This window comes from Anabrus simplex, chromosome 1, assembly GCF_040414725.1.
Source record: "Anabrus simplex isolate iqAnaSimp1 chromosome 1, ASM4041472v1, whole genome shotgun sequence".
Lineage (NCBI taxonomy): Eukaryota > Metazoa > Arthropoda > Insecta > Orthoptera > Tettigoniidae > Anabrus > Anabrus simplex.
Window position 1 is genome coordinate 589,824,645 of NC_090265.1, and position 203,427 is coordinate 590,028,071.

A 203,427-nucleotide genomic window follows, 5' to 3' on the forward strand; every position below is an offset into this window, starting at 1 on the left:
CAAATTCTTAACATTCTATTGTAAAGGAATGTGAAGGTACAGCAAAAAATTTTTAGTATTCACAAATTCAAATTAAAAACCTAATAAACTAAGTTTTGCTGTATAAATATCTCCATCTTAACTGCCACTGCTTTCTGTGGTTTCCTATTTTCACACCAGGTAAATGCTGGGGCTGTACCTCAATTAAGGCCATGGTTGCTTCCTTCTGACTCCTAGCCTTCTCCTATCCACCATCGCCCTAAGACCTATCTGTGTCAGTGCAACATAAAAAAAGAAATAAGGAGAAAGAATATTTACTGTCAGTTTATTCAGCAAGGATCCTCTGTTGCTCAGGCAGTAACATGCCAGCCTCTCACCACTGGGTTCCAGAGTCCAAATCCTGATTACTCCATGTGAGATTTGTGCTTGACAAAGTGGAGGTGGGACAGTTTTTTCTCTGGTTACTCCAGTTTTCCCTGTCATCTTTCATTCCAGCAAAACTCTCCAATATAATTTCATGTCATCTGTCGGCCATTAATCATTGTTCCAGAAGAGTGCAACAGGCTTTGGAAGCTACAATTCCTATCCTCACTGCTAGATGGGGCTTCATTCCATTCCTGACCTGGTTGAATGACTGAAAACAGACTGAGAATTTTCATTTTCATTTATTCAGCATGTGAGTATACCTGTGGAATTCTAAAAATACACAGAAGAGGAAAAGTAAGTCTTCTCACATTGTATATGACTTCAGAATTGTTGTATTTCTTAGAAATAACAGAAGTATACATTTGGTCATAGAAATATGCTTTTACTCACTTTGCTATACCGGACCCAAATACATCATATGCATCTATTTTATTAAAAAATCTCTTAGTGAAAGCTGAAGTGAAACAACATTAACATGTTGAAGCTTGAATGTCATGGAACAATAGCATTAGCTGAGGCCCAACAACTGGGATGGAACAATATTCGTTGTGTCTTGATCAGAAAGGGAAAGCAGCACCATTGTTAAAGATTATTTAGGATAGTTTCTTGCTTGTGGCACTGAAGTGTTCAAGATATTAAGTTATGGTTCACTGATTTTCTACAGTGTTGTTGACAAAACCACCAAAATACTTTAATGACAATTCGAAGCTAACTAACCCTCTCCTCACACTCGGTTCAGGAATAGTCACATAGTATAATGGATCTCTTGCTAACAACATTTGTGCACAGAGATTTTCCACTTTCTGTCATATTGACTTCCCCTGTCCTTTGCAACAGTCTATATTTCAAAATCTACTACTACAGTCAAATTAATATGTACAATTAGTATATACATACTTAATGTCAACTGAAATGTGATAGAATAAAGCTTGAATCCCAATCAACACCATCATACTCTGCTTTCTCGTATTTCTCCTGGTCTATAGTCTTCCTCCCTCTCCTGAAGCTGTCGGAGAATCTCGTCGTAGGATGGTGGAAGATCGTTGATCTCTGCTGAGCCGAAGATGGATTCATAGGTAGGTGGCGGCATTCCTGTTGATATAGGTGAATCAAGACCCTTACTTGTGGTCTCCGAGTCCACATCCAGAATGCTGGGAGTAGAGGATGTACGAGTGTTCTGCTGTTGGGCTCGAACCACGTTCTCGCCTAGTTCAATGAGGTCCAAACCACTCCTGTCTGCTTGTAACTGTGCAAACACCTGTGGACATAGTGATAAATGTACTATTGGAAATACGGGTTCAATGTATGTATCATCCTTCAAAATTCAGTATATTTCTGAAGTTGCCTGGACTCAGAACTCAAACCTAACTCTACTCAGTTTGTCAGTTCACTACCATTCTGACACACTACCATTTATATAACCAGTAGCCATATAAATTGGTGGTGGGAATTTTTTTAAAATTATTATTATTATTATTATTATTATTATTATTATTATTATTATTATTATTAATGTATCATCATCATCATCATCATCATCATCATCATCATCATCATGTAGCCTCCGTGGCTGAGGCAGCAGCATGCTGGCCTCTCACTACTGGGTTCCATGCTTCAAATCCCAGTCACTCCATATGAGATTCGTGCTGGACAAAGCAGAGGTAGGACAGGATTTTCCCCTGGGTACTCCAGTTTTCCCTTCATCTTTTGTTCCAGCAACAATCTCCAATGTTATTTCATTCATCTGTCAGTCATTAATCATTGCCTCCCGGAAAATGAGTCAGGCTTCGGCAGTTGGCACAATTCCTATCCTTGCCACTAGATGGAGGCTTTATTCATACATTCATTCATTCCATACTCGACCCAGTCAAATGATTGGAAATACACAGATTTTAATAATAATAATAATAATAATAATAATAATAATAATAATAATAATAATAATAATAATAATAATAATAATAATAATAATAATAATACCACCCTTATCAGAGTTCCTTCTTGGTGGGACAAATGGTAGCACACTTGGCCAGCAACAAGGTAGGTTGGCTTCAAGTACAAAGGGATTCAGAAACTTTCAATTGTACAGATTTTACAATTATTATCTCTTTGTTATATTATAACATCTTAATAAAGATATAAAAGTCTGAGATAATATTTTACTGTCATGATATAGACAACTCAAAAGGAAAATTTGATGAAAGCATTCTGCAATACACATAAAATCTGATAGTGCATCTCTGTAAAAGAAACTCTTTCAAACAGTTATTATTATAATTTAAAATGAGATACTTTGAGAAGTAAGGAAAAGAAACTTCTATACTTTTATACAATTCATCACAGTCTCCATCAGAGAAATTTAAGTGAATTACAATTATAATCAGCCATTATTTCTTCACAAATACTTTTAAAGTTATTTAACAGAGAATATGTTTTTCTGGAGTACCTACTTGGTCGAAAGTGACAAACGGACAGAGTTACCAAAGAGCCATACAGTGTATGTGTGTACCCTGCTGTGGTCTTAGTTACCATAAACCATTGTTAAGTATAACTTCAGAGAATGAAATATGAGCCTGTTTTATATATTACATATTTTGTTTATCTAGTTGTACATTTTAAACACTCTTAAGGCAAATAATTGTACTTGCTGTCAGTGTTCTGGAAAGAACTGGCAATCTAAGTGATGAGCCCACTGCCACACTGGAATGAAACGCTGGCAATTTTGCAACTGAGAAAAGGCCTAAAGGGACTGAATACTTCAATAATTGCAATAAGTGGTATTAAATGAAAATTCCCTTCTGGAACTTTATTTTTCATATAAATGCCAAAGGCAGGTATTTACACAAGTGAAGTCACATATCTCCCCTAGATGGGCAGAGTAGCTCATATGGTAGAGTGCTGGTCTTCTTACCCCAATTTGGCAGGTTCGATCCTGGCTCAGTCCGGTGCTATTTTAAGATGCTCAAATATGTCATCCTCGTGTCAGTAGGTTTACTGGCATATTAAAGAACTCCTGTGGGACAAAATTTTGGCATCTCCAAAAGAACATTAATGTAGTTAGCAGGTTGTAAAATCAGTAACATTATTATTATAATATCACCCCTAGTGCACTGTCACTGTATTGTCCTACACAGGAGGCTTGCAGTGGTATCTCAGTGGTGCATTAGCCACCAGCATCTTGGTAGGATTATTATTATTATTATTATTATTATTATTATTATTATTATTATTATCATCATCATCATCATCTTCTTGCTATATCGGACCCAAATACATTGTACATCCACTTGATGAGGCTGCTGCTACATTGGAGTGAAATAATTTCATTACTGAAAAGGTTTTAGAGAGCTTGAATACTTCAATATTTGCAATTAAATTTGAAATAAAAATTATGTTTCCCTTCTGGGAATTTTTGATAAAGTACAATACACCAGTACATTCTGGCACAGTTTGTATACCAATGGTCAGTAAATATATCACTTTCTTTGTAATGTATACATTATTACTAGTGCAACCCATTCCTTGTTCTGTAATTTGAGAAATTATTGCAAAACATATTAACATATGGAAACACAGGGTGCATATAAAAAATATGATCTAATCTCCATAGTTTTCACATGATCCTATCACCAAGTGAAGTTCATACACACAGCTTCAATCAACTTCTGTCTGTCTACTTAAAATTATATATATATTTTAGGCCAGGCTGTAATTTTCATATAAGATTTTGGATTTGCTGAGAGTAACAGTAACACTGAGTCTTATCACACAAAAATGAACAAGTAAACATGCACATACAGAAGAAAATCGAACTTTCTACAGATATTATACACGGTAAACTACAATGTTACTCATGCAATAACGAAATATGTTAATAAAATGCTTGAATACACTACAGATGTCTTTAAATTAAATTATTCATTGAACTAAGTTACTTCAATCATTGCTAGGATGATGCTATCAAGCCAGTGACATACATACATTATAGTTTTATTATGGGTTCCTTTTACACACTTCCTCTTCATGTCTATTTCACACAATTAGCCACACAGCTATAACATTTGTACTAGTGCAAGTAATAATCGTATCAGGACCCCTGCTGTCATTTCTAGTTCGATTTTCTTCTGTATGTGGGTACTATAGAATATATCCCCGTATCCTCTGTCTGCCATAACAGGTGGCTGAAAGGGGAACCCGCAGGGACTCTCAACTTTGGAGCATAGGTTAGCATCTATGGGACCTGTAACTAAGACTTGCATAGCTTCCACTTACTTGTGCAAGTCTCCTTATTTTAAACATTTCTATCTGACCTTCTCTGGTCAACTCTTGTTTTCTTCTGACCCTGATTGGTATTCGGTTTGCAAACTCAAGGGTGTCTCATTTTCATACCCTTCATAGCCCTTGCCCTTCTTTTACCGACACCCTTATTCTTTGAAAGGTCGGACTTCCTCCATTTGTTTCTTTGAATAGGGTGAATGCCTATTTGTACCTCTCCTTACAACAGTAATCATTATCAGTTACTTATAATAAGCTAATATCTCTTGAAGAATAAATATTAGAATGGTAGTATATGAAGTAAAAATGGAATTACGGTGCAGCAAAGCTAATGCAACGAGCCCAGAGTTGTGATCAATGGTATTCTGTAAGAAAGAAGCAAGTTCTCAGATGAAACTGTTTTACATTGGACTGTTTTCATACTGACTTTGATGTACAGGAGTGAAAGCTGGATAGACCAAGGATATATTATTCATAACTTAGAAGTAACAGATATGAAACTAGGGAAAGTCATTGCAGGTACAAATATGTGGGAACAATAACAGGAGGATATTTGGATTGAGGACAAAAAATGTTAAATTAGGAATAAACTCAGTGCATGAAGCTGAACTGGCATCAGTGATAGGGTCATGTGAGGCGAACGGAGAAAAATGGGTAGCATAGGAGAATGAGGGACTCGGCCCTGGAGGGTAAGAGAAGTGGAGAAAGACCAAGGCAATGATAGTTAAACTCAGTTTTTAATGATTTATTATCCCTTTCAGACCGTGTATGCACAATTGTGCGGGTTCGTATTTTCGTTATCCCTGACCGTATTTGATGTTTTTCGGTGCTAGACCGGACTGCAGTGATTGTGCAGGACAAGTGGCATGTATTTCAATTGATTTTAGTATGCGCTTGACCGCCAGGGCGAAGGAAGAAGAGTTTAAAAAGCACAGTTGATTGGTGAGATGGCGGGAAGCAGTAGTGCCGAAAGTATTTATTTATTGCGTTTATATTAATCTAGAAGCTTTACTGAATACCGGAATATATTCAATGAAGTGTTTACATTGGTTAGTGAACGTAAATTTTGAAGCTACACCATCGTACGTGATACGAGGTTTTGAATTTTGATACGCACAATTGTGTGGGTCCTGTTTTTCGGATGTTAGTTTTTATTTTGTAAAATAAACTATCAATATGTGTATTGAGGAGCATTTTAGTCAGTTTTTGACATACAAACAAAAATTCACACCTCCAGTTTTCTTTCAGGTCTGAAAGGGATATAAGAAGAGTGGATCTTATAGAGGCCACAGAGCTAATTGCAAACACAGGATTGTGGAGGCACTTAGTTGATTCACAAAGGTATGCAGATTGTATGCTGAAAAGCATAACAGTGTATAATCAGAATTGTTAAGTAATTGAGAAAAAGTGATTGAATTACTTGTAACAATTATTTTTTTGTAATCACTTGTACTCGTAATAGGTACTTTTCACAAAATGTCGTTTTTACTCGTATTTTACTTCTTGAAATGAAATTGTAGTCATTTTTTATTTATTTCTTTATTTATTTAATCACTAGCTGATGTACCCGTGCTTCGCTACGGAATTGTACATTGCATATGGAATTCTAGTGTACACGTTGTGAGCAAGATTGTATTAAATTGCATAGCTCTTAACGTTACCCTAGAAACGCGACGGGGAAGTCACCAAACATCTTTTCTCATATGAAGACTGAGTCAGAATTTTCACTGTAATGGTAGACCCGCTTGCATACCATCAGTCACAATCAGGTTGGGGAGTTTTCATTATAACAGCAGACACTCACTCTCCACCTGCCTTTTTACATCCTCAGAAAGACTGTCCTAGTGGTTTTCCCAACTGAAATGAACATACATTACAATGACGTCAGTAGGAATGGCGCGATTAAAAGCAATGCTTTCATATGAAATACTCGATTAAATGAAACACCAACACTTTCTCACTTTTAACGAACAGGACTACACTGCCGATCTACCAGTCCAAAGTTCCAGAACTGGAATTACCAAGCCGCAGACAGCCGTGATTCGTGAACACTATTAGTCTTTTTTCGGCGGGGAGATGGTCGAATAGTGGAGACTCCCAGGGCAAAAACTATGCCCTTTTACTAATCTGTTTCCTAGGAGTACCCGATGAGTCGGAACATATCAATTCACAACACTGGTGGCGGAAAAGTCTGACTCAGAGGCAAATTTTTCCTCCAAGCCAGTGAAGAAACCCCCTCTTCACTGATAATTTGGAATAAAATGAATGTAGAATTTAATAAAAGTGAAGAGGAAGAAGCTTTTCTTAAGAAACGGCTTTTTTCAGGGTTGAATTTTGAGTTATTTAGTTAATTGTGATGCTATAATTTGGAATAGGCCTAAATTGTTATTCTAGACCAGGTACTACTACTACTGCTAAGTCAGCGTCTGCCTGAAGTATGCACGCTGCTCATTCAAAACAGTGCATCAGAGTAGGGATCGAATAACTGGAATACCGTACTATGAAGTACCAGGGTGTTACGTACCAGCTGTATCATAAAATGCATGAATCAGAGGAATGGAATGCTAAAGAAGAAAGTTTTCTAACTCCCCTGCTATTTCCCGCCAATATTCAGTCAGGCTTTCATACTTGGTACGCAGCAGTAATCCCATCTATCGGAGTTGAGAGGCAGCATAAGAGACAAATAACATCACAACAAACAATGGTCAATGTAATGTTTTTGTTGATCAATGTTATGGTCTTTCGATATTGTAGGCCTTCACATTTAGTTTTCTTCCGACTCTGAAATACCACTCATCATAGTCGGTACGGTAAAACTGAATAGAACATAAATGATCGGAAATTGTATTCTCTGCATCTTTTGTTATGTAGTACTTTTCGATAGGACCAAAAACATAGGTAATTAAAAATTATATTTTAGGCGCCTTCTCCTAAACTACAATTTCATTCAGAGCGAATAAGATTATTTATAGCTTAGACTGTAGTTTTTTATTCCCCAACTCTATATACCGAATTTCATTAAATTCTGTTAACCCATTTTCTCGTGACTTGGCGTTGATATGGACTTAGCAACAAAAGGACAAATTCATGAATATCTGTGTTATCATAGCCGGTACGGTTAAAATGTATAAGACATAAATAGTCAGGAATTTAATTCTATATAACTGTGGTTACGCAGTATTTATCGATACTACCACTAATAATATAAATATTTCAGAATTAAATTTTAGGCCTTCCCCTAAACTACCATTTCTATCAGCGGGAATAAAATTATGTATGACTTAGATTGTAGAGACTTATTCCCCGACTTTGCATACCGATTTTCATTAAATTCTCTTAAGCCGTTTCCTAGTGACGTGTGTACAGACAGACAGACAGACAGACAGACAGACAGACAGACAGACAGACAGACAGACAGACAGACAGACAGACAGACAGACAGACAGACAGAAATTACGGAAAAGTAAAAAGTGCATTTCCTTGTTGCTGTGGAAATGACCAATACAGAAATAACATTCTTTTCAAATTCTGAGCAATGTACAGACAAAACTTATATATATAGATATGGTGATAACAATAACAAATTCATAAGTCCAAGCCCAAGTTTTTCAGCCACTTTACAGCACTTTCTGAAAGATGAAACAGGCTACTGGGTCTTCCGGAGTAGGCATGAAGAGGGCAGCGCAGGATGACGTGGTCCATGGTCTGCTCCTCTTCACTGCATTCACACATTGGAAAATCCATCCAACCCCACTTATGTGGTAAGAAATTACTGCGTCCATGCCCAGTTCTCAGTCTGTTGAGGCGACACCATAGTTTACTTGGGAGGTCGAATCCCTTCATTTTCCGAGTTGGATTTAGCTCATGAGAATTAGTTCCAGATGTTGAATTTGACCACTCATCCTGCCAACTCTGGTTTAGATTACAATTATCCCTCAAGAGTCGGCCGGCCAGTACACGTGTTAGTCTCCTAGATCAAAGTCATTGTGGCGTTCGGTAAAAACATTTCTGGTGAACTGGTGATGAGGGAGATGACCAGACCTTCTTTGCTTCTCCCAGCAGAGCTTCTTTTCTCCTCAAGTGGGGTGATGGGATATGACTAAGTACGGGTAACCAGTGGCGAGGCGTTGACTTTACAGTACCAGTTATGTAGTGCATGGTATCATTCAGCTGAATATCCACTTTATGCACGTGTGCACTTTCCAACCATACCAGGGCACAGTATTTCACTGCAGAATAGACAAGACTGATACCTGTTAATCATAAGCAGTCAGCTGAGGCTCCCCAGGAACTGCCACAAAGCTTTTGCAGGATGTTGTTCCTTGTAGAGATTTTGTGAGAGTGCTTCTGTCCAGGGTAACTCCTAGATATTTAATTACATTTTAGTAATTGTTACTTTCTAGTCATTGATATACATAGCATCGAGTGTTTAGCAACTTGGCAACTAACCCACGCTTTTAAAAATAGGAAAGATCACTGAAACTGAATTTGGAATTCAAGAGGACAAATTGGAGCAAACATTCATTTATACGACAAGGAGTAAGGGTTTGGAATAATTTATCAAGGGGAATGTTCAATAAAATTCCAACTTCCTTGACAATATTTAAGAAAAGACTAGGTAAAAAATTGATAGGGAGTCTACCACCTGGCCGACAGCCCTAAATGCAGATCACTGATAACTGATTAAGCGCCCCAGCACTTGGAAGGCCTTTATGCCAAGGATATGATGCACACTTGTTCATTTATTCACAGCTTGCTGTGGTTACTGGTTGAGATTTAGATAATTGTGTACTATGTGCTTGAAAATGGAACTGGAATAAACATGTGACTGTAAAGGGGTTAAGGTATTTGGGAATCATTATTTTGAATTAGTTGGCAGAAGACACCGTGGCTGAGGCGGCAGCGTGTCGACCTCTCGTCACTGGGTTCCGTGGTTCAAATCCCAGTCACTCCATGTGAGATTTGTGCTGGACAAAGTAGAGGCGGAACAGAATTTTTCCTGGTACTCCGATTTTCCCTGTCATCTTTCATTCCAGTAACACTCTTCAATATCATTTCATTTCATCTGTCAGTCAATCATTGCCCCAGAGGAGTGCAACAGCCTTCAGCAGCTGGCAAAATTCCTATCCTTGCCTCTAGATGGGGGCTTTATTCATTCCATTCCTGATCCAGTCAAACGACTGGACGCAGCCTGTTGGATTCTCATTTTTACATTTTGAATTAGTTGGCCCTGAAAATAATGGTAACATGAAAGAGACATGCAAACATTACTTGGAAGCAATAATTTTGAAAGTTTGTGTAGTCTCTTTTAGTGATTATAGCCACTTAACGCCTCTATTCTATAAAACCACAATAATGAAGTAATATATGTTTCCCTTGCAAACTTTAGTATCATTTTAGCCCCACATGATGAAAAGCCAGTGTGTCTTAAAGTAATTAGTAATTGAGTGAAATATTTCGCACACAACTGTAATTCAGTCTAATTGTGTTTTTTCTTTTACATTTCTCATCACTGTCTATATTGATCCACGAAATACAATAGTTCTGCTTTCCGGCACCAAACTAATCATGCTTACTTTTCTACTTAATGATGAAAATGAAGGGGCTGCCTGGCCGAGGAGGTAAAGGCGTGCTCGGTTTGTCCGGAAGGACGTGGGTTCGAATCCCCATTAGGAAGTTGCAAAATTTAAGAAACGAGATTTCCACTTCCGGAGGCACATATGGCCCTACACCAAAAATGAGTACCAGGTTAATTCCTGGGGGCAAAGGTGGGTAGGTGTAGAGTTAACCACTCTACCCCATCAAGTGCCGAGGTTATGGATAGTGGGAGCCTTTACCTTCCACCCCTCCAAGGGCCTTTGTGGCCTCGACGGAGATGACTTTGCTTTGCTTTTTGATGAAAATGGAGCAAACAGTACCTGAAACATACTAAACTATGCATTTCACTTAGGAATGAAATCTTAACAAATCATGACATGGATGAAATGTGTTTTCCTTTATTCAAAATGTTTCAACTTAATATTCAGGACATCTTAGACATATTTCAAAGACTAAACTGCATTACCATACCTAAAAACTCCTTTCTAATTGCATACACAGTGCTCCACACCAGTGTAGGACTGCTACAAGGAGGTGTGGTGCAAACTTACTATCTTAAGAGTAAGTTGACCAGATTTAAAAAAAAAAGGGGGGGGGGGGGATAAAACAGGACACATATAATTAAAATTCAGCAGTACCTGATCAGAATAATCTGAATCTCTGAATAAGTTACCTCCCACTTGAAATACACAACTGAAATATATTATCGACTTTTGGCATATTTTTCTTTCACCATTTGAAAGATGATAGTATTATTCTGGATAACATTGGCTATGTATCATCCCAGAATAGCAGTGTTCCCGCAAGAACAGTGATTTAAGGAAAAACTGGCAGCAATAATAAATCTCAAAATTTGTAGGTTTGCTCCTCCGTGTCCTTCCACCTAAGGACTACTTGACTAATGGAGCTCAAATTTGGCGAGCTTATAGCTGATACCTTTGGTTAACTCACAGGCTACTTACTATCAAGCTATCTTTTAAGCGGGCTCTGTAGCAAAATAAAATGTGAAGCAAGTCATAGGAAAACGTACGCTTGGGACCTTTAAAATTTAATACGCTCCCTAAACGATTAGTCCAACTGAACGATGAAGCTGCACTTAGTGTACTTAAAATTCTATTTCCTAGAAAAAAAGAATCCATGAATGTTCTTCGTATCTCTAAAAGTTTTCAAGAAAAAATATATGTTTTTCCTCAGTTAACACTTTCTTAAATTCATAATTCATTTCATCACAATTTAGCGAGGGACATTTCATTTTTGCGATACATCCACTTCGTTTTTAGCTTTAAATAGAGCTGCATTTCTCGATTATAATCAAAACCCCCAACTGGATTCTGACTGGTATTAGGAAAAGGGACCTGTCTTTATAAAGAAAACTCCATATCTCCATTGTGAATGGCAGTAGGCAAGTGAGCCTGCCGTTATAGTAGAAACTCCCGAAATCGATTTTGAATCGCGGTAGGAAACAGCCTACCATTTTCATCAAAACTTCCCAATGCATGCCTCATATAGCAAACAACATATGGGGTCCTCCTAGTGGTGTTTTTTGGATAACTCTAAGAGACATGCAATTTAATATAATCTTACTCACTGCGTGCACAGCAATTTACATAGAAATCCGTATACAATGTAGAATACCGTTGCAAAGCACAGGTACATTTGTTAGTAATGAATTAAAATAGAAGGATTGTGTTAGTGTTTGTACAGGTGCACAAATCATCGTCCCTAAATTACTTTTTTCTTTTTTTAATATCTGGAAATGGGATCAAAGATTAGTTAATGATTGTCATTCATACCATTCGACTCAATAGGTTTGAGTTACAATATTTCAGCAGCTGAGAGTGCTATACAATATTAACTCCATTCCTAAATAAATGTACATACATACATACATACATACATACATCATTATGTACCATTATACCTTATGGCGTTCAGTCTGCAAGCTTCTGTCAATTTACTAAACGTCACCACAATCCTCTATTTGCAACTAGTGCTGTGGCCTCATTTAGTTCTATACCGCTTATCTTTAAATCATTAGAAACTGAGTCTAACCATCGTCATCTTGGTCTCCCTCTATTTCTCTTACCATCCATAACAGAGTCCATTATTCTCCTAGGTAACCTATCCTCTTTCATTTGCCTTGCATGACCCCACCACCGAAGCCAGTTTATGCATACAGCTTCAACCATCGAGTTCATTCCTAACTTGTCCTTTATCTCCTAATTCCGAGTACCCTCCTGTCATTGTTCCCACCTGTTTGTACCAGCAATCACTCCCGCTACTTTCATGTCTTTCATGTCTGTTCCTTCTAACTTATGAATAAGATATCCTGAGTCCACCCAGCTTTCATTCCCGTAAAGCGAAGTTGGTCTGGAAACAGATCGTGTAAAGATAGTTTAGCCTGGGAGCTAACTTCCTTTCTGCGAGCTCAATACATTAGCTTTACTGCACCCTGATTCAATCTCACTTATACTACCATCCTGAGAGAACACACACCCTGAATACTTCAAATTATCTACCTGTTCCAGCTTTGTATCACCAACCTGACATTCAATTCTCTTGGATTTCTTACTTACTAACATCAATTTAGTCTTTGAAAGGCTAATTTTCATACCATATTCATTGCACCTATTTTCAACTTCCAAGATATTAGACTGTATGCTTTCGGCACAATCTGCCATTAAGACCAAGTCATCAGCATAGGGCATACTGCTTACTACATTTCCACCCTGCCACCTTCCAGCAGATGATCCATGTAAACTACGAACAACAAAGGTGAAAGTTTACAGCCGTGTCTAACCCCTGTAAGAACCCTGAACCAAGAACTCATTCTACCATCAATTGTCACTGAAGCCCAATTTTCAACATAAATGCCTTGGATTGATTTTAATAATCTACCCTTAATTCCATAGTCCCCCAGTATGGCAAACATCTTTTGCCTCGGTATACTGTCATATGTTTTCTCTATATCTACGAAACATAAACATAACTCTCTATTCCTCTTCAAGCATTTTTTCAATTACCTGGTGCATACTGAAAATCTGATCCTGACAGCCCCTCTATGGTCTCTGAAACCACACTGGTTTTCATCCAACTGCCTCTCAACCACTGATCGCACCCTCCCTTCCAAGATGCCAGTGAATAATTTGCTTGGTATACTAATCAATAGATACCTTGATGGTTGTTGCACTTCATCCTGTTCCCTTGTTTATAGATAGGTGCAATTACTGCTTTCATCCAATCAGAAGGTACCTTACTGACACACTATGCTAATCTTATTACTCTGTGAAGTAATTTCATTTCTGCCTTCCCACTATATTTCACCATTTCAGGACTAATTTCATCTATTCCTGTTGCTTTATGACAATGGAGTTTATTTACTAATCTTTTCACTTCCTCAAGTGTAATTTCATCAACATCATTTTCCTCTTCCCCATGAGTTTGGTTGTTTGCAACGTCACTAGAAAGATTTCTTTTTACATTGTGAATATTTTCAAAATATTCCTTCCACGTGATTAGAGATTCCCTGGGCTATTATGAGTCCACCTGATTTACCCAAAACACTATTCATTTCCTTTTCCCCCTCCCTTCCTAATATTCCTTATTACTGTCCAGAAAGGTTTCCCTGCTGCTTGACCTAGCCTTTCCAGGTTATTACCAAAATTTTTCCAAGACTTCTTTTTGGATTTAACAACTATTTGTTTTGCTCTGTTTCTTTCATCTATGTACAATTCTCTGTCTGCATCAGCCCTTGTTTGGAGCCATTTTTGATCAAACTTCTTTTTACATTTACAAGCTTCTCTCACTTCATCATTCCACCAAGATGCAGCCTTTCCCCATCTTTACACACACTTTTTCTTAGGCATTTGCTTGCTGTTTCTACTAAAGCATCCCTGTATGCCACCCATTCACTTTCTATATCCTGAACCTGCTTACTGTCCACTGTTTGGAACTTCTCACTGATCATATCAATGTACTTCTGTCTAATTTCCTCATCCTGGAGATTTTCTACCCTTATTAGTTTTGCAGACAGATTTCACTTTCTCTATCCTGGCCTAGGGATAATTAGTTCACTACATTATCAGATAGTGGTCTTTATCATTGAAAAATCCCCCGGAAAACCTGTGTATTCCTAACAGATTTCCTGAATTCGAAGTTGGTTAAGATATAGTCTATTATGGATCTGGTACCCCTACCCTCCCCTGTATGCTTTAAGAATGTATTCGTAACTGCACAGAAGTTCAGCAAATGCTTTCCATTCCTATTAGCTTCCATATCTTCCTCACATTTACTAATCACCTTTCCATATTCTTCAGTTCTATTTCCGACTCTCGCACTGTCGATGTTTCATAAGTTGTCAACTTCATTCTCATCTGCACCTCACATGGTGAATAAACTGAGACAATTCTCATCCTAATTCCTCCAACTGCCAAATATACCCACATCATTCACTCATTTACATGCCTAACAGAAACTACGTTACATGCAATAGTATTTCTGATTAACAGCCTTCCCCACACTCTACCCTTCTCTTCTTAACACCCGTCAAGTACATTTTATAATCTCCTATCTCTTCCTTGTTATCTCCGCTTACCTGAATATCATTTACGCCTAGCACATCCAGATGTATCCTCTTTGTTGACTCAGCTAGTTCTACTTTCTTTCTTCCATATGCCCCGTTAATATTGATAGCTCCTCATCGAATTCCATTTCATTCGCCAAGTTGTTTTCAAGGAGTCCCTTGCCTGTCAAATGTGAGTGGGACTCTGTTCTTCCCAAAAGTCTGAAGCTTGCTTAAAATGTTCTGAGCTTGGTAAATTCTGTGAGGCAGGATGCTACCCTTACTTACACACAGTCCCAGTGAGGGTCCCCCTCTAATGGGTGGTGGATTGTATGTACTGTATAGTCCTAGATACCCGAGCACAAGGAGGGCCATGACAGAGTGCCCACTCCCATTCCATAACAACTGGTATCCAGACCTCTCAAGACCACTTATTAGGCCACTCAGCCCTTGCCCATGGTTCATGAACTAGGATGTGAATACAGTAACCCACACCATGAACCATTAAATAAATGTAAATGAAATTAAATTGTTTTGGAAGATAATAATTCCTTTGAATCTCAAGATGAGTACTTCACTATTAAAATGTACACCTAACAAAATTGTAGGCTGTAGTGTGTATTTTCTAAAATTTCTTTGTCTTTCATTGGGCGCTTATCGCTCTAATGTTATACTAGCTGGAGTATCCATTGTTGACGGGAAAATTACTTAGCATGAGCATGATTATATTTTTTGTCCATCCCTCATGTTGTACCCCAGACTCTGAGCTGCAAGTGAGCGTGCCTCTCCCTGTCAGGGGCTTGTCGTGACGTGCTCGCTTCCTTACTCTCTGTGGCCCTTTGCAGTTTAATGCAATTTTGTATTATTGCTAATCTTGATTTGATCTCTTCCTTCCGGTATAAAGGAAGGCCAATATTCTGATATTGCAGACCTTCACATCTAGTTTTCTTTTGACTGTGATATTAAGGCATCCAGTGTAAAGGGAGTGCTTCTTCCTCCTTTCAATACGTTCCTTCCCGACCTTTTCTCATTTCAATAGCCATCTTTACAATTTTCCTTGCTGTCGCTAATTGTAGTACCCGTTGTTGGCGGAACAATTATGTAGCATGTGCAAAGTTATCTAACTCACCAGCTACTTTCCGTCTATATTCAGGCATGATGTTTAATTCTGAATGCAGCAGTAACCCATCTTTCAGAGATGAATGGGAACAGAAGAGACAGAACATATCACAGCAATGATCAGTGCAATGTTATTGTTAATCAGTTTTATGAGCTTTCAATATTGTAGGCCTTCACATTTAGTTTTTTTTTTTTTTTTTAACTTTGTGGTATTAGGGCTTCTAATGCAAAGGTAGTCCTTCCTTCTTTCACGACTCCCAATTTTCCTATTCTTCAAGCAATAGTTCCTTTATGTTTTTTCTCATTTTTAAATAAACATCTTCACAATTTTCCTCATCGATATGGACCGATGACCATGCGGTTTTATACCTTAAGACAATCACGCCAAAACCATTGCCAGCTAACACGATTGAACAATATTTCCATGTTAGCAATGCTCGGTGCTGACAGCAACAAAAGTCTAAATTTCATTAATTCTGTTTCATAGCTGGTACTGTACAACATAAATGATCGGAAATTGTATTCTCTATAACTTTTGTTATGTAGTACTCTTCAATAGAACAACATAGGTATTTAAAAACAACATTTTAGGCACCTTCCCCTAAACTACCATTTCATCCAGCGTGAATAACATTATTTAAAGCCCAGATTGTATTGCCTTATTCATTGACTTTACATACCAATTTTCATTAAATTCTCTTGAGCCACTTTCTCATGATGCACAGACAGACAGACAGACAGACAGACAGACAGACAGACAGACAGACAGACAGACAGACAGACAATTAAAGAGTGCACTTCCTTGTTACTGCGGACATGACCGATACAGAAATACCATTGTTTTTAAATTCTGAGCAACATACAGACAAAACTCTTTATTTTATATATTTTCCTCTCTCTCACTCTTTCTTAAACAGTAGGCCTACTTCATTTCATACTTAACCCTTCCTTTTGTTATATTTCTATCTAACAAGTGTTTTTACTACCATTTTACTTGATCACCTAACCACATTAATTTTCAAATTTATCGCATGTAGATCAATAAAAAGCTCCAAGTTTTTACTTAAACACATCCAGACCATAGTGGACTCAGTGTTGGAAAATTCACTGGTGAATGTTAGACATCACTTTTCCTTCCTGACTTGAAATGCCATGTACTGGATTTTCTGATGGTCAGCAATTTTAAGCCAGAGTTTTAACTCAAGCCAACCAAATATCAGATAAAAGAAATATTGGTCAAATGGATAGGAGCCCAATCTTTCAATTCCCAAATACGGCGGCTACCAGATGGATTCTCTCTCTAATTTATCCATCTCTGTTAACTTGCCTGCAATTGGCTTTACGTCGCATCGACACAGCCAGGGTGTTAACTTGTGACTGTCATGGTAATGTAGCCTAACTGGAATTCTATTACAGTATTGTTGTTACAAAAGTGAGAATGTTACCTTACACTTGGATTTATATCTATCACTATAGAATTCGTCAGTTTTGTACTCTTTTCACCTACCGAACCATCCACGACCAACATACGCCCGTAGGGGAGAAGTATAATCGTAGGCGTGGCTCCTACACCAGGCTCAACACTTAGTCCAACATCAGACGGTGATGCAGATTCCAAGTCTGTTGCCATATGGCAGCAACAACAGCGTCGTCTACAGAATGCTCGACAGCAAGGTGCACCCCAGCAACAGTAGGCGACAATAAAACACAGCACTGCGATCATAACAAGAAGAGCCACCAGACCCTGCCCTTGTTGAGCGTGGACAGGCCCACTGTTCTGGCTTGCTTTGCCTGTAACATAATGAGAGAATATACTTATAAACCTTGTATATCATTCCAAATCTTCCCAAACCATTCACATACCATATAGAAATAATAAAAGTGCAAATTCACTTTCTTTTAATTATGCTTAACTGTTTTGCCTGGTCTAATAATTCCTCCTTTATCTCAGCCCTTTTGATTTTCCTCTCTCAGGAAATGTTTTACATACTATTCTCTTATCTAGGTCCATCTTTCATCACAAATAATTCTTAGTTTGAGAATACTCTCCCTTTGAGAGAAATACTAAAATTTCAAATCTTATTTGAAAAGCAAGGACGGTTTTGCATCCACGAAAAATATCATGGCTCTGGCATTATGTTTTAGGACTGCTCGCACAAATAAAGAGAATTTATCTGGTCATACTGCATACAAGAACTTTTGGTTCTCTAAATTTCCTAGTTAACGATCAGCGATACAAACATACCACTCCTCGACAGTAACTAGATTTATGTCTGTCTACAGTCGCCTCTGTTGTGACCAATAGCATGCTTGCATTATCAGTGACAGTCCACGTGGCGTATTTCAAAAGCGTGCCGGTCCTGAAGCCAGCTTCCTTGTGAGGTCTCAAATGTTGCACAACTAAATGCAGTTCTGTCCTGTCTCGCTACTTGCTCTCAGAGGCTAAGTAGTTGAAATGGAGCATTGACAATGCTGTGTCTCGAGTTGGGGAAATGCTGGCACCCCGCGGTCAGGGAATATAAACACAGCTAGGGTTCAAAAGTGTGCCGGTCATTAACGATGAAGTTGCAAGACCTATACCAAGTACACTATAGAGAATACATGCCACTTTGCGAGATATTGCAAGACATTGACTGCCAGCGCACCTAGTGGGAGGGACTTGAAACCGAGTGTAGTAGTGCACTATGCACTATGCACTATGAATTATGCCAAAAGTGTTAGGATCCAAGTCGTCTTTAATTAAAAAGTGCTTACAGGAGTTTCCCACATCACATTGGATGGTAAAATTATATTCTGTGACGTTTGCAGCAAAGAGGCGAGTAAAACTTGTTTTATATTTCCCCCTAATGAGTTATTATCAATATAGCATGTTGGCCTTTGGTCACAGGGGTCCTGGGTTCGATTCCCGGTAGGGTCGGGAATTTTAACCTTAATTGCTTGATTTTGCTGGCACCGGGGCTGGGTGTATGTGTCGTCTTCAACACCATTTCATCCTCATCATGACGTGCAGGTCGCCTATGGGTCTCAAATCAAAAGATCTGCATCTGGTGAGCCAAACTTGTCCTCGACACTCCCGGCACTAAAAGCCATACGCCATTTAATTTAATTTAATTTAATTTCATCAATATAAAAAAATAAACATGGTATTTTAACTGATGCCTCTTATAATACATAAAATTGAAGCTAGCGGCTAGACGAACAGCTAATGTTCCTGGGCGAATGATGTATCTAATGGTTTCAATACAAACTATAAAAGGTATAAGAACTGGAGGGGTTCCTTGAGGGACTATATGAGCGAATATATGGGTTGTATGGTTGATTCATCCATATAATATGAAAGATAATCATAAAGGTTGTGCTAATGCGAGTGTTAATACTAGATGACTAGAACTTGTGAAAATATAAGGAAATAGTCTTAAAAAATAACATTTAATCCCCTAAAAAAACTGAGGTCTAGTAATCACTATTGCATGTTTCTGTGGCCAAAATCAAATCGAATCAAATCAATCACTACTGATCTGCATTCAGGACAGTCGCTCAGGTGGCCTAACTCCGCTTCCAATAAATGAATATTTGCCCCAATTTGTCCTCTTGAATTCCAGCTTTATCTTCATATTGTGATCTTTCCTACTTTCAAAGATGCCACTCAAACTTTTTCGTCTACTGATGCCATTCCGAGCTGTCACTGGAGAGATGGCGTGGAACATACCACTTATTAAAATATTTTCAATACGGACCCAAAAATGAATTTTATCACATGTAACATACCACTTAGTCGAGCAGTTCATCTCCTTTCTCCCAAGTCTTCCCAGCCCAAGCTTTGCAACATTTATGAAACACTACTCTTGTCGGAAATCACCCAGAACAAATCAAGCTGCTTTTCTTTGGATTTTTTCCAGTTCTTGAATCAAGTAATCCTGGTAACACTGGAATCATACTCTAGATGAGGTCTTACCAGAGATTTATATGCCCTCTTTTTAACATTCTTACTACAACCCCTAAATACCCTCATAACCATGCGCAGAGATCTGTACCCTTTATTTACAATCATATTTATGTGTTTACCCCAATGAAGATCTTTCATTTTATGAACACCTAGGTACTTACAATGATCCCCGAAAGGAACCTTCACGCCATCAATGCAGTAATTAAAATTGAGAGGACTTTTCCTATTTGTGAAACTCACAACCTCTCTTTTAACCCCGTTTATCTTCATACTATTGCCTAATGTCCATCTCACAATATTATTGAGGTCATTTTGCAGTTGCTGACAATCTTGTAACTTATTAATTACTCTGTACAGAATAACATTATCTGCAAAAAGCCTTATCACTGATTCCACTTCTTTACTCACATCATTGATATATGTAAGAAAACATAAAGGTCCAATAATACTCCCTTGAGGAATTCCCCTCTTAATTATTACAGGGTCAGATAAAGATTTGCCTACTTTAATTCTCTGAGTTCTATTTTCTAGAAATATAGCCACCCATTCAGTCACTCTTTTGTCTAGTCCAATTGCATTAATTTTTGCCAGTAGTCTCCCATGATCTACCATGTCAAATGCCTTAGATATGTCAATCACGATGCAGTCCATTTGACCATCTGAATCCAGGATATCTGCTATATCTTGCTGGAATCCTACAAGTTGAGCTTCAGTGGAATAACCTTTCCTGAACCTGAACCGCCTTCTATCTAACCAGTTCTTAATTTCGCAAACATGTCTAATATAATCAGAAAGAATTGTTTCCCAAAGCTTACATGGAATGCATTTCAAACCGACTGGCTTGTAATTTTTGACTTTATGTCTATTACCCTTTGCTTTATGAACAGGGGCTGCTACAAGCAACTCTCCATTAATTTGGTGTAGCTCCTTCAACCAAACAATAATCAAAATAAATACTTCACGTATGGTACTATATCGCTATCCACTGTCCTTATCTCTGATTCTTCGAAACCTTATCAATTCCAGCTGCTTTTCTAGTTTTCAACTTTTGTATCTTACTGTAAATGTCATTGTTATCATATGTAAATTTTAATACTTCTTTAGTATTAATCACTCCTCTATCTGGACATTACAGTATCGTTGTAACCAACAATCTTTACATACTTCTGACTGAGTACTTCTGCCGTTTGTTGGTGGTGGTTAGAATTGTGATGTGTCGTCTGAATGTGAAGAGAAACGTGTTGGAACAAACACAAACTCACAGCCCCCGAGCTAGAAGAATTAATTAGACGCGATTAAAATCCCCGATCCGGCCGTGAATCGAATCCGGGACTTTCTGAATGAAGGCCTCAGTGCTTACCATTCAGGCAATGATTTGGACAAAACAAAATCATTATTGACTTCCATTAATTCTATCAGTATAAACATTCAACTTTCATAGTAGAACAAAGCAAACATCGATATTTATTTTCATTATTTCTATCAATTTTAACGTGCAACTTTTGTAGTTTCAATCTCGCCGCCTGATTTTTAAGGTCGGGCCGCTAGATGCGCCAGTGTCAACATATCTTCAGTTTAGTACAGGAGAATACGGAAGTGTCCAGTATTGTCTATAGTGTATTTGGCTATACATTATATCTCTAGCCTAGAGGGAAGACATTGAAAAGGCGTGAAATGTGCGTGACAAAGCTATTAAACCTTTGTTCATTTCTCCAATATCTGTATGGACAGTAGATTCTTGACATCATATTTGTTACTTCACCCTGCCGTGAAGCGGTAATCAGTAATGTAACTTCCGATGACGTGCCGCGCAGCATCCTGACAATGCTAGTTATTCATCTCAGAGAATCTGTGTGAATCGTATTTATATGTTACTATGCGATTGGGTTCGTGCACTGAAAGACTGGTAGTTAATAGGCCAACTTTTGAATATCGTATTCTTGTATAGGCTACTATAGGTTGTTAAAGCACGAATCTGATGGAAGAGATAGGAGATTTTGTGTCAACACATGATGGAAATAAAGACACTGTCAATAAACTGAAAATGAAAGACTATAAAACAAATAACAGTAGCTTAAGCTCCAGGAAATCCATGGAAGACTAGGGATATTCCCCGAAAAAATGTTGTTACGAATACTTACCATGTTTCTGCATAGATGCCAAGCAGAAAATTTACTTTATAAGGCTGAAATTTCAGTTAACGAAAGTACTCTACAAAATATTTAGCTCAAGAGTTCCAGTCGCAAGGATAGTCCAACATGATTGCAATTGGTAAATAATAAATTAAACCGTTAATACTCTCGTTTAGGCGTGATTTTATTAACATGGAAGTGCAAATTCGCAAAACAGTATTGGTCAGGTGAGGGCTCAAGAGTAATTTGCAAGACTCCAATCCACGGCCTAACAGGGTTACCAAATCTCACAGAAGGTCGGGCGCTACCAACGTGTCTTGAATTTTCAAGCGTTTGCGGGCAATTACAATTCTTACTAACCATTGCTTCTCAAAACGAATTAATCTAAGGCTGGTATGGAAAAATCTCGACTGATTTAAAGAGGAAGAAACGGAAGTTGTAACTTCACGCAATCACGGGAAACTAACATAAGTGTTTTTCCTTTCAAAATGTTACAGGAAATCGTGGATCATAGAGGTGTAAGAAGGTGCAGTGGTGAATGGGCGGACGAGGAATTGACCAGAGTATACGTTAATGCACTAAATTTTGAAATTGTATTTCGTTCCTTCCTTCCTTCCTTCCTTCCTTCCTTCCTTCCTTCCTTTTCTTAAAATTCGATAGATAGAAGATCTGAATAAACAACAGCAGTATAATAATGAGTTCGTCAGCTCCAACAACAATGACTTAGAGTCCAAAAATCAGGTACAAAACTCGAGAGAATTATCAACATGATAATATACGAGGGATGAGCATTATACCTCTGAACAGGTACACTATTTTATAAGAGCATGTTTGCTCCACTAAGTTCCATAGCCTAGGAGTCCGAGCTCCAAAATGAATACAGTCTAACCTCTCCGAGGAATACATTTCTTCAGCGCACAAAAAATACCTGACAATCTTCAAATGAGGTATTTACAGTCACTTCTGCTCAACAGCTTTTCATTTTTCCTTCCAGAAACATAAACAGAGGCAATGAGTATCCATACTAAATGGCCATGATAAAAAAAAAAAGGAAAAGATTGATAATGATCGGCCAAATACAAAATGCAGGGAGGTGATAAACCTGCACTACTCCTAGAAAATTCTTAAAACCATAAGTGGGCTCATGACCCAAGGATACAGAGGCTAAAGCCTATTCTACGCCGGGGCGACTAAATGAGAAACATTAAATACCAAAAGAGTGTTAAGAATTTTAGAGAATAAGAAAATGTAGTCACCCCATACCAAGTTGAATCGGAATCAAGAGGGGGTAATCACACTTGTTCCCTTACATGACATATTTCCCAGTAGCGAATAAAGCAGAGTCCTTAGACTGGCCGACAATTTTACATTTAAACCACCAGGTTTAGAAATTTACATGAAATAAAAGAGCTCTGAAACCTTCCCCTCAAGCTATCTGCCGGAGCAATCACATGTTAAGAAAATTCTGCCATTACCTTGAGTCGCTGGGTCTTCCTAACGTCGACCTGCGGCCCCTGCCCCTTTAGTACACGCCGCACACAATAAAATGGAGCGATGAAGATGACAATACGGCCCTATAGCGCCCAGCTTTTATATCATCTCGTGGCGAAGTTTCCAGAACTCTTTACAGATAGGCTGGATGCCTGGACACACCCCCAATTTTTATTGGCTAGAGAAAATATTCACAAAATTTCTGATTGGTTGATTAATACAAGAGATTGAAGGGGTCAGAAGTGTTGACAACCTTGACTCAAGAACAAAACAATCTTCAAAAACTAAGGTTATCCAACTGTGAAATTTAACTTTCCCTTAAGAATTGTCCCTAATCCCGCCAGAGAGGGCACTTAAGGCCAATGGAAGAGACATCTAATAGTTAAAAATCCAAGTATCTTGCATAACATTAGTTCAAGTTCAATTAAATAGATGGCCTTATAGAAGGCGCGCAGTTTATCTGGACGGAGAAGGTACACAAAATATTACTCACTGTTAAAATTGATTTCGTTTTGATGCACACGTAACATACTAAAATGTGTTCCTATTTAATAACAGACTCTGCTGACAGAATTTAATTTACTGTAAAATCGTTGCATTTAAAAGATATAATTCCGGAAAGAAGTTTAGATTTTTTACGACAGACACATGTACTGTATATTTTGAAGATCCGGACGGTTGGCAAATCTAAGCTCAAATATTGACGTTCGAAGCTCTATTGGAGCAGTAAGAATATTGATCAGACTATTTTTTTAACATACCGGTACCTACTAATATATTTCGAGCGATACATTGTATTGACTTATAAAGAGTTTTCCTCGCCGCTGACAAAAGAAAAGGATAAATGGATACATCCGACAAGACAAAGCTACAGAACATACAGTAGGCTTACGTAATTCAATGAATGCGGAGACAAAATATGTAAACTATGTTTATGGCCAGCTCTTTTTCCCAATTTAACAGCTTCGGCCGTTTTATGAGGTAGGTACTTGAAACTTAAAAAAGGTAAACTGTACAGAAATAATTCACGCACAGATGAAGAACTGAAAAATGTCATCTGCAGTAAAATTTTGGAATTACTGGAGGCTCAATTATAGAAGGTAAGTAGTGGTGGTAGTTATTGTTGTAAGAGATGTACAACTAGGCAATCATCCTCTATATAACACTAACCACAGAGAAAAAAGTGATCCAGCACTTCGAAAAATGAAGGTACTGGCCAAAGGAAAACAATAACCATGAAGGATGTGAAAATTAAATACTCCCTAGCACTCAGAACATAATAGCGTCGTGGTCGAAAAAGATCAAGAGATGACCGAGGAAAGACGAAAGTGGGGAGCCTGGCACAATTAAGTGAAAGCAATGCCAAGCCTCAAATAGGGTCCCATGGTCGCAAACCCACATTCCCAAGTTGAGAGCCCCTGGGGCTATTTTTAGTCGCCTCTTACGACAGGCAGGGAATACCGTGGATTTATTCTATCGTCCTGTAAGTGGTTAACTGTGGTATCATCTCTCGATCCAACATTTATCTATAGGCTAATGGAGATCATTTCCAGTACTTGCTGTAATATGGTAAGATTAGCTGATGTACCCGTGCTTCGCTACGGAATTCTATATTGTTAAGTAGTGTACACGTTGTGAGTAAGATTGTATTAAATTGCATAGCTCTTAACGTTACCCAGAAACACGACAGTAAAGTCCCCATATGTCTTTTTTTTTGCTAGTTGCTTTACGTCGCACCGACACAGGTAGGTCTTATGGCGACGATGGGGCAGTGAAGGGCTATGAGTGGGAAGGAAGCGGCCGTGGCCTTAATTTAGGTACAGCCCCAGCATTTGTCTGGCGTGAAAATGGGAAACCACGGAAACCCATTTTCAGGGCTGCCGACAGTGGGGTTCGAACCTACTATCTCCCGAATACTGGATACTGGCTGCACTTAAGCGACACGTCTTTTCTCATGTGAAGACTGGGTCAGGAAATTTTCATTGTAATGGCAGGCCCTCTTGCCTGTTATTTGTCACAATCAAGTTGGGGAGTTTCCATTATGATGGCAGACCCACTTGCCTCCTGCCAGTCAGAATCGAGTTGGGCAGTTTTCATTATAATGGCAGACACTCACTCTCCACCTGCCTTTTTACACCCTCAGAGTAGTTTTCCCATACGAAATCAACATAGGTCGTTACAATGAAGTCAGGAGGAATGTCGCTATTAAAAGCAATTCTATCCTATGAAATACTCCATCAAATGAAAAACCGCATTTTTTTAACTTTTAACGAACAGTATACTAGGGTGCCGTTCTAACAGTCCAAAGTTCCAGAGCTGTAATGACCAGGCTGCAGACCGCCGTGAATACTCCTCTGCCATTATTCCTTTCAGTGTGCACACTGCCCATTCCAGTCAGCGCCTCAGAGTAGAGATCGAATAGCTGAAATACTATGATGAACCAGTATATTACGTACCAGTAGTATCAGAAAATTTATGAACCAGAGGAATAGCATGTTAAAGAAGAAAGTTATCTAATTCTCCAGTTGTTTGTCGCCATTATTCAGGCAGGCTGTTATACTCAGCATGCAGTAGTAATCCCTTCGATGTGAAGGCCCACAATAAGGAAAGCTCATAAAAATTATCAACAATAGCATTACATGTTTTAAATCATATGCTTTGTCTCTTCTGTCGCTACCTTAAGACAATAATGACAAAAACCATCGAGAGTTAACACGACTGAAAAATACTTCCATACCGGCGTTGATAAGGACAAAGCAACAAAAATCTAAATACATCTAAATTCATTAATTCCCTGATCATAGTCATCCCCCTATGAGTGGGGACGATAGAATAAAACCCACAGTATTCCCTGTCTGTTCGTAAGAGGCGACTAAAAGGGGCCCCACCGGCTCTGAACTTAAGAGTATGGATTGGCGACCACAGGGCCCTTAGCTGAGTCTTGGCATTGCTTCCACTTACATGTGCCAGGCTCCTCACTTTTATCTATCCTATCCGACCTCCCGTGATGAACACTTGTTCTTTTCTAACCTGACAATAATACGTACTGAGGATTAGGGAGTCTTTCATTTTCACGCACTTCGTGGCCCTTGTCTTTCTTAGGCCAATACCTTCATTTTTCGAAGTGTGCAACCCTTACTTTTTTTCTCCCTGATTAGTGTTAGGCTATATAGTTGTACTTCGTCTTAAAACAATAATCACCACCACTCTTATCATAGTCGGTTCGGTAAAACTGAATAAATGATCTGAGATTGTATTTTTTATAACTTTTGTTTTATAGTACTTTTCGGTAGGACAAATAAAATAGGTATTTTAAAAATTAAATTTTAGATGCCTTCCCCTAAACTACCATTCCATCCTGGGTGAATACATTTATTTATAGCCTAGAGTGTAGTTTCTTATTCCCCGATTTTACATACAGATTTTTGTTACATTCTGTTACCTCATTTTCTCGTGGCTCGGTGTTGACATGAACTTAGCAACAAAAATAAAAATGCATGGATATCTCTGTTATCATAGCCAATATGGTAAAATTGTATAATACATAAATGATCAGAAATTTAATTCCATATAACTTTAGTTATGTAGTATTTATCGATAGGACCACCAATAACATAAATATTTGAGAAGTACATTTTAGGTCCTCCCCTAAACTACCATTCCACTAAGTGTGAATAAAATTATGTAATCCTAGATTGTAGTGGCCGGCTCCGCGGTGTAGGGGTAACGTGCCTGCCGCTTACCCGGAGGTCCCGGGTTCGATTCCCGGCCAGGTAAGGGATTTTACCTGCATCTGAGGGCTGGTTCGAGGTCCACTCAGCCTACGCGATTACAATTGAGGAGCTGTCTGACGGTGAGATGGCGGCCCTGGTCTTGAAACCGAAGAATAACAGACTAGAGGACCCGTCGTGCTGACCACATGAGACCTCGTAATCTGCAGGCCTTCGGCCTGAGCAGCGGTCGCTTGGTAGGCCATGGCCCTTCGGGGCTGTTGCGCCATGTTCCTTTTTTTAGATTGTAGTGGTTCATTCCCCGACTTTACCGATTTTCATTAAATTCTCTCCAGCCGTTTTCTCGTGATGGACGTATAGACAGACAGACAGACGTTACGGAAATGTAAAACGTGCGTTTCCTTGTTACTGTGGACAAGACCGATACAGAAATACCGTTCATTTTCAACTCTGAGCAATGTACAGACAAAAAAAAACACACACATATGTATGTATATATATATATTAATTAATTACAACAGTCGACTATTTTAGTTGTCCGGCTGCTTGGCTGAATGGTCAGCGTACTGGCCTTCAGTTCAAAGGGCCCCAGGTTCGATTCCCGGCTGAGCCAGTGATTTTAAATGCGTATAGTTAATTCCCCTAGCTCGGGGACTGTGTGTTGTATTCGTCTTAATACACTTCTCTTCATTTAGATACAACACACCACACTACCAACCATTACGAAACAGGCAATAGTGAACACGTCTCTCCACATAGGTCTTGAGTCAGAAAGGGCATCCAGCCATAAAATAAGGCCAAATCCACAAGTGTTGACCCCAGTAAATTGGCTAGGAAGAAGACAACTATTTTAAATGATTTTAGTTAAGAATGCGAGCTTTCTAGTTTCAGTACAGATTACTGTAGTACAGTTAATCATCAGCGCGCAGCCACGTCTTAAAGGCGACAATATCCTGAAAGCCGATTTTAACGTACTTCCACCAGGGTGCACTATGTTCGCAAACCAAAGTATATTAATTTTTCGAATGGAAAGCAATATGATAATATCATTTCGGTCAGTAGTTCAAAGCCTCTTCGAACAACTGGAAATAAAATATAAATTTCTCAGAAATTTTCCCCATAGGAGTTGAGTAGATTTATCATCATAATCATTCATTCATTCATTCATTCATTCATTCATGTCATATCGGTCAACTTTGGACCACATCATTTCAACTGGCTACTTCTGGTTTTGATGTCTGCCCAGTACTTCCGCATGCGTTCTCGGTGTCGTTCTTTCCTCTCCTGCGATCATGCCTTTCCTGTTTCTAATTTTGGCTTGTCTCGGAAACCCTGGAACGCTTGAAGTTTCTTCTGTAGTGGACACGCTCTTGGATGTCATTATGTGTGATTACCATTTCTTCAATGAACCAAGCCCCTTCGGTTTTCTTCTACTGAAAGAAAGTAATGATACGGTTGGTCAGTCTTGTTCCCCGCATTCGTGTTACATGACCATAAAAGGTAATTCTTCTTTCCTGGATGGTGTGGGTGTATAGTTCATCGTTATACCGTCTTTTGTGCTCCCCATTGTCTTTGACGGGACCTCTTCCTTTCTTTGGCCTCCAGTTTCTCGATCAGGCCTGTTTTGTTCATTGCAAGACATTCTGAAGCGTATAAGACATCTGGAAGGATGACACTGCAGTTATGCCGCAGCTTTGCTTTGAAAGATATGGACCTTTTGTTGTAAACGCCCTTGGTTAAATGGCGTGCCGTTTTCATTTTGTTCATCCGTAATGTAAAGGCTTCTTTCTCTGACAAGTTTGGTGGTATCAGTTCTCTCAGATACTTGAACTTATCTACTCGTATAATTTTGTCTTGTCCCACTCTGAGCTTTCTGGGTGCCAGCTTGATATTAGTTAAACATATTGGTTCTCAAAAGAGATCTGGAAGCCTGCCTTCGCTGCTCGTGTTTTAAGCTGAAAACTTGTTCCATGGCTGTCTTTAAGGAGTCGGGAAAACTGCAAGATCATGTGCAAAGGCTAGGCAACCGACATCAAACTTTCGGCTTTTGCACCCTAACCTGACCTCGATTTGAACTCCTTGATTATTCAGTTATTTGCCCCACTTCCGAATGACCTTTTCATATTATTATTATTATTATTATTATTATTATTATTATTATTATTATTATTATTATTAGGGCCAGGAGTTTCATGGAGTATATGATGCATAGAATGGAAAAGAAATACCCGCTTTCCCACACGACGATTTTGTTATATTTCCATAGATATTTCGTGTTCTCTCCTTACAGAACCGCAGAGCGGGCAATATTATATTTGACACTCGTTTCCATTCTAACAACAAATACTACTCTTTGGCTCCCCCCCCCCCTCCCGAATTTACTGAGTTCTCTACTTGGCGGGATGTATTCCCTATTCCACGTTTCTGTGACGGTTGGTAGTGTGGAAATTTGTATGTAGATGCAGAGAAGACGAACACAAACTACTTCTTCTTCTTCTTCTTCTTCTTCTTCTTCTTCTTCTTCTTCTTCTTCTTCTTCGTCGTCGTCATCGTCTTCTTCTTCTTCTTCTTCTTCTTCTTCGTCTTCTTCTTCCATCTCCTGACAGAAGGATGACTACCATCCAGAGATTCGTTCTTTAGATGCTGCAACACGAATCAGCTCAACTCAATAGTGGAACAGTTGAATCAAGTTTTCAGATTATCAATCTAAGAAATGCATCTCCTTCCGCGTCATATCTTCCCTAGAATCACCAGCTGCAATAGATTATATTTCTCTCCTCGCATCGCATTATCGAGATATTACATCTTTCTGGTTTTGACAGTAGGCTATTTAATATTTCTTTTCTCTTTCACATTCGCTTCATTACCTCATCATTTGTGACCTTATTCGTCCACTTCGACCCCAGTATTCTACTATAAGTCTGTAGCTCAAATTCTTTTACTCTGTCCATTTCAGTTTTCTTTAGGGTCCAGGTTTCAACTCCATGCAACAAATTAGAGAAGGCATAACATCACTGAAGTTTAATTTTTAGAAGTAAGTTAAGGTCTCTGCTGCAGAACGCTCTCCTCATTTTATTGAATGCATTTCTTGTTTGGCGAATTCTGGACTCTATTTTCTCAGTACAATCAATTAACCAAAGGCAGTTAAAATCCTTGGCCGGGCCGGGAATCAAACGCAGGGCCCTCTAAACCGAAGGCCAGTATGCAGAATATTCAGACAAGGATCCAGAGCTCGTCCATTTTTACCTATTTCTGCCCGAAATTTCTGGCCCTAGTTATAATATATTAGGAACGTCGTCACGATGACACCCAGGCCCTTCCGATGCACGTGATATGATCTAATAACAGGTATCACTGTGGTGTCTAATACTGATGTAGGGACGTGATACCTGAGTGATAACATACTGGATTCTTACTAAGGTACCGAGCTCGATAGCTGCAGTCGCTTAAGTGCGGCCAGTATCCAGTAATCGGGAGATAGTGGGTTCGAGCCCCACTGTCGGCAGCCCTGAAGATGGTTTTCCGTGGTTTCCCATTTTCACACCAGGCAAATGCCAGGGCTGTACCTTAATTAAGGCCACGGCCGCTTCCTTCCAGTTCCTAGGCCTTTCCTATCCCATCGTCGCCATAAGACATATCTGTGTCGGTGCGACGTAAAGCGAATTGCAAAAAAAAAAAAAAAAAAAAAAAAATCTTACCAAGGCGGCTGCAGTTCGAATCCCAGTCAATAGAAAGTGCGATTTTTGGAAACGAAAATTCACGGTCGTGTGGTTCGGATGTACTTCGTTAGTGATGGGAAAACTGTTTTTATGTGTGTAAGTATTCAATTAAAACAAAATACATTTGACATTTTTATGATAATGGATGCAATAAAATGAAATGAAGCGACCCTCGTAAACTTACTAAACCAGCTAAATTTGCAGCTTAGAGGTCAGTAATGTGATTTATCGATATTCATTACCAATAACTGAGATAATGTTGGATGGCGCAATAGGAATGTTACCGTTAATTCTGCGCTTGTAGTAATTAAGAGACTCGCAGCAATAACCTAAATGCTGGCTCTCCTCCAGGACGATAGCTATTTGAACATCGGTGTACCAACCTTGGGTCAACGCAATGACAAATTGCGCTTCTTAGACTCCGGTCGAACGAAGTTGAGTTTCACTCGTCATCAATACATCACAGGATATTGAAATTAATATCTATTAAGATAAACATTCATGCAGTTAAACAAATTTATTGTGATGCGATAAGTTATGACATTCAGTACAAACGAACATTTTTCCTTTTTTTTTTTTTTTTTTTTTTTTTTTTTTTTTATACAAGCTACATAAAGGTACCGTATATTATGAAATGTCGTATGGCTTTTAGTGCCGGGATATCCCAGAAAGGGTTCGGCTCGCCAGGTGCAGGTCTTTCCATTAGACTCCCGTAGGCGACCTGCGCGTCGTGATGAGGATGAAATGATGATTAAGACAACACATACACCCAGTCCTCGTGACATTGGAATTAACCAATTAAGGTTAAAATCCCCGACCCGGCCGGGAATCGAACCCAGGACCCTCTGAACCGAAGGCCAGTACGCTGACCGTTCAGCCAACGAGTCGGAATATTATGATGGTTAAAGACTAGACACTTCAACTTGAAATCAAGAATTTCATATGAGATGTGCATAGACGAACAGGATGACACCACCAGCTATTTGGCAGTGACGTCTGATGGTATCTGAAGCTGGGTGTTGCACCAAAATTTTCAATGTCACATTTTTAGAGAAGCAAAAATAACAAACTCTATTATCGTTAGTAATGAACTACATTCTTATTAAAACAAATGTATCCGGCAATTAAAATACAGGAAATAATAGGCTAATTATTCATTTTAACTAAAGTTATTCTGATCTCACGTTACCGTATTTGAAAATTTGCCGCCCTGTTTTTCATTGATGCAAAATGTTGATGGCGTGGAAACGAAATTACCGTTGCGAGAGGTAAGAAGGTAGGAATGAAGTTATCTCCTCAGTGGTGCAATCTAACGAGAACATTTGGAATTGTTTCTCGATAGGAGGTTTGCTGGTCTCCTGCAACACCTAATCACTTAATACTGACGAGCGTGCTACTTGATGCTACGTACAGGCTTAGGCTCATCCCTGCTGAAACCAGCAAACCACATTGCGCCGCGCTGTTCTGTTTGGGAGTTGGAGTAGGAAAGCAAACCCCCTAAGTTTGATTCGAAGCCGGCAGCGTTTCTTCATCTATTACGAAGCATTAATACATCGAACGACCAAATATGGTTGATGTTAACATATTTTAGATTAATATTAATGTAGTTCAAACACTACTGTATTAGGGCAAATAATTTTCTTTTTCTTATCATTCTTCCTGGACTTTTCCCAATTACCTGGGTCGGTACTTTGTATGGATTCGGCCAAGTTTTATGGCTGGATGCCCTTCCTGACACCAACGCTATGTGTAGGGATGTAATCACTATTGCGTGTTTCTGTAGTGGTTGGTAGTATGTTATCTTTTCTGAATATGAAGAGGAGAATGTTGGGACAAACACAAACACCCATTCCCCGAAGCAGAAGAACTATCAGACGAGATTAAAATCCCCAACCCGGTGAAACGAACCCTGGATCCTCTGAACCCAAGGCCTCAACGCTGACCATTCAGCCAAGGAATCGGACCCAGAAGAAGTAACTATACGCAGTTAAAATCTCCCGCTCAGCCGGGAATCGAACCTAGGGCCCTTTGAGCCGAAAACCAGTACGCTGACCATTCACCCGAGCCGGACCATTGCTGGAGTGATCTGTTTTAGCAAACATCTGCGTAGGTAACATTTGTTTCCGTATGAGACATCCATTTCCAGAGATATTTATTTTATATCTATATTGAAATCAGGGGCGTGCCCGACTCGTTGGCTGAATGGTCTGCGTACTGACTTTCGGTTCAGAGGGTCCCGGGTTCGATTCTCGGCCGGGTCGGGGATTTTAATAGCTTCTGATTAATTCTCATGGCTCGGGGACTGGGTGTTTGTGTCCGTCCCAATACTCCCTTCTTCATATTCAGAAAATATACCACACTGCCAACCACCACAGATACACGCAACAGTGATTACATACCTCCATATAGAGTTGGTGTCAGAAAGGACATCCGGCCGTAAAACAGGGCCAAGTCCACATGTTCGACGCAGTTTGCACCCGCGACCCCATAGATGTGGGAAAAGCGGTAGGAGAAGAAGAAGAACGAAGAAGAAGAAGAAGAAGAAGATTTAAATCAGGGATGTATGGATTTTCCATCCACATTCCACATGTGTGTAGAATATTTGAGTTATCTCATTGGTATAAGCTGCTTAATACTATCACCATCATGTTGTGTATTGTCACTGTTCGAAACTCCACTGTTCATTCCTAACACACTGTCTCAGTTTAGCCGAGTATTGATGGAAAAGCTTTTGTGAATTCTAAAATAGATGGCACAATTAAATTTGCAAAGTAGCTCCACATAATGAGTGGCCTAAGTTAAGTAAGGTTATAATTATGTTTCTAGTATCGACACACGCATGAGAATAGACTCAATAATATCACAAGTTATCTCACAGGGAGAACACTGATCAGCGATATCTAGGGACACGAACAAAGGTCGCAACTACCGAGCAAGTGGCCGCGTGGTTTGGGTCACGTGCATTCGGGAGATAGTGGGTTCGAACCCCACTGTCGTCAGCCCTGAAGATGGTTTTCCGTGGTTTCCCATTTTCACACCAGGCAAATGCTTGGGATGTACCTTAGTTAAGGCCACAGTCGCTTCCTTGCCATTCCTAGCCCTTTCCTATCCCATCGTCACCATAAGACCTATCTGTCTCCGTGCGAAATCAAGCAAATTGAAAAAAAAAAAAGGGAGAAGGATCGCAACTACAGCAAGACCTTTTTAGTAGTGGGAAAGAAGTGGCTATGGACTTAAGGTACAGCCCGAGCATTTGCCTGGTGTGAAAATGGAAAACCACGGAAAACCATCTTCAGGGCTGCTGAGAATGGGGTTCAAACCCTGTATCTCCCGAATGCAAGCTCACAATTGTGCGCCCGTAACAGCACGGCCAACTCGCTCGGTGATCCATGGATCAAAGTATCAAATTCGAAGTGAGCTCTATCCAGCCTGGGGAAGTAGATCATGAAGAGAGAGGTATCTATGAGCCAACAATATAATGTTTCAAATAATTTACGGAATTTCTAGTGTTATGATTTTTGGACGATTAATCGACGCTAGAGGAAATAACTTATGACAACTTTTTTTGTGAAAATTTGCTAAATACAATCGTACTTTCATTTTCTCATTTCATTAATTACTGCAGGACAGTGGCACTCAGATATCAATTTGGTCTCATTAAATTAATTATCTAAAATATAAATAATATAACATTTCTAAACTCTTATGTCCGAAAATCTAGGGACCCTGAATTTGTAATGTTCGTCAGTCCATACATTGGGGAGTAATAAATTACAAAAAATCAGGCCAAAAGAAACTACGTCACATGTTTATACACACTGTGTTATTCGCATCAATTCAAGATGATACATGAACTTTGTATACCACTATGATTAAATCAAAATATTGGTCAGTATAGTTAGGTTACGAAAATAAACAGACTGTGTACGAAAGCGACTAACCTCATTCTCTTCTTTACAGAAAATGGTGATATATTTTAAATATAAATGAATTGTGTACCTTAAGTGTCACTAATTTTGTTGCAATTTACAACTGTGCATTATATTTGGAAGGAACAGAGCCCCTTCTCGCGACGTCGTTCACTTTGCACTCGAAACTGAAGGTAAAGTAAACAACCAACGTTCCTTAAACCTGTACCCGCCTCTACGCTATGTTTCCGTGTTCGATCTTCATTCTCTAGTGTTACCACATCTTAAAACGAGGTAGCAGCACATACCTGCCCAGTTCTACGTTGTTGTTTTTTCTTTTACATACAGAGACTGCACCATTTTCTGTAGACAGTAAGTTTTGGCAATCATATTTCTTCCATTCTAGCATTTTTTAGCTCCTTAATCCAACAAATAAACAAATGTGGTGTGGAAGTGTATGAAGTGTAAAAAGAATGAGGGTAGACAAAGTAACCTTCTATTCTTATTTTTTAGATAGTCTGAACGATTACCGGTAACCATGCATGATAAGTGTTGTAAACTTAACCTCTGACAACTCTAGTGCATGCAAATTCTTTAAAACTGAGGAATAAATATACTAATAAAGGAATAATTCGTGATTTCGTATTGACTACCTTACCAGAACTTCGCTTAACCAATGAATGTGAAATTACTGAATAGCTTGCTACATAGTCATTTAGTTCTCGTAAGAGACTTTTTCTTCATTCGTACTGTACTGTTTTTCTTCTCTCATTTTCAGTTGTGTTATTTCTTATGTTTAATGACAGGTCACGCAGCATAGTTGATTAAGCGTTTACTCCCGTGTTCAAGGTTGTTCTATCGAATTCCGACACAGTGGTTGGCATTTAAAAGTGCTTAAATACGGGAAACTCGTATCGGTATATCCAAGGGGAGGTGTCAAAGATATTTTCAGAGCACCTCTTAAAATCGATACTAGTGGAAGGGACGCTAAAAACAGAGAGAATTGAATTTATTGATAATGATGCCACTGAGGCTGAAAATCCTCTTTATGTAGCGTCTACTTATAACACAATACAAGTTTATGAATATACTAAGTACATTTTATAATATTAAAATATTAAATTAAACATTAAACTTAAAAATTAAAATACAGATACCAATTCCAATAAAATTAAAACATAAATCATATAAGAAGTAATAAAGTATATCATTCGATATTTTAATATTTTAGGCTACAAGAATCTCAGGAATATAAAAAACAGAAACAATTTTCTTAGAAATATACATATTTCTTATTATTAGACACAAGAATACCTGATCTCAGCCCCTTGCGTACTCCTCCAGGAAGATAGATGTTAAGGACTGCTTTAGTTGGGTGCAGTTCCTGTCATTTGCGAAACGGTGAAGATTAAAGACATTGAAGATACGGGATGCAGTGCAAACAAAAGATTTGTTAAATTTAGTGGTACGATGAAGGGGAATTTGAAGGGTAGTTTTTGTAAACCTATTATCTCTGTTATGTACTGACTCCATAGATTTAAATGCATTATATAGGTAAGGTGGGGTCTTCAGTTTGAGAATTTTGTGCGTAGCAACGGCTACTGAGATTTCCCGTCGTTCATGGAGTTTCAACCATTGCAGCTGTATGTAGTAGGGTGTTATGTGTTCATCACGCCTGACATTTGTCACGTAACGAACAAATGCGTTTTGTACCCTCTGTAGTTGTATGTTCAAAGTTTCAGATAAGTCGTTGTATACGACTGATCCATGGTTAACTATGGGGAATATAAGACTTTGAACAAGTAGTTTCCGCATAAAAGGTGGTGTACATGACACGTTACGTTTCAAAATATGCATGGATGACACAACTTTTCTGATCACATTTGACGTATGATCAGACCAGGATAGGGTTCTGTCGAAAATGAGTCCTAGATTGTTAACGGTGTCACTATAATGGATATCTGAACCTAGAATTTTTATTGCTGGGAGGGATTTGAGGTCAACAGTTTTCAGGAGTTTTGAGTAACCTATGCAAATAAGCTGGGTCTTAGCCACATTTAATTGGAGGTTATGATTTGCGCTCCATTCGATCAATCGAGAGATATCATGGTTGAAATGCATTATACAAGAAGGTGCGTTAGTGGGACTGAAGTGGAAGTAAGCTTGTAAGTCATCAGCATACATGTGAAAAGTACTACCTTTAAAGTAATACTTTAGAGAGAGAGAGAGAGAGAGAGAGAGAGAGAAAACGGGAATGCCATGCCGACATTCTTCGCCAAAATATTTCCAACGTAACTCGTGCCAACGCCCGTCTGAAAGAGTCTGAAAAGACCGCTGTGCGCGCAGGCAGCGCGGAATTAACTGCGAGGCATACAACCGCTCGCTGCAGAGAGCCAGCCAAGGCCAGGTGACGACACTATCGAACTTTCCATTCCTTCTATTTTAATATCCTAAGAATGGTATGTGCTATCAAAATTCTAAACACGCCATCGTGTAGCCCCTTATCACAAATGATAATGTACCGAGTTTCATAAAAATCGGCTGAAGGATAGCCGAGTTATTAACGGTAGAAGAATCTTGAATTTGAAACCACATGGTCCGGCGTACGCATATAAAAAGGAGCCCGCTGGACCAGTAGAGGTACTGTAAAACCCACCCTGATTCACACACTGTCACTTCTAATTACAAACCTGTTGTGTACCTAATATAGTGGTACTACGCGCAAGTAAAGGCGACCCATGGTGTTCCCTGCGTGGTGGTACTAATTACAAGTAGTCTCATGGTTCTAATTCGATCATCCCTTGGTCGCTCCTTTTAGTCCCCATGGGGGTTAAGCAGAAAGGGAATATGCAAATATACATAGGATCGCCGGAAGAAAACTTCAATGGTTTGCATTCCAGTGGCGTAATATCAGGCGAGACTTTGAGACTGACAAGTGGAGGTCACAGCTATGGAGTCACCGATTTCGTTCAAATTTTGAAAGTTTAATCTGCGTCAAATATAAACAGATGTGTGCCATTAGCACTTACAACGAGAAAATAGCCCTTGAAATTTAACAGCTCGTATACCTGTTGGTAATTTTTGGTGTATCTATAGCACCTCTGGTCTAGTGGTCAGCGTCCCAGACTTCAATGCCGGCGTCTCGTGTTCGAGCTACGCCAGTGCCTCATTCTTCTTTTATACGTTTATTCTACGACAAATAACAGTGATTTATGAAATTGCCAAGAAAATATATGAGGAACTTATACAACTAGCATTGCACATAAAACTTTCTCAAAGTAATTTATAGAATTACTATTTTTTTACTAACACCGATTTTTGTTGTTGTTCATCATCTGAAAGGATGTGGTTCGATTCTCCGTCGGAAAGTCGAAATATTTGGAAAACCGAGCCAGTTGGTCGTGCGCTTAGAGTCGCGCAGTTGTGAGCTTGCTTTCGAGAGATAGTGGGTTCAAACTCCACTGTCGGCAGCCCTGAAGATAGTTTTCCATGGTTTCCCATTTTCACATCAGGCCAGGCAAATGCTGTTGCTATACCTTAACTAAGGACACGGCCGTTTCCTTCCGATCTTAGCCCTTTCTTATCCCATCGTCGCCATTAGACCTATCTGTGTCAGTGCGACGTAAAGCAAAATTTTAAAAAAAAGCAGCAGCACATTTGGAAACGAGAATTCCGCTTTTGGTGAGGCACATGGTCCTGATATTCACTACTTCACCAAAAATGAGTACCAGGTTAACTGGGGGGGGGGGCGTAGATGGTTGGGCATAGGGAAAACCGCTCTACTCTATCCCTCTCAGTGTCGAGGTTACAGAGAGTGAAAGCTTTTTACCTTCACTCGCCCAAGGGCCTTCATGGCCTGTACAGAGATGCCTATGCTTTGCTTGGCTGTCTTCTCTATCTTGCTTCCTTATCTATTTCTATACTAATACATAAAGAGGTAAAGTTTGTTTGTATGTAATGGTTAGGGGCCGTATTTTTTGGTAATAGCGATACGCGCGAAATTTTTTCATATCCTCTTTCTTACCTATATATGACCTTCTAGATACTTGAAATACCGTATTTTAGTAAAATGAGTTCGCGAAATATCACGAAATGTGATTTATTGCGCGAATTGAGCGAATAATCACGAAATATATCCCATTTGGTACGAAAAATGCGAAATATTATCGAAAAAGATCGCCAGGAACGTTTAAATGCTTTCAATTTCAGTTGGATGATAGCGCTGTATATTCTCTACCCGCAAATCGATGCGCACTGTGTATCGGAAGTACGTGTATTCAGTTCCGCGATCTGTAAGACAATCGATAAAAATCGATATCTGTTATCGATTACAGCAACAACGATCATGTAGCAAGACCTGTCTTCGATAAAACATTGCGCGTTATATTCTTTCTCTTTGGCAGTGTGAGTTCGCTACTGATGAAACTTAACCGGCAAATGCCCAGCATTTAATTATTAAAATGCCGAAAACTAAAGTTACTACAGTTTTTTCGAGGGCCGAGGAATACAAGAGTGAGGGGTTCTACGTGTTTGATGCTGCAAAAGGAATACTAATGTGTAAATACTGTAATGTTCGTATTAAGTGGGAACGAAAGGACACGTGCGATAAACACTGCAGGGAATCAGAAACGCATAAAAAGAAGAAGAATGAAGCAAGTGAACATAATTCTAAGCGGCAAATAACAATCGGCGATACTCTACACATCGCAAAGAAGTTGAAAAGTGATAGAGAACAATTTGTGATAGACACAACCAAAGCATTCATGCAAGCTAACATTCCTCTTGAGAAATTGGATAACCCTGGCATGAGGGAGTGGATGAACAAGTATATAAAAGGTAAGATAAATAATTCTGTCTTTATTGTAAAATATGACCGTATTTGTAGGCTTGTTGTAAATAAATCACCGGGTTGAGTAGTAATAATGTTTTTACGTCCCACTGACTACTTTTACGGTTTTTGGAGACACGGAGATGTCGGAATGTTGTCCTGCAGGAGTTCTTTTACGTATCAGTAAATCTACTGACATGGGGCTGACGTATATGAGCATTTTCAAATAACACCGGACTGAGCCAGGATCGAACCTGCCAACTTGGTTTCAGAAAGCCAGTGCCTTAAGCATCTGAGCTACTCAAACCCGGCCGGGGTATTTGAAGGTGCTCAATTACGACGGACCCATGTAGATATGTTTACCGGCATGTAAGAGAACTTCCGCGGGACAAAATTTTGGCAACTCGGTAACTCTGAAAACCGTAAAAGTTGTCAGTGGACGTAAAACCAAAACATTAGCAAGTTACTGGTATTATAGTATTAATAGTATTCCTGTATTCATTTCTATGCTTTTTTTCTACAGGTGCTGGTGATCTTCCACAGGCAAATACTTGCCGCCAAAATTACATTCCACTTGTTAAAGCAGAATATGAAGAGGAAGTGAAAGAAGCTGTGAGAAATAGAAAACTGATAATTCACTGCGATGAAACTACCAATCGGAAAGGGGAAGCAGTTTTCATAATTTTGTTCCGTATACTTCCTGTAGATGCCCTACCTTCAAAGTTGTACGTTGCTTCAGTGAAAATTTTGCAGAATGTTGATTCGCAAGAGTGTTGTCAATCTATAAACAATGCAATTGTGAAATACTCTGTAGACTACAATGATGTTGTCGGCATATCCTCTGACAGTGCCCCATATATGACAAAGTGTGTGCGTACTCTTAAAGGTTTAATTTCAGATGACTTAGTTCACGTGCAGTGTTGGGCCCACAAACTAGATATCATAACCAAGCTTGTGCCCAGCTACTTCACCAATCTGAATAAGTGCGTAAGTATGACTAAGAAAGCATTCAAAAATACCCGGAAGCGCAAGCATAGGTATTTGAAATTCCTTCGGGAGAAATACAGTCGCGGTGAGAAGACGGTCAAACTTTTCCCGATGCCCGTATTAACCCGCTGGGGATCCTGGCTCGATTCAGCTGTCTATTTACAAGAATATCTCTGTGATCTGGTTGAGTACTTTAAAGAGTCAGATGATGTCAGTGACGCTGTAAAATATTTCAAGGATCTAACCAGCAATGAGCAGAAGGCTGTATTGTCTGAAGCTACTTGTGCTAAGGAACATTGGACCTCTGTATCTCAGTTTGTAACAGTGCTAGAAGGATCACACTATCCAACTGCCCACAAACTCACCCCTAAACTAGACCTTATAATTGGAGGATTTGATTTAGTCAGAAAGTTAGTTTTAGATAAAGAGACTACTGTTGCCCTGAACCAGCTTTCAGGAGAAAGAAAAGATAGAGAAGAGAGAAAAATCAAGAATCTGGCGAAGAAATGCACAGAAAAGCTGAAAAAAATGATCGAACAAGATCCAGCTAGAAGAATATTTCAAGCCACTGCGGCACTATTTTATCTTCCGAATGTGCTCAGCAATGAAGTGAACTCTACTCTCATGGACAGTGTGAAGAGCATTCCTATTCTTGCTAGCATATCCACGAACAGTTTCTTCCAGGGCTATATGGCTTTACAAAATGCAGCGAAAGCACATCTGGGAGAGGAGAAGAAGGAAGACCTTGTTAGTGAAATTTTAGGAGGCTTGATAGAAGACCACAGTGAATTTGCATCCAAGTGTTTGCAAGCATTATGGTTTCCGACGTCTAATGTGGACAGCGAGAGGGGCTTCTCTGCTTACACAAAGATACTTTCTGACTGTCGTACAACTCTGCATGCTGATAATGTTGAAACAATGCTTAGTTTATACTTTGGAGATAAGTAATTGAACATGTAAAAAAATGTAACCATGTATAAATTCATATTACAGGGCAGATAACCTAACTTTATTTCGAGGTATCAGTGATTTATATATTTGTTTCTATAACATTTTGTATATTTAGTTGTTCTAAGATTTAATAACAAGCTTATATTATAAGAGTTCTCTTTAAAAACCCTTATCACAAAATTAGATTCAGCCCATAAGATAAGGAGGATTTCACAAGAAACATCGATCGGTATAACAATTTATTTCACGAAATACCTACCGAAATAGCGTTAGTTTTAACACCGAAATCAACAGTTTTATTTCACCAAAAAATAAGGCCCTTAGTAATGGTTAATCTCAGGAACTACTGGACCGATTCTAAAAATTATTTCACTAATGGAAAGATACATTATCCCTGAGTGCTATAGGCTATATTTTACTTTCAGACCAATTCGAGGGGAGGGGGCGACGTGGGGAGATATAAAAATACTAGACTAATATAGGCAAAATATCGAATATGTCGTAGAAAGACGAGCCAACACTCATTTTAAGCCCCTTGACGCAAAAGAACAAAACTCAGTAAGCCTTACGGGCCCGAAAACCATGTTTTAAGGCCCTAAAACCAACCGTTATTGAGATATTGGCACCACACTACCCCTGCTCTAGGAATCGGATAAAGAAATGAACTGCCGTAACCATGGCAACATCAGCTCCAGTATGCTTACAGCAGCGAGATTATCTACAATATATCACAAAAACCTAACATGATACAGACATAAAATTTGGTATTTGGAATCACCTTTAAAATAAAAGAACACAAATTTTTGTTTTCAGAAAATCCACTTAAGGGGTGAGGGTTAAAAAGAAGTGAGGAAGGAGTTGATTTCTTTATAGAAACGGAAGATGTCACAGACGTTAAAATTGGTAGGCCGTACTTGGAATTTCTTTTAAAAATAAATGAACGCACTTTTCTGGAAAATCCACTTAAGGGATAGAAAAATAATTTCAAAAAACGGGTGATATTTAAAAATGAGTATCTTCTTCTCTTCTACCATTTTCCACTCACCTGTGGGGTCGCGGGTGCGAACTGTGTCGCACATGTGGATTTGACGCTGCATCGTTCTTACAACGTAAATAAATATCACACGAGAACACGTTCACTTCCTTGTATAAATCACTTTACTGTACGTCACAACACACAATTATACACAGTAGCAAATGACACTATATACACACTCAATAGCGGAGTACCCTGAAGTCGATTCTGACAAGTACAGATATCAACAACACTGACTCGCGCACTATAACATGCACTCTCTTGAATTCACCGACCCCGCCTCGGAGCCGAACAGTTACTCGCAGTCCATCACCTGCCTGAGTCCTAAGAACTAAGAACTGACTTCACTGCCTGACAGCTCGATATATATACTATTCGATCAACCATCTAGAATGATCGACTTCTGGAAGAGTTCTTACAACACTCTAATGGAACACACTCGAAACATCGATCGACCAGCTAGTCGAATGGTTAATCGAACATTTGTTTACTATTTACCAATACACATGGCAATATCTACAACATTCGTAATGTCTCTACATGTATCTGGATAATAAAATCTTACGGTAAGTTTCCAGAACCCTTCATATATACCAAATTATAGTACAATAAGTCTAACGAACATTATGGAATTTTTTACCGCTTTCGACTATATGGATTTTGAGGTTAAACTTATATACAATACGTATTTGAGGTTATACAAAGTTTATAATACATATTTACAGGGGAAACCATGTACTAGTCATGTTTAACATTCAATAAAATATAATTTAGCATTAAATAAACTATAATTAAAATATATTAAACATAGTAATTGAAGGTTTTACACCCGTTACGATGTCGTACCTACGACAGCTGTTTTACGACTGGATGCTTTTCCTGACGCCGACCAAATGTGTAGGGATGTAGTTACTATTGCGTATTCCTGTTGTGGTTGGTAATGTAGTGTGTTGAATGAATATGAAAAGGAGAGTGTTGGGACAAACACAAACAACCTGTCCTCAAACCAGAAGAATTAATCACACGCGATTGAAATATCCGACCCAGCCCGGAATCGAAGCCGGAACTCTGTGAACTGAAGACCTCAACGATGAACTCTAAGCCAAGGAGTGAGGCAGTTTTTAAAATTAGTATATATACAATATATCTCACAAACTTCATACGTTACAGGCGTGAAAATTGGTATTTGTAATCTCCTTTAGAAAAGAAGAAACGCCTTTTGTTACTGTTCCTCACATGTAGAGTTCCATGTCGCATGTTGCAGATTTAGCTCTGCCAGTAGCTCGGTCATCTTGGCCCCAAAAGCAATGCCACAAACGTGGTTTACAAAGAGGTTCTGGCGTAAATGAAATGCTTTTCTTTCGGCGAGTTTTTATACTTTAGGGATTTTCAGATAATGTTTAGTGTAATACCGAGGAACAATTAATTTTTATCAACTTACGAAATCCTCGCGAGCGAAGCCGCGGGTAACAGCTAGTCTATTTATAACTTAACAAGTAGGACTATTAAGTTCATTTTTAATTGTAAATATTGTGCCATTTCATTGTCCGAAGTTGATATATTGGAACTAAAATGGACGCAATTGCCAAGATAAGTTAAATGCGGTGTATAAACTCAGTCACCTACATCAATGAAATACAATATATGGCGTGATCGAGGCAGAAAAGATCAAGACGGCAGTGACTAAGACAAGTAAGCGTTCAGAATTGTTAGAACACTACTACTGAAAGATTGAAAATTGAAAGAGCAAAAACTTGAGCAACGGTCGTATTGATCCAGAGATATTTTTATCGCGTACAGCATTTCAAGACTTGGAGAGAAATTCAAATTATTTAAGGAGAAAGATTGGCGGAATCTATATATTTATTGAAGAACGCAGAATCACGAAAACCGTAAATAAAGCTGCGAGATAAGAAGAAAATTTAAAATAAAGGCATACACTGAATCGTCAAGATGGCAAGGGATAACCATTGACAAGGTTACAAGGAAGAAAATCTTAAGGATACAGGAAAGAGCTAAAGTAACCCATAAAATAGCAACTTTAATACATATATATGAAACGAGGGTGGACATTTTGGTAGTCTACAAACGCTACTAAGACTGAAGTTAAAACGACAGACTTTACATTGAATTTAGCATGTTAGAAGGCTATGGAATCCGTATCATGACGCAACTGACTTCGAATGTGTTATTTCTGTTATATTTGCGCAAGATATGGCTCTCACGATGTTCTAAGAAGACGATGACGAGATGTCCGGAGGAGTCTGAGCTGAGGTGACGGCAAAGGAACCTTACCTATCCCAGATCATGCTAATGGCCACCGAGAGGAGGTAATTGCCGTGCCCGAACCACAGATGTACTGGAGCATCTAATGCAATCCCGGTGGAGCTGACGGAAAAAGATAAGTCTTCCTTATTAGCGCAGTGAGTTAGATAAATCTTGCAGATTTTAACATAATCTTTAATTTGTTGGTGAATATATGGTTAGACGTTATGATCTTCAAATTAGCTCAGATATGTCAGATCCTCGCGAATTAATTATATACTTGTGTCGAAATGCAGGGATAATAGGTAGTCATCTAAATAACATAACCAATCCTTGGGTAGGATATGTGTGAAGTGAACAACATGTAAGTGCTATCGCAGTGACATTTAAGCAAATGAAGAGGTTATATATATGAACTAGCAAGATACCCGTGCTGCGCTACGGTATTATACTGAAATTTATAATTGAATGCTTATTGTTTTAGATATATAATCCGCCGAAATTCGCGATCTGACTCGTTTTCTGCGAGAATCCACCAAAATTCCCCATCTGACTCGTTTTCTATTATCTTACGGCACGTTTCCTCCCATTTTTCAATCTTCCTTTCCAGCAATCGATTTCGTACTTCCCGGGCTAGGCTCAGGTATTCCTCCCGGTCAGTTGGGTCCATAAATCTTTGCCATCTTTTCCTATACTCATTTTTAATATGGATAAAATCCTTCAGGAGATCCGGCGTGGTGTCATATTGGGTGCCTTGGCGGCACTAAACCCGCGGCCGGACTGCATTCTTAGTCATTACCCGTCCAGGAGCCGTTTCCAGCACGATCCGCACATTTGACGACGGTCCGGAACATTATTATTATTATTATTATTATTACTATTATGTGTTGCTGGAATGGCTGATGACAGGGAAAACCGGAGTATCCGGAGAAAAACCTGTCCCGCCTCCGTTTTGTCCAGCACGAATGTCACATGGAGTGACTGGGATTTGAACCACGGAACCCAGCTGTGAGAGGCCGGCGCGCTGCAGCCTGAGCAACGGAGGCCTTATAAGTACATTAATAACAGTAAAATCAATTGGTCTCACCTCCTTCTACACCCCACCGCCGTTAAGTTTATTTACCGCCAACTCCCCACCAAAAAAATTAAAAGAAGGCTTGTTTCTTTATGTTTAAGGGAGATTCCAAACACCAATGTTCACGTCTATTACCTTCAGTTTTGAGATATAAGTATCCCCATAAAAATAATTTTTTTCACTTCATTTCACACTACCCCCCCCCCCCTCTCCAAGTGAATTTTCCCGCAAAAAATACTTGTTTCTTTAAGAGTCAAGGATCTTCCAAATACCAATTATCACGACTCTAACTTCTTCAGTTTTTGATTTATGTGTCCTCATGAAAGGCATTCAACTCCTTTACACTCCCGCCCTCCAAGATGGTTTCCTCCTAAAACGCGTTTTTCTTTGTTTTTTAAAGGAGATCCAAATACGAATTTTCACGTCTATAACAACTTTAGTTTTTATTACATGTATGTATTCTCATACAATTAAGTCAATTCATTTTTCATTTCTTTCACCCCCCCCCCCTTTCATTGGATTTTCTGAGAATACGTGTTTCTTTGCTTTTAAAGCAGATTGCAAATATCAAATTTCACGTCTGTAACATCTTCATTTTTGAGATATCAGTAGCCTAATTAAAAGAATTCAACATTTTCAGTCACTTTTACCCCTCCCCCCCTCCACCCAAGTGGTATTTCCGAAAACTAAAAATACACGTTTCTTTATGTTTAATAGAGATAAAAAATACCATTTTTCACTTCTGTAACACAATAAGTTTTTTAGATATACTGTAAAAATCCTCATTTTAAAATTTCACCCCTTTTCAGTTCCCCTTAAGTGGAGTTTCCAAAAACAAATCACCTATGTTCCTTTACATTTACAGGAGATTCCAAACACCCACTTTTTACGTCTGTAACATTTTACGTTTCCAAGATATTCTTTCAAAAAATTCACCCCAATTTGTCACTCTTGTTTAACCGCCATTAAATGGATTTTCCTATTGGGATTTACAGGAAACAAAAAGATACGTGTTTCTTTATTTTTAGAGGAGATTCTAACTACCAATTTTTACATCTGTAAATTTTAAAGTTTTAAGATGTAGACACACTCATTTTAAAAAATTCACCCCCCTTTTCACCCCCCAATATTTGGATTTTCCAAAAACGAAAAAATACGTGTTTCTGTATTTTTAAAAGAGATCAAAAATACCAATTTTCAGGTCTGTAATATATTCAGTTTCTGAGATATAAGTAGCCTCATTAAAGGCATTCAACCCTTTTTTCACCCCTTCTCACTCCTCCTATTGCGATTTTCCGAAAACAAAAAAATACATGTTTCTTTATTTCTAATGAAGATTCTAAATACCAATTTTTACATCTGCAAACTTTTAAAGTTTTGAGATATAGATACACTCATTTTAAAATTTCACCCCCCTTTTCACCCCCTTAGCGACGGAATATCCAAAAATCCTCTCTTAGCGAGCACCTACATCTTAATATGAATATATCCCCAAAATTTCATTTCTTTATGTCCAGTAGTTTTGGCTCGGCGATGATGAATCAGTCAGTCAGTCAGTCAGTCAGTCAGTCAGTCAGTCAGTCAGTCAGTCAGTCAGTCAGGACAAGTTATTTTATATATATAGATTATGAGATCTATATCGATAGAATAGTTAAGGTTATATGTGAGTAAGGGTTAATATCTTATAGTGTGGTGATTATACAATGCCGTATAAAATCATAATTGAATTATATGTGGATATGAGAGTAATATGAAGTGAAACTGAGATTGATTGAGAAGAAATGGATTAATCAAGTGAATAGATGATTAGATAATTCTGTGCGTCAAGTTAAGGTACAAATGGGGATTATTTGCAAGAGAAAGAAGAAATATGATATCGAGATATGAAGAAAGTGACGTAGGAATTCTGAATGAATATGAAGAAGAATAAATAAATGTGATTTGTTTCATCGATAATGAAGGGAATAGTCATTCGTGAAGATAAAAAATAAGAATATTGTCACAATCTAGGGTCAGTAATATACTTGATACCATGATGCGCAATCGTTGACAGGTATTCCATATCCAACGTGTGTGTAAAAAACGTATGATGTTCATAAGGAGTTAAGGCACTAGTAAATCATCGAAACAGTTCATTATAGGGAAAGTTCAGTAGGATATTAATTAGAAATTAACCCATATCTCTACCATAATGTTGAATATTCGCTGAAGAAGTACAGGGCACTTAATTTTATGCACAAGGATTATGAGTTTTCATATATAATACCAGAAGGTAAAATAATTGATAGTCTTAATGAATAATACTCTATACCCATTTTAATAAATAACAATAAGTGAGGTATTGGAATTCAATTAATCATCTGACTTTAGATCTCATCAGACACATTTATATAGTTGAAATAATTTTTAAGATTTATAAGATGAATGATATCCCTTTGAGTTGATAAGTGATAATAGATCATAATATAAAATTAGCGCATAATGTGATTGATTTAGTACTTATCGTTTTCCTGATGCATCCATAAAGCAGAATACCAGAATGATAACAATCTTACCCTCATCCTAAATAAATAAATAAGTAAATAAACAAGAAGAGAAATAATCGATGCTGAAATGTAATATTTTCCTAAGAAGATTTGTAAATATTTCGAGAAACTTTGACTGAAGTTTAGGGATGTTTACTTTCATACATATAATTAATGATACAAAGATATTGATGCGACTTCATTTTAATGATTTAAGTTGTACAGAATCATTTTAATTTTCTTGTTGTAGATAATTATGATTGCAATTTAATCAAAGATCGTTGATACTACAATGAAATTTAACTAATGAATTTTCAAAGGAGATGGTAATTCTTTTTAACTATATTACTTTCTTTTCCTTAATTTTCTCAGAATTTGAATAAATAGATATGATGAAAATATATTGGTATTTATGGTTATACTCTAGTATAAGAAATATATTCGTACATTCATTTTTAATTTAATATATATGCGGAATTATTTTTTAACATAGTTGATAGTCCGCGCGATGGAGACGTCCCTCGGTGTTGGCGATAAATGAAAGGTCATCACAACTTTTACGAATCCACGAAAAGAAGATCAACTTTGATAAGCAATTGAACCTAAGCAAGCTAGTCTGGATTTCTTCGCGACCCGCCCTGGACGCAGGAAAGGCGCAATATAGTTTTGTTGATCACACAAGGCCGTTTGTATCCCCATTTATAACGCCTGGAAGGTATGCATGGCCATTTAACAGCATAGACGAACAAGCCATTCCAGTGCACAGACACCTGTGTTATCGTTGCTGTAAAGCGGTTTGTGGCTTCACCCGGCCGAATATTCCTGCTGTACGGATTACAGTGCGAACGGACTTATGTCCCACCAGATACTATCCTCTGATACTCCTTGTCGCTTCACTACCATTTATTTGGAATACCTCTTTCATGTCTTTATTGTAGAAAATGCATTAATTTCTTTCCTTATACAATAAAAATATTCTTGTTGAAAGTGCACGGAATTAGGAACCACTTAAAGAAACTTCAATGGAACTTGAGACATTATTTTTCCTCGTGCTAAAGCTTGCGCAACTGCGATTTATTGTATTATTCCAGACAATATTTTTTGAGACGTGTGCATAAAATAATCTTGGCTGCTTATCTCAAGGGCTGTTGTGGTGAACAAGGTCTATGCTGACAGCGCAGGGCCTCATCGATCTGCTCTCCACCCCCCCCCCCTCTTCATATCTGCCGGACTGTGCTAGCACGATACCTACACGCCACTATACAACTTTATACCAATATCGTTAAAATGTAGATTAAGCTGCCTTCTTGCTATGCTGTGGTTCCAGGCTATAGTCCGCAGTTCTGCTACTTTATACTGCAGAAATTTAAAATGATAAATGATCTTAAGGAACGCAGAGACGCCCTGAAATGCTCTCTTTATCATGCATTCGTGCCAGAAAACTACTGGCACCCTAAAATATAAATACACACATCAAAAAGAGGTTTGCATCACCTTGGTGCTAAGAGGTCCTGAACCATTACATACAAATGGAATAGACATATACACAAAACAACATTTCAGCACTCTTTATTGCTCATGAAAACTACACATTGCTAGTTGTACAATCATATAGCTAGGCTTTCTGAAGTTGTGGTCCAGATTTCAGCATACAGTATAACCTCTAATACCCAGTAGCACGTTCTCTTGCATTGATGCATGCCTTTATTCGTCGTGGCACTTGTTCATCAAGGCACTGTTGGTCCAGATTGTCCCACTTCTCAATGGCGATTCGGTGTAGACGTCTCAGATTGGTTGGTGGGTCACCTCGTCCAAGAAGAGCCCTTTTCAATGTATCCCAGGCATGTTCGATAGGATTCATATCTGGAGAACACTCGGGACATGTCGTTATCATGAAGGAACTCATTCACAAGATGTGCACGATGAGGGCTAGAATTGCCGCCCATGAAGACGAATGCCTCTCCGAAATTCTGCCGATATGGTTGCACTATAGGTCGGAGGATGTCATTTCTGTATCGTATAGCCGTTTCGGCGCCTTCCATGACCACCAGTGGCGTACGTCGGCCCCACATGATGCCACCCCAAAACATCAAGGAACTACCATCTTGCTGCACTCGCTGAGCAGTGTGTCTAAGACGTTCAGCCTGACCAGACTGCCTCCAAACACGTCTCCGACGATTTATCTGGTTGAAGGCATATGCGACATTCATCTGTGAAGAGAAAATGATGCCAATTCCGACGGGTCCATTCGGCATGTTGTTGGGCCCATGTTACCGCGCTGCGTTGTGTCTAGGTTGCAAAGGTGGGCTTCGCCATGGACGTCGGGAGTGAAGGTGTGCATCATGCAGCCTATTGTGTACAGTTTGAGTCGAAACCGAAGTCCTGTGGCTGCACGAAATGCAATATTTAACATGGTGGCGTTGCTTTCAGGGTTCCTCCGAGCTGAATTTCGTAAGTAGCGGTCATCAACTGCAGTCATGGCCCTCGGGCGGCCTGAGCGAGACATGTCATCGACAATTCCTGTATCTCTGTACCTCCTACATGTCCGAACAACATCGCTTTGGTTCACTCGGAGACGCCTGGAAACTTCCTTTGATGAGAGTCCCTGCTGACACAACGTAACAATGCGGATATGATCAAACTGCGGTATCGGCCTTGAACTACAGTCAACACGAGCAGTGTACCTCCTTCCTGGTGGAATGACTGGAACTGATCGGCTGTCGTACGCACTCCGTCTAACAGGCCCTGCTCATGCATGGTTGTTTACATCTTTGGGCAGGATTAGTGACATCTAGGAACAGTCAAAGGGACTGTGTTCTTGATGCAATGCGTCAGAGTTCCGGCGATCTTGGAACCGAGGTGATGCAACACTTTTTTTTATGAGTGTGTAGATTATACCGGACAACGCACAAGAGCCAAGCACCTGATCTGAGAGTGGGGAAATGTGTATTTTTTAGCTACGTTGATCCTTATATCGCCCACCCTGCATTGTAGGGGTAGCATGCCTGCCTCCTACCCGGAGGCCCCGGGTTCGATTCCCGGCCAGGCCAGGGTTTATTATCTGGATCTGTGGGCTGGTTCGAGGTCCACTCAGCCTACGTGATTACAATTGAGGAGCTATCTGACGGTGAGATAGCAGCCCCGATCTCTAAAACCCCGAGTAACGGCCGGGAAGTTTCGTCGTGTCAATCACACGACACCTCGCTATCTGCGGGTCTTCGGGCTGAGCAGCGCTCGGTTGGTAGGCCAAGGCCCTTTGGGGCTGTTGCGCCATGGGGTTTTGTTTTATTCTTATACCAAAACAAACGTTATCTTCTTCTTTCCCTCCTTTTTCCGCACCGTGGCGGGTTCATAGATGTGATCTGTGTCGCACAAGAGGTGTAATTAAGACAAAAAAGCACAGTCCCCGAACTAGAACAAATCCCCGACCCGACTGGGAATCCAACCGAAGACTTTCTGAACCAACGGCCACTACACTGACCATTCAGTCAACGGACTGGAATAATAATAATGATGATAATAATAATAATAATAATAATAATAATAATAATAATAATAATAATAATAATAATAGCGCAGCAGTCCACTAGTGCTTCAACTGCCAAGACGTCAGATCGATTGATGATACTGGAGTACCACGTAATCAACGTCACGGCATCCTCAGTCGTATCGCTTTGCTTTCTCGACTAAGTTCGCTGTGTCAATAACACTTACGAGGCTAACACTCTGTCACAAATTTAAAATACGGATCTAGAATGGCCGTGAATCGAACCTTGGCCCTCAAGGAAAGAGGTAGGCATGTTACTCCTACACTGCGGTTCTGTAACAAATAATAATAATAATAATAATAATAATAATAATAATAATAATAATAATAATAATAATAATAATAATAATAATAATTGTTACGGAGATACCTTGTTTTACAGAGGTGAAAGAAGGTGCGGGCATGAAAGGGTGGATATAAGAAAACTGAAAGATTGATTTAAAACTTTAAAATTGGCGGTTTTATTTCTATCCCCTTTTTTTTCTTTTCTCTTTTCAAATGTTAAATTTTAACAAAAACAATTCGCTAAGCGAATAACAAAATCTCAGGTACAAAAATGATCTCGAGAAGTAATATTATGAATTCATAGAACAATTAAACAGCATTAGTTAACAATACTAGCTTGAAGCTCCAACCTTGCCAATGTGACAAGAGTAACCACTGTTCCATTCAATAATATATCTTACAAGAGCACCTTTGCTCCATAGAATTATCTAGGAGACAACTCTCCAAACATTATGATATTCAACCTTTGCATTAATAGGAAGAGCTTCTTTGCTCTACAATTTTACACTTAGGAATCTATTTCCGAAAATTTACACTTTTCAAGTCTATCAAAGGCATAGCCTACATTTCACAAAATTTCACTATCATAATAGCTGAACAGTCTGGTATCTTTAACATGAAAAGTAATGGCATCGATTTTAACAGAACCGGGCGAGTTGGCCGTGCGCTTAGGGGCGCGCAGCTATGAGCTCGCATCCGGGAGATAGTGGGTTCGAATCCCACTGTCGGCAGCCCTGAAGATGGTTTTCCGTGGTTTCCCATTTTCACACCAGGCAAATGCTGGGGCTGTACATTAATTAGGGCCACGGCCGCTTCCTTCCCATTCCTAGGCCTTTCCTGTCCTATCGTCGCCATAAGACCTATCTGTGTCGGTGTGACGTAAAGCAAAATAGCAAAAAAAAGATTTTAACAGGGGGAGCACGTACCCATTCTACAAGGCCTTTGGTAAAAACAAAAGGTTAACTTACTGGCCCACAAACCAAATTGGAAAGGAGGCGATCTCTTGCACTCGTAGAAATTTACTGTAATTAAATGCATAAAACCCCTAGTTGGGCTTATGACCCGACGTTACAGAGGCTAAGCCCATACTACTGAGGTGACTAGAAGGATAGAATATTTAAGTTACGGAAATTATAACATAGAAAAGGTTACAAAATCATAGTCACCTCAAAAGCCAGTTGAAAGGGAATTCTAGAAGGTACCTCACTCTCTATTTCCTAATTTCGGTAAAGTTCTTTCGACTAGTCTGAAATTTACACTGGAGAAAAGAAAAGTTACATTACTAGGACATGGAACCTTCCACTCGAGTTAGTTTTCAAAGACTATCACATGATTATATTGAATCTGCCATTACCTTGAGCTGGTAGACCTCCCAAAGATGGACGAGGCGTCTCCGCCTCCTTTATAAACAAACTCTAGACTGGAGCGATCACTAAGACCACCTGGTCCGAAAAATGTACCAGCTTTTATAGTCGAAGGGAAAGTTCCAGAAAACTCTGGGCTAAGGCCCTGACCCACCCCCAATTCTTATTGGATAATCAAATAAATACCAGAAAATTTTGATTGGTAGAAAAACAAATGTACAAATTTTTTCATTGGCCAACATCCTAAGTTGGCGGGAAGAGATAGAAAAGTTGTAAACTTTTGAACATGAAAAAACAAAAACTAGCATTCCAGTTTAGGAAACCTTTACATACAAAATTTCCCTTGAATTTTAATGCTTAATCTTCACCCCAGAGGGCACGACATAAGTTTATAGTAGCGACATCTGTTGAGAAATGTACAAACTTCTTGCACTAGACAAGTTCGGCTCGCCAGATGCAGGTCTTTTGGTTTGACGACGGGTAGGCGACCTGCGCGTCGTGATGAGGATGAAATGATGATGAAGACGACACATACACCCAGCTCCCGTGCCAGCGAAATTAACCGATTATGGTTAAAATTTCCGACCCTGCCGGGAATCGAATCCGGGACCCCTATTACCAAAGGTCAGCACGCAACCATTTAGCCATGGAGCCGGACTGCAAAATTTTAGAAAACATTAGTTGAATTCTGCATAGATTTAACTCAACATAACTTAAACAAGCATAAAGTTATACATTTCAGACGATTTAACTGATACGAGATATTAGAATATGACAATAATAATAATAAAACAACACATGACAATTTTTCGTATATTATTACAATATTACCAACAGTCTTCAAACGTGTAACTTGAAATGGTACAAATGACAAATAAATTGGCGTAAAATGAAATCCCCCCGCCAAAAAAAAAATTAAAAATGAAATAGGTGTATGGCTTTTAGTGCTGGGAGATCCCAGGAAGGGTTTGGCTCGCTAGGTGCTGGTCTTTTGATTTCACTCCCGTAGGCGACCTGCGCGTCGTGATGAGGATGAAATGATGATGAAGACAACACACACACCCAGCCCCCGAGGCAGGGAAATTAACCAATGATGGTTAAATTTCCCGACCCTGTCGGGAATCGAACCCGGGACTCCTGTGACCAAAGGCCAGCACGCTAACCATGTAGCCATGGAGCCGGACATGAAATTCACCAACACCAGGAAGAGGATTTTTTAACAAGTTGCTTTACGTCGCACCATCACAGATAGGTCTTATGGCGACGATGGGAGAGCAAAGGACTAGAAGTGGGAAGGAACCGGCCGTGGCCTTATTTAAGGTACAGTCCCAGCATTTGCCTAGTATGAAAATGGGGAAACCACAGAAAACCATCTGAAGGGCTGCCGACAGTGAGCTTCGAACCTACTATCTCCTGAATGCATATCAAAGCAGTGCACCCCTAACCGTACGGCCAACTCACTCGGTAGTTTAGAGGAATGCAATTTAGGCAAAGCAATTTTCTAGGTAAAATTTATTTGATCAACCTCTAGTGACCCTATATACACTGACTGACAGAGCAAATGCAACACCAAGAAGGAGTGGTCAGAACTTTATGCCAATCGCAGGGTAGACTGACGTCACTGAGGTATGCTCATGATGTGAAATGCGCCGCTGTGCTGCGCACGTAGCGAACGATAAATGGGACACGGCGTTGGCGAATGGCCCACTTCGTACAGTGATTTCTCAGCCGACAGTCATTGTAGAACGTGTTGTCGTGTGCCACAGGACACGTGTATAGCTAAGAATGCCAGGCCGCCGTCAACGGAGGCATTTCCAGCAGACAGACGACTTTACGAGGGGTATGGTGATCGGGCTGAGAAGGGCAGGTTGGTCGCCTCGTCAAAACGCAGCCGATACCCATAGGGATGTGTCCACGGTGCAGCGCCTGTGGCGAAGATGGTTGGCGTAGGGACATGTGGCACGTGCGAGGGGTCCAGGCGCAGCCCGAGTGACGTCAGCACGCGAGGATCGGCGCATCCGCCGCCAAGCGGTGGCAGCCCCGCACGCCACGTCAACCGCCATTCTTCAGCATGTGCAAGACACCCTGGCTGTTCCAATATCGACCAGAACAATTTCCCGTCGATTGGTTGAAGGAGGCCTGCACTCCCGGCGTCCGCTCAGAAGACTACCATTGACTCCACAGCATAGACGTGCACGCCTGGCATGGTGCCGGGCTAGAGCGACTTGGATGAGGGAATGGCGGAACGTCGTGTTCTCCGATGAATCACGCTTCTGTTCTGTCAGTGATAGTCACCGCAGACGAGTGTGGCGTCGGCGTGGAGAAAGGTCAAATCCGGCAGTAACTGTGGAGCGCCCTACCGCTAGACAACGCGGCATCATGGTTTGGGGCGCTATTGCGTATGATTCCACGTCACCTCTAGTGCGTATTCAAGGCACGTTAAATGCCCACCGCTACGTGCAGCATGTGCTGCGGCCGGTGGCACTCCCGTACCTTCATGGGCTGCCCAATGCTCTGTTTCAGCAGGATAATGCCCGCCCACACACTGCTCGCATCTCCCAACAGGCTCTACGAGGTGTACAGATGCTTCCGTGGCCAGCGTACTCTCCGGATCTCTCACCAATCGAACACGTGTGGGATCTCATTGGACGCCGTTTGCAAACTCTGCCCCAGCCTCGTACGGACGACCAACTGTGGCAAATGGTTGACAGAGAATGGAGAACCATCTCTCAGGACACCATCCGCACTCTTATTGACTCTGTACTTCGACGTGTTTCTGCGTCATCGCCGCTCGCGGTGGTCCTACATCCTACTGAGTCGATGCCGTGCGCATTGTGTAACCTGCATATCGGTTTGAAATAAACATCAGTTATTCGTCCGTGCCGTCTCTGTTTTTTCCCCAACTTTCATCCCTTTCGAACCACTCCTTCTTGGTGTTGCATTTGTTCTGTCAGTCAGTGTATATCATATCTGATACGTCATGTGTTTTATTGTTTTCTGACTCAGACAGTTAGTGTAACTTGTGGTGATACATTCTGCGTTGTATGTTTGTAATGATTGTGTCTTCTTCTATTGCATGGTATAGGTGGCTGTGCGGTGTTAATATCAAAACTTGATATAGTCCCGAACGTACCATATATGATACAACCAAAAATAACCCTAGAACCTCTCTCAAATATTTCAAAAATACTGTTTTTACAGGTATATCGTATTTTGCCCCTTAATATCAAACTTCGTCCGTCTTTGTGGTGTAGTGGTTAGTGTGATTAGCTGCCACCCCTGGAGGCCCGAGTTTGATTCCCGGCTCTGCCACGAAATTTGAGAAGTTGTACGAGGGTTGGAACAGGGTCCACTTAGTCTCGGGAGGTCAACTGAGTAGAGCGGGGTTCGATTCCCACCTAAGCCATCCTCGAAGTGCTTTTCCGTGGTTTCCTACTTCTTCTCTAGGTAATGCCGGGATGGTACCTAACTTAAGACCACGATCGTTTCCTTCCCTCTTACTTGTCTATCCCTTCCAATCCTCCCATCCCCTCACAAGGCCCCTGTTCAGCATAGTAGGTGAGGCCACCTGCGCGATGTACTGATCCTTCTCCCCAACTGTATCCCCGACCCAAAGTCTCATACTCCAGGACACTGCCCTTGAGGCGATAGAGGTGGGATCCCTCGCCGAGTACAAGGGGAAAACCAACCCTGGAGGTTAAACGGATTAAGAAAGAAAGAAAGGAAGAAAGAAAGAAAGAAAGCAAGAAAGAAAGAAAAAGAATATCAAACTTAACAGAAAAAATGAAGTAAATGTCAAAATTACCCCCACCCCACATAACCCTCAAAGTTTGCCCCCCGCCTAAAATATTATTTTTGCAAATTTATCTTATTTTGTTATCTACGAGCTATTTAAAAATTAACCTTTTTTTAAAAATATTTCAATTTGGCCTTGAGTCTTAAGAGGCTATAGTTTCCACGTCACAGGTTCAAGTAAGCGCGAGAAGAAATGCGACATGGTGGTACGTGACTGCTGTACTCGTCGCGATTTCGAATGCAAGTAAGTATACAAACGTGCATGCACTGTATCGTACAGGTGCCGTATGTCATTTTGTGGGATGGAATTCCATGCCTGTTGCACTTGGGTCAGTCAAATTAGCAACCGTTAATACCGGTATTGAATGATGCCAGATTTGTCGTTGAGCAAGTGTCTTCTCTCAAATCTGGGTACCATCTTGGATGACCAACGTAACTCCAAACAGTAGATAATATCTAGAATTGAGCAGGCCAGGAAACAATTCATTACCATGAAGAAATTCTTTGTGATGTCAGATCTCAGTCTCCAACTACGAATTCGTATGATCCGCTGCTATATATTTTCTGTTCTCCTATATGGATGTGAAAGCTGGACTCTGGATCCAATCATAGAAAAACGTATTGATGCCTTCGAAATGTTCCTGTATCACCGTCTCTTGCGGATATCCTGGGTAATGAAAATCTCAAATGCCGAGGTCCTTCGTCGGATGAAAAAGCAAAAAGAACTACTGCTCACCATAAAACAGAGGAAAACGCAACATCTAGGACATATCATGAGAGGTATCAGTTATTACAGCTTATTATCGAAGGGAAGATACAGGGGAAGAGATCTGTTGGGAGAAGAAGAAATTCATGGCTGAAAGACCTTCGAAGATGTTACTGCTGTACTTCAGAAGTGGCATACCATTCTGCGCTGTCAAGATCAGAGCTAGTTACGTGGATCGCCAACCTCCGCTCGGAGACGGCGTCTTAAAGAAGAAGAATCTATACTAATATAAAGAGGTAAAGTTTGTTTGTATGTAATGGCTAATCTCAGGAACTACTGGAACGATTCTATAAATTATTTCACTAATAGAAAGATACATTATCACTGAGTGCAATAGGCTATATTTTATTTTCAAAACAATTCGAGGGAGGGGGCGACGTGGGGAGATATAAAAATACTAGGCTAATAGGGCGAAATATCGAATTTGTCGTACAAGGACAAGATAAAGCTCATTTTAAGCCCCTTGAGGCAAAGAACAAAACTCGGTAAGCCCTACGGGCCCGAAAACCATGTTTTAAGGCCCTAAAACCAACCGTTATTGAGATATTGACACCACACTACCCCTGCTCTGGGAATCGGATAAAGAAATGAACTGCCGTAACCATGGTACCATCAGCTCCAGTATGCTTACAGCAGCGAGATTATCTACAATATATCACAAAAACCTAACACGTTACAGACATTTAAAAAAATTGTATTTGGAATCACCTTTAAAATAAAAGAACACTAATTTTTGTTTTCAGAAAATCCACTTAAGGGGTGAGGGTTGAAAAGAAGTGTAGAAGGAGTTAAATTCTTTATATGAGGATACATATATCTCAGGAACGAAAGATGTTACAGACGTTAAAATTGGTAGGCCGTACTTGCAATCTCTTTTAAAAGTAAATGAACGCACTTTTTCCGGAAAATCCACTTAAGGGGATGAAACATTTTTAAAAAGCGGGTGATATTTTAACATGAGTATCTTCTCTTCTACTGATTTTCCCACACCTGTGGGGTCGCGGGTGCGAACTGTGTCGCACATGTAGATTTGACGCTGTTTTACGACTGGATGCTCTTCCTGACACCAACCCTATGTGTAGGGATGTAATTACTATTGCGTATTTCTATTGTGGTTGATAATGTGGGTGTGTTGAGTGAATATGAAGAGGAGAGTGTTAAGACAAACACAAACAAACTGTCCTCGAGCCAGAATAATTAATCACACGCGATTAAAATATCCGACCCAGCCGGAATCGAAACCGGAACCCTGTGAACCGAAGGCCTCAACGATCAACTCTCGGCCAAGTAGTGGGGCAGTTTTTAAAATGAGTATATCTACAGTATATCTCAAACTTAACATGTTACAGGCGTGAAAATTGGTATTTGTAATTTCCTTTAGAAATAAAGAAACCCCCTTCTTTAAACTGTTTTTCACATGTAGAGTTCCATGTCGCATGTTCCGGATTTAGCTCTAACAGTAGCTTGGACATCTTAGCCCCAAAAGTCAATGCCACAAACGTGGTTTACAAAGAGGTTCTGGCGTAAATAAAATGCAATTTTTCGGCGAGTTTTTATACTTTAGGGATTTTTAGATAATGTCTTAGTGCAGTACCGAGGAACAATTCATTTTATCGACTTACGAAATCCTCGCTAGCGAAGCCGTGGGTAACAGCTAGTCTATATAAAAGAACATGTCGTGACTGATTGACTGACTGACTCATTTATCATCGCCGAGCCAAAACTACTGGACATAAAGGAATGAAATTTTGAAGATACATTTATCTTACACTGTAGGTGCTCGCTAAAGGAGGATTTTTGGATACTCCGTCGCTAAGGGGGTGAAAAGGAGGGTGAATTTTTAAAATGAGTGTATCTATATCTCTAAACTTTACAGATGAAAAAATTGGTATTTCGAATCTCCTTTAAAAAGAAACACGTAACTTTTTTGTTTTTGAAAATCCAATTAATGTTTGTTAAAGAGGAGTGACAAATGGGGTGAATTTTTAGAAATTTTTAAAATTAGTGTATCTGTATCTCAAAACTTCAAAAGTTTACAGATATGAAAACTGGTATTTAGAATCCCCTTTAAAAATAAAGAAACACGTATTTTTTGTTTTCGGAAAATCCCACTAGGAGGGGTGAAAAAGGGTGAAAAATGGGTAAATGCCTTTAATTAGGATACTTGTATCTCAGAAAATTAAGATATTACAGACCTGAAAATTGGTATTTGGAATATCCTTTAAAGAAATACGTATTTTTTGTTTTTGGAAAATCCAATTAACGGGGGTTAAACTGGAGTGACAAGTGGGGTGAATTTTTAGAAATTCTTAAAATCAGTGTATCTAAGACTTCAAAGTTTACAGATGTAAAAATTGGTATTTAGAATCTCCTTTAAAAATAAAGAAACACGTATTCTTTTGTTTTCGGAAAATCCCACTAGGAGAGGTGAAAAAGGATGAAAAATGGGTTGATGCCTTTAGTGAGGATACTTATATCTCAGAAACGGAAGATATTACAGACCTGAAAATTGGTATTTGGAAATTCTTTAAAAAATAAAGAAATACGTATTTTTGGTTTTTGGAATATCTCAGAAACGAAAAATGTTACAGACGCAAGAAATATATTCGAAATCTCCTGTAAAAGTAAAGAAACATAGGTGATTTGTTTTCGGAAACTCCACTTAAGGGAAACTGAAAAGGGGGTGAAATTTTAAAATGAGCATGTCTACAGTATATCTCAAACACTTCACATGTTACAGAAGTGAAAAATGATATTTTAAATCTCCATTAAAAATAAACATGTATTTTTTGTTTGCGGAAAAACCACTTGGGTGGGGGTAAAAATGACTGAAAATGGGGTTGAGTTTTTTAATTAGGATACTGATATCTCAAAAACTGAAGATGTTACAGACGTGAACATTGGTATTTGGAATCTCCTTTAAAAATAAAGTCATATGTATTTTTTTCGGAAATCCACCTGAAGGAATGAGCGGGTGGGGGTGGGGGGATTTGATAAATTAGTAGAATTATTTGTATGAAGATACTATTATCCCCAAAACGAAAGATGTTGCAGACGAGAAAACTGGCATTTGGAATCTGCTTTAAAAGTAAAGAAACAGGTATTCCTTTCATTTCGGAAAATTCAATGATGGGGTGGGGTGAAAGAATTGAAAATTAATTGTTGAGGATACTTACATCTTAAAAAAACTAAAGTTGTTAGAGACGTGAAAACTGTTTTTAAAGGAGACCCAAATACCAAAGAAAAAACGTATTTTCTTTGCTATTTGTTTTACGTCGCACCGACGTAGCGTCTTACGGCGACGTTGGGATAGGAAAGGCCTAGGAATGGGAAAGAAGCGGCCGTGGTCTTAATTAAGGTACAGCCCCAGCATTTACCTGGTGTTAAAGTGGGAAACCACGGAAAACCATCTTCAGGGCTGCCGACAGTGGGGTCTGAACACACTATCTCCCGGATGCAAGAACGCATTTTTGGAGGAAAATCATCTTGGGGGCGGGGGTGAAAAGGAGTTTAATTCCTTTTATGAGGGGACATATCTCAAAAACATAATATGTTGCAGTCGTGATAATTGATATTTAGAAGATCCTTTACTAATAAAGAAAAAATATTTCCTCCCGAAAAATTCACTTAAGGGGGAGGGGAATGTGAAAGGAAGTGAAAAAAGTTAATTCCTTTTATGGGGATACTTGTATCTCAAAACTGAGGGTAACAGACGTGAACATTGGTATTTGGAATCTCATTTAAACAATAAGAAACACGCCTTCTTTTTTGGGGGGAGGGAGTAAATCAACTTAACGGCGGTGGGGTGAAAAATGAGTTGAGACCAATTGATTTTACTGTTCATAATGTACTTGATTCTAATCATAAACCGATCGTTTTTAATCTTTCCTGGGTTCGTTTTCAAGAGCCATATTTCCCTTTCGAGAACTTAAAGTTAGATTACAGTAGATTCTCCTAGCAAATAAAAAAAAAAAATTAACAGATTTGAAGTAAACGATAGGAGTAATATTTTCCGTGCAATTGTTCACCTCTATAATAAGGTCAATAATGCACGGAAGTATATCATTCGTATCGCCAGAAATCCCGCGCACTTGCCTACGCGCGACAATGGTGCTGGTCACATTGTCAGCAATGACAATGGCAGCAGATGTAATTTACCGCCAAGTAGCGGTCTCGCATATTGCTGCGGGGTCCAGAACATCTAATAATAATAATAATAATAATAATAATAATAATAATAATAATAATAATAATAATAATAATAATAATAATAATGTTCTGGACCGTCGTCAAAATGAGCGGGCCGCGCTGGAAACGGGTGCTGGCCGGGTAATGACTACGAATGCAGGCCGGTCGCGGGTTCAGTACCGCCAAGGCACTCAAGACGACACCAAGCCGGATCCCCTCAAGGATTTGATCCATATTAAAAATGCTGATAGGAAGAGATGGCAAAGATTTAGGAACCCAACTGACCGGGCAGAATACCTGGAGGTAGCTCGGGAAGTACGAAGTCGATCGCTGGAAAGAAAGATTGAAAAATGGGATGAACTTTGCCGTAATCTCTCATAAAACGAGTCAGATCGCGAATTTTGGCAGATTCTCTCAGGAAAGGAGTCAGATCGCGAATTTCGGCGGATAATATATAAAACGTTAAGCATTCAATTATAAATTTGCGTATAATACCGTAGCGAAGCACGGGTATCTCGCTAGTACCCCATATGTGCTCAATGGGTGAAAGATATGATGATCACGCAGGCCAAGGCAACTGGTCGACACTCTGTAGAGCACGTTGGGTGACAGCAGCGGTATGAGGATGAGCATTATCCTGTTGGAAAACACTGACATAAATACTGCGAATGAATGGTTCAATCACCAGTCTAACGTACAAATCCACTACCAAGGTTCCTGGGACGACGACGAGAGTGCTCCTGCTGTCAAAGGATATCGCTCCCCAGACCATAACTCGTAGTGTAGGTCCAGGGTGTCGATGCCGCAGACACCTTGGTTCCAACCGCTCACCTGGACTCCTCCTTACCGACCATCACTGGCACCAAGACAGAAACGGCTCTCATCTGAGAACACAACAGATCTCCACTCCGCCCTCGAATGAGTTCTAGTTTGACGCCACTGAAGTCTCAGATGGCATCGATTCGGAGTTAGTGCAATGAACGCTACAGGACGTCTGGCTCAGAACTGTCCCTCAAGTAATCGATTTGTTACAATTCGTTGTGTCATTCTGGTGCCAACTGAAGCTCTAATGGCTTCTGCAGATGCAGTACGATCTAACACAGCCATGAGGCGAATACGGCAGTCTTCCCACTCCGTAGAGGTCCGTGTGCGGCCGGACCCCGGTCTTCTTGAAACAGCACCTTCCCGTCACCATTGTTGCCAACACTGATGCTCTGTATATATTTGCCTGGTGTGGAAATGGGAACCACGGAAAACTATCTTCAGGACTCCTGACAGTGGGACTAGGTGGTGGTTGTAGTGATTGTTGCTTTACGAGGAAGTACAACTTGGCAACAATCCTCTATATAACATTAATCACAGGCAAAAAATGGAGGGGATCCGACATTTCAAAAAATGAAGGTATCGGCCAAAGGAAGACAAGGGTCACGAAGGGTGTGAAAATGAAAGACTCCCTAGGAATCGCAAACCTAATACCGTCGGGGTCGGAAAGAACAAGAGTTGACCAAGGGAGATCGGATAGGATAGATGAAAGTGAGGAGCCTGGCACAAGTAAGTGGAAGCAATACCAGGATTCAGCTGAGGGCCCCGTGGTCGCCAATCCACGATCCGAATTTAAGAACCACCGGAACCCGTTTTAGTCGCCTTTTACGACAGGCAGGGGATAAATGTGGGTGTTATTGTACCGTCCCCACCCACAGGGGGGAGTGGGTCGAACGCACTATCTTCCGAATGCAAGCTCACAGCTGCGCGTCCCTAACCGCGCACTGTGTACATCCCCGCCAAGCCTTTCTCCAATATCGCAGAAATAACATCGACCTTCCCGTAGCCCTATTACACTGCCTCGTTCAAACTCAGTAAGCTGCTGATACAGCCTTCTTCGTCTCCTTAAAGAGATGTTACAAAGGTTTGAGGGTGATCGAATACGTCAGCCCCGTGTTGGTAGATTTACCGGCACGTAAAATAACTCTTGTGGGACAAAATTCCGGCAACTCGGCGTCTCCGAAAACCGTAAAATTAGTTCGTGGGACGTGAAACCAATAGCATTATTCCTCTTCTTTCATCGATTTTGACCACCTTGGGACACGTAAAATAACCCACTGCATTCATTTGGCTGCACTCCATTACTTTTGTTTTGGAGTTTTCTTCATCTTGTACTCCTTCTCCTAGAATGCCAATACCACTCAGCAATTTATTCCAGATCTTGTGCAGACTCAGATAAAATAACAATATCAATGACAAATCTCATTTTCTCCTTGGATTTTTATTCCTTTTTTGGATTCCTCTTTGATTTTCTTCTTTATAAAAGAGTTATAACAAAAACAAAAAAGAGAAACGTACTTAGAATTCTGCACTTCAGCATTCATGCAACGACTATGAGATTAGTGTAACAGATTTTATCCTTAAGAATATATTGCCATACACCCACACTTTTCCATAAAAATAAATACGACTAGAGTTACGAAGCCAGTCAAACTTATTCAACCGCAAATGCTTAGTAAACAGCCTCTGAGTTTGTCTGGAATGAAAATAGAGAACCACGCTTTCTCCATCTACCGAATGCAGACTTACGGCTACTCGACTCGTACTACAAAGTCATCTCACTCGTTCGGTCGTTACTGGATATTTTTCCAGGGTGTGCTTTGCATATAACATGGAACAATATGAAGCATGCAGTATGCAACATATACAGGATGTATTCGTGATGATGTTACAAATTTTCAGGGATGATGGAGGATGGCAAATGGATATATTTGAGATGAGGAACCGTAGTCAGAAAACGTTAGAGTCAAAAGTTATTAATAATCCAAGTTGCTTAACGTCCCTCTATTCTTAACAACAGCAGTGTACCTAGCAGTACTCAGATAAATGCAGGGTGTTTGGACAATATAATACTTTGTAATATGTATATTAATATTCGCTATGTTACAAAACTGGTTGTTTCCGAGGCTGCACGAAGACAACTTAACTTTTCAACAAGACGGAAGCACCCCTTCACTGGAGTCGCCACATGCGTGAATATCAGAATGAATCGATCGCTCCGCCTCCGTTCGGCTATTGGAGAAACGAATACTTAGTCTAGTTTATATTCATAGCCGCTAGATGTCAGTTTTCCTCTGTTTTGCTTGGTAACCGTCATATGTTTAAAAATGGCTACTCCGCAGCAGAAATAATTTTGTGTTCTGCAGTTTGCGAGGTGCAATTCCGTTATTACAGTGCAAAGACGTTTCAGGTTGAGGAACCAAATTGATCCTCGGAATGGGTGGAATATTCGCAGATGGTATCGACAGTTTGTAGATACAGGATGTGTATGCAAAGGAAAGAGTCCTGGCCACCCTCGTGTTCCTGAAGAAAATGTTGCACGAATTGAAACTGTTTTCCAACGTAGTCCTTCAAAATCAACTCATCATGCCAATCGGGAGATACAACTGCCTACAACAACAATTTGGCGTGTTTTGAGACGTCGGTTGGTTATGAAGCCGTACAAGTTACAACTGTTACAAGCTCTGCGTCCTGATGACAAAACGCAAACGTGTGGCATTTTGTAACGAGATTCTTGATGCTATTGGCAATAACACTTTCGCACAACGCATTGTGTTCAGTGATGAAGCGATTTTCCATGTTAGTGGTCAGGAGAACAAACACAATGTTCACAGAACATGTACGAGATTCTCCCTCGGAGGCTGCACGAAGACAACTTAATTTTTCAACAAGACGGAAGCACCCCTTCACTGGAGTCGCCACATGCGTGAATATCTGAATGATACTCTACCAAACCGTTGGATTGGTCGTCAAGGAGCTGGCGACTTAGCATGTCTCAGCTGGGCTCCACGGTCACCTGATTTGACACACCCTGTGACTTCTTCCTGTGGGGTTTCGTTAAAGATAACGTTTATGTACCACCACTCCCACAGAACCTGGAAGAGTTGAAGAACCGGATCCGTGCTGCCATAACATCAGTGACGAAGGAGATGCTTGCCCGAGTATGGGAGGAATTTGAGTATCGATGTGATATTGTTCGTGTCGCTGATGGAGGACATATGTAATCTGAACTTGAGAGGTTCGTAAATATGTGTGTGTAAAGTTTCATATTCGTCTGTCTTACAGTTTAATAAATACATGCATTAGAAATACGTACATTCTTTTTTAAACACTTTGTATTACCCACGTTCCTGGAACACATCCCCTTGCCCTTCGTCCAACATGGAGCCCCATCTCACTTTGGACTGGGGGTTCGTGAACACCTGATCAGACATTCCCTGCAAAGTGGATAGGAAGAAAGAGGTCCTGTTTCGTGGCCCGCTCGTTCACCTAATCTCACCCTACTTGATTTCTACTTGTGAGGCCATGTGAAAAGCCTTGTGTATGAGTCACCTGTCGAGACTGAAGAGGATCTGATGGCAAGAATTCTCGCTGCCTGCGATGCTGTTCAAACGACACCGGGGATATTCGAGCAGGTATGACAGAACTTTGTGCGACGATGCCATGCCTGCATTGACGCAGGGGGACGCCATTTCGTACATTTGTTGTAAATGGAGCAGCTAGTGAAACTTTTGCAGGTAAACGGACTTAAATGAGTAGAATTTTGCTAACTTTTGACTCGATCGTTTCCGGAATATGGTTCCATATCTCTATTTGCTGTCCTCCATCATCCCTGAAAGTTTGTATTATCATCACTGATACATCCTGTATAGATTACGGGTATGATACAGGGGCGTAACGTTACGGCGTGCAGAGCCTGCATTGCACGCGGGCCTGAGTCTTTAAGGGCCCCACAGACTCTTTGCAAATACTGTATATACAGGGTGAAGCGAAATTCGCGCACTCGGGCGTCGCAGCGCGACTCCTTACATGCCAGCAATAACAAGATGTCTCTCACAAAAGTTCGTCCTGCGAGTATATCCGGCAGAAAAAGAACGTTGACGAGTGGCAATCTGGCAACACTGTAACCACATGTGGGGTAACTACCTCTGTCAGCACAAACTAGTCATGCTGTGTAGTTGGTGCAGTGGATAGAGTTTTGGGTTAGCGTGCAGGAAGTCGAGGGTTCGATCCTGGGTTGAGGCGCACTTTTTTTGCTAATTTCCATCGGACATTACATACTGTAATACAGTGAGACACCGTTTCTTAGGTTACATGTATCCTACATTTACAAAATTTAGTAACGCTGAACACATTGTAACGCATCTAGTACAGATGAAGTGGTGTGTATAAATCCAAGCCCACGACGTGGAAAGGGCGTATTTCAAAGCTGACCAATAAAATCGAATGTTCGTGCATTTCTAGGATCGTAGTATGTAAGTGCAAATGGTTTCTAGAGGACCCGCTGCAATCGCTGTTGACGATTAAGATGCCAGATACCATACCACATGGACTATATTTACGAAATAAAAAACATACTCCTCAACCCAGGATCGACCCCCTCGACCTCCTGCATGCTACCCCAAACTCTATCCACTGCACCAACTGTACAACAGACTAATATGTGCTAACAGAGGTAGTTATTCTACATGTGGTTACAGGGTTGCCAGAATGCCACTCTCCAACGACCTTTCCCTCCGGGATATACTCGTAGGACGAACTTTTGTAAGAGACATTTTTTCATTGCTGGCATGTGAGGAGTCGCGCTGCGACGCCCGAGTGCACGGATTTCGCTTCATCCTGTATATAGCCTAATGTCAGTCACTCCGCATGGAACTGGTCAGGGTGGTTTGGTAGAATCAGTTGAAATAGGAATAATTGCCACTTGGTTGCATGTAGCAGCAGGTATTATAATTGTGTACAGCTGTAAGAAATATTTGATCTTGCCTTCTCTCGCAACACCGCAACAGGCTCCTCAAAAAAGACCTGCGCCAAATTATTTAAAATTAATCACAGCGGTGAAAATTGATAGAAAAATATCATATATTAGTTAGAAAATGATACTCACTTGATACGTAGTGTATCTAAGATCGTATTATGCACAAATGTTGCTGAACATTTAACTTTTCTCACACATTATTCAACAACAATGTTTGTGTAATAACAAGTCAGTTCTTTGCGCGAAGGTAATAACAGACTTATCAATTGTGTGGTTTGATGTTTTTCAAACTTTACTTCTACAGTTTTTTTAATTCAATACTGTTCGTAGGCCTATGTTTTCCTGTGTTTTAATCGAATAAATTATTATAACCGAGATTTCGGTATATGTTACAGAGTATAGTTCTGCAGTTACTGAAAAATGAAACCAATTTTAAGTACGAACAACTATGTGGTGTACAGTTCGCAATTCAGCAGCTTAACCGTTTAACCACGGAAGCAGTCAAATAAAATATGTTGAACTTTGTTTTAAATAATCTTACAGTAATGAATAATCCCTTTATTTATATAATTTGATAATATCCTGCATTATTTCTAGACTCTCTGATGCTATTAACTTTACATATTAGTTACTGATACGTTTTATATTTTATTTGACGGGGCCCGAATTTTTAATTTGGGAGGCGGGCCCGTGTCACATTCGTTACGCCCCTGGTATGATGATAATAAAATTGTGATGGATAATCCTTGATGAATGGTCTGCATGCGAGAAGGGAGTGAACTTTGTCCACTCACCTAACAGTACTATGAGGCTACTGACCATGCTGATTGTTCTGTCGGAGCGCCTCCATGCCGTCCGTCCACCAGTCCGCCGTCTGCAGCCGGGTAGTGCTGTGCTCGCGGCTGAAACACACCACACGTCAACATTAGCCTCCATGGAGGTATTGTAAAGAGCTGTCTGGAGGGGAGGAGGGACACAGCATACATTTCTTGCCATCTTGCTTGTTCAGATTCATAATGAGTTGCGTGGGACACCTTACGGAATAGAAAGTGTGAGAGAAAATATGAATACATATACTTATGTTGGGCGAACTTGATTAAAGAACTATCGGAGCGATTTTGTTGATAGAACAAATTGTGCAGATAAACTGAACTATTTTCTTTTTTCAATGCGTTTTACGTCGCACCGACACAAGAGGTCTTATGTCGACTATGGAACAGGGAACGGGTAGGAGTAGGAAGGAAGCGGCCGTGGACTTACTTAATTATACCGACAAAAAATGAGGGATGCTCTTTGTGTTATGTAAAGAACAATGGCGCAATATGGCGGAGAAAATTTTCCATTTCGAAGAAATGAGGTTAAATTTCTTAATTCCGGGCGCGCGATTCAAACTGACGAACTCGCCGTATTTGCTCTGTTAAAGTGCAAATCGCTCACCGCTGCTGTGTCCGACTCCATGGCTAAATGGTTAGCGTGCTGGTCTTTGGCCACAGGGGTCCTGGGTTCGATTCCCGGCAGGGTCGGGAATTTTAACCACCATTGGTTAATTTCTCTGGCACGGGGGCTGGGTGTATGTGTCGTCTTCATCATTTCATCCTCATCATGACGCGCAGGTTGCCTACGGGAGTCTAATCAAAAGACCTGCACCTGGCGAGCCGAACATGTTCTCGGACACTCCCGGCACTAAAAGCCATACGCCATTTCATTTTTACCGCTGCCGTGCTTCAGAGGAGAGGAGGGAAGGATAAATGGTGTGTGTGATAGACAGAGATAATGCTCGGTGCGAATGCACACATTTCTGGTTCGTTTAGCGCTGCCGCTTCCTAACCGCGGTAGGCAGTATACAGTTTGTTCTGTCGACATTGGCCACTAAGTTTGCGGTATAAATTGGTGAGAATAGTTCCATTTCGGTACACCAATGAAGAAATGACGGATATGCAGCTAATCTACGGCTCAGCAAATGGCAGCGGGAGAGAAATCTCCCTGATTTATGGCGTCCGGTACCCTAATCGCCACCAACTTCGTGTCCATTGGTAGGTGACTGCGTGAAGGAGGGCGGAAGAAAATTCTCATATGACAGTAGTGCTCATATTTCTGCATCGGTTTGGTGTCATTATCTGGGCCGGCATTGTTGGTGACTATTTACTTGGACCGTATGTCCTTCCTCCTCGCCTGAACGGTGAGGAATGCAACCGTCTCTCGATAGAATCACTGCCTGAACTATTGGAAGATGTTCCTCTGGGTATTCAGCAGTGAAAGTGGCTGTGTGATAGTGGCACTCCACCGCATTATACTCGCCGAGTCACGCAGCAATTAAATGATCATTATCCAGGAGAATGGGTACGCCGTGGTGGGCCAGTTAAATGCTCTCTGAAGATCGAAATAGAAAAGGTGGAGTATTGAAGATATACTGTAATCAAACCATTGGCCGTATTATTTCTTTCGTTCAGTTTTTCGTTCCTGTTACAACGTTGTGAGTAAAGGAATGCACCATCGTGTGGTGTACCTTCAACCATATTAAATAATAGAGAACGTTACTGAGACCAACAGACGAGACGAGAAATGATCGGGTGTGTACCAGGGATACACCCTCCCCGACTAGTTAAATTGCGCGCCTTCTCTAAGGTCGTCTATGCCAACGGACTTGAACTTGTAAACTTACAAAGATTTTTCTGTCTACCGTTAGATGACTAGATCATTGATTTTAATTAATTGACAGAGTAATCCCTAAAATAAGGTCTCCTAACTTTTTATAAATACAGAACTCTGTGCGTGTGGCTTTTGGTCACAATATTGCGAAGAGTGTTTCCCGCGCTCGCATATAAACATACGCACGCCGCGCTGAGGCACTCAGTCTTGACTTGGTAGCCGTTGAGAAAGAAGCTCCGGCTGGATGTTACCACCAAGTGCGAAGTGCCCGCAGTTATTCGGTTTTTGAACGCAAAACATATTGAAATCCCTCGCCAATTGACAGAAGTGTATGGTGAGTCGTGCATGGATGTAAAAATGTTCGTAAGTGGTGTAGAGAGTTTGCGGCCGGTCGGTCTGAAATTCACGACGAACCCGACAGGTTTCCTAGTGTAATTTATGTGTATCACTGAAAACTGACTGCCTCGGCGAGGCTAGACTATGGTCTTTCAGAGTTCAGAGTCCTGATTAATGTACCTTCTTGGAGCAAATCCCTATCTTATCAAATATTTGTACCTGTCAAGAGCAATAGTGCTTTTTTCTATGTAAATCAACAAATTGATAATTTTCTAAAGTTTTGTATCTGATTTTCGGACTTCTAAATCCCTGTTATTGTTAGAGCTGACAAGCTCATTAACAATCTGTTCTATGTGCTTAACTTTCATTCAGATTTTCTGTCTCTCAATTTTAACAAAAGAAAAGAAATAAAATTTTCAAATTTGTTGTGTTAAGTTCTGCTCTACTTTAATTCCTTGTCCAGCCAATCAAACCAGACGCTTCTTATCCGTCTGTCAACCACGGAAATCCCGTAACAGGGTGCATTCCTTGACAGAGAAATGTGCCTTAATTACAGTGTTGCAATAACGGCTGCTTAATAAACAAACTGTAGATAATGCGAGCGCGAGTCGAACGGAGAAAGTTGTGAATTCGCGAGGAGCATTATCTCTCTATCAGTCTAGCATACACTCCACTTCCCCTCCCTTCTCTGAAGCACAGCAGTGGGTAGCGCTTCGCGCTCTGGCACATCAAATACGACGAGTTCGTCAATTTGAATCGCGCGCCCGGAAGTAACAAAGTAACTTCAATTTCTGTCCGGCCCCGCGGTGTATGGGGCAACGCGTCCGCCTGTCACCCGGCGGCCCCGGGTTCGATTCCCGGCTGGGCCAGGGATTTTTAATTGTAAATGATCAATGTCCCTGGCCTGGGGACTGGGTGTTTGTGTCGTCCTTAACGTTCCTTTCCTCACATTCAACACTACACTTCCTCCATTCCAATTACACGCAGGTTCATATCAAGATGGTGCAAGTAGGAGCAAAAGATCTCTACAGGTTGACGCCACGAACAAATAGCATTTAAAAACAACTTCAATTTCTGGAAAATTGCTCCATCGTTCTTTACATAACACGAAGAGCACACCAGATCTCTTTATATCGGTATAATTTAGAAACACCCTGTATATATAGCTCGTGGGCTGCAATAGTGGCACAAATGAAAATATACGAATTTCGAGTTAATGCACTCTCCAGCATTGCAGCTTAGTCTTCCTCCCAGCAGCTACAGCGGCATATCTTATAGATAAATATTCCACCAAGAAATGGCAGAAGTGCCGCTGTTGCATTCTCTGCTTTGTTGTTTATATTGGCTCCAATACTGCACATGATGGGCACTTGGATTTCAAACAACACAAATACTGTAGCATCATGGGAACTATCGCTTAAAATCGATATTAGTTCGAACAAGGTTAATCGATTGGGTGAAGTCGGATTCAATGCAATCCTGCAATATTATCTCCATAATACTTGACGTTATACGACTAATTCTTTGTCAGAAGGGCCCACTGATTGAGGTTAGACTTGAAATACTTTACTTCGAGGCAAACTGCCTTTAATTATTAATACCGCTACATGCGTGCCATCTACAGAACCTATCTACAACTATCTACAGGTTGTGAATGACCTCCAGTGCCATCTAAAATTTCCGATGGGAACTACCTAAAGCTAGCTACAAATTGGAACCATAAGCCCCATTAAACTTTCACCGGGGTGGTTTGCACCTGGAGCTAGGCAGTCACGTAGCACATTCTGTTGATCAATAGCGACCAGGGACATAGCCAAGAGATGTTACTGGGGATTATAACCACCCCCCACCCCCCCATGGAATTTTTACAAAACAAAAACAGAAATTGACAATACTGTAAACAGGTGAAAGTTGATTCATTGGGTTGGCTCTTTTGAACATTCACACAGACATAGTTGTAAAACCAACACATCTCTTGAATCTATTTCCTAAGAAGCCTCGAAAATTGATTTTTATATTGTAATCTGAACATACCATTCGCCATAAAACTCTTCGCCTTAATCATATTGTTCTCGTTATGCATTTTAATGTACGATGATGTGGTGTATCGGTACTGCAATATGAATATCAACATAATTTGCATGTATCAGTGTCCTTATAATGACACTCGTGCGTGCACTCACCATACACGCAAAAACACCTTCATAATGTTCTATCATTTAGTAACTTCGCCTGCTGCCATTTCTTGATGGATACAGTACTTTTGTATCCGTCTCTTGGCATAGGCCAGAGCAAAGTGTAGCTTTCACCGCAGTCCCAGTCTCATCCATGGCTGTGACAATATGGAAGCTGCTGGGGTATGGGTGGTGCTGAGTAATGGCATTCAGAGCACGACTAGTGAATCTGAGTGTTATGAAAGGTGTTGCTCATAGGGTCAGTCGTGCTGCAATAACACTTTCTGACCCAGTGAGAAAAGCAATGGCAAACTACCTCACTCCTCTTCTTGCCTAGTACGCCTCATTTTGGTGGTGCCATTGGTTTTTGCGGTTTCCTTATAACCGCATAACCTTTCGTGGTGCTATTGGAGGATCCAACCAGTCTCCGGGCTGATGACCTAACAGACAGACAGACAGACAGACATTTAGTAACTACATAACCCCGCCTACCCCCCTCCCCCCGCTTTTCGGTCGATCCTGGCTGCGCTACCGATAGTGACACATTGTAAGTTGTGCCAGTTTACAGAAGAATTGAATTAGTGTCTGCAGTCCGTCAGAAACTTTAAACTAATTTATTTCATTACAAATATTTGTTTAATTGTGCCACTGGCCGGCCCCGCGGTGTAGGGGACAACGCGTCTGCCTGTCACCCGGCGGCACCGGGTTCGATTCCCGGCCAGGACAGGGGTTTTTAGTTGTCAATGATTAATATCCCTGGCCTGGGGACTGGGTGTTTATGTCGTCCTTCATGTTCCTTTCTTCACATTCAACACTTTACACTCCCGCCATTTCCAAATACACGCAGGTTCACAACATATGGTGCAAAGTAGGGACAAAAGATCTTAGGTTGATGCCCCGAATAAATAACATTTAAAAAGATTGTGCCACATTACAGCCCACGAGCGATAAGTGTTTTACCATTCCTTATTTATTTCTTAGTACAGTGTGATAGTACATATATCACACCCCCGAATTATATGTAGAAGTTAGAGATATTATTGTCAGTATTCGATTTATTATTATTATTATTATTATTATTATCAGTATTATTATTATTATTATCAGTATTTCATTTGTATGTTTTGTCATTTATATTGGTAAGCTGGAAGATATCCACATATGTAGGTATGAGTAATTTGTTTTGCACGAGTGGGAAAACATTGCTGTAATAACTCTGGTAATTTGAATGAGTCATCTGGCTACCCCAGTGTCTGTTATGATGTACTTGTGTCAGGAAATTCCATTACTCGTGTATATATCCCAGCCTGATAAGATAAGCTTGTTGTTGTACCAGGAAAGTTTGGTGATTCATGAAAACTCCCCAGAGTTTGTTATTGTCTTGGGAGGAAGGAGAAGTTCAGGGCATGTCTTGAGAAGAGGACCACCCATGATTGGCTGGCAAGCACCAATCCAGACGTATCATCTGACAGGAGGGGGATGTTGATGTCTATAAAGGTTGATGATACGGCGGCAACCAGACATTGTATGAGAGATGGTATGAGAAACATTGTAAGGGTGATTGTGAAGGTGATTGTATAGGAACGAGAAGGAAGATAACTACAACTACAACTGACGCACTGTACGGGAAGGAAGTGGTGCTGAGACACGGTACTGGATTGACATGGCTGCAATGGACTGGACTTCAAACGTTCGTGGAGCGTAGTCGTGTTATGTTTGTGGAAAGTGGCTGATTGTGGAGAGTGCTTGCGCATTAAGTATTGTAGCACTTGTGGTGGCCTAGCATTATATGTTGGTGAAAGCTATCTCAGACTTTCCATAAATTTATATGTTGAGGATCGACAGACGTGTGTATATATCTTTACAACAAGTGTTAAAATATGTGAACACAGTAGTACAAGGTACAGTATCTGTGTGAAGTGATAACTGCCGATTATGAGAATCGGTAAGTCGAATTGATATAGAGACAGTGAAGGGTATTTATCTTCATACATGTACATTGTTCATCGGACTATCTGCAAATGGTAGCTTAGTTCTCACTTTCGTTTTCCCACGGTTTTCATTATTGTTGTTGTTGTAAATATGGAGTCTTCCAGCAATATTTTATGTGTGTATTATATGTATAATGTTGTATGTTGATGAGGTGCTCATGCACGGAATTTGTTCAGAATATAGTTAGCTATTTTAGAATCAGTGTTATTGATGAACCTAGGTGCAGTTCCTACCTAATTAGTCGTTTTCAGGAGGTTAGGTAAGGCCTGCAGCAGATGTACCAGTACGCAGCATTATGTACACGCCCTGGGATATAAAGTCTATCATGCTCTTATCTAAATTCGAGGGATCCATTCTGGTGAACTCTGGCGCCCATACTACGGACATTTCGGTTAATTATGCTCATTAATTTTATTTATATATTTATATTTTTATTCATGATTTTATTTATTAGTAGTCATCAAAAAAGTTACAATTGGCTTCCCAACGTGGGGCTGAATGATTGGTACATCTGTTAGGCTTATAAGCGTAGGTGCACTTGTCAGGTGTGGATGGAATTCTACAAACTATGTCAGTGAAGTGTTTTATATGTTTCATGTGTATTTTGGAGTATGAAGAAATGTTGTAGCGAGTCCAGTATTATAAAATTGAGAAGTAGAGAGGTTGTTAAAGTTGCTGGTACTAAGAATCAGGAGAAGAGAAGGCAAAAGAATTCCACCACATTGAGTTTATCTAATTTAAGTGAGAGTGGCAAAATGGCTGATAGTAGGAAGGATCTATTGGCAACGATGGGTGAGGAACCGAGCAATCCGTCTCAAACTCAGAATGTAGGGGATTTAGAGGAGGCCTCCATTCGTAGTATGCTACAGTTGATTCTTATCCAAAATGAAGAGTTGAAGGGTGAATTGTCCAGTAAAATCGATAATAATAATGTTGAATTGTCCAGTAAAATTGATAATAATAATGTTGAATTGTCTAGCAAGATTGATAGTCAGAGTAAAGAGTTGAAGAGTGAATTGAGTTTTTTAAGTAATGAAATATACAGTATTAATAGTGAATTAAATTCAGTTAGTACGGAATTGTCCAGTAAGATTGAGAATCAAAGTAAGGAGTTAAATTTAGTGAGTGTTGAATTGTCTAGTAAAATTGATAGTTTAAGTAGTGCTGTGAATGGTAGAATAGATGAATTGAACCAGAAGTTTGACCATCAAAGCAGGGAAATTCAGGAAGTCAGTAATAAGGTAGAAGCTCAAAGCTTGGAATTGACTGAGAAAATTGAATGCCGATTTAATGTAGTTAGGAAAGAATTTGTTGAAAACAGCAAGGAATGTGATAAGAGAATAAAAATAGTGGAAGATAAAGTAGAAGAAATAGATAGAATTAAATCCAATCAGAACGTTTTAGCGAAGCGTATAGATGAGAAGAATGAGAAATTGGAGAAAGACCTTAAGTCGGTAAAAGATGACCTCAAGTCAGTAGAAGGAAATGCCAGAATGATAGTGGAAGAAGGAATTAAATCATGTCATGTGAAATTAAGGCAGGAGATCAGTCAAATCCAAGTAGGTAGCAATATATGTAATAGGTACGTATCTTGTACGAAGGACTCTGAATTACCCAAGTTTAATGGTCGGCAGTTTAATCCGATGGAATTCTTGAAAACGGTGGAGAAACGGTTTTCTAAGAATCTTGACGATGGTTTGATCGAGTGGAGTATGGTTGATGAGATGTTGGATATTGCATTTGTTGGAGAAGCGAGATCCTGGTTTCAAGTTTATAGACAGGGTATTTCGAGTTTGGAGGAATTTAGGGAGAAATTTAGTTCTAAATTTTGGAGTGAAGCTATTCAGGGAAGGGAAAGAGATCGCGTGCTATTTGGCAAGTATAAACCTCAGGAAGGTGTATCTATGACGGAGTATTCCTTAGCGCATGTTCTGATCAGCCAGAATATTGAAGGTCTAGCATCGGAGAGAGATACAGTCCGCCAGATGTTGAGGCATTTTCCTGAGAAGGTCGGATTAGCTGCATGTATGCAGAATATTGTTACGATTAAGGAATTAGAGCAGCTGTTAGAGAGGTTTGATGCTTTAGAAGGGCAGGGGAGGACTAGGCAAAGTGAAGGTAGAAATTACGGGGATAATGGGAGACAAGGTAATCAGGTAGCGGGAGATAGGAATAATCAGAATTTCAGTCATTCTAGGCAAGGGAATCAGGGTGGTAATTCCGGAAGGGAAAACAGACACTTTAATCAGGGAGGTAATCACCAGGAATATTATGGCAGAAGACCTAATCAAGGGGAATCAGAAAGTAGGGGGCGTACGGATCAGAGACCTCCAGATCAAGTGCCGAGACATGATAACAGTGAACAGTCCACGTCAAGTAATTTAAACCGGAATCGGACTTCTTAGTTGGGTCAGATAGGCAGTCCGATACCGAAATTCCTATTCACGCGATGAAACAGGTAAGTTGCGAGGTAGACGTGAAAGAGGAATTATTGTATGACCATGTGTTTTATGTTCAGGGAGATTTTGAGAATAGGGGGCGTGATGAAGGTAAGAAAGCTGTGTCGGATGACTTACTGTGTGCTAGTGGTGATGGTAATAGCGGTGTTGCGATCGATAATCTTGTGGAAGTTTCTGAGATTGAAAGTGAAGTTTTTTGTGAAGTTGATGAAGGTTGTTTTGTGAGTGAAGAGTGTTCACGGAGTATACATCATGAGGATGTTTTTGTTGATTTAAGTGTACGTGAGGAGAGTAAAGTTAGGTCCATTATGTGTGAAAATGGTGACTTTAAGATTAATGAAACTTCTGATAAGAGAGTCGAAAGTAGCAGTGTTGTTGGCATGAAAGTGGTGCAAGTAGGAGCTGATATGGAAGGTGGTGAAGATGGATTAATTGTTGGGTCAGTAAGTGGTAATGACAGCAATTTCAAAGTGTATTATGGTAAGAATTTCAGTAATAGAGTGAGCGTGTGTGAAAATGGAAGTGTGCGTGAGATGAAAGAAAGTCTATCAAGCGAGTGCGTAATGTTTTATTTAAGTCTGAGAGTTGTGTGAAAGATTTGAATGACTTGCTGAGTGATATCGATGTGGAATGTATGAAAAAGTATGTGATCTGTTTGCTTGCATTAATTATGGTTTTGTGGAAGAGTAAACGTAGTGAGATTCCCGCGCATTTCAGAAATAGGGATTTCTTTGTTATGAATGTTCCGAATGAAAGTTTGTATGATTCTTGTGTGACTGGATGGGATGAATCTTTGTGTGTGAGATAGAGTGTATTCTAGAAGTAGTTAGTTTTATTGCGGTACGCATTCCTCGCTTATCGATGCCAATGTTAAGTTTATGTATAGTTTTTTCATTAATATCAGGGTCCGTATACTGTGGACAGTAGAATAGGCAAGTGTGCTTATAGGCTCCTAACCGCTGAAAATAAGGTCCTTGGGACATTTAATATCTATAGCCTTCGCAGATATAAGAGATAGGATCTGCACCTTGGATGTATATAATATCAATATTAATGTATGTGTACAGTAGCAAGAAGAGATTGTGTTCTATGGTATATGAAACAATCAGAGTTGTGTGTACATAGACATATTATTATTATTGTTTGGACAAATTGTATTTCGTGTGTGCGAATACAATGCAGTAGACGCAATGTATATATCATTATTACAGTAAATTATGTGTTCAGTTATGCCATTATAAGGTTATGTATGAAGTTCTGTTTTATGGTGAATCATAATATATGATATCATCGATTCACCAAGGGGGCGTTATGTGATAGTACATATATCACACCCCCGAATTATATGTAGAAGTTAGAGATATTATTGTCAGTATTCGATTTATTATTATTATTATTATTATTATTATCAGTATTATTATTATTATTATCAGTATTTCATTTGTATGTTTTGTCATTTATATTGGTAAGCTGGAAGATATCCACATATGTAGGTATGAGTAATTTGTTTTGCACGAGTGGGAAAACATTGCTGTAATAACTCTGGTAATTTGAATGAGTCATCTGGCTACCCCAGTGTCTGTTATGATGTACTTGTGTCAGGAAATTCCATTACTCGTGTATATATCCCAGCCTGATAAGATAAGCTTGTTGTTGTACCAGGAAAGTTTGGTGATTCATGAAAACTCCCCAGAGTTTGTTATTGTCTTGGGAGGAAGGAGAAGTTCAGGGCATGTCTTGAGAAGAGGACCACCCATGATTGGCTGGCAAGCACCAATCCAGACGTATCATCTGACAGGAGGGGGATGTTGATGTCTATAAAGGTTGATGATACGGCGGCAACCAGACATTGTATGAGAGATGGTATGAGAAACATTGTAAGGGTGATTGTGAAGGTGATTGTATAGGAACGAGAAGGAAGATAACTACAACTACAACTGACGCACTGTACGGGAAGGAAGTGGTGCTGAGACACGGTACTGGATTGACATGGCTGCAATGGACTGGACTTCAAACGTTCGTGGAGCGTAGTCGTGTTATGTTTGTGGAAAGTGGCTGATTGTGGAGAGTGCTTGCGCATTAAGTATTGTAGCACTTGTGGTGGCCTAGCATTATATGTTGGTGAAAGCTATCTCAGACTTTCCATAAATTTATATGTTGAGGATCGACAGACGTGTGTATATATCTTTACAACAAGTGTTAAAATATGTGAACACAGTAGTACAAGGTACAGTATCTGTGTGAAGTGATAACTGCCGATTATGAGAATCGGTAAGTCGAATTGATATAGAGACAGTGAAGGGTATTTATCTTCATACATGTACATTGTTCATCGGACTATCTGCAAATGGTAGCTTAGTTCTCACTTTCGTTTTCCCACGGTTTTCATTATTGTTGTTGTTGTAAATATGGAGTCTTCCAGCAATATTTTATGTGTGTATTATATGTATAATGTTGTATGTTGATGAGGTGCTCATGCACGGAATTTGTTCAGAATATAGTTAGCTATTTTAGAATCAGTGTTATTGATGAACCTAGGTGCAGTTCCTACCTAATTAGTCGTTTTCAGGAGGTTAGGTAAGGCCTGCAGCAGATGTACCAGTACGCAGCATTATGTACACGCCCTGGGATATAAAGTCTATCATGCTCTTATCTAAATTCGAGGGATCCATTCTGGTGAACTCTGGCGCCCATACTACGGACATTTCGGTTAATTATGCTCATTAATTTTATTTATATATTTATATTTTTATTCATGATTTTATTTATTAGTAGTCATCAAAAAAGTTACAACAGTATCCATGTTATTTACACTCTGTTTCCTCGAAATAATACGATGGAGTTACTTGGAGGAGGTAATAACAGTTTATGTTTATTGGTAGCGTAGTGAAAACACCATGAAATCCTCTCATTCCTTATAGAAGGTATGGTTTAGGTGGTGGTGGTGGTGGTGGTGGTGGTGATTACTGTTTTAAGAGGAAGTACAAGTAGGCAACCGTTCTCTATACATAATTAATCAGAGAGAAAAATGGAAGGGATCTGACACTTCGAAAAATGATTGCATCGGCCAAAGAAAGACAAGGGCCACGAAGGGTGTGAAAATGAAAGACTCCCTACCCTTCGGTAACCTAATAGCGTCGGGGTCGGAAAAGAGAGTTGACAAAGCGAGGTCGGATAGGATGGATGAAAGTGAGGAGCCTGGCGCAAGTAAGTGGAAGCAATGCCAGGACTCAGCTAAGGGCCTCTTGGTCGCCAACCCACGCTCCAAAGTCAGAGGCCTTGGGGCCCCTTTTAGTCGCATCTTACGACAAGCAGGGGATACCTTGGGTGTAATTCTACCCACAGGGTTTACCTACTGAAAAAAAAGCAAAGTGGAGTCACCTATACGGAGGTAACAAAGGCTTTTAGAGAAATGTGATATAATTTACTGTCCATTGCCTTGCTGCGGAGATAAATTGATTAGTTCTATACCTACGAGGTAGCAGTCACTGGTCCCAGGGGCTCTTAACTTGGGAGCGTCGGTTGGGGACGACAGGCTCCTTAGCTGAGTCGTCGCATTGCTTCCACTTACTTGTGCTAAGTTCCTCACGTTCCTCTATCCTGGCCGATCTCCCTTGGTCAACTCGTTGTTCTTTTCCGACGCCGACCGTATTACGCATGGAGGCCTAGGGAGTTTTTCTTTCTCACGCCCTTCGTAGCCCTTGTCTTTCTTTGGCCTATACCTTCATTTTTCGAAGTGTCGAGCACGTTAAATTTTTCTCTCTGATTAGTGTTAATAGAGAATGGTTGCCTAGTTGTACCTCCTCTTAAAGCAATAATCGCCACCAAAACAAAAACTCATGTTCATATCCCGAGGTGGTGAAGCTCTTTTCAGGCACCCTCTCCGCCCCCCCCCCTCCCATGGAGGTGGGCTGCATGTACCATTTTAACCACATACCAGCCGGCATGCCATTCCTAAATTTCTGGCAGTACCGGGAATCGAACTCGGCCCCCCTAGAACGGTAGCTAATAACATTAACCATTACGCCACGGAGACGGACTGATAGCCCTCTGTAATGAGCTGAGTGAACCCCAGGACAAAGAGTCACTTTTGAATTTCTAAACTAGAATGGGAAATCGAACCTTTGTTTCTGCACGTGAACCAAGTTCACTGTTAATTTAACCGCTGAGTATTTCTCCGACTCTCTTTCACCTCCGTTACACCCATAGGCCTACTGTAATGATATTGCAGAAAGCAGAAAATACTGTAGATGGTTACTGCAACCGGATTTGAGTTATAATTCAGCACACATTGCGCAAGAGACAGCCTAAACGGAGGAGGAATTTCAGAGCCTCGCTGTGGAAGGACGGCTGATGAATATCTCGAAACGAGGTTATTGGAGAAGATGGGTAGAGAAGGAAATGAAGGAACAAATCGAAAGTCTCCCCCAGACATTCATATTATTCCTTAGAGAGAAGCAAGAAATGCGCTGGTGGGAGACAAGAGACTGAAGAATGTGCGTGAGTGTCGCAGTAATTGGAAAGGAGCGTCAGCGTCGTCAGCCGTAAGATGAGGAGATGCTGAAAAAATTGAATTGTTCACGTACTTAGATTAGAGGGTTACGAGGGTCTTCCATCTTCATACATACATACATACATACATACATACATACATACATACATACTGTCCCCTTCAAAAGTGGTAAAAATCATTTAAGGGAGAATATTTTATTTCTACTGTGAATTGGAACATTATTTCGTGAACCAGGAAGGTAGTTTTAGCACGTTGAGTCGACTAGAACCAGTTACCAGGTGCATGGAAATCCCAGCTGAGAGCGAGCGAGAGGAAACAAGCAGATACCGCTAGCCAGACGACCTTCAAATCAGCCGTGAACACCACGTGATCAGGCGAAATATGTGTCTAACACTCGATCAATACTAGCAAAGTTATATGACGTCTGACTATGGCAGCCAATCAGGTGATAAATTTCGTGTGTGAAGTTAATGAAGTGACCAATCGTGTATAATGGAAAGACGCACCCCTGTCTTAAGACGGTGAATTATGGATTTTCCTAAGGAAACTTTGCCCTGGATTTCTACCTCTGAACGCGACGAGTGGGGTTTTATTCTGACTTCAACTACAGACGTGAAAAGACGCACTTTGCTCACTGGAGAACTTCGTCTTATTTAGAGCTTCCAACATGTTACAGATAGCAGTTCAGACATTCACAGATTCTATTTACAATTAACTGAAGATATCAAAAGATAAGTTGCTTTTCCATCTCGTCAAACAGCGGTGTGTGTTTTGGACTTGTCTCAGACTTAATTTTCAGTTTCAGCTTTCGCAAGAACTTCTACAGAGGAGATTATTGGTTCGAGTGCAAGTCAAGATGCCTGTCTTCCTACAATATGAATGGTGTGGTTTCCAGCGTGCCAGCGTGTCCTCAATGAACGAGTAGAATGTGAAGCAGCTCAGACGGGCGAGACCAGGATCGATGGTGCGTAACGCGGTAATGCACTAGGTCATCAGCCCGAGTTCTACGATCGACAGTCACCACCAAGTAATATTTAAACATTGTTATTCTTTCTTTCTATTTGTAAAATGTAATGATATAGCCTCTACTTATTTGCTTAGAAGAATTTCTATTAGTTAGAAATTTTCCATCTCTTCTTTCTTGGTGAAGGTAGTTTGGGATAATGAGTGTGTGTATTTTGAACCTATTAGCTTGTTTTGAGTGAATGTCATCAAGAAATGTTTCAACTGTCCCGAGTTCATTGTGGCAGGAGAAATAAAAGTAATACGACCTCAACGTTAAACTAGGATTATTTGAATAATTTTTATACTTGAATTGAGATCAGATGGGACAGTAATTTCGTGAATTCCATTATATCAGAGTTCATTCCTCGATTATACGACGTATGGTTGGATTTCGAGCGCGACAGAGTCATCTGAGATATTGTTGTGCAGTAGCTTTCGCATGTATGATCTCGCGCGGCCAGGAATAATAATAATAATAAAAATAAAAATAAATGAACCTAATTATCGCGTAAAGGAACACCTAAGGTCATGAGCACAATAATAATTATTATTGAATAAGATTGATGTGTGCTCATTTTGTATTAATTTAGGCCTGGGAAATGGCAGTATCTGACTGATACATCTATATATTTTTGCTGTGCTATTATAATTATTTGACTGGTAGATGGATATTATAGGATTTAGCGGATAAGTTGTGCATTCATTATTGAGTCAATTTAAGAAGAAAATGTGTTACCTGACATAATTTCTTCGTTGTGAGCGCAGATTAATTGAGAGCCACAATTATGGTGGAAGGATAAAAATAAATATCGCAGCTCATGAACCGCGCGCGCGTAATGTTAATTCTGACCTGTATTTAGGCAATTTTGTCGATAATTTTCGTATGATTTCTGCTCGTAAATTTTCCCTGAACATCGTCGTATGACTGAATTCTTCAATAAAGTGATAATCATTGCTCTATCACATCTCAAGTTGATGAGAGGAATTTCCCACGATATTGTCATCATGCGAATATTTCCCCGACTTTGAATAAACTTGAAAATAATAATCAAGGGCTAGCATTCGTATAAATATGTATATAATATTTCCGTGTATCTTTGTGTGAATGTAGTGTGTGTGATTTGTCTGTGTTTTGCTCATTGTAATTTTACGGTCCATATTTGTGATGATGCTCTTCGCTGTTTTCGTGGATTTTTGGCCAATTTTATGCCAACTTCAGTGGTTCACTATTTAACAGAATATAAACCTTTAATGAATTTTATTCGTTTTTAAGGAAGAATAGGGTCTTAACTAGCGAATACATATAAATAAGTATAGGCCATGTCAGTGGATTGAATTCACAAAATAGAATTTGTAAGCGTGACATAACCAATTATTATCAATCAATGGGTAAATGTAGGTTGGCATGATGTCAAATTCCAAGTTATTGTGTGAAGATTAACTGCTGAATAATTATGAAAGGAAATTTATTAACTAGTTTAAAGGCTAAGGAAGACGATTCAACCATAATTTCATGGGAGAAAAAAATTTATTTAATTTTTAGAAAGGAGTGAAAATGATCATTTTCAAACTCGATTTAAATGAAGTTCATAGAGGAAGGAAATTTTATTTTCAAATCATTTAATTATTAATGGAAGAGATAATCTCAAATTAATTATTATTAGTCATTTAATTAATTTTTAACTGAAATCTAAATATTATATTTACAGACTCAGGCATTTGCTGTTCCATTTATCGATGGAGTGTCCATGTTAGTAACAACATAAAAGAAGATGAATCATACGAAAAGTTCCTAGATTTTGTAAATTATTTGTAGAATTTGAGAAGAGCAGTAGTTGCAATAAATGTGTGAAACCTATTTAGCTTTCTTTCATTTGCCACTAGTTCATCATCTATCCCTGCACTTGAAATTTTCCGCACAGCCGATAAGCGAACGATCTACCCCAGGAGATCCTCGCTCACCGGCCGAGCTGAGCCGGGCATGACGGGTCCAATACATACATACATACATACATCCCCCCGGTGGGCAGGTGCGGTAGAATAATATCTACAGTATCACCTACCTCTCGTAAGATGCGAATAAAAGGGGGACCAGGGCTCTAAATTTGGGATCATCGGTTGGCGACCACGGTTCTCTTGGATGAGTCTGGCATTGCTTCCACTTGTGTTAGGCTCCTTGCTTTCCTTGGTCAACTCTTGTTTTTTCCGATCCCGACGCTATTAGGTTTCCGAGGGCTAGGGAATCTTTAATTTTCACGCCCTTCGTGGCCCTTGTCTTTCTTTGACCGATACTTTCATATTTCGAAGTGTCGGATCCCTTCTATTTTTCTCTCTGATTAGTGTTAATAGCTGTACTTACTCTTAAAACAATAATCACCACCACCACCACCACTTCCCCTCCAAAACCTCACTGTCGTTATGTTTCTTCGTATGACATACGGACAGGCGAAGGCGATATATTACACTGTTGGTCACCACGCTTCTGGAGGAGCGGGGTGGGGCTCCTCCCCACCACACAACACTCACAGGTTTTGTGTGTGCTTTCCGCTCAATTTGTATTTGAAGAAAATCTGTTGCTATTTAAAAAGTAGCCGATCTACTTCTGTACTAAACTATTAGGTGTCTCACAGGTCTCAGAAGACTTAAACCAAATATAATATACTCAATAAGTCTAATGTTGGTTTCACATGTTTTGCATTGTGTCAATAAGATTTATTTTATAACTTTAACAAAGTGCATTTCTATTTTGTGCGAATTCTTACACAGAAGATCACATTTACAATTTAAATAAGACCGAGCTCGATAGCTGCAGTCGCTTAAGTGCGGCCAGTATCCAGTATTCGGGAGATCGTAGGTTCGAACCCCATTGTCGGCAGCCCTGAAAATGGTTTCCCGTGATTTCCCATTTTCACACCAGGCAAATTCTGGGGCTGTACCTTAATTCAGGCCAAGGCCGCTTCCTTCCCACTCCTAGCCCTTTCCTGTCCCACCGAGCTCGATAGCTGCAGTCGCTTAAGTGCGGCCAGTATCCAGTATTCGGGAGATAGTAGGTTCGAACCCCACTGTCGGCAGCCCTGAAGATGGTTTTCCGTGGTTTCCCATTTTCACACCAGGCACCTTAATTAAGGCCACGGCAGCTTCCTTCTCACTCCTAGCCCTTCCCTGTCCCATCGTCGCCATAAGACCTATCTGTGTCGGTGCGACGGTAAGCAACTAGCTTTCCTGTCCCATCGTCGCCGTAAGACCTATCTGTGTCGGTGCGACGTTAAGCAACTAGCTTTCCTGTCCCATCGTCGCCGTAAGACCTATCTGTGTCGGTGCGACGTAAAACAACTAGCAATAAAAAATTAAATAAGATGGTTTCTGACACAGAGTATAAATGCAAACTATGTACACTGAACGAGTATCGATGGCCTAGTTCTAATAACACGTATCTGACAATGCACTTTCTAGTCATTGTTTTTCTTAAAACTGGTCACGACTCCAGCCATATATGGATATGCAGTCTACCAGAACGAATTTCGTTGTGTTCATTTTTCTCTGCACATGTGTAAAGCAAAATGAACCTTACCGCACTGTAGGAATGTACCTTTGCATGACGTATTTGTGCACTCCTGCATTATAATGTACTTAAGACTAATATTTTTACCCGTTCTTCGCACGGGAATTTGCAGTGGATTACACGTTTCCTTCTGGAATTGGTGTGAAGTAAGATGGCACTATTCACACGTTTAATGCGACATGTTAAAATATGTTCCCACGAAACGCGGAATACGAGGAAGCTGAATAAAATCGAGAGAGAATGAGAACAATTTCCGAATTTATTCTACGGTACAGCTCCTGGTTCGAAGTTGTGGTTTTCAGGTTGCATATTGTTTCTCTGACTGTTGTATGTCCGGCGCTCCCTTTCTCGCTCCGCCAGCCAGCTGCACGCGCGCCTGTGTATCATTCTGCTAGCTTCGACGCGCAGCCCTCAGTGCGCGTGCCTGACCATCGAGTGTACTATAAATAGGAGCTCCCTGCCTGCTCACTTGCCCACTTGCCCGGTGTCCAGCTCCAGAATACACCCTACGTCGAGCACGGAGGCTACTCCTCTTGAAAATGTGCTTCGACCAGGTGGACTGAATTTCTGGCAGTACGAGGTTTCACCTCTGGTCACCGCTCCCTTACCTGTTTCCGCTGCCTATGTTCCGTAATTCTTTTACAAGCCATTTTCATTCCCTAATTTATGCAAGCTCCCTTAGTTTCGCTAGGTGGAATTTCTTCAATCAATTGAACTTGCTTTTTAGGAATTCAGGCACTTCAACAAACAAGGACTCTCAAAGACATTCATGTTAGTGTGCCAGATAGTTCTCGACTATCAACGTGTCAATTCACAAAGACTATCTTTTCAAGATAGGAGTGTATATAAAGACTGTAAACCGGTACATATTGTATAAAGACAGACTTTTCTCAAGATTCAATATTCCTTTTTGCTTCAAAATAATTTTCAGTTATATGTGTAAATATCATAAAGTGAAGCAATAAAAGTTGTGTTTTGTAAACTTCAACCTTGGTTACAACACAACTCTATGGCGACGGGGTAAAAAAGCAACTCTATAATTCTTCGACCCTAGTTGCCAACTCTATAGTAACGAGGTAAAAAAAAAGCAACAAACTACACGTCATCGACCCCAATCGCCAACTCTATAGCAACGAGGTAAACACGACACTACCATTCAACAGGCCCAGTTGTCAACTCTACGGCGACGTGCTAAACAACAACGACACTCCAACCAGTTCTGACACACAGCTTACCTTACTCTTTCTTGCACGCATCTCGCAATGGCTACTGCGGAACAACTCGCTACGGTCTTCCAAGCCTTACAGCAGCAACAACAACAGTTTATGCAACAACAGCAGGCAGCATTAATTCAGGCTATTCAAGCTATTTCTGTCTCTACACAGCCATCAGCTATTCCTCCGTTCTCTGCTTTTGATCCGGCTAAGGAAGAATGGTCAGTTTATTTAGCCCGTTTACAACAGCATTTCATCTGCCATTCTGTCACAGATGATCAACGCCGCCGTGCACTATTTCTTAGTTCGGTTGGCAATGCTACGTGTGAATTACTACGTAAATTAAGTCCGGAAGAACACTTATCTGAGGTACCCTTCACGCAGCTCTTGGCCCGTCTCACGGAACACTATGCCAAAGCTCCTCACATAGTGGCTGCTCGCTATAAATTTTTTCAGAGCAGAAAGCAACCCCATCAGACACATACTGAATGGATAACTGAATTGCGTGGTCTAGCTAAACCCTGCCAGTTCATCTGCTCCAAGGACGGTTGTGGTTCATCCTACACTGATTCTCTAATTCGGGACATGATAATTTTACATACTCCTGAAGACAAAATACGTTTTGACGCTGTCAAGCAGAGTAACCCTTCTTTAGAAGACGTCCAGCGTATTGCTACGGTTTATGAGCTTACTACCAAGACTGCCGCAGCCATAGCTTCTCCACACGAAGTTGCACAAGTCTCGCCTCAGGCCCGCAAGTCCTCTGCTACAGTGAACCGTACGGATAAGGCGCTCTCCACCAAGCATTCTCGCCAGGTTCCCTCTCGTAATGCTACACGGAAGCCCAATTCTAAAAGCACCTCGAAACTCCTGCCTTCCTGCCGAGGTTGTTTCAAGCATCATGAACGTCGTGACTGTCGTTTTTTCAAAGCTACTTGTGAACGATGTAATAAACTTGGACACATTAAAACTGTCTGTCAAAGTTCGCTCCGCCCTGCTAAGACTACTGCAGCACGCCGGAAGCATATACAGCCCCGCCAAGACATGGAAGTTGATCAGATCAATCTTATTCTTCCCACAAAGGATTCTCACAAAATCATCATTCCTCTCTCATTCTCTGATCGATCTGTCGATTTTCAATTAGACACTGGATCTCCTGTCTCTATTATTAACCTGACTACCTACCACGACTTAGGTTCACCTTCATGCTCTCCAGCTGACATCCAGCTCGTGACATTTAACAAGAAGAAAATTGACATCAAAGGTCAAATCAAGCTTCAGGCTAGTTATAAAGGAATTCAGAAGGCCATTCCTCTTCTCGTAGTTAACAACTACACTGCATCAAACATTATGGGCATGGATCTATTTAACTTATTTGGTTTCCAGATACATGACAACATTAACGTCGTATCTACATTGCATCCTACTTCTGACGTTACCGCTCTCCTAGCGCAGTTTCCTGAAGTCTTCGACTCTCAGCTCGGAACAGCCAAAGACTATACAGCTCACATACAGCTGAAATCCGGAGCTAAGCCTCGCTTCCTCAAAGCTCGTCCAGTACCCCTAGCACTTCAAGACCAGGTCACGAAAGAATTAGAAAGATGGATACAAACTGGAATTGTTGTACCAGTTACTTCTAGTCAATGGGCTACTCCACTTGTGGTAATCAAGAAACCTGATGGTAATGTTCGACTTTGTGGCGATTTTCGATCTACAGTCAACGCACAACTCGACACAGATATCTTTCCTATTCCACGTCCAGAAGACTTATTCCGTCGTCTCTCTGGTGGACAATTCTTCTCTCGAGTTGATCTTAAAGAAGCATATCTCCAGCTACTTTTAGACGAAGAATCTAAGAAATTTCTCACACTCAACACTCCTCTCGGACTGCTCCAGCTCCAGCGGCTCCCATTTGGTGTTTCATCCTCAGCGGCTATTTTTCAGCGCTATTTGGCTCAACTCACCGCCTCCATTCCCGGTTGTGCTAACTACCTGGATGATATTATTGTTACTGGAAAAGATCATCAGGAACATCTAACCAATCTACGCCTCCTTCTCCAGAAATTGAAAGACAATGGCCTACGAGCGAATCTCGCTAAATGTACCTTCTTTCAGCCTCAAGTTCACTACCTAGGACATATACTTGATAAGAATGGAATTCGTCCTAGTACACAGAATGTCTCAGCGATAGTAAACATGCCAGCACCTCAGAACCTCAAGCAGCTTCAGTCCTTCATAGGAAAAGCGAACTATTATAATAAGTTCATTCCACGCTTCGCTACAGTGGCAGCTCCATTAAACGCTCTACGTAAAAAAGGTGTTAAGTTTCAGTGGACTCCGCAATGCCAACAGGCATGGAAAACAATCAACAACGCCTTAGTTCAAGCTATACAACTCACTCATTTTCAGCCCGACAAGATCATCACGCTAGCTACTGACGCTTCAGACTACGGTGTCGGTGCCGTTCTCTCCCAGAAGGATCGTCATGGACAAGACCGCCCCATCGCCTTCGCTTCGAAAACACTTAATGACCATCAACGTCGATACTCACAGATAGAGAAAGAAGCTTTAGCCATCATCTTTGGTATTCGCCGTTTCAATGAATATCTCTATGGCAACCATTTCCTGATCATTACCGATCATAAGCCTCTCGTACACTTATTCCATCCTGGTAATAAGATCCCAGAGAATTCCCTCAGAAAGCTTCAAAGATGGTCCATGTTCCTTTCTGATTATTCCTATCAGATTGTATATCGAGCCACATCCCAGCATTGTAATGCTGATGCCCTCTCCCGCTTACCCGTTGGTCCTGATACTGCCTTCGATTCTCAAGAATCTGAATGTCTTCAGTTGGACATAGAACTTGAAGATACTGTATCCAGTTTTCCTATTGATGCTACCTGCATAGCTAAAGCTACGGATAAGGACAGTACACTTGCTACTGTACGTACTTACATCCGCAACGGTTGGCCTCTTCAGAGCACACTTCCTGCCCACCTGGCACCTTATCATCGTCTGCAGCATCGTCTCACGACTCGTGCCGGAGTTGTATTACTAGAAGCAGGCACCATCTTCCGAGTGGTTATCCCACTTAGCCTCCAGAAACAAGTTCTCGAATTATTACACCAAAGCCATTGGGGTATCTCCAGAACAAAGCAACTCGCCCGTCAACACTGCTACTGGCCCGGTATTGATGCCGCCATCGAAAAGCTAATACGTCATTGTGAGCAATGTCAAACAAATCAGAACGCCCCGTCTTCTGATCTTGCTTCATGGCCTCCTGCTACTACTCCATGGGAACGAGTTCACATCGATTTCGCAGGTCCTTTCCTCAATTCCATGTGGTTAATAGTCATCGATTCACTGTCAAACTTTCCATATGTTGTGGATATGCATTCGACTACTACAACCGAAGCTACCATTCGTGCTCTCCAGAAAATCTTTACTACAGAAGGTTTACCGCAAGTACTCATTTCGGACAACGGACCTCAATTTACAGCTACTGCTTTTCAGAACTTTTGTACACATAATGGCATTCGTCATATCCTAGCACCGCCTTTTCACCCTCAATCTAATGGTGAAGCTGAACGCTTCGTACAAACATTTAAAAGAAGTATGAAGAAAGCTGTCTCTTCAGGCTTAACTAAAGACCAAGCCTTGCTCCAACTCTTAAACAACTACAGAACTCTACCCGGCGCTGATAATATCACTCCTGCACAGAAGCTCCATGGACGACCTCACAGAACTTTACTTTCTCTGTTACAGCCTCTTCCAGCCCAGCATAAGACCTCACCAACGAAGTTCTCCCTCAACGACAAGGTCTACACCAGGACATTCAAATCCAACCCACTCTGGATACCTGGAGTCATCTGCAGATCTTTGGGTCATCGTCTATACGAGATACAGACTACGGAGAAACGTATCTGCCGCCATCAAGATCAGATACGTCTGCGCTACCGCCCCTGTCCAGCTATTGATGCTATTGCTAAACCAGATAAATCTATTGCCGAACGAGCTTTAGATCATTTAATAACAATGGGTTCCTTTCAGGACGAGACAGCGCCACTCCGCCCAGTTCCAGCTCCGGACAATACAACAGAGACTTCAGCAGCTCCGCCCCAGCATCGCAGTCGCCGCCAGCGCCGCCGCCGTTTCACGCCGTACTGGCGTATTTAGGAGGGGAGGGTGTTGTATGTCCGGCGCTCCCTTTCTCGCTCCGCCAGCCAGCTGCACGCGCGCCTGTGTATCATTCTGCTAGCTTCGACGCGCAGCCCTCAGTGCGCGTGCCTGACCATCGAGTGTACTATAAATAGGAGCTCCCTGCCTGCTCACTTGCCCACTTGCCCGGTGTCCAGCTCCAGAATACACCCTACGTCGAGCACGGAGGCTACTCCTCTTGAAAATGTGCTTCGACCAGGTGGACTGAATTTCTGGCAGTACGAGGTTTCACCTCTGGTCACCGCTCCCTTACCTGTTTCCGCTGCCTATGTTCCGTAATTCTTTTACAAGCCATTTTCATTCCCTAATTTATGCAAGCTCCCTTAGTTTCGCTAGGTGGAATTTCTTCAATCAATTGAACTTGCTTTTTAGGAATTCAGGCACTTCAACAAACAAGGACTCTCAAAGACATTCATGTTAGTGTGCCAGATAGTTCTCGACTATCAACGTGTCAATTCACAAAGACTATCTTTTCAAGATAGGAGTGTATATAAAGACTGTAAACCGGTACATATTGTATAAAGACAGACTTTTCTCAAGATTCAATATTCCTTTTTGCTTCAAAATAATTTTCAGTTATATGTGTAAATATCATAAAGTGAAGCAATAAAAGTTGTGTTTTGTAAACTTCAACCTTGGTTACAACACTGACCACTGGCGATGATACCTCCATCAATATCCGCCCTATCGAAAAGAGTAAATTGGCTCTTTAGTTTTTCCGTTACCCACCTTGAAGTGACATGCACCATATGTCCCACGGGAGTTGGACTAAAAATCTATTTTTTCGTAATCATCTGCGTTATTATCCGTTGTACGATAAATGCGTACATGGCATAAAGGAACGGAAATAACATATTGTTAAAAGTTTGTTATATACAGTCTTCAGTCACGAGCGAGACATCGGGAAGTGCGGACGTGTGAATGAGCTGAGGTGCGCAATATGGGAATAACGATACAGCAATACAGGCTAAGAATTGGAAGATGGCATGGTGCAAGGCAGTGTTGGAAGGAAGGTGGAGTTGAGAGAGGAAGAGAAATTAGTGGTTATAAAGGACTGTTGGAGATTATGTTGTGTGCGACGGTTATTGCGACGCTGCTGGTGGTAGGAGGTATAGAAAAAAATCCGGGTCCAAACCAGGGACCGTTCGGCTGGGAGGAGCTTGAAGAGATCAAGAGAGTGGTGAAGGAAGCAAGCAAAGGAGAAGAAATTAAGGAAATGATGCAGGAACACCAGGCAACCCAAATGAAGGAGATGAAGGACTTAAAAAGTTTTATAAAAGAAGAAATTGGAGGTGTAAATGACAAGTTAGCGGAGATAGATGAGGTAGGGAGCTTGAAAAAGAAGGTGGTGGTACTGGAAGAGGAATTAACAGCAATGAAGAGAGAAGTGAGGTTAGCGAGGAACGAATCAGCAAGAAAAAATGTGTTTGTGTATGGTATACCTGAGGAAGGAACAGAATCAAAAGTGGAATTAGTATTGAAAGTGGTGGTCATAGTTTCGAACAAAATGAAGATAAACTTTTCTGAAGTTGATATAGATGATATATATAGAGTGGGAAGGAACAGGGGACATAGGCCGGTGAAGTTAAGATTAATATCAACCCTGATGGCTGATATACTTCTGAGGAATGCTGGAAATTTGAAAGGATCGAACATTTATTTGAAGGCTGAGATAGAGAAAGAAGACAGGATGCGGTCGGATGTCTATAAGCGGCATATGTAGCGTGCTAGAGCGCAGGGATTGCGAGTCAAGATAGTGGGGAGGTGTCTGGTTACTTCAGGCAGAAATTGGTCGCGATCGTGGACACAGGAGGAACTGCTGAGGATGGAAAAATGTGAGGAGGAAATGAGTTGCAGAAATCGAGAGCAGGGCGACATCAGTACGGAGAAGGAAGAGAGAAGAGGGGACTGCGGTGTCAGCGGGCAGGTAGCGAAGACAACAGAGTCCTTGGTGAGTCAGAACAGCCCAGGAAGGAGTGAATCAACAAGTAGGACACTAGACCGAAGTGAAGTGGATACAGGTAGTGAAGAGGTGACGGGAAGGGAAAGGAGTCAGGGTAGTGACTCAACCTCCCCGATTAGGAATAATGCAGAAATAAACCTGGAGAGAAAGCAGGCGTTAAATAAGGCGAGATCCTTAAGTTTAAAAGATCTATGGGGTGGGAAAAAAGGCTCTGGCACGGAAAAGGGGAAGGATGGGGGTGAGAAGAAAGAGAGGGATGGGGTGGAGCCAAAAGGAAGAATCACGAGAAGTAAGGGGGGAAGTGGTGAAATGCAGAAGTATAGGGAGGGAGGGGGAGGAAATAAATAACTAGATATGGTGATAGGGATGCTGAATATTGAGGGGTTGATGGGGAAGTTAGGGAATAAGGAAATTGTGGATTTAGTGAAAGATTTTGAGATTATTGCTCTAGTAGAGACGTGGTTAGGGAAGGGGGTTGAAATTACATGGGACGGTTATAGAGTAGTTAACGTGTTAAGGAAAAAAATAGGGAAGAGGGGCCGAAACCCAGGGGGCATAGTAGTTTTAATAAGAAATGAGATAGCTGAATGGGTGGAGACGTTACAGACTAGGGTAGAAGGGGTAGTGTGGTTGAGAGTAAAAATGAGGAAGGGGGCAGCGGAAGCAATTTGTCTGGCACTGCTTTATAACCATCCGAGCGATTCAGTGTATGCAAATAAAAATTTTTTTACGAACTGATTGAAGAAATAAACACAATTAAAGGAATGTATGTAGAAGATGGGATGATTTTATTGGGGGATTGGAATGCGAGAGTGAGCAATAGAGTACCGGTATACGGGAAAGAAGTAAAAGTAGACGGGGTACTGTAAAGGAAGAGTAAGGATAATGTTGTAAATAGTTATGGAGAAAGGTTATTAGAGTTATGTGCTCTAGAACATTTATTTATTTTAAATGGGTGGATGAAGGGGGATAGTGTGGGAGATTTGACGTATATTACAACAAATGGAGGGAGTGTGGTGGACATAGGAATAAGCTCAGAGATAGCGTTAAGGAGAATAATAAGTTTTGAGGTGTTAGAATATGGGTTGACAGAACATATGCCTATCAAAATAAAATTGAGAACGTTGGTCGCTGATGAGAAGGAAAAGATGGAGGAAAGTAAGAAGAGGTATAGGTATGGAGGATGGAAGTATGTATGGGATGATAATACTAAAGAGAAATTAAGACGGCATTTGAAAGAGGAGGGAGATATATTAAGGGTAGGAATTGAATGGGCGGTAGAAGGGAATGATATGGATAACGTGCTAAAATTAATTGAACTCCCTGTATGGAGGGTGGGGAAGAAAGTGAGGAGAAGGGTAGAGGGAAAAAAGAATAAAATGAATGGATGGTTTGATGAAGACTGTAGGAGAAAACGTGAGGTTGTAATGAGAGCCCTAGCGGAGTTTAGGAAGGAGGGTGTGCAAGAAAAAAGGAAGGAATATTGTAAATTGAGAAGGGAATATAAGGAGGTATTGGATGAGAAGAAAAGAGGATGGAAGGAGGTGGAAGCTGAAAAAATAAATATTTATTGTAGAGAGAAGAAATTTGAGAGGATTTGGGAGTCAATAAACAAGATCAGAAGAACGAAACCGGAGGGAAAGGGGGATAAAATAGGAGAAAACGAGTGGGTTAGGCATTTTAAAAGGCTTTTAGAAGGGGAGAGGAAATTGGGTAGAGAAATAGACAAGTCACAAATTGGAAGGGAACTGGAAGTAGGCATTACAATATTGGATGGGGAGATAACAAGGCAGGAGGTAATTACAGTATTAAAAAATGCTAGACCCAAGGCTGCAGGAGGTGTGAATGGTATTTCCAATAGTGTATGGAAAGAGGTAGGGGCAAATGAACCGATGTTGAGAGGGATTGTGAAATTCTTTAATAGGTTGCTGGAAACGGGGAAATTTCCTAGAGAATGGAGGAAGGGGGTATTATGCCCTATTTATAAAAATAAAGGAGCTAGTAGTGATCCAAACAAAGAGGAATTACACTCCTAGACTCGCTGTCAAAGGTGTACACAGGGGTTTTGGCGAATAGGATAACAAATTGGGCGGAACAGTACGGTAGGATATCTGAGTTCCAAACTGGATTTAGGAAAGGATGTAATACAGTTGATAATGTTTGGATTCTGGACACATTGATTACAAAGTATGTGAGGATAGCAGGGCGTAAATTATTTATAGCAGCGATTGACTTAGAAAAAGCCTTTGATACGGTCAGTAGGGAGGCGCTATTTTTGAGATTAGGGGAGGTTGGAATGTCGAAAAAAATGAGGGTGGCAATTGAAACTATTTATGAGGAAGTGTTTGTGATGATTAAATTGCAGAATGGAAGGTTGAGTAAGTGTTTTGAATCGAAAAGCGGGGTGAGACAGGGATGTAAGTTATCCCCGATATTATTTATATTATTTATAAATAATATTTTAGAGGGTCATGGTGGAGACGTATGGCAATGCCCTTGGGTAGGGAAAATGGATGTTCCGGGGTTGCTATTCGCGGATGACCTATTGATTTTGGCTTTGACGGCAAATGGGTTGCAAAAAGGGTTGGACAAGGTAGTTGAATATACTAGGAAATGGTCTCTCAGAGTAAATGTAAGAAAGACGCAGATAATGGTGTGTAGGAAAAGGGGTGGGATAAAAGAATAAGGAAATCTGGAGGCTGGAGCAGGAAGAAATTAAACCAGGGGGAAAATTGAGTACCTAGGTGTAATAATTAGTAAGAATGCTTCTTGGAAAAATCAGTGTAAGAAGGCAAAACTTAAAGGAAGAGGAGCGGTTGCGGTAGTAGGAGTATTAGAAAAGAAATTTCCAGACGTTAAATACAAAATTCAGAAAACGGTGTTTAAATCAGTGGTAATGGGCAAAATGCTATTTGGGGTTGAAGTATGGGGAATGGAGGAAGACAGGGGTGAACTAAACCAGGTGGTGGCGAAATTTAGCAAGATCATGATGGACCTACCGAATTGTACAGCCAATGCCGGGGCCAGATTAGTCTGTAAAGAATCGATAGAGGTTGAAATAGCTAAGAGGGTGTTCAAGTACTGGATTAGATTGGAGGAAGGGAAGGGTGGTGCGTTAGTACAAGAAACGTTTAATTTTCAGAAAGGTATGACGAATGAAGGTTACTGGGTGAATAAGTGCAAAAAATGGTTACAAAAGATTGGATTGGGGGTATATGGAGAGGTCTGGGGGGATGGTAGGAATAAATGGGTATGGGAAAGGATAAAGGGAAGACTACTAGATATTGAAAGACAGAGCTTAATAGGGGAATGTAGAGAGAGAGTCTCTTTATCAGTATTAAATAAATTGGTGGAAGTAATAAACCCGAAAACGGAGTTTGAGGGTAGAAGGGATAAGAGAGGTTTGTATTGGTGGGTATTGGGTCTTCCGAGGAATAGGGGGTGGGTAGGTAGTGAGAATAGGGATAGATGTGTGTTATGTGGAGAGAAGTGGGAGGACCTGCATATTTTTAATCAATGCCGACCTTTGGCGGAGATAAAGATCAAACTACTAAGTAAGAAGGAGCTGCATATGGTAGGGGAAAGCTATAAGATAACATCTTGGTTATGTAGAGAGTGGGAGAAAGGAACGAATATAGCGAAATTCTTAAATGTGGCCAGAGCTATATTTATAAAGAAATTGAGGGAGTAACAGGGGTTGTGCAGATAATGTGGTTCGTGCTGAGGGAGAAAGGGGGAAGGCATTCTGCTCAGAGGAATGGATATCCGCCCTGAGCAAATGCGGGAAGGGTATCATGGTAATCATGATATCAGAAGAGGGGGCTGTAGTGTTAGGGGAAAGGGGGAGAACACCTTGCCCTGTGGAAAGGTGATCCGCCTGGGGCAAAGGGAAAGCCTGAGAAAATTAGGTAAGCGTTGAGAAAAGGGGAGGTTGAGTAGGTTTGAGGGTAGTGTAAAGCTTAGGTGGAAGTAAAAAAAAAAGAGCGAGTTGACTGAGTGAACTAATGGACTTGGAATGGAGTACTGTCTGTTGGTGTGTAAATGAGGAGTGAAAAAAATGGATTGTTTAAGCGTATTTGTGTGAGGAGGGAGTATATAGAAGGTATGTGTGATAGAATTGTGATAGATTAAGTGGGAATGTAGTTAAGGAGAAAATGTTGGCAGTATGGAAATTATGAAAGTAGGTCATATGAAAAAAAATTTTAAAAATTTAAATGGTGTAGATGCCTTGATGAGGGGTGTAAAATTGAGGGATTCTTGATGTTTATGTATTAAGTTTAATAGGATGGAAGAAATGGGATCTAACAGTTTGATGTAATTGAGGTGTTGTAGACTGATAAGTCGGAGTGAACTAATGGATTTGGAATGGAAACTGTTTGTTTGTGTGTAAGTGAAATGTTAAAAAAAAAGTCAAATTGTTTTAAGTGCGATATAAAATGATTGTTAGTTGATGTTTAAGTCTGAAGCTTAATAAGGTGAGTCGGTTTGATATATGAAGTGTGGTGCGGTAGGTGGAGAAGACTGAGTGAACTAATGGACTTCGAATGAAAAAAGTTTGTCTGTGTAAAAAAAAAGTGTTAATTGTTTTAGGTGCGTTGATGAGGGATTTTAAATGGTTGTTAGCTGATGTTTAAGTCTTAAGTTTTATAAGGTGAGATGTAGATAGCGGGAGTAGTGCGTGAGAGGTGAGGGTGACGTATCAAGGGAAGAGGGAGGGGTGGGGGACTTGACCCCACTCCAAAGAAGTTAGACTTGAGCATGTCTGCACGGAAATGAAAAGGATAGGGAAGGTAGTGTGCTGACAATGGTCAAGAGTATGTGTGACGTACGTAGCGGAAGTGTGTTGCAGGCCACCTGTTGGGTCAGGTTTCAGCCAGGGTGGCTTGTAACACATGATAAGGAAAGGAACACAGTGTTTGTCAGCGAGGGTCGGTGAGATACGATACCAGTTCTCACGTGGCAAGGCTGGTGGCTGCTGTAGACGGGTTGGTGGGCGTGTGTTCCATGCCAGGGCTGTTGCAGCGACCAGTCTAATTTTTTTTTTTTTGGTGGTAGTCAGGGGTTGGGCTTTGGGTAGTTAGTAGTGCGGTATCGTCCTGCATGTGTGCTGGCTATCCGCGTACGTGTGGGATGATAATGAGTAGATGTAGAAGTAGTAAATGTAGTTAAGTAGTTAAGTAGTTTTAAGAGAGATGTAGTTGCTATTATTGCTTGTTTTCCTTTGTTTCGCTCTGTCTGTCTTTATTGCCTGTAAGCCGATGGTGTACACTAGGGTAGGCAATAAAGATATGTATGTATGTATGTATGTATATACAGTCTTTTGATAGACCAAACTAATGTTAACGAAAATATTTGAGAATAATCTTCCTATAAATAGCAATTCCATGTGATTGCCATGACAGCATATGCACATGATCACACAATACTGAGTGAGCAAATTCCAAATACATAGTTTGGTTGAAATAAGTCCAGCAGGTTTTCACTTTTAGGAATATACAAACAGATAGATAACCGAACAGACAGACAGACAGGCACCAAAGAGAAAAGTTCTACCTCATGTTTCCTCGGTGTTCGGTTAAAATAGGTGGGATTAATTTTCAAGCCGAGCGAAATATGATGCGTCTCTGATTTTCTCCTGTTATGGAACCTTCAAATAACTGTAGGTTTGGGAGGGTGTCCGTCATTGGCTGCAGAGCATGAAACATGTACAAGATAGTAATTTTCTCCGTCATTTGAAGAGTAAGCGAAATTATGTACATAACAAAAGTATTTAAAATGAAGGGGCGTTTCAAATATACCCTACAGATTTTACATATAATAAAGTGCAAAAGGTGTTGTGACAATGTCAATGACCGTTGATGGTCGTGACCAGTGCTTTTTTCCAGAGGCCGGGTACAGATTATACCGAAACGTTCGCACCAGTAGCACGACTTAGCTCGTTGCGCTCGTTGCTCATCGCGGAATGTATGCCCGAAAATTTGATACAGCAACTGCATACTTAAATGGAATCGTTGAAGAGGAAATATTTATGGAGAAACCAAACTACACCAGGGAAATAGTCGAATGCATCGTACAGGAAAGCAATGCAACATCCGAGATCATAGTCGAAGCCAAGAGGATGCTGAAGATGCTGAACAAGGATTGTGTGTGCCTTATTAAAGAGGCTCTGTATGGCTTGAAGCAGGCTGGCTGCTGTTGGCACCGACGAGCGACTACTAAAGCTTGGTGTCAAACCAACATCCGGCGATTCGAGCGTCTATGTGAAGGGTGCAGATGCTGATGCTGACGACATTTTAGTTTTTTCACAGAACTCTAGAGAAATTGACAAAGTCTACAAATTTCTACAAAAGTCGTTTGAGGTCAAAGACCTAGCAGACATTAAGTACTATCTCGGGATTGAGTTTTCTCGACGTGAATTCGGTATCACCTTGAAACAGAAAGGTTACCTTATGGACATCTTAGATCGCTTTAGAATGTCTGATTGCAAGCCCATAGCTACAGCAATTGAAGCTGGAGTTGTCAAGATCGAGTACTTGGTCCAAGGATGATGGTGATAGGCCCCCTTACGGAGAGCTGATAGCTACGGCAACGCGTCCAGACATATCTCATGCAGTGAGCGTGTTAAGCCAATACAATGTTTCTTTTCGCAAAGAATAATGGCAAGCGGCGAAGAGGGTAATGGGGTACCTGAAGGGTTCGTCTGACGTGGGAATTTCGTTTGTAAGCGATACCAATAATTTAACTGGATATGTAGACGCTGATTGGGCTGCATGCATCAACGATCGCAGATCATACAATGGCTCGCCTTTACAATGTACGGTGGAGTCGTATTTTGGGAATCCAGCAAACAACAGACAGTGGCATTGTCTTCAACGGAGGCTGAATATATGGCCTTGAAAGAGGCTTCAAAAGAGGCAGTGCACTTACTACGACTAGCAAGGGAAACAGGCATTAACATCGGGTCGACTGTACAGCTATATCATGACAATATTGGAGCTCGGAAGTTTGCTGGAAATCCTCTTTTCCACGACCGGACTAAGCACAGTGATGTGCGACATCATTTTGTACGAGAAGTTCCTTCATCTGGGGACATTCACCTCGAATACTTGTCAACTGAGAAGATGCCTGCAGACATATTAACCAAAGGACTACCGAAGAATAAGCACTGGAAGTGCTTAGAATATCTCGGTGTCAGAAGACTGAAACGTTGAAGCTGGTTCAGCCTTCGAGAGGGGGTGTAGAGAATATATTTATATACCAGGCGGCTCGCGTGGATTGTTTGAGACCTGGCGAGTTGGCCGTGCGGTTAGGGGCGCGCAGCTGTGACCTTGCTTCCGGGAGATAGTGGGTTCGAACCCCACTGTCGGCAGCCCTGAAAATGGTTTTCCGTAGTTTTCCATTTTCAAACCAGGCAAATGCTGGGGCTGTACCTTAATTAAGGCCACGGCCGCTTCCTTCCAATTCCTAGCCCTTTCCTATCCCATCGTCGCCATAAGACATATCTGTGTCGGTGCGACGTAAAGCAAATTGCAAAAAAAAAGTTTGGGAGACCTGGTGAAAATGTTATTGTACAGCATTTAATCAAAATATCAGAAAAAACTATTATTACAAATAAACCACGGGGCAGGTTAAATATATTTACATAATAAATAACACAACACAAAAGAAAAAATAGTCCAGTGAAGGTAAAGTTGGTATTACCTCCCGTTGAAATTACAGTTACAATATATATATTTCTTACAATTGGCTTTACGTCGCACCGATACAGATATGTCTTATGGCGACGATGGGATAGGAAAGGGCTAGGAATTGGAAGGAAGCGGCCGTGGCCTTAATTAAGGTACAGCCCAGCCCCAAGGTGACCCCTCAAAAGGAAGTGAATAGCGGTGCGTCCGTGTGCCGTTGTGAGGTACACAGACTACTGCGGTCATCTGAGCACGTTGTACGTAAACCAGCACATCCCATGAAACATCTTAACGAGGTTCATGTCGAAAGGGCCGTCGCTTTGATCCAGAAAGGATGGAATTTTCATTGTGTTGCTGTGGATCTCCACGTTTCTCCGTCAGTTAGTCAACGCCTGTGGAACCGCTACATTGAGGCAGGTCAGTTCTCAAGGAGGGTTGGACAAGGTCGTGGACGCATGACAACCCCATAGGATGACAGAAATCTGACCATCGGTGCGTTGCTGCGTCGTTCAACAACTACCAGACAACTGCAACAAGACCTCAGGAGGGTCACTGGAGTCACGGTGTCTGACCATACAGTAAGGAACAAGTTAAGGAAAGTGTCCTTATGACCCAGACGTTCTGTTCGAGTGACCCGTTTAACGCAGCAACATCGCGCAGCTCGCCTTCTGTTTGCCCGTATCCACGTAAACTGGCAACTTCGCCAATGGAGACCTGTGTTGTTCACAGACGGGTCCAAATCTCCCCTGACACATCGCTATGGGCGTCAATGTGTATGAAGACGCCGTGGTGAGCAGTACATGCCAAATGTTGTCCAGGAAGGCGACCGAATCGGACAAGGTTCTGTGATTATGTGGGGTAGCATCAGTATTAATGTCCGTACGGATCTTGTCGTCGTCTGTGGTAATCTCACCGCTGCGGTGTACATCGAGCAGATACTGCAACAGCATGTGTTGTTTGCTGCATACGGTGTTGGCCCTGAATTCGTACTCGTGCACGACAATGGCAGGGCTCATCACCAGAGCTGTCTTGCGAGAACTGGACATTCAAGAGATGGAAATGGCCAGCAGTGAGTCCTGACCTTAATCCCACTGAGAATATGTGGGATAGGCTTGTAAGAAGTGTTCGTGGGCGTCCTGTTCCACCACAGATTCTCCAAGACCTCGAACAAGCTCTCATTGAAGAATGGGACCTGATACCGCAACGTGACTTTTGTCGACTTATACGGAGCATGCCACGTAGGTGCCAAGGTGATATAAATGCTCGTGGAGGACATACACCATACTGAAGCTCTCCAACTGTGATAAAAATCCACCCTAGAGGACTGTCATCATTTTGTTTCGCCCCTATTTGGACATTTCCGTCTGTGTTCTGAAAATGAACGCGAATCCATCGATGTTCTTTTGTAGACTTCAACGGTAAGGAATATAGGTTTAATTGGTTATATACCTGGGAGTGAAATATTGCTTTGCGGAGCATGGCATACGTTCAAAAACAGGTTCCCTATTTTTTTTGAACTGTGTAATATTCTTTTTATGCCCCACTAATTACTTTCACGGTTTTCGGAGACATCGAGATGCCGTAATTTTGTCCCACGTGAATTCATTTACGCATTGATGAATCCATTGATACGACGACCTTCAAATACCACTGGACTGAGCCGGGGTCAAACCCACCCACTTGAGCTCAGAAGGTCAACCGTCTGGGCTACCCTGCTGAGCAGAGAGATAGAGATCAGGGTGGGAGGGACAGTCTGAAAGGCTAAAATACCCACCAAGTTCATGATCTACAAAGAGCCATCCTTATCTGCCGCATAACGAACGTGATGGTTTCAAAGAAATAGGACGAAGGTTACGGCATTTGGGGGAATGTAGATAATTGGAACAAAAGATTTGGATTAACAGTCAACGGATATTATAATCAGAATTCAATTATCTGGACTGTGATATTAACTTTATAACTGAAGCGATGAATTAAACAATAAATTACATCGACTTCAGTATATAGGATTGTCGGAAACGATGCGAGCCGGGTATATGAATGTTAGAGGGTTGGTACTGATAAAAAAATATGAAAAATAATCCGATAACTAGCGCCGTTGTGATTTTGTCAGCTGCTGAAGTTAGCCCAATTACATCGCTTTACGGGCGAATTCAAATGGGCTTTGCAAGGCGGTGTTGCTACATCTGAACGTGACTGAAGACCGGCTTGAGAGAACCAATCAAAGAAACAAAACCTTTGCCAGGGGAGGGATTAGAACATGAAGCTCCCAGTTGACAGGATCGCGCCATACCAAGTACGCTACCGTGACACTGGCTGAAACTCGCGGGGTTTTGCATTTGATGTTGAAATGAAATGGCGTATGGCTTTTAGTGCCGGGATGTGTCCAAGGACTTCGGTTTGCCAGGTGCAGGTCTTTTGATTTGACTCCCGTAGGCGACCTGCGCGTCGTGATGAGGATGAAATTATGATGAAGACGACACATACACCCAGTCCCCATGCCAGGGGAATCAACCAATGATGGTTAAGATTGCCGACCCTCCCGGGAGTCGAACCCGGGACCCCTGTGACCAAAGGCCAGCACGCTAACCATTTAGCCATGGAGCCGGACAATTTGATGTTCATTTCTTGGCATGGCTCTTAAGCCACGTGCAGCTTTAGCAACACCGCCTTGCAAAGGCCATTTTAATTCGCCCGCGAAACGGTCTGATTGCCTATCTTCAGCACTTGTTGAAATGACAATGGTGCGAGATATCGAGTTTTTTCAAATTATTTCACACACCCCAGGGAGAAACCAGATAAGTCTTTTATTCGGTTTTTTAAATTGTTGCTGTAAACTTCCAAGGTCAATGCTCTCTATCCTTTGACACTAACAAGATAAGACATTTCGTCATAATACTGAAGAAATAGCCAAATTTTACTTCCAGATTATTCAAGAATACAATACAGTCCCCGGTAAGAACCAGGTAAGTTGAGTTATCTTGTTAATATTCTGAATACTGTACATAAAATTCACTTCAATCAGATAAGTCAGTTTGTCCTGTATGTAGTAAGTTATAGTTCTTTCTTAATCTGTTTACCCTCGAGGGTTGGTTTTTCCCTCGGACTCGGCGAAGAATCCCACCTCTACCGCCTCTAGGTCAGTGTCCTGGAGCTTCAGACTTTGGGTCGGGAATGAAACTGGGGAGAATGACCAGTACCTCGCCCAGGCGGCCTCACCTGCTATGCTGAACAGGGGCCTTGCGGGGGGACGGGAAGATTGGAAGGGATAGCCAAGGAACAGGGAAGGAAGCGGCCGTGGCCTTAAGTTAGGTACCATCCCGGTATTTGCCTGGAGGAGAAGTGGGAAACCACGGAAAACCATTTCCAGGATGGCTGAGGTGGGAATCGAACCCACCTCTACTCGGTTGAACTCTCGAGGCTGAGTGGACCTCGTTCCAGCCCTCGTACCACTTTTCAAATTTCGTAGCAGAGCCGGGAATCGAACCCGGGCCTCCGGGGATGGCAGCTAATCACACTAACCACTACACCACAGAGGCGGACATGTAGTAGGTATAGTTTCTCTTGCTATTGTGGACTTGGACATCACTACCTTGTAAATTCATTACTGGTAGTGAATTTGCACAGCTACCTGTTAAATCGTACTGGCTAACAATACACAAATTTGTCTTACACCACTTTGGTTTTGATTTGTCCACATAAGAAAATAATGCCTGTTCAATATACAAATCAGTTTCATTCACGATCCAAAGCAGATAATTTGTTAATATTTTGAAAAACAAAATAAAACCAAAACCATTCTTTGAAAGGCTGTTTCATATGACGCTGTTCAACATCTATCTCGAAGAAAGAATCAATGAAAGTTTTAATGAAAAAAGTGGAGCTTGTGTTGGAGGTTAGGAGAGTAGAATGTATAAGATTTGCAGATGATATGGTTCTGATGGGAGAAAGCGAACGTGAAATGATACAAATGTTAGATAAACTCAACATGAAACTAGAAGAATATGGAATGAGAATTAATAAGACCAAAAGTATGATAATTGGAGCAAAATGTAGAAGTTGTCGTATTAGTATAGGGGGAGAAGAAATAGAGCAAGTCAGTAACATTAAGTATTTGGGAAGTATGATCAGAGATGATATGTATTGCACGACAGAAATTAAGAAAAGAATTGCTATAGCAAAAGAAGGCTTTAAGAAAAAAATCAAAATTACTTTGTGGGCCACTAAACAAAGATTTGAGGAAAAGACTTGCTAAGTGTTATATTTGGAGCATAGCGCTGTATGGCGCAGAGACTTGGACATTGAGAAAGGAAGATGAGAGAAGATTGGAGGCACTAGAGGTGTGGGTATGGAGGAAAACAAAACAAGTGAAATGGGAAGACCGGGTAAGGAATGAGGAGGTATTACGAAGAGTTGGAAAAGAACGAAGTATGTTGCAAATCGTTAGAAGGAGAAAAATGAACTGGATCGGACATTGTTTGAGGAGGGACTGTTTACTGAAAGAAGGAATAGAAGGAATGGTGAAAGTCAAACGAGGAAGAGGAAAGAAAAAAATACCAAAGGAAATAAATATTCGGAAATGAAAAACTTGGCGCAGGACAGGCAACAGTGGAAGAGGTTCATTCCATGACAAGACCTGCCATAAGGAAGAATACCTAGACGATCATATAACGCAGAATGGTTTGACAACATTTAGTGAAAAGGTGATTTCATATTGTTAAAATAAATGCTTCCCCTGAGAACTTAATTTTTTTGACTTATCTTGTTATTCCCTAGGATGAGTAATTTATCAGGTCGATGAACCCTCTAACTCTCATATACTCGGTTCACGTTGTTTCCCACCACCCTGTGTATGTTTGGAACGATTTGTTGGACAATGAAGAATAAAACCAGGAAACATACCTTGATCAAGTTCGGTAAAACTAGGACGCAGTCCACTTATGGTTGTGAAAATTAATTTGCGCTGTTCAAAGATATTTCCAGAATAGAGGCAGCTAAAATGATTTGTTTACGCAACGTTAAACGTTCCAATAAAACAAATGAAGAACTGACGATATAGGACAAGAACGGAGTGACTAACTCCAATATTACAGAAAACTTAGAAACAATATCGGATAATGAATGCATAACGAAACACGTTCCATCTAAAACACCAAAAGCAGACGAAATGTAGAACGGCTAAGAAGAAGAAGAATCCCCCTTCTAGAGGGGAAAGAGAGTGAACGGCATTGGTTTCGAAACCTGCTGAATTTCTGGTACAATATGCTTCAACGAAAAATAAGCTTACTCTTGTACTTATTTCTAGACGAGGAAAATAATAAACCCGTTGATTATTTTGTCCTCTGTAGGATTCTCTCTTTTTCTGTCGTTATGTGCCCCGATTCGATTTGGAAGTAGGCAGAGGACATACAATAGTGTGCTGAATTTGTATTCTTGGTTTATGATCACGTACATAAAATACCTTTACGACAGCCTCGCATCAAACTCGGTGCGGAATTCATCACCTGAGAGGAAGCGTGGGTACGTTATCATCAATTTATAAGTTACTGCTCGATTCTTGGCGGCATACTGCGGTGATGTGATACCGAAGAGTTTCGAGCTCGAGATAATAAAACTAAACATTTCAAAGCAATGGCTCAATGAATAATTATAACCAACAACAACAACAACAACAAACAGTTCAAGTCGATTGCTGATGGCCAGAAGATACGACTCATCGTTCATAATAAAATCCACATAATTATCCCACTGAGCTATAATTTTTTCAATACTTTGCAAACGCAGCCTATGAAGATGCTCTCCACTACGATAAAACAATACGCAACAGACATTTTTTCGTGGATGCAGTACTTTGCATCCGTCTCTTGGCAGTAGTGGTGGTGATTATTGTTTTAAGAGGAAGTACAACTGGGCAACCATTCTCTAGATAACACTAGTCAGTAAGAAAAAGCGGAAGGTATCAGACACTTCGAAAAATGAAGGTATCGGCCAAAGAAAGACGAGGACCATGAAGGACGCGAAAATGAAAGACTCCCTAGACCTCGCAAACCTAACAGCGTCGGGGTAGGAAAGGAGGACGAGTTGGCCAAGGGAGGTCGGATAGGATAGATTAAAGTGAGGAGCCTGGCACAAGTAAGTGGAAGAAATACCAGGACTCAGCTAAGGGCCCCGTGGTCGCTAATCCACACTACAAAGTTGAGAGACCCTGGGACCCCATTTAGTCACCTCTTACGACAAACAGAGGATACCGTGGGTGTTATTCTACCGCCCACACCCACAGGGGTTTTTCTCTTGGCACAGTGCAGAGAAAAAATGTAGCTTCCACTGAAGTCCCAGTCTCATCCACGGCTGTGGCAATATGAAAATTGCTGAGGTATGGGTGGTACTGAGTAATGACATTCGGTGCATGACTAGTGCGTCTCGAAGTTATGAAAGGTGTTACTCATAGGGATGGTCGTGTTGCAACAGCACTTTCTGGCACAGTGAGGAAAGCAATGGCAAACTACCTCACTCCCCATCTTGCTTATTATGTCTTATTTTGGGGTCCCATTGATATATGCGCTGTCGCTGAAACAACATACCAATTAGCGGTGCTATGTGAGGATTCAACCTGCCTCCGGGCTGATGACGTAACAGGCGGTACAGGTAGGAGAAGTCCGAGTAACCTGGACCATTTAAATTTAAACGTCCATAGCTATCGACCGTAATTAATATTTCTCAAATTTTATACACAATAATTAGTAGCCTAATATGTACCAAATGATTTGGTGAAAATAATGTTAATATTATCTTTAGTATTTGTTTACAAGTAATATTTATTCTAACATTCATTATCACCGAGCTCGATAGGTGCAGTCGCTTAAGTGCGGCCAGTATCCGGTATTCGGGAGATAGTGGGTTCGAACCCCACTGTCGGCAGCCTTGAAGATGGTTTTCCGTGGTTTCCCATTTTCACACCAGGCAAATGATGGGGCTGTAACTTAATTAAGGCCACGGACGCTTCCTTCCCACTCCTAGCTCTTTCCTATTTCATCGTCGCCATAAGACCTATCTGTGTCAGTGCGATGTAATGCAACTTGCAAGAAAAAAAAAGCATTCATTATCGTGTAATCAGTACCGATAGCATGCAACTTGGACCAGGTGATAATGTAATTTGGACTGGTAAATATAAACTCGTAAGTAGTCAATGAATTTAGTATGACATACTATGCAATAAAATGCGACACTATGAATTGTGGTCGTCACTTTTGGCATGTAGGACAATGATAAACCAATTCATCCTGAATGTTGGCGCAGTTTTCATGAGCTCACTTTTTGAAATTATTGCACTGAATCCAATCATCATCACAATACTTACCAAGTGCAATGTCGTCAAATAGCTCCTCAGTTGTAATCACGTAGTCAGTGTGGATCTCGAACCAGCCCTCAGATCCAGGTAAAAATCCCTGGCCAGGCCGGGAATCGAACCCGGGGTCTCCGGGTAAGAGACAAGCACGCAACACCTACACCGCGGGGCCGTCCTCAAATTATAAAACAAGTTATTTTAGAATCGCCAGTAAAACTACGAAGAAGCGTAATTATTACAATTGTTTCGACGGTCCAAAGTACACACTCTCGAGCAGTCCAAATTATACGACATGCAATGATTTATTCAAAAACTAAATAATATGAAAAGTATTTAAAATTTATGAATGTAACTACGTTAAAACTTAACTGGATATTTTATCAGTAAGGTAACTTAGGGAGATCCCGACATGAGGGAGAACTCGACACTTTAAAGCTTAGCGCCACTGGTAACCACAGTACTGCACAGGCCAAACTTGCAACTACATTTACTGGAGCCATATGGTTTTTGTGTGCTCATGGTCATCCTGTTAGCTGAATATTATCACTATAAATACAAGGCATCTGAATAGCTGAAGGTGAGTAAGTGATATATGATGTTAAAGTAACTTGCTATAATATAATGAGTAGGTTGTGTAACGAAATAGGTAGATATGCGATATGTTTAAAATAATGTTTTAGGTTAGGCGCACAAAGCAAGTTTCGGAGAAGCGGTCATGTCATTTCCAAATCGCCAAACCTTCAGCTTGGTAAGTGTTGTGACCTCTTGCCTGCCAATGAAACTCGGGGAGATCTAGACACGACAAGTTGGGAGATATCGACACTGTCAAGATCTCCCTGAATCTCTAAACCGGGACACATTTTTGGGGACAGGGTTTAATGGTGCGTTAAAAAATTAAATTTCGTGTGGCTATTTCTAGCCGAGTGCAGCCCTTGTAAGGTAGACCCTCCGATGAGGGTGGGCGGCATCTGCCATGTGAAGGTAACTGGGTGTTATTGTGGTGGAGGTTAATGCTATGTGTGGTGTGTGAGTTGCAGGGATGTTGGGGACAGCACAAACACCCAGCCCCCGGGCCATTGGAATTAACCAATGAAGGTTAAAATCTCCGATCCGGCCGGGAATCGAACCCGGGACCCTCTGAACCGAAGGCCAGTACGCTGAATATTCAGCCAACGAGTCGGACAATGGTGCGTTAATACTACAGTTTAGTAGGAGTATTCAATGATTACGATGTGGTGTATTAGGATATTTATATTATTTTTCTAACGCGATTTTTATAATAATGTTCATATTTAAAAAAAGTTAAACGCAAATTACGAGGGTTGGAGACTGATGATAAAGTAGGTTTCGCATTAATAGTTTTGCATCCAAATAGTTATAGGTGGAGGATGCCGCGGTAATATGTGTACAAAGGTCTGCTTTGACGATGGAATGCAGAAGATACGGCTGCTGCTATTAAGGACGTGAAAGAAAATGGAACTACTTTGGCAACAGCTGCGCAGTATTTCAGTGTTCAAAGGAATACACTCATATCCAGAATACTATCTAGTATATCTACCAACAGAAAACTGGAAAAGGAGCAACATTGACAAAGCTATGGAGGACCAGTTAGCAGATTCTCTTTTTCATCTCGATTCTAAAGGGTTTGGGCGAACAGTGACCGACTTACGAGAACTGGCTTTTAGGTTCACTCAGAGGAATGGTGTTAAGAAGCATATTTAATAAACAAAAGGCAATGGTTGGATATAGCTGGGTTTTGCAAGAGCCTGGTACTATTTTCAATGCCAATGAAACCGGTGTTCAGCTCATATTTAAGGCAGGGAAGATTATCCGTGAAAAAGGAAAGAAAAACGTGTTTCACAGCACCACGGCAGAAAAGGAATCTACGGTAATAGTAATGGTGTGTGGTAATGCTATTGGATATACTATCCCACCCTTTGTTATAATGAAAGTGGTAAAGCAAAAAGACACTTACTCAAAAGGAATGCCAGTGGATCAATTGTTAAAATGTCCGAATCAGGGTATATGACCACTGAGGTATTTTCCTTATTCCTTGATCACCTAAACCGTTACAAAACTCGGGGCAGGATTCGGTTGATAATCGACGGATTGCAAAGATCCGGATGTGCTTGATAAGACATCAGCTTTATGAATAGAGATGTGTTGCTTCCCCCCCCCCCCCCCTCCCTTCCGCAGTACTCACCGCTGCCAGCCGCTAAGAGCTTCAAACATTTTTACAATGAGATCACCAGGAACATTTTTGCAATGAGACCACCAGGAACTGTGTTTGCGCACACCCGGGAAAAGGGATCATTGAAGATTATTTTGGAGACCTTCTAAAGCTGGCATGGAACAAATCGGCAACGTCAGGAAATTTTACCGGCGGGTTTTGGAAATGTGGCATTTATCCGTACAATCCCGCTATCCTCCAAGAGGACTTTTGAAAATTTGACATTGTGCTGGACAAAAATGGTTCAAATCATGTACATTTTGGAGAAGATATCGCTGTAGAAGATAATGCCAATAGTCTTACATTATCACAGGAACGCGAAGCTTCACCTGCATTAACACCTCTCAGTTGCTCAGACCAGGAATTGTCTCCTGTTCCGATATTAAGACTCCCATCTGGAAAAGGAAGAGCAAGAAGAGTGCAAGAATCCGCCACGATGACTTCACAGGATTAACGGGAAAATTTAAAGAAGAGGAAAATCGAAAATGAAAAGAATCCTTCAAATCGAAGGACAACAACGAGAACTTAGCGTGTGCGACGGGGAAGCTAGTTTCTCAAGCAGTCTTCTTTGTTCTGACAATTACTGCGCAGTTTGTGACGACAACTGTAATGAGGCACGGGTCCAGTGTAGTGGGGAATGTAGGAAATAGCTCCACGAGATGTGCGTGGAAAGCGGAAACAATGAACAGTTTATATATACCCACTGTGTACAACAGTTGTGAACATATTCGAAGGTCTTACCTGGTGTCAGGTTCTCCCTAAGTGCAGGAGAAGTGGACATTATTGCATCTTTTATTTATTTGATAATTTAACATGTTATGAAATGTTATTTTTTGACATAAATAACAGAAAACAAACTAACTGTGTACAAAATCACCACGGAAATGATTGAATTATTTTTGCAAATAAAGCATGATCAAAATGACAGGTTTTTGCTTAGTGTGTCGAGATATCCCTAAATTACCTTACTTGTAAAAGCTAAACATCCTCTTGGCTGAAATAACTACTAGCCGGGCTGAGTGGCTCAGACGGTTAAGGCGCTGGCCTTCTGACACCAACTTGGCAGGTTCGATCCTGGCTCAGTCCGGTGGTATTTGAAGGTGCTCAAATACGTCAGCCCTCGTGTCGGTAGATTTACTGGCACGTAAAAGAACTCCTGCGGGACTAAATTCCGGCACCTCGGCGTCTCCGAAAACCGTAAAAGAGTAGTTAGTGGGATGAAACGAAAATAACATTATTATTATTATTGAAATAACTACTTCACAGTACAGTTACTTGGCACAGTACAAACTTACAATGAATGTGAGTATTAAAATTGTTTTCTTCTTTCCCCTTCAACCTTAATTCCATTAGCAAAATAACTTCCAGGAAGGAAGCTACCCTCACCTGTCCCAAACTTGCAAGTACCAAAAATATTATCGGTCCAAATTACACGGATTTCCCCTACAGTCCTTCGGATTTCCATAAGAATCACTTAAAGCTAAAGCCAGAGCAAGAAATAATAATTGTCGCCACTTCTCGATGAAGCAACTAGCTTATAGCATCTAGCAGAGTTAGGAAAAGACGTAGCTCATGTGATACTCTCGGTTTGTTTTCGCCCGTCATCGCCAATTGCCCTATTGGTGGTGCATAGTGGTTTGAATAAAGACGTACCACAACAAGGGGAGGAACATTCTCGAAATCTAACACTAACAAATACTAGCAGTCTTGTAAGGATATCCGTGAAGGTCCTACTTCATCAGCTGCATTATTAAACAGTAACATATTATGTATCCGCCTCTGTAAGTGTGATTAGCTGCCACACACGGAGTCCCGGATTCGATTCCCGGCTCTGCCACGAAATTTGAAAAGTGGTACGACGGCTGGAACGGGGTCCACTCAGCCTCGGGAGCTCAAATGAGTAGAGCGGGGTTCGATTCCCACCTCATCCATTGTCGAATTGGTTTTCGGTGGCTTCCCACTTCTCCTCCAGACAAATGCCGGGATGGTACCTAACTTAAGGCAACGGCCGCTTCTTTCTCTTCCTTGCATATCCCTTCCGATCTTCCCATCTTCCTGTCCAGCATAGAAGGTGAGGCAGCCTGGGCGAGGTGCTGGTCCTCCTTCTCAGTTGTATCCCCCGAACCAAAGTCTCACTCTCCCGGGCACTGCCCTAAAGGGATCCCTCACCGAGTTCGAGGGAAAAACCAACCCTGGACGATAAAATGACGAGCGAACGAACGAAAGAAAGAAAGAAAGAAACAAACAAACAAACAAACAAACAAACAAACAAGCAAACAAACGCAGTTGTTGTTGCTCTTTAATATAGTACTGCCAGAATTGCTCGACTCCGCACGGTTCTCTTTTTGTCAAGAAAAACTTAAGAAAAAATAACTTATTCCAGCTGCAAATGAGGAAAAAACACCATGTGAGAGTGCTTATTCTTTCATTCTCTTTTGGAGTTTTCTTACACTTCACGCACTACCAAGCGGAACAAAAATGAACCACTTCAACGCCCCGCGACATTTCAACGCTGTCAAGCAGCATAAAGATATAGCAGCCTGCAATCCTTCACTCCTAATCATTGCACATTCTCCGTCCTTTTACCACTTATACTTATTTTTTCAAAAAGGTTCCTCAGCTGTTACTTATGACCTAAGAGGAACTTATATGCCAAATTTTACTCTTAGCAGTTCAGTAGTTCCAGAGATATAATGATGTGTGAATAGTATTTCACATCTATATATCGTTGTTCCGCCAAGAAAACCCGCTATGTGATTATATTTCAGCTTAGAACACTTTTTTTTCTAGTGGCTTTACGTCTCACCGACACAGATAGGTCTTATGGCGAAAAAGGCCTGGGAGTTGGAAGGAAGCGGCCGTGGCCTTAATTAAGGTGCAGCGCCAGCAGCTTAGAACGCTAACCAGAAAGGTTCTATCATATAAGGTTCAGTATTACACGAACTTTAACAATGATTTTTTCATTTTAAATTATACATGTGCTGCGGGTCAGTATTTCTCCCCTCAACATTGTCACACAGCGATATTTCGAGGCGCAATGACGACTTTTGTACTGTATAGATTGCTTGTGTGGCAATCGCACACATGACAGACCACCACTATACTGCCAGTCTCCAGTGGTATGTCAAACGACGTTCCTCGAAAGAAGACTAGTAGAACATTGTTATTCTCGATAAATCACGTGTAAGCGAACATGACTGACAGCACTTGTGTGGTGAATACAACGAATACTTCTTCAATGCAAGGCATTATGGTCGAAAGTGCTAAACAATATGACAACAAATCATTACAATGCTTGTCTGTACTACTATTACTACTGTCCATTATGCCAATGACGTTCTGAAGCCAGCACACATTTCAGCAAAATATTACCAGCTTACACGTTGCTGTGACCACACAACTTAAAGGATCAGGACACTTCACTTTCGACGAAGCCTGGTAGATCGCAATAATTCATTACTCATTGAACATGTAGTACTTCATCAAACTAATACTTTTAATAACTTAAGGTTACGTCCGTTGTACTGCTGTAAATTGTAAGAAGCCCAAATGTGTTGGGATATTTTCTCAAAAGAGTATCTTAATTGAAAATTCACAGCATGTTTCCAGTCATTCGACCGGGTCATGGATGGAATGAATGAGGCCCCCATATAGCGACGAGGGTAGGAATTTTGCCAGCTGCCGAAGCCTGTCACACTCCTCTGCGGCAATGGTTTATGACTGACAGATGAAATGAAATGATATTGGAGACTGTTGCTGGAATGAAATATGACAGGGAAAACCGGAGTATCAGGAGACAAACCTGTATCGTCTCCGCTTTGTTCAGCACGAATCTCACATGGAGTGACCGGAATTTGAACCAAGGAACCTAGCGGTAAGAGAACGGCGCGCTGCCGCCTGAGCCACGGAAATTCTATGATCTTTATTATGTCAAGTAAATTCACTAACACGCATACAAGCACTCTTAAACGCTGACCTATTACGTCAACATTCTATCCCTCAAACTTGAGATTATTAAGGTGAACGAATACACTGAACGTATACACTGTTATGCTACCCACCAAGTTGGAATTGACCAACGACAGGCGATCAGTACAGTCCTTTTCCAAGAAATGGTGATGACGCTTAGACATTAGTAGCGGTTTTTCTGTTATGTTTGAGTGCTCTACCTTGTTTTGACATTTGACTGGTTTGCCAATGTATTATTTCGGGTATGCGCTGAACCTGAGTTTATAGAAAGAGAGAGAGTAAATTTGAAATTAATTGAATTTCTTGACACTTGAAAATTAAGCTCTTTCGATTTACAAGTGTAAGTGAACTCGCCCAAAATCTCCAGTAATACTGAGAAGTGGTTATTTTTTTATAAGACAAACATCAAAAAGTTCATTGTACATTTTCACAACGTAGAGTTACGGAACACTAATTCAACGTATAATTCGAATCATAGGGATACGACTCTTCCTTACAAAAAACCGTGCATGCATTGTGCGGGATTCGAACTTCAGACGTCTTGGTAAGAAGCAATTGAGGATAGTACTCTGCTATCACGTCAATTATTCATTTTCATTATGGACTGGTGAGACGACGTGTTCATCCTGCAGACCTCTGTAAATAAATCAAGTAGATACAGATACCTCTAGTCACTGCAACTAGCTCTTCCTTTCTCTCTGCCTCTTATTCTTCCTTGGCCTCAAGACTGACACATTCGACTGGGAATACAAATGGAGAAGATGATCAGTCTACCTCCATTTGCCAGGACGGAAAGGAGGCCTTATTACGGCAGCAAGAATGATGGCTTCGGCAGGGAATTCCAAAGAACATGGCAGAGATCTATGAGGACATTTCCAATATTTCCCTCGAGTTGAACATCATTTTCAGTTAAGTCGACACTGGGAATCAAATCCAGCCATCTCACAATGTTACCAAATGCATCAAAACCTGCCAGAAAATTTAAAGACGAAAGTCGCTCAAGTGTCCTGTTACGAATGAAGTCAATAAATACAGGACATACTGCTCGGAACATTTCACGAGTCGGACAAATCACAACAAAAATGGACAGATTTTTTAAAATTACGAAAATTTCAAAACAGAACGTCGGAAAGCATTAAAACCAAGATAATATTCATAATGTTTTCCTAAGTATGATAGCGTGCTTGCCTCTCACCCGGAGGCCCGGCATTAGATCCCCGGCCAAGACAGAGATTTTTACCTGCATCTAAGGGTTGGTTCGTGGTCCCCTCTGCCTACGTGATCTGACGGTGAGATGGCGACCCCGGTCTAGAAAGCCAAGAATAACGACCGAGAGGATTTGTCGCGCTGACCATGCGTCACCTCATAATCAGCAGGCCTTCAGGCTGAACATCGGTCGCTTGATAGCGCCATTGGGAAAAATCTATAGGCCTAATAGCGCTCAAAGAAAAATTCGTTAAATTTTCGATATGTTCGAGGCCCAGATTTCAGTTATCCTTAAAAGTCAGAAAATTAAATGGGGTTTTATTTTCACACAAACAATACGGGCTTTAAATCATTTGTGTTGTTCGCTATTATTGAGATGATCATTCAAATGTTAACTTTACTTTTATCCCGCAATGGAAAATACATCTGAATACATCAATGCTTTTAGTTTCGGCAGTAGAAGAAACCTACGTTGTCAAATTGATGGGACTGTGAACGATATATGAATTTTATAGAGAGAGCTTGAGTTCCCATAAGAAGTACATGGCTACTCAACAAGGAGGTAGCAATACAACGCGTGTTCGACTGAAGTGCGAAGAGATAACATGTTTCTTTTAAGGTTGCCTAAGTTCAGGCGCGAATTCGGAAAACTAAAAAAATAAATTCATCTTCATACAATATTACTACGACTACTATTAAATGTATGCATGCCTCCCCTGAATGGGAAGGTGGGCCTCCTAGACGGTGACGCCATCTCTCCGGCCAAGAGATTTGTATCGGAGGAGATGTGCGAACAAGGCGAGAGGGTTGGCGGCCGTGGCCTATACTAGGAACTGTTCTGCCATTCGTCTTAGTGCAGGAGAATGGAAAACCATTCTTAGGACAGCCGACGCTGGGGACCAGACCCTCTCCATCTGCCGAATACAGAGGCGTAGAGCTACGGTAGAGGAGTGGCAACCTCTCCCCCGTTCTGTTGGTCGGTCGGAGTGCAGCGATGTCGGATTACGGACCAGCCGTCGCCACTTACAGGAAGACTCTATTTGTGAACGCACTCCGTCTCCAGCTTTGAAAAGTAAAGTGAAGCGACTTTTAAAGTAAGTTTTAATATTAGAAAGTATGTCAAATTTAGTAACATGTTAATAAATAACTAAATACCAAAGACAGTTATTGTATTCTATATGGTGTAATATTTTATAAGCGTCAAGAAATGGAGGTCCTAGATATTTTAAAAATAATCTTTTTGTAAAGAGTTGAGTGTCGGAAAAATATGCTATATTCAACATTTAATATAACAGATACAGTTGAACGGAGGAAGCTAATGAAATGAAAAACTAAACCTGATTTCCATTCAATGACTGGGTCAGGGATGGAATGAAGCCCCCATCTTGAGGCGAGGATAGGAATTGTGCCGGCTGCCGAGGCCTGTCGCACTCCTCTGGGGCAATGATTAATGACTGGCAGATGAAACGAAATAATAGTGAAGAGTGTTGCTGTTGGTGGAGAAAAACCTAACCCGCGTCGTCCAGCACAAATCTCACATGGAGTGACCGGGATTTGAACCACGGAACCCAGTGGTGAGAGGCCGACGCGCTGCCGTCTGAGCCACGGAGGTTATAGAGGAAGCTAATATTGTACAAAAATGAATATCTGCAACCATTTTACTTGTTTTATTTTTTAAAAATTGGCTTTACGTCGCACCGACACAGATAGGTCTTACGGCGACGATGGGATAGGAAAAGCCTAGGAGTGGGCAGGAAGCGACCGTGGCCTTAAGGTACAGCTCCAGCATTTGCCTGGTGTGAAAATGGGAAACCACGGATCATCTTCAGGGCTGCCGACAGTGGGGTTCGAACCCACAACCTCCCGGATGCAGGCTCACAGTCGCGCACCCCTTACCGCACAGTCAATCAGCCCGGTCACTTTATTTCTTTAATATATTACGTCAATTTTTAAAATACTGTCTTTTTCGCTGTCCCATTTCACATGGAAAGTCTCATATATAAGTATGTTGCGTCATAGAATGCCGTCGTTCACCTGAGTCATACACAGCCACGGTCCAGTCTTACCTAGGCTAGCTCCCTCCTGTGGATCAGAGTTTAGTGCCAGTCTCCACATTCCAAGACGGCAGGTTCAAACCCGGCAGAGGTAGTCGAATTTTGAAGGGCGAATTTTGTCGCACGAGGTTGACATGCAAAAGATTTCTGGTGTTAACCCAGCAGTGTAATAAAACTCAGCCATAGATTGTCAAAGAGAGAGATCCAGTTTACTCTGCCGTCTGGTAGAGAAAAACCAAACGTCGACACTGACACGCACGTAGCCTACATGCCGTCAAATCAAAATACCTGCACAAAGTAGTTGAGGTCATGTTAATAATAATAATAATAATAATAATAATAATAATAATAATAATAATAATAATAATAATAATAATAATAATAAATTGTATTTGCTTTACGTCCCACTAACTACTTTTTCCGGTTTCGGATACGCCGAGGTGCCGGAATTTTGTCCCACAGGAGTTCTTTTACGTGCCACTAAATCTACCGACACGAGGCTGACCTATTTGAGCACCTTCAAATACCACCGGACTGAGTCAGGATCGAACCTGCCAAGTTGGGGTCAGAAGCCCAACGCCTCAACCGTCTGAGCCACTCAGACCGGCCAAATTATTATTATTATTATTATTATTATTATTATTATTATTATTATTATTATTATCATTACCAGGATTTCCAGCGAGATGCGCGCTGCTGCGTTGAGGAACCTCACAATCTGTTTTTTTTAATTATTAAAAGTGATTGTTTCTGAACCTATTCCAATATGGATGCAGTACCTTCAGGTATGTTAATTATTTCAGGAAGATATGTAATAAATTTACACATTTAAATGGTTTATCTTAAGACGACATTACAGTATTAGTACCGTTTTACCAATGTCTTAAATTTATGCGGTGTTCCAAGTTGTACCAAACTTTCAAGCCTAATAAAAGTGTTGATTGTTAGACACCCATAAAAATTGTTTTGATCTCCGTATGTCATTAAAAATAAGTTAGGTTTATTCTTGTATATCCGTTATACATTACCAATTAGGTTTCATTTCCCGCATTTCTTTTTAGGTTCGAGTTCAACTGAAATCTTTCTTTCTATGAACAATTGTTTTGAAACACGGAGGGAATCAGACTGTACCAAGTTGGATAGACGAGTCTGAAGCTTCGTCAGAAGATGACTCGTACTAAAACATCAAAACTGAAGCTATGTAAGTGTAGGAATGCTAATGTGATACATTAGAGATACATTAATTGATATATAATTCCAAGAAATATTAAAAGTCATGTTATATAGTATTTATATTCGTTTTGTAAATACAGCTTTCTTGGCCACATTCCAAGGCCTATATTTTTACACTTAATTATATTTACAAGTACTTTCTTTTTAATAATGACTTATAATGCTTACGTTGTAAATTATATTCAAACACATTGGGTACTTAATTTCATTAGGCTACGTATTAGAAAATCATAGTATAACAGTATTAATATTCTGCAAAAATTACATTATGGGATATTTGCCAACGCCCTTTCTTTCCATATTTAACTGCATATATTTTGGTATGTCGATCTATATATATTCATTGAAATCGATTTGTAGCGATCAAGGAAGCGGATGTCAGCAATTATAATTAATACTTTACAAATCGATAGTGACTGTCAGTAGGAGGGCGTCTGCTATTGTAATCAATACTCCCTACATCGACTTTGACTGGCAGTAGGAATGGGGTCCTTCACCAACTCCTGTTTTTTTTGTTAGGGGCTTTACGTCGCACCGACACAGATAGGTCTTATGGCGACGATGGGATAGGAAAGGCCTAGGAGTTGGAAGGAAGCGGCCGTGGCCTTAATTAAGGTACAGCCCCAGCATTTGCCTGGTGTGAAAATGGGAAACCACGGAAAACCATCTTCAGGGCTGCCGATAGTGGGATTCGAACCTACTATCTCCCGGATGCAAGCTCACAGCCGCGCGCCTCTACGCGCACGGCCAACTCGCCCGGTCAACTCCTGTTTAACAGGCATTAGTAAAGAGGGCCTACCATTGTAATTAATAATTCCCTTCTCGATTTGACTGGAAGAAGGCAAGGGAACATGCAATTTTGTTCAAAAATCCTCTACCCGATTGTGTCTGGCAGCAGGCGGGGGTGCCCGTCATTAAAAAAATACCCATCTAAAATGTTATTGACATTAGGAAAATTGAAACTCACCAACTCGAGTGTGACTGGCAGTAAGCTGACTGGCATTAGGAAAAGGGGTCTGCCATTATAATAACAGCACAACTCAATTATAATAAAAACACGTCAACTACAATGTGTCTAGAAGTAGGAAAGGGGGCCTGCCATTGTAACGAGAACTCTCCAAATTATAATGAGAACTTCCCAACTCGATTGTGAATGACAGTAGGCAAGTGAGCCTGACGTTATCATCACAACTCCGCAACTCGCACTTTACATTGGAAACAACGTATGGAGAGTTCCTCAAGCTTTTTCTCGGATAACACTAAAAGAGAATGTTATTTCGTTTATATCTTTTTTTTTTTTTTTTTGCAAGTTGCTTTACGTCGCACCGACACAGATAGGTCTTATGGCGACCATGGGACAGGAAGGAAGCAGCCGTGGCCCTAATTAAGGTACAGCCCCAGCATTTGCCTGGTGTGAAAATGAGAAACCACGGAAAAGCATCTTCAGGGCTGCCGACAGTGGGGTTCGAACCCACTATCTCCCGAATACTGGACATTGGCCGCACTTAAGCGACTACAGCTATCGAGCTCGGTTCGTTTATATCAAAGTTCTATTTAGTCATGTCTCGTTCGTTCATTATTCAACTGTTACTTAGTATTAGTTGGAGCAAATGTACACATTATTAAACAGAAAACTGTCGAATATCAAGATAGGTTAATATCGGCCAAGTAAGAACTTTCAAATGTCTTGGAAGTGCAATATATAGAAGGAGACTTCTCTGAGATTAATAGTTAGTATATGGAGGCAGTCGTGTACAGCTGCTCAAGAAAAATGATGAGAGCTTAGAAATATGTAAGTTGCTCACTTTTCTCAGAAATAATTGAACCTATAGATGTAATGTTTCTTGATGGTATTCAAAGGGTTTGTATATGCATGGAAGGTGAAATATTTGTTCATAATAATTAAAATTACGTCTGATAAAACACTAAATACGAGGAACATACAATGTACTCATTCCCTTTTTTCCTTGAGCGACTATACAATAGGGTAGCGTACCGAAAATTTGCAGTAGAAATTCCCACAGCGTTACTTACTCTATCCAGCAGACGTTGGAAGATCGATAGAATCAGGTTAAATGATTCATCAGTGGGGGAAACAGACACCAGAGAATGGAGGATGATTGTTCTCATCTACAGATTCAAGATGGCATATGATTAATAAATGGAACATGTTGCAAATTAGCAACGGCCTTTTATTTTTCATTTATTGGATTTTGGTTGAAAATGGACCATGCATACAACAACAAAACAACAAAACTTCAAACAAAAACACCGAAGAACTATATACAGTGCTCAAAAATTTGCATATTCTGATTTAGTGCACTTTCTACTTTCCTATGTGCATTATACCGTACACAAGAAAGATAGACACAATGGAAACCTATGCAAAATCATCAGAAACGCAACAAAGCATAAAGTTGGTAACATGAACAAAGAAATCATTGTTCACTGCGTAACAGTAACCTCTGTAGACAACCTGGACGCTGAGGTAAATTTAAACACGACGAGGCATACTCAGCAAGGCGTACAATAAGTCGACGAAACATGGTCGGACCCCAGAACAAGACGTAAACCCCACCCCCACTTGTTACTGGGGTGCTCCTGATCGTCTCCATACTACAATGCTCCCGTTGTATGAATGCAAGCTTATGGTGGTCTCTCCAGAAAAAAACGTACGCTTCCACTATTCTTGATGCTATGGACTATGAGTTGTCGTCCACCTTATACGAACTGCTCTATGGTGTGGTGGTTTAAGAGGAGTTTTTAGTAAAGACTCCTTCATATCAGTCCTCCATCGTACAGCCGATTTCGCCCTCCGAAAAGTATTGTACAGTGGAGAGAATACCTATCTGTCGGAAGAAGGTGATGCAACTTTGTATGTCAAAAGCTAGCTCACGCTTCATACGTAGCACGAATCGAACAGGGCAGTTCCAGCTACCAAATGAAGCACGTTTGAATACTTCATATTTCATCGAGAATACGTGTCCGATTTTCAAAATAATCACGGCGCTGAATTTGTAATGTTTGTAGATTAAAGGCTAAGTTTAGAAAACAGTGTAGCTCCATTTACGAAAACAAAGTTAGTACAGTTATCTCAGAAGATACTGACGCCATGAAAAAGTAAACTCCGATTATGAGCCCATTGTTACCATTACTGAAAGTGGAAACGGACTGTCAATATCTTTAACCGTTCATGAGTTATTTGAGGTGGACAACTTAGCTGAATAGCCCTGTATGTATATCACCGACCTTGAAAGTGATATTAAACTGACAGACACGACAAATGCATCCTATCAGATAAATATCGAATATGATCTGTGCTGCTTACAGTCACTACGTGTCCCAGACATTAGTCTATAGTGAAAATCCACAGCCTGTTTCCAGTCATTCGACCGGGTCAGGAATGGAATGAATGAAGCCCCATCTAGCGGCGAGGATAGGAATTGTGCCGGCTGCCGAAGCCTGTCGCACTCCTCTGGGGCAATGATTAATGAATGACAGATGAAATGAAACGATATTGGAGAGTGTTGCTGGAATGAAATATGACAGAGAAAACAGGAGTATCCGGAGAAAACCTGTCCCGCCTCCGCTTTGTCCAGCACAAATCCCACAGAACCCAGCGGTGAGAGGCCGGCGCGCTGTCGCCTGAGCCACGGAGGCTCCATTAGTCTATAACAGGGCCTCTCAAACGCCCAAAATCTCACGCGTGCAAATCGAGGCGCAAGAGCTCTGTGCACTGTCCATCCGTCCCGCTCGGCTCGGCTCGGCTCGGACCAACGCTTCGTCTCAGGGCTACTCGGCTAAGCTCGGCTTAACTCGGCTCGGATATGGAGCGCTACGGGCAAGTGAAGAAGAGAGAGACAGGGGGAGCGAGCGAGACAAGCGTGGGGAATGAGAGAGACAGCGCTATTGCTTCAAATCGAGGAGTGGGGGTCTGCACTCTGGTCAAACAAGCGAAGTCGTCTTTTGCACCGTGCACAGTGCATGCACCAGGCGCATGCACCCTGAGAGGCCCTGGTCTATAGTGTCCACAGTAAATATACAGTATTTCAGGTACTATGACATACACCGTGTGAAATCGTAATCTTTTGAGCATGTATAGTGACAATCAAAATTTTTCGGGCAGAATAATCTATACGTGTAATACCCCTGTTATTAAAGGAAGAACAGGTAATAAATTCGAAAGTACTAAACTCTGAATTTAATGCACTTCGTAGGTACTTTAATCATCCAATTGAAATTTGTAGATGAGTTTATAAAGTAATAATACCGTTTACTTATTTGAGATACGAAGATTTGCTGGTAAATATTTTTCGGACAGGAGATGTTTAGCTACTCAAGGCATGCTTTTCGCTTGTTATGCGCTGTGCAGGCAGAACAAAGCAGACGCAACGATTCATGAGTGAAATGGGATGCAGAGGGGGAAAAAAGTACATTTGATCAAAGGCAATTAGTAATATCCCACCATGAAAAAGGGAAAACATGTCAACAAATCGCAAATTTGCTGAACATGAAGAAATGTGCGGTTAACGATATTACCTACCGATACAAATTTCAAGACAGAATAGAAAATTTGCCACAGACAGGTCGCCCGAGGGTCCTTAGTAGTAGAGAAGAGAGGGCAGTAGTAAGAAAAGTGGAAAGAAATCCACGCCTTACTACAACCACTATTGCTGCTGCAGCTGAGGGCGAGTTTGGAGAGAAAATCAGTGCAAGTACGATCCTGAAGGTGTTATATAGAGGTGATTATCATGGGCGAACTGCAAGAAGGAAGCCCTATATCAACAAAATAAAGACAATCAAGCAATAATGATTTGGTAAAGAGCATCTTAGCAAAGACATGAGCTCTTGCAAGACTGTAATTTTCTGCGATGAATCGGAATTCAACGTTTCTGGCTCAGATGGCCACATCATAGTTTGGAGACAGACCAATAAAGAGGTTGAAGAAAGAAATGTGAAGGCTACGGTAAAACATGGAGGGGGGGGGCATGTTATATGTGGGGCTGTAACGTCGGCTCAAGGAATAGGGGGGCTGGTTTTTACAGACTGAAACATGCACCACCGCCAGCATCTTCATACTGTAAAAAAGCAATCAGAAGTACAGAAAATATGGGAGTTGGTGACTGACTTACATTTTATGAGGACAATGACCCGAAACATACGGCCTATAATGTATAGCTATGGTTGTTGTACAACTGCCTTACAGTTGTGAATCCTCCCACACGAAGTCCTGACATTAACCTCATGGAGAATTTATGGCATATACTGAAAAAAAAATCCGGAAACTTCCCATAAATTCTAAAGCTGATGTGAAGAGACGACTGCAAGAGGAGTGGTAAAACTTGTGGAGAGCATGCCGAGACGCCTGACTGTAGTGCTTCGCAGGAAGGGAAGAATCACTAAGTATTAATATTCCTACATGGACTCCAGCCTTCATATTTTTGTTGTACTTGCATTTTTGTCCGAATATTTATGAACAGACATTTTTTTTGCTAGTTGCTTTAAGTCGCACCGACACAGATACGAGGTATGCCTTATGGCGACGATGGCATAGGAATGGGAAGGAAGCGGCCATGGCCTTAATTAAGATACAGCCCCAGCATTTGCCTGGTGTGAAAATGGGAAACAACGGAAAACCATCTTCAGGGCTGCCGACAGTGGGGCTCGAACCTCCCGATTACTGGATACTGGCCGCACTTAACCCTCAAACACACGCGTATGGGGTGTAATCCACCCCAGATCATTTTATTTCCTAGTGTAATGTACAAATAACTTTCCTGTGCTCCCCCCGCTCTTATATCTTTCTGGCTGGATCCCCGCAGAAAGAGTCATTCTTTCATAATCTATCTTAAAATCTTCAATTAATACAGTAATTCATATTTTACAACACAATGATATGTGGGGTGGAAAGCACCCCCACGCGTGTGTCTGCGTCCCAATATTTGGCGCGTGTGCTTGAGGGTTAAGCGACTGCAACTATCGAGCTCCGTGAACAGGCAATTTTGAATTATTGTAATTGCATTCATAAGTTTCAAAAATGGCTTGTGTACCACTAAATGAAGTGTATATTTATTGTTTGTATCTGTATGTGTAACTATTCATTCTGAAGTAAGCAAAATTAAACTAGATATGTTTGCTATTAATCTGTTTAAGTTAAAATATAAAGAAACTCTGTCTGTCCGAAAAATTGTGATGGTCACTGTACACTACGATGTAAAATAAATTGTGCTTTAGGTTTGAATGTTACCGGGCGAGTTGGCCGTGCGGTTAGGAGAGCGCAGCTGTGAGCTTGCATCCGGGAGATAGTGGGTCCGAACCCCACTGTCGGCAGCCCTGAAGATGGTTTTTCCGTGGTTTCCCATTTTCACACCAGGCAAATGCTGGGGCTGTACCTTAATTAAGGCCATGGCTGCTTCCTTCCCATCTCTAGGCCTTTCCTATCCCATCGTCGCTGTAAGACCTCTCTGTGTCGGAGCGACGTAAAACAAATAGCAAAGAAAAGGTTTGAATGTTAATGCACTTGGTATATGTTTTTTATAATAACATACACTTTCTTGTTATTGAATGCTAGAAGAGAATAGACACTGCTCGGGAAAAAAAAGGCCTTTGAATTTGCTTATAATTTAAGTAACTGAAATAAATGTGATTGAAATCTTGTATTGCTGGCTTAGCATAAGCACAATTAGAAGTATCCACATTACGTTGGTTCGAAAGATATGGCTTCAAATAAAAACATTTCATTTGCTACTGTTTAACGTCGCATCAACTCAGACAAATTCGTCGACGGCGGGATAGAGGAACAGCGTGTCCTCGCCGGGTGTTCAGCGTCAACACAGCGGTAGTACGAGTGTGGCAGTCGACAGCTGAATCTACTCACAATCAGGGATTCAAGTGCGGTTAGTGCCATTCAAGAGAAATTGGACAGGCAATATTTTAGGATTAGAAAGAACACTAGGGAAAAAAGTGATACTGTTAAACGAAACTGAAGTACGGCAGCAACTGGATTTATGCAGTGAAGACATTGCAAATGTATTCTGAGGTTGAAGAGTATAACTACTAGCAGCATAATCTGACGCCAGAGCGTTAGTTATTGATCGCACTTGACAACAATTGATAAATAATCATTTAAGTAGCTTTATAACAAGGCGACAGCTCTCAGAGCTTCATTAATAAGAAGGGAGGATTGAGCTTCCCAATTTACAAGGTCTACGAGCCTTCATAAACTAGAATAAACCCTATTGAACACTCGCTGTCCTTTGATTTCTCAGGGAAGCCAACGAAAATGGTATGTATTTTCGGATTCCCTTAAAGTAATAATGACCGAGCTCGATAGCTGCAGTCGCTTAAGTGCGGCTAGTATCAAGTAATCGGGAGATCGTGGGTTCGAGCCCCACTGTCGGCAGCCTTGAAGATGGTTTTCCGTGGTTTCCCATTTTCACGCCAGGCAAATGCCGAGGCTGTACCTTAATTAAGGCCACGGCCGCTTCCTTCCAATTCCTAGGCCTTTCCTATCCCATCGTCGCCATAAGACTTATCTGTGTCGGTGCGACGTAAAGCAAATAGCAACAAAAAAAAAGTAATAATGGGTTTTGGGGTTAATGTTAAGTGAATAAAAGTAGTTCCAGTTCTATTTAACAAAATTAAATCAATTGTATACTGCATTTAAGAAAAACTACCACGTTAAACTAAACATAAATAACAGCTCATCATAAAAAGCAAGGGCCGAAACCGCTTCCCGATACATTTTTTTTTTCGATCGTGTTTATTTACAAAATCGAGTGACTTACTACAGTGATCGAAATGTCATATTTCAAGTTGCCTCTGAAGTTGAGCATGTTTCATACATCTGTTCTACTGAATGTCAAAACATAACACACTGAAGTTGCTGTTTGTTGAGAGCACAAATCCGTACTGCACATATTCATCACAATATTCTTTGATTACTTTTTTTTACTGCTGGGCTGAGTGGTCAAAGGGTTGAGGAGCCGGCCTTCTGACCCCAACTTGGCAGGTTCGATCCTGGCTCAGTCCGGTGGTATTTCAAGGTGCTCAAATACGTCATCCTCGTGTCGGTAGATTAGCTGGCACGTAAAAGAACTCCTGCGGGACTAAATTCCGGCACCTCGGCGTCTCCGAAAACCAGAAATGTAGTTAGTGGGACGTAAAGCAAATAGCATTATTATTATTATTATTATTATTATTATTATTATTATTATTATTATTATTATTATTATTATTATTATTATTATTATTATTATTATTACTAAGATCCCATCAGATGCCAGCACATTTTTAATTTTTTTTCGAGTGACATAGAACGTATCGAAGGACTGACTTGTAACATTGATGATCATAGGTCGCTTACGCGGTTCCTTTTTTTTCTCTTCTTCTTCTTCTTCTTCTTCGAAATTTTACCTTACGGGTAATCTAGATCTCACTTTAATGAGCATTTTGTGCCCGAAAAAGACTAGAAGGCAATAAAAGCGTGATCTACAGTGGGTGAACAGTGAATATATAATTTATGAAAACCCTAGTATTTTATTAGTTATTTTTGTACACAATTTTTATTCTATTTATTTTACAATATTTCGAGTATTTAAATCCAATGCATCATATAAGGTTCTAATACTTCGTAGCAGAACTTTTTTCTCTGACTATATTTTAGCTCATGAATCAGTAAAACATTGTGTAAGAATATCAGGAATTTCAACCAACCACAACTGCCTATCACCATAATTTTAAGTTTTAATTTTGTAGCATCTACGTGCATTTTAAAAATACATCATCATCATAACAGCGCACTAAAACATCTTTATAGCGTGCATTTTACCACAGGGTGCACATTTTTTCTATTTGCTTTACGTCGCACCGACACAGATAGGTCTTATGGAGACGATAGGATAGGAAAGGGCTATGACTGGGAAGGCAGTGGCCATGACCTTAATTAAGGTACAGCCCCAGTATTTGCCTGGTGTGAAAATGGGAAACCACGGAAAACCATTTTCAGGGGTTCAAACCCACTATCTCTCGGATGCAAGCTCACAGTGGGCGCACAATCAACAGGCCATAATTATGCTATCCTGATGCTGCAACATCATCATCATCACGTTGGCATACCTACTGAAGATATTCTTTTATTTGGCAAACATTAGTGCAATTAGGGTAACTCTCCTTTTTTCATCATATTCTAAACTGCTATTGTAGAAAAATGTCGAACCTTGAAGACTTCTAGTCGTGGATAACTGAACTGCTACTACGAAAATCAAAGCACTTCTTTATCTTCATCTACAGTCAAACAGCCCTAAGGATTTTAACATTACTGTAAGCTGCTGAAATGGGACCTGAATCTAACAGGTCCGTACCGTGTTTTCTTTCCCTAGTTGGAAGAGTAGACGTTCAAATAATTAGCGCTCTGCTCCTGGCCGTAACGATGTAAACATTCTGGCCTTGAGCAAATAGTACCGTTTGGTGATAAAAGATGATTATTTGGACTACCTTTAAAGAGTTCTGATATTCTTACCCATGGCACAGTCTGTGGACGGCACGCACGTCGCACAGCCCCGCGAGGGGAAATATCATAGTATTGATTTCATACGGAGAAGCTCCATGTGGAGAGTCCTCCTTTCCGCCCGGTTATTCTGTCCCCTTGGTCAGGATTGGCGTCGAGCACTATCGAAGTATTCACTCGACTAACCTACAGAGGTTAATTTGAAATACAGTTAGTGTAAACAGTATTCAGACAACGGCGGCTATCGCAAGGAGGTGCTCTAAGATGCGTGTGAAGACCGGGATATAGCGGTTTAAGAATTGCATTTTCTGTCCACTGACATCTGTATTTATTCATACATAGCAAAAAATACAAATATAGCAATAACAATGGTAAATCACAATAAGAAAGCAAAAGTCTCTTTTTGCGGTGACAAAAAGTGTTCGGAGACTCCAGTATAACTATGATTTAATGCAGGGCAGTGTCCTAATATTGTCCAAATATCACAAACTTAATACCTTTGTTGCGTGACCCTTGGCCTTTATTTACAGCCTCAAGACGATTCGGCATTGATCTGACGAGGGACTTGTTTAACTATGTTGGTACTTTATCCCACATTTCCTGTAGTGCTGTTAAGAGGCTTGTTTTACTCGAAATGTCTCTCTTCTTGAATGTCTTCTCGAGAAAACTCTACAGGTTCTCAATGGGTTTAAATCTGGCGACTGAGGTAGCGTGTGTAGTCGTTTGGGCGTATTATACTGTACCTACAGACGCGTGTTCAGCGCTGTATGCTTCGGATCATTGTCATGTTGAAATACAAAATCGTCCGGAATTCCTAACTGTTCTGCACTAGCCACCAGATTGTTCTTTAAAACATCTATGCATTTCATATGTTCCATGATACCGTCAATGACATGAAGTTTTCCGACCCCCAAGGTGCTCATACAGCCCTACACCTTTACCGAGCCTCCTCTGTGTTTCACCGGCGCTTTCAGATTTACCGGTTGTAGTTCCCGATTTGTCTTCCGTCATGCCGTTTGGCGTCCATCTGAACCAAAATTATTAAATTTACATTCGTCACTGAAAATAACCTTGTCCCAGACCTCAGGGGAATCATTGTGATGCTCCTTCGCAAACTGCAGTCGCTTCTTGCGATTTGCTTCACTTATCCATGTCTTTCTACGGGCTACTCTACCATGAAAGCCTTCTGCGCGACACACATTACGCACTGTACTCACGGATAGATTCATTCCTATCTTGCGTATGTCGGCTGTTATCGTAGGGGCCCTAGTCTTGGGGTTCATCTTTATCTGTCGCACGATGAATCGCCTCTCCGCGTCCGTGAGGGAGCGAGGGCGCCCACTTCGTGGCTTGTTTTCCACCATTTTCCGGTGCCCAAAACGTTCAATGACACAATACACAGTCGATTTCGCCCTTTCAGTGAGCGTTGCAATTTCTCGGAGTGTTTTACATTAATTGTGCAGCCGTACAACCAACTTGCGCTCTGATTCCGTTGTCTCCCGTACTTTCCGAGCCACGTTGACTCACTAGCGTTCGTCCACTGACCTATTCGTCTGGTACTGTCAGTCGGGCACGTACGGTGGGAATCATATGACCACGTTATCGTGCTCCTGTCCGGCTCCATGGCTAAATGGTTAGCGTGCTGGCCTTTGGTCACAGGGGTCCCGGGTTCGATTCCCGGCAGGGTCGGGAATTTTAACCTTAATTGTTTAATTTCTCAGGCACGGGGACTGGGTGTGTGTTTCGTCTTCATCATCATCTCATCCTCATCATGACGCGCAGGCCTCCTACGGGAGTCAAATCCAAAGACGTGCACCTGGCAAGCCGAACATGTCCTCGGACACTCCCGGCACTAAAAGCCATACGCCATTTCATTATTATTCTTTCTTTCTTATCGTGATTTACCAGTCATTGTTACTGATATGTTTGTATTTTTTTGTTACGTATGAATAAATGCAGATGTCAGTGGACAGAAAGTGCAATTCTTAAACCGCTATATCCCCATCTTCATGCATCTTAGGGCGCCTCCTCGCGGTTGTACGAATACTTTTTAACTAACTGTAGCTAACTGTCTAGGTGTGGAACGCTCCGTACATAATTTGATGAGCTGTAGTTTAACGACTCAATATGTTGAATATTGTATGAACTATTTAAAATAAATACAATGATAATGAATATCGCTTTCTTCAATATTTAGATTCATTACGTAATAATGACAAATGCAATGATTTTCTCGACTTAAATACTGTATTCTATATGCACGTATTAGAGTCACTAAGTTTGTGTAATGGCTGTCTAGTGTCGTTTAGGTGTACTACAGCGGAGAGTTAGCCGTGACAGTTCATCGCTAGTCCCAGCAAGAGGCAGTTACGTGCATACAGTGTAAGCAGAACTATGGTCTCAGTTGTGAAGGGTAGTCAGCGGCGGAACTTGAGAATGTAGTAGTTTGAGCAACGGTCTAATTTCAAGTTCTGCCAAAAAAAATAGGCAAATCCGCTAGCGAAACGTTTACGATGATCAAGTCGAAATCGCCTGCATCTCCACGGCGGGAAAAGGACGCGAAAAGGCAGGTCAAAAAACGATGTGATCCTTGAACTGTTAGCGCCAATCCACGAACATACTGTAGTACGCACATAGGTGTACATTCTGTGACCCATAGTGTAGGCGCCAGTCCAAGAACATATTGACTGTGGTACATGAGTGTACGCCGTGTTGCCTGCACTATAGGCACCAGTACACGAACTTATCTACTGTGGCAGTAGTAGTAGTAGTAGTAGTAGTAGTAGTATGTCTACCACTTACTTCTATTTCTTGATGCGGGGTCGGGGATGAGTTGAGAATTTATAAGGCATGTTTCTTCGGCCCGATGCCCTTCCTAAGCCAACCTCAGTTGGGGAGGTAATAAAGATGAAGTGAATGGTGTCGAGTGAATTTCCACAAGGTGATGGAAGGAATCTGCTGTAGTAGCCTACGAACAGGAATTGTCCCTGCATTATCCTGGAAGTGAAAATAGGAAACCACCGAAAACCATCCTCAGGACAGCCGACGGTTGGGGTTCGAAACCACGCGTCTCTCAAAACTCCATAGCCGTAGCGCGTTAACAAGCGCGGCCACTCCGCTTGGTATATATATATAGGCCTATATCATTTTGCAACTATCACAGAGATTCATCGCGTGGTGTTTAAAAGTCATTTATTGCCAGAGAGTAGATTTGCACGCCTCTCCCATGGTCCATGAAGTCCCTTGAACGCTTTGGACAAGCCTTACTATAACGTGCGTTGTTTTTTTTTTTTTTTTTTTTTTGGGCAAGATTTGCTGCTTATCACTTCAAGCAGCTCGTCAGATGACCTCGCGAGGCAGAGAGAACCCTATTCTAGCTCGGAATCGAATTCGGGCCGTCCAGGTAACAGACAGAATCGCTAGCTCAAGGTCATGGTGCTGGTAGTTCGTTGGCATAACATACTGTGAATTTAAACCCAGGCAAATATTGCAGCTCGCAGATTAATGGCCCTTTCGAATACTACTTTGCTTCAAGAATAATGCTCAAACCATAATTAAATGTTTGATAAACTGTGTACAAGTAGCGTTTTTCAATGCTAATTAGAAGTAGTATCAGTGGTGGTATGTCCGAATCATGATCTGAAGTTCTCAGGTTCGATTCCGTCTCAGGTAGTCGACTTTTTAAATATCTAAGCAGACCATGCCATTGCTGTTGGCATGTTAAAGATCTCCGATGATGAAACAGTGTCACCCGACGAACTACAACAACTCAGCCATGATATCTATCCAATAGAATTCCACATTCGTTGCTACACAGCAGCACAATCGGATGTCGAAACTGGAAGGCAGGGCACCTAGATGGCACCACTTCAGAAGATCTGCAACTCGATAGCTGAGGCAATACAATTATTATTATTATTATTATTATTATTATTATTATTATTATTATTATTATTATTATTATTATTATTATTATTATTAATGTAGGGTACGCCTTTTTGGAGGCGTGACGTTTGGTCAAAAGTGACACACAGACATTATTATCAATAGCCGTATAGGGCATGCGTGTAGTCTGCCGTGGTCGTAGTTACCACAGTCCATTGTTAAAAGTACAACTTCATACTGTGAAAAACAAGACTATATTACATGTTTCGTTATCTATTTGTGCATTTTAAGCCATTTTATGGCAAATAATAGTCGTTTATTAGAATAAAATAGTATTACTATTTTAATATTTTATTCTTTTTTTTTTTTTTGCTTAACGTCGCTCCGACACAGAGAGGTCTTATGACGACGTGGGATTGGAAAAGCCTAGGATGGGGATGGAAGCGGCCGTGGCCTTCATTAAGGTACAGCCCCAACATTTGCCTGGTGTGAAAATGGGAAACCACGGAAAACCATCTTCAGAGTTGCCAACAGTGGGGTTCGAATCCACTATCTCCCGGATGCAAGCTCACAGCCACGCGCCCCTAACCGCACGGCCAACTCGCCTGGTCTATTTTATTCTAATGGATAATTATTATATTATTTATAATTTTTAAAGTTTACTACAAATTGTCAGTCCATCAGTCCGTTCTACTGGACCGATTTGCTTCATTTTTGTTTTATGTTCTCTGGAATATCCACCGATGAATCATCAGGCATCGATAGGTCTCAGTCAGCTTTGAATAATCCTAAAATCAAATCACTAAACGACCACTCCAATAATAGCAGGCGTAGCCTTACCCTAGCCCGCAACACATTCAGTACTTAACGGGTTGTACAGTGTTACGGAGCAATATCGTTATGCAAAAATATCGGCGAAGTTAAACGATTAAAAATGACAGTGACAATACGCAAATCTACAATTTCAACCAAACATGGCACACGTATGACCATGAAATAGTGTGGAAGCAAGACAAACCTAGCATCCATAGGGGTTGACGTGGAGGAAATGACATGTAGAAACAATCGAAAACAACTTGTATTAGTGTTGAATCAATAGTTTTGGGGGGTCCCTGAGATAAATAGTGGCACTCCGGATGGCAGTTAAGTACAGGTGTAGCCGCCACGGGCATAGGGGGTAAGTAGGGATTGTAAAGAAAATGTCCAAAATGACCAAGATTATATGTGTATGTTCCAGGATAGCTCTCAACCAAACTGGGAACACATATGACTTACTATCTGGATAAAAATACTGCGGGGCTAAGACAACCCTAGCACCCACCACAGCTGGTGGGTTGGGAAGGACTGACGTGTAAAAATAATCGAAAACGACCAATATTAGGGTCGAATCCATAATTTTAGGGATCACGGGGATGAATTGTGACACTATGGACGCCTTTTAAGTTCAAGTTCAACTTCCGTCGGCATGGCGAGTGGGGAGGTTAAAAAGGGGTGGAAAAGATGATGTCCAGAATGATGGAAATTATTGTTTAATGCGCAGTTTTCCGACTTGCTAGGCTGATTGGTGAGTCTCAATGGCAGCTGGAATCGTGTAGATCACATATATATAGGGCGACATGTAAATACATAGATTTATCACTAATTTTAATTATTTATTCGAAGGGATCCACAACTTTGCAGACAATATGGGCTGCAACAAGGCCAAATCTCCATCCGAAACAAAATAATCTAAAACTTAATTAAATACACAAAAAGTACTAAATAACTCGTCAAATATAAATCAACATCACATTAAAGAAATCTAGAAAAGTTCACTTGATACATAATTAAGATTCACAATTAAGTATTTATTATTTTCCACCTAGTCGATACAATGATTGCTTAAGGCAATTTAATGGTTAAAAGTGGTACATGTTTCGTATTTTGTCAACATCTTCAGCCACATAACACTGTTTAGATGAAAAATATATAAAATTGACAAAGTAATGCTTAAGAGGAAGTGTCCTTAAAATTAACATAAGATTGACAACATTAAAACAAACAAAAACTCAAGAGAAAGGTAATAGAAATTCTAAAAGCAGATATTCAGAAATTACCCGGGCAGCGCATAGAGCAATTTCATACAAGACACGTTATCTCACCTATTTATAACGGAGCAACATGGGTCCTGTAGTAATTATGATAAACACATTGCAAATAGATACGGTAATCTTTCGCGTCATTGCCGTGTCAAAGAAAACCAAGGCAAAACCACATCATCATATCCATCAACAGCGACCGTGAAAAATCAATCTTAACAATGTAAATAGTTGTTCAATATTAATAAAGCAATAATGCTGGAGTTTAATTCCTAGATAGTTGATATCTGGAACATCAAAAAATGTGAATCCAGTCGAATATGAATATTTCTTTTTCGCCTAAATATTTGTGTCGTTTCATTATTATTTATGCAAGATATTTCATGAAAAAGCCTCAGTGGCTCAGACGGCAGCGCGTCGGCCTCTCACCGCTGGATACCGTGGTTCAAATCCCGGTCACTCCATGTGAGATTTGTGCTGGACAAAGCGGAGGCGGGACAGGTTTTTCTCCGGGTACTCCGGTTTTCCCTGTCATCTTTCATTCCAGCAACACTCTCCATTCTCATTTCATAGCATCTATCAGTCATTAATAAATCACTTTGGGAGTGGCGACCCCATCGTCCTAATAGCCTGTATATGATTCATTCATTACATCCCTGACCCGGTCTTTGACTGGAAAACAGGTTGTAGGTTTTCATTTTCATTTCATGAAAACAGTTTAAAATAATGAGATGTCTCGGGAGTCGGGAGTCATATGATATTAACGACCACTAATGGACAGGAAAGAGTATAAAAGGTGCCTCGCAAGTAGTTCTAACTCACTAATACATTTAATCATAATATGTTTTCCGGCTCTATGGCGGAGTAGCCAGCGTTTTAGCCTTAGGTTTTCGGGACCCTGGGTTAAATTCCTGTCCGCTTTAACTGTAAACGGTCAATTCCCTTCATTCGGGGACTGATAGTTTGTGCTGTCCAACATTCTTGCAAGTAACATACAACACATAACACTATCCTCCACCACACTAACACGCAGATGCTACGCATCCTAATCGAAGGCCCTAACTTATCAGGCTGGCATTATTATTATTATTATTATTATTATTATTATTATTATTATTATTATTATTATTATTATTATTTTAATAATAATAATAATAATAATAATAATAATACCGGCTGTCCTGAAAATGGTGTTCTGTGGTTTCCCCATTTTCACTTCCACCCAAATAAGATAACGTGCATACGCACTGGCCTTCAGAACATATTACGCCATGCACCTCCCCTGCATGCTCGCTCAGCTGTGCTCGTTCCTCAACAGCGGGGAGCAAACTGGCTCCGAAGTTGCTTCGTTCTGAGTTGACGCTAGCTGGGATAGAACAGAGCTAGGGACTGGATTGAAAGCGACTGCGGCTTTAATTAACGTACAGTGCTTGGTATGAAAACGGGAAACGGCGGAAAATCATCTTCAGGGCTGCCGACGGCGCAGTTCGACGTTATCATATCCAGAATACAAACTAACAGACACGAACCGTGCAGCCAACTCGCTCGGTCAGATTCTTGAAGGGAGGAAAAAACTGGTATTAGATTTCTGGCGATACATTTGGTGCTTAATTTGCAAAATTAATGAAAACTCAGAAATACGCCGTCCAGATAAAGTTCTTGTTTATCTGTCAAACGGTAGAATACAACGGAACGTCGAAATTGACACGCGGGCAACCTAAATGGCGTCTAATCAAAATGCTTGCACATTGTGGCGGAGTCCATATTATTAATATTAATATTATTATTATTATTATTATTATTATTATTATTATTATTATTATTATTATTATTATTATTATTATTATTATTATTATTATTATTATTATTATTATTATTTGTGGGCTTTTTCCTAAGAGAAAAGGAGGCGGTACTTAACCGAACTTCTACATAAACTGTATCTCACACGAGCTCATACACTTTTTTCTTTTCTCCAGATGTACCGTACCCTCTTCTTCTCCTGATCGCTGTTTGCTGTTTGTATCCAAAGCGAAATATCATCCTTGCAACAGCCACAGAACAACATATTTGTCCGGCATGAAACTGGTGAGAGGAACTCCAACTATTTTTATAAACATGAGTGCAGAGGTTGTTTTTATTAGTAAAGATGATCTGGATGGTGTCAATATCTGGTTCATCTACGAAAACTCTCTTTGGCATTCACTGAGGGATATAGCAATGGTGCTCAGTGTACTTGAGAGAAAAAGCAGACTATCCAGCAATTTATCTTCTTCAAGAAATTTACGAAAATCCAGAACATCCTCTCTTTCGTTTACGCGAAGCTTCTATGCCAGCTTTCTAATCTTTGCTTCTACAAAGGTGACTTGTCCTTATATTTTTCTTGCCTGTAATGCGAGTCTAAGACTTTGGCACAATCAGGCAAAACAACATTTTTTGTCCCCTCAGGAGTCTTCTTTCCAAGGATTCCTTTAGTCTCTGATAAAAGTTGGCTGAATTCACTACACAGCAGTACTCCTTCTTTGTTCAATCTCTTTGAAGATCGTGGGTTTCTTTCGCTTTGGAAATGGATGCTGTAATATGGGCCAGCCTTAATAATTCTTTCTTGAAACACTTTTATCGTACTCTATCTTCTTGTCAGCCTTATACAAATTTGCATTTCTTTCCTGCAACTCTGAACTTAAAATCACTCAGCTCTTGAAGAGCATCACACATTAGCCTCAAATCCAAAATAAAATGACAAGATGTAATGTTATTCAGCATGCCCTCATAAAGACATCGCTTTGTTTTCCTTCGTGGAGCATCATTCTGTACTTGTAGGAAATGGCAAGCTAGTGCTGGTTAATCTTGTCATACTGCATGGACTGTCCGGAAGTAATAATAATAATAATAATAATAATAATAATAATAATAATAATAATAATAATAATAATAATAATAATAATAATAATAATAATAATAATAATAATAATAGTCCTTTACGCAAATGAAACACTGGCACGAAACAGAAAACAAGAGCTTGAATAAATCAAAAGCAAGTATCGGAAGAGAGGAAGATCATTAGAAAACTCTTAGGAGCAAGATACACCCAAGACGGTTACAGGTTACAATCAATTTAAACAACATAAACGTTCTCAAATATCGAAACTGACGTTAGGAAAAGACGAATGAAATTCTTCGGTCATCTCACTACGTTACCAGAAAATCGATTGACAAAAAAGAATAATAGATTATGTAACGTCACTTAAGAACTCCACACCCTGGCTTAACGAACTTCGTAAGGACCTCAAAAAGGCAAACGTAAGTTCAACAGACATTCAAGAAAGAGGCATCTATAGACACAAAGTAAACAATTCGTAATCTACACCAGAGCTACCACAACGAAAACAGTACAGACCAAAGTGGTCGGAAGAACGTAAACAAGCCTTCTCGAAAAGAATGAAAGTCTACTGAAATAACGAGAAGTACCCACAGAAGAAATGATTGAGTTATTTGCTTAACGTCTTCCAATATTTGGAAAATTCCCTAATAATAATAATAATAATAATAATAATAATAATAATAATAATAATAATAATAATAATAATAATAAAGTCCCACCAAATACTTCTACGATTTTCGGAGACGCCGAGGTGCCGGAATGTTGTCCTGCAGGAGTTCTTCTACGTGCCAGTAAATCTACCAACACGAGGCTGTACGGAAATTTGATTTGATGCTACCCATCGGGTACTCAAGATCCTTCTTATTTTCAGGAGCTGCAAATCTAATGTTGCTGCACACTGCTGCAGTTGCCTTGCATGTTTTGGAGAAGCATGGTACGTCGCTTACCGTTTGTCAATAAAACGCTTACATGTGTAACCTGCAGCCGAACTACTTCTTGTATTATTAACTGATAATTCCATTAATACATGCACCAATCCACTGTCGCAGGAATACATCAACTCATCCAGGATTCAATGCGCGGAGGGCATTTTGAACATTTCATATAGGAAAGTGTTGCATGTGGTATGCTGGTACGCCCTGTTCCTGTATGTTTCCTATGATTTATGTACTATGTAAATCTGTAGAAAGTGAATTCTAAAATGGAAATAAATAGTTTCCGGAACCAACATATTTTCTTCTTCTACGTGTGAGGAAGGTGGCCTGAAAGTTTGGCCGTACCATTATTGTTATACCCTAAAGCAGTTGTGATCAGACAAATAATCAGATAACGGTGAAATCTATAGCAGTGAGCGATTGATTGATTGATTGATTGATTGATTGATTGATTGATTGATTGATTGATTGATTGATTGATTGATTGATTGATTGATTGATTGATTGATTGATTGATTGATTGATTGATTGATTGATTGATTGATTGATTGATTGATTGATTGATTGATTGATTGATTGATTGATTGATTGATTGATTGATTGATTGATTGATTGATTGATTGATTGATTGATTGATTGATTGATTGATTGATTGATTGAACAGTCACCGAGGAGAGTTTTGAGAGATGGTAGGTTCCCTTCTTCCTCCAGGACGCCAACACTTTTTGCTCCTATCTTAATTTCACCATGTATCCACACAGAATCAAATTATTATTATTATTACTATTATTATAATATTTTAGCAGACAGCGGGGCATCTCATACAAGTTCTTCAATGCGCCGTATTCCACCGACACGAAGTTGCACTGTAACCACCTTAAAAGTTGCCGATTATAGCAAGTATCGGAACCCAGCGACTTGGCCGTGCGTTTAGGGGCGCGCAGCTGTGAGCTTGCTTTCGGGAGGTAGTGAGATCAAACCTCACTGTCTGCAGCCATTAAGATGGTATTCCGTGTTTTCCCATATTCATACCAGGCAAATGTTGGGGTTGTGCCACGGCCGCTTCCTTTCCACTCCTATCCCTTTTCTGTCCCATTGTCGCCATAAGACATGTCTGCGTCGGTGCGACGTAAATTGTAATTTAAAAAAATAAAAATGCAGGTATCAAACCCGCTACCTTAGCAACAAAAATCCGATAGAGATCGGAAAGTATATTTGCAAAGTTCATATTCCTACTATAATCTCAACCATTTGTACGGTACGAGGTTGCACGTTCATTATAATGTACGTGCTGCAGTTTTCTTGTGCACCAAGAGTTTCCCAAAGTCTTCGATTCTAAGGCTTCCTGAACGACTAGTGATGAGTTTCTTTACTCTATTGCATCATGGACTGCGCATTCGCCTATTTAAATTGTCTGTCAGAGCCCGCGCATACTGAAGTTGTTGGGGATTACCGTAATCTATCCCTGCGATAATAATGTTCACGATAGGTTGTATAAGAAAGCTCCTTGGCTCCTGTAAGGACTGCAACCTGACCGCATGGCCGTGGCTAGTATCCAACTGCGCACTTGAATTTCGCTCACCAGATCAATAGCAAGCCAGTTTATAATCCATGAAGCATTTCATATTGAGATGAACAACTCTCTTGCGTGTCTGTTAATGATCACTTTTTGCTCCTGTGTTCTTTTTTTAATTTTGAAAATAATGTATTTCAATATACTGTAACTGAAATCCATGGTGCATAAGATGCTATTACATTTTTATCAACTTGTTTGCGTTGTACAACTTCCCGAAACCCTTCAAATTTATACGACAGTACTCTTGATTGCATTTACTTAACTTTCTTCATATTACGTTACGCAACGGTTCATTACATTTTACTTCCCTGCCGTGATAAAGTCTATAAAATCAGGCTACATACATTTGAAAGCCGGCCCCGCGGTGTAGAGGAAGCGTGCCTGCCTCTTCCCCGGAGGACCTGGGTTCGATTCCCGTCCAGGATAGGGTTTCTACCTGGATCTGACGGGTGATTCGAGGTCCACTCAGCCTTCGCTATCACAGATGAGGAGGTAGCTAACGGCGAGATAGCAGCCCCGGTCTGGAAAGCCAAGAATAATGGCCGAGAGGATTCGTCGTCCCGACCACATGACACCTCATAATATGTAGGCCTTCGGGCTGAACAACGGCCACTTGGTAGGCCAAGGCCATTCAGGACTTTTGCGCCATGGGGTTTGGTTTGGTTTGGTTTGGTTTGGTTTGGTTTGGTTTGGTTTACACACATTCGAACCTTAGTGTAAGGAAACCAGTGCTCAGTTTCGGTTTCATAGCTCCGGAACTAAAGAACAGATCCTATCCGAACGCATAAGATACCTTTTGACTGGAAATGTAAAACATTAGAGAAAATATGAAACTCAGTGGGTCTCAGTTACATACGAGGAGTTGGAGATGTTTTTCTTAAGTGACAATTTTGAGGCATATGATTTAGTTTGTAATGTCGAAACCAAGACACACTCGACGTTGGTCAAGATGTTTGATGCCTACATTCACGAAAATCATCCGAATCACGAAAGAAAATCATTGCAAGAAACGAGCCTTAAATTTGAATTCGAAATTTATTTTCGAAACATTGTCGATGTGGCCGTCTAAATATCAATTCCGACCCCTCATGTGGGAAACTGTTAGAAAACTCTCTCTGAGTAGCGCGAGATGACGTTATCACAAAGGTTGTCATACGACCCACGGAGACAAAGTTTCGAAAATGTGGGCACTTTTTCATTTGTTTTATATCGATTTTTGAATGTAACTTCCGACCTATGAGATTTAAGGTTCAATATTCTTCTACAAATGCCAAAGAATTCTCGCTTTTATGTTATATGTACTGCGGGTCAGTATTTCTCCCGCAATATTATGACAGCGGTTTTCGCAGGCTCAACCACGATATCTGATCCGTGAGGTATAGTTTAACATGATACATCTATTTATAGTAATTGTAAGACATGAATACAAGCTTATCACACACTCGATAAAATCGCCTCTAGAAAGGAAAGTTCCAGGTAGAATTCTAGATAACGCTTTCCAGTCAAGACTCGTCGCAATAAGTTACGAAACTCGACTGCTGAGCTTCATGCTAAGGGTTTACTTAGTTGATAATAACTATTCCCTTGTTATTGAATAGAGAATCTTACGCCCGACATAACGGTACCATTACGGTAGGATTGGGGCTATTAGGATAGAAGTGACATGGTGTAAGAAATTTCGAAAACTACAAAATATTTTGAGACATTACCATGTTTGCTGTAATTCGAACTGTAATTCGAATTAGGAATTCAAATAGTATTTCACTCTGCCTTCATAACTCTTCTCACACCCCATCTTGACGAATTACAACCAGTCGGAATCATACGAATTACACAATCGCACGCACTCACCGACTGGTGCTCGGGTTATAGGGTATAATTAGCCATCAGGGTCGCTAGGTGACCAACCAGATAAGTTATTTCGTAATAAGTAACATAAGCAACATAACAAATATCAAATCGGTTAATCGTCGTTTATTTATTTTAATTCATTTAATTATTATACTGAATTGACTAACGTACCCTTCGTTTCACCTAAGTCAGACTTCGTTGTCACGAAAACTCAGTGGGAGAGTCCCTCACCTGTACCCACCCGACCCTTTTCCTTTCTCCCCCCCCCCCCCCTTGATTTTCAACGTTGTACTAATAAGGCTTTTGGTCTCACAAGGATAGAGCAGGACTAGAAATGGGAAGTAAAGGTTCATACATTTTTTTTAAAGTACAGTCCCAAAATATGCTTAGTGGAAAAAGGGAACATAGATATTCATTATACTGTAGACTGGTACGGCTTTCAGCGTTCACACCGCAAGCCTCTGAATTAACTAAGGGCTTCGACAATTCTCTATTTGTAACTAGCTCTGTATACTTGTATAGCTCCAACCCTTTTATTATTCAATCATTAAAAACCGAGTCCAACCATCGTCTTCCTCCACTTCTCTTGCCCTCCATGTTAGAGTCCATCATTCTCCTAGGTAAACTGTCCTGCTTCCTCGCCTCACATGCTTCCACCACCGTACGTACACCTTCATCGAGTTTACTAATTTAGCCTTCAACTTCTCATTCAGAGTACCCTTCTCACATGTTTGTACCAACAATCATCCTACAAAACCAAAAACCAAACCCCATCGCACTACAGCCCATAAAGGGCCTTGGCCTACCAAGCGACCGCTGCTCAGCCCGAAGGCCTGCAGATTACGAGGTGTCGTGTGGTCAGCACGACGAATCCTTTCGGCCTTTATTCTTGGTTTCCTAGCCCGGAATCATCCTACAACTTACGTCTTTTACTTCCTTCTTATCAATAAGCTAACCCCACGGCTTCGCACGGGATCAGTTATGAATTCAAGGATATAGGTTACTTTCAACCGAGGATTTATTTAAGTTTTCCGTCTATACCACAGCACAACTGGGATCACACACCAACTGAGTCAGGGCAGAAAACGCACCTCCGTAGCGTAAGAGTTGGCACTATTAGCTGCCGTCCTCGGCGGCCCGGGTTCGATTCCAGGAACTAGCAGGGATTTAAGAATGGATACATTAGGGGAGAGAGAAGGATAAAAAGGAAACCTTCCTACTGTTGACTTCAACATGCACTCAGGTACGTTAATTACTCCAATGGTCCACGCTATCCAATTGAGCTAACAGTGCACATGGTGCGTGGATCTAATTCATACTTATACATCGGCAAACATTTCGTTTTCAGTAGCGGTGGGTTATCGCGGCCATTCAGAAGAAGTATCACACTACATATCATACCACGAGACCTTCAGAACACTAGACAGTCCACACTGTCATGCACCAGCAGGATCCGATGTTTGTAAGATGTCTGTAAAATGCATGTAGCCTAGAACTGAAAAATAATGGGGAGCAGACTCGCATGGTTTATTAACAAGGATTTTACAAACAACATTTAAATGTATTCCTCTCCTTGAAAAATTGAGGAGAGGACCCCGGTTTTCCTGGCATTTCACTTGCAAGAGAAATTAGTTCCATAATTGGCAATAATTTCGGTTACGTCTCAAAACTCGCGGGCTAAAATTAGTAGAAAATAGTGTCAAAACACACGACTGCAAACTAGTACCTAAATTAACATTCTAAAGATTCTCGAAATTCACGGCTCGGACAGCAGGTGCCTGCGATGACCGCAGGAAGGATGATGTGCGCGGTGACTCTCGCTGCCCTTCAACCCCCGTTTGACAACCCACTTTTAGAATGGTATTTCTCGTGTATTGTTAACAAGAATTATCACCCTGCCGCAGACCAAATTCTCCAAGTATAACAATAATTTTTACTCACAAGTCGGTTTTCTGCTTGCTGTCATCGAGCAGTGCACAACATGGAATTCATTACTTCGCAAAAGGGTAAACTAAATTGAATGTACAATGTTTATAGGTGTTATAAGCAGAGAGAAAACAAGATGCAAGATGCGCAGGTAAAGTTATATTGCAAGTGACAATAGCGTTTTAAGTGAAACAGCCCACCAGTGTGTAACTGATATCCGTGGGTTCCTCAACCTCTTGTCGCGAATACTTCTGGGAGGCTAAACGACAGGCCACTTTTTTATTTTTACCAATGGCGTTAGGTCTCGGAAGACCATGCGGCCAGCATTTACAGAGTGATCATATATTTATAGTACATACATTTTGTGGTTGAAAAGAAAAAGTCATCTCTTATAAATTAATATTACAGTCTGATAAATATTGAAAAATTACAGCGCACAATTGTGGATTAAAATTTGATAACAGGATGGCAAATGAAGTTGGCAGTGAGGTATTTAACTTCACCAAAGAAGAGTACATATGGTTCTGTTGTTGGGAATACTTCCTACATGACAGTATGATGTGGTTCAAGTCTGCTATTTCTCCAGGGTCTTCTGGGCAGTAATACAATGGCGTATGGCTGTTAATGCCGGGAGTGTCCGAGGACATGTTTGGCTCGCCAGGTGCGGGTCTTTTGATGTGACATCCGTAGGCGACCTGCGCGTCGGGATGAGGATGAAATGATGATGAAGACGACACATACAACCAGCCCCTATGCCAGCGAAATTAACCAATGATGGTTAAAATTCCCGACCCTGCCGGGAATCGAACCCGGGTCCCTTGTGACCAAAGCCCAGCACGCTAACCATTTAGCCATGGAGCCGGACGTCTGGGCAGTGAGGGTTGTCGAAGACCTTGATCCTGTGTAGACGAGTCGGATAGCATCCATGCCCCAGACGCTTTCTTATTAAAGATGAAAGGTGTCTGCGAGTTAGTTTCGATTTCTTGAACCGTATTTGCGTTGGTATGGTGGGCTGAATTTTAGCATAGTGCTTTCCTCTTGTAAGTTGCAACATTTTTCATTACTCAGACCATTCCCTGTAGACCTGTTGTTTGATTATGGGCAGGAAATCAAAATATGGTAACTGTTTGTAAAGGCGGAGTTCACAAGTTGTGGCTTCTTTCGCTAGCTGGTCTACTATCTCGTTCAGCGTTATACCAACGTGGCCTTTAATCCATAGGAGATGCACTTCCTGAGCTGCTTTTTGTTTATTACCGGGCGAGTTGGTCGTGCGGTTAGAGGCGCGCTGCTGTGAGCTTGCAACCGGGAGATAGTGGGCTCGAATCCCACTGTCGGCAGCCCTGAAGATGGTTTTCCGTGGTTTCCCATTTTCACACGAGGCACTCGCTACCAAAAATAATCTTTTATATTTACGTCGCATCGACACAGATAGGTCTTATGACGATGTGGGATAGGAAAGGCCAAGGAGTCGGAAGGAAGCGGCCATGGCCTTCACTAAGGTACAGCCTGGTGTGAAAATGAGAAACCACGGAAAACCATCTTCAGGGCTTCTGACAGTGGGGTTTGAATCCACTATCTCCCGGATGCAAGCTCACAGCTGCCGCGCTCCTAACCTCACGGCCAACTCGCCCGGTGAGCTGCTTTCTGGGCGGTATATATTAAGTTCAAAATGTCTAATATACGGTATACTGATGTGTAGACAGGTCCCAGCGAGAATTTTGTAACTTTTGAAGGACACGTTGTGAGTCAGAAAGTATTAGAATTTTGCGGAAGTGACGAATTCCACAGCTAATGGCTGAATGGATAGCTAAAATTTCTGCAGTAACAATAGGCGTCTCTTGAGGCCACATACAATTTCTGCAGTAACAATAGGCGTCTCTTGAGGCCACATACAATTTCTGCAGTAACAATAGGCGTCTCCTGAGGCCACTTCTTGTTGAGAAAAGTACCAATTACAAGAGGGCATGCAGTTCCGGCTGGCGCTAACAATATAACTTTTCGCACAATTCCGATTACATTTTCAAATACCTACAGTCGTTATATGGGTAGTGTGGGACATTTATCCATTCAAACAAGGACTAACCCGGCTCGTGAGTTTTGAGACTGGTCCATTCTTGTAATTCGTTCATTTTGATACGCCTGAGTGTTAACACTCGCGAGTTCTGAGACAACACAATAATTTCTGGTGAATCGCCAATATAAACTTTCGCCACAGCTCAGAACTTAGTATGGCGAAGTGAGAGTTATTCAGAAGGAGCATCACTTCATAATTCAACGTGCGGACTATGACGAAACTGTCGTAGTAGCACAAACTGAATGAATATGCATGTGCACGACTGACACGCGCTTGTCTTGCCAATCAAGTTACTTATTCAACTCTGCAGGTTAGCTAAGTCTTGGCAGACTTAAAACTCATAATGTTTGCCAACACATCTATAAGTTAAAGTACTTACCAATACAATATTGAACTTCTCAAATTAATAGGCTTCGTCGTGTAATGTCCCGATATATTCTCTAATTAACATACATATCGGGTTTCTGTTATTTCTTTTTTGCTAGTTGTTTTACGTCGCACCGACACAGATAGGTCTTACGGCGACGATGGGACAGGAAAGGGCTAGGAGTGGGAAGGAAGCGGCCGTGGCCTTAATTGAGGTACAGCCCCAGCATTTGCCTGGTGTGAAAATGGGAAACCACGGAAAACCATTTTCAGGGCTGCCGACAGTGGGGTTCGAACCTACTATCTCCCGAATACTGGATACTGGCCGCACTTAAGCGACTGCAGCTATCGAGCTCGGTTTCTGTTATTTCATAGAGATAATAAATATGTAGAATAATGTAATACCGCAGTATTATTGGTTTTACGGTCCGTTGGCTGAATGGTCAGCGTACTGGTCTTCGGTTCAGAGGGTCCCGGGTTCGATTCTCGGCCGGGTCGGGGAATTTAACCTTCATTGGTTAATTCCAATGGCCCGGGGGCTGGGTGTTTGTGCTGTCCCCAAACATCCCTGCAACTCACACACCACACATGACACTATCCTCCACCACAATAACACGCAGTTACCTACACATGGCAGATGCCGCCCACCCTCATCGGAGGGCCTGCCTTACAAGGGCTGCATTCGACTAAAAATAGCCACACGAAATTATAATTATAATAATAATAATTATTATTATTATTATTTGTTTTACGTACCAATGATTACTTTTATTTTCGGAGACACCGAGATGTCGATCTTTTGTCCCGTAAGAATTCTTTTACGTGCTGGTAAATGTACCGATAAGATATTGGCATCTTTGAGCACTTTCAAATACCACAGGACTGAGTCAAGATAGAAGTCGCCAAAACGAGCCCAGAAGGTCAGCTCCTCAGCCCGGCAATCTGTAGAATTGTTAGGTGGTTTCTTTTTTTTTCTTTTCTTTTTGCTATTTTTTACAATTGGCTTTACGTCGCACCGACACAGATAAGTCTTATGGCGACGATGGGACAGGAAAGGGCTAGGAGTAGAAAGGAACCGGTCGTGGCCTTAATTAAGGTACAGCCCCAGCATTTGCCTGGTGTGAAAATGGGAAACGACGGAAAAACATATTCAGGGCTGCTGATAGTAGGGTTCGAACTCACTGTCTCCCGAATGCAAGCTCACACCTGCTAGGTGGTGTCTACATATTGTATTAGTAACTATCGCCCGCAACTTCACTTGCGTATGTTCAGGTGTTTTGTTAATAAATAACGTCGTCGCAATTAAGCTTGGGCTTCGAATGAACAGGAGCTGTGCGCCTTGCCTTCCACATGGCCAACTGTTCTGTCAAATAAACTTGCTCCCACCGGTCTGTCTGCTAGTGGTCGAGCGATTTTTATTGGGTGTTTACGGAGACGATAACTTGAAAACTATTACTTCGAAATATTCCCTGCAAAAAGCCTTCTCATTGCTAGTAAATTTACTTACCTACGGGGTACGAGGTTCATAAAGTGTCGTAGCTGCGTGCAATAGTCATACGAGATATAAAAAGTATTTGAGGGGCCGATGACCTCGATGTTAGGCCCCTTTAAACAACAAACATCAATCATCAATCAAAAAGTATTTTCTTACCGTTTTTGGTGTATCTTCAATCATTTTGGAATCCCAGAAACTTTGAGGGTGTCGGATCATATATAGTTTAATTCAACTCCTCCTGGGTAATTCACATTTTTTGTCAGGCAGTGTAATTAGGGAATTTATTACGTTTTCAGAACATGTCCCCTCACACGTACTGCTTGTGTAATACCGTGGACTGTAGACTGCCTTGGAATCAGTGTGTGGTACAGTTGGTGTGAGTAGAATTGGAATAGTTTTATTTTTGTTGTTGTGAGATATATTGTCGTGCTGGATAGCACTGTTGAGTTGTATACCTATTTCTCTCCCAGTGATCTTTTTTATGTATAACTCTAGTGCATAATATGTTGAAATGTAATGTGCAACTATATACTTTTAAGAATAAATCACTGTCTGTTTTATTAACCTAATTCTAGGATGACCTAAATGAATACGCACACACAAACACACACAATTCCATTCCACCATGAATGGCCAGACCCTTACTAACTGCTGTCTATTGTCCGGTCCATGGCTAAATGGTTAGCGTGCTGGCCTTTGGTCACAGGATCCTCGGGTTCGACTCTCGGCAAGGTCGGGAAATTTAACCATCATTGGTTAATTCGCTGGCACGCGGGCTGGGTGTACGTGTCGTCTTCATTATCATTTCATGCTCATCAAGACGTGCAGGTCGCCTACGGGAGTCAAATTAAAAAACCTTCACCTGGCGAGCCGAACATGTCCTCGGACACTCATGTCACTAAAAGTCATACGCCATTTCATTCTTGCTGTCCATTTACAAGTCTCTCATTGCAGTACTCCAGCTGTTCAGTCTTTACCTGAACGGGCGATAATCCTCATTGACAAGCTCCACCTTTCACGTTCGCTCCCACACTCAGCCCATTCACACGCAACAACTGCACGCAGATAGGTTTGTACACAGGGCTGCTGGTCCTCACAACACACGCTGACAATTCCTTGGTTCGACTCCAGTAATTCACGAAGTCAACAGAGTAGTTCACCTGGCCGCCCTCCACAGTGAACTACTTATCACTGACAACTAACAGCGGTCACACAATAGCAGCAACTCAACAGTGCTATCCAGCACTACAATATATCTCACAACAACGACAATAACACTATTCTAATTCTACTCACACCAACTGTTCCACACACTGATTCCAAGGCCGTCTACAGTCCACGGTATTACACACGCAGTACTCCAAAGCAGTATTATCTGCGCACTTTTTAGTGACAGATTTACACCCTAGTGCTGAAGTGGTCGACTTCGGTTATCTTCGAGATTCGTATTGGCAACCTTTGAAACACAAACTAAGAATCGCTTATCATCGCTGTGCAACATCTGGCGTACACTTTAAGTACTCGTACTGTTGTTGTTTACACAGCAGAGCCAAACTATAGAATTCATGCTAGGAACACGTTTCGCAATGGGAAATGCTATATAGTATTATATATTGTGTGTGTGACACAGTTGTTTGCTTAAAATAATAAAGGTTTATAAAATTCATATCGATCGATCATATTATCGATTCAATTCAGATTTCATTTCCATTCAGTTGGCAGTATTAACGGAACCCTTCTTACTTCTCCAACGAGTACAAAAATCTATCACTAAAAAGTGTGCAGATAATACACAGACAGTACGCCGTTTATTACACGACGGTACTCTGTCTCCCCTGGGAAATTGAAGACAACCAGCACTAGCCCTCCAGCTCCAATCACTCACTCCACGTCGGTATACACACAACACTCCGGTCAGTACTACAAGGCAGTACACACACAATACTGCGCTCAGACTCCCGTGGGACCCTGCCACCCCAGTCCAACTATTCCCATTACTCACCGACTGTTCGCGGCTAGTCTCCATTCTATATCCTCAAGAGAGAATGCTAGAAACTTCGAGGTTCGCCTAGAGAACGAACATTCTCGTTGCATCTTTCAGAAGGCGGACGGAGAATCCAGACGAAGGTAACAGCACACGAAAAGGCCGGCCATGCCCTCCAGGCCGGCTAGGAGCTCCCTGGTCTGACTAATTAATCCTTTCCAGGAAGTATCGACGGAAGATTTAAACAGCTTGAGTTGACATATTTCTGTTATTCACTCACCGTTTTATTCAAGAAGCTCCATTGAATATTTTAGTAGAAACATATTTTTGACCAAGCTCACTTCTCTCTGCAGCATTTAAAGAATCTTAAAACTAACTGAACAATGACGCTTAATCTCAAAATCATGACATTCATAACGGCAGAAGACAAACGTATTGAACAATATCGTTGTGGTAATTTCTACTATGTATCAAAATACTATGGACAGCGTGCTGTCCTTGGGTCCAGAGGGTCCCGGGTTCGATTCCAGGCCGAGGGGATTTTAACCTTCATTTGTTAATTCCGATGCCTCGGGGGTTGGGTATGTGTGTGCCGTCTTCTGCATTAAGATTCATCATAGGTAGGGCCCCATCCTCAGAGACGCGCAGGTCACCTATACGGCATCAACTAGAAAGACCTCCATCAGGCCTTTCTAGAGGTCACACGCCATTATATTATTACTCACAGTCAGCTGGACTGCTCCATCTCTTAGCAATTTAATTTCACACAATATTTTGAAAATATCAACGAAAGTAGCTAAGTGTAACAATATTAACCTATGAAACAATGTCCATACTTCTAAACTTTGATAAATCAGCAAACAAAATCAATAACTTTTCTACAGTGGAGTATTCATTTCTATCGCATAACCATACTCTGCCAGCGTCACGTACCGAGCTCTGAAACTACTCTAATTACAGTGCGTGGACACGTTTGTCAGGGCGCTGGTGGTGATTATTGTTTTAAGAGGAAGTACAGTACAACCGGCCAGCAATCCTCTATTAACACTAATCAGATGAAAAATGGAACGAGCCCGACACTTCGAAAAATGAAGGTATCGGCCAAAGAAAGGCGAAGACCACGATGAGCGTGAAAATGAAAGACTCCCTAGGATTTGCAAAACTAAAACCGTCGGGTTCGGAAAAGAACAAGAGTTGATGAGAGGTCGGATAGAATAGATGAAAGTGACGATACTGACACAAGTGGAAGCATTGCCAGGACTCAGCTAAGGGCGCCGTCGTCACCAACCCACGCTCGCGAGTCGAGAGCCCCTGGGGCCCCTTTTAGTAGCCTCTTACGACAGGAAGGGGATATCGTGGATGCTATTCTACCGCCACCACCCACAGGGGGAGCTAATATTAACAGTCGACAGGATTCATCACACTGACCATGAGTCTCCTCGTAATCTGCAGGCCTCTGAGCTGAGCAGTAGTCACCTTGTTAGCCAAGGTTTATTATTATTATTATTATTATTATTATTATTATTATTATTATTATTATTATTATTATTATTGTTGTACCGGGAGGTACACCCCAACGCCTCACATTCGAATTCTGCGCCAAAATGAACTCTTCTATTGGTGAAACTGTGAAACTGAAACTACACCAACTTGGATCTTCAATCAGAAGATGTCACCACCTAAATATTGAGTAATTTTGTTATTGTGAAGTTTCCTGAACTGACTGAATTTCGACTAGTTTTGTTTGCTATCCATCAAGAAGTTTGGACATTCGTCCACAGATGACTCTACTAAAAACTATGATCATGCACCCTGGTGCGAGGTGTAAGAACTTATAATTCAAAGAAGTTTTGTATTCATAAGTTTTTTTTCTGATTGATGTTCATTTATTTTTGGGTTGGCAATATTTCCTTTTTATTTCCGCCAGTTTTAAATCTAGCCAATCCCTAATTTCTGTAATTAATTTTCCACCTATCATCGGCTTCTTTTTCGATTCTGTGTGTAACTTTGAAATTAACCAATAAACTTGATAGGGTGTGGCTAGTTTAATCTTGAATGGTCTCGAACCTTCCCTGAGGGTTTATCAACTGCGGAATTTCACGTCTCTTGGCCAATTGATCGACATCTTCTGAGTGTGTGTGTTAAGCAGGAGGCGGGCGGCCTTTTCGTCGGCAGCTAGAACTGCTACCAGGTATGGCCACATAATTCCATCGTTCTTGTTGTCGCTACCGCCGCAGATTATTCCAAGAGGAAGGTCCGAATATTTAACCATGTAACCTACGTTTATAAAATGTAACTTCTGCCGGCTAATGTAAAAGGTTTCATAAAATCTTTGACTGTAAATCGGGGATATAGAGTTAAGTACCCTCTCGAGCTCCCCTTCATCTTGGTTTGAGGTGAGTACGTTTTGTAACTGCTTTTCTTCCTTTCCGTAGTGCATTAATTTACCCTTATACGAGTCAGCTCAGTAGTTTGGGAATAGCCCCTGTTTCATCGGCCTAGAGCCCTTTCGGTTTTTAGCGTTTATAAACTTGGAGTGCAGGGTACGGCTCCATTCATTTCAGTTTTCATATCGCAAGTTGTGCCTTGACAGGCCAGTGTTTGTAAGTTGTTGCCTTAAGTAGGCAGTAAGAAACTGAGAGCCTGTTAGCTCTTTTCCAAGTTTTGTAACTGTAAAGTGTGCCTCTGGGGAGGCTAGATATTGTGAGTTAGGGAGCAAGTGCTCTTGAGTTAGGGAATTTCTGCCCCTCATTAAATAATGCCTCTTTCTTTCGTAAAATTGTAAAACTAGGGGCTTAAAGCCCAAAGTGTTAAGGTTCTGTATCTTGGATTTTTCCCAATCTTGTTTAATGATTGCTACTTGTACCTGTAATATTGTTTTTAAAAATTGTTAAGTTTGCAGTTCTAAAGAAATATAACCTTTGTTAAAGTTTTAAATTAACTTTGGTATTGTAGAGAAATCCATTCACCCCGGCACCTTCTTTCACCTCTTTCTGCTCCACGGGTAACACCGTAACTATTATTATTATTATTATTATTATTATTATTATTATTATTATTATTATTATTATTATTATTATTCCTTCCCAGTGAATCATGTGATCTTGCTGCGGTAGGAAGGCGTGTGCGTCCCAATGAAGCAGGTAGCCGAGCAGCAGCAGCAGCAGCAGCAGCAGCAACCATATCAGACGGGCATCTGTCGATAGACAAGTGGTTAATCTAAAGCCGGTTAGCAACCTTTCGGAAGTTGGAAGGGCGACAGTCTCGATGATTGACTTATATGAGCTTGCAATAAAATTTAGCATAGCGCTGATAATGCTACACATAACGGGAAACTACTGCCGTAACTAACTCCCCAGGACATGCAGCTTACTGTCAATGTCAGTTCACTATATCTGAACTGTATTTTGAATCAGACAACGTATCACTTGCACTGATGAGACAGACGGGCGTTTTGTGGTATAATAGGCAGTGAAGCAGGTTGTTACAGCAAAGCAATATGCCGAAGAAAGTCGTTCCAGTGTGTCTCCAATATTTGACAGCCAACTGATTGGGCCGTTGTTTTGGTAAAGCTAAGGCTCTTTAAAATCCCTACAACCCACAAATTAAGTTTAGAAATGATTAATACGTAATGAATTTATACGCGACCAGCTGCTGTACCCGTCAATGACGGATTATTCATATTCCCATGTCGAAAATGCTCGCCGTAGATGGACTTTGAAATAACAATATACGTTTTTAATACAGTATGCGGCAAAAAAGAAATATGATTTATTAAATCCATCAATTTCCCGTATGTATGGGCTGTCCACAAAGGACAAAGTGTACAACAGGCAAATGAAAAAATTTAAAGTTATAAAGCTGAGAACTAACATCCATTAAGAATAGACTTATTGAAGACAGATTAAAAAACGAAAATGTGGATTATTAATGCGTCCACTGGTTGTAAATGTTATGATCGCACTATTCCCACTGAACCGATAATTATATATATGACGACGTACGAAATCCTGTCCTCTGGTAAACTGAATCATTTCCAGAACTTGATGAAGGTTGACACAGTATCATGAGCTCCAACTATTAACCCTATTACCTCGATCGATTACCCCTTTCTAAGTGTTAACTTCAATTAAATGAAAATACACAGCCTGTTACCAGTCATACGATCGGGTCGGGAATGGAATGAACGAAGCCCCTAACGACCGGCGATAAGAGGAATTGTGCCGGTTGCCGAAACCTATCGCACTTATCTGGGGTAATGATTAATGACTGACAGATGAAATGAAATGATATTTGAGAGTGTTGCTGGAGTGAAAGATGACAGGGAAAACCGGAGTACCCGGAGAAAAACCCGTCTCACCTCCGGTTTGACCAGCACAAATCTCACATGGAATGACCGGGATCTGAACCAAGGAACCCAGTGGTGAGAGACCAGCGCTGCCGCCTGAGCCACGGAGGCCCTTAACTTCAATTAATTAATTATTAATTACAAACATTTTCTGAACATCAAGATACGTCATGATACCGAGTGAGTTGGCGTGCGGTTAGAGTAGCGTAGCTTACATTTGGGAGATGATTGGTTCGAATTCCACCATCGGCAGTCATGAAGATGGTTTTCCGTGGTTACGTCTTTTCACACCAGGCAAATGCTGGGGTTATACGTTAATTAAATTCACGTCCGCTACCTTCGCACTCTTAGCTCTTTCTCATCCTACCGTCGTCGGAAACTTTCGATGTGTTAGTGCGACATTAAACCACTAGGAAGTTAAGTCATGATAACATGCAAGGTGACAACGGCAATACTATCTAACTGCGTCGGTACACCATGTGTTCAATATGTGCACCCTTATGTCTCACACATTGTTTATAATGGTTCTGAAGAGTGTCGAACGTGTTAATGGACACAGGTGCCGGAAAGACACAAAAAAATTACTATCTCCGCTCGTAATTCGGGAACATTCCTAGGTAGATCGTCTGGCCAGTAAACGAATTCTTTCAGCATGCCCCGAATTACGAGAGAAATTACAGTAATTTTTGTGTCCTTGCGGCAACATATGATATTAACATGTTCGACAATAAATAGAACCATTATGAGCAATGCGTAAGACTTGAGGGTGCACATTCTTAACACATGCTGTACCGACGCATTTAGATACGTGTTGCCGTAGTACCTTGCATTTTATCATGGCGTATCCTGATTTTCAGAGCATGATTGTAATTTCAGGATTGTGTTTTGCCGCATACTGGATTCCCGTTATCGTAGGTCATATGGCAACAATTGACGGAATATAGAATATCGAAATTACATTTTATGCGCTTCTTGTTATGTAGAGGTATTAGACAAAACTGATATTTGTGGAGATAATTAGACGTTTGTGAAAAATTTAATGATCACAATTGGCTCTATTGTTATTCATGACACGATAAAAACGTGTGGAATATGAGAGATAGGCAATTTATTTCGCACAAACCGAGCAAGTGATCGCGCGGCTTGGGTCACTTATCTATCAGCTTGCATTCGGGGATAGTGGGTTCGAACCCCACTGTCGGCAGCCTTGAAGATGGTTTTCTGTGCTTTCCCATTTACACACCAGAAAAATGCTGGGGCTGTTCTTAATGCAGTAAATATTACCAAAGAAATTTGACATTCCCAGTTTTGGTTCCTTTTATATTGCTACGCCACTGTATACCAATCAAGTAATCCTGTATATAGCCTACTGCACTCTTCGGATATACAAAATGTCCAGAAATTCTATTTTCCACTTTTCCCATGATATACAGACAGGCAGTACAAGTTGAACTGAACCTATTTTCGACTTTAGTGTACTTACAAGGAGACACTACGTACGTGTCATGTGGGATTCGGTTCATATCTGATGAGTTACAAGTCAGAAGAGCTACAGGTCAAAATATTAAGACGCTAGGGAACCCACCTCTACTAACTCGAGGGCAGTGTCCTGGAGCGTGAGGGTCGGGGATACTTCTGGGCTGGCGGACAAGTTCCTCGCCCTGGCGACCTCACCAGCTATGCTACTGGGGAGATTGAAAGGGATAGACAAGGAAGAGGGAAGGAAGTGGCCGTGGCCTTAAGTTAGGTACCATCCTCACATTTACCTGGAGGAGAACTGCGAAACTACGGAAAACCACTCCGAGGATGGCCAATTTGGGAATCGAGCCCCGTTTTCGAGAAATATCGATTTAAACATTTCGCTTTCGTTTAAATAGATTAAAATGTACACTTATGTGTTACAAGTATGCTTAGCGCTTGTGAGAGCGTATCGGTCCCCCATCCGGGCGACCTGGGTTCAAGTCCCATCACTGACATATTTTCTTTTGTCATCACATTTGTGTTTGGTACTTTATTCTTTTTATGTTCCGGTAGGTTATTAACAGTTGTCATGTCAACAAACATACGAACGTCATTGAGTTTATTTGTAACAATGCGTTCATGCAATAAATTAATGGTTGCCTAGTTGTACTGTCTCACAATAATCACCACCAATCAATTAACAATCTATCTAACTTTCTTTCTTTCTTAGTCTGTTTACAGTCCAGGGTTGGCTTTTCCTTCGGACTCAACGAGGGATCTCGCCTCTACCGCCTCGAGGGCAAGTGGGAAACCACAGAAAATCACTCCGAGGATGGCCGAGGTGGGAATCGAAACCCTCTACTCAGTTGACCTCCCGAGGCTGAGTTGAACCGTTCCAGTCCTTGTACCACGTTTCAAATTTCGTGTCAGAGCTGTGAATCGAACCCGAGGCTCCGAGGGTGGCAGCTAATAACATTAAGCACTACACCACAAAGGCGGACATAAATTAATAATCAACGTCCAAAAATTAATCTTAAAAAACAAGTTAAAAAGAAAAAAGTATGTCGATGTTCGGACTTGAACCCAGGTCGCCAGGATGAGAAATCGACGCACACTCACAAGCGTTAAGGACAATCTTAACACACATGTGTAACTTTTAGTCTATTTAAACCAAAGCGAAATCTTTAAACCGAAACTTCTCGAAAATTGGGGGGGGGGGGTCAAAAATGTAGCTTCCACTGAAGCTTCAATCTCATTTATGATATTGCAAAAAAAAAATGGAAGCTACTGACGTATGAATGGTGCTGAGTAAAGAATGACATTCGGAATACTAGTGCGTCGATGTTATGAAAGGAGCAATTCATAGGTCCGATCGTGCTGCAATAGCTTTTTTGACCAGTGTGGAAATCAATAGCAAGCTACTCCACTCCTCATCATACCTTGTACGACTCATTATAGCACTACCATAATACAGTACATATGAGGATTCAACCGTCGTTCGGGCTGATGTCTGAACAGACATCATTTCTTAGGTTACCGACTGAGGTGATGATCGTCAACCTTTTGACTGCTAATGCTTCTCGCCACTACGTGCTAAACAACGAATTAAAATTAACACGAGGAGGATTCACCCTGTGGGAACACCTCTAGCGATAGAATTCTCTTTCTAATACAAACACACACACACACACACTCTCTCTCTCTCTCTCTCTCTCTCTCTCTCTCTCTCTCTCTCTCTCTCTCCTAATTTGTTCACGTTTGGAATTCATATGAACTCCAAAGAACTTCGCTAATAAAAACAGTACGTAAAAGTAAATAGAAACTGTAAATACACAATTTACTAAGAATTCATTTATGCACAGGAATGGGAATTGACGAGATATTCGGACCGTGACGTAAATGACAAAAAACATCTCGCTCTTCAACATCACTATCTCGAAAATCTCCAGAAGTCTCCAAGTAATTATTAATTTCATATTACACAAATATTGTGGTAGTTACATCCGTAAAGTACGTCACGCGTCCGCCTCTGTTGCGTAACGGTTAGCACTATTAGCTGCCGTACTCTGGGACTCGGGATCGATTTTCGGTACTGACAGAAATTTAAGACCGGCAGGAGGTCTATAATTATAATAATGCTATTGGATTTTACGTCCAACTAACTACTTGTTTACGGTTTTTGGAGACGCCAAGGTAACGGAATGTTGATCCGCGAGAGTTCTTTACATGCTAGTAATTCTACCGACACGAAGCTGACGTATTTGAATACCTTCTTATACCACCGGAATGAACCACGATCGAACACGCCAAGATGGGCTCAGAAGGCCAGTGCTCAACCTTCCGAGCTACTTACAGGATGGCTCTAAGTAGTTAAATAGGTACATGAAGCTCACGTCAATCGGTAAGGGTGTGCCTGAAAAGAGTTGCACCATGTCGGGATGAGGACACACGAATTTACATTTTTTATTTGCACTGCGTGTTGAGACAAATAACTTATGACCTAATTCGACCCATTTACCTCCCCGTTACAGGAATAGATCATTCATTCATTTAATTTAATTATCGGACCCCTACTTCCCAATATTCAGCGATGTGAAGGTATCTTCAGAACGTACTATCTGCGCACTTTTTAGCGATACATTTACACCCTAGTGCTGAAGCGGTCGACCTCAGCAATCTTCGAGATTCGTACTTTGAAACACAAACTATGAATCGCTTATGCATCGCTGTGCGACGTCTGGCGTACACTTTACGTACTAGTACTGTTGTTATTTACACAGCACAGCCAAACTATAGAATTCACTCTAGGAATAAGATTCGCATCGAGAAATGTTATTTAATATTATAATAATGTGTGTGTGACACAGTTGGTGGCTTAAAATAACAAAGATTTACAAAATTCATATCGATCGATCATATTATCGATTCATTCCAGATTTCATTTCCATTCAGTTGGCAGTACTAACGGAACTGGAAGCGCTCCTTCCTTACTCCTCAAACCCGTACACAAATCTATCGCTAAAAAGTGCGCAGATAGTATAAGTTCGGTAAGTTTCTTCTTACATTCTACCAGAAATATATTTTAAATATAAATTAATATATTTAAACAATTACGGGATATTATTCCTTCCTACGTGGAATAAGAGTATTCAAGTACCTTATGTTACTTTCTTTCTTTCTTTCTTTCTTAATCTGCGTACCCTCTAGGGTTGGCTTTTCCCTCGGACTCAGCGAGGGATCCCAGTTCTACCACCTCAAGAGCAGTGTCCTGGAGCGTGAGACATTGGGTTGTGGGATACAACTGTGGAGGATGACCAGTACCTCGTCCAGGCGGCCTCGCCTGCTATGATGAACAGTGCCCTTGCGAGGGAATGGGAAGATCGGAAGGCATAGCCAAGGAATAGGGAAGGAAGTGGCCGTGCCTTAAGATAGGTAGCATCCCGGCACTTGCCTTGAGGAGAAGTGGGAAACCACCGAAAACCACTTCAAGGATGGCTGAGGTGGGAATCGACACCCCTCTACTTAGTGACCTCCCGAGGCTGAGTGACCCCTGTTCCAGGTCTCGTACCAATTTTTAAATTTCATGGCAAAGCCGGGAAAAGAACCGGGCCTCCGAGGGTGGCAGCTACTAACCACTACACCACAGAGGCGGACTTCATATTACCAGAATATAAATTAATATATTTTAAAAATCACGGAATATTATTCCTTTCTACGTAGAATTTGAGTATTCAAATAGCTCATGTTACAGTTCACTATCATTTTCAGGTGTGTTATTGTCATCTTGTCACCGCAGTACATGAAAATATTATAAATTTCTTTCTGCTAGTGGTTTTAACGTCGTACTAACACACAAAATGTTTTCAGCGATGGAAGGATGGAACAGGATTAAAATTCGGAAGGAACCGGTCTAGGCCTTAATAAGTTACAGCTCCAGCATTTTTCCGGCGTGAAAATGAGGAAAAAACATCACCTTCTGAACTGCCGATGCATGGTGGGATTCGAACCCATCATCTCCCGAATGCAAGCTCACAACTACGTGACTCAAACCACACGGCCAACATACTCGGTTTACTCTTTATAGCAGGAGAACAGTTTTCTACAAGGAAGTTGATCACCGTGAAGCTTCAGCAGTACACTGATTTCGGGAGCAAACGAACATTCGTGTAGAAATGCGGTCAGTTAAACTTACTTTAAAAAAATACAATTTGCTTGACGTCGCAGCGACACGATGGGATAGGAAAGAGCTAGAAGTGGAAAGGAAGTGACCTTAGCATTAAATAAGGTACACAGTCCTAGCATTTGCCTGGTGTGAAAATGAGGCACCACGGACAAACGTCTTCGGGGCTGCCGACAGTGGGACTCGAACCAATTATCTCCCGAATGCAAGCTGATAGCTACGTGACCCACACTACACAGCCACCTTTTTTTTTTGCTATTGGCTTTAAGTCGCACCGACACAGGTCTTCTGGCCACGATGGGATAGGAAAGGACTAGGAGTTGGAAGGAAGCGGCCGTGGCCTTAATTAGTGTACAGCCCAAGTATTTGCCTGGTGTGAAAATGGGAAACCACGGGAAAACCATCTTCAGGGCTGCCGACAGTGGGATTCAAACCCACTATCTCCCGGATACAAGCTCACAGCAGCGCGCCCCTAACCGCACGGCCAACTCGCCCGGTACACAGGCACTCGCTCGGTCTCTTAAAACTACAAGCTTCTGTGTGTGATCACATTCTAAGGTAAAGATAAATTTGTGTTTAAAACATCAACAAACAGTACCATTACATTTTTACAATACCTGAACCGATCAAATCTCTGATAAATAGAAACATACAAGTCGTGTATCATCGATGAAGTGAAAAAGCGATGTGTTCGAACAAGGCGTGCGTTATAAGGAGACCCTTTCTGAAGATGATTATAATTGGAGCCTGGATTGTTATGCAGTAATAGGTTAGAATGCGAACTTACTGAAGCGGGTAACAAGTATAGCCTGATCTGCACAACGGTTATGTTACGAGTTTTGCATAAACATTAGGAGTTTGCCCATCAGAACCCCTAGAATGTATGATACTCTTACTACATTACGGAAGAGCGGCCTAGACTACGCATCCTAATAACCAAATAAGCTTATATTCTAATCTATTACTGCATAAAAATGCGGGGTCTAATTATAGTACTACAAGATATGCAAACGGCAAAAGTTGCAATCCAATAGCATAATAAAAATTACATCTTTAGTACTAAACCTATTATTTTCAGAATTCATTTATTTTCATTGAAAAGGGAACAGTCTGAATGTGTGGTGTAGTGGTTAGTGTGATTAGCTGCTCCCCCTGGGCAGGGTTCGATTCTCGGCTCTGCCACGAAATTTGAAAAGTGGTACGAGGGCTGGAACGGGTTCCACTCAGCCTCGAAAGGTCAACTGAGCAGAAGAGGGTTCGAGTCCCACCTCATCCATCCTCGAAGTGGTTTTCCATCTCTCCTCAAAACCAAATGCCGGGATGGTACCTAACTTACGGCCACGGCCGCTTCCTTCTCTCTTTCTTGTCTATCCCCTCCAATCTCCCCATCCCCAACAAGACCCCCGTTCAGCATAGCAGGTGAGGCTGCCTGGGCGAGGTACTGTCCTCCTCCCCAGTTGTATCCCCGACCCAAAGTCTCATGCTCCAAGGCACTGCCTTGAGGCGGTAGAGGTGGGATCCCTCGATGAGTCCGAGGGAAAAACCAACCCTGGAGGGTAAACGGATTAAGAAAAACATGATAACATTTCGGAGAATAATAGTAATCATAATAATAATACTGTTTTGCGGATTTTTGGAGACGCCGAAGTGCCGGAATTACTCCCTCAGGACTTCTTTAACCTGTCATTAAATCTGCCGACACGAAGCTAACGTATTTGAGCACCTTCAAATATCATCGGGCCGAGCCGGGATCGAAACCGCCAACTTGAGCTCGGAAGGCCAGCGCTCTACCGTCTGAGCTACCCAGCCCGGCATTTCGGAAGGTGATTAAGGATAATCAGTTGATTTAAGATACGAAATTTTGAAATGAAAATGATGCAAAGCCATAATGGTATGAAGAAGAGGTCACCTCAAAAATCAATTGACCGTATACTCTGACTGAATTCTCTTGTAACACAGGGAATTAGCATGCAACGGAAGAAGAGCAAAGGTAACTAATATACTGTATTTCTTTCACAAAAACACGATATAAAATTATAAACGACAACATATTTAAAACTACATAAGACTGTAAAACGTGAATACAGAACGTTACTGAAATATACAAACACAGAAACCAATGTAAGCTCCCACTGACATTATAAAACGCAATATATGAGAACGATGTACGGAACAAAGAACACGAAGTGAAGCATGACATGAATTGACTTACAGTTAGTTGCTACTTCCCTGTTAAGAATTAACCTCAGTTTAAAGATTACTAATACCAAACACGTACCTATCGAGTGCGTTTAAATGCCTCATGATGGTGTTGACGTCGAGGCGGATCCCACATCACACAACATTCACTCATACACACGAGCTTTTCCTTCCCATTTCACCTTTGTGCGTTTCGATTAGTGCGGTTCCCTTCCATGAGTCAACTGCCGAGTCTAAGCACGACACTGCAAGGCTCCGTCACACGATGGATCACGCATGCGCCTGGTGCCATGGCCCCCTGTGAAATGCTGCACCCCGTCCTGGCTAACGGGTGCATTAGTTTTATATGGGTTGCTTTGCTCTTGTGTTGACATTGACACAGTTATAACTGCGCAGATGCGAAAGACAGTCACGACAAATTGTGTGAAAACTGAGTTTTACGTCAAAAGTATGTTAATATTAATCCATTTGCATTCCCTTCTGCACTAAGAATAAAGGACGAGATTCTGAGCAGACTGGTTGACTGATTTATTGATTCGTGGCCAGAGAAGAACGAAGAACTCATCAGCCCCAAGGGAAAAGGGGATATATAGAATGGAAAAATAATGGCAGTAGGAAGATTGGAAAATGGCTGTAGGTAGCAGGGAGTTTAACAAGTCTGAACAATTCCAGAAATGTCAAAGAAGAAAACAATTAACTAACATGTCAGTTACTTAGAATCTATATAAAATAACATGTCCTGACTGACTGATTGACTTATTCATCATCGCCGAACCGATACCACTGAACCTATAAATACCCACGAAATTTGGTCAGTGGTTTCATTTCATAATGAAGAGACTCAACAAGAAGAGATTTCTCAAAATTCAACCATTAAAGTCGTTAAAAGTTTAATGGAGAAACGTAATAATAATAATAATAATAATAATAATAATAATAATAATAATAATAATAATATAATAATAATAATAACAATAATAATACCCGTGTGGGGATTTACCGGTTACCTCCATCGGGCGCGTCCCATTGGAACTGGGGAAGCTCGCTGGCTCTGCCGCCAGCAGTGTCAGAGGGTAGTAGGGAAATAAAAAACCACCGTGAAAAAAAACTGGTCCCTTGCCAGGGTTACGGCAAAGACTGGTAAATGACCAGAAGCCAGAAAACATCTTGAGGCAACCTCTAGGGCTAACAACCCTAGTTGTAAAAGGATGGGTACCCGTCCAAAGCAAAGTCAAGTCAAAAAGCATGATGGCACAACATTTCAGGAAACATACCCCAGGGGGTAAATCTTCGGATAAATCCCTCGTCGTGAACGCCACGGCGCACGAGTCTCGTTCGGATTCTGGGGGAGACTCGACATCATGCAAGAGACGAGTCGGAGCGTCTCGGTGTACCACGAAGAGTCAAAAACTCCGGCCAAAATCTAAAACCTTTCTAGCAACTTTCAACATAAATTCACTTACACAAACTGGCAAGCTGAAAACCCTCACCAAAGCTCTTCACGAAAATCAGATATCCATAATGGCCCTACAGGAAACAAGGTACCCAGTTGAAGAGATTTTTGAATCCGAAGGCTACCGATTTTTCAAGAGCAAAGCGCAAAAAGGAATCCTCACTGGAGCTGTGATGCTTGGAACCGCGTTTGCTGTTAGAACCAATATCCTTAAATCGGTTGCAAATTTCGAACCTGTGAATGACAGATTGTCCATACTCACAATTAAATGCGCGAACAAAACCTACGCCCTAGTTAACGCACATGCTCCTACAAACGATAAGAACAAGTCTGATCCAGACGAAGTTGATAATTTCTGGGACCTACTGGATGAAAAATTAAACAAAATCCCCAAACACCATGTCAAGCTTCTTTTGGGTGACTTCAATGCCCAACTAGGTCGTGAACAGAAGTACAAGAAAGTTATAGGAAATTACCCTGCTCACAAAAGAACCAATCCCAACGGCAAAAGACTGGTGTCCATTTGCGAAAATCACAACCTGCAGGTCATGTCGACCCACTTTCGCCATCTACCCAGAAAGCAAATGACTTGGCGTTCTCCCGTCCAAGCTCTCGGAGAGTTCCAAATTGATCATGTTGCAATCTCCAGGAGAAACAGCCCTGAGATTATGAATGTCAAGGTAAAGAAAGGCATCAATGTGGCCTCAGATCATTATATGTCTCTTATCAAATTCAAACCAATTCCCGCAAACACAAGGAAGACAACCAAACAGATCACACGCTTCGACAATGATAAACTTCGGCAAAGGGTCGAGAAGTTCCAGGAGAAGGCTAGACCAAATGACTGTGACTTTAGCAACGCCAAAAGTCTCCTTGTTGAGGCCGCCAAAGACGTTGCAGAAATCAAGAGAAGCAAAAAGCATGCCTGGTGGAATGGTGCCTGCGAATCAGTCCTCCAAGAAAGACTCAATGCGTGGAAACAGTACTACTCTACAAAATCAGAAAATGATTGGGAAACCTACAAAACCCAGCGTGCCCAAGCAGCTAGGGTGTTCAGAACTGAGAAACGTAAATACGAAAAATCTCTCATTGAAAAGATAGAACAAAACTTTAGGAAGAATGAAAGCAGAGAGTACTACAGAGCCTTCAAACGCAAACTCACTGGCTATAAACCACCATCTCTATGCTTTGAGCGAAAGGACGGCTCATTGGCGACGTCATATGAAGAAAATTGCAGCATTCTGGCAGACTACTTCAAGAATTTACTTAATTGCTCTAAACCGCAAAGCCCCATTGAAACCAAGGGACCCTTACTTAGGTACCCAGATTCCAGACCACCCGACAGAGATGAAATCAAGCGCCACATTGCCCGTCTCAAAAATAACAAAGCGCCGGGGGAAGACTCAGTAGTAGCAGAACTATGGAAATATGCCCCAGAGGAATCACTTGATATCTTGCAAAGGCAAATAGAAGAAATTTGGAACAAGGAGACCCTACCCGCAGATCGGAAAATAGCTTGGATCCATCCATTACACAAAAAAGGCAGCATGAAGAACATCAACAACTACAGAGGAATATCTTTGCTACCCGTGACTTACAAAATTCTATCACTTGCCATCCTGGAGCGTTTGGAAGCACAAGTCGAACATCAAATAGGTGAATACCAAGGAGGGTTCAGAAAAGGTCGCTCAACAGCTGAACAGATTCAAAATCTCAAAACGATCATCAGATATTGTACACTAAGGTCCAAGCAGTATGTGTCTGTCTTTGTGGACTCCATTGACCGGGAAGTCCTGCTAAACATCTTAAATGAATTTGGAGTTGATTTGAAACTGCTGGCATTAATTAGAGCCACCCTGACCGATACAAAATCCAAGGTGAAGTTCCACGGATGTCTCTCGCATTCCTTTGACATCAAAACAGGAGTCCGACAAGGTGATGGGCTATCCCCGATACTCTTCAACTTTGTTCTTGAAAAGATCATCAGAACCTGGCGGGTGAGATTACAGGAAACCAACTACAGTCCATTGAGAATAGGAACCAAATCTAAGGGGATCGCAACAGACTGCTTAGCATTTGCCGATGATATTGCTGTTCTCTCAAACGACATAGAAACCGCTAGAGCTCAAGTTGAAATTTTAAAGGAAATTGCCGAACAAACTGGTTTGCAGATATCGTTTGAGAAAACAGAAGTAATGACTAACATCAAAGAGGCTCCACCAAAACTCCATACAAAATACGGGGACATCACCCGAGTAGACAAATTCAAATACCTGGGTGAGATCATCATGAAAAGTGGACTGGACAAAGAAGCACTTCAGGAGCGAGTACGCAAACTGGAAATAGGCTACCAAACATCCCGCACACTCTACAACAAAAAATGCCTTTCCCAAAACACCAAGATACGTCACTATGAAACAGTTCTGAAGCCAGTAGTTCTATATGCAGCCGAAACCCTGTCTCTAAATGCCAACAAAGGACTCCTTGAAGAACTGGAGAAAAGAGAACGCAAAATTGTGAGAGGAATCTTGGGATCAAAGTACAGAAATGGAGTCCATCAAAAGAGATCCAACAAGGAAGTCTACAGCAAAATAGAGAAAATTACCGACACAATCAGAAAAAGACGGGCACGATTTTACGGTCATCTGAAAAGAATGGACGGAAGAAAGTTAACTAAAGAAATCTTTCACTTTTTTTATTCAAACCCCAAAACCACAATTCCCTGGTTTAGAAATACCAAAGAAGACCTTCAAATGCTACACATCTCAGCTGAAGACGCCCTTAACAGAGATCTCTTCCGCAAGAAAATACTGACGAACGGGCTAAACCGAGACGAGCAACCGAGGAGAAGACACGGTGCCCCTTGGACAGAGGAGCGTAAGCAGGCCCACTCACAAAGAATGAGGGAAATTTGGGCTCTAAAGAAGGCCAAGTTCAGTGTCAAATGCAACAAGACTTAACGTGGTCCTTGATGGCCCCAGCGAATTATATATAATAATAATAATAATAATAATAATAATAATAATAATAATAATAATAATAATAATAATAATAATAATAATAATAATAATAATAATGTTATTGGATTTACGTCCAACTAACTAATTTTACGGTTTTCGGAGACGCCGAGGTGCCGGAATTTTTCCCGCAGGAGTTCTTTTACGAGCTGGTTTAACTACTGGCGGCTGTGAGCTTGCATTCGGGAGATACTGGATTCGAACCCCACTGTCGGTAGCCCTGACAATGGTTTCCCGTGGTTTCCCATTTTCACACCAGCAAATGCTGGGGCCGCTTCCTTCCCATTCTTGGCCTTTTCCTGTCCCATCATCGCCATAAGACCTATGTATATCGATACGACGTAAAGCCAATTGTAATAAAAATATATGTGATAATCTACCGACACGGGGCTGAGTATATGAGCACCTTCAAATACCACCGGATTAAGCCAGGATCGAACCTGTCAACTTGCACTCAGAAAACCTGCGCGTTAACCGTTCGAGCCACTCATTCCAAGGAAACATTACAAATGCGTCTACTGACTTCAGTTAAAAAAAATGTAAATAATTAAACCCGTATTTTGATTTTTAGGATATCAACCCTCTGCCCTCACTGAGTCCGAGGGGGAGAAACCAACCCTGGATGGTAAACGGACTAAGAAAGAAAGAAAGAAAGAAAGAAAGAAAGAAAGGAGGAAATCGACCCCAAAAAGATATAAAAAGGTAGAATACAAGTTTGTATTAGAAAATAATATTTTCTTGGTCCGATTTTCTGGAAAATTATCAAAAATACTCTACAACGCGGACAATATAGTGCGTATTTCAGCATGGTCTCAAATCAATACACTCTATGGGTTTTTTGACTGGCGGTGGTGGTGGGTGGGGGGGCTGAGGCCTGATGACAAAAATATGCATTTGTTTAATACCGCTAGACACACGAGTTTGAAATTTCACATGATGGTTGCTCTCCTCTGCCCTAGATTTTAAATAATAAGAGGTCATTAAACAATACTATCCTAGAGATTTCTGTGAGTGAGTCCTGATGACAACATTATTAATTTCTCTGAAACCATTTAATTACGAATTAAAAATGTCCCATGAGGTTTGCTCCTCCATCTTATATTTTAAATAAGATTTTAAAACAATACACTCCTAGGAGATTTTTCTCGGAGTAAGAACTGCTTGTGAAGCCTGATGACAAAAATATTATTTTTTCTAAAACTGCTATACACACGAGGTTGAAATTCCACATGATGGTTGCTCCTGAACGTCTCAGATTTTAAATAAGTTAATAAGTAAATCCCTAGGGTTTTTTCTGGAGGTGAGTAATGATGACAAACATATTCATTTCTCTGAAACCGTTTGTCTAACCCAGTTAAAGTTTCAGATGTTATCCTAGGTGTTAAATAACAGGCGATTTGAAAACACTAACCCCTCAGGGAGTTAAATGTGTTTTAAGATCCGGAAACAAAAATATTCATTCCTTATAAACAGTTTAATGTACGAAGACGAAGTTCCAAATGGTGGTGTACATTTTATATCCTAAGTGTGAAATATAAACTATTTTAAAACCTTCCACAGTAAAGGGGTTAAATGGGATTAGCTCCGGAAATGGAATTATTCATTCCTCCAAAACCTTCTGATGTACGAAGTTGTAATTTTACAAGAAGGTTGTTGTTTCCTGTCCTCGATGTCAAATAGCATATACTTCAAAATATTTATACCGTAAAGGGTTCAGAAAGGGATAACTCTGAAAGAAAATTACAATATTCATTCTTCCGACACCACTGAAGCTTGTGTGTTTATAACTTACGTGACAAAGGCGAAGCGTGTATGAATATTTATATGTGTGTATTTCGAGGTGCTCTTCCTACAATTGAGCACTTGTCTGATATTGATGATCAAATTATTGGTTCTAACTTGCTTACTGCTTATGCATCACAGGACGCAATGACTGCTGCTAATAAATTATATTGGTGTTCGAAGAGGTAGGCTAAATTATGCAAAAAGCAAAGCAATGTCTTCTCCGTACAGGCCATGAAGGCCCTTGGATGGGTGGAAGGTAAAGGCTTCCACTATCCGTAATCTCGGCACTTGATGGGGTAGAGTGATTAGCTCTACGCCCTGCCGCCTTTGCCCCCAGGAATTAATATGGTACTCATTCTGGGTGTAGGCTGAGTGAACCTCAGGGCCATATGCACCTCCGGAAGTGGAAATCTCATTTCTTAAATTTTACGACTTCCTGACGGCGATTCGAACCCACGTCCTTGCGGACGAACCAAGCACGCCTTTACCGCCTCGGTCAGGCAGCCCCGAGGCTAAATTATGGAGGTATGAAATTAATAATTTACATAAAGGTTGGTCTTCTGTGTCCTAGAAAAGAAATAAGAAATTTTTTAAACATTCGAGTCCTAAAACAAAGCATTCATTCCTCTATTACTGTTCAACGTACAAAGTCAAAATTTCGCATAATATTGGTCGCTTCTACGCCCTAGGTGTTAAATAAGATAGGGTTTTAAAACATTCTCTTTCTACGGAGTTCAAATGAGTGTTAGATCCAAAAATAAATAAACGTTACTCCAACACCGTTTTACATACGAACTGAGAGTGTATTTACAGGCTCGATCGACAGCGGAGTCCCCAAAATTCAAAACTTTGAAAGACGAGATTTACCGCCTACGTGATAAAAGTGTACTCAGTTAACCTGGAGGTTCGTTAATTCGCTTTACCGTCAGGGAGCCCAGAAATTTAGAAACAAGATTTCTAATTCTGAATAGGCATATCGTTGCTTAAGAAACAATACTGCCTATCATACAATGTTCTTCCTATCCATTATGTTCTTTAAGACAGATCACGTCTTCCAGCTACATACGGATATCGTCATTGCGCCTAGAGAAACCGCTGTGTGATAATATTCCAGCTTAGAACTCCGACCAGAAAGGTTCTGTAATCTAAGGTTCAGTATTGAATGAACTACTGTATATCAACGAATTTTTGCAGGGCTGAGTGGCTCAGGCGGTTGAGGCGCTGGTCTTCTGATCCCAACTTGACAGATTCGATCGTGGCTTAGCTCGGTGGTATTTAAAGGTGCTCAAATACGTCAGCCTCATGTCGGTAGATTTACTGGCAAGTAAAATATCTCCTAAGGGACTAAATTGCGGCACCCGGCGTCCCCGAAAACCGTAAAAGTAGTTCGTGGAACGTAAAAACAATAACATTATTATTATCCAACGAAATTTCGTTGTTATAAATGTGCTGCGGGTCAGTATTTCTCCCCTCAACATTGCCACATAACGGTATTTTGAGGCGCAACAACGATGTATGGTTATATTATCTTAGTTTTAGCCATTCTTCGAGTCTTATACACAACTTTTGTGCTGATAATGCCAAATATTTTTGTTTGTGTTTGGTTATTTTGGATTTCCTTTTCTTAGAAACATGTCGTGGTTAAATAAAATTCGAAGATAACGGGACTTTTGCGAGCAGTGAGTTATGAAAATATTAAGGGAAAAAGAATGTCCGAAATGTGGCCAGTATGCTGCTGGTCTTCTAAGTAAATTTTGGGCAATATTTATATTTTCTCTGCGTCATATTTTGGTATTTTTAGAGCTTAAGTGCACGCACATTTCCAGAGTTTCTTAAGTCACAGAAATCCAAGCCCTATTCATGAGACTGCCGGCCTCGCGGTGTAGGTGTAGCGTGCCTGCCTCTAACCCGGAGCCCCGGGTTCGATTCCCAGCTAGGCCAGGGATTATTATCTGGACCTGGTGGTTGGTTCGAGATCCACTCAGCCTACGTTATTACAACTGAAGAGCTATCTGACGGTGAGATAGCGACCCCGGTCTAGAAAACCAAGAATAACAGCCGAGAGGATGCGTCTCCTCATAATCTGCAAGTCTTCGGGCTGATTGTGAACAGCGGTCGCTTGGTAGACCAAGGTCATGGGATTTGGTGTTTGTTTATTCATGAGACTACGTATGACATACAAATATTATGAAATATAGTAAAGAAAAACAATGCCTTAACAATCTCTTTCTCAAAACGATGAAAGCTGAATTGTGCCAAATGATGTTTATCAATTTAACAATGGTAGTAGTAAGGGTCCTGGTGGTTATTATTGCTTTAAGAGAAATAATTTTCCTCTTTTAACATTAATCAGTGCAAAAAATTACTTCGGAAATTATGGTATCAGCAAAAGAAGGGGAAGGGTCATGATGGAAAGTGAAAATAAAATATTCCCTAGGCCTCGCAAACCTAATACTTTCGGAGTCGGAAGAGAAAAAGAGTTGACCATCGAAGGCCAAACAGGGAAGATCTTGACACAAGTAAGTGGAAGCAATCCGAGACTCAGCTAAGGGCCCCGTGTTTGACAACCCACGCTGCCAAATTGAGAGCTGCTGGTATCCCCACAGAGTCACATCTTACGTCTGGGAAGGGATAGCGAAGGTATATTGTATCGCCCGCATACACACGGATTACTTGTAAGCTTCAGAAATGTCTTATAACAGGTTTTATTTTAGGGCCAAAAGCGTTGTGTAGTTACTCAAGGATACCCGCTGATAATGTCAGTGTTAGAACCCCGAATCTTCTGATGATATGAAGCGAACGTTAATGCGCACAGGAATGAATTTATTTTCCTGTTAAATTAAAGTTTCCCAAAAAAACATGATTTCTGGGGGCGTGATAAAACGCAGTAGCTTAGCTGCTGGCCCTTCATCTCGATGGTGGATGTTCAATTCTTCGTCGATCCCAGGTAGGAATTTTCACCTGAAAACTTAGGTGGCGTCAGGTAGGGAATACGATCTTAAACCCCCAAAAGAGCCAGGTGGTTCCACGGGCACCAAAAATATTTGGGATAAGCTGAAGAGAAAGTAACAATCTTTATATAATAATTCTGGACGACAGAGGAAAACTATCAAATGCAAAAACGACGATCTAGAAGTTTTTATCGTATGTGACTTGCTTTGGTCGCATCTTCTTATGGGTACTCTATTGTATGTGCATGTTCGACAGGAATTAAGGTATGTGATACTATCACACATGTAAAGAACCCAGCGATAAATAATGACAAGTGATCATACAACAGTTCAACTTTATTCCGTCCGCCGACTTCCTTACGAAAGCTGTTACGAAAGCTTACTTTCGTTAGAAATGTTGATTCGACCTGTATTAAAGGTAGCAAAATAAGCGCCTCTTTCTCTTCTCCTGCAAATTAGTGAAATGTCACTTACTTCTGACGTCCAGAATTTTGGCTCGAAGTAAAATAGTAGGCCCTACGGGTATGTCGCAAGGAACAATTCCCGTGCTCTCCTGAATCTGTATGATCGGGATGAATGATGAACTGGTAAAACTTTTACCCGGCACTACCAATAAGTTGCAATCTAGCAGATATTACATTCTATTATCGGAAGAAACAATTCCCGTACTATCATGAATAAAGATCGGGATGAATGATGAACAGGTAAAATCTGTTTGCGTTCTCAAACATTACAAATAAGTTGCAATCTAGCAGATATTAATTTTATTACATCAATTATACTTTAGAAATTTTCGCTAGAAATGTTCTTGCTGTCCTAAATTCCAATGTGTATGGATTTGATCTAGTTTTATGGTCGGATGCCCTTCCTGACGTCAACCGTATATGAAGTGATGTATTCGATACTGCGTGTTTCTATGGTGGTTAGTAATGTGGAGTACTGTGTATATACGAAGATAAATGTACTAAAACGAACAAGAAACGCCCAGTCACCGAAATAGAGAAATTGCCCATACATAGTTAAAACTCTCGGGCCCTCTGAACGGACCTATAACCTGAACATTCAACTAAGGAGCCGGACTTTCGTTGCAAATATTGACTGTATTAAATTCTATAAAAATAACCGTTAGTATTAAATACTTATTTTATCAAATATTTATGTTAACATAACGTTAAGGAGCACAATAATAATAGGCTCATTTTTTACAATCTGTTTTACGTCGCACCGACACAGATAAGTATTATGGTGACGATGGGATAGGAAAGGGCTAGGAGTAGGAAGGAAGCGGCCATAGCCTTAATTAAGGTACAGCCCTAGCATTAGCTAGGTGTAAAAATATGAAACCTCTGAAAACCATCTTCAGAGCTGACGACAGGTTTATTAGGTGTATATTTCACTGCGAAATTCTATATTGTGTGTGTATTTATATATTCACACATATGAATGCTGTCTTTGACTTGATAACAAATATGTATCTTCAACTGATCATCATTCCTAGATATTTCCCGACTAAAATCACTAGCCTGCTATTTCGTATGCACGTTACTTCTAGTTAGCTTCCGTGGCTCAGGCGGCAGCGCGCCGGCCTCTCACCAATGGGTTACGTGGTGCGAATCCCGACAGCATATTCGAATATCATTTCATCTGTCAGTCAATAATAATCATTGTATAAGAGGAGTCCGCTGGGCTTTGGTAGCCGGCACATATTCTATCATCGCCGCTAGATGGGGGCTTCATTCATTCATTCCATTTCTGATCCGGTCGAATGATTGGAAACAAGTTGTAGATTTGCATTTTCGTACTGACACTATTATGGAATATATCATAATATGTTTATAACTGTAAAAACGTTCTATTCAGTATTATCACAACATTTTATGCGCTAAAATTAGAACGTTCACTTCTAAACGCCGTTATGTCCTCCATTGTTATTATTATTATTATTATTATTATTATTATTATTATTATTATTATTATTATTATTATTATTATTATTATTATTCACGCTGCCACTTCACAACTTATTCAGTCCCCATGTACTACTATATTGGCCTCCACCGTACCGCATACGTTTGCAGTTACACGACTCCGCACCTCGCTCTACAGTGCTCACTTGTTCTTACGTCACAGCTGCAGCGTGTTCCGATCGCTGTTTTAAAACATACACTATACATACTGTATATAAAAGCAAGCAAGTTTGCAGTTTTACGTGAATGATAATATTGCATTCATTAACTACAAGACCACAACACTCTTCTATGCATACTCGTATCGCTTGTCACCATGTGCTTGTCTCCTACCACCGCATCGATCTTCCCCGCCTTGTTATTCCCCTTCTACGCATGTGAATGTTCTCCACTATTTGCATGAGCTTTATTGCCCGACTTGAGCGCGGATCGCAAAGCACGCATAGCGGTTTGCAGCGATATCCGCTTGTCGCCAACCACTGCTTGCAGGAGATGTCCTAGGCAGCCCTCTCAACACGTTTGTGAATGGTTGTCTAAGTGTTTCGCGAGTGTGGTTAATGATGGTTTGTTATCATAGAAATTAAAACTTCCTCCACAATACAAAATAGCTTAAACTCGCCCACGGACCATGTCTTTAACACTTTTACCACTAACATACTTACCGCAAACTGTGTGTTTTGGCCATGTTCTCTTTACTGAACTTGTCGCTCTACATTAATGAGAAGATGGAGAAAATTATCTTCTTTTCATACATAAACTAATAAAAGATGTGAAAAGGTTCACGTGGCTGGTTTTCATTATAATGTGTCTTGTGCAACAGACATGCTTATTATGCTTAAAGGGGGAATTTACAAGTTGGTCGTCAGACCTGGCCTTTTGTACAGCTCGGAATGCTGGACAAGGCAGGATACGCATGATAAGCAAATGCCATAGACATATAAGTTTCACGTTCAACCCGAACTACTTTCGTTTCAAAAATTCGACATGCTTTGGCAGAGGTTCGAACCACAGCCGCGTTGATGAAAACCATGTGAAAATGTCACTTGGGTCTCTGTCCATCACAAATATTTAACGGACAAAACATGTTAGTGATTTTATTATTAGCCTGTAATATATAGTCATTAACCGCTATGGGTTACAAAACCACAGTGTATTTCGCAATTACCCGGTATTTTCAAAGATATGTCTTATAAGAAGTGCATTATAGCTTGCCCGTAGCGACTGTTGATTTCTAGCAGTAACTGTACATTTCCAACCATTCTTAACATTTTGACCTTCATGTACATCACGCCGTATTTCGATTCGGGCGATGTCTATCATATACAGCCACGTGCAATACAGACCGAAAGTGCTCTACGCTTCATATGAGCTCACGTTTCATTTCAAGGCACATGATTATCAATTCCCGCAGGCCAATGGGAAATGTTCAGCTCTTCTTTTTTTGTGTTGGCCCATAGGCCTACGTATTCCCAAAGTGTTCGAAATGTTCATTCAGCTTTATGTGCGCGATTACATGCTGTGAAATAATATTAGGACTACCGAGTGAGTTGTCGTGCGGTTAGGGGCGCGCAGCTGTGAGCTTGCATTCGGGATATAGTGGGTTCTAAACCACATGGTTTTCCATGGTTTCCCATTTTCACACCAGGCAAATGGTGGAGCTGTACCTTAATTAAGACCACGGCCGCTTCCTTCCCACCCCTAGCCCATCATTGCCATATCTATCTGTGTCGGTGTGACGTAAAGCAACTTGTAAGCAAACATGATTAGGATTGCTAATCAAACATATTACTGTTGTTTGTACTCACGATCATGTTTGCTTGTTTCCCTTCTGGAACAAAAACTGGATGATAATCGTAAAATAAGAGGACACTTGCCAAATACATATCTAAAACTCTATCCGTCATAAAACTTTCCCGTCATGGAACTAATAATGCACATAGCTTGATAAAATTATAACTAATTTTTTTGCAAAATTTAGCTATTTATATTGCGTTGTGATTCAATTCCTCCCTCGCAAAAGTTAAATGTATTCGCACCAGGCAGGTTGAAACTCTGTTTGCACTTATTATTTCGTGGTCATCTGCGTGTACCCGCCATGTAATTACTCCGGAGTATTTACTCAGGGTCGGGGGTTCCGATCCGTAGAGACTATTCCCTTCACTTCTCTAACTGGGCTACTGGAATTTTCTTCTTCCTCAAGGCGCTTCAAACTGTTCGCCGGCACGTTTCTCTTGGTTGTCCTCTGCCTCTACTTGGTTTAGCGATGGCAGAGTATTCTGTACAGGATGATCTCGTCACGCCGTTTGGCATGTATGTACCAGCAAATTGTCTCTCTATAGTTTCTCATCGACAACGGTGATACCAAGGATCCTCCAACGTGCTCATTACGCACCCGGTCGGTCAAAGTAACGCCTGCAGACCATTTCAGCATTTGCATCTCCATGGCATTTGCTTATCATGCTTCTCCTGCCTTGTCCAGCATTCGGAGCTATACAAACGGGCAGGTCTGAAGACCATCTTGTAAACTCTCCTTTTAAGCATAATAAGCATCTGTCTGTTGCACAAGACACATTATAATGAAAACCAGCCACGTGAATTCCATACATCGCTCGACTTTTTTTTTCTTTTTTTTTTACATCTTTTATAACTTAGTTTATGTATGAAAAGAAGATAATTTTCTCCATCTAGAGCGACAAGTTAAATAAAGAAAACAAGGCCAAAACACAAAGTTTACGGTAATTATATTAGTGGTAAAAGTATTAAAGACATGGTTCGTGGGCGAGTTTAAGCTCTTTTGTATTGTGGAGGAAGTTTTAAGTTCTATGATAAACAAACTATCAATAACCACACTCGCGAAACACTTCACACGCGTGTTGAGAGGGCTGCCTAGGATATCTCCTGCAAGCACTGGTTGGTGACAAGGGGATGTAGCTGCAACCCGCTATGCGTGCTTTGCGATCCGCGCTCAAGTCGGGCAATAAAGCTCATACAAATACTGTAGTGGAGAACACCCACATGCGCAGAAGGGGAATAGCAAGGCGGGAAAGATCGATGCGGTGGAAGGAGACAAGCACATGGTGACAAGCAATACGAGTACGCATAGAAGAGTGTAACCGAGAATATCCTTCCAATAATTAGACACACACATTTTCACATTAAACATAGCACGGTATGTTAATCGCTTGACAGAAGACTATGGATCATTCACTGTCACTACTTCCACACAATGGAACACCCTCCCGATATTTCATTTTCTATAGCCGTGTGTATTTTTCACTTCTTCTGGCAGTGTCGATCGATTAATTATCACCTTCGCTTGTGACATCGGTACAGCTTCTATTACTGTCAGTATTCGAGTCCGTGTCACTTCCCATATGTATGATCATCTCCTACGCTTGGTCCAGTAAACATTCACTTGAAATATACTGGCCTTCACTTTTCTTTACATGCTCACGGCGTTTCTTTCAGTCCTCTTTTGTAATGGAAGCAATTTTTTCATCCGTAAGTTTCAATAACGCGTCTATTCTGAACGCCACATTATATTCCGAAACGCCGTTCTTGACAGTTTCCCATATAAGCGCAATAGGATTCAATCCCGGGTGGTATGGAGGAAGGCGTAATACGGTATGACCATGTTCAGCTAAAATTATATTTCATAAGCCCATTGGAATGGTTTGTTCATTTTGATTAATTAATATAAGCAGAGTCTCAGCATGACCTCATGGAAAGGAATTCCCTTTTCCGTTACCCAGGACATAATTTCTCTCCTCATAGAGTTGGATGTGGAAGCTCGAGTTAAGTCCTCGTTGTGGTAAGAAGCATTATCTATAAAGAGGAGAGTATGAGGTCGTAAACTAGGTATAAATCTCTCCCTGAACCACTTTTCATAAGTCCATGTCATTGCGATAATCCCCTGTTTTCTAGCCAGATTTAAATCTTATGTAAGCATTCCGTACGAAGCCGTCCTCCCCGCCAGCATGGATGATGATAATTCTGTTTCCTTTCGAAACAGGTTTAAACAAGCCCTGCAGTGAATTGTCATTCCATCCGTATAGTACTGTGTGAGAAGTGCAAATGTAAATCTCGTCCATATAGACAATTGTAGTTTCGGATACTTCTTAAGTAAGCAATTCGTTCGACCCTAATAACCTACTGCTTTGTTCCTGGAGTACTTTTCGGTTATTCTTTGTCTTCTTCCATCCGAATCCCAGTATGCGAATAATTTTTCGGAGTGTGTTCATAATTCCTTCTAAATGTATTAAAGTCTTTAATTTTGCATGAATTTTCTTTAAAGTGGGTATTCCTTTATCTGTAATGTAGAAATTATTTGATACGCGGCGAATGCATTACCATTGTCTAAAATGGCCTTCCAAGATCTTCTGGAACTTTCCTCACGAAGTGTCAAAAAATACGAGGATTCACCTGCCTGGACACTTTCCAATTCATTCTTGATTCATAGGACGATACGCCAGTTGTTTCAGCCATTCGTTTCAATGTGGATTTTAGTTTCAATGGAACACAAATCACAACTTATTTCTTCATAAATTGGTAGACATTAGTAACCACTTCACGGGTTTGGTTATAAAGAACATCACCACTTAACTAAGCGGAGAGTACAGACCTGCAGGCAAAGGCCTTCTCCACTATTTTCACGAGCTTGTAATAATACACACATGTTCATAAAAAACAGAACATTTTGAAACACTTCGTCCCACACGAACAGTAATTTCCCGGACGGATGCATCACGTTCTCTCATGCCAATAATGCGCCTTGTTTCAAACTCACTCATTTGACGGTACGGTTCTCGCATACGTCTGCGAGGCATCCTGCACTTCTGCTCAAGTCACACTGATCCATTACCTTCGGTTTATAGTTACAACAAGAGCCGCAGGCACATTTTATCACTCGGTGGTGGTGCGCCGAGATGTGGACCTTGAACCTGAAGGCCGATATGGTTCAAATGTTAAACATTTCTTCAGAACATACTAATGCACATGTCGTGTGAATATGAACTTCCTGTCTCTAGTCTTTCAAGGTGATTTGGGATTTATGAGCATGGGTGTAGTAATGAATCATAATGACGGCGACAATTATTATTATTATTATTATTATTATTATTATTATTATTATTATTATTATTACATGGGTATATAGTAATAAATTATACCTCAGTCAGAATGGCCATCTTCTTCCAATCGTGAAATGCTATTTTTTGTCTCAATAAGTAGGATACATATACTTTTTCGTTACCAATATCAAAAATGTAATATTACTCATACGTTCCAAACTTCAAAATAATGTTATTATATATTCGATTGATGCGTTTGGTTATGGGTTGGCAACATCACGTTGCCATGGGTTCTTTGTCAGTTATTACAATGTTATTGCTCATTGTGTGTTGGTGAAAACACAGTGTATTCTAAGTCTGCACACATTCTGGATAGTTTGCAGTCGAAACGAGATGGAGTGTCAAGCGGGCAAAGTTGAACATTTCCGTCACATTCTTTTTTTCGAGTTCATTCGTGGATCGAATGCAGAAACAGGGGCACAAACAATTTGTGCTCTGTATATAGCTAATACGATTGCTCAAAGTACTATGATTCAGAAAACGAAGGAGGGACAAAATAAAAAAAAGGTTGAGATATGCCATCTTGTCCAAGTCAAAAAAAATCCCTTAGTGAGATCTGTGTCGAAGCCAGGTTTAAATGGTTTGGTCATCTCAAAAGAATGGGCCCACAAAGAACAGCTAGAGTATGGTTTGAGAAGGAAATCGAAGGCAAAAGATCAAGAGATCGACCAGGGAAGAGATGGATCGATCAAATTAGAAATGATCTAACTGAACGAGGTCTGAATTTGCAGCAGGGTATGGGAAGTAACCTTTACATGGACAGAAGTAAATGGAGAGCGTTCATTTACCGCACCCGGGAAACTGGAGCTAGTTCAAGATAATGATGATAATGACGGCAAGGAAATAGTTTTTCGTTCCCAAGAAAACCGATTTGACTCATCTGATGATCTACGGTCAGTAAAACCGTCACACTTCGATGAAGATCGCTTAAGTGTGGTTATTCATGCAAATCACTGTCAAACAAAGCGGAAATTGGCAGAAGTCGACTGCTTAGGATCAAATAAGGGTAACTACAAAAACACTGTTTTGAGATATTGTCACTTAAATTTTTTGCAGCAAATAAAGACATTTTTCACATCAAAATTTAAAATAATATTCTCACAGTATAAAACACATAAAAGTGTCTGGTTTTTGTGTCCATTTTAAAAAAGAATATTAGATCACTTCGGTAGTTCGAAATAAATTATTCGTAAAATTACTACCCTGACTCTAAACTATTGCATGCAGTTTCGCTTCTCCGATTCTAAACTTACAGCTAACTTATGATACAGGCTAGTTAACTGGGTCATCTGATGGATTCCGAAAAGAGAACAATTCAGGTTATAGTGACCAACTGTTTTATTTACCCTGGAATAGGTCTGTATGAATGAAAGAACAGAATTCCAGCAGTGAATTACATGCTTCATTCTAGAAATTCTTCTGGGCCTTCATTGACATTTTTGTCTCATAATCAACTGTTTTGGAACCGGGTGGCACCTGCTTAGAATAATTCGAACTCCACTGTCGGCAGGCATGAAGGTTTTCCGTGGTTTCCCATTTTCACAACAGGCAAATGTTTAATTAAAGCCACGGCCGCTTCCTTCCTATTTCTAGCCCTTCCCTGTTCCATCGTCGCCATAATACCTATATGTGTCCGTGCGACGTAAAACAATGTATATATATTATACACAGATTGAAAGAGACCAGGAAGAACAGCAAAAACTTATCAGAGGAATTTAGAAAGGTAATTTAAAGAAGGTGAAAACAGAGAGAGGGCGGTTGAGTGCTCGGTGTTGTTCAGTGCTACGACATACCTGCAGAATGTGTCGAACAAGGGAGAGATACCTGATTCAATCTCAGGCTGTGCTGAGCCATTCCAGTTCGTTTTTTCCTAGTAGTTCAACGTCGCACTAACACACAGGGTGGCGTGCACCATCTGAGAGAAAATTACTCCGGAAGTAGCGTCTACTAAAGAAATCCATACTGCAGAAGTAAACTACTTCGGAAGTAACGTCGGAGAGCTGAATGACAGTTTTTTTTTTTTTTTTTTTTTTTTTGCTAGTTGCTTTACGTCGCACCGACATAGATACGTCTTATGGCGACGATGGGACAGGAAAGGGCTAGGAGTGGGAAGGAAGTGGCCGTGGCCTTAATTAAGGTACAGCCCCAGCATTTGCCTGGTGTGAAAATGGGAAACCACGGAAAACCATTTTCAGGGCTGCCGACAGTGGGGTTCGAACCTACTATCTCCCGAATACTGGATACTGGCCGCACTTAAGCGACTTCAGCTATCGAGCTCGGTGAATAACAGTTTACTCGCCTAGTTACTACTATAGAAGTAGCGTTTGTTACTCGTGGAGTAGTGTTGTGTTTGTGTGTTATCTTTAAAGAAATCTAAATGGATAATGTTATGTGTGGTTGGAAACGGGAGAAAAACGTAAGCGAAAAAGATAAATGCTTTTTAGTAGAAATAATTAAGATTTATGCAAAGGGAGTGTAAGAAGCACGACGTAAAGATGCTGGATAAAAAAGAAATACATGGAAAGCCGTGACAGAAGAATTCATTGCTCCGAGTGATGGAAAACACAGTGAAGAACAACTTAAAATTCTGTAGAAGGACTTAAAATCGAAGGCTAAAAATAAGAACGGCTAAGACACGCGGAAAAAAGAATTAAAACTGGTGATGGTTCACAAACAACGCACGTTGATGATGTATCAAAATAATTATTGAAATAATGCCCCAGGTGTTCGATGGTATTAATTCGGTTTATGACGATGATGCGATAGCAGCTAATCACATGGAAGACAACAACAATAATAGGCCTATACATGAAGCCGATGACACTTATACTGCTGATCTGTATAATGATAATGAAGTAGGCCCAAGTCTAGACATTCCGGTGGATCATGACGCTGAAATTTCTATCACTGATACTGCTGGAACCGAGCTCGATAGCTGCAGCCGCTTAAGTGCGGCCAGTGTCCAGTAATCGGGAGATAGTGGGTTCGAATCCCACTGTCAGCAGCCCTGAAAATGGTTTTCCTTGGTTTCCAATTTTCATACCAGACAAATGCTGGGGCTGTACCTTACTTAAGGCCACTGCCACTTCCTTCCCATTTCTAGCCCTTTCCTGTTCCACCGTCGCCGTAAGACCTATCTGTGTCGGTGCGACGTAAAACAATTTGTAAAGAAACAAAGATATTGCTGGAAGTTCAAAAGTTGGTAACTGTAAAATTAACTCTCATTCGATAAGAAAATATTGTTGGCATTGCTTATAAACCTCTTTTTTTTTTAGTATATGTGCTGAAATTCTTATGGGTATGGTAAAAACACATATTGTTTTATATTACAGATCTTTGCTATTTGTTTTACGTCGCACCGACACAGATAGGTCTTATGGCGACGATGGGATAGGAAAGGCCTAGGAATGGGAAGGAAGCGGCCGAGGCCTTAATTAAGGTACAGCCCCAGCATTTGCCTGGTGTGAAAATGGGAAACCACGAAAAACTATCTTCAGGGCTGCCGACAGTGGGGTTCGAACCCACTATCTCCCGGATGCAAGCTCACAGCTGCGCGCTCCTAACCGCACGGCTAACTCGCCCGGTATATTACAGATCTTGGAAGTACTGAGAAAAGTAGAAGGTGCCCTAACACACAGGACAATGAGATACATAAGCGGCATGAAGACCTACATAAGATGCGTCTGGACTTCCTTCGCATAGAGCACAAAGAGAAGATGTCCATAATGAAGACAGAGAGAAAGAGAGAGAGAGAAATTGCAAGAGGAAGTACGGAAGTGCGCAATATGAAAATGAACGTTTTAGAACTATTAAAGAACAAAATATTTTCCATGCCCGCAGAAAATTCGGTCAACTTTGTGACTTAGATCACGCGAGTGAAGTAGTGAAACTGTATCGGAAATGGCAGATTGAAGTTTCGAACAATGCGTAACTATTTTCACCCTATATCTGTAGCCAGTTTTATTAGCAATTTCTTATAAAAATATGTTTATATACAGTGTGAATAAACATATCTCATAATACTGTCTTTATTTACAACCTAAGTTTCACAAGGGAACATGGAAAAATGCACTAACTGGTTTTCGCGTTCATGAAAAAATCATTTACACTAGGTCGCCGAATGGCGTTTTCAGCTATATTTTCTTCGTGATTCACAAATTGAATGTTTTCGTTGTTATTGAACAAGTCTATTTCTTCATACAGATCGCCTGCATCCACAGCGTTCCCGCATGCTGTAGGCTTGAAGCGCATATCCTTCTCGAGGATTTGGACTTTTTTTTTTTTTTTTTCACACTCCAAAAGTGCGTTCAACAACATTGCGGGTTTTTGCATGAGCATTGCTGTACCGGTGTTCAGTGGGTGTTTTTGGTTCTAGGAGTGGTGTCATGAGGAATTTCGTACAGGCATAACCCTTATCTCCCACTCCATTATATAAATCATGCTGAAAGATCACTGCAACAACATTACTGTCCCAAATTCGTGCATCGTGCGTAGAACCAAGCCATCGGCAAACAATATTCATGATCTTCATTCTTGCATCACAAATAACTTGTGTGTTCATAGAAAAATACCCGTTCCGATTTCTGAAAAGTTCACCGCTGTCACCGTGAGGGCACAAAATAGGAATGTGCGTGCAGTCAATTGCACTCACGATGTGTGGGAAACCTGCCAACGTGAAGAACTTATTTTATTTTCAGGACATTCATCATTACCTGCAGGCATATTTAGGTACCTTGCTCTTAACCTCATTATTGCTCTAACCACGCGATGAAAGATAAGGCCAGCAGTCATGAGGTGAACGTTTATTAGATCACCGACAACTAACTGAAATGTTCCAGTACGAAACACTCGCAGGACACACAACTGTAATTTGGAAGATACAGCTGAATTTCTGTCTGCATTTTCTTGTAAACAATCTCCAAGTAGATTTCGAAGGAAAGAAAAGGATTCCTTCCTAAGGCCACAACGATCCTTTAACTGTCTCTCTGTGTACATGTCATACGCATCTCACCTTTCACGCACTGTACGCACTATTACATTCCCGTCGTTTTCTTCGTCGAGATCGTCAATATAATCCAAGTAATCTATAACCACGTTTGAAACGTCTTCCTCTCGTATACGATACAGTATTATAATTAGTCAACAAATCTAATCCTAGATTACTCCACTGACGATGTGAGAGGAAATTCTAACCTATATTCGTGCGTTATTTACTTCTTTAGTAATATACTACAAGATGGTGCTCTTCAACATTTTACTCTTGCAGTAATTTAGTCCGGGAGTATCTAAAAGGATCAAAATACTTCGTAAGTAATTTACCCTCGTATGGAAGTCGCTGAATGCTGACTTCAAGAGTACTTGACTACAGAAGTAGAACTTACTCATTGTTGATGCACGCCACCCACAGAAGGTTTCAGGCGACACAAGGTTGGGAAAGGGTTAGGACTGGCAAGGTAGCGGCCGTGGCTTTAATTAAGTTACACCGGGCAATCACGGAAAACCATCTTCAGGGCTGCCGACGGTGGGACTCGAACCCACAATCTCCCAAATGCGAGCTCATAGCTATATGACCCTAACCGCACGGCCAACTCGCAAGTTACATTATAGTTATGTATTAAACAAAAACCCGGGAGCAAAAAAAAGGCTTAATTCTCGATCCGACAGAGTTGAATCACATGCACAACAGCTCACTGAAGTTGACGAAGAAAAAAAAGGCATATTCACCTCCCTATTACTTCAATAAGTAGGACTTTTTTTTTTTTACAAGTTGCTTACGTCTCACAGACACAGATAGGTCTTATGACGACGATGGGACAGGAAAGGGCTAGGAGTGGGAAGGAATCGATCATGGACTTAATAAAGTACAGCCCCAGTATTTGCCTGGTGTGAAAATGGGAAACCACGGATTACTATCTTCAGGGCTACCGAGAGTGGGGTTCGAACCAAATATCTCCCGAATACTGGATACTGGCCGCACTTAAGCTACTGCAGCCATCGAGCTCGGTAAGTAAAACCTTGAGGACACTGAAGTCATAGGGCTTATGCTGGGTGCAAGGGGCACCATTCTTAAACTACTGGTCACTTACGTCGTTTTGGTGTGTCGAATGAGACCATTGTGAACTGAGACATATATACATTGATAGCCTCGATATCGATCTTGAGACATCACCTCTACGCTCCACCCACTTAATTAAATCAATTAAAGTATTGTATCTGCTTCTTCTCATTAGAATTATTGTTCATATGTTATTCTGTATTGTAATTAGATTAGGTACTAAATTTATGTTGTATGATATTCTTTGTCGGTTTGGCAACCACAATCATTTGAGGAAGAATAAATATTATTATTATTACTCTAGGCTTGGGTAAACTACATGATTTAGTCACAGCAAGTTGATAGGAACGTAAAAATTCAATAGTCCATAGAATGTTATTATCACTTCGCGCATAGGTATGCCAGGTTGATGACTAAAGGAGTCTTAAAATCGTTAACAGATATAAATGCTCATGTCCCACCGCGTTGGCAAACTACGGCAGCACGTTAGGGTTGTATTTGTCATTGGTAGTTTTAGGCTATAGCTCAAAACCAACCAGATGAAAACGTATCAATGGACCCCTGGCGAGGGTGGTTATACGTAAATACCATTCCTCGCACTCTGCTTCCAAATTACTACATAGCAAAACGAACGTCCTATCGTGCTTCTGATGCTACCATTTAGCAGTTTGTTACACACAACACACTGCAATCTTCCCATCCAATTTCGATAACCTCCACGTATTTCTTTTCCTGCACAAGAATAAATTTGGTAATCGATTGAGCTATATTTAGTTCTCATGTCTTCATACAGCGCTCACCATGTTATTTATTGCAAATATATAGAGAGCGAGTGAGTGATGTAAAGTTACTCAGATGTTTCTACTTCCCTCTCACTCTTGTCCGAGAACGGTGAATTAATAAGATCGCACATTCGAGGGCTTAGGGCATGTAATATAGGCATAGATGTACGTAGTGCTATTATATGCCAGTTGAGTGGCTCAGAAGGTAGAGCGCTGATTTTCTGAACTCAAGTTGGCGGATTCGACCCCATATTAGACCGGTGATATTTGAAAGTACTCAAATACGTCAGCCTGGAAATCTACCGACACGTAAAAGAACTCTTGTAAGACAAAACGTTAGCCAATCAGACCACTTCGCGGGCAAATTCAAATGGGTTTTGCAAGGTAGTGTTGCTAAATGTGTACGTGACTTAAGACTGGCATGAAAGCACCAGTCGAAGCATAAACCTTCGCCAGGGTGGGGGAGAACTTGAACTGACAGGATCGCGCCAAAGCCTGTACGCTACGATGACACTGGCTGAAACCAACAGTGTGTTCGTGTTCGCTGCTGATTTCTCGGCATGGCTCTCAAGCCGTTCTTAAGTTACGTGCTCATTTAGCAACACTGCCGCGTAAAGCCTTTTGAATTCGCCCGCGAAGCGATCTGATTGGCTAAATTCAGCAGCTCATAAAATAACAACGGCGCGAGATATCGAATGATTTCTTTGAAATAATTAATCAGCATAACCAATCCTCTAACGCTCATATACCCGGTTCACGTTGTTTCCAACCACCCAGTATACTCATATCAAACACCTTAAAGTCCGACTCGTTGGCTGAATGGTCAGCGTACTGGCCTTCGGTTCAGAAGGTCCCGGGTTCGATTCCCGGCCGGGTCGGGGATTTTAACCTTCATTGGTTAATTCCAATGGCCCGGGGGCTGGGTGTTTGTGCTGTCCCCAACATTCCTGCAACTCACACACCACACATAACACTATCCTCCACCACAATAACACGTAGTAACCTACACATAGCATATGCCGCCCACCCTCATCGGAGGGTCTGCCTGCACTCGGCTAGAAATAGCCACACGAAATTATTTATTTATTAAACACCTTAAAGGTGACAATACATTCAATATGTCTTACATAGCGTCTGCCTACTCTTGATTCCAAAATCAATTCCTCTCCATGATACTGACAAGAGAGAACATAATGAGCAAAACTGATACGAATTTCACACCAGGAACACCTTATGAAAGATTCCTCTTCACGTCCTGGCATGCCTATTTCATACGGAAACCTTCCCTGTATGCATAACTACCAGGTGTTCATAAACGAATTATGCAAATGGTTAAACATCGAAACGCCAGTCCCGAAACTTTATGAAATGCAGTTCTGCACGCGTCTCTGCACACGAAAGCAATGCACTGATGAAGTTTCACGGTGATCAACTTATCCATAGAAAACAGTTCCCTTGATAGAAAGAGCGAAGCGAATAATTTGGTCGCATGGTTTGCGTCACGTAGCTGTGAGCTTGCATTCGGGAGATGATGGATTCTAACCCCACTGTCGGCAGCCCTGAAGGTGGTTTACCCATTTTCACACAAGGCAAATGCTGGAGCTGTACCTTAAGGCCACGACCGCTTCCTTCCCAATCCTAGCCCTTTCCCACCCCATCGTCGCCGTAAAACCTCTCTCTGTCGATATGACGTACTGTGGAGCAAAAGAAAAAGTGATCAACAGTTTCTCAATATTGCACTATACTATACGTTTGATATATCTGCACACAGATTTTGACAGAATTCACTAAAGCTGTTTCACGTAACAAGGCGAGGATGTCTCAATCCCCTACTGTTACGAATAAAACACCGTATGTTTTATTACTCCAATGTATTTAGGGATGACCTAATAAATGCACACACACACACACAGACAGACAGAGAGAGAGAGAGAGAGAATTCTACTCGACCATGAATGGCCACACTTATTAATTTCTGTCTATTTACAAGTCTCTGCTCTTCTCACACAGACTTCTGTCCCGTACGCCGTCTTCAGTCCAGCTACTCGCTGGACATTCCGATACAACAATCAAAACTCTTCGTTCAGACCTCGGTGGGTCACTAGCGACAGCCAACACCTCTGTCGCCCTCAGCCCAGCCACCGAACCCCAACACACTGAGTCTCGCATTGACTCAATACTGAGTCCCACACTGACTAACACTGACTCCAACATCGGAGTCCAACATTGACTGACTGTCCGCGGCTAGCCTCCCTATTTTTGCTCGGGTGATGTGTACCAGAATATTCGCGACGTGGCTAGAGACGGAACATTGTCTCTGCATCACCCAGAAAACTCACAGGTAAACCAGCCGATGAGAACTATACACAGAAAGGCCGGCTGGGAGATCCCACGTCGTCTGACTCACTAGCTCCTTCCAGAAAGTACCGAAAGAGTCAACCAAAGGGCTGGCACGTAACAATATGTACAAACACAGGGTAAATCACCTAAAAGTATCACTGTGAATATTTCTAAACCGAGATGGGCAATTGATGTGCTGCTTTCACACAATGGAAATACCCTCAACTGCACAAAATTAGGCCACTAGATAAAACCTGAAGAATCCGCCACATTAAAGATCCACCATTTAGGGCAAACCAGTACAGTACGGACCATGAAATGGAAGCATACACAGTATCTGGCGTGTAAACGTCACTGAAATCCGATTTCTAGATCGACGCATAATACATAAACAACAAATAGCGCAGGAAATTGTTTCTATAAGGTCTTTTTTTCTAGCTGCTTTACGTCGCACCGACATAGATACGTCTTATGGCGACGATGGGACAGGAAAAGGCTAGGAGTGGGAAGGAAGCGGCCGTGGCCTTAATTAAGGTACAGCCCCAGCATTTGCCTGGTGTGAAAATGGGAAACCACGGAAAACCATTTTCAGGGCTGCCGACAGAGGGGTTCGAACCTACTATCTTCCGAATACTGAATACTGGCCGCACTTAAGCGACTGCAGCTATCGAATTCGGTTTTCTACAAGGTAAAAGAGCAGCTATCCTTCTGAAAAACCCGTTAATAATATACTTCATCGCTAAGTTGATGTTATGCGATGTGATCCGAGAGTGGGATGTAGTAGCTCAATTGGTAGAGACCCTGTATATGGGCGATAGGGTATAAATTGCAGTGGTTCAAATCCACCCAGTGTTCATTACCCTGTCTTTCTCGCTACTTACAACAACTTGTATTCAGTCGCTTTTTGGAATACACTAATAATATTAACGGGGAGCAATTATGGTAATTACCTTATTTCATTTCTCTGTATAGCAGTGTTCTGCCTGTCGGGACTTTCATTGTGTTACCCTTGTAAAGCTGCATTATCAACCAGATAAGATGAAACGGTATGCCCAAACTACTAATTAATTAATGTAATTGGCTTTACGTCCCACTAACAACTTTCTTTATGGTTTACGGAGACGCCGAGGTGCCTGAATTTTGTCCCACAGGAGTGCCAATAAATCTACCGACAACTGGCTGACGTATTTGAGCACCTTCAAATACCACCGGACTGAGCAAAGATCGAGCTTGCCAAGTTGGGGTCAGAAGGCCAGCGCCTCAACCGTCTGAGCCACTCAGCCCGGCCCACAAACTACTAAGGGTCATTCACAGTTCATCCCACCACGAACCTACTATGCTGGCGAAGCAGGGGGAGAGGTGATACTCCCACGTGGCGCATCCCAGGTGGCGGATAGGGGGGTCCTAACCGGCTTGCCGGCGGACTTGAGCGAAATAAAATAGGTCTCGCGGACCAAACACACAACCCTTGTGGGTGGGAGACGCAAACGAAGAATACACCCACGGCATCCCCTGGCTGTCGTAAGAGGCGACTAAAAGGGGCGACCAAGGGATGATTGAATTAGAACCATGAGACTACTTGTTATTAGTACCATCACGCGAGGAACACCATGAGTCACTTTTACCTGCGAATAGTACCGCTATGTTAGGTTTGTGATTAGTAGCAACAGAGGGCGAATCAGTATAGGTTTTACAGTACCCGTGATTAGTACCATTATATGCGGAACACCACGGGCTTACGTTGCTTGTGATTCGTTCCACTGTGATTAGTACCCACTATGTGGGAACACCACAGGGTAGTACGAGTCCCTGTGATTAGTTCACCTGTGTAAGGAACACCATGGGTTTGCGTTGCCTAAGTGGCACCGCAATGTGAGAAAAACACAACAGGTCTGCGTTACCTGTGTCCCGGGTTCGATTCCCGGCCGGGTCGGGGATTTTAACCTTAATTGGTTAATTCCAGTGGTCCGGGGGCTGGGTGTTTGTGCTGTCCCCAACATCCCTGCAACTCACACACCATACATAACACTATCCTCCACCACAATAACACGCAGTTACCTACAAATGGCAGGTGCCGCCCACCCTCATCGGAGGGTCTGCCTTACAAGGGCTGCATTCGGCTAGAAATAGGCACACGAAATTAAAATTACATTACCTGTGAGTAGTACTACAATGTGTGGAACACCGTAAGTCTACGTTACTCATGATTGGTGCCGCTATATGAGAAATACCACGATTCTTACTTTCCTAGCAATAAGTATAATTGGTCTGGATTTTGCACCCCTTTAGACAACAAGCATCATAGACCTACTATTGTTTTAAGATAGTTTCTGGTAAGTTAGGGCATTGCGGGTTGAATTGTTTTAAGTTCACAATCATTGTGATTTTCTTCGTTGGAGAAAGGGAGTCGAAGGAAGGAAATTTATTTTGGAAAATTACAACTCCCTTTATCCAAGGAAGAAATTCTTCCTAATGACTGAAACCGTATGGAACTAGAAGCATAAATAATATGAGGGAAAACATAAATCGATAAGAGAATAGTTCTTATAATAATTGTTTTCATTGTCGCCGGGCTGAGTGGCTCAGACGGCTGAGCGCTGGCCTTCTGACCCCAACTTGGCAGGTTCAATCCTGGCTCAGTCCGGTGGTATTTGACGGTGCTCAAATAAGTCAGCCTCGTGTCGGTGGATTTACTGGCACGTAAAAGAACTCCTGCGGGACAAAATTCCGACATCTCGATGTCTCCGAAAACTGTCAAGAAGTAGTTACTGGGACGTAAAAACAATATCATTATTATTATTGTTTTTCTTGCGGCTGGCTTGTCTTGGTGACACTATCGGATCGACTAGCTGTAGCTGAACTTGTGTGCCTAGTGTTGTACCTGTGTGGGGCCTGCGGAGGGGGGTGGGCAGGGGAGGGACAGGTGGAAAATGTATTGGTTGGTCTTGGAGATTTGTTGATGTTTTTAAAGGTACTCTCTTTTATTTTTAATATTTGTAGTAATTGTGGGATTAGCTCGTATAGAGGGCTTTTGGTGTCTATTGTATTGTTGTTGTTTTTTTTTTTTGCTGGTGGCTTTACGTCGCACCGACACAGATAGGTCTTATGGCGACGATGGAATAGGAAAGGCCTAGGAGTTGGAAGGAAGCGGCCGTGGCCTTAATTAAGGTACAGCCCCAGCATTTGCCTGGTGTGAAAATGAGAAACCACGGAAAACCATCTTCAGGGCTGCCGACAGGGGGATTCGAACCCACTATCACCCGGATGCAAGCTCACAACCACGCGCCTCTAACCGCACGGCCAACTTGCCCGGTATATTGTATTGTTTTTTCTATTTGTTTTACGTCGCACCGACACATATGTCTTTGGCGACGATGGGATAGGAAAGGCCTAGGAAGTGAAAGGAAGCGGCCGTGGCCTTAATTAAGGTACAGCCCCGGCATTTGCCTGGTGTGAAAATGGGAAACCACGGAAAACCATCTTCAGGGCTGCCGACAGTGGGGCTCAAACCCACTATCTCCCGATTTATTGTATTGTTTAAATTGAGGTTTTTTTTATTGAAATATTGGTCTAAAAATGTAGAAATTTTCGTACTCATTCATCAGTTTGCCCTTTCTTAAATTCTTGAGAACTGTTAAATCTTGTTCTATTGTTGTGTAGGTGTGTCCAGTTTCCCTCATCTGTATGCTCATGGCTGAAAATTTATTAATGTTTATTTGCATTGAAATGTTCCAAATATCTTGTCGAAAAACTACGTCCTGTCTGTCCAATGTACGAGGCGAAACATTGAGAACACGTGAGCTTATAACTCTCTGAACCTGAATATTGATCATTACTGAAATTAACAATTTTATGGTTTAGAAACGTACATTGGTTGGTGTTCTGTGTTTTAAAATCAATTTTGACATCTTGTTTTTAAAATGGGTTTGTGACCTGGTAAATGTTAGGATTATTATACGTGAATGTAGCAAACGTAGACTTTTTGTTTATATGGAATAAGATTTGACATTAGTTTATTTTTGACTTTTCTGATTATATGGTTAACCATATCTATATTTAATCCATTAAACTCAGCTATGTTCTTTATATAATTTATTTATTGCAGTCCTTGGGTGTGAGGGGAATTTTGAAACCTCTATAAACTAAGCTATAATATGCTACTTGTTTGTGGGAATTGGGACGTAACAAACTGTTTTTAATTGTAATTGGGGAAAAAGTTGGCTTTCTGTACATTTGGCACTCGACTCCATTATTCTTACGTGTAGCAGTGATGTCTAAAATGTTTACAGATTTATGACTTTGTCTTCTATAGTAAATTTTATATTCCGATCTAGGGTATTCAGGCATTCTAAAATATTGTCACTATTGTTGAGTTCTTGGTCCATTATGGTAAATGTGTCGTCCACGTAACATAGCCATAGACTTAGTCCTTTTATTTTAGTTAATATTTTGGTGTGTTCTAAGTGACCCATATAAATATCTGCCAAGATACCTGAAACAGGATCTCCCATTCATGAACCCTTTTGAGGATATATTTTCCCACTGAAGGTGAAAAGGTTATTTTTTTTACAAGTAGCTTTACATCGCACCGACACAGATAGCCTTATGGCAAAGATGTGGCAGGAAAGGGAAGCAAGCAGCAAGGGAAGGAAGCAGCCATGGCCTTAACTGAGGTACAGCCCCAACATTTGCCTGGTGTGAAAATGGGAAACCACGGTAAACTATCTTCAAGGCTGCCGACAGTGGAATTTGAACCCAATATCTCCCGAATATGGCCGCATTTAAGCGACTGCAGCTATCGAGCTCGATAAAAGGTTATCTAGTACGAATTTTAATATATTAATAAATTCATCTGTTTCTAATCCGCTGAGATGACCATGCTTGGTTAGATTTTCTTTAATAATACTGACTGTTTTAGTAGGAATGTTTGAGTACATATTGGTTAAAGTCGAATGAGCACATGACATGATTATATTGTATTTTAAATTTTTTAGTTTTTAACAAAAGTCTATTTAATTTTTTAGTGGGGATATGTTACAAAGTTTATAGTGGTTTTTAAGAAAGCTATGTATAAATCTTGATGTCTTATAAGTTGGACTATTCTTACTATTAATAATAGGTCTTATAGGAATTTCTGTTTTAAGAATTTTTGGTAGTGCACTCGCTGTAGGTATGTTAGGGTTCATATTTATTAATTTTTTATTCTTGTTCTTTTAATAGAAAAGTTGAATTTTTACGTAAAGTTTTGAGGTTGCATTGAACTTGGGCTGTGGGATCTTTGCTTATAATGGAAAAAGATTTATCTGTGAAAAAAGCTTCAGTTTTATTAATATATTCATTATGACTGTGGTTCCTCCTTTGGCAGCTTTTATGACTATGACATCATTCTGTTTTATTTTTAATTTGTAAAAACTTTGTTTAATTTGTGATTAGTCAGTTTGGAATTTGTATTTATTTCATTTGCCAAATTGGTTTTTTCTTAATTTCATGTCTCATATCATTTTGCTGTTTGACAGAAAGCTTGGATATGTTGGATTCGACCTCTGCTATTGTTGTTATAATATCTTTTTCATTGTGAAAACCAGACCAGTTAAACTTTAGTCCTTTGTTAAGTAAATTTAATTCCTCCTCTGAAAATTGTGTGTTTGAAATGTTTACTGTAAGTGGAGTGTTGTTTAATGGTGGGTTGGATTTTTTTATTTCTGTATTCTGGTTTGCTATTTTTGAGTTAGGTTTTTGAGGTGTATGGGTTTCCCATCAAGTGTTTTTTGTTTCTTACTTAATATGGTTTCTAATTTATTAGTTACATGCATTTGAAACGAGCTCCATTCTGTGGGAGCTAGTTGTTGGGAAGCGTTTAAATGTGACCTGTATAAATGGGTATTTAAGAACGTTTTCCTTTTGTATAGAAAATTTATTTCATTTCTTAACCAAATTCTGTTTATCATATTCTGGATGTTATTCATATTAGATGTTGAAATATCTTTTCTTTGTGTGGATCTTAAGAATTTGGGTACCAAACTGTGTTTTAGGCATTCTTTCAAAAAACTTATATCTTTAATTATTTTACAAATTTTGATTTTAAGGTTAAGAAACCTGTTGGGATGTTGTTAGCCTGGTTGGCTTTAGTAATACAAGTTATGAATCTCAGTTTTTGGTCCGTATTGAGCTTCAATGTAATATTAAAATCTAATTTTTATTTGAAAATTGTCCACCTGTTCAATACAATATATTTTCTTTCCACATTAGAACCTTTACATTTTTGTTGATTCTATTAATGGGACATGATTTTGAGTTAAGAAACATGGCTGATGATGCCCAAAAATTAAAGGCAAAACATGTTCCATTAATAGAATCAACAATAATGTAAAGGTTATAATGTGGAAAGAAAATATATTGTATTGAAAAGGTGGAAAAGGTGGAACTACAGTCATAATGAATATATTAATAAAACTGAGGCTTTTTTCACAGATAAATCCTTTTCCATTATAAGCAAATAAAAATTAGATTTTAATATTACAATGAAGGTCAATACGGACTAAAAGAAATGAGATTCATAACTTGTTATACATAGATTATATCGGATCTTTCCCTCAATCTAAGAGGAACGGGAACAAATTCATCCTTGTGTGTGTAGATGGTTTCACATAGTTTTCATGGCTGTTTCCTACTAGGCTTGCCACCACTCAGTCCACTATTTCTTGTCTTAACACTATTTTTGCATCTTTCGGTCCCTGTCAATATACAGTTTCTGATAACGCCAAGGCATTCACCTGTAATTTATTTTGCAAATTCTGTTTTGATCTATTCATCTCACATGTTACAATGTCAGCCTATTACCCAAAACCATCTCTAGCTGAGCAGGTTAACCATAATATTCAATCTGCCTTGATTGCTTTTCATCATGATCATTCTCAGTGGGACACTTCACTGCACTGCCTATCTTTTGCATTCAATTGGGCGGTTCACGAGTCACACAAGTTTCCTCCTGCATCTCTTATGTATAAGTTTGTTCCAAACAGCCCGTTGTCCAATTTGTGGTCAATCGATGATATTTTACCAGAGAAGATAGACCCTGATAATATCAGGGATCTGTGAAGAAAGGCTAAAAATAACCTTAAAGCCTCTCATGAGAAAGTGAAAGAGAGATATGATCGTGGACGGAGACCCACCAATTTAAAGGTCGGAGATCAAATCATGGTAAAAAATTTTGTTCCTGCAGGCAAGCTCACCCCCAGATTTCATGGTCTTTGAGTTATTCTGGATTTCTTAATGCCTGTCACCCTCTTGGTGAGTTATCCCGACACAGAGAGAATTTTTAGGGTTCATCTGTCCCAACTCAAACCTGTATGAACTCAGCGCTTTTAAGAAAAGGCCACCAAGTGATGGCATTGCCTACTTAATTATATTTATTTCCTTAGCATCTTAGTAATAGTAAGTTTAAATAAGGAGGCCTTTTGCCCTAGTTAATGGTGAAAATTTGGAAGTAGTTATTTTCAAATTCATCTGGTAATTTTTTGTAAAAACGTTCCCTTCAATAATTTCTTTCCTGCCTGCCATTACCTTGCCCCTATCTCCAAGCCTGAGCCAGAAATTTCGTGCACTCATCTTACATGCTGCCAACCTTAACTGCATCACCAAAAAAAAAACACTGTCCATAAAATCAGTTACTGTTGCCCAGGAATTAATTGTTGCACTGCCCTGATTTCATCTGAGGCCATATCGTAACAACTGGCGAGAGTTGCCGGCGTGGGGTAAGGGCCCACCTCATTCCGGCCAAGTCTCCTTCTCAATGGCTAACTTGCGCAGGTAAAGGCTTGTATGCTGAACCCCAACCACCCACTCCATCATTGGGGAGAACTATGATACTTGGTCCGTAGTGACTATCACCATGGCTACCCCTCTCAAGGTAGCATGAGAGAGGTATCTGAGGGTACTTGGGAGGTCTGGGGGACCCCACTCTGGCATTGGCAGTGGCGGCCACTCTTGCCGTCAACCTTGGGCATAACTGTCCAAACTTCTACAACATAAATCACATCAAGAATTATTTTCTTCAAAATCCCTTGTGAAAGGACTCTCCATCAAGACATTTTCTAACTTTAATCTTTAATTTTTTTAAACTTCTTAAATGCCAAATTTCAAAACTGTATTGACTGTGGTAAAATCTTAGCGGTGGAGGTCTGTACCAGAGGTACACCTTCTCCGTGCATTTGAACTGAACGCCTTATAGAAGGCCATTTGTAATGTAAGCCTGAGCTGTGTATTGGAAGAAGTTTGGACCTCTAATCTTCAGATGTCTCTACTGTCGACTTATGTGCCCCCTCTAGCAGGAGAACAGACAATTAATTTTTTAAGGAAATGTTCTGTTTTCAAGTTTTGTACACCTAAAGATTTTTTTGTGCTGAACTTGGCCTCCTTCTTCCTGAAGTTGTCAACCAGTCAGAAATGTTTGTATATATATTTGTAGCCAATTAAAATTGGGGGTGTGTAAAGGCATTCTGCCTAGAGAATTATGGAACTTCCCCCTCGGCTATAAAAGCTGCGAGCTTTTGGGCCATGTTGTCTTCTTCACCGCACCAGTCTAGAGTGAATACGGTTAGTGGAGGTAGGGGAAAACCTTGCCCATCGTTGGAAGGCCCACCAGCTCAAGGTAATGGCAGACATCTTTTAAATATGTGATAGCACCAGATGGCTCACTTGAGGGGAAGGTTTCAAAATTAATTCTTAATGTAAATTTCTTAAGTTTAATATCATATTTTAAATGTAAATTTTCAAGCAACTCTAAGGATTCTATTCAAATCCCTGCTCGGAAAGATGTAACTTAAGGAATAAAGAGTGTTCACAATCCTTTAATTCTCATTCAAATTTTCTAAATTTTGAATTTTAACTCTATTTTGGAACTTAATATTTTCACCATCTAGTCACCCTCTGTAGTACAGGCTTAGCCTCTGTAACTTTGGGCCATAAGCCCATATATGATTTTAAGTGCTTTTCAAAGTGTATAGCCAACGGCCGTAGCCGTGTTGAAACACCGGATCCCGTGAGATCTCCAAAGTTAAGCAACATTGGGCGTGATCAGGAGTTGGATGGGTTGCCACGTGCTGTTGGTGGGGGGTAAGGGAATGGAGGAGCAGAAAGGAACTGGCCACCCTACCGCACGTAAACTCCGGGTCAGGAACACCTCTGCGGAGGTTCGGACCTGCCTTCGGGAAGAATAACCCTTACCTATCAAAGTGTATTTAAAAAGGAGTGAGAGAGTTTTGCCTCCTAGCATTTTGTTTATGGCCAATTTCTTAAACCCTTTCTTTTGACCACTAAGGCCATTTAGAATGGGCACTTATTGCCTCTGTTTAAAGTGTCATTAATTATGAATGAGTGTATAATAGATTGCTGAATTGAAATGACATTGAACATTGTTTTTGGAGTGATCTAATGTAAAATTTGGATGAGAAACTTGTGCCTTTGAGAGGCCTGACTGTAGGGTTGGTAATGCAATCTAATTATCATCATTGATGGGAATAATGTCCCATCCCTTTTCACATTGGCCAATAGGAATGCAAGGCTCTTTATTAGGTTATAATAGTAAGTCTACTTCTGAGGGTGGGTTGGTGGGTTCCTAGACATTGCAATGAACACATCTCTCCTCTGTAAGGAATTTGAAGTAAGATATACTTCCTTATAATGTTACAAATCTTAGGTGGCAAGGTGGCAACTTTTGCCAAGACTAGCAAAGAAAATGCATAACGATAAACTCATTGCCAGATCATTGCTCTTGGTAAACTGTCAGCGTGTAGTAAATAAACGATTAAAATTCAGTACATTGATGGAATCTTATGAGACTGATGTGGTGATAGGAGTGGAATCATGATTGAGAGAAGGAGTGGGTAATAGAGAAGTATTTCCAGAAGGGTATACAGTCTATCGCAGAGACCGAGGAGATAAAAAGGGAGGTGGGGTGTTTATTCTGGTGAAGGAAACTTATTGTTCACATGAATGGTTTACCGATGAAAGGGATGAAATATTAGGGGTAAAATTAGTTTGTGATAATATGAAAGAGGTGGGAATTATAGGAACATATAGGCCTGGAAGAGAGGAAAGAGACAAATAATAGATTATACTCATAAAAACAATAATGATATGGTAATAATCGGGGGGAAATCTAAACTTGCCTGAAGTTGAATGGAATGGAGCTGCAAGTGAAGCCCATGAACAGAAACTGGCAAATAAGTTAATTTGGGAGGGAGGATTTACACAAGTAGTACAAGAACCAACTCGTCTCAATAACTTGCTAGATGTATTCTTGGTTAAACCATGGGAAATTGTTGATAAAACTGAGGTAATTGAAGGAATATGTGACCATAAGGCTGTAATAATGGATGTAGGACTCATACCAAAAATGCTTAATAAGAGGGTCACACAAGACAAGAAATTATACAGAAAAACTAAAGTTGATGAATTTGGGACTTACCTTAAATCACAATTCAGTTGTTGGATAAGTGAAGGGAGTAATGTGGATACACTTTGGGATAAATTTAAAGGAATCATTTGGGAAGGAGAGAAGAGATTTGTACCTGTTAAGAAGGGTAAAATGACCTCAGAACCTGTTTATTATACAAGGGAAATAAGAAAATTAAAAAGAAAATGAAGAATGGTAAACAGGAAAATCAAAGAGGGTAGGGAGAATAGAGAAACTAGAAAACAACTAATGAGGGAACTGAATAGAGTGAAAAAGGAAGCAAAAGAGAATTATATGAATGCCATACTTCAAGAGGGTAATGACCACAAAGGGAAATGGAAAATGCTGTATTCATATATTAGGAATCAAAAAGGAAAAGGAATCCAAATTCCTACAATGGTAGGAGAAGGGGATGAACACTACTTAACAGATACTGAGAAAGCAAATCTATTTAGTAGGGAATTCAGAGATTCAATAGAAGATTGTCAGGGGTGGAAACAGTAACAGAATATAGAGAGGGAGAGACACATAGGGAAACAAGAAGCTTTTCATTCACAAATGAAGATATTTTCAGAGAAATCCAACTGCTTCAGCAAGGAAAAGCACCAGGAAGTGATCAAATTACTGGGGAGTTATTAAAGGCAATGGGGGTGGTACATAGTGCCTTATTTAAAATTTCTCTTTGACTATGTCATAAATAATAGTGTAATACCAAAGGAATGGAAGGAATCTATAATAATACCAATTTATAAAGGAAAGGGTGATAAAAGGAAACCAGAGAACTACAGACCAATCAGCCTGACCAGTATAGTTTGTAAAATACTGGAGAGTTTAATAGCAAAGTACATCAGAGGGATATGTGATGATAAAAATTGGTTCATGAGGAGCCAGTATGGATTTAGAAAGAAATTTTCTTGTGAGGCACAACTGGTGGGATTTCAGCAGGACATATCAGATCAATTGGATTCAGGAGGCCAGTTAGATTGTATAGCCATAGATCTTTTCAAAGCCTTTGATAGAGTGGAACATGGAATATTATTAAAGAAATTGGAGGGAATAGGATTGGACGTAAGGGTTATACGTTGGATAAAAACATTTCTAAATTCAAGGGTTCAGAAAGTCAAAGTAGGAAATAATATATCACAGGAAGAGAAAGTTTGGAAGGGAATTGCACAGGGTAGTATAATCAGTCTGTTACTTTTCTTGATATACGCAAATGATTTAGGGAACAATATAACATCAAAATAAGATTGTATGCAGATGACATAATTGTTTATAGGGAAATAAATAACACTGAGAATTGTTCAGAATTACAAAGGGACCTAGAGAGTATTCAACAATGGGTAAAAGAAAATAATATGAAGGTTAATGGAGGCAAATCAACTGTTACAACATTTACAAACAGGAGCTTTAAAACTGAATTTGAATATACTTTGGATGAGGTAGTTATCCCAAAAGATGGCAAGTGCAAATACTTAGGTGTGAGATTTGAAAGTAATTTGCACTGGAAGTGTTATGTTGATGACATTGCTGGGAAAGCATACAGATCGTTACATGTCATAATGAGGCTACTTAAAGGATGCAACAAAGAATTGAAAGAAAAAAGTTACTTAAGTATGGTTCGTCCATTATTGGAATATGCAAACAGTGTTTGGGATCCTCACCAAGAATACCTAATGAAAGAACTAGATGGTGTGCAGAGGAAAGCAGCAAGATTTGTAACAGGGGATTTCAGGAGAAAGAGTAGTGTATCAAAAATGTTAAAGGAACTTGGGTGGGAAACTTTAAGTAAGAGAAAGGAGAAAACTAGACTTATAGGATTATATAGAGCCTATACAGGAGAAGAAGCATGGAGAGAATTCCATGAGAGGCTTCGGTTGGAAAATAATTATATTGGCAGAACTGACCACAAGTACAAAATTAGAAGGAATTTTAGCTGAAGCGATTGGGGTAAATTTTCATTCATTGGGAAGGGCGTGAAGAAGTGGAACAGTTTACCAGGGGTAGTGTTTGATCCTTTTCCAAAATCTGTACAGATATTCAAGAAGAGAATAAACAGCAACAGAGAAAATAAATGAAATGTTAGAGGGCATTTGACCAGTGCAGGTTATTGTAAATAAAAAATGTGTGTGAATAAATTAATTCCATCCCCTGTTCTATGGAGTTTGGACAGCCGAAGTAGGGGATTGCCTGTAGGGGTGAAGTACAGTGGGGACTTCGAGGGCCCTGGGACCACTACAGTAGCTATGAAGGCCCTTCAGGAACTCTGAAAAGTGGTGGCAAAAGGGACTCTGGTTAACACGCAGCAGGTCATTATGCTACTTAGGTTCCAAAATGGGTAAAAAATAAATAAATAAATAAATGTAATGTAAATTTTATCTTATACCAGTTGTATAGTATTATTTGAAGTAATTCCACATACTGTATATGAGTTGACTTTGTTTGTAAGTACAGGAGATATTTTAAGTAGAATTTTGTAAACAATATAAATTTATTAAGGATGAGCTGTGTGTTTAATAGAAAAAAATGTTAGTGTAAATTGTATAATATTGTATTCTAGGAAAATTTTCTTCTTCTCTTGTTAATTTAAAATTTAGTGATTGACAATAATGTATTTTAGTGTACCATTTGCCACCAAGGTAGACACCTCATTTGCAAATAAAGAGATTTTGATTTGATTTTGATCTAATAACAACAGGGCTGTGTGGGACATAATAAAGCGGGAAACAGGAAACACAGCAAAAATACATCAAAATATCACACTGTCATGAGATAGTGAACTGATTAATATCCCTGAAGAAGTTGCAAATACATTCAACAAGTATTGTTTGGAGATTCCTGAAAAGTTACTGGGGAAACACCATCTAGGTAGGTACTCAAAATATTTAATAATAAGAAAAATACCTGCTGTGAACCTCTGTTTCTAAACCATGTCACATTGGATGAGGTACAAATAGCTATAAAGGAACTAAAGACTTATTTCTGTACTGGTATCGATGCCATCCTTGATACAATTTTAAAGAAATGTACTGAGAATATAATTTATCCATTAACTCATTTATGTAAAAGCTCACTACTTACTGGAACTTATCCTGAAATATTAATGCTCTCTAAAGTAATTTCAGTACAAAAAAAGGGCCAAGTGATAAATTAGATAACTATCAACCAGTTATTTTACCAACTGGAGTTTCAAAATTAGTTGGAAAATAATTTGTAATAGACTAGTAATATTTACAAAGAGAAATAATGTACTATCAAATTCACAGCATGGATTCAGAACTGGGATGTTAACACAGACGGCCATTTGTGAATGTATTAATAATATATTAGAACTAATTGACAACAAAATAAATGTAACTTACATATTCCTGGGTTTGTCAATGGCTTTTGATGTTGCAAATCATAAAATCCTTCTTGCGAAACTAAATCAATATGGTATTAGGGGTGTGGCTAATAAATGGACTGAATCATTTCTAGTTAGGTGGAAACAAATTGTTAGCTTTCAATACAATGGTGGTGGAAACACTCCACTTAATGAGCAGTTATCTGAAGAGGGTACCATCAAATTTGGAATTCCACAGGGGTCAGTCATGAGCCCTCTTCTTTTTTCTCTACTATTTAAACGACATAACACAGAATATTGATTCATGTGAGAAGATTTTGTTTGCAGATGATACCACACTTTTAATGAAAGGTAAAACAGATGAGGCTTTGCAACAGCCTGCTGATGCTATTGCAATTATCTGAAAGGTCTCGAAACAATCGTCAAACAATCAGTTATGGAAAAAAAGGTATCACTTAATTTCCATACCACTCAGAACAGGAAACCTGCAACTCCAAATATAATTTTAAATGACTAGAAAGCTAGAAACATTTTTTTTAGGGATTTGGGTTCAGAATGTCCTCAAAAGGAATAAGCATATACAGTATTTAAATTCAAAACTGAGCACAATGCTTTTTTGCTTGACATATTTTGAAATCTTGCATAAGCATGATAACATTAAGAAATGCATACTTTGCTTATTTTCATGCATACCTACGTCTTGAAACAATCGTCAAACAATCAGTTATGGAAAAAAAGGTATCACTTAATTTCCATACCACTCAGAACAGGAAACCTGCAACTCCAAATATAATTTTAAATGACTAGAAAGCTAGAAACATTTTTTTTAGGGATTTGGGTTCAGAATGTCCTCAAAAGGAATAAGCATATAAGTTACAGTATTTAAATTCAAAACTGAGCACAATGCTTTTTTGCTTGACATATTTTGAAATCTTGCATAAGCATGATAACATTAAGAAATGCATACTTTGCTTATTTTCATGCATACCTACTTAAAATATGGAATAATATTTTGGGCTATACTGCCAGATGTTTTAAGTACTTTCAGGATTCAGAAGTGAGCGCTTAGAATTATGATGAATATTAAAACTAGAGAACCTTGCAGAACTCTATTCAAGACTATATCTATATCTTGGAAAGTAATGTTTAAAAAAAAAAAAAAAAAAAATGAATGAACAAAGACAGTGCCCTAAAAATGAATAGCTGTATTCATGGCCATAACACAAGGCACAAACAAAACATTCATATCTTACATGCAAATACAAATACACTACATATCAAAAAGGAATATTACACATAGG

General features: G+C 40.7%; 1 protein-coding gene across 3 annotated transcripts; it reads right to left on the bottom strand.

Annotated features, from left to right (window-relative positions):
* Window positions 1-652: 652 nt before the first annotated feature.
* Window positions 653-163,138, bottom strand: LOC136870609 (uncharacterized). 3 transcript variants are annotated; one of them, XM_067144930.2, is made up of 4 exons: window positions 162,928-163,138; window positions 69,117-69,199; window positions 17,466-17,749; window positions 653-1,651 (listed from the first exon to the last, which is right to left on the bottom strand). In XM_067144930.2, the coding sequence occupies exons 1-4, from the start codon at window positions 162,951-162,953 to the stop codon at window positions 1,355-1,357; spliced, it is 690 nt and encodes a 229-aa protein (XP_067001031.1). In that variant the 5' UTR covers window positions 162,954-163,138; the 3' UTR covers window positions 653-1,354. The 3 variants fall into 3 exon arrangements, with proteins under 3 accessions (XP_067001031.1, XP_067001030.1, XP_067001032.1); XM_067144929.2 differs by having other exon boundaries at window positions 653-1,663; XM_067144931.2 differs by lacking the exon at window positions 162,928-163,138 and having other exon boundaries at window positions 653-1,663; window positions 69,092-69,199.
* Between the last annotated feature and the right edge of the window lie 40,289 nt (window positions 163,139-203,427).

Coding starts and splice junctions, on each gene's coding strand:
- LOC136870609 (XM_067144929.2), bottom strand. CDS start 162,953: ATGAGGCATTTAAACGCACTCGATAG. Junction 69,200..162,927: donor CATTTAAACGCACTCGATAG/GTACGTGTTTGG, acceptor GGTGTGTTTCAG/CCGCGAGCACAGCACTACCC. Junction 17,750..69,116: donor CCGACAGAACAATCAGCATG/GTCAGTAGCCTC, acceptor ATTATGTTACAG/GCAAAGCAAGCCAGAACAGT.